The sequence below is a fragment of the Amblyomma mixtum genome, unplaced genomic scaffold (assembly GCF_055824585.1).
Source record: "Amblyomma mixtum isolate Tamu unplaced genomic scaffold, ASM5582458v1 scaffold_14, whole genome shotgun sequence".
Taxonomy (NCBI): Eukaryota; Metazoa; Arthropoda; class Arachnida; order Ixodida; family Ixodidae; genus Amblyomma; species Amblyomma mixtum.
The window spans coordinates 737,886-1,026,243 of record NW_028317673.1 but is presented as its reverse complement, the minus strand read 5'-3'; positions in this window follow the sequence as shown (position 1 = coordinate 1,026,243).

Here is a 288,358-nt window from a genome sequence, read left to right as displayed (position 1 = left end):
ACCAAGCATCACCTTCACCATACCAAACATCACCTTCACCATACCAAGCATCACCTTCACCATACCAAGCATCACCTTCACCATACCAAGCATCACCTTCACCATACCAAGCATCACCTTCACCATACCAAGCATCACCTTCACCATACCAAGCATCACCTTCACCATACCAAGCATCACCTTCACCATACCAAGCATCACCTTCACCATACCAAGCATCACCTTCACCATACCAAGCATCACCTTCACCATACCAAGCATCACCTTCACCATACCAAGCATCACCTTCACCATACCAAGCATCACCTTCACCATACCAAGACACCTTCACCATAGCAAGCATCACCTCCACCATAGCAAGCATCACCTCCACCATACCAAGCATCACATTCACAATACCGAGCATCACCTTCACCATACCGAGCATCACCTTCACCATACCGTGCATCACCTTCACCATACCAAGCATCACCTTCACCATACCAAGCATCACCTTCACCATACCAAGCATCACCTTCACCATACCAAGCAGCACCTTCACCATACCAAGCAACACCTTCACCATACCAAGCATCACCTTCACCATACCAAGCATCACCTTCACCATACCAAGCATCACCTTCACCATACCAAGCATCACCTTCACCATACCAAGTATCACCTCCACCATAGCAAGCATCACCTCCACCATAGCAAGCATCACCTTCACCATACCAAACATCACCTTCACCATACCAAGCATCACCTTCACCATACCAAGCATCACCTTCACCATACCAAGCATCACCTTCACCATACCAAGCATCACCTTCACCATACCAAGCATCACCTTCACCATACCAAGCATCACCTTCACCATACCAAGCATCACCTTCAACATACCAAGCAACACCTTCACCATACCAAGCATCACCTTCACCATACCAAGCATCACCTTCACCATACCAAGCATCACCTTCACCATACCAAGCATCACCTTCACCATACCAAGCATCACCTTCACCATAGCAAGCATCACCTCCACCATACCAAGCATCACCTCCACCATACCAAGCATCACCTTCACCATACCAAGCATCACCTTCACCATACCGTGCATCACCTTCACCATACCAAGCATCACCTTCACCATACCGTGCATCACCTTCACCATACCAAGCATCACCTTCACCATACCGTGCATCACCTTCACCATACCAAGTATCACCTTCACCATACCAAGTATCACCTTCACCATAGCAAGCATCACCTTCACCATAGCAAGCATCACCTTCACCATAGGAAGCATCACCTTCACCATAGCAAGCATCACCTTCACCATAGCAAGCATCACCTTCACCATAGCAAGCATCACCTTCACCATAGCAAGCATCACCTCCACCATAGCAAGCATCACCTCCACCATAGCAAGCATCACCTCCACCATAGCAAGCATCACCTCCACCATAGCAAGCATCACCTCCACCATAGCAAGCATCACCTCCACCATAGCAAGCATCACCTCCACCATAGCAAGCATCACCTCCACCATAGCAAGCATCACCTCCACCATAGCAAGCATCACCTCCACCATAGCAAGCATCACCTTCACCATAGCAAGCATCACCTTCACCATAGCAAGCATCACCTTCACCATAGCAAGCATCACCTTCACCATAGCAAGCATCACCTTCACCATAGCAAGCATCACCTTCACCATAGCAAGCATCACCTTCACCATAGCAAGCATCACCTCCACCATAGCAAGCATCACCTCCACCATAGCAAGCATCACCTCCACCATAGCAAGCATCACCTCCACCATAGCAAGCATCACCTCCACCATAGCAAGCATCACCTCCACCATAGCAAGCATCACCTCCACCATAGCAAGCATCACCTTCACCATAGCAAGCATCACCTTCACCATAGCAAGCATCACCTTCACCATAGCAAGCATCACCTTCACCATTGCAAGCATCACCTTCACCATAGCAAGCATCACCTTCACCATAGCAAGCATCACCTTCACCATAGCAAGCATCACCTTCACCATAGCAAGCATCACCTTCACCATAGCAAGCATCACCTTCACCATAGCAAGCATCACCTTCACCATAGCAAGCACCACCTTCACCATAGCAAGCATCACCTTCACCATAGCAAGCATCACCTCCACCATAGCAAGCATCACCTCCACCATAGCAAGCATCACCTCCACCATAGCAAGCATCACCTCCACCATAGCAAGCATCACCTCCGCCATAGCAAGCATCACCTTCACCATACCAAGCATCACCTTCACCATACCAAGCATCACCTTCACCATACCAAGCAACACCTTCACCATACCAAGCATCACCTTCACCATACCAAGCATCACCTTCACCATACCAAGCATCACCTTCACCATACCAAGCATCACCTTCACCATACCAAGCATCACCTTCACCATACCAAGACACCTTCACCATAGCAAGCATCACCTCCACCATAGCAAGCATCACCTCCACCATACCAAGCATCACATTCACAATACCAAGCATCACCTTCACCATACCGAGCATCACCTTCACCATACCGTGCATCACCTTCACCATACCAAGCATCACCTTCAGCATACCAAGCATCACCTTCACCATACCAAGCATCACCTTCACCATACCAAGCATCACCTTCACCATACCAAGCAGCACCTTCACCATACCAAGCAACACCTTCACCATACCAAGCATCACCTTCACCATACCAAGCATCACCTTCACCATACCAAGCATCACCTTCACCATACCAAGCATCACCTTCACCATACCAAGTATCACCTTCACCATACCAAGTATCACCTCCACCATAGCAAGCATCACCTCCACCATAGCAAGCATCACCTTCACCATACCAAACATCACCTTCACCATACCAAGCATCACCTTCACCATACCAAGCATCACCTTCACCATACCAAGCATCACCTTCACCATACCAAGCATCACCTTCACCATCCAAGCATCACCTTCACCATACCAAGCATCACCTTCACCATACCAAGCATCACCTTCACCATACCAAGCATCACCTTCACCATACCAAGCAACACCTTCACCATACCAAGCATCACCTTCACCATACCAAGCATCACCTTCACCATACCAAGCATCACCTTCACCATACCAAGCATCACCTTCACCATACCAAGCATCACCTTCACCATACCAAGCATCACCTTCACCATAGCAAGCATCACCTCCACCATAGCAAGCATCACCTCCACCATAGCAAGCATCACCTCCACCATAGCAAGCATCACCTCCACCATAGCATCACCTCCACCATAGCAAGCATCACCTCCACCATAGCAAGCATCACCTCCACCATAGCAAGCATCACCTTCACCATAGCAAGCATCACCTTCACCATAGCAAGCATCACCTTCACCATAGCAAGCATCACCTTCACCATAGCAAGCAATACCTTCTCCATAGCAAGCATCACATTCACCATAGCAAGCATCACCTTCACCATAGCAAGCATCACCTTCACCATAGCAAGCATCACCTCCACCATAGCAAGCATCACCTCCACCATAGCAAGCATCACCTCCACCATAGCAAGCATCACCTCCACCATAGCAAGCATCACCTCCACCATAGCAAGCATCGCCTTCACCATAGCAAGCATCACCTTCACCATAGCAAGCATCACCTTCACCATAGCATGCATCAGCTTCACCATTGCATGCATCACCTTCACCATAGCAAGCATCACCTTCACCATAGCAAGCATCACCTCCACCATAGCAAGCATCACCTCCACCATAGCAAGCATCACCTCCACCATAGCAAGCATCACCTCCACCATAGCAAGCATCACCTCCACCATAGCAAGCATCACCTCCACCATAGCAAGCATCACCTCCACCATAGCAAGCATCACCTCCACCATAGCAAGCATCACCTTCACCATAGCAAGCATCACCTTCACCATAGCAAGCATCACCTTCACCATAGCAAGCATCACCTTCACCATAGCAAGCATCACCTTCACCATAGCAAGCATCACCTTCACCATAGCAAGCATCACCTTCACCATAGCAAGCATCACCTCCACCATAGCAAGCATCACCTCCACCATAGCAAGCATCACCTCCACCATAGCAAGCATCACCTCCACCATAGCAAGCATCACCTCCACCATAGCAAGCATCACCTCCACCATAGCAAGCATCACCTCCACCATATCAAGCATCACCTCCACCATATCAAGCATCACCTCCACCATAGCAAGCATTACATTCACCATAGCAAGCATCACCTCCACCATAGCAAGCATCACCTCCACCATAGCAAGCATCACCTCCACCATAGCAAGCATCACCTCCACCATAGCAAGCATCACCTCCACCATAGCAAGCATCACCTCCACCATAGCAAGCATCACCTTCACCATAGCAAGCATCACCTTCACCATAGCAAGCATCACCTTCACCATAGCAAGCATCACCTTCACCATAGCAAGCATCACCTTCACCATAGCAAGCATCACCTTCACCATAGCAAGCATCACCTTCACCATAGCAAGCATCACCTCCACCATAGCAAGCATCACCTCCACCATAGCAAGCATCACCTCCACCATAGCAAGCATCACCTCCACCATAGCAAGCATCACCTCCACCATAGCAAGCATCACCTCCACCATAGCAAGCATCACCTCCACCATAGCAAGCATCACCTCCACCATAGCAAGCATCACCTCCACCATATCAAGCATCACCTCCACCATAGCAAGCATTACATTCACCATAGCAAGCATCACCTCCACCATAGCAAGCATCACCTCCACCATAGCAAGCATCACCTCCACCATAGCAAGCATCACCTCCACCATAGCAAGCATCACCTTCACCATAGCAAGCATCACCTCCACCATAGCAAGCATCACCTCCACCATAGCAAGCATCACCTCCACCATAGCAAGCATCACCTCCACCATAGCAAGCATCACCTCCACCATAGCAAGCATCACCTCCACCATAGCAAGCATCACCTCCACCATAGCAAGCATCACCTTCACCATAGCAAGCATCACCTTCACCATAGCAAGCATCACCTTCACCATAGAAAAAATCACCTACACCATAGCAAGCATCACCTCCACCATAGCAAGCATCACCTCCACCATAGCAAGCATCACCTCCACCATAGCAAGCATCACCTCCACCATAGCAAGCATCACCTCCACCATAGCAAGCATCACCTCCACCATAGCAAGCATCACCTTCACCATAGCAAGCATCACCTTCACCATAGCAAGCATCACCTTCACCATAGCAAGCATCACCTCCACCATAGCAAGCATCACCTCCACCATATCAAGCATCACCTCCACCATATCAAGCATCACCTCCACCATAGCAAGCATCACATTCACCATAGCAAGCATCACCTCCACCATAGCAAGCATCACCTCCACCATAGCAAGCATCACCACCACCATAGCATCACCTCCACCATAGCAAGCATCACCTCCACCATAGCAAGCATCACCTCCACCATAGCAAGCATCACCTCCACCATAGCAAGCATCACCTTCACCATAGCAAGCATCACCTTCACCATAGCAAGCATCACCTTCACCATAGCAAGCAATACCTTCTCCATAGCAAGCATCACATTCACCATAGCAAGCATCACCTTCACCATAGCAAGCATCACCTTCACCATAGCAAGCATCACCTCCACCATAGCAAGCATCACCTCCACCATAGCAAGCATCACCTCCACCATAGCAAGCATCACCTCCACCATAGCAAGCATCACCTCCACCATAGCAAGCATCGCCTGCACCATAGCAAGCATCACCTTCACCATAGCAAGCATCACCTTCACCATAGCATGCATCAGCTTCACCATAGCATGCATCACCTTCACCATAGCAAGCATCACCTCCACCATAGCAAGCATCACCTTCACCATAGCAAGCATCACCTCCACCATAGTAAGCATCACCTCCACCATAGCAAGCATCACCTCCACCATAGCAAGCATCACCTCCACCATAGCAAGCATCACCTCCACCATAGCAAGCATCACCTCCACCATAGCAAGCATCACCTCCACCATAGCAAGCATCACCTTCACCATAGCAAGCATCACCTTCACCATAGCAAGCATCACCTTCACCATAGCAAGCATCACCTTCACCATAGCAAGCATCACCTTCACCATAGCAAGCATCACCTTCACTATAGCAAGCATCACCTTCACCATAGCAAGCATCACCTTCACCATAGCAAGCATCACCTCCACCATAGCAAGCATCACCTCCACCATAGCAAGCATCACCTCCACCATAGCAAGCATCACCTCCACCATAGCAAGCATCACCTCCACCATAGCATCACCTCCACCATAGCAAGCATCACCTCCACCATAGCAAGCATCACCTCCACCATAGCAAGCATCACCTCCACCATAGCAAGCATCACCTTCACCATAGCAAGCATCACCTTCACCATAGCAAGCATCACCTTCACCATAGCAAGCATCACCTTCACCATAGCAAGCAATACCTTCTCCATAGCAAGCATCACATTCACCATAGCAAGCATCACCTTCACCATAGCAAGCATCACCTTCACCATAGCAAGCATCACCTCCACCATAGCAAGCATCACCTCCACCATAGCAAGCATCACCTCCACCATAGCAAGCATCACCTCCACCATAGCAAGCATCGCCTTCACCATAGCAAGCATCACCTTCACCATAGCAAGCATCACCTTCACCATAGCATGCATCAGCTTCACCATAGCATGCATCACCTTCACCATAGCAAGCATCACCTCCACCATAGCAAGCATCACCTTCACCATAGCAAGCATCACCTCCACCATAGCAAGCATCACCTCCACCATAGCAAGCATCACCTCCACCATAGCAAGCATCACCTCCACCATAGCAAGCATCACCTCCCCCATAGCAAGCATCACCTCCACCATAGCAAGCATCACCTCCACCATAGCAAGCATCACCTTCACCATAGCAAGCATCACCTTCACCATAGCAAGCATCACCTTCACCATACCAAGCATCACCTTCACCATACCAAGCATCACCTTCACCATACCAAGCATCACCTTCACCATACCAAGCATCACCTTCACCATACCAAGCATCACCTTCACCATACCAAGCATCACCTTCACCATACCAAGCATCACCTTCACCATACCAAGTATCACCTTCACCATACCAAGTATCACCTTCACCATACCAAGTATCACCTTCACCATACCAAGTATCACCTTCACCATACCAAGTATCACCTTCACCATACCAATTATCACCTTCACCATACCAAGTATCACCTTCACCACACCAAGTATCACCTTCACCATAGCAAGTATCACCTTCACCATAGCAAGTATCACCTTCACCATACCAAGTATCAACTTCACCATAGCAAGCATCACCTTCACCATACCAAGCATCACCTTCACCATACCAAGCATCACCTTCACCATTCCAAGTATCACCTTCACCATAGCAAGTATCACCTTCACCATAGCAAGTACCACCTTCACCATACCAAGTATCACCTTCACCATACCAAGTATCACCTTCACCATACCAAGTATCACCTTCACCATACCAAGTATCACCTTCACCATACCAAGTATCACCTTCACCATACCAAGTATCACCTTCACCATACCAAGTATCACCTTCACCATAGCAAGTATCACCTTCACCATACCAAGCATCACCTTCACCATACCAAGCATCACCTTCACCATACCAAGCATCACCTTCACCATACCAAGCATCACCTTCACCATACCAAGCATCACCTTCACCATACCAAGCATCACCTTCACCATACCAAGCAACACCTTCACCATACCAAGCATCACCTTCACCATACCAAGCATCACCTTCACCATACCAAGCATCACCTTCACCATACCAAGCATCACCTTCACCATACCAAGCATCACCTTCACCATACCAAGCATCACTTTCACCATACCAAGCATCACCTCCACCATACCAAGCATCACCTCCACCATACCAAGCATCACCTTCACCATACCAAGCATCACCTTCACCATACCGTGCATCACCTTCACCATACCAAGCATCACCTTCACCATACCAAGCATCACCTTCACCATACCAAGTATCACCTTCACCATACCAAGTATCACCTTCACCATAGCAAGCATCACCTTCACCATAGCAAGCATCACCTTCACCATAGCAAGCATCACCTTCACCATAGCAAGCATCACCTTCACCATAGGAAGCATCACCTTCACCATAGCAAGCATCACCTTCACCATAGCAAGCATCACCTTCACCATAGCAAGCATCACCTCCACCATAGCAAGCATCACCTCCACCATAGCAAGCATCACCTCCACCATAGCAAGCATCACCTCCACCATAGCAAGCATCACCTCCACCATAGCAAGCATCACCTCCACCATAGCAAGCATCACCTCCACCATAGCAAGCATCACCTCCACCATAGCAAGCATCACCTTCACCATACCAAGCATCACCTCCACAATACCAAGCATCACCTACACCATACCAAGCAGCACCTTCACCATACCAAGCATCACCTTCACCATACCAAGCATCACCTTCACCATACCAAGCATCACCTTCACCATACCAAGCATCACCTTCACCATACCAAGCATCACCTTCACCATACCAAGCATCACCTTCACCATACCAAGCAACACCTTCACCATACCAAGCAACACCTTCACCATACCAAGCATCACCTTCACCATACCAAGCATCACCTCCACCATAGCAAGCATCACCTCCACCATAGCAAGCATCACCTCCACCATAGCAAGCATCACCTCCACCATAGCAAGCATCACCTCCACCATAGCAAGCATCACCTCCACCATAGCAAGCATCACCTCCACCATAGCAAGCATCACCTCCACCATACCAAGAATCACCTTCACCATACCAAGCATCACCTTCACCATACCAAGCATCACCTTCACCATACCAAGCATCACCTTCACCATACCAAGCATCGCCTTCACCATACCAAGCATCGCCTTCACCATACCAAGCATCGCCTTCACCATACCAAGCATCACCTTCACCATACCAAGCATCACCTTCACCATACCAAGCATCACCTTCACCATACCAAGCATCACCTTCACCATACCAAGCATCACCTTCACCATAGCAAGCATCACCTCTACCATAGCAAGCATCACCTCCACCATACCAAGCATCACCTTCACCATACCAAGCATCACCTTCACCATACCGAGCAACACCTTCACCATACCATGCATCACCTTCACCATACCAAGCATCACCTTCACCATACCAAGCATCACCTTCACCATACCAAGCATCACCTTCACCATACCAAGCATCACCTTCACCATACCAAGCAGCACCTTCACCATACCAAGCAACACCTTCACCATACCAAGCAACACCTTCACCATACCAAGCATCACCTTCACCATAGCAAGCATCACCTCCACCATAGCAAGCATCACCTCCACCATAGCAAGCATCACCTCCACCATAGCAAGCATCACCTCCACCATAGCAAGCATCACCTCCACCATAGCAAGCATCACCTCCACCATAGCAAGCATCACCTTCACCATAGCAAGCATCACCTTCACCATAGCAAGCATCACCTTCACCATAGCAAGCATCACCTTCACCATAGCAAGCATCACCTCCACCATAGCAAGCATCACCTCCACCATAGCAAGCATCACCTCCACCATAGCAAGCATCACCTCCACCATAGCAAGCATCACCTCCACCATAGCAAGCATCACCTCCACCATAGCAAGCATCACCTCCACCATAGCAAGCATCACCTCCACCATAGCAAGCATCACCTCCACCATAGCAAGCATCACCTTCACCATAGCAAGCATCACCTTCACCATAGCAAGCATCACCTTCACCATAGCAAGCATCACCTTCACCATAGCAAGCATCACCTCCACCATAGCAAGCATCACCTTCACCATAGCAAGCATCACCTTCACCATAGCAAGCATCACCTTCACCATAGCAAGCATCACCTTCATCACAGCAAGCATCACCTCCACCATAGCAAGCATCAACTTCACCATACCAAGCATCACCTCCACCATAGCAAGAATCACCTTCACCATAGCAAGCATCACCTCCACCATAGCAAGCATCACCTTCACCATACCAAGCATCACCTTCACCATACCAAGCATCACCTTCACCATACCAAGCATCACCTTCACCATACCAAGCATCACCTTCACCTCAGCAAGCTTCACCTTCACCTCAGCAAGCACCACCTCCACCATAGCAAGCATCACCTTCACCATAGCAAGCATCACCTCCACCATAGCAAGCATCACCTCCACCATAGCAAGCATCACCTCCACCATAGCAAGCATCACCTCTACCATAGCAAGCATCACCTTCACCATACCAAGCATCACCTTCACCATACCGAGCAACACCTTCACCATACCGTGCATCACCTTCACCATACCGTGCATCACCTTCACCATACCAAGCATCACCTTCACCATACCAAGCATCACCTTCACCATACCAAGCAGCACCTTCACCATACCAAGCAACACCTTCACCATACCAAGCAACACCTTCACCATACCAAGCATCACCTTCACCATAGCAAGCATCACCTCCACCATAGCAAGCATCACCTCCACCATAGCAAGCATTACCTCCACCATAGCAAGCATCACCTCCACCATAGCAAGCATCACCTCCACCATAGCAAGCATCACCTCCACCATAGCAAGCATCACCTCCACCATAGCAAGCATCACCTTCACCATAGCAAGCATCACCTTCACCATAGCAAGCATCACCTTCACCATAGCAAGCATCACCTTCACCATAGCAAGCATCACCTCCACCATAGCAAGCATCACCTCCACCATAGCAAGCATCACCTCCACCATAGCAAGCATCACCTCCACCATAGCAAGCATCACCTCCACCATAGCAAGCATCACCTCCACCATAGCAAGCATCACCTCCACCATAGCAAGCATCACCTTCACCATAGCAAGCATCACCTTCACCATAGCAAGCATCACCTTCACCATAGCAAGCATCACCTTCACCATAGCAAGCATCAACTCCACCATAGCAAGCATCACCCTCACCATAGCAAGCATCACCTTCAACATAGCAAGGATCACCTTCACCATAGCAAGCATCACCTTCATCACAGCAAGCATCACCTCCACCATAGCAAGCATCAACTTCACCATACCAAGCATCACCTCCACCATAGCAAGCATCACCTTCACCATAGCAAGCATCACCTCCACCATAGCAAGCATCACCTTCACCATACCAAGCATCACCTTCACCATACCAAGCATCACCTTCACCATACCAAGCATCACCTTCACCATACCAAGCATCACCTTCACCATACCAAGCATCACCTTCACCATACCAAGCATCACCTTCACCATACCAAGCATCACCTTCACCATACCAAGCATCACCTTCACCATACCAAGTATCACCTTCACCATACCAAGTATCACCTTCACCATACCAAGTATCACCTTCACCATACCAATTATCACCTTCACCATACCAAGTATCACCTTCACCATACCAATTATCACCTTCACCATAGCAAGTATCACCTTCACCATACCAAGTATCACCTTCACCATAGCAAGTATCACCTTCACCATTCCAAGTATCACCTTCACCATTCCAAGTATCACCTTCACCATAGCAAGCATCACCTTCACCATAGCAAGCATCACCTTCACCATAGCACGCATCACCTTCACCATACCAAGCATCACCTTCACCATACCAAGCATCACCTTCACCATACCAAGTATCACCTTCACCATACCAAGTATCACCTTCACCATACCAAGCATCACCTTCACCATACCAAGCATCACCTTCACCATACCAAGCATCACCTTCACCATACCAAGCATCACCTTCACCATACCAAGCATCACCTTCACCATACCAAGCATCACCTTCACCATACCAAGCACCACCTTCACCATACCAAGCATCACCTTCACCATACCAAGCATCACCTTCACCATACCAAGCATCACCTTCACCATACCAAGCATCACCTTCACCATACCAAGCATCACCTCCACAATACCAAGCATCACCTACACCATACCAAGCAGCACCTTCACCATACCAAGCATCACCTTCACCATACCAAGCATCACCTTCACCATACCAAGCATCACCTTCACCATACCAAGCATCACCTTCACCATACCAAGCATCACCTTCACCATACCAAGCATCACCTTCACCATACCAAGCATCACCTTCACCATACCAAGCATCACCTTCACCATACCAAGCAACACCTTCACCATACCAAGCAACACCTTCACCATACCAAGCATCACCTTCACCATACCAAGCATCACCTCCACCATAGCAAGCACCACCTCCACCATAGCAAGCATCACCTCCACCATAGCAAGCATCACCTCCACCATAGCAAGCATCACCTCCACCCTAGCAAGCATCACCTCCACCATAGCAAGCATCACCTCCACCATAGCAAGCATCACCTCCACCATACCAAGAATCACCTTCACCATACCAAGCATCACCTTCACCATACCAAGCATCACCTTCACCATACCAAGCATCACCTTCACCATACCAAGCATCGCCTTCACCATACCAAGCATCGCCTTCACCATACCAAGCATCACCTTCACCATACCAAGCATCACCTTCACCATACCAAGCATCACCTTCACCATACCAAGCATCACCTTCACCATACCAAGCATCACCTTCACCATACCAAGCATCACCTTCACCATAGCAAGCATCACCTCTACCATAGCAAGCATCACCTCCACCATACCAAGCATCACCTTCACCATAGCAAGCATCACCTCCACCATACCAAGCATCACCTTCACCATACCAAGCATCACCTTCACCATACCGAGCAACACCTTCACCATACCGTGCATCACCTTCACCATACCAAGCATCACCTTCACCATACCAAGCATCACCTTCACCATACCAAGCATCACCTTCACCATACCAAGCATCACCTTCACCATACCAAGCAGCACCTTCACCATACCAAGCAACACCTTCACCATACCAAGCAACACCTTCACCATACCAAGCATCACCTTCACCATAGCAAGCATCACCTCCACCATAGCAAGCATCACCTCAACCATAGCAAGCATCACCTCCACCATAGCAAGCATCACCTCCACCATAGCAAGCATCACCTCCACCATAGCAAGCATCACCTCCACCATAGCAAGCATCACCTCCACCATAGCAAGCATCACCTTCACCATAGCAAGCATCACCTTCACCATAGCAAGCATCACCTTCACCATAGCAAGCATCACCTTCACCATAGCAAGCATCACCTCCACCATAGCAAGCATCACCTCCACCATAGCAAGCATCACCTCCACCATAGCAAGCATCACCTCCACCATAGCAAGCATCACCTCCACCATAGCAAGCATCACCTCCACCATAGCAAGCATCACCTCCACCATAGCAAGCATCACCTCCACCATAGCAAGCATCACCTTCACCATAGCAAGCATCACCTTCACCATAGCAAGCATCACCTTCACCATAGCAAGCATCACCTTCACCATAGCAAGCATCACCTCCACCATAGCAAGCATCACCTTCACCATAGCAAGCATCACCTTCACCATAGCAAGCATCACCTTCACCATAGCAAGCATCACCTTCATCACAGCAAGCATCACCTCCACCATAGCAAGCATCAACTTCACCATACCAAGCATCACCTCCACCATAGCAAGCATCACCTTCACCATAGCAAGCATCACCTCCACCACAGCAAGCATCACCTTCACCATACCAAGCATCACCTTCACCATACCAAACATCACCTTCACCATACCAAGCATCACCTTCACCATACCAAGCATCACCTTCACCATACCAAGCATCACCTTCACCATACCAAGCATCACCTTCACCTCAGCAAGCATCACCTTCACCTCAGCAAGCATCACCTTCACCATAGCAAGCATCACCTTCACCATAGCATGCATCAGCTTCACCATAGCAAGCATCACCTTCACCATAGCAAGCATCACCTTCACCATAGCAATCATCACCTTCACCATAGCAAGCATCACCTTCACCATAGCAAGCATCACCTTCACCATAGCAAGCATCACCTTCACCATAGCAAGCATCACCTTCACCATAGCAAGCACCACCTCCACCATAGCAAGCATCACCTTCACCATAGCAAGCATCACCTCCACCATAGCAAGCATCACCTCCACCATAGCAAGCATCACCTCCACCATAGCAAGCATCACCTCCACCATAGCAAGCATCACCTCCACCATAGCAAACATCACCTCCACCATAGCAAGCATCACCTTCACCATAGCAAGCATCACCTTCACCATAGCAAGCATCACCTTCACCATAGCAAGCATCACCTTCACCATAGCAAGCATCACTTCACCATAGCAAGCATCACCTTCACCATAGCAAGCATCACCTCCACCATACCAAGCATCACCTTCACCATAGCAAGCATCACCTTCACCATAGCAAGCATCACCTCCACCATAGCAAGCATCACCTTCACCATAGCAAGCATCACCTTCACCATGGCAAGCATCACCTTCACCATAGCAAGCATCACCTTCATCACAGCAAGCATCACCTCCACCATAGCAAGCATCAACTTCACCATACCAAGCATCACCTTCACCATAGCAAGCATCACCTCCACCATAGCAAGCATCACCTCCACCATAGCAAGCATCACCTCCACCATAGCAAGCATCACCTCCACCTTAGCAAGCATCACCTCCACCATAGCAAGCATCACCTCCACCATAGCAAGCATCACCTTCACCATAGCAAGCATCACCTTCACCATAGCAAGCATCACCTTCACCATAGCAAGCATCACCTTCACCATACCAAGCATCACCTTCACCATACCAAGCATCACCTTCACCATACCAAGCATCACCTTCACCATACCAAGCATCACCTTCACCATACCAAGCATCACCTTCACCATAGCAAGCATCACCTTCACCATACCAAGCATCACCTTCACCATACCAAGCATCACCTCCACAATACCAAGCATCACCTACACCATACCAAGCAGCACCTTCACCATACCAAGCATCACCTTCACCATACCAAGCATCACCTTCACCATACCAAGCATCACCTTCACCATACCAAGCATCACCTTCACCATACCAAGCATCACCTTCACCATACCAAGCATCACCTTCACCATACCAAGCATCACCTTCACCATACCAAGCATCACCTTCACCATACCAAGCAACACCTTCACCATACCAAGCAACACCTTCACCATACCAAGCATCACCTTCACCATACCAAGCATCACCTCCACCATAGCAAGCACCACCTCCACCATAGCAAGCATCACCTCCACCATAGCAAGCATCACCTCCACCATAGCAAGCATCACCTCCACCCTAGCAAGCATCACCTCCACCATAGCAAGCATCACCTCCACCATAGCAAGCATCACCTCCACCATACCAAGAATCACCTTCACCATACCAAGCATCACCTTCACCATACCAAGCATCACCTTCACCATACCAAGCATCACCTTCACCATACCAAGCATCGCCTTCACCATACCAAGCATCGCCTTCACCATACCAAGCATCGCCTTCACCATACCAAGCATCACCTTCACCATACCAAGCATCACCTTCACCATACCAAGCATCACCTTCACCATACCAAGCATCACCTTCACCATACCAAGCATCACCTTCACCATACCAAGCATCACCTTCACCATAGCAAGCATCACCTCTACCATAGCAAGCATCACCTCCACCATACCAAGCATCACCTTCACCATAGCAAGCATCACCTCCACCATACCAAGCATCACCTTCACCATACCAAGCATCACCTTCACCATACCGAGCAACACCTTCACCATACCGTGCATCACCTTCACCATACCAAGCATCACCTTCACCATACCAAGCATCACCTTCACCATACCAAGCATCACCTTCACCATACCAAGCATCACCTTCACCATACCAAGCAGCACCTTCACCATACCAAGCAACACCTTCACCATACCAAGCAACACCTTCACCATACCAAGCATCACCTTCACCATAGCAAGCATCACCTCCACCATAGCAAGCATCACCTCAACCATAGCAAGCATCACCTCCACCATAGCAAGCATCACCTCCACCATAGCAAGCATCACCTCCACCATAGCAAGCATCACCTCCACCATAGCAAGCATCACCTCCACCATAGCAAGCATCACCTTCACCATAGCAAGCATCACCTTCACCATAGCAAGCATCACCTTCACCATAGCAAGCATCACCTTCACCATAGCAAGCATCACCTCCACCATAGCAAGCATCACCTCCACCATAGCAAGCATCACCTCCACCATAGCAAGCATCACCTCCACCATAGCAAGCATCACCTCCACCATAGCAAGCATCACCTCCACCATAGCAAGCATCACCTCCACCATAGCAAGCATCACCTCCACCATAGCAAGCATCACCTTCACCATAGCAAGCATCACCTTCACCATAGCAAGCATCACCTTCACCATAGCAAGCATCACCTTCACCATAGCAAGCATCACCTCCACCATAGCAAGCATCACCTTCCCCATAGCAAGCATCACCTTCACCATAGCAAGCATCACCTTCACCATAGCAAGCATCACCTTCATCACAGCAAGCATCACCTCCACCATAGCAAGCATCAACTTCACCATACCAAGCATCACCTCCACCATAGCAAGCATCACCTTCACCATAGCAAGCATCACCTCCACCACAGCAAGCATCACCTTCACCATACCAAGCATCACCTTCACCATACCAAGCATCACCTTCACCATACCAAGCATCACCTTCACCATACCAAGCATCACCTTCACCATACCAAGCATCACCTTCACCATACCAAGCATCACCTTCACCTCAGCAAGCATCACCTTCACCTCAGCAAGCATCACCTTCACCATAGCAAGCATCACCTTCACCATAGCATGCATCAGCTTCACCATAGCAAGCATCAACTTCACCATAGCAAGCATCACCTTCACCATAGCAATCATCACCTTCACCATAGCAAGCATCACCTTCACCATAGCAAGCATCACCTTCACCATAGCAAGCATCACCTTCACCATAGCAAGCATCACCTTCACCATAGCAAGCACCACCTCCACCATAGCAAGCATCACCTTCACCATAGCAAGCATCACCTCCACCATAGCAAGCATCACCTCCACCATAGCAAGCATCACCTCCACCATAGCAAGCATCACCTCCACCATAGCAAGCATCACCTCCACCATAGCAAGCATCACCTCCACCATAGCAAACATCACCTCCACCATAGCAAGCATCACCTTCACCATAGCAAGCATCACCTTCACCATAGCAAGCATCACCTTCACCATAGCAAGCATCACCTTCACCATAGCAAGCATCACTTCACCATAGCAAGCATCACCTTCACCATAGCAAGCATCACCTCCACCATACCAAGCATCACCTTCACCATAGCAAGCATCACCTTCACCATAGCAAGCATCACCTCCACCATAGCAAGCATCACCTTCACCATAGCAAGCATCACCTTCACCATGGCAAGCATCACCTTCACCATAGCAAGCATCACCTTCATCACAGCAAGCATCACCTCCACCATAGCAAGCATCAACTTCACCATACCAAGCATCACCTTCACCATAGCAAGCATCACCTCCACCATAGCAAGCATCACCTCCACCATAGCAAGCATCACCTCCACCATAGCAAGCATCACCTCCACCTTAGCAAGCATCACCTCCACCATAGCAAGCATCACCTCCACCATAGCAAGCATCACCTTCACCATAGCAAGCATCACCTTCACCATAGCAAGCATCACCTTCACCATACCAAGCATCACCTTCACCATACCAAGCATCACCTTCACCATACCAAGCATCACCTTCACCATACCAAGCATCACCTTCACCATACCAAGCATCACCTTCACCATACCAAGCATCACCTTCACCATAGCAAGCATCACCTTCACCATACCAAGCATCACCTTCACCATACCAAACATCACCTTCACCATACCAAGCATCACCTTCACCATACCAAGCATCACCTTCACCATACCAAGCATCACCTTCACCATACCAAGCATCACCTTCACCTTACCAAGCATCACCTTCACCATACCAAGCATCACCTTCACCATACCAAGTATCACCTTCACCATACCAAGCATCACCTTCACCATACAAAGCATCACCTTCACCATACAAAGTATCACCGTCACCATACCAAGTATCACCTTCAGCATAGCAAGCATCACCTCCACCATAGCAAGCATCACCTCCACCATAGCAAGCATCACCTCCACCATAGCAAGCATCACCTTCACCATACCAAGCATCACCTTCACCATACCAAGCATCACCTTCACCATACCAAGTATCACCTTCACCATACCAAGTATCACCTTCACCATACCAAGCATCACCTTCACCATAGCAAGCATCACCTTCACCATAGCAAGCATCACCTTCACCATAGCAAGCATCACCTTCACCATAGCAAGCATCACCTTCACCATAGCATGCATCACCTTCACCATAGCATGCATCACCTTCACCATAGCAAGCATCACCTTCACCATAGCAAGCATCACCTTCACCATAGCAAGCATCACCTTCAACATAGCAAGCATCACCTTCACCATAGCAAGCATCATCTTCACCATAGCAAGCATCACCTTCACCATAGCAAGCATCACCTTACAAATAGCAAGCATCACCTTCACCATAGCAAGCATCACCTTCACCATAGCAAGCATCACCTTCACCATAGCAAGCATCACCTTCACCATAGCAAGCATCACCTTCATCACAGCAAGCATCACCTCCACCATAGCAAGCATCAACTTCACCATACCAAGCATCACCTTCACCATAGCAAGCATCACCTCCACCATAGCAAGCATCACCTTCACCATACCAAGCATCACCTTCACCATACCAAGCATCACCTTCACCATACCAAGCATCACCTTCACCATACCAAGCATCACCTTCACCATACCAAGCATCACCTTCACCATACCAAGCATCACCTTCACCATACCAAGCATCACCTTCACCATACCAAGTATCACCTTCACCATACCAAGTATCACCTTCACCATACCAAGTATCACCTTCACCATACCAAGTATCACCTTCACCATACCAAGTATCACCTTCACCATACCAATTATCACCTTCACCATACCAAGTATCACCTTCACCATACCAAGTATCACCTTCACCACACCAAGTATCACCTTCACCATACCAAGTATCACCTTCACCATAGCAAGTATCACCTTCACCATACCAAGTATCAACTTCACCATAGCAAGCATCACCTTCACCATACCAAGCATCACCTTCACCATACCAAGCATCACCTTCACCATTCCAAGTATCACCTTCACCATAGCAAGTATCACCTTCACCATAGCAAGTACCACCTTCACCATACCAAGTATCACCTTCACCATACCAAGTATCACCTTCACCATACCAAGTATCACCCTCACCATACGAAGTATCACCTTCACCATACCAAGTATCACCTTCACCATAGCAAGTATCACCCTCACCATACCAAGCATCACCTTCACCATACCAAGCATCACCTTCACCATACCAAGCATCACCTTCACCATACCAAGCATCACCTTCACCATACCAAGCATCACCTTCACCATACCAAGCATCACCTTCACCATACCAAGCAACACCTTCACCATACCAAGCATCACCTTCACCATACCAAGCATCACCTTCACCATACCAAGCAACACCTTCACCATACCAAGCATCACCTTCACCATACCAAGCATCACCTTCACCATACCAAGCATCACCTTCACCATACCAAGCATCACCTTCACCATACCAAGCATCACCTTCACCATACCAAGCATCACCTTCACCACACCAAGCATCACCTCCACCATACCAAGCATCACCTCCACCATACCAAGCATCACCTTCACCATACCAAGCATCACCTTCACCATACCGTGCATCACCTTCACCATACCAAGCATCACCTTCACCATACCAAGCATCACCTTCACCATACCAAGTATCACCTTCACCATACCAAGTATCACCTTCACCATAGCAAGCATCACCTTCACCAGAGCAAGCATCACCTTCACCATAGCAAGCATCACCTTCACCATAGCAAGCATCACCTTCACCATAGGAAGCATCACCTTCACCATAGCAAGCATCACCTTCACCATAGCAAGCATCACCTTCACCATAGCAAGCATCACCTCCACCATAGCAAGCATCACCTCCACCATAGCAAGCATCACCTCCACCATAGCAAGCATCACCTCCACCATAGCAAGCATCACCTCCACCATAGCAAGCATCACCTCCACCATAGCAAGCATCACCTCCACCATAGCAAGCATCACCTCCCCCATAGCAAGCATCACCTCCACCATAGCAAGCATCACCTTCACCATAGCAAGCATCACCTTCACCATAGCAAGCATCACCTTCACCATAGCAAGCATCACCTTCACCATAGCAAGCATCACCTTCACCATAGCAAGAATCACCTCCACCATAGCAAGCATCACCTCCACCATAGCAAGCATCACTTCACCATAGCAAGCATCACCTTCACCATAGCAAGCATCACCTCCACCATAGCAAGCATCACCTCCACCATAGCAAGCATCACCTTCACCATAGCAAGCATCACCTTCACCATAGCAAGCATCACCTCCGCCATAGCAAGCATCACCTTCACCATACCAAGCATCACCTTCACCATACCAAGCATCACCTTCACCATACCAAGCATCACCTTCACCATACCAAGCAGCACCTTCACCATACCAAGCAACACCTTCACCATACCAAGCATCACCTTCACCATACCAAGCATCACCTTCACCATACCAAGCATCACCTTCACCATACCAAGCATCACCTTCGCCATAGCAAGCATCACCTTCGCCATAGCAAGCATCACCTCCACCATAGCAAGCATCACCTCCACCATACCAAGCAGCACCTTCACCATACCAAGCATCACCTTCACCATACCAAACATCACCTTCACCATACCAAGCATCACCTTCACCATACCAAGCATCACCTTCACCATACCAAGCATCACCTTCACCATACCAAGCATCACCTTCACCATACCAAGCATCACCTTCACCATACCAAGCATCACCTTCACCATACCAAGCAACACCTTCACCATACCAAGCATCACCTTCACCATACCAAGCATCACCTTCACCATACCAAGCATCACCTTCACCATACCAAGCATCACCTTCACCATACCAAGCATCACCTTCACCATACCAAGCATCACCTTCACCATACCAAGACACCTTCACCATAGCAAGCATCACCTCCACCATAGCAAGCATCACCTCCACCATACCAAGCATCACATTCACAATACCGAGCATCACCTTCACCATACCGAGCATCACCTTCACCATACCGTGCATCACCTTCACCATACCAAGCATCACCTTCACCATACCAAGCATCACCTTCACCATACCAAGCATCACCTTCACCATACCAAGCATCACCTTCACCATACCAAGCAGCACCTTCACCATACCAAGCAACACCTTCACCATACCAAGCATCACCTTCACCATACCAAGCATCACCTTCACCATACCAAGCATCACCTTCACCATACCAAGCATCACCTTCACCATACCAAGTATCACCTTCACCATACCAAGTATCACCTCCACCATAGCAAGCATCACCTCCACCATAGCAAGCATCACCTTCACCATACCAAACATCACCTTCACCATACCAAGCATCACCTTCACCATACCAAGCATCACCTTCACCATACCAAGCATCACCTTCACCATACCAAGCATCACCTTCACCATACCAAGCATCACCTTCACCATACCAAGCATCACCTTCACCATACCAAGCATCACCTTCACCATACCAAGCATCACCTTCAACATACCAAGCAACACCTTCACCATACCAAGCATCACCTTCACCATACCAAGCATCACCTTCACCATACCAAGCATCACCTTCACCATACCAAGCATCACCTTCACCATACCAAGCATCACCTTCACCATACCAAGCATCACCTTCACCATACCAAGCATCACCTTCACCATACCAAGCATCACCTTCACCATAGCAAGCATCACCTCCACCATACCAAGCATCACCTCCACCATACCAAGCATCACCTTCACCATACCAAGCATCACCTTCACCATACCGTGCATCACCTTCACCATACCAAGCATCACCTTCACCATACCAAGCATCACCTTCACCATACCAAGTATCACCTTCACCATACCAAGTATCACCTTCACCATAGCAAGCATCACCTTCACCATAGCAAGCATCACCTTCACCATAGGAAGCATCACCTTCACCATAGCAAGCATCACCTTCACCATAGCAAGCATCACCTTCACCATAGCAAGCATCACCTCCACCATAGCAAGCATCACCTCCACCATAGCAAGCATCACCTCCACCATAGCAAGCATCACCTCCACCATAGCAAGCATCACCTCCACCATAGCAAGCATCACCTCCACCATAGCAAGCATCACCTCCACCATAGCAAGCATCACCTCCACCATAGCAAGCATCACCTCCACCATAGCAAGCATCACCTCCACTATAGCAAGCATCACCTTCACCATAGCAAGCATCACCTTCACCATAGCAAGCATCACCTTCACCATAGCAAGCATCACCTTCACCATAGCAAGCATCACCTTCACCATAGCAAGCATCACCTTCACCATAGCAAGCATCACCTTCACCATAGCAAGCATCACCTTCACCATAGGAAGCATCACCTTCACCATAGCAAGCATCACCTTCACCATAGCAAGCATCACCTCCACCATAGCAAGCATCACCTTCACCATAGCAAGCATCACCTTCACCATAGCAATAATCACCTCCGCCATAGCAAGCATCATCTTCACCATACCAAGCATCACCTTCACCATACCAAGCATCACCTTCACCATACCAAGCATCACCTTCACCATACCAAGCAGCACCTTCACCATACCAAGCAACACCTTCACCATACCAAGCATCACCTTCACCATACCAAGCATCACCTTCACCATACCAAGCATCACCTTCACCATACCAAGCATCACCTTCGCCATAGCAAGCATCACCTTCGCCATAGCAAGCATCACCTCCACCATAGCAAGCATCACCTCCACCATACCAAGCAGCACCTTCACCATACCAAGCATCACCTTCACCATACCAAACATCACCTTCACCATACCAAGCATCACCTTCACCATACCAAGCATCACCTTCACCATACCAAGCATCACCTTCACCATACCAAGCATCACCTTCACCATACCAAGCATCACCTTCACCATACCAAGCATCACCTTCACCATACCAAGCAACACCTTCACCATACCAAGCATCACCTTCACCATACCAAGCATCACCTTCACCATACCAAGCATCACCTTCACCATACCAAGCATCACCTTCACCATACCAAGCATCACCTTCACCATACCAAGACACCTTCACCATAGCAAGCATCACCTCCACCATAGCAAGCATCACCTCCACCATACCAAGCATCACATTCACAATACCGAGCATCACCTTCACCATACCGAGCATCACCTTCACCATACCGTGCATCACCTTCACCATACCAAGCATCACCTTCACCATACCAAGCATCACCTTCACCATACCAAGCATCACCTTCACCATACCAAGCATCACCTTCACCATACCAAGCATCACCTTCACCATACCAAGCATCACCTTCACCATACCAAGCATCACCTTCAACATACCAAGCAACACCTTCACCATACCAAGCATCACCTTCACCATACCAAGCATCACCTTCACCATACCAAGCATCACCTTCACCATACCAAGCATCACCTTCACCATACCAAGCATCACCTTCACCATACCAAGCATCACCTTCACCATACCAAGCATCACCTTCACCATAGCAAGCATCACCTCCACCATACCAAGCATCACCTCCACCATACCAAGCATCACCTTCACCATACCAAGCATCACCTTCACCATACCGTGCATCACCTTCACCATACCAAGCATCACCTTCACCATACCAAGCATCACCTTCACCATACCAAGTATCACCTTCACCATACCAAGTATCACCTTCACCATAGCAAGCATCACCTTCACCATAGGAAGCATCACCTTCACCATAGCAAGCATCACCTTCACCATAGCAAGCATCACCTTCACCATAGCAAGCATCACCTCCACCATAGCAAGCATCACCTCCACCATAGCAAGCATCACCTCCACCATAGCAAGCATCACCTCCACCATAGCAAGCATCACCTCCACCATAGCAAGCATCACCTCCACCATAGCAAGCATCACCTCCACCATAGCAAGCATCACCTCGACCATAGCAAGCATCACCTCCACCATAGCAAGCATCACCTCCACCATAGCAAGCATCACCTTCACCATAGCAAGCATCACCTTCACCATAGCAAGCATCACCTTCACCATAGCAAGCATCACCTTCACCATAGCAAGCATCACCTTCACCATAGCAAGCATCACCTTCACCATAGCAAGCATCACCTTCACCATAGCAAGCATCACCTTCACCATAGCAAGCATCACCTTCACCATAGGAAGCATCACCTTCACCATAGCAAGCATCACCTTCACCATAGCAAGCATCACCTTCACCATAGCAAGCATCACCTCCACCATAGCAAGCATCACCTCCACCATAGCAAGCATCACCTCCACCATAGCAAGCATCACCTCCACCATAGCAAGCATCACCTTCACCATAGCAAGCATCACCTCCACCATAGCAAGCATCACCTCCACCATAGCAAGCATCACCTCCACCATAGCAAGCATCACCTCCGCCATAGCAAGCATCACCTCCGCCATAGCAAGCATCACCTTCACCATACCAAGCATCACCTTCACCATACCAAGCATCACCTTCACCATACCAAGCATCACCTTCACCATACCAAGCAACACCTTCACCATACCAAGCATCACCTTCACCATACCAAGCATCACCTTCACCATACCAAGCATCACCTTCACCATACCAAGCATCACCTTCACCATACCAAGCATCACCTTCACCATACCAAGCATCACCTTCACCATACCAAGACACCTTCACCATAGCAAGCATCACCTCCACCATAGCAAGCATCACCTCCACCATACCAAGCATCACATTCACAATACCAAGCATCACCTTCACCATACCGAGCATCACCTTCACCATACCGTGCATCACCTTCACCATACCAAGCATCACCTTCACCATACCAAGCATCACCTTCACCATACCAAGCATCACCTTCACCATACCAAGCATCACCTTCACCATACCAAGCAGCACCTTCACCATACCAAGCAACACCTTCACCATACCAAGCATCACCTTCACCATACCAAGCATCACCTTCACCATACCAAGCATCACCTTCACCATACCAAGCATCACCTTCACCATACCAAGTATCACCTTCACCATACCAAGTATCACCTCCACCATAGCAAGCATCACCTCCACCATAGCAAGCATCACCTTCACCATACCAAACATCACCTTCACCATACCAAGCATCAACTTCACCATACCAAGCATCACCTTCACCATACCAAGCATCACCTTCACCATACCAAGCATCACCTTCACCATACCAAGCATCACCTTCACCATACCAAGCATCACCTTCACCATACCAAGCATCACCTTCACCATACCAAGCAACACCTTCACCATACCAAGCATCACCTTCATTATACCAAGCATCACCTTCACCATACCAAGCATCACCTTCACCATACCAAGCATCACCTTCACCATACCAAGCATCACCTTCACCATACCAAGCATCACCTTCACCATACCAAGCATCACCTTCACCATAGCAAGCATCACCTCCACCATAGCAAGCATCACCTCCACCATAGCAAGCATCACCTCCACCATAGCAAGCATCACCTCCACCATAGCATCACCTCCACCATAGCAAGCATCACCTCCACCATAGCAAGCATCACCTCCACCATAGCAAGCATCACCTCCACCATAGCAAGCATCACCTTCACCATAGCAAGCATCACCTTCACCATAGCAAGCATCACCTCCACCATAGCAAGCATCACCTCCACCATAGCAAGCATCACTTCACCATAGCAAGCATCACCTTCACCATAGCAAGCATCACCTTCACCATAGCAAGCATCACCTCCACCATAGCAAGCATCACCTCCACCATAGCAAGCATCACCTTCACCATAGCAAGCATCACCTTCACCATAGCAAGCATCACCTCCGCCATAGCAAGCATCACCTTCACCATACCAAGCATCACCTTCACCATACCAAGCATCACCTTCACCATACCAAGCATCACCTTCACCATACCAAGCAGCACCTTCACCATAGCAAGCATCACCTTCACCATAGCAAGCATCACCTTCACCATAGCAAGCATCACCTCCACCATAGCAAGCATCACCTCCACCATAGCAAGCATCACCTTCACCATAGCAAGCATCACCTTCACCATAGCAAGCATCACCTCCGCCATAGCAAGCATCACCTTCACCATACCAAGCATCACCTTCACCATACCAAGCATCACCTTCACCATACCAAGCATCACCTTCACCATACCAAGCAGCACCTTCACCATACCAAGCATCACCTTCACCATACCAAGCATCACCTTCACCATAGCAAGACACCTTCACCATAGCAAGCATCACCTTCACCATACCAAGCATCACCTTCACCATACCAAGCAGCACCTTCACCATACCAAGCATCACCTTCACCATACCAAGCATCACCTTCACCATACCAAGCATCACCTTCGCCATACCAAGCATCACCTTCGCCATAGCAAGCATCACCTTCGCCATAGCAAGCATCACCTTCACCATAGCAAGCATCACCTTCACCATAGCAAGCATCACCTCCGCCATAGCAAGCATCACCTTCACCATACCAAGCATCACCTTCACCATACCAAGCATCACCTTCACCATACCAAGCATCACCTTCACCATACCAAGCATCACCTTCACCATACCAAGCATCACCTTCACCATACCAAGCATCACCTTCACCATACCAAGACACCTTCACCATAGCAAGCATCACCTCCACCATACCAAGCATCACCTCCACCATACCAAGCATCACATTCACAATACCGAGCATCACCTTCACCATACCGAGCATCACCTTCACCATACCGTGCATCACCTTCACCATACCAAGCATCACCTTCACCATACCAAGCATCACCTTCACCATACCAAGCATCACCTTCACCATACCAAGCAGCACCTTCACCATACCAAGCAGCACCTTCACCATACCAAGCAACACCTTCACCATACCAAGCATCACCTTCACCATACCAAGCATCACCTTCACCATACCAAGCATCACCTTCACCATACCAAGTATCACCTTCACCATACCAAGTATCACCTCCACCATAGCAAGCATCACCTCCACCATAGCAAGCATCACCTTCACCATACCAAACATCACCTTCACCATACCAAGCATCACCTTCACCATACCAAGCATCACCTTCACCATACCAAGCATCACCTTCACCATACCAAGCATCACCTTCACCATACCAAGCATCACCTTCACCATACCAAGCATCACCTTCACCATACCAAGCATCACCTTCACCATACCAAGCATCACCTTCAACATACCAAGCAACACCTTCACCATACCAAGCATCACCTTCACCATACCAAGCATCACCTTCACCATACCAAGCATCACCTTCACCATACCAAGCATCACCTTCACCATACCAAGCATCACCTTCACCATACCAAGCATCACCTTCACCATACCAAGCATCACCTTCACCATACCAAGCATCACCTTCACCATAGCAAGCATCACCTCCACCATACCAAGCATCACCTCCACCATACCAAGCATCACCTTCACCATACCGTGCATCACCTTCACCATACCGTGCATCACCTTCACCATACCAAGCATCACCTTCACCATACCAAGCATCACCTTCACCATACCAAGTATCACCTTCACCATACCAAGTATCACCTTCACCATAGCAAGCATCACCTTCACCATAGCAAGCATCACCTTCACCATAGGAAGCATCACCTTCACCATAGCAAGCATCACCTTCACCATAGCAAGCATCACCTTCACCATAGCAAGCATCACCTCCACCATAGCAAGCATCACCTCCACCATAGCAAGCATCACCTCCACCATAGCAAGCATCACCTCCACCATAGCAAGCATCACCTCCACCATAGCAAGCATCACCTCCACCATAGCAAGCATCACCTCCACCATAGCAAGCATCACCTCCACCATAGCAAGCATCACCTCCACCATAGCAAGCATCACCTCCACTATAGCAAGCATCACCTTCACCATAGCAAGCATCACCTTCACCATAGCAAGCATCACCTTCACCATAGCAAGCATCACCTTCACCATAGCAAGCATCACCTTCACCATAGCAAGCATCACCTTCACCATAGCAAGCATCACCTTCACCATAGCAAGCATCACCTTCACCATAGGAAGCATCACCTTCACCATAGCAAGCATCACCTTCACCATAGCAAGCATCACCTCCACCATAGCAAGCATCACCTTCACCATAGCAAGCATCACCTTCACCATAGCAATAATCACCTCCGCCATAGCAAGCATCATCTTCACCATACCAAGCATCACCTTCACCATACCAAGCATCACCTTCACCATACCAAGCATCACCTTCACCATACCAAGCAGCACCTTCACCATACCAAGCAACACCTTCACCATACCAAGCATCACCTTCACCATACCAAGCATCACCTTCACCATACCAAGCATCACCTTCGCCATACCAAGCATCACCTTCGCCATAGCAAGCATCACCTTCGCCATAGCAAGCATCACCTCCACCATAGCAAGCATCACCTCCACCATACCAAGCAGCACCTTCACCATACCAAGCATCACCTTCACCATACCAAACATCACCTTCACCATACCAAGCATCACCTTCACCATACCAAGCATCACCTTCACCATACCAAGCATCACCTTCACCATACCAAGCATCACCTTCACCATACCAAGCATCACCTTCACCATACCAAGCATCACCTTCACCATACCAAGCAACACCTTCACCATACCAAGCATCACCTTCACCATACCAAGCATCACCTTCACCATACCAAGCATCACCTTCACCATACCAAGCATCACCTTCACCATACCAAGCATCACCTTCACCATACCAAGCATCACCTTCACCATACCAAGACACCTTCACCATAGCAAGCATCACCTCCACCATAGCAAGCATCACCTCCACCATACCGAGCATCACATTCACAATACCGAGCATCACCTTCACCATACCGAGCATCACCTTCACCATACCGTGCATCACCTTCACCATACCAAGCATCACCTTCACCATACCAAGCATCACCTTCACCATACCAAGCATCACCTTCACCATACCAAGCATCACCTTCACCATACCAAGCATCACCTTCACCATACCAAGCATCACCTTCACCATACCAAGCATCACCTTCAACATACCAAGCAACACCTTCACCATACCAAGCATCACCTTCACCATACCAAGCATCACCTTCACCATACCAAGCATCACCTTCACCATACCAAGCATCACCTTCACCATACCAAGCATCACCTTCACCATACCAAGCATCACCTTCACCATACCAAGCATCACCTTCACCATACCAAGCATCACCTCCACCATACCAAGCATCACCTCCACCATACCAAGCATCACCTTCACCATACCGTGCATCACCTTCACCATACCGTGCATCACCTTCACCATACCAAGCATCACCTTCACCATACCAAGCATCACCTTCACCATACCAAGTATCACCTTCACCATACCAAGTATCACCTTCACCATAGCAAGCATCACCTTCACCATAGGAAGCATCACCTTCACCATAGCAAGCATCACCTTCACCATAGCAAGCATCACCTTCACCATAGCAAGCATCACCTCCACCATAGCAAGCATCACCTCCACCATAGCAAGCATCACCTCCACCATAGCAAGCATCACCTCCACCATAGCAAGCATCACCTCCACCATAGCAAGCATCACCTCCACCATAGCAAGCATCACCTCGACCATAGCAAGCATCACCTCCACCATAGCAAGCATCACCTCCACCATAGCAAGCATCACCTTCACCATAGCAAGCATCACCTTCACCATAGCAAGCATCACCTTCACCATAGCAAGCATCACCTTCACCATAGCAAGCATCACCTTCACCATAGCAAGCATCACCTTCACCATAGCAAGCATCACCTTCACCATAGCAAGCATCACCTTCACCATAGCAAGCATCACCTTCACCATAGGAAGCATCACCTTCACCATAGCAAGCATCACCTTCACCATAGCAAGCATCACCTTCACCATAGCAAGCATCACCTCCACCATAGCAAGCATCACCTCCACCATAGCAAGCATCACCTCCACCATAGCAAGCATCACCTTCACCATAGCAAGCATCACCTCCACCATAGCAAGCATCACCTCCACCATAGCAAGCATCACCTCCACCATAGCAAGCATCACCTCCACCATAGCAAGCATCACCTCCGCCATAGCAAGCATCACCTTCACCATACCAAGCATCACCTTCACCATACCAAGCATCACCTTCACCATACCAAGCATCACCTTCACCATACCAAGCAACACCTTCACCATACCAAGCATCACCTTCACCATACCAAGCATCACCTTCACCATACCAAGCATCACCTTCACCATACCAAGCATCACCTTCACCATACCAAGCATCACCTTCACCATACCAAGCATCACCTTCACCATAGCAAGCATCACCTCCACCATAGCAAGCATCACCTCCACCATAGCAAGCATCACCTCCACCATACCAAGCATCACATTCACCATACCGAGCATCACCTTCACCATACCGAGCATCACCTTCACCATACCGTGCATCACCTTCACCATACCAAGCATCACCTTCACCATACCAAGCATCACCTTCACCATACCAAGCATCACCTTCACCATACCAAGCATCACCTTCACCATACCAAGCAGCACCTTCACCATACCAAGCAACACCTTCACCATACCAAGCATCACCTTCACCATACCAAGCATCACCTTCACCATACCAAGCATCACCTTCACCATACCAAGCATCACCTTCACCATACCAAGTATCACCTTCACCATACCAAGTATCACCTCCACCATAGCAAGCATCACCTCCACCATAGCAAGCATCACCTTCACCATACCAAACATCACCTTCACCATACCAAGCATCAACTTCACCATACCAAGCATCACCTTCACCATACCAAGCATCACCTTCACCATACCAAGCATCACCTTCACCATACCAAGCATCACCTTCACCATACCAAGCATCACCTTCACCATACCAAGCATCACCTTCACCATACCAAGCAACACCTTCACCATACCAAGCATCACCTTCATTATACCAAGCATCACCTTCACCATACCAAGCATCACCTTCACCATACCAAGCATCACCTTCACCATACCAAGCATCACCTTCACCATACCAAGCATCACCTTCACCATACCAAGCATCACCTTCACCATAGCAAGCATCACCTCCACCATAGCAAGCATCACCTCCACCATAGCAAGCATCACCTCCACCATAGCAAGCATCACCTCCACCATAGCATCACCTCCACCATAGCAAGCATCACCTCCACCATAGCAAGCATCACCTCCACCATAGCAAGCATCACCTCCACCATAGCAAGCATCACCTTCACCATAGCAAGCATCACCTTCACCATAGCAAGCATCACCTCCACCATAGCAAGCATCACCTCCACCATAGCAAGCATCACTTCACCATAGCAAGCATCACCTTCACCATAGCAAGCATCACCTTCACCATAGCAAGCATCACCTCCACCATAGCAAGCATCACCTCCACCATAGCAAGCATCACCTTCACCATAGCAAGCATCACCTTCACCATAGCAAGCATCACCTCCGCCATAGCAAGCATCACCTTCACCATACCAAGCATCACCTTCACCATACCAAGCATCACCTTCACCATACCAAGCATCACCTTCACCATACCAAGCAGCACCTTCACCATAGCAAGCATCACCTTCACCATAGCAAGCATCACCTTCACCATAGCAAGCATCACCTCCACCATAGCAAGCATCACCTCCACCATAGCAAGCATCACCTTCACCATAGCAAGCATCACCTTCACCATAGCAAGCATCACCTCCGCCATAGCAAGCATCACCTTCACCATACCAAGCATCACCTTCACCATACCAAGCATCACCTTCACCATACCAAGCATCACCTTCACCATACCAAGCATCACCTTCACCATACCAAGCATCACCTTCACCATACCAAGCATCACCTTCACCATACCAAGCATCACCTTCACCATACCAAGCATCACCTTCGCCATAGCAAGCATCACCTTCGCCATAGCAAGCATCACCTCCACCATAGCAAGCATCACCTCCACATACCAAGCAGCACCTTCACCATACCAAGCAGCACCTTCACCATACCAAGCATCACCTTCACCATACCAAACATCACCTTCACCATACCAAGCATCACCTTCACCATACCAAGCATCACCTTCACCATACCAAGCATCACCTTCACCATACCAAGCATCACCTTCACCATACCAAGCATCACCTTCACCATACCAAGCATCACCTTCACCATACCAAGCAACACCTTCACCATACCAAGCATCACCTTCACCATACCAAGCATCACCTTCACCATACCAAGCATCACCTTCACCATACCAAGCATCACCTTCACCATACCAAGCATCACCTTCACCATACCAAGACACCTTCACCATAGCAAGCATCACCTCCACCATAGCAAGCATCACCTCCACCATACCAAGCATCACATTCACAATACCGAGCATCACCTTCACCATACCGAGCATCACCTTCACCATACCGTGCATCACCTTCACCATACCAAGCATCACCTTCACCATACCAAGCATCACCTTCACCATACCAAGCATCACCTTCACCATACCAAGCAGCACCTTCACCATACCAAGCAACACCTTCACCATACCAAGCATCACCTTCACCATACCAAGCATCACCTTCACCATACCAAGCATCACCTTCACCATACCAAGCATCACCTTCACCATACCAAGTATCACCTTCACCATACCAAGTATCACCTCCACCATAGCAAGCATCACCTCCACCATAGCAAGCATCACCTTCACCATACCAAACATCACCTTCACCATACCAAGCATCACCTTCACCATACCAAGCATCACCTTCACCATACCAAGCATCACCTTCACCATACCAAGCATCACCTTCACCATACCAAGCATCACCTTCACCATACCAAGCATCACCTTCACCATACCAAGCATCACCTTCACCATACCAAGCATCACCTTCACCATACCAAGCATCACCTTCACCATACCAAGCATCACCTTCACCATACCAAGCAACACCTTCACCATACCAAGCATCACCTTCACCATACCAAGCATCACCTTCACCATACCAAGCATCACCTTCACCATACCAAGCATCACCTTCACCATACCAAGCATCACCTTCACCATACCAAGCATCACCTTCACCATACCAAGACACCTTCACCATAGCAAGCATCACCTCCACCATAGCAAGCATCACCTCCACCATACCAAGCATCACATTCACAATACCGAGCATCACCTTCACCATACCGAGCATCACCTTCACCATACCGTGCATCACCTTCACCATACCAAGCATCACCTTCACCATACCAAGCATCACCTTCACCATACCAAGCATCACCTTCACCATACCAAGCAGCACCTTCACCATACCAAGCAACACCTTCACCATACCAAGCATCACCTTCACCATACCAAGCATCACCTTCACCATACCAAGCATCACCTTCACCATACCAAGCATCACCTTCACCATACCAAGTATCACCTTCACCATACCAAGTATCACCTCCACCATAGCAAGCATCACCTCCACCATAGCAAGCATCACCTTCACCATACCAAACATCACCTTCACCATACCAAGCATCACCTTCACCATACCAAGCATCACCTTCACCATACCAAGCATCACCTTCACCATACCAAGCATCACCTTCACCATACCAAGCATCACCTTCACCATACCAAGCATCACCTTCACCATACCAAGCATCACCTTCAACATACCAAGCAACACCTTCACCATACCAAGCATCACCTTCACCATACCAAGCATCACCTTCACCATACCAAGCATCACCTTCACCATACCAAGCATCACCTTCACCATACCAAGCATCACCTTCACCATACCAAGCATCACCTTCACCATACCGAGCATCACCTTCACCATACCAAGCATCACCTTCACCATAGCAAGCATCACCTCCACCATACCAAGCATCACCTCCACCATACCAAGCATCACCTTCACCATACCAAGCATCACCTTCACCATACCGTGCATCACCTTCATCATACCAAGCATCACCTTCACCATACCAAGCATCACCTTCACCATACCAAGTATCACCTTCACCATACCAAGTATCACCTTCACCATAGCAAGCATCACCTTCACCATAGCAAGCATCACCTTCACCATAGGAAGCATCACCTTCACCATAGCAAGCATCACCTTCACCATAGCAAGCATCACCTTCACCATAGCAAGCATCACCTCCACCATAGCAAGCATCACCTCCACCATAGCAAGCATCACCTCCACCATAGCAAGCATCACCTCCACCATAGCAAGCATCACCTCCACCATAGCAAGCATCACCTCCACCATAGCAAGCATCACCTCCACCATAGCAAGCATCACCTCCACCATAGCAAGCATCACCTCCACCATAGCAAGCATCACCTCCACCATAGCAAGCATCACCTTCACCATAGCAAGCATCACCTTCACCATAGCAAGCATCACCTTCACCATAGCAAGCATCACCTTCACCATAGCAAGCATCACCTTCACCATAGCAAGCATCACCTTCACCATAGCAAGCATCACCTTCACCATAGCAAGCATCACCTTCACCATAGCAAGCATCACCTCCACCATAGCAAGCATCACCTCCACCATAGCAAGCATCACCTCCACCATAGCAAGCATCACCTCCACCATAGCAAGCATCACCTCCACCATAGCAAGCATCACCTCCACCATAGCAAGCATCACCTCCACCATAGCAAGCATCACCTTCACCATAGCAAGCATCACCTTCACCATAGCAAGCATCACCTTCACCATAGCAAGCATCACCTTCACCATTGCAAGCATCACCTTCACCATAGCAAGCATCACCTTCACCATAGCAAGCATCACCTTCACCATAGCAAGCATCACCTTCACCATAGCAAGCATCACCTTCACCATAGCAAGCATCACCTTCACCATAGCAAGCATCACCTTCACCATAGCAAGCATCACCTTCACCATAGCAATCATCACCTCCACCATAGCAAGCATCACCTCCACCATAGCAAGCATCACCTCCACCATAGCAAGCATCACCTCCACCATAGCAAGCATCACCTTCACCATACCAAGCATCACCTTCACCATACCAAGCGTCACCTTCACCATACCAAGCATCACCTTCACCATACCAAGCAACACCTTCACCATACCAAGCATCACCTTCACCATACCAAGCATCACCTTCACCATACCAAGCATCACCTTCACCATACCAAGCATCACCTTCACCATACCAAGCATCACCTTCACCATACCAAGCATCACCTTCACCATACCAAGCATCACCTTCACCATACCAAGACACCTTCACCATAGCAAGCATCACCTCCACCATAGCAAGCATCACCTCCACCATACCAAGCATCACATTCACAATACCGAGCATCACCTTCACCATACCGAGCATCACCTTCACCATACCGTGCATCACCTTCACCATACCAAGCATCACCTTCACCATACCAAGCATCACCTTCACCATACCAAGCATCACCTTCACCATACCAAGCAGCACCTTCACCATACCAAGCAGCACCTTCACCATACCAAGCAACACCTTCACCATACCAAGCATCACCTTCACCATACCAAGCATCACCTTCACCATACCAAGCATCACCTTCACCATACCAAGCATCACCTTCACCATACCAAGTATCACCTCCACCATACCAAGTATCACCTCCACCATAGCAAGCATCACCTTCACCATACCAAACATCACCTTCACCATACCAAGCATCACCTTCACCATACCAAGCATCACCTTCACCATACCAAGCATCACCTTCACCATACCAAGCATCACCTTCACCATACCAAGCATCACCTTCACCATACCAAGCATCACCTTCACCATACCAAGCATCACCTTCAACATACCAAGCAACACCTTCACCATACCAAGCATCACCTTCACCATACCAAGCATCACCTTCACCATACCAAGCATCACCTTCACCATACCAAGCATCACCTTCACCATACCAAGCATCACCTTCACCATACCAAGCATCACCTTCACCATACCAAGCATCACCTTCACCATACCGAGCATCACCTTCACCATAGCAAGCATCACCTCCACCATACCAAGCATCACCTCCACCATACCAAGCATCACCTTCACCATACCAAGCATCACCTTCACCATACCGTGCATCACCTTCACCATACCAAGCATCACCTTCACCATACCAAGCATCACCTTCACCATACCAAGTATCACCTTCACCATACCAAGTATCACCTTCACCATAGCAAGCATCACCTTCACCATAGCAAGCATCACCTTCACCATAGGAAGCATCACCTTCACCATAGCAAGCATCACCTTCACCATAGCAAGCATCACCTTCACCATAGCAAGCATCACCTCCACCATAGCAAGCATCACCTCCACCATAGCAAGCATCACCTCCACCATAGCAAGCATCACCTCCACCATAGCAAGCATCACCTCCACCATAGCAAGCATCACCTCCACCATAGCAAGCATCACCTCCACCATAGCAAGCATCACCTCCACCATAGCAAGCATCACCTCCACCATAGCAAGCATCACCTCCACCATAGCAAGCATCACCTCCACCATAGCAAGCATCACCTCCACCATAGCAAGCATCACCTTCACCATAGCAAGCATCACCTTCACCATAGCAAGCATCACCTTCACCATAGCAAGCATCACCTTCACCATAGCAAGCATCACCTTCACCATAGCAAGCATCACCTTCACCATAGCAAGCATCACCTTCACCATAGCAAGCATCACCTCCACCATAGCAAGCATCACCTCCACCATAGCAAGCATCACCTCCACCATAGCAAGCATCACCTCCACCATAGCAAGCATCACCTCCACCATAGCAAGCATCACCTCCACCATAGCAAGCATCACCTCCACCATAGCAAGCATCACCTTCACCATAGCAAGCATCACCTTCACCATAGCAAGCATCACCTTCACCATAGCAAGCATCACCTTCACCATTGCAAGCATCACCTTCACCATAGCAAGCATCACCTTCACCATAGCAAGCATCACCTTCACCATAGCAAGCATCACCTTCACCATAGCAAGCATCACCTTCACCATAGCAAGCATCACCTTCACCATAGCAAGCATCACCTTCACCATAGCAATCATCACCTCCACCATAGCAAGCATCACCTCCACCATAGCAAGCATCACCTCCACCATAGCAAGCATCACCTCCACCATAGCAAGCATCACCTCCACCATAGCAAGCATCACCTTCACCATACCAAGCGTCACCTTCACCATACCAAGCATCACCTTCACCATACCAAGCAACACCTTCACCATACCAAGCATCACCTTCACCATACCAAGCATCACCTTCACCATACCAAGCATCACCTTCACCATACCAAGCATCACCTTCACCATACCAAGCATCACCTTCACCATACCAAGCATCACCTTCACCATACCAAGACACCTTCACCATAGCAAGCATCACCTCCACCATAGCAAGCATCACCTCCACCATACCAAGCATCACATTCACAATACCGAGCATCACCTTCACCATACCGAGCATCACCTTCACCATACCGTGCATCACCTTCACCATACCAAGCATCACCTTCACCATACCAAGCATCACCTTCACCATACCAAGCATCACCTTCACCATACCAAGCAGCACCTTCACCATACCAAGCAACACCTTCACCATACCAAGTATCACCTTCACCATACCAAGTATCACCTCCACCATAGCAAGCATCACCTCCACCATAGCAAGCATCACCTTCACCATACCAAACATCACCTTCACCATACCAAGCATCACCTTCACCATACCAAGCATCACCTTCACCATACCAAGCATCACCTTCACCATACCAAGCATCACCTTCACCATACCAAGCATCACCTTCACCATACCAAGCATCACCTTCACCATACCAAGCATCACCTTCACCATACCAAGCAACACCTTCACCATACCAAGCATCACCTTCACCATACCAAGCATCACCTTCACCATACCAAGCATCACCTTCACCATACCAAGCATCACCTTCACCATACCAAGCATCACCTTCACCATACCAAGCATCACCTTCACCATACCAAGCATCACCTTCACCATACCAAGCATCACCTTCACCATACCAAGCATCACCTTCACCATACCAAGCATCACCTTCACCATAGCAAGCATCAACTCCACCATAGCAAGCATCACCTCCACCATAGCAAGCATCACCTCCACCATAGCAAGCATCACCTCCACCATAGCATCACCTCCACCATAGCAAGCATCACCTCCACCATAGCAAGCATCACCTCCACCATAGCAAGCATCACCTCCACCATAGCAAGCATCACCTTCACCATAGCAAGCATCACCTTCACCATAGCAAGCATCACCTTCACCATAGCAAGCATCACCTTCACCATAGCAAGCATCACATTCACCATAGCAAGCATCACATTCACCATAGCAAGCATCACCTTCACCATAGCAAGCATCACCTTCACCATAGCAAGCATCACCTCCACCATAGCAAGCATCACCTCCACCATAGCAAGCATCACCTCCACCATAGCAAGCATCACCTCCACCATAGCAAGCATCACCTCCACCATAGCAAGCATCGCCTTCACCATAGCAAGCATCACCTCCACCATAGCAAGCATCACCTCCACCATAGCAAGCATCACCTCCACCATAGCAAGCATCACCTCCACCATAGCAAGCATCACCTCCACCATAGCAAGCATCACCTCCACCATAGCAAGCATCACCTCCACCATAGCAAGCATCACCTTCACCATAGCAAGCATCACCTTCACCATAGCAAGCATCACCTTCACCATAGCAAGCATCACCTTCACCATAGCAAGCATCACCTTCACCATAGCAAGCATCACCTTCACCATAGCAAGCATCACCTTCACCATAGCAAGCATCACCTTCACCATAGCAAGCATCACCTTCACCATAGCAAGCATCACCTCCACCATAGCAAGCATCACCTCCACCATAGCAAGCATCACCTCCACCATAGCAAGCATCACCTTCACCATAGCAAGCATCACCTCCACCATAGCAAGCATCACCTCCACCATAGCAAGCATCACCTCCACCATAGCAAGCATCACCTTCACCATAGCAAGCATCACCTCCACCATAGCAAGCATCACCTCCACCATAGCAAGCATCACCTCCACCATAGCAAGCATCACCTTCACCATAGCAAGCATCACCTTCACCATAGCAAGCATCACCTTCACCATAGCAAGCATCACCTTCACCATAGCAAGCATCACCTTCACCATAGCAAACATCACCTACACCATAGCAAGCATCACCTCCACCATAGCAAGCATCACCTCCACCATAGCAAGCATCACCTCCACCATAGCAAGCATCACCTCCACCATAGCAAGCATCACCTCCACCATAGCAAGCATCACCTCCCCATAGCAAGCATCACCTCCACCATAGCAAGCATCACCTCCACCATAGCAAGCATCACCTTCACCATAGCAAGCATCACCTTCACCATAGCAAGCATCACCTTCACCATAGCAAGCATCACCTCCACCATAGCAAGCATCACCTCCACCATATCAAGCATCACCTCCACCATATCAAGCATCACCTCCACCATAGCAAGCATCACATTCACCATAGCAAGCATCACCTCCACCATAGCAAGCATCACCTCCACCATAGCAAGCATCACCTCCACCATAGCATCACCTCCACCATAGCAAGCATCACCTCCACCATAGCAAGCATCACCTCCACCATAGCAAGCATCACCTCCACCATAGCAAGCATCACCTTCACCATAGCAAGCATCACCTTCACCATAGCAAGCATCACCTTCACCATAGCAAGCATCACCTTCACCATAGCAAGCAATACCTTCTCCATAGCAAGCATCACATTCACCATAGCAAGCATCACCTTCACCATAGCAAGCATCACCTTCACCATAGCAAGCATCACCTCCACCATAGCAAGCATCACCTCCACCATAGCAAGCATCACCTCCACCATAGCAAGCATCACCTCCACCATAGCAAGCATCACCTCCACCATAGCAAGCATCGCCTCCACCATAGCAAGCATCGCCTTCACCATAGCAAGCATCACCTTCACCATAGCAAGCATCACCTTCACCATAGCATGCATCAGCTTCACCATAGCATGCATCACCTTCACCATAGCAAGCATCACCTCCACCATAGCAAGCATCACCTTCACCATAGCAAGCATCACCTCCACCATAGCAAGCATCACCTCCACCATAGCAAGCATCACCTCCACCATAGCAAGCATCACCTCCACCATAGCAAGCATCACCTCCACCATAGCAAGCATCACCTCCACCATAGCAAGCATCACCTCCACCATAGCAAGCATCACCTCCACCATAGCAAGCATCACCTTCACCATAGCAAGCATCACCTTCACCATAGCAAGCATCACCTTCACCATAGCAAGCATCACCTTCACCATAGCAAGCATCACCTTCACCATAGCAAGCATCACCTTCACCATAGCAAGCATCACCTCCACCATAGCAAGCATCACCTCCACCATAGCAAGCATCACCTCCACCATAGCAAGCATCACCTCCACCATAGCAAGCATCACCTCCACCATACCAAGTATCACCTCCACCATAGCAAGCATCACCTCCACCATAGCAAGCATCACCTTCACCATACCAAACATCACCTTCACCATACCAAGCATCAACTTCACCATACCAAGCATCACCTTCACCATACCAAGCATCACCTTCACCATACCAAGCATCACCTTCACCATACCAAGCATCACCTTCACCATACCAAGCATCACCTTCACCATACCAAGCATCACCTTCACCATACCAAGCAACACCTTCACCATACCAAGCATCACCTTCATTATACCAAGCATCACCTTCACCATACAAAGCATCACCTTCACCATACCAAGCATCACCTTCACCATACCAAGCATCACCTTCACCATACCAAGCATCACCTTCACCATACCAAGCATCACCTTCACCATACCAAGCATCACCTTCACCATAGCAAGCATCACCTCCACCATAGCAAGCATCACCTCCACCATAGCAAGCATCACCTCCACCATAGCAAGCATCACCTCCACCATAGCATCACCTCCACCATAGCAAGCATCACCTCCACCATAGCAAGCATCACCTCCACCATAGCAAGCATCACCTCCACCATAGCAAGCATCACCTTCACCATAGCAAGCATCACCTTCACCATAGCAAGCATCACCTCCACCATAGCAAGCATCACCTCCACCATAGCAAGCATCACTTCACCATAGCAAGCATCACCTTCACCATAGCAAGCATCACCTTCACCATAGCAAGCATCACCTCCACCATAGCAAGCATCACCTCCACCATAGCAAGCATCACCTTCACCATAGCAAGCATCACCTTCACCATAGCAAGCATCACCTCCGCCATAGCAAGCATCACCTTCACCATACCAAGCATCACCTTCACCATACCAAGCATCACCTTCACCATACCAAGCATCACCTTCACCATACCAAGCATCACCTTCACCATACCAAGCATCACCTTCGCCATAGCAAGCATCACCTTCGCCATAGCAAGCATCACCTCCACCATAGCAAGCATCACCTCCACATACCAAGCAGCACCTTCACCATACCAAGCAGCACCTTCACCATACCAAGCATCACCTTCACCATACCAAACATCACCTTCACCATACCAAGCATCACCTTCACCATACCAAGCATCACCTTCACCATACCAAGCATCACCTTCACCATACCAAGCATCACCTTCACCATACCAAGCATCACCTTCACCATACCAAGCATCACCTTCACCATACCAAGCAACACCTTCACCATACCAAGCATCACCTTCACCATACCAAGCATCACCTTCACCATACCAAGCATCACCTTCACCATACCAAGCATCACCTTCACCATACCAAGCATCACCTTCACCATACCAAGCATCACCTTCACCATACCAAGACACCTTCACCATAGCAAGCATCACCTCCACCATAGCAAGCATCACCTCCACCATACCAAGCATCACATTCACAATACCGAGCATCACCTTCACCATACCGAGCATCACCTTCACCATACCGTGAATCACCTTCACCATACCAAGCATCACCTTCACCATACCAAGCATCACCTTCACCATACCAAGCATCACCTTCACCATACCAAGCAGCACCTTCACCATACCAAGCAACACCTTCACCATACCAAGCATCACCTTCACCATACCAAGCATCACCTTCACCATACCAAGCATCACCTTCACCATACCAAGCATCACCTTCACCATACCAAGTATCACCTTCACCATACCAAGTATCACCTCCACCCTAGCAAGCATCACCTCCACCATAGCAAGCATCACCTTCACCATACCAAACATCACCTTCACCATACCAAGCATCACCTTCACCATACCAAGCATCACCTTCACCATACCAAGCATCACCTTCACCATACCAAGCATCACCTTCACCATACCAAGCATCACCTTCACCATATCAAGCATCACCTCCACCATATCAAGCATCACCTCCACCATAGCAAGCATCACATTCACCATAGCAAGCATCACCTCCACCATAGCAAGCATCACCTCCACCATAGCAAGCATCACCTCCACCATAGCATCACCTCCACCATAGCAAGCATCACCTCCACCATAGCAAGCATCACCTCCACCATAGCAAGCATCACCTCCACCATAGCAAGCATCACCTTCACCATAGCAAGCATCACCTTCACCATAGCAAGCATCACCTTCACCATAGCAAGCATCACCTTCACCATAGCAAGCAATACCTTCTCCATAGCAAGCATCACATTCACCATAGCAAGCATCACCTTCACCATAGCAAGCATCACCTTCACCATAGCAAGCATCACCTCCACCATAGCAAGCATCACCTCCACCATAGCAAGCATCACCTCCACCATAGCAAGCATCACCTCCACCATAGCAAGCATCACCTCCACCATAGCAAGCATCGCCTCCACCATAGCAAGCATCGCCTTCACCATAGCAAGCATCACCTTCACCATAGCAAGCATCACCTTCACCATAGCATGCATCAGCTTCACCATAGCATGCATCACCTTCACCATAGCAAGCATCACCTCCACCATAGCAAGCATCACCTTCACCATAGCAAGCATCACCTCCACCATAGCAAGCATCACCTCCACCATAGCAAGCATCACCTCCACCATAGCAAGCATCACCTCCACCATAGCAAGCATCACCTCCACCATAGCAAGCATCACCTCCACCATAGCAAGCATCACCTCCACCATAGCAAGCATCACCTTCACCATAGCAAGCATCACCTTCACCATAGCAAGCATCACCTTCACCATAGCAAGCATCACCTTCACCATAGCAAGCATCACCTTCACCATAGCAAGCATCACCTTCACCATAGCAAGCATCACCTCCACCATAGCAAGCATCACCTCCACCATAGCAAGCATCACCTCCACCATAGCAAGCATCACCTCCACCATAGCAAGCATCACCTCCACCATACCAAGTATCACCTCCACCATAGCAAGCATCACCTCCACCATAGCAAGCATCACCTTCACCATACCAAACATCACCTTCACCATACCAAGCATCAACTTCACCATACCAAGCATCACCTTCACCATACCAAGCATCACCTTCACCATACCAAGCATCACCTTCACCATACCAAGCATCACCTTCACCATACCAAGCATCACCTTCACCATACCAAGCATCACCTTCACCATACCAAGCAACACCTTCACCATACCAAGCATCACCTTCATTATACCAAGCATCACCTTCACCATACCAAGCATCACCTTCACCATACCAAGCATCACCTTCACCATACCAAGCATCACCTTCACCATACCAAGCATCACCTTCACCATACCAAGCATCACCTTCACCATACCAAGCATCACCTTCACCATAGCAAGCATCACCTCCACCATAGCAAGCATCACCTCCACCATAGCAAGCATCACCTCCACCATAGCAAGCATCACCTCCACCATAGCATCACCTCCACCATAGCAAGCATCACCTCCACCATAGCAAGCATCACCTCCACCATAGCAAGCATCACCTCCACCATAGCAAGCATCACCTTCACCATAGCAAGCATCACCTTCACCATAGCAAGCATCACCTCCACCATAGCAAGCATCACCTCCACCATAGCAAGCATCACTTCACCATAGCAAGCATCACCTTCACCATAGCAAGCATCACCTTCACCATAGCAAGCATCACCTCCACCATAGCAAGCATCACCTCCACCATAGCAAGCATCACCTTCACCATAGCAAGCATCACCTTCACCATAGCAAGCATCACCTCCGCCATAGCAAGCATCACCTTCACCATACCAAGCATCACCTTCACCATACCAAGCATCACCTTCACCATACCAAGCATCACCTTCACCATACCAAGCATCACCTTCACCATACCAAGCATCACCTTCACCATACCAAGCATCACCTTCGCCATAGCAAGCATCACCTTCGCCATAGCAAGCATCACCTCCACCATAGCAAGCATCACCTCCACATACCAAGCAGCACCTTCACCATACCAAGCAGCACCTTCACCATACCAAGCATCACCTTCACCATACCAAACATCACCTTCACCATACCAAGCATCACCTTCACCATACCAAGCATCACCTTCACCATACCAAGCATCACCTTCACCATACCAAGCATCACCTTCACCATACCAAGCATCACCTTCACCATACCAAGCATCACCTTCACCATACCAAGCAACACCTTCACCATACCAAGCATCACCTTCACCATACCAAGCATCACCTTCACCATACCAAGCATCACCTTCACCATACCAAGCATCACCTTCACCATACCAAGCATCACCTTCACCATACCAAGACACCTTCACCATAGCAAGCATCACCTCCACCATAGCAAGCATCACCTCCACCATACCAAGCATCACATTCACAATACCGAGCATCACCTTCACCATACCGAGCATCACCTTCACCATACCGTGAATCACCTTCACCATACCAAGCATCACCTTCACCATACCAAGCATCACCTTCACCATACCAAGCATCACCTTCACCATACCAAGCAGCACCTTCACCATACCAAGCAACACCTTCACCATACCAAGCATCACCTTCACCATACCAAGCATCACCTTCACCATACCAAGCATCACCTTCACCATACCAAGCATCACCTTCACCATACCAAGTATCACCTTCACCATACCAAGTATCACCTCCACCATAGCAAGCATCACCTCCACCATAGCAAGCATCACCTTCACCATACCAAACATCACCTTCACCATACCAAGCATCACCTTCTCCATACCAAGCATCACCTTCACCATACCAAGCATCACCTTCACCATACCAAGCATCACCTTCACCATACCAAGCATCACCTTCACCATACCAAGCATCACCTTCACCATACCAAGCATCACCTTCAACATACCAAGCAACACCTTCACCATACCAAGCATCACCTTCACCATACCAAGCATCACCTTCACCATACCAAGCATCACCTTCACCATACCAAGCATCACCTTCACCATACCAAGCATCACCTTCACCATACCAAGCATCACCTTCACCATACCGAGCATCACCTTCACCATACCAAGCATCACCTTCACCATAGCAAGCATCACCTCCACCATACCAAGCATCACCTCCACCATACCAAGCATCACCTTCACCATACCAAGCATCACCTTCACCATACCGTGCATCACCTTCACCATACCAAGCATCACCTTCACCATACCAAGCATCACCTTCACCATACCAAGTATCACCTTCACCATACCAAGTATCACCTTCACCATAGCAAGCATCACCTTCACCATAGCAAGCATCACCTTCACCATAGGAAGCATCACCTTCACCATAGCAAGCATCACCTTCACCATAGCAAGCATCACCTTCACCATAGCAAGCATCACCTCCACCATAGCAAGCATCACCTCCACCATAGCAAGCATCACCTCCACCATAGCAAGCATCACCTCCACCATAGCAAGCATCACCTCCACCATAGCAAGCATCACCTCCACCATAGCAAGCATCACCTCCACCATAGCAAGCATCACCTCCACCATAGCAAGCATCACCTCCACCATAGCAAGCATCACCTCCACCATAGCAAGCATCACCTCCACCATAGCAAGCATCACCTTCACCATAGCAAGCATCACCTTCACCATAGCAAGCATCACCTTCACCATAGCAAGCATCACCTTCACCATAGCAAGCATCACCTTCACCATAGCAAGCATCACCTTCACCATAGCAAGCATCACCTTCACCATAGCAAGCATCACCTTCACCATAGCAAGCATCACCTCCACCATAGCAAGCATCACCTCCACCATAGCAAGCATCACCTCCACCATAGCAAGCATCACCTCCACCATAGCAAGCATCACCTCCACCATAGCAAGCATCACCTCCACCATAGCAAGCATCACCTCCACCATAGCAAGCATCACCTTCACCATAGCAAGCATCACCTTCACCATAGCAAGCATCACCTTCACCATAGCAAGCATCACCTTCACCATTGCAAGCATCACCTTCACCATAGCAAGCATCACCTTCACCATAGCAAGCATCACCTTCACCATAGCAAGCATCACCTTCACCATAGCAAGCATCACCTTCACCATAGCAAGCATCACCTTCACCATAGCAAGCATCACCTTCACCATAGCAAGCATCACCTTCACCATAGCAATCATCACCTCCACCATAGCAAGCATCACCTCCACCATAGCAAGCATCACCTCCACCATAGCAAGCATCACCTCCACCATAGCAAGCATCACCTTCACCATACCAAGCATCACCTTCACCATACCAAGCGTCACCTTCACCATACCAAGCATCACCTTCACCATACCAAGCAACACCTTCACCATACCAAGCATCACCTTCACCATACCAAGCATCACCTTCACCATACCAAGCATCACCTTCACCATACCAAGCATCACCTTCACCATACCAAGCATCACCTTCACCATACCAAGCATCACCTTCACCATACCAAGCATCACCTTCACCATACCAAGACACCTTCACCATAGCAAGCATCACCTCCACCATAGCAAGCATCACCTCCACCATACCGAGCATCACATTCACAATACCGAGCATCACCTTCACCATACCGAGCATCACCTTCACCATACCGTGCATCACCTTCACCATACCAAGCATCACCTTCACCATACCAAGCATCACCTTCACCATACCAAGCATCACCTTCACCATACCAAGCAGCACCTTCACCATACCAAGCAACACCTTCACCATACCAAGTATCACCTTCACCATACCAAGTATCACCTCCACCATAGCAAGCATCACCTCCACCATAGCAAGCATCACCTTCACCATACCAAACATCACCTTCACCATACCAAGCATCACCTTCACCATACCAAGCATCACCTTCACCATACCAAGCATCACCTTCACCATACCAAGCATCACCTTCACCATACCAAGCATCACCTTCACCATACCAAGCATCACCTTCACCATACCAAGCATCACCTTCACCATACCAAGCAACACCTTCACCATACCAAGCATCACCTTCACCATACCAAGCATCACCTTCACCATACCAAGCATCACCTTCACCATACCAAGCATCACCTTCACCATACCAAGCATCACCTTCACCATACCAAGCATCACCTTCACCATACCAAGCATCACCTTCACCATACCAAGCATCACCTTCACCATACCAAGCATCACCTTCACCATACCAAGCATCACCTTCACCATAGCAAGCATCAACTCCACCATAGCAAGCATCACCTCCACCATAGCAAGCATCACCTCCACCATAGCAAGCATCACCTCCACCATAGCATCACCTCCACCATAGCAAGCATCACCTCCACCATAGCAAGCATCACCTCCACCATAGCAAGCATCACCTCCACCATAGCAAGCATCACCTTCACCATAGCAAGCATCACCTTCACCATAGCAAGCATCACCTTCACCATAGCAAGCATCACCTTCACCATAGCAAGCATCACATTCACCATAGCAAGCATCACATTCACCATAGCAAGCATCACCTTCACCATAGCAAGCATCACCTTCACCATAGCAAGCATCACCTCCACCATAGCAAGCATCACCTCCACCATAGCAAGCATCACCTCCACCATAGCAAGCATCACCTCCACCATAGCAAGCATCACCTCCACCATAGCAAGCATCGCCTTCACCATAGCAAGCATCACCTCCACCATAGCAAGCATCACCTCCACCATAGCAAGCATCACCTCCACCATAGCAAGCATCACCTCCACCATAGCAAGCATCACCTCCACCATAGCAAGCATCACCTCCACCATAGCAAGCATCACCTCCACCATAGCAAGCATCACCTTCACCATAGCAAGCATCACCTTCACCATAGCAAGCATCACCTTCACCATAGCAAGCATCACCTTCACCATAGCAAGCATCACCTTCACCATAGCAAGCATCACCTTCACCATAGCAAGCATCACCTTCACCATAGCAAGCATCACCTTCACCATAGCAAGCATCACCTCCACCATAGCAAGCATCACCTCCACCATAGCAAGCATCACCTCCACCATAGCAAGCATCACCTCCACCATATCAAGCATCACCTCCACCATATCAAGCATCACCTCCACCATAGCAAGCATCACATTCACCATAGCAAGCATCACCTCCACCATAGCAAGCATCACCTCCACCATAGCATCACCTTCACCATAGCAAGCATCACCTCCACCATAGCAAGCATCACCTCCACCATAGCAAGCATCACCTCCACCATAGCAAGCATCACCTCCACCATAGCAAGCATCACCTCCACCATAGCAAGCATCGCCTTCACCATAGCAAGCATCACCTCCACCATAGCAAGCATCACCTCCACCATAGCAAGCATCACCTCCACCATAGCAAGCATCACCTCCACCATAGCAAGCATCACCTCCACCATAGCAAGCATCACCTCCACCATAGCAAGCATCACCTCCACCATAGCAAGCATCACCTTCACCATAGCAAGCATCACCTTCACCATAGCAAGCATCACCTTCACCATAGCAAGCATCACCTTCACCATAGCAAGCATCACCTTCACCATAGCAAGCATCACCTTCACCATAGCAAGCATCACCTTCACCATAGCAAGCATCACCTTCACCATAGCAAGCATCACCTCCACCATAGCAAGCATCACCTCCACCATAGCAAGCATCACCTCCACCATAGCAAGCATCACCTCCACCATATCAAGCATCACCTCCACCATATCAAGCATCACCTCCACCATAGCAAGCATCACATTCACCATAGCAAGCATCACCTCCACCATAGCAAGCATCACCTCCACCATAGCATCACCTTCACCATAGCAAGCATCACCTCCACCATAGCAAGCATCACCTCCACCATAGCAAGCATCACCTCCACCATAGCAAGCATCACCTCCACCATAGCAAGCATCACCTCCACCATAGCAAGCATCACCTCCACCATAGCAAGCATCACCTCCACCATAGCATCACCTCCACCATAGCAAGCATCACCTCCACCATAGCAAGGATCACCTCCACCATAGCAAGCATCACCTCCACCATAGCAAGCATCACCTTCACCATAGCAAGCATCACCTTCACCATAGCAAGCATCACCTCCACCATAGCAAGCATCACCTCCACCATAGCAAGCATCACCTTCACCATAGCAAGCATCACCTTCACCATAGCAAGCATCACCTTCACCATAGCAAGCGTCACCTTCACCATAGCAAGCGTCACCTTCACCATAGCAAGCGTCACCTTCACCATAGCAAGCATCACCTTCACCATAGCAAGCATCACCTTCACCATAGCAAGCATCACCTTCACCATAGCAAGCATCACCTTCACCATAGCAAGCATCACCTTCACCATAGCAAGCATCACCTTCACCATAGCAAGCATCACCTTCACCATAGCAATCATCACCTCCACCATAGCAAGCATCACCTCCACCATAGCAAGCATCACCTCCACCATAGCAAGCATCACCTCCACCATAGCAAGCATCACCTTCACCATACCAAGCATCACCTTCACCATACCAAGCATCACCTTCACCATACCAAGCATCACCTTCACCATACCAAGCAACACCTTCACCATACCAAGCATCACCTTCACCATACCAAGCATCACCTTCACCATACCAAGCATCACCTTCACCATACCAAGCATCACCTTCACCATACCAAGACACCTTCACCATAGCAAGCATCACCTCCACCATAGCAAGCATCACCTCCACCATACCAAGCATCACATTCACAATACCGAGCATCACCTTCACCATACCGAGCATCACCTTCACCATACCGTGCATCACCTTCACCATACCAAGCATCACCTTCACCATACCAAGCATCACCTTCACCATACCAAGCATCACCTTCACCATACCAAGCAGCACCTTCACCATACCAAGCAACACCTTCACCATACCAAGTATCACCTTCACCATACCAAGTATCACCTCCACCATAGCAAGCATCACCTCCACCATAGCAAGCATCACCTTCACCATACCAAACATCACCTTCACCATACCAAGCATCACCTTCACCATACCAAGCATCACCTTCACCATACCAAGCATCACCTTCACCATACCAAGCATCACCTTCACCATACCAAGCATCACCTTCACCATACCAAGCATCACCTTCACCATACCAAGCATCACCTTCACCATACCAAGCAACACCTTCACCATAACAAGCATCACCTTCACCATACCAAGCATCACCTTCACCATACCAAGCATCACCTTCACCATACCAAGCATCACCTTCACCATACCAAGCATCACCTTCACCATACCAAGCATCACCTTCACCATACCAAGCATCACCTTCACCATAGCAAGCATCACCTCCACCATAGCAAGCATCACCTCCACCATAGCAAGCATCACCTCCACCATAGCAAGCATCACCTCCACCATAGCATCACCTCCACCATAGCAAGCATCACCTCCACCATAGCAAGCATCACCTCCACCATAGCAAGCATCACCTCCACCATAGCAAGCATCACCTTCACCATAGCAAGCATCACCTTCACCATAGCAAGCATCACCTTCACCATAGCAAGCATCACCTTCACCATAGCAAGCAATACCTTCTCCATAGCAAGCATCACATTCACCATAGCAAGCATCACCTTCACCATAGCAAGCATCACCTTCACCATAGCAAGCATCACCTCCACCATAGCAAGCATCACCTCCACCATAGCAAGCATCACCTCCACCATAGCAAGCATCACCTCCACCATAGCAAGCATCACCTCCACCATAGCAAGCATCACCTCCACCATAGCAAGCATCACCTCCACCATAGCAAGCATCACCTCCACCATAGCAAGCATCACCTTCACCATAGCAAGCATCACCTTCACCATAGCAAGCATCACCTTCACCATAGCAAGCATCACCTTCACCATAGCAAACATCACCTACACCATAGCAAGCATCACCTCCACCATAGCAAGCATCACCTCCACCATAGCAAGCATCACCTCCACCATAGCAAGCATCACCTCCACCATAGCAAGCATCACCTCCCCATAGCAAGCATCACCTCCACCATAGCAAGCATCACCTCCACCATAGCAAGCATCACCTTCACCATAGCAAGCATCACCTTCACCATAGCAAGCATCACCTTCACCATAGCAAGCATCACCTCCACCATAGCAAGCATCACCTCCACCATATCAAGCATCACCTCCACCATATCAAGCATCACCTCCACCATAGCAAGCATCACATTCACCATAGCAAGCATCACCTCCACCATAGCAAGCATCACCTCCACCATAGCAAGCATCACCTCCACCATAGCATCACCTCCACCATAGCAAGCATCACCTCCACCATTGCAAGCATCACCTCCACCATAGCAAGCATCACCTCCACCATAGCAAGCATCACCTTCACCATAGCAAGCATCACCTTCACCATAGCAAGCATCACCTTCACCATAGCAAGCATCACCTTCACCATAGCAAGCAATACCTTCTCCATAGCAAGCATCACATTCACCATAGCAAGCATCACCTTCACCATAGCAAGCATCACCTTCACCATAGCAAGCATCACCTCCACCATAGCAAGCATCACCTCCACCATAGCAAGCATCACCTCCACCATAGCAAGCATCACCTCCACCATAGCAAGCATCACCTCCACCATAGCAAGCATCGCCTCCACCATAGCAAGCATCGCCTTCACCATAGCAAGCATCACCTTCACCATAGCAAGCATCACCTTCACCATAGCATGCATCAGCTTCACCATAGCATGCATCACCTTCACCATAGCAAGCATCACCTCCACCATAGCAAGCATCACCTTCACCATAGCAAGCATCACCTCCACCATAGCAAGCATCACCTCCACCATAGCAAGCATCACCTCCACCATAGCAAGCATCACCTCCACCATAGCAAGCATCACCTCCACCATAGCAAGCATCACCTCCACCATAGCAAGCATCACCTCCACCATAGCAAGCATCACCTCCACCATAGCAAGCATCACCTTCACCATAGCAAGCATCACCTTCACCATAGCAAGCATCACCTTCACCATAGCAAGCATCACCTTCACCATAGCAAGCATCACCTTCACCATAGCAAGCATCACCTTCACCATAGCAAGCATCACCTCCACCATAGCAAGCATCACCTCCACCATAGCAAGCATCACCTCCACCATAGCAAGCATCACCTCCACCATAGCAAGCATCACCTCCACCATAGCAAGCATCACCTCCACCATAGCAAGCATCACCTCCACCATATCAAGCATCACCTCCACCATATCAAGCATCACCTCCACCATAGCAAGCATTACATTCACCATAGCAAGCATCACCTCCACCATAGCAAGCATCACCTCCACCATAGCAAGCATCACCTCCACCATAGCAAGCATCACCTTCACCATAGCAAGCATCACCTCCACCATAGCAAGCATCACCTCCACCATAGCAAGCATCACCTCCACCATAGCAAGCATCACCTCCACCATAGCAAGCATCACCTCCACCATAGCAAGCATCACCTCCACCATAGCAAGCATCACCTCCACCATAGCAAGCATCACCTCCACCATAGCAAGCATCACCTTCACCATAGCAAGCATCACCTTCACCATAGCAAGCATCACCTTCACCATACCAAGCATCACCTTCACCATACCAAGCATCACCTTCACCATACCAAGCATCACCTTCACCATACCAAGCATCACCTTCACCATACCAAGCATCACCTTCAACATACCAAGCAACACCTTCACCATACCAAGCATCACCTTCACCATACCAAGCATCACCTTCACCATACCAAGCATCACCTTCACCATACCAAGCATCACCTTCACCATACCAAGCATCACCTTCACCATACCAAGCATCACCTTCACCATACCAAGCATCACCTTCACCATAGCAAGCATCACCTCCACCATACCAAGCATCACCTCCACCATACCAAGCATCACCTTCACCATACCGTGCATCACCTTCACCATACCGTGCATCACCTTCACCATACCAAGCATCACCTTCACCATACCAAGCATCACCTTCACCATACCCAGTATCACCTTCACCATACCAAGTATCACCTTCACCATAGCAAGCATCACCTTCACCATAGCAAGCATCACCTTCACCATAGGAAGCATCACCTTCACCATAGCAAGCATCACCTTCACCATAGCAAGCATCACCTTCACCATAGCAAGCATCACCTCCACCATAGCAAGCATCACCTCCACCTTAGCAAGCATCACCTCCACCATAGCAAGCATCACCTCCACCATAGCAAGCATCACCTCCACCATAGCAAGCATCACCTCCACCATAGCAAGCATCACCTCCACCATAGCAAGCATCACCTCCACCATAGCAAGCATCACCTCCACCATAGCAAGCATCACCTCCACCATAGCAAGCATCACCTTCACCATAGCAAGCATCACCTTCACCATAGCAAGCATCACCTTCACCATAGCAAGCATCACCTTCACCATAGCAAGCATCACCTTCACCATAGCAAGCATCACCTTCACCATAGCAAGCATCACCTTCACCATAGCAAGCATCACCTTCACCATAGCAAGCATCACCTTCACCATAGCAAGCATCACCTTCACCATAGCAAGCATCACCTCCACCATAGCAAGCATCACCTCCACCATAGCAAGCATCACCTCCACCATAGCAAGCATCACCTCCACCATAGCAAGCATCACCTTCACCATAGCAAGCATCACCTCCACCATAGCAAGCATCACCTCCACCATAGCAAGCATCACCTCCACCATAGCAAGCATCACCTCCGCCATAGCAAGCATCACCTCCGCCATAGCAAGCATCACCTTCACCATACCAAGCATCACCTTCACCATACCAAGCATCACCTTCACCATACCAAGCATCACCTTCACCATACCAAGCATCACCTTCACCATACCAAGCATCACCTTCACCATACCAAGCATCACCTTCACCATACCAAGCATCACCTTCACCATACCAAGCATCACCTTCACCATACCAAGACACCTTCACCATAGCAAGCATCACCTCCACCATAGCAAGCATCACCTCCACCATACCAAGCATCACATTCACAATACCAAGCATCACCTTCACCATACCGAGCATCACCTTCACCATACCGTGCATCACCTTCACCATACCAAGCATCACCTTCACTATACCAAGCATCACCTTCACCATACCAAGCATCACCTTCACCATACCAAGCATCACCTTCACCATACCAAGCAGCACCTTCACCATACCAAGCAACACCTTCACCATACCAAGCATCACCTTCACCATACCAAGCATCACCTTCACCATACCAAGCATCACCTTCACCATACCAAGCATCACCTTCACCATACCAAGTATCACCTTCACCATACCAAGTATCACCTCCACCATAGCAAGCATCACCTCCACCATAGCAAGCATCACCTTCACCTTACCAAACATCACCTTCACCATACCAAGCATCAACTTCACCATACCAAGCATCACCTTCACCATACCAAGCATCACCTTCACCATACCAAGCATCACCTTCACCATACCAAGCATCACCTTCACCATACCAAGCATCACCTTCACCATACCAAGCATCACCTTCACCATACCAAGCATCACCTTCACCATACCAAGCAACACCTTCACCATACCAAGCATCACCTTCATTATACCAAGCATCACCTTCACCATACCAAGCATCACCTTCACCATACCAAGCATCACCTTCACCATACCAAGCATCACCTTCACCATACCAAGCATCACCTTCACCATACCAAGCATCACCTTCACCATAGCAAGCATCACCTCCACCATAGCAAGCATCACCTCCACCATAGCAAGCATCACCTCCACCATAGCAAGCATCACCTCCACCATAGCATCACCTCCACCATAGCAAGCATCACCTCCACCATAGCAAGCATCACCTCCACCATAGCAAGCATCACCTCCACCATAGCAAGCATCACCTTCACCATAGCAAGCATCACCTTCACCATAGCAAGCATCACCTCCACCATAGCAAGCATCACCTCCACCATAGCAAGCATCACTTCACCATAGCAAGCATCACCTTCACCATAGCAAGCATCACCTCCACCATAGCAAGCATCACCTCCACCATAGCAAGCATCACCTTCACCATAGCAAGCATCACCTTCACCATAGCAAGCATCACCTCCGCCATAGCAAGCATCACCTTCACCATACCAAGCATCACCTTCACCATACCAAGCATCACCTTCACCATACCAAGCATCACCTTCACCATACCAAGCAGCACCTTCACCATACCAAGCATCACCTTCACCATACCAAGCATCACCTTCACCATACCAAGCATCACCTTCACCATACCAAGCATCACCTTCACCATACCAAGCATCACCTTCGCCATAGCAAGCATCACCTTCGCCATAGCAAGCATCACCTCCACCATAGCAAGCATCACCTCCACATACCAAGCAGCACCTTCACCATACCAAGCAGCACCTTCACCATACCAAGCATCACCTTCACCATACCAAACATCACCTTCACCATACCAAGCATCACCTTCACCATACCAAGCATCACCTTCACCATACCAAGCATCACCTTCACCATACCAAGCATCACCTTCACCATACCAAGCATCACCTTCACCATACCAAGCATCACCTTCACCATACCAAGCAACACCTTCACCATACCAAGCATCACCTTCACCATACCAAGCATCACCTTCACCATACCAAGCATCACCTTCACCATACCAAGCATCACCTTCACCATACCAAGCATCACCTTCACCATACCAAGCATCACCTTCACCATACCAAGACACCTTCACCATAGCAAGCATCACCTCCACCATAGCAAGCATCACCTCCACCATACCAAGCATCACATTCACAATACCGAGCATCACCTTCACCATACCGAGCATCACCTTCACCATACCGTGCATCACCTTCACCATACCAAGCATCACCTTCACCATACCAAGCATCACCTTCACCATACCAAGCATCACCTTCACCATACCAAGCAGCACCTTCACCATACCAAGCAACACCTTCACCATACCAAGCATCACCTTCACCATACCAAGCATCACCTTCACCATACCAAGCATCACCTTCACCATACCAAGCATCACCTTCACCATACCAAGTATCACCTTCACCATACCAAGTATCACCTCCACCATAGCAAGCATCACCTCCACCATAGCAAGCATCACCTTCACCATACCAAACATCACCTTCACCATACCAAGCATCACCTTCACCATACCAAGCATCACCTTCACCATACCAAGCATCACCTTCACCATACCAAGCATCACCTTCACCATACCAAGCATCACCTTCACCATACCAAGCATCACCTTCACCATACCAAGCATCACCTTCAACATACCAAGCAACACCTTCACCATACCAAGCATCACCTTCACCATACCAAGCATCACCTTCACCATACCAAGCATCACCTTCACCATACCAAGCATCACCTTCACCATACCAAGCATCACCTTCACCATACCAAGCATCACCTTCACCATACCGAGCATCACCTTCACCATACCAAGCATCACCTTCACCATAGCAAGCATCACCTCCACCATACCAAGCATCACCTCCACCATACCAAGCATCACCTTCACCATACCAAGCATCACCTTCACCATACCGTGCATCACCTTCACCATACCAAGCATCACCTTCACCATACCAAGCATCACCTTCACCATACCAAGTATCACCTTCACCATACCAAGTATCACCTTCACCATAGCAAGCATCACCTTCACCATAGCAAGCATCACCTTCACCATAGGAAGCATCACCTTCACCATAGCAAGCATCACCTTCACCATAGCAAGCATCACCTTCACCATAGCAAGCATCACCTCCACCATAGCAAGCATCACCTCCACCATAGCAAGCATCACCTCCACCATAGCAAGCATCACCTCCACCATAGCAAGCATCACCTCCACCATAGCAAGCATCACCTCCACCATAGCAAGCATCACCTCCACCATAGCAAGCATCACCTCCACCATAGCAAGCATCACCTCCACCATAGCAAGCATCACCTCCACCATAGCAAGCATCACCTCCACCATAGCAAGCATCACCTTCACCATAGCAAGCATCACCTTCACCATAGCAAGCATCAACTTCACCATAGCAAGCATCACCTTCACCATAGCAAGCATCACCTTCACCATAGCAAGCATCACCTTCACCATAGCAAGCATCACCTTCACCATAGCAAGCATCACCTTCACCATAGCAAGCATCACCTTCACCATAGCAAGCATCACCTCCACCATAGCAAGCATCACCTCCACCATAGCAAGCATCACCTCCACCATAGCAAGCATCACCTCCACCATAGCAAGCATCACCTCCACCATAGCAAGCATCACCTTCACCATAGCAAGCATCACCTTCACCATAGCAAGCATCACCTTCACCATAGCAAGCATCACCTTCACCATTGCAAGCATCACCTTCACCATAGCAAGCATCACCTTCACCATAGCAAGCATCACCTTCACCATAGCAAGCATCACCTTCACCATAGCAAGCATCACCTTCACCATAGCAAGCATCACCTTCACCATAGCAAGCATCACCTTCACCATAGCAATCATCACCTCCACCATAGCAAGCATCACCTCCACCATAGCAAGCATCACCTCCACCATAGCAAGCATCACCTCCACCATAGCAAGCATCACCTTCACCATACCAAGCATCACCTTCACCATACCAAGCATCACCTTCACCATACCAAGCATCACCTTCACCATACCAAGCAACACCTTCACCATACCAAGCATCACCTTCACCATACCAAGCATCACCTTCACCATACCAAGCATCACCTTCACCATACCAAGCATCACCTTCACCATACCAAGCATCACCTTCACCATACCAAGCATCACCTTCACCATACCAAGACACCTTCACCATAGCAAGCATCACCTCCACCATAGCAAGCATCACCTCCACCATACCAAGCATCACATTCACAATACCGAGCATCACCTTCACCATACCGAGCATCACCTTCACCATACCGTGCATCACCTTCACCATACCAAGCATCACCTTCACCATACCAAGCATCACCTTCACCATACCAAGCATCACCTTCACCATACCAAGCAGCACCTTCACCATACCAAGCAACACCTTCACCATACCAAGTATCACCTTCACCATACCAAGTATCACCTCCACCATAGCAAGCATCACCTCCACCATAGCAAGCATCACCTTCACCATACCAAACATCACCTTCACCATACCAAGCATCACCTTCACCATACCAAGCATCACCTTCACCATACCAAGCATCACCTTCACCATACCAAGCATCACCTTCACCATACCAAGCATCACCTTCACCATACCAAGCATCACCTTCACCATACCAAGCATCACCTTCACCATACCAAGCAACACCTTCACCATACCAAGCATCACCTTCACCATACCAAGCATCACCTTCACCATACCAAGCATCACCTTCACCATACCAAGCATCACCTTCACCATACCAAGCATCACCTTCACCATACCAAGCATCACCTTCACCATACCAAGCATCACCTTCACCATACCAAGCATCACCTTCACCATAGCAAGCATCACCTCCACCATAGCAAGCATCACCTCCAACATAGCAAGCATCACCTCCACCATAGCAAGCATCACCTCCACCATAGCATCACCTCCACCATAGCAAGCATCACCTCCACCATAGCAAGCATCACCTCCACCATAGCAAGCATCACCTCCACCATAGCAAGCATCACCTTCACCATAGCAAGCATCACCTTCACCATAGCAAGCATCACCTTCACCATAGCAAGCATCACCTTCACCATAGCAAGCAATACCTTCTCCATAGCAAGCATCACATTCACCATAGCAAGCATCACCTTCACCATAGCAAGCATCACCTTCACCATAGCAAGCATCACCTCCACCATAGCAAGCATCACCTCCACCATAGCAAGCATCACCTCCACCATAGCAAGCATCACCTCCACCATAGCAAGCATCACCTCCACCATAGCAAGCATCGCCTTCACCATAGCAAGCATCACCTCCACCATAGCAAGCATCACCTCCACCATAGCAAGCATCACCTCCACCATAGCAAGCATCACCTCCACCATAGCAAGCATCACCTCCACCATAGCAAGCATCACCTCCACCATAGCAAGCATCACCTTCACCATAGCAAGCATCACCTTCACCATAGCAAGCATCACCTTCACCATAGCAAGCATCACCTTCACCATAGCAAGCATCACCTTCACCATAGCAAGCATCACCTTCACCATAGCAAGCATCACCTTCACCATAGCAAGCATCACCTTCACCATAGTAAGCATCACCTCCACCATAGCAAGCATCACCTCCACCATAGCAAGCATCACCTCCACCATAGCAAGCATCACCTCCACCATAGCAAGCATCACCTCCACCATAGCAAGCATCACCTCCACCATAGCAAGCATCACCTCCAGCATAGCAAGCATCACCTCCACCATATCAAGCATCACCTCCACCATATCAAGCATCACCTCCACCATAGCAAGCATCACCTCCACCATAGCAAGCATCACCTCCACCATAGCAAGCATCACCTCCACCATAGCAAGCATCACCTTCACCATAGCAAGCATCACCTCCACCATAGCAAGCATCACCTCCACCATAGCAAGCATCACCTCCACCATAGCAAGCATCACCTCCACCATAGCAAGCATCACCTCCACCATAGCAAGCATCACCTCCACCATAGCAAGCATCACCTCCACCATAGCAAGCATCACCTTCACCATAGCAAGCATCACCTTCACCATAGCAAGCATCACCTTCACCATAGCAAGCATCACCTTCACCATAGCAAGCATCACCTTCACCATAGCAAACATCACCTACACCATAGCAAGCATCACCTCCACCATAGCAAGCATCACCTCCACCATAGCAAGCATCACCTCCACCATAGCAAGCATCACCTCCACCATAGCAAGCATCACCTCCACCATAGCAAGCATCACCTCCCCCATAGCAAGCATCACCTCCACCATAGCAAGCATCACCTCCACCATAGCAAGCATCACCTTCACCATAGCAAGCATCACCTTCACCATAGCAAGCATCACCTTCACCATAGCAAGCATCACCTCCACCATAGCAAGCATCACCTCCACCATATCAAGCATCACCTCCACCATATCAAGCATCACCTCCACCATAGCAAGCATCACATTCACCATAGCAAGCATCACCTCCACCATAGCAAGCATCACCTCCACCATAGCAAGCATCACCTCCACCATAGCATCACCTCCACCATAGCAAGCATCACCTCCACCATAGCAAGCATCACCTCCACCATAGCAAGCATCACCTCCACCATAGCAAGCATCACCTTCACCATAGCAAGCATCACCTTCACCATAGCAAGCATCACCTTCACCATAGCAAGCATCACCTTCACCATAGCAAGCAATACCTTCTCCATAGCAAGCATCACATTCACCATAGCAAGCATCACCTTCACCATAGCAAGCATCACCTTCACCATAGCAAGCATCACCTCCACCATAGCAAGCATCACCTCCACCATAGCAAGCATCACCTCCACCATAGCAAGCATCACCTCCACCATAGCAAGCATCACCTCCACCATAGCAAGCATCACCTCCACCATAGCAAGCATCGCCTCCACCATAGCAAGCATCACCTCCACCATAGCAAGCATCACCTCCACCATAGCAAGCATCACCTCCACCATAGCAAGCATCACCTCCACCATAGCAAGCATCACCTCCACCATAGCAAGCATCACCTCCACCATAGCAAGCATCACCTCCACCATATCAAGCATCACCTCCACCATATCAAGCATCACCTCCACCATAGCAAGCATCACATTCACCATAGCAAGCATCACCTCCACCATACCAAGCATCACCTTCACCATACCAAGCATCACCTTCACCATACCAAGCATCACCTTCACCATAGCAAGCATCACCTTCACCATAGCAAGCATCACCTCCACCATAGCAAGCATCACCTCCACCATAGCAAGCATCACCTCCACCATAGCAAGCATCACCTTCACCATAGCAAGCATCACCTCCCCCATAGCAAGCATCACCTCCACCATAGCAAGCATCACCTCCACCATAGCAAGCATCACCTTCACCATAGCAAGCATCACCTTCACCATAGCAAGCATCACCTTCACCATAGCAAGCATCACCTCCACCATATCAAGCATCACCTCCACCATATCAAGCATCACCTCCACCATAGCAAGCATCACATTCACCATAGCAAGCATCACCTCCACCATAGCAAGCATCACCTCCACCATAGCAAGCATCACCTCCACCATAGCAAGCATCACCTCCACCATAGCATCACCTCCACCATAGCAAGCATCACCTCCACCATAGCAAGCATCACCTCCACCATAGCAAGCATCACCTCCACCATAGCAAGCATCACCTCCACCATAGCAAGCATCACCTCCGCCATAGCAAGCATCACCTCCACCATAGCAAGCATCACCTCCGCCATAGCAAGCATCACCTCCACCATAGCAAGCATCACCTTCACCATAGCAAGCATCACCTTCACCATAGCAAGCATCACCTTCACCATAGCAAGCATCACCTCCACCATAGCAAGCATCACCTCCACCATAGCAAGCATCACCTCCACCATAGCAAGCATCACCTCCACCATAGCAAGCATCACCTCCACCATAGCAAGCATCACCTCCACCATAGCAAGCATCACCTCCACCATAGCAAGCATCACCTCCACCATAGCAAGCATCACCTCCACCATAGCAAGCATCACCTCCACCATAGCAAGCATCACCTCCACCATAGCAAGCATCACCTCCACCATAGCAAGCATCACCTCCACCATAGCAAGGATCACCTTCACCATAGCAAGCATCACCTTCACCATAGCAAGCATCACCTTCACCATAGCTAGCATCACCTTCACCATAGCTAGCATCACCTTCACCATAGCTAGCATCACCTTCACCATACCAAGCATCACCTTCACCATAGCAAGCATCACCTCCACCATAGCAAGCATCACCTCCACCATAGCAAGCATCACCTCCACCATAGCAAGCATCACCTCCACCATAGCAAGCATCACCTCCACCATAGCAAGCATCACCTCCACCATAGCAAGCATCACCTTCACCATAGCAAGCATCACCTTCACCATAGCAAGCATCACCTTCACCATAGCAAGCATCACCTTCACCCTAGCAAGCATCACCTTCACCATAGCAAGCATCACCTCCACCATAGCAAGCATCACCTTCACCATAGGAAGCATCACCTTCACCATAGCAAGCATCACCTTCACCATAGCAAGCATCACCTTCACCATAGCAAGCATCACCTCCACCATAGCAAGCATCAACTTCACCATACCAAGCATCACCTTCACCATAGCAAGCATCACCTTCACCATAGCAAGCATCACCTCCACCATAGCAAGCATCACCTGCACCATAGCAAGCATCACCTTCACCATGGCAAGCATCACCTTCACCATGGCAAGCAACACCTCCACCATAGCAAGCATCACCTCCACCATAGCAAGCATCAACTTCACCATACCAAGCATCACCTTCACCATAGCAAGCATCACCTCCACCATAGCAAGCATCACCTCCACCATAGCAAGCATCACCTCCACCATAGCAAGCATCACCTCCACCATAGCAAGCATCACCTTCACCATAGCAAGCAATACCTTCTCCATAGCAAGCATCAACTTCACCATAGCAAGCATCACCTTCACCATAGCAAGCATCACCTTCACCATAGCAAGCATCACCTCCACCATAGCAAGCATCACCTCCACCATAGCAAGCATCACCTCCACCATAGCAAGCATCACCTTCACCATAGCAAGCATCACCTCCCCCATAGCAAGCATCACCTCCACCATAGCAAGCATCACCTCCACCATAGCAAGCATCACCTTCACCATAGCAAGCATCACCTTCACCATAGCAAGCATCACCTTCACCATAGCAAGCATCACCTCCACCATATCAAGCATCACCTCCACCATATCAAGCATCACCTCCACCATAGCAAGCATCACATTCACCATAGCAAGCATCACCTCCACCATAGCAAGCATCACCTCCACCATAGCAAGCATCACCTCCACCATAGCAAGCATCACCTCCACCATAGCATCACCTCCACCATAGCAAGCATCACCTCCACCATAGCAAGCATCACCTCCACCATAGCAAGCATCACCTCCACCATAGCAAGCATCACCTCCACCATAGCAAGCATCACCTCCGCCATAGCAAGCATCACCTCCACCATAGCAAGCATCACCTCCGCCATAGCAAGCATCACCTCCACCATAGCAAGCATCACCTTCACCATAGCAAGCATCACCTTCACCATAGCAAGCATCACCTTCACCATAGCAAGCATCACCTTCACCATAGCAAGCATCACCTTCACCATAGCAAGCATCACCTTCACCATAGCAAGCATCACCTCCACCATAGCAAGCATCACCTCCACCATAGCAAGCATCACCTCCACCATAGCAAGCATCACCTCCACCATAGCAAGCATCACCTCCACCATAGCAAGCATCACCTCCACCATAGCAAGCATCACCTCCACCATAGCAAGCATCACCTCCACCATAGCAAGCATCACCTCCACCATAGCAAGCATCACCTCCACCATAGCAAGCATCACCTCCACCATAGCAAGCATCACCTTCACCATAGCAAGCATCACCTCCACCATAGCAAGCATCACCTCCACCATAGCAAGCATCACCTCCACCATAGCAAGCATCACCTCCACCATAGCAAGCATCACCTCCACCATAGCAAGCATCACCTCCACCATAGCAAGCATCACCTCCAGCATAGCAAGCATCACCTCCACCATAGCAAACATCACCTCCACCATAGCAAGCATCACCTCCACCATAGCAAGCATCACCTCCACCATAGCAAGCATCACCTCCACCATAGCAAGCATCACCTCCACCATAGCAAGCATCACCTTCACCATAGCAAGCATCACCTCCACCATAGCAAGCATCACCTCCACCATAGCAAGCATCACCTCCACCATAGCAAGCATCACCTCCACCATAGCAAGCATCACCTCCACCATAGCAAGCATCACCTCCACCATAGCAAGCATCACCTTCACCATAGCAAGCATCACCTTCACCATAGCAAGCATCACCTTCACCATAGCAAGCATCACCTTCACCATAGCAAGCAATACCTTCTCCATAACAAGCATCACATTCACCATAGCAAGCATCACCTTCACCATAGCAAGCATCACCTTCACCATAGCAAGCATCACCTCCACCATAGCAAGCATCACCTCCACCATAGCAAGCATCACCTCCACCATAGCAAGCATCACATCCACCATAGCAAGCATCACCTCCACCATAGCAAGCATCGCCTCCACCATATCAAGCATCGCCTTCACCATAGCAAGCATCACCTTCACCATAGCAAGCATCACCTTCACCATAGCATGCATCAGCTTCACCATAGCAAGCATCACCTCCACCATAGCAAGCATCACCTCCACCATAGCAAGCATCACCTCCACCATAGCAAGCATCACCTCCACCATAGCAAGCATCACCTCCACCATAGCAAGCATCACCTCCACCATAGCAAGCATCACCTTCACCATAGCAAGCATCACCTTCACCATAGCAAGCATCACCTTCACCATAGCAAGCATCACCTTCACCATAGCAAGCATCACCTTCACCATAGCAAGCATCACCTTCACCATAGCAAGCATCACCTTCACCATAGCAAGCATCACCTTCACCATAGGAAGCATCACCTTCACCATAGCAAGCATCACCTTCACCATAGCAAGCATCACCTTCACCATAGCAAGCATCACCTCCACCATAGCAAGCATCACCTCCACCATAGCAAGCATCACCTCCACCATAGCAAGCATCACCTCCACCATAGCAAGCATCACCTTCACCATAGCAAGCATCACCTCCACCATAGCAAGCATCACCTCCACCATAGCAAGCATCACCTCCGCCATAGCAAGCATCACCTCCGCCATAGCAAGCATCACCTCCGCCATAGCAAGCATCACCTTCACCATACCAAGCATCACCTTCACCATACCAAGCATCACCTTCACCATACCAAGCATCACCTTCACCATACCAAGCATCACCTTCACCATACCAAGCATCACCTTCACCATACCAAGCATCACCTTCACCATACCAAGCATCACCTTCACCATACCAAGCATCACCTTCACCATACCAAGACACCTTCACCATAGCAAGCATCACCTCCACCATAGCAAGCATCACCTCCACCATACCAAGCATCACATTCACAATACCAAGCATCACCTTCACCATACCGAGCATCACCTTCACCATACCGTGCATCACCTTCACCATACCAAGCATCACCTTCACCATACCAAGCATCACCTTCACCATACCAAGCATCACCTTCACCATACCAAGCATCACCTTCACCATACCAAGCAGCACCTTCACCATACCAAGCAACACCTTCACCATACCAAGCATCACCTTCACCATACCAAGCATCACCTTCACCATACCAAGCATCACCTTCACCATACCAAGCATCACCTTCACCATACCAAGTATCACCTTCACCATACCAAGTATCACCTCCACCATAGCAAGCATCACCTCCACCATAGCAAGCATCACCTTCACCATACCAAACATCACCTTCACCATACCAAGCATCACCTTCACCATACCAAGCATCACCTTCACCATACCAAGCATCACCTTCACCATACCAAGCATCACCTTCACCATACCAAGCATCACCTTCACCATACCAAGCATCACCTTCACCATACCAAGCATCACCTTCACCATACCAAGCATCACCTTCACCATACCAAGCAACACCTTCACCATACCAAGCATCACCTTCACCATACCAAGCATCACCTTCACCATACCAAGCATCACCTTCACCATACCAAGCATCACCTTCACCATACCAAGCATCACCTTCACCATACCAAGCATCACCTTCACCATACCAAGCATCACCTTCACCATACCAAGCATCACCTTCACCATAGCAAGCATCACCTCCACCATAGCAAGCATCACCTCCACCATAGCAAGCATCACCTCCACCATAGCATCACCTCCACCATAGCAAGCATCACCTCCACCATAGCAAGCATCACCTCCACCATAGCAAGCATCACCTCCACCATAGCAAGCATCACCTTCACCATAGCAAGCATCACCTTCACCATAGCAAGCATCACCTCCACCATAGCAAGCATCACCTCCACCATAGCAAGCATCACTTCACCATAGCATCACCTTCACCATAGCAAGCATCACCTCCACCATAGCAAGCATCACCTCCACCATAGCAAGCATCACCTTCACCATAGCAAGCATCACCTTCACCATAGCAAGCATCACCTCCACCATAGCAAGCATCACCTTCACCATACCAAGCATCACCTTCACCATACCAAGCATCACCTTCACCATACCAAGCATCACCTTCACCATACCAAGCAGCACCTTCACCATACCAAGCAACACCTTCACCATACCAAGCATCACCTTCACCATACCAAGCATCACCTTCACCATACCAAGCATCACCTTCGCCATACCAAGCATCACCTTCGCCATAGCAAGCATCACCTTCGCCATAGCAAGCATCACCTCCACCATAGCAAGCATCACCTCCACCATACCAAGCAGCACCTTCACCATACCAAGCATCACCTTCACCATACCAAACATCACCTTCACCATACCAAGCATCACCTTCACCATACCAAGCATCACCTTCACCATACCAAGCATCACCTTCACCATACCAAGCATCACCTTCACCATACCAAGCATCACCTTCACCATACCAAGCATCACCTTCACCATACCAAGCAACACCTTCACCATACCAAGCATCACCTTCACCATACCAAGCATCACCTTCACCATACCAAGCATCACCTTCACCATACCAAGCATCACCTTCACCATACCAAGCATCACCTTCACCATACCAAGCATCACCTTCACCATACCAAGACACCTTCACCATAGCAAGCATCACCTCCACCATAGCAAGCATCACCTCCACCATACCGAGCATCACATTCACAATACCGAGCATCACCTTCACCATACCGTGCATCACCTTCACCATACCAAGCATCACCTTCACCATACCAAGCATCACCTTCACCATACCAAGCATCACCTTCACCATACCAAGCAGCACCTTCACCATACCAAGCAACACCTTCACCATACCAAGCATCACCTTCACCATACCAAGCATCACCTTCACCATACCAAGCATCACCTTCACCATACCAAGCATCACCTTCACCATACCAAGCATCACCTTCACCATACCAAGTATCACCTTCACCATACCAAGTATCACCTCCACCATAGCAAGCATCACCTCCACCATAGCAAGCATCACCTTCACCATACCAAACATCACCTTCACCATACCAAGCATCACCTTCACCATACCAAGCATCACCTTCACCATACCAAGCATCACCTTCACCATACCAAGCATCACCTTCACCATACCAAGCATCACCTTCACCATACCAAGCATCACCTTCAACATACCAAGCAACACCTTCACCATACCAAGCATCACCTTCACCATACCAAGCATCACCTTCACCATACCAAGCATCGCCTTCACCATAGCAAGCATCACCTTCACCATACCAAGCATCACCTTCACCATAGCATGCATCAGCTTCACCATAGCATGCATCACCTTCACCATAGCAAGCATCACCTCCACCATAGCAAGCATCACCTTCACCATAGCAAGCATCACCTCCACCATAGCAAGCATCACCTCCACCATAGCAAGCATCACCTCCACCATAGCAAGCATCACCTCCACCATAGCAAGCATCACCTCCACCATAGCAAGCATCACCTCCACCATAGCAAGCATCACCTCCACCATAGCAAGCATCACCTCCACCATAGCAAGCATCACCTTCACCATAGCAAGCATCACCTTCACCATAGCAAGCATCACCTTCACCATAGCAAGCATCACCTTCACCATAGCAAGCATCACCTTCACCATAGCAAGCATCACCTTCACCATAGCAAGCATCACCTTCACCATAGCAAGCATCACCTCCACCATAGCAAGCATCACCTCCACCATAGCAAGCATCACCTCCACCATAGCAAGCATCACCTCCACCATAGCAAGCATCACCTCCACCATAGCAAGCATCACCTCCACCATATCAAGCATCACCTCCACCATATCAAGCATCACCTCCACCATAGCAAGCATTACATTCACCATAGCAAGCATCACCTCCACCATAGCAAGCATCACCTCCACCATAGCAAGCATCACCTCCACCATAGCAAGCATCACCTTCACCATAGCAAGCATCACCTCCACCATAACAAGCATCACCTCCACCATAGCAAGCATCACCTCCACCATAGCAAGCATCACCTCCACCATAGCAAGCATCACCTCCACCATAGCAAGCATCACCTCCACCATAGCAAGCATCACCTCCACCATAGCAAGCATCACCTCCACCATAGCAAGCATCACCTTCACCATAGCAAGCATCACCTTCACCATAGCAAGCATCACCTTCACCATAGCAAGCATCACCTTCACCATAGCAAACATCACCTACACCATAGCAAGCATCACCTCCACCATAGCAAGCATCACCTCCACCATAGCAAGCATCACCTCCACCATAGCAAGCATCACCTTCACCATAGCAAGCATCACCTCCACCATAGCAAGCATCACCTCCACCATAGCAAGCATCACCTTCACCATAGCAAGCATCACCTCCACCATAGCAAGCATCACCTCCACCATAGCAAGCATCACCTCCACCATAGCAAGCATCACCTCCACCATAGCAAGCATCACCTCCACCATAGCAAGCATCACCTCCACCATAGCAAGCATCACCTCCACCATAGCAAGCATCACCTCCACCATAGCAAGCATCACCTCCACCATATCAAGCATCACCTCCACCATATCAAGCATCACCTCCACCATAGCAAGCATCACATTCACCATAGCAAGCATCACCTCCACCATAGCAAGCATCACCTCCACCATAGCATCACCTTCACCATAGCAAGCATCACCTCCACCATAGCAAGCATCACCTCCACCATAGCAAGCATCACCTCCACCATAGCAAGCATCACCTCCACCATAGCAAGCATCACCTCCACCATAGCAAGCATCACCTCCACCATAGCAAGCATCACCTCCACCATAGCATCACCTCCACCATAGCAAGCATCACCTCCACCATAGCAAGGATCACCTCCACCATAGCAAGCATCACCTCCACCATAGCAAGCATCACCTTCACCATAGCAAGCATCACCTTCACCATAGCAAGCATCACCTCCACCATAGCAAGCATCACCTCCACCATAGCAAGCATCACCTTCACCATAGCAAGCATCACCTTCACCATAGCAAGCATCACCTTCACCATAGCAAGCGTCACCTTCACCATAGCAAGCGTCACCTTCACCATAGCAAGCGTCACCTTCACCATAACATGCATCACCTTCACCATAGCAAGCATCACCTTCACCATAGCAAGCATCACCTTCACCATAGCAAGCATCACCTTCACCATAGCAAGCATCACCTTCACCATAGCAAGCATCACCTTCACCATAGCAAGCATCACCTTCACCATAGCAAGCATCACCTTCACCATAGCAAGCATCACCTTCACCATAGCAAGCAACACCTCCACCATAGCAAGCATCACCTCCACCATAGCAAGCATCACCTCCACCATAGCAAGCATCACCTCCACCATAGCATGCATCACCTCCACCATAGCAAGCATCACCTCCACCATAGCAAGCATCACCTTCACCATAGCAAGCATCACCTTCACCATAGCAAGCATCACCTTCACCATAGCAAGCATCACCTCCACCATAGCAAGCATCACCTCCACCATAGCAAGCATCACCTTCACCATAGCAAGCATCACCTCCACCATAGCAAGCATCACCTCCACCATAGCAAGCATCACCTCCACCATAGCAAGCATCACCTCCACCATAGCAAGCATCACCTCCACCATATCAAGCATCACCTCCACCATATCAAGCATCACCTCCACCATAGCAAGCATCACATTCACCATAGCAAGCATCACCTCCACCATAGCAAGCATCACCTCCACCATAGCAAGCATCACCTCCACCATAGCATCACCTTCACCATAGCAAGCGTTACCTCCACCATAGCAAGCGTCACCTCCACCATAGCAAGCATCACCTCCACCATAGCAAGCATCACCTCCACCATAGCAAGCATCACCTCCACCATAGCAAGCATCACCTCCGCCATAGCAAGGATCACCTCCGCCATAGCAAGCATCACCTCCGCCATAGCAAGCATCACCTCCACCATAGCAAGCATCACCTTCACCATAGCAAGCATCACCTTCACCATAGCAAGCATCACCTTCACCATAGCAAGCATCACCTTCACCATAGCAAGCATCACCTCCACCATAGCAAGCATCACCTCCACCATAGCAAGCATCACCTCCACCATAGCAAGCATCACCTCCACCATATCAAGCATCACCTCCACCATAGCAAGCATCACCTTCACCATAGCAAGCATCACCTTCACCATAGCAAGCATCACCTTCACCATAGCAAGCATCACCTTCACCATAGCAAGCATCACCTCCACCATAGCAAACATCACCTCCACCATAGCAAGCATCACCTCCACCATAGCAAGCATCACCTCCACCATAGCAAGCATCACCTCCACCATAGCAAGCATCACCTTCACCATAGCAAGCATCACCTCCACCATAGCAAGCATCACCTCCACCATAGCAAGCATCACCTCCACCATAGCAAGCATCACCTCCACCATAGCAAGCATCACCTCCACCATAGCAAGCATCACCTCCACCATAGCAAGCATCACCTTCACCATAGCAAGCATCACCTTCACCATAGCAAGCATCACCTTCACCATAGCAAGCATCACCTTCACCATAGCAAGCAATACCTTCTCCATAGCAAGCATCACATTCACCATAGCAAGCATCACCTTCACCATAGCAAGCATCACCTTCACCATAGCAAGCATCACCTTCACCATAGCAAGCATCACCTTCACCATAGCAAGCATCGCCTCCACCATAGCAAGCATCGCCTTCACCATAGCAAGCATCACCTTCACCATAGCAAGCATCACCTTCACCATAGCATGCATCAGCTTCACCATAGCATGCATCACCTTCACCATAGCAAGCATCACCTCCACCATACCAAGCATCACCTTCACCATAGCAAGCATCACCTCCACCATAGCAAGCATCACCTCCACCATAGCAAGCATCACCTCCACCATAGCAAGCATCACCTTCACGATAGCAAGCATCACCTTCACCATAGCAAGCATCACCTTCACCATAGCAAGCATCACTCCACCATAGCAAGCATCACCTCCACCATAGCAAGCATCACCTCCACCATAGCAAGCATCACCTCCACCATAGCAAGCATCACCTCCACCATAGCAAGCATCACCTCCACCATAGCAAGCATCACCTCCACCATAGCAAGCATCACCTCCACCATAGCAAGCATCACCTCTACCATAGCAAGCATCACCTCCACCATAGCAAGCATCACCTCCACCATAGTAAGCATCACCTCCACCATAGCAAGCATCACCTCCACCATAGCAAGCATCACCTCCACCATAGCAAGCATCACCTCCACCATAGCAAGCATCATCTTCACCATAGCAAGCATCACCTTCACCATAGCAAGCATCACCTTCACCATAGCAAGCATCACCTTCACCATAGCAAGCATCACCTTCACCATAGCAAGCATCACCTTCACCATAGCAAGCATCACCTTCACCATAGCAAGCATCACCTTCACCATAGCAAGCATCACCTTCACCATAGCAAGCATCACCTTCACCATAGCAAGCATCACCTTCACCATAGCAAGCATCACCTTCACCATAGCATCACCTCCACCATAGCAAGCATCACCTCTACCATAGCAAGCATCACCTTCACCATAGCAAGCATCACCTTCACCATAGCAAGCATCACCTTCACCATAGCAAGCAATACCTTCTCCATAGCAAGCAATACCTTCACCATGGCAAGCATCACCTTCACCATAGCAAGCATCACCTTCACCATAGCAAGCATCACCTTCACCATAGCATGCATCACCTCCACCATAGCAAGCATCACCTCCACCATAGCAAGCATCACCTCCACCATAGCAAGCATCACCTCCACCATAGCAAGCATCACCTCCACCATAGCAAGCATCACCTCCACCATAGCAAGCATCACCTCCACCATAGCAAGCATCACCTCCACCATAGCAAGCATCACCTCCACCATAGCAAGCATCACCTCCACCATAGCAAGCATCACCTTCACCATAGCAAGCATCACCTCCACCATAGCAAGCATCACCTCCACCATAGCAAGCATCACCTCCACCATAGCAAGCATCACCTCCACCATAGCAAGCATCACCTTCACCATAGCAAGCATCACCTTCACCATAGCTAGCATCACCTTCACCATACCAAGCATCACCTCCACCATAGCAAGCATCACCTTCACCATAGCAAGCATCACCTCCACCATAGCAAGCATCACCTCCACCATAGCAAGCATCACCTCCACCATAGCAAGCATCACCTCCACCATAGCAAGCATCACCTCCACCATAGCAAGCATCACCTCCACCATAGCAAGCATCACCTCCACCATAGCAAGCATCACCTTCACCATAGCAAGCATCACCTTCACCATAGCAAGCATCACCTTCACCATAGCAAGCATCACCTTCACCATAGCAAGCATCACCTTCACCATAGCAAGCATCACCTCCACCATATCAAGCATCACCTTCACCATAGGAAGCATCACCTTCACCATAGCAAGCATCACCTTCACCATAGCAAGCATCACCTTCATCACAGCAAGCATCACCTTCATCATAGCAAGCATCAACTTCACCATACCAAGCATCACCTTCACCATAGCAAGCATCACCTTCACCATAGCAAGCATCACCTCCACCATAGCAAGCATCACCTTCACCATGGCAAGCATCACCTTCACCATAGCAAGCATCACCTTCATCACAGCAAGCATCACCTCCACCATAGCAAGCATCACCTCCACCATAGCAAGCATCACCTCCACCATAGCAAGCATCACCTCCACCATAGCAAGCATCACCTCCACCATAGCAAGCATCACCTCCACCATAGCAAGCATCACCTCCACCATAGCAAGCATCACCTCCACCATAGCAAGCATCACCTTCACCATAGCAAGCATCACCTTCACCATAGCAAGCATCACCTTCACCATAGCAAGCATCACCTTCACCATAGCAAGCATCACCTTCACCATAGCAAGCATCACCTTCACCATACCAAGCATCACCTTCACCATACCAAGCATCACCTTCACCATACCAAGCATCACCTTCACCATACCAAGCATCACCTTCACCATAGCAAGCATCACCTTCACCATAGCAAGCATCACCTTCACCATAGCAAGCATCACCTTCACCATAGCAAGCATCACCTCCACCATAGCAAGCATCACCTCCACCATAGCAAGCATCAACTCCACCATAGCAAGCATCACCTCCACCATAGCAAGCATCACCTCCACCATAGCAAGCATCACCTCCACCATAGCAAGCATCACCTCCACCATAGCAAGCATCACCTCCACCATAGCAAGCATCACCTTCACCATAGCAAGCATCACCTTCACCATAGCAAGCATCACCTTCACGATAGCAAGCATCACCTTCACCATAGCAAGCATCACCTTCACCATAGCAAGCATCACCTTCACCATAGCAAGCATCACCTTCACCATAGCAAGCATCACCTTCACCATAGCAAGCATCACCTTCACCATAGCAAGCATCACCTTCACCATAGCATCACCTCCACCATAGCATCACCTCCACCATAGCAAGCATCACCTCCACCATAGCAAGCATCACCTTCACCATAGCAAGCATCACCTTCACCATAGCAAGCATCACCTTCACCATAGCAAGCAATACCTTCTCCATAGCAAGCATCACCTTCACCATAGCAAGCATCACCTTCACCATAGCAAGCATCACCTTCACCATAGCAAGCATCACCTCCACCATAGCAAGCATCACCTCCACCATAGCAAGCATCACCTCCACCATAGCAAGCATCACCTCCACCATAGCAAGCATCACCTCCACCATAGCAAGCATCACCTCCACCATAGCAAGCATCACCTCCACCATAGCAAGCATCACCTCCACCATAGCAAGCATCACCTCCACCATAGCAAGCATCACCTCCACCATAGCAAGCATCACCTCCACCATAGCAAGCATCACCTCCACCATAGCAAGGATCACCTTCACCATAGCAAGCATCACCTTCACCATAGCAAGCATCACCTTCACCATAGCTAGCATCACCTTCACCATAGCTAGCATCACCTTCACCATACCAAGCATCACCTTCACCATACCAAGCATCACCTTCACCATAGCAAGCATCACCTCCACCATAGCAAGCATCACCTCCACCATAGCAAGCATCAACTTAACCATACCAAGCATCACCTTCACCATAGCAAGCATCACCTTCACCATAGCAAGCATCACCTCCACCATAGCAAGCATCACCTGCACCATAGCAAGCATCACCTTCACCATGGCAAGCATCACCTTCACCATGGCAAGCATCACCTCCACCATAGCAAGCATCACCTCCACCATAGCAAGCATCAACTTCACCATACCAAGCATCACCTTCACCATAGCAAGCATCACCTCCACCATAGCAAGCATCACCTCCACCATAGCAAGCATCACCTCCACCATAGCAAGCATCACCTCCACCATAGCAAGCATCACCTTCACCATAGCAAGCAATACCTTCTCCATAGCAAGCATCAACTTCACCATAGCAAGCATCACCTTCACCATAGCAAGCATCACCTTCACCATAGCAAGCATCACCTCCACCATAGCAAGCATCACCTCCACCATAGCAAGCATCACCTCCACCATAGCAAGCATCACCTTCACCATAGCAAGCATCACCTCCCCCATAGCAAGCATCACCTCCACCATAGCAAGCATCACCTTCACCATAGCAAGCATCACCTTCACCATAGCAAGCATCACCTTCACCATAGCAAGCATCACCTCCACCATATCAAGCATCACCTCCACCATATCAAGCATCACCTCCACCATAGCAAGCATCACATTCACCATAGCAAGCATCACCTCCACCATAGCAAGCATCACCTCCACCATAGCAAGCATCACCTCCACCATAGCAAGCATCACCTCCACCATAGCATCACCTCCACCATAGCAAGCATCACCTCCACCATAGCAAGCATCACCTCCACCATAGCAAGCATCACCTCCACCATAGCAAGCATCACCTCCACCATAGCAAGCATCACCTCCGCCATAGCAAGCATCACCTCCACCATAGCAAGCATCACCTCCGCCATAGCAAGCATCACCTCCACCATAGCAAGCATCACCTTCACCATAGCAAGCATCACCTTCACCATAGCAAGCATCACCTTCACCATAGCAAGCATCACCTCCACCATAGCAAGCATCACCTCCACCATAGCAAGCATCACCTCCACCATAGCAAGCATCACCTCCACCATAGCAAGCATCACCTCCACCATAGCAAGCATCACCTCCACCATAGCAAGCATCACCTCCACCATAGCAAGCATCACCTCCACCATAGCAAGCATCACCTCCACCATAGCAAGCATCACCTCCACCATAGCAAGCATCACCTCCACCATAGCAAGCATCACCTCCACCATAGCAAGCATCACCTCCACCATAGCAAGGATCACCTTCACCATAGCAAGCATCACCTTCACCATAGCAAGCATCACCTTCACCATAGCTAGCATCACCTTCACCATAGCTAGCATCACCTTCACCATAGCTAGCATCACCTTCACCATACCAAGCATCACCTTCACCATAGCAAGCATCACCTCCACCATAGCAAGCATCACCTCCACCATAGCAAGCATCACCTCCACCATAGCAAGCATCACCTCCACCATAGCAAGCATCACCTCCACCATAGCAAGCATCACCTCCACCATAGCAAGCATCACCTTCACCATAGCAAGCATCACCTTCACCATAGCAAGCATCACCTTCACCATAGCAAGCATCACCTTCACCCTAGCAAGCATCACCTTCACCATAGCAAGCATCACCTCCACCATAGCAAGCATCACCTTCACCATAGGAAGCATCACCTTCACCATAGCAAGCATCACCTTCACCATAGCAAGCATCACCTTCACCATAGCAAGCATCACCTCCACCATAGCAAGCATCAACTTCACCATACCAAGCATCACCTTCACCATAGCAAGCATCACCTTCACCATAGCAAGCATCACCTCCACCATAGCAAGCATCACCTGCACCATAGCAAGCATCACCTTCACCATGGCAAGCATCACCTTCACCATGGCAAGCAACACCTCCACCATAGCAAGCATCACCTCCACCATAGCAAGCATCAACTTCACCATACCAAGCATCACCTTCACCATAGCAAGCATCACCTCCACCATAGCAAGCATCACCTCCACCATAGCAAGCATCACCTCCACCATAGCAAGCATCACCTCCACCATAGCAAGCATCACCTTCACCATAGCAAGCAATACCTTCTCCATAGCAAGCATCAACTTCACCATAGCAAGCATCACCTTCACCATAGCAAGCATCACCTTCACCATAGCAAGCATCACCTCCACCATAGCAAGCATCACCTCCACCATAGCAAGCATCACCTCCACCATAGCAAGCATCACCTTCACCATAGCAAGCATCACCTCCCCCATAGCAAGCATCACCTCCACCATAGCAAGCATCACCTCCACCATAGCAAGCATCACCTTCACCATAGCAAGCATCACCTTCACCATAGCAAGCATCACCTTCACCATAGCAAGCATCACCTTCACCATAGCAAGCATCACCTCCACCATATCAAGCATCACCTCCACCATATCAAGCATCACCTCCACCATAGCAAGCATCACATTCACCATAGCAAGCATCACCTCCACCATAGCAAGCATCACCTCCACCATAGCAAGCATCACCTCCACCATAGCAAGCATCACCTCCACCATAGCATCACCTCCACCATAGCAAGCATCACCTCCACCATAGCAAGCATCACCTCCACCATAGCAAGCATCACCTCCACCATAGCAAGCATCACCTCCACCATAGCAAGCATCACCTCCGCCATAGCAAGCATCACCTCCGCCATAGCAAGCATCACCTCCGCCATAGCAAGCATCACCTCCACCATAGCAAGCATCACCTTCACCATAGCAAGCATCACCTTCACCATAGCAAGCATCACCTTCACCATAGCAAGCATCACCTTCACCATAGCAAGCATCACCTTCACCATAGCAAGCATCACCTTCACCATAGCAAGCATCACCTCCACCATAGCAAGCATCACCTCCACCATAGCAAGCATCACCTCCACCATAGCAAGCATCACCTCCACCATAGCAAGCATCACCTCCACCATAGCAAGCATCACCTCCACCATAGCAAGCATCACCTCCACCATAGCAAGCATCACCTCCACCATAGCAAGCATCACCTCCACCATAGCAAGCATCACCTCCACCATAGCAAGCATCACCTTCACCATAGCAAGCATCACCTCCACCATAGCAAGCATCACCTCCACCATAGCAAGCATCACCTCCACCATAGCAAGCATCACCTCCACCATAGCAAGCATCACCTCCACCATAGCAAGCATCACCTCCACCATAGCAAGCATCACCTCCAGCATAGCAAGCATCACCTCCACCATAGCAAACATCACCTCCACCATAGCAAGCATCACCTCCACCATAGCAAGCATCACCTCCACCATAGCAAGCATCACCTCCACCATAGCAAGCATCACCTCCACCATAGCAAGCATCACCTTCACCATAGCAAGCATCACCTCCACCATAGCAAGCATCACCTCCACCATAGCAAGCATCACCTCCACCATAGCAAGCATCACCTCCACCATAGCAAGCATCACCTCCACCATAGCAAGCATCACCTCCACCATAGCAAGCATCACCTTCACCATAGCAAGCATCACCTTCACCATAGCAAGCATCACCTTCACCATAGCAAGCATCACCTTCACCATAGCAAGCAATACCTTCTCCATAACAAGCATCACATTCACCATAGCAAGCATCACCTTCACCATAGCAAGCATCACCTTCACCATAGCAAGCATCACCTCCACCATAGCAAGCATCACCTCCACCATAGCAAGCATCACCTCCACCATAGCAAGCATCACATCCACCATAGCAAGCATCACCTCCACCATAGCAAGCATCGCCTCCACCATATCAAGCATCGCCTTCACCATAGCAAGCATCACCTTCACCATAGCAAGCATCACCTTCACCATAGCATGCATCAGCTTCACCATAGCAAGCATCACCTCCACCATAGCAAGCATCACCTCCACCATAGCAAGCATCACCTCCACCATAGCAAGCATCACCTCCACCATAGCAAGCATCACCTCCACCATAGCAAGCATCACCTCCACCATAGCAAGCATCACCTTCACCATAGCAAGCATCACCTTCACCATAGCAAGCATCACCTTCACCATAGCAAGCATCACCTTCACCATAGCAAGCATCACCTTCACCATAGCAAGCATCACCTTCACCATAGCAAGCATCACCTTCACCATAGCAAGCATCACCTTCACCATAGGAAGCATCACCTTCACCATAGCAAGCATCACCTTCACCATAGCAAGCATCACCTTCACCATAGCAAGCATCACCTCCACCATAGCAAGCATCACCTCCACCATAGCAAGCATCACCTCCACCATAGCAAGCATCACCTCCACCATAGCAAGCATCACCTTCACCATAGCAAGCATCACCTCCACCATAGCAAGCATCACCTCCACCATAGCAAGCATCACCTCCGCCATAGCAAGCATCACCTCCGCCATAGCAAGCATCACCTCCGCCATAGCAAGCATCACCTTCACCATACCAAGCATCACCTTCACCATACCAAGCATCACCTTCACCATACCAAGCATCACCTTCACCATACCAAGCATCACCTTCACCATACCAAGCATCACCTTCACCATACCAAGCATCACCTTCACCATACCAAGCATCACCTTCACCATACCAAGCATCACCTTCACCATACCAAGACACCTTCACCATAGCAAGCATCACCTCCACCATAGCAAGCATCACCTCCACCATACCAAGCATCACATTCACAATACCAAGCATCACCTTCACCATACCGAGCATCACCTTCACCATACCGTGCATCACCTTCACCATACCAAGCATCACCTTCACCATACCAAGCATCACCTTCACCATACCAAGCATCACCTTCACCATACCAAGCATCACCTTCACCATACCAAGCAGCACCTTCACCATACCAAGCAACACCTTCACCATACCAAGCATCACCTTCACCATACCAAGCATCACCTTCACCATACCAAGCATCACCTTCACCATACCAAGCATCACCTTCACCATACCAAGTATCACCTTCACCATACCAAGTATCACCTCCACCATAGCAAGCATCACCTCCACCATAGCAAGCATCACCTTCACCATACCAAACATCACCTTCACCATACCAAGCATCACCTTCACCATACCAAGCATCACCTTCACCATACCAAGCATCACCTTCACCATACCAAGCATCACCTTCACCATACCAAGCATCACCTTCACCATACCAAGCATCACCTTCACCATACCAAGCATCACCTTCACCATACCAAGCATCACCTTCACCATACCAAGCAACACCTTCACCATACCAAGCATCACCTTCACCATACCAAGCATCACCTTCACCATACCAAGCATCACCTTCACCATACCAAGCATCACCTTCACCATACCAAGCATCACCTTCACCATACCAAGCATCACCTTCACCATACCAAGCATCACCTTCACCATACCAAGCATCACCTTCACCATAGCAAGCATCACCTCCACCATAGCAAGCATCACCTCCACCATAGCAAGCATCACCTCCACCATAGCATCACCTCCACCATAGCAAGCATCACCTCCACCATAGCAAGCATCACCTCCACCATAGCAAGCATCACCTCCACCATAGCAAGCATCACCTTCACCATAGCAAGCATCACCTTCACCATAGCAAGCATCACCTCCACCATAGCAAGCATCACCTCCACCATAGCAAGCATCACTTCACCATAGCATCACCTTCACCATAGCAAGCATCACCTCCACCATAGCAAGCATCACCTCCACCATAGCAAGCATCACCTTCACCATAGCAAGCATCACCTTCACCATAGCAAGCATCACCTCCACCATAGCAAGCATCACCTTCACCATACCAAGCATCACCTTCACCATACCAAGCATCACCTTCACCATACCAAGCATCACCTTCACCATACCAAGCAGCACCTTCACCATACCAAGCAACACCTTCACCATACCAAGCATCACCTTCACCATACCAAGCATCACCTTCACCATACCAAGCATCACCTTCGCCATACCAAGCATCACCTTCGCCATAGCAAGCATCACCTTCGCCATAGCAAGCATCACCTCCACCATAGCAAGCATCACCTCCACCATACCAAGCAGCACCTTCACCATACCAAGCATCACCTTCACCATACCAAACATCACCTTCACCATACCAAGCATCACCTTCACCATACCAAGCATCACCTTCACCATACCAAGCATCACCTTCACCATACCAAGCATCACCTTCACCATACCAAGCATCACCTTCACCATACCAAGCATCACCTTCACCATACCAAGCAACACCTTCACCATACCAAGCATCACCTTCACCATACCAAGCATCACCTTCACCATACCAAGCATCACCTTCACCATACCAAGCATCACCTTCACCATACCAAGCATCACCTTCACCATACCAAGCATCACCTTCACCATACCAAGACACCTTCACCATAGCAAGCATCACCTCCACCATAGCAAGCATCACCTCCACCATACCGAGCATCACATTCACAATACCGAGCATCACCTTCACCATACCGTGCATCACCTTCACCATACCAAGCATCACCTTCACCATACCAAGCATCACCTTCACCATACCAAGCATCACCTTCACCATACCAAGCAGCACCTTCACCATACCAAGCAACACCTTCACCATACCAAGCATCACCTTCACCATACCAAGCATCACCTTCACCATACCAAGCATCACCTTCACCATACCAAGCATCACCTTCACCATACCAAGCATCACCTTCACCATACCAAGTATCACCTTCACCATACCAAGTATCACCTCCACCATAGCAAGCATCACCTCCACCATAGCAAGCATCACCTTCACCATACCAAACATCACCTTCACCATACCAAGCATCACCTTCACCATACCAAGCATCACCTTCACCATACCAAGCATCACCTTCACCATACCAAGCATCACCTTCACCATACCAAGCATCACCTTCACCATACCAAGCATCACCTTCAACATACCAAGCAACACCTTCACCATACCAAGCATCACCTTCACCATACCAAGCATCACCTTCACCATACCAAGCATCACCTTCACCATACCAAGCATCACCTTCACCATACCAAGCATCACCTTCACCATACCAAGCATCACCTTCACCATACCAAGCATCACCTTCACCATACCAAGCATCACCTTCACCATAGCAAGCATCACCTCCACCATACCAAGCATCACCTTCACCATACCAAGCATCACCTTCACCATACCAAGCATCACCTTCACCATACCGTGCATCACCTTCACCATACCGTGCATCACCTTCACCATACCAAGCATCACCTTCACCATACCAAGCATCACCTTCACCATACCAAGTATCACCTTCACCATAGCAAGCATCACCTTCACCATAGCAAGCATCACCTTCACCATAGGAAGCATCACCTTCACCATAGCAAGCATCACCTTCACCATAGCAAGCATCACCTCCACCATAGCAAGCATCACCTCCACCATAGCAAGCATCACCTCCACCATAGCAAGCATCACCTCCACCATAGCAAGCATCACCTCCACCATAGCAAGCATCACCTCCACCATAGCAAGCATCACCTCCACCATAGCAAGCATCACCTCCACCATAGCAAGCATCACCTCCACCATAGCAAGCATCACCTCCACCATAGCAAGCATCACCTCCACCATAGCAAGCATCACCTTCACCATAGCAAGCATCACCTTCACCATAGCAAGCATCACCTTCACCATAGCAAGCATCACCTTCACCATAGCAAGCATCACCTTCACCATAGCAAGCATCACCTTCACCATAGCAAGCATCACCTTCACCATAGCAAGCATCACCTCCACCATAGCAAGCATCACCTCCACCATAGCAAGCATCACCTCCACCATAGCAAGCATCACCTCCACCATAGCAAGCATCACCTCCACCATAGCAAGCATCACCTCCACCATAGCAAGCATCACCTCCACCATAGCAAGCATCACCTTCACCATAGCAAGCATCACCTTCACCATAGCAAGCATCACCTTCACCATAGCAAGCATCACCTTCACCATTGCAAGCATCACCTTCACCATAGCAAGCATCACCTTCACCATAGCAAGCATCACCTTCACCATAGCAAGCATCACCTTCACCATAGCAAGCATCACCTTCACCATAGCAAGCATCACCTTCACCATAGCAAGCATCACCTTCACCATAGCAAGCATCACCTCCACCATAGCAAGCATCACCTCCACCATAGCAAGCATCACCTCCACCATAGCAAGCATCACCTCCACCATAGCAAGCATCACCTCCGCCATAGCAAGCATCACCTTCACCATACCAAGCATCACCTTCACCATACCAAGCATCACCTTCACCATACCAAGCATCACCTTCACCATACCAAGCAACACCTTCACCATACCAAGCATCACCTTCACCATACCAAGCATCACCTTCACCATACCAAGCATCACCTTCACCATACCAAGCATCACCTTCACCATACCAAGCATCACCTTCACCATACCAAGCATCACCTTCACCATACCAAGACACCTTCACCATAGCAAGCATCACCTTCACCATAGCAAGCATCACCTCCACCATAGCAAGCATCACCTCCACCATAGCAAGCATCACCTCCACCATAGCAAGCATCACCTCCACCATAGCAAGCATCACCTCCACCATAGCAAGCATCACCTCCACCATAGCAAGCATCACCTCCACCATAGCAAGCATCACCTCCACCATAGCAAGCATCACCTCCACCATAGCAAGCATCACCTCCACCATAGCAAGCATCACCTCCACCATAGCAAGCATCACCTTCACCATAGCAAGCATCACCTCCACCATAGCAAGCATCACCTCCACCATAGCAAGCATCACCTCCACCATAGCAAGCATCACCTCCACCATAGCAAGCATCACCTCCACCATAGCAAGCATCACCTCCACCATAGCAAGCATCACCTCCAGCATAGCAAGCATCACCTCCACCATAGCAAACATCACCTCCACCATAGCAAGCATCACCTCCACCATAGCAAGCATCACCTCCACCATAGCAAGCATCACCTCCACCATAGCAAGCATCACCTCCACCATAGCAAGCATCACCTTCACCATAGCAAGCATCACCTCCACCATAGCAAGCATCACCTCCACCATAGCAAGCATCACCTCCACCATAGCAAGCATCACCTCCACCATAGCAAGCATCACCTCCACCATAGCAAGCATCACCTCCACCATAGCAAGCATCACCTTCACCATAGCAAGCATCACCTTCACCATAGCAAGCATCACCTTCACCATAGCAAGCAATACCTTCTCCATAACAAGCATCACATTCACCATAGCAAGCATCACCTTCACCATAGCAAGCATCACCTTCACCATAGCAAGCATCACCTCCACCATAGCAAGCATCACCTCCACCATAGCAAGCATCACCTCCACCATAGCAAGCATCACATCCACCATAGCAAGCATCACCTCCACCATAGCAAGCATCGCCTCCACCATATCAAGCATCGCCTTCACCATAGCAAGCATCACCTTCACCATAGCAAGCATCACCTTCACCATAGCATGCATCAGCTTCACCATAGCAAGCATCACCTCCACCATAGCAAGCATCACCTCCACCATAGCAAGCATCACCTCCACCATAGCAAGCATCACCTCCACCATAGCAAGCATCACCTCCACCATAGCAAGCATCACCTCCACCATAGCAAGCATCACCTTCACCATAGCAAGCATCACCTTCACCATAGCAAGCATCACCTTCACCATAGCAAGCATCACCTTCACCATAGCAAGCATCACCTTCACCATAGCAAGCATCACCTTCACCATAGCAAGCATCACCTTCACCATAGCAAGCATCACCTTCACCATAGGAAGCATCACCTTCACCATAGCAAGCATCACCTTCACCATAGCAAGCATCACCTTCACCATAGCAAGCATCACCTCCACCATAGCAAGCATCACCTCCACCATAGCAAGCATCACCTCCACCATAGCAAGCATCACCTCCACCATAGCAAGCATCACCTTCACCATAGCAAGCATCACCTCCACCATAGCAAGCATCACCTCCACCATAGCAAGCATCACCTCCGCCATAGCAAGCATCACCTCCGCCATAGCAAGCATCACCTCCGCCATAGCAAGCATCACCTCCGCCATAGCAAGCATCACCTTCACCATACCAAGCATCACCTTCACCATACCAAGCATCACCTTCACCATACCAAGCATCACCTTCACCATACCAAGCATCACCTTCACCATACCAAGCATCACCTTCACCATACCAAGCATCACCTTCACCATACCAAGCATCACCTTCACCATACCAAGCATCACCTTCACCATACCAAGACACCTTCACCATAGCAAGCATCACCTCCACCATAGCAAGCATCACCTCCACCATACCAAGCATCACATTCACAATACCGAGCATCACCTTCACCATACCGAGCATCACCTTCACCATACCGTGCATCACCTTCACCATACCAAGCATCACCTTCACCATACCAAGCATCACCTTCACCATACCAAGCATCACCTTCACCATACCAAGCATCACCTTCACCATACCAAGCAGCACCTTCACCATACCAAGCAACACCTTCACCATACCAAGCATCACCTTCACCATACCAAGCATCACCTTCACCATACCAAGCATCACCTTCACCATACCAAGCATCACCTTCACCATACCAAGTATCACCTTCACCATACCAAGTATCACCTCCACCATAGCAAGCATCACCTCCACCATAGCAAGCATCACCTTCACCATACCAAGCATCACCTTCACCATACCAAGCATCACCTTCACCATACCAAGCATCACCTTCACCATACCAAGCATCACCTTCACCATACCAAGCATCACCTTCACCATACCAAGCATCACCTTCACCATACCAAGCATCACCTTCACCATACCAAGCATCACCTTCACCATACCAAGCAACACCTTCACCATACCAAGCATCACCTTCACCATACCAAGCATCACCTTCACCATACCAAGCATCACCTTCACCATACCAAGCATCACCTTCACCATACCAAGCATCACCTTCACCATACCAAGCATCACCTTCACCATACCAAGCATCACCTTCACCATACCAAGCATCACCTTCACCATAGCAAGCATCACCTCCACCATAGCAAGCATCACCTCCACCATAGCAAGCATCACCTCCACCATAGCATCACCTCCACCATAGCAAGCATCACCTCCACCATAGCAAGCATCACCTCCACCATAGCAAGCATCACCTCCACCATAGCAAGCATCACCTTCACCATAGCAAGCATCACCTTCACCATAGCAAGCATCACCTCCACCATAGCAAGCATCACCTCCACCATAGCAAGCATCACTTCACCATAGCATCACCTTCACCATAGCAAGCATCACCTCCACCATAGCAAGCATCACCTCCACCATAGCAAGCATCACCTTCACCATAGCAAGCATCACCTTCACCATAGCAAGCATCACCTCCACCATAGCAAGCATCACCTTCACCATACCAAGCATCACCTTCACCATACCAAGCATCACCTTCACCATACCAAGCATCACCTTCACCATACCAAGCAGCACCTTCACCATACCAAGCAACACCTTCACCATACCAAGCATCACCTTCACCATACCAAGCATCACCTTCACCATACCAAGCATCACCTTCGCCATACCAAGCATCACCTTCGCCATAGCAAGCATCACCTTCGCCATAGCAAGCATCACCTCCACCATAGCAAGCATCACCTCCACCATACCAAGCAGCACCTTCACCATACCAAGCATCACCTTCACCATACCAAACATCACCTTCACCATACCAAGCATCACCTTCACCATACCAAGCATCACCTTCACCATACCAAGCATCACCTTCACCAACCAAGCATCACCTTCACCATACCAAGCATCACCTTCACCATACCAAGCATCACCTTCACCATACCAAGCAACACCTTCACCATACCAAGCATCACCTTCACCATACCAAGCATCACCTTCACCATACCAAGCATCACCTTCACCATACCAAGCATCACCTTCACCATACCAAGCATCACCTTCACCATACCAAGCATCACCTTCACCATACCAAGACACCTTCACCATAGCAAGCATCACCTCCACCATAGCAAGCATCACCTCCACCATACCGAGCATCACATTCACAATACCGAGCATCACCTTCACCATACCGTGCATCACCTTCACCATACCAAGCATCACCTTCACCATACCAAGCATCACCTTCACCATACCAAGCATCACCTTCACCATACCAAGCAGCACCTTCACCATACCAAGCAACACCTTCACCATACCAAGCATCACCTTCACCATACCAAGCATCACCTTCACCATACCAAGCATCACCTTCACCATACCAAGCATCACCTTCACCATACCAAGCATCACCTTCACCATACCAAGTATCACCTTCACCATACCAAGTATCACCTCCACCATAGCAAGCATCACCTCCACCATAGCAAGCATCACCTTCACCATACCAAACATCACCTTCACCATACCAAGCATCACCTTCACCATACCAAGCATCACCTTCACCATACCAAGCATCACCTTCACCATACCAAGCATCACCTTCACCATACCAAGCATCACCTTCACCATACCAAGCATCACCTTCACCATACCAAGCATCACCTTCAACATACCAAGCAACACCTTCACCATACCAAGCATCACCTTCACCATACCAAGCATCACCTTCACCATACCAAGCATCACCTTCACCATACCAAGCATCACCTTCACCATACCAAGCATCACCTTCACCATACCAAGCATCACCTTCACCATACCAAGCATCACCTTCACCATACCAAGCATCACCTTCACCATAGCAAGCATCACCTCCACCATACCAAGCATCACCTTCACCATACCAAGCATCACCTTCACCATACCGTGCATCACCTTCACCATACCGTGCATCACCTTCACCATAGCAAGCATCACCTTCACCATAGCAAGCATCACCTTCACCATAGGAAGCATCACCTTCACCATAGCAAGCATCACCTTCACCATAGCAAGCATCACCTTCACCATAGCAAGCATCACCTCCACCATAGCAAGCATCACCTCCACCATAGCAAGCATCACCTCCACCATAGCAAGCATCACCTCCACCATAGCAAGCATCACCTCCACCATAGCAAGCATCACCTCCACCATAGCAAGCATCACCTCCACCATAGCAAGCATCACCTCCACCATAGCAAGCATCACCTCCACCATAGCAAGCATCACCTCCACCATAGCAAGCATCACCTTCACCATAGCAAGCATCACCTTCACCATAGCAAGCATCACCTTCACCATAGCAAGCATCACCTTCACCATAGCAAGCATCACCTTCACCATAGCAAGCATCACCTTCACCATAGCAAGCATCACCTTCACCATAGCAAGCATCACCTTCACCATAGCAAGCATCACCTCCACCATAGCAAGCATCACCTCCACCATAGCAAGCATCACCTCCACCATAGCAAGCATCACCTCCACCATAGCAAGCATCACCTCCACCATAGCAAGCATCACCTCCACCATAGCAAGCATCACCTCCACCATAGCAAGCATCACCTTCACCATAGCAAGCATCACCTTCACCATAGCAAGCATCACCTTCACCATAGCAAGCATCACCTTCACCATTGCAAGCATCACCTTCACCATAGCAAGCATCACCTTCACCATAGCAAGCATCACCTTCACCATAGCAAGCATCACCTTCACCATAGCAAGCATCACCTTCACCATAGCAAGCATCACCTTCACCATAGCAAGCATCACCTTCACCATAGCAAGCATCACCTCCACCATAGCAAGCATCACCTCCACCATAGCAAGCATCACCTCCACCATAGCAAGCATCACCTCCACCATAGCAAGCATCACCTCCGCCATAGCAAGCATCACCTTCACCATACCAAGCATCACCTTCACCATACCAAGCATCACCTTCACCATACCAAGCATCACCTTCACCATACCAAGCAACACCTTCACCATACCAAGCATCACCTTCACCATACCAAGCATCACCTTCACCATACCAAGCATCACCTTCACCATACCAAGCATCACCTTCACCATACCAAGCATCACCTTCACCATACCAAGCATCACCTTCACCATACCAAGACACCTTCACCATAGCAAGCATCACCTCCACCATAGCAAGCATCACCTCCACCATACCAACCATCACATTCACAATACCAAGCATCACCTTCACCATACCGAGCATCACCTTCACCATACCGTGCATCACCTTCACCTTACCAAGCATCACCTTCACCATACCAAGCATCACCTTCACCATACCAAGCATCACCTTCACCATACCAAGCATCACCTTCACCATACCAAGCAGCACCTTCACCATACCAAGCAACACCTTCACCATACCAAGCATCACCTTCACCATACCAAGCATCACCTTCACCATACCAAGCATCACCTTCACCATACCAAGCATCACCTTCACCATACCAAGTATCACCTTCACCATACCAAGTATCACCTCCACCATAGCAAGCATCACCTCCACCATAGCAAGCATCACCTTCACCATACCAAACATCACCTTCACCATACCAAGCATCACCTTCACCATACCAAGCATCACCTTCACCATACCAAGCATCACCTTCACCATACCAAGCATCACCTTCACCATACCAAGCATCACCTTCACCATACCAAGCATCACCTTCACCATACCAAGCATCACCTTCACCATACCAAGCATCACCTTCACCATACCAAGCATCACCTTCACCATACCAAGCAACACCTTCACCATACCAAGCATCACCTTCACCATACCAAGCATCACCTTCACCATACCAAGCATCACCTTCACCATACCAAGCATCACCTTCACCATACCAAGCATCACCTTCACCATACCAAGCATCACCTTCACCATACCAAGCATCACCTTCACCATACCAAGCATCACCTTCACCATAGCAAGCATCACCTCCACCATAGCAAGCATCACCTCCACCATAGCAAGCATCACCTCCACCATAGCATCACCTCCACCATAGCAAGCATCACCTCCACCATAGCAAGCATCACCTCCACCATAGCAAGCATCACCTCCACCATAGCAAGCATCACCTTCACCATAGCAAGCATCACCTTCACCATAGCAAGCATCACCTTCACCATAGCAAGCATCACCTTCACCATAGCAAGCAATACCTTCTCCATAGCAAGCATCACATTCACCATAGCAAGCATCACCTTCACCATAGCAAGCATCACCTTCACCATAGCAAGCATCACCTCTACCATAGCAAGCATCACCTCCACCATAGCAAGCATCACCTCCACCATAGCAAGCATCACCTCCACCATAGCAAGCATCACCTCCACCATAGCAAGCATCGCCTTCACCATAGCAAGCATCACCTTCACCATAGCAAGCATCACCTTCACCATAGCATGCATCAGCTTCACCATACCAAGCATCACCTTCACCATACCAAGCATCACCTTCACCATACCAAGCATCACCTTCACCATACCAAGCATCACCTTCACCATACCAAGCATCACCTTCACCATACCAAGCATCACCTTCACCATACCAAGCATCACCTTCACCATACCAAGCATCACCTTCACCATACCAAGCAACACCTTCACCATACCAAGCATCACCTTCACCATACCAAGCATCACCTTCACCATACCAAGCATCACCTTCACCATACCAAGCATCACCTTCACCATACCAAGCATCACCTTCACCATACCAAGCATCACCTTCACCATACCAAGCATCACCTTCACCATAGCAAGCATCACCTCCACCATAGCAAGCATCACCTCCACCATAGCAAGCATCACCTCCACCATAGCAAGCATCACCTCCACCATAGCATCACCTCCACCATAGCAAGCATCACCTCCACCATAGCAAGCATCACCTCCACCATAGCAAGCATCACCTCCACCATAGCAAGCATCACCTTCACCATAGCAAGCATCACCTTCACCATAGCAAGCATCACCTCCACCATAGCAAGCATCACCTCCACCATAGCAAGCATCACTTCACCATAGCATCACCTTCACCATAGCAAGCATCACCTCCACCATAGCAAGCATCACCTCCACCATAGCAAGCATCACCTTCACCATAGCAAGCATCACCTTCACCATAGCAAGCATCACCTCCACCATAGCAAGCATCACCTTCACCATACCAAGCATCACCTTCACCATACCAAGCATCACCTTCACCATACCAAGCATCACCTTCACCATACCAAGCAGCACCTTCACCATACCAAGCAACACCTTCACCATACCAAGCATCACCTTCACCATACCAAGCATCACCTTCACCATACCAAGCATCACCTTCGCCATACCAAGCATCACCTTCGCCATAGCAAGCATCACCTTCGCCATAGCAAGCATCACCTCCACCATAGCAAGCATCACCTCCACCATACCAAGCAGCACCTTCACCATACCAAGCATCACCTTCACCATACCAAACATCACCTTCACCATACCAAGAATCACCTTCACCATACCAAGCATCACCTTCACCATACCAAGCATCACCTTCACCATACCAAGCATCACCTTCACCATACCAAGCATCACCTTCACCATACCAAGCATCACCTTCACCATACCAAGCAACACCTTCACCATACCAAGCATCACCTTCACCATACCAAGCATCACCTTCACCATACCAAGCATCACCTTCACCATACCAAGCATCACCTTCAGCATACCAAGCATCACCTTCACCATACCAAGCATCACCTTCACCATACCAAGACACCTTCACCATAGCAAGCATCACCTCCACCATAGCAAGCATCACCTCCACCATACCGAGCATCACATTCACAATACCGAGCATCACCTTCACCATACCGTGCATCACCTTCACCATACCAAGCATCACCTTCACCATACCAAGCATCACCTTCACCATACCAAGCATCACCTTCACCATACCAAGCATCACCTTCACCATACCAAGCATCACCTTCACCATACCAAGCATCACCTTCACCATACCAAGCATCACCTTCACCATACCAAGCATCACCTTCACCATACCAAGACACCTTCACCATAGCAAGCATCACCTCCACCATAGCAAGCATCACCTCCACCATACCAACCATCACATTCACAATACCAAGCATCACCTTCACCATACCGAGCATCACCTTCACCATACCGTGCATCACCTTCACCATACCAAGCATCACCTTCACCATACCAAGCATCACCTTCACCATACCAAGCATCACCTTCACCATACCAAGCATCACCTTCACCATACCAAGCAGCACCTTCACCATACCAAGCAACACCTTCACCATACCAAGCATCACCTTCACCATACCAAGCATCACCTTCACCATATCAAGCATCACCTTCACCATACCAAGCATCACCTTCACCATACCAAGTATCACCTTCACCATACCAAGTATCACCTCCACCATAGCAAGCATCACCTCCACCATAGCAAGCATCACCTCCACCATAGCAAGCATCACCTCCACCATAGCAAGCATCACCTCCACCATAGCAAGCATCACCTCCACCATAGCAAACATCACCTCCACCATAGCAAGCATCACCTCCACCATAGCAAGCATCACCTCCACCATAGCAAGCATCACCTCCACCATAGCAAGCATCACCTCCACCATAGCAAGCATCACCTTCACCATAGCAAGCATCACCTCCACCATAGCAAGCATCACCTCCACCATAGCAAGCATCACCTCCACCATAGCAAGCATCACCTCCACCATAGCAAGCATCACCTCCAGCATAGCAAGCATCACCTCCACCATAGCAAACATCACCTCCACCATAGCAAGCATCACCTCCACCATAGCAAGCATCACCTCCACCATAGCAAGCATCACCTCCACCATAGCAAGCATCACCTCCACCATAGCAAGCATCACCTTCACCATAGCAAGCATCACCTCCACCATAGCAAGCATCACCTCCACCATAGCAAGCATCACCTCCACCATAGCAAGCATCACCTCCACCATAGCAAGCATCACCTCCACCATAGCAAGCATCACCTCCACCATAGCAAGCATCACCTTCACCATAGCAAGCATCACCTTCACCATAGCAAGCATCACCTTCACCATAGCAAGCATCACCTTCACCATAGCAAGCAATACCTTCTCCATAACAAGCATCACATTCACCATAGCAAGCATCACCTTCACCATAGCAAGCATCACCTTCACCATAGCAAGCATCACCTCCACCATAGCAAGCATCACCTCCACCATAGCAAGCATCACCTCCACCATAGCAAGCATCACATCCACCATAGCAAGCATCACCTCCACCATAGCAAGCATCACCTCCACCATATCAAGCATCGCCTTCACCATAGCAAGCATCACCTTCACCATAGCAAGCATCACCTTCACCATAGCATGCATCAGCTTCACCATAGCATGCATCACCTTCACCATAGCAAGCATCACCTTCACCATAGCAAGCATCACCTCCACCATAGCAAGCATCACCTCCACCATAGCAAGCATCACCTCCACCATAGCAAGCATCACCTTCACCATAGCAAGCATCACCTTCACCATAGCAAGCATCACCTTCACCATAGCAAGCATCACCTTCACCATAGCAAGCATCACCTTCACCATAGCAAGCATCACCTTCACCATAGCAAGCATCACCTTCACCATAGCAAGCATCACCTTCACCATAGGAAGCATCACCTTCACCATAGCAAGCATCACCTTCACCATAGCAAGCATCACCTTCACCATAGCAAGCATCACCTCCACCATAGCAAGCATCACCTCCACCATAGCAAGCATCACCTCCACCATAGCAAGCATCACCTCCACCATAGCAAGCATCACCTTCACCATAGCAAGCATCACCTCCACCATAGCAAGCATCACCTCCACCATAGCAAGCATCACCTCCACCATAGCAAGCATCACCTCCGCCATAGCAAGCATCACCTCCGCCATAGCAAGCATCACCTTCACCATACCAAGCATCACCTTCACCATACCAAGCAACACCTTCACCATACCAAGCATCACCTTCACCATACCAAGCATCACCTTCACCATACCAAGCATCACCTTCACCATACCAAGCATCACCTTCACCATACCAAGCATCACCTTCACCATACCAAGCATCACCTTCACCATACCAAGACACCTTCACCATAGCAAGCATCACCTCCACCATAGCAAGCATCACCTCCACCATACCAAGCATCACATTCACAATACCAAGCATCACCTTCACCATACCGAGCATCACCTTCACCATACCGTGCATCACCTTCACCATACCAAGCATCACCTTCACCATACCAAGCATCACCTTCACCATACCAAGCATCACCTTCACCATACCAAGCATCACCTTCACCATACCAAGCAGCACCTTCACCATACCAAGCAACACCTTCACCATACCAAGCATCACCTTCACCATACCAAGCATCACCTTCACCATACCAAGCATCACCTTCACCATACCAAGCATCACCTTCACCATACCAAGTATCACCTTCACCATACCAAGTATCACCTCCACCATAGCAAGCATCACCTCCACCATAGCAAGCATCACCTTCACCATACCAAACATCACCTTCACCATACCAAGCATCACCTTCACCATACCAAGCATCACCTTCACCATACCAAGCATCACCTTCACCATACCAAGCATCACCTTCACCATACCAAGCATCACCTTCACCATACCAAGCATCACCTTCACCATACCAAGCATCACCTTCACCATACCAAGCAACACCTTCACCATACCAAGCATCACCTTCACCATACCAAGCATCACCTTCACCATACCAAGCATCACCTTCACCATACCAAGCATCACCTTCACCATACCAAGCATCACCTTCACCATACCAAGCATCACCTTCACCATACCAAGCATCACCTTCACCATACCAAGCATCACCTTCACCATAGCAAGCATCACCTCCACCATAGCAAGCATCACCTCCACCATAGCAAGCATCACCTCCACCATAGCAAGCATCACCTCCACCATAGCATCACCTCCACCATAGCAAGCATCACCTCCACCATAGCAAGCATCACCTCCACCATAGCAAGCATCACCTCCACCATAGCAAGCATCACCTTCACCATAGCAAGCATCACCTTCACCATAGCAAGCATCACCTCCACCATAGCAAGCATCACCTCCACCATAGCAAGCATCACTTCACCATAGCATCACCATCACCATAGCAAGCATCACCTCCACCATAGCAAGCATCACCTCCACCATAGCAAGCATCACCTTCACCATAGCAAGCATCACCTTCACCATAGCAAGCATCACCTCCACCATAGCAAGCATCACCTTCACCATACCAAGCATCACCTTCACCATACCAAGCATCACCTTCACCATACCAAGCAGCACCTTCACCATACCAAGCAACACCTTCACCATACCAAGCATCACCTTCACCATACCAAGCATCACCTTCACCATACCAAGCATCACCTTCGCCATACCAAGCATCACCTTCGCCATAGCAAGCATCACCTTCGCCATAGCAAGCATCACCTCCACCATAGCAAGCATCACCTCCACCATACCAAGCAGCACCTTCACCATACCAAGCATCACCTTCACCATACCAAACATCACCTTCACCATACCAAGCATCACCTTCACCATACCAAGCATCACCTTCACCATACCAAGCATCACCTTCACCATACCAAGCATCACCTTCACCATACCAAGCATCACCTTCACCATACCAAGCATCACCTTCACCATACCAAGCAACACCTTCACCATACCAAGCATCACCTTCACCATACCAAGCATCACCTTCACCATACCAAGCATCACCTTCACCATACCAAGCATCACCTTCAGCATACCAAGCATCACCTTCACCATACCAAGCATCACCTTCACCATACCAAGACACCTTCACCATAGCAAGCATCACCTCCACCATAGCAAGCATCACCTCCACCATACCGAGCATCACATTCACAATACCGAGCATCACCTTCACCATACCGTGCATCACCTTCACCATACCAAGCATCACCTTCACCATACCAAGCATCACCTTCACCATACCAAGCATCACCTTCACCATACCAAGCATCACCTTCACCATACCAAGCAGCACCTTCACCATACCAAGCAACACCTTCACCATACCAAGCATCACCTTCACCATACCAAGCATCACCTTCACCATACCAAGCATCACCTTCACCATACCAAGCATCACCTTCACCATACCAAGTATCACCTTCACCATACCAAGTATCACCTCCACCATAGCAAGCATCACCTCCACCATAGCAAGCATCACCTTCACCATACCAAACATCACCTTCACCATACCAAGCATCACCTTCACCATACCAAGCATCACCTTCACCATACCAAGCATCACCTTCACCATACCAAGCATCACCTTCACCATACCAAGCATCACCTTCACCATACCAAGCATCACCTTCACCATACCAAGCATCACCTTCAACATACCAAGCAACACCTTCACCATACCAAGCATCACCTTCACCATACCAAGCATCACCTTCACCATACCAAGCATCACCTTCACCATACCAAGCATCACCTTCACCATACCAAGCATCACCTTCACCATACCAAGCATCACCTTCACCATACCAAGCATCACCTTCACCATACCAAGCATCACCTTCACCATAGCAAGCATCACCTCCACCATACCAAGCATCACCTCCACCATACCAAGCATCACCTTCACCATACCAAGCATCACCTTCACCATACCGTGCATCACCTTCACCATACCAAGCATCACCTTCACCATACCAAGCATCACCTTCACCATACCAAGTATCACCTTCACCATACCAAGTATCACCTTCACCATAGCAAGCATCACCTTCACCATAGCAAGCATCACCTTCACCATAGGAAGCATCACCTTCACCATAGCAAGCATCACCTTCACCATAGCAAGCATCACCTTCACCATAGCAAGCATCACCTCCACCATAGCAAGCATCACCTCCACCATAGCAAGCATCACCTCCACCATAGCAAGCATCACCTCCACCATAGCAAGCATCACCTCCACCATAGCAAGCATCACCTCCACCATAGCAAGCATCACCTCCACCATAGCAAGCATCACCTCCACCATAGCAAGCATCACCTCCACCATAGCAAGCATCACCTCCACCATAGCAAGCATCACCTTCACCATAGCAAGCATCACCTTCACCATAGCAAGCATCACCTTCACCATAGCAAGCATCACCTTCACCATAGCAAGCATCACCTTCACCATAGCAAGCATCACCTTCACCATAGCAAGCATCACCTTCACCATAGCAAGCATCACCTTCACCATAGCAAGCATCACCTCCACCATAGCAAGCATCACCTCCACCATAGCAAGCATCACCTCCACCATAGCAAGCATCACCTCCACCATAGCAAGCATCACCTCCACCATAGCAAGCATCACCTCCACCATAGCAAGCATCACCTCCACCATAGCAAGCATCACCTTCACCATAGCAAGCATCACCTTCACCATAGCAAGCATCACCTTCACCATAGCAAGCATCACCTTCACCATTGCAAGCATCACCTTCACCATAGCAAGCATCACCTTCACCATAGCAAGCATCACCTTCACCATAGCAAGCATCACCTTCACCATAGCAAGCATCACCTTCACCATAGCAAGCATCACCTTCACCATAGCAAGCATCACCTTCACCATAGCAAGCATCACCTTCACCATAGCAAGCATCACCTCCACCATAGCAAGCATCACCTCCACCATAGCAAGCATCACCTCCACCATAGCAAGCATCACCTCCACCATAGCAAGCATCACCTCCGCCATAGCAAGCATCACCTTCACCATACCAAGCATCACCTTCACCATACCAAGCATCACCTTCACCATACCAAGCATCACCTTCACCATACCAAGCAACACCTTCACCATACCAAGCATCACCTTCACCATACCAAGCATCACCTTCACCATACCAAGCATCACCTTCACCATACCAAGCATCACCTTCACCATACCAAGCATCACCTTCACCATACCAAGCATCACCTTCACCATACCAAGACACCTTCACCATAGCAAGCATCACCTCCACCATAGCAAGCATCACCTCCACCATACCAACCATCACATTCACAATACCAAGCATCACCTTCACCATACCGAGCATCACCTTCACCATACCGTGCATCACCTTCACCATACCAAGCATCACCTTCACCATACCAAGCATCACCTTCACCATACCAAGCATCACCTTCACCATACCAAGCATCACCTTCACCATACCAAGCAGCACCTTCACCATACCAAGCAACACCTTCACCATACCAAGCATCACCTTCACCATACCAAGCATCACCTTCACCATACCAAGCATCACCTTCACCATACCAAGCATCACCTTCACCATACCAAGTATCACCTTCACCATACCAAGTATCACCTCCACCATAGCAAGCATCACCTCCACCATAGCAAGCATCACCTTCACCATACCAAGCATCACCTTCACCATACCAAGCATCACCTTCACCATACCAAGCATCACCTTCACCATACCAAGCATCACCTTCACCATACCAAGCATCACCTTCACCATACCAAGCATCACCTTCACCATACCAAGCATCACCTTCACCATACCAAGCATCACCTTCACCATACCAAGCAACACCTTCACCATACCAAGCATCACCTTCACAATACCAAGCATCACCTTCACCATACCAAGCATCACCTTCACCATACCAAGCATCACCTTCACCATACCAAGCATCACCTTCACCATACCAAGCATCACCTTCACCATACCAAGCATCACCTTCACCATACCAAGCATCACCTTCACCATAGCAAGCATCACCTCCACCATAGCAAGCATCACCTCCACCATAGCAAGCATCACCTCCACCATAGCAAGCATCACCTCCACCATAGCATCACCTCCACCATAGCAAGCATCACCTCCACCATAGCAAGCATCACCTCCACCATACCAAGCATCACCTCCACCATAGCAAGCATCACCTTCACCATAGCAAGCATCACCTTCACCATAGCAAGCATCACCTTCACCATAGCAAGCATCACCTTCACCATAGCAAGCATCACATTCACCATAGCAAGCATCACCTTCACCATAGCAAGCATCACCTTCACCATAGCAAGCATCACCTCTACCATAGCAAGCATCACCTCCACCATAGCAAGCATCACCTCCACCATAGCAAGCATCACCTCCACCATAGCAAGCATCACCTCCACCATAGCAAGCATCGCCTTCACCATAGCAAGCATCACCTTCACCATAGCAAGCATCACCTTCACCATAGCATGCATCAGCTTCAACATAGCATGCATCACCTTCACCATAGCAAGCATCACCTCCACCATAGCAAGCATCACCTTCACCATAGCAAGCATCACCTCCACCATAGCAAGCATCACCTCCACCATAGCAAGCATCACCTTCACCATAGCAAGCATCACCTTCACCATAGCAAGCATCACCTTCACCATAGCAAGCATCACCTTCACCATAGCAAACATCACCTACACCATAGCAAGCATCACCTCCACCATAGCAAGCATCACCTCCACCATAGCAAGCATCACCTCCACCATAGCAAGCATCACCTCCACCATAGCAAGCATCACCTCCACCATAGCAAGCATCACCTCCCCCATAGCAAGCATCACCTCCACCATAGCAAGCATCACCTCCACCATAGCAAGCATCACCTTCACCATAGCAAGCATCACCTTCACCATAGCAAGCATCACCTCCACCATAGCAAGAATCACCTCCACCATATCAAGCATCACCTCCACCATATCAAGCATCACCTCCACCATAGCAAGCATCACATTCACCATAGCAAGCATCACCTCCACCATAGCAAGCATCACCTCCACCATAGCAAGCATCACCTCCACCATAGCATCACCTCCACCATAGCAAGCATCACCTCCACCATAGCAAGCATCACCTCCACCATAGCAAGCATCACCTCCACCATAGCAAGCATCACCTTCACCATAGCAAGCATCACCTTCACCATAGCAAGCATCACCTTCACCATAGCAAGCAATACCTTCTCCATAGCAAGCATCACATTCACCATAGCAAGCATCACCTCCACCATAGCAAGCATCACCTTCACCATAGCAAGCATCACCTCCACCATAGCAAGCATCACCTCCACCATAGCAAGCATCACCTCCACCATAGCAAGCATCACCTCCACCATAGCAAGCATCACCTCCACCATAGCAAGCATCACCTCCACCATAGCAAGCATCGCCTTCACCATAGCAAGCATCACCTTCACCATAGCAAGCATCACCTTCACCATAGCATGCATCAGCTTCACCATAGCATGCATCACCTTCACCATAGCAAGCATCACCTCCACCATAGCAAGCATCACCTTCACCATAGCAAGCATCACCTCCACCATAGCAAGCATCACCTCCACCATAGCAAGCATCACCTCCACCATAGCAAGCATCACCTCCACCATAGCAAGCATCACCTCCACCATAGCAAGCATCACCTCCACCATAGCAAGCATCACCTCCACCATAGCAAGCATCACCTTCACCATAGCAAGCATCACCTTCACCATAGCAAGCATCACCTTCACCATAGCAAGCATCACCTTCACCATAGCAAGCATCACCTTCACCATAGCAAGCATCACCTTCACCATAGCAAGCATCACCTTCACCATAGCAAGCATCACCTTCACCATAGCAAGCATCACCTCCACCATAGCAAGCATCACCTCCACCATAGCAAGCATCACCTCCACCATAGCAAGCATCACCTCCACCATAGCAAGCATCACCTCCACCATAGCATCACCTCCACCATAGCAAGCATCACCTCCACCATAGCAAGCATCACCTCCACCATAGCAAGCATCACCTCCACCATAGCAAGCATCACCTTCACCATAGCAAGCATCACCTTCACCATAGCAAGCATCACCTTCACCATAGCAAGCATCACCTTCACCATAGCGAGCAATACCTTCTCCATAGCAAGCATCACATTCACCATAGCAAGCATCACCTTCACCATAGCAAGCATCACCTTCACCATAGCAAGCATCACCTCTACCATAGCAAGCATCACCTCCACCATAGCAAGCATCACCTCCACCATAGCAAGCATCACCTCCACCATAGCAAGCATCGCCTTCACCATAGCAAGCATCACCTTCACCATAGCAAGCATCACCTTCACCATAGCATGCATCAGCTTCACCATAGCATGCATCACCTTCACCATAGCAAGCATCACCTCCACCATAGCAAGCATCACCTTCACCATAGCAAGCATCACCTCCACCATAGCAAGCATCACCTCCACCATAGCAAGCATCACCTCCACCATAGCAAGCATCACCTCCACCATAGCAAGCATCACCTCCCCCATAGCAAGCATCACCTCCACCATAGCAAGCATCACCTCCACCATAGCAAGCATCACCTTCACCATAGCAAGCATCACCTTCACCATAGCAAGCATCACCTTCACCATAGCAAGCATCACCTCCACCATAGCAAGCATCACCTCCACCATATCAAGCATCACCTCCACCATATCAAGCATCACCTCCACCATAGCAAGCATCACATTCACCATAGCAAGCATCCCCTCCACCATAGCAAGCATCACCTCCACCATAGCAAGCATCACCTCCACCATAGCATCACCTCCACCATAGCAAGCATCACCTCCACCATAGCAAGCATCACCTCCACCATAGCAAGCATCACCTCCACCATAGCAAGCATCACCTTCACCATAGCAAGCATCACCTTCACCATAGCAAGCATCACCTTCACCATAGCAAGCATCACCTTCACCATAGCAAGCAATACCTTCTCCATAGCAAGCATCACATTCACCATAGCAAGCATCACCTTCACCATAGCAAGCATCACCTTCACCATAGCAAGCATCACCTCCACCATAGCAAGCATCACCTCCACCATAGCAAGCATCACCTCCACCATAGCAAGCATCACCTCCACCATAGCAAGCATCACCTCCACCATAGCAAGCATCGCCTTCACCATAGCAAGCATCACCTTCTCCATAGCAAGCATCACCTTCACCATAGCATGCATCAGCTTCACCATAGCATGCATCACCTTCACCATAGCAAGCATCACCTCCACCATAGCAAGCATCACCTCCACCATAGCAAGCATCACCTCCACCATAGCAAGCATCACCTCCACCATAGCAAGCATCACCTCCACCATAGCAAGCATCACCTCCACCATAGCAAGCATCACCTCCACCATAGCAAGCATCACCTCCACCATAGCAAGCATCACCTCCACCATAGCAAGCATCACCTCCACCATAGCAAGCATCACCTTCACCATAGCAAGCATCACCTTCACCATAGCAAGCATCACCTTCACCATAGCAAGCATCACCTTCACCATAGCAAGCATCACCTTCACCATAGCAAGCATCACCTCCACCATAGCAAGCATCACCTCCACCATAGCAAGCATCACCTCCACCATAGCAAGCATCACCTCCACCATAGCAAGCATCACCTCCACCATAGCAAGCATCACCTCCACCATATCAAGCATCACCTCCACCATATCAAGCATCACCTCCACCATAGCAAGCATTACATTCACCATAGCAAGCATCACCTCCACCATAGCAAGCATCACCTCCACCATAGCAAGCATCACCTCCACCATAGCAAGCATCACCTCCACCATAGCAAGCATCACCTCCACCATAGCAAGCATCACCTCCACCATAGCAAGCATCACCTCCACCATAGCAAGCATCACCTCCACCATAGCAAGCATCACCTTCACCATAGCAAGCATCACCTTCACCATAGCAAGCATCACCTTCACCATAGCAAGCATCACCTTCACCATAGCAAGCATCACCTTCACCATAGCAAGCATCACCTTCACCATAGCAAGCATCACCTTCACCATAGCAAGCATCACCTTCACCATAGCAAGCATCACCTCCACCATAGCAAGCATCACCTCCACCATAGCAAGCATCACCTCCACCATAGCAAGCATCACCTCCTCCATAGCAAGCATCACCTCCACCATAGCAAGCATCACCTCCACCATAGCAAGCATCACCTCCACCATAGCAAGCATCACCTCCACCATATCAAGCATCACCTCCACCATATCAAGCATCACCTCCACCATAGCAAGCATTACATTCACCATAGCAAGCATCACCTCCACCATAGCAAGCATCACCTCCACCATAGCAAGCATCACCTCCACCATAGCAAGCATCACCTTCACCATAGCAAGCATCACCTCCACCATAGCAAGCATCACCTCCACCATAGCAAGCATCACCTCCACCATAGCAAGCATCACCTCCACCATAGCAAGCATCACCTCCACCATAGCAAGCATCACCTCCACCATAGCAAGCATCACCTCCACCATAGCAAGCATCACCTTCACCATAGCAAGCATCACCTTCACCATAGCAAGCATCACCTTCACCATAGCAAGCATCACCTTCACCATAGCAAGCATCACCTTCACCATAGCAAACATCACCTACACCATAGCAAGCATCACCTCCACCATAGCAAGCATCACCTCCACCATAGCAAGCATCACCTCCACCATAGCAAGCATCACCTCCACCATAGCAAGCATCACCTCCACCATAGCAAGCATCACCTCCCCCATAGCAAGCATCACCTCCACCATAGCAAGCATCACCTCCACCATAGCAAGCATCACCTTCACCATAGCAAGCATCACCTTCACCATAGCAAGCATCACCTTCACCATAGCAAGCATCACCTCCACCATAGCAAGCATCACCTCCACCATATCAAGCATCACCTCCACCATATCAAGCATCACCTCCACCATAGCAAGCATCACATTCACCATAGCAAGCATCACCTCCACGATAGCAAGCATCACCTCCACCATAGCATCACCTCCACCATAGCAAGCATCACCTCCACCATAGCAAGCATCACCTCCACCATAGCAAGCATCACCTCCACCATAGCAAGCATCACCTTCACCATAGCAAGCATCACCTTCACCATAGCAAGCATCACCTTCACCATAGCAAGCATCACCTTCACCATAGCAAGCAATACCTTCTCCATAGCAAGCATCACATTCACCATAGCAAGCATCACCTTCACCATAGCAAGCATCACCTCCACCATAGCAAGCATCACCTCCACCATAGCAAGCATCACCTCCACCATAGCAAGCATCACCTCCACCATAGCAAGCATCACCTCCACCATAGCAAGCATCACCTCCACCATAGCAAGCATCGCCTTCACCATAGCAAGCATCACCTTCACCATAGCAAGCATCACCTTCACCATAGCATGCATCAGCTTCACCATAGCATGCATCACCTTCACCATAGCAAGCATCACCTCCACCATAGCAAGCATCACCTTCACCATAGCAAGCATCACCTCCACCATAGCAAGCATCACCTCCACCATAGCAAGCATCACCTCCACCATAGCAAGCATCACCTCCACCATAGCAACAATCACCTCCACCATAGCAAGCATCACCTCCACCATAGCAAGCATCACCTACACCATAGCAAGCATCACCTCCACCATAGCAAGCATCACCTTCACCATAGCAAGCATCACCTTCACCATAGCAAGCATCACCTTCACCATAGCAAGCATCACCTTCACCATAGCAAGCATCACCTTCACCATAGCAAGCATCACCTTCACCATAGCAAGCATCACCTTCACCATACCAAGCATCACCTCCACCATAGCAAGCATCACCTCCACCATAGCAAGCATCACCTCCACCATAGCAAGCATCACCTCCACCATAGCAAGCATCACCTCCACCATATCAAGCATCACCTCCACCATATCAAGCATCACCTCCACCATAGCAAGCATTACATTCACCATAGCAAGCATCACCTCCACCATAGCAAGCATCACCTCCACCATAGCAAGCATCACCTCCACCATAGCAAGCATCACCTTCACCATAGCAAGCATCACCTCCACCATAGCAAGCATCACCTCCACCATAGCAAGCATCACCTCCACCATAGCAAGCATCACCTCCACCATAGCAAGCATCACCTCCACCATAGCAAGCATCACCTCCACCATAGCAAGCATCACCTCCACCATAGCAAGCATCACCTCCACCATAGCAAGCATCACCTTCACCATAGCAAGCATCACCTTCACCATAGCAAGCATCACCTTCACCATAGCAAGCATCACCTTCACCATAGCAAGCATCACCTTCACCATAGCAAACATCACCTACACCATAGCAAGCATCACCTCCACCATAGCAAGCATCACCTCCACCATAGCAAGCATCACCTCCACCATAGCAAGCATCACCTCCACCATAGCAAGCATCACCTCCACCATAGCAAGCATCACCTCCACCATAGCAAGCATCACCTCCACCATAGCAAGCATCGCCTTCACCATAGCAAGCATCACCTTCTCCATAGCAAGCATCACCTTCACCATAGCATGCATCAGCTTCACCATAGCATGCATCACCTTCACCATAGCAAGCATCACCTCCACCATAGCAAGCATCACCTTCACCATAGCAAGCATCACCTCCACCATAGCAAGCATCACCTCCACCATAGCAAGCATCACCTCCACCATAGCAAGCATCACCTCCACCATAGCAAGCATCACCTCCACCATAGCAAGCATCACCTCCACCATAGCAAGCATCACCTCCACCATAGCAAGCATCACCTCCACCATAGCAAGCATCACCTCCACCATAGCAAGCATCACCTTCACCATAGCAAGCATCACCTTCACCATAGCAAGCATCACCTTCACCATAGCAAGCATCACCTTCACCATAGCAAGCATCACCTTCACCATAGCAAGCATCACCTTCACCATAGCAAGCATCACCTTCACCATAGCAAGCATCACCTCCACCATAGCAAGCATCACCTCCACCATAGCAAGCATCACCTCCACCATAGCAAGCATCACCTCCACCATAGCAAGCATCACCTCCACCATAGCAAGCATCACCTCCACCATATCAAGCATCACCTCCACCATATCAAGCATCACCTCCACCATAGCAAGCATTACATTCACCATAGCAAGCATCACCTCCACCATAGCAAGCATCACCTCCACCATAGCAAGCATCACCTCCACCATAGCAAGCATCACCTCCACCATAGCAAGCATCACCTCCACCATAGCAAGCATCACCTCCACCATAGCAAGCATCACCTCCACCATAGCAAGCATCACCTCCACCATAGCAAGCATCACCTTCACCATAGCAAGCATCACCTTCACCATAGCAAGCATCACCTTCACCATAGCAAGCATCACCTTCACCATAGCAAGCATCACCTTCACCATAGCAAGCATCACCTTCACCATAGCAAGCATCACCTTCACCATAGCAAGCATCACCTTCACCATAGCAAGCATCACCTTCACCATAGCAAGCATCACCTCCACCATAGCAAGCATCACCTCCACCATAGCAAGCATCACCTCCTCCATAGCAAGCATCACCTCCACCATAGCAAGCATCACCTCCACCATAGCAAGCATCACCTCCACCATAGCAAGCATCACCTCCACCATATCAAGCATCACCTCCACCATATCAAGCATCACCTCCACCATAGCAAGCATTACATTCACCATAGCAAGCATCACCTCCACCATAGCAAGCATCACCTCCACCATAGCAAGCATCACCTCCACCATAGCAAGCATCACCTTCACCATAGCAAGCATCACCTCCACCATAGCAAGCATCACCTCCACCATAGCAAGCATCACCTCCACCATAGCAAGCATCACCTCCACCATAGCAAGCATCACCTCCACCATAGCAAGCATCACCTCCACCATAGCAAGCATCACCTCCACCATAGCAAGCATCACCTCCACCATAGCAAGCATCACCTTCACCATAGCAAGCATCACCTTCACCATAGCAAGCATCACCTTCACCATAGCAAGCATCACCTTCACCATAGCAAACATCACCTACACCATAGCAAGCATCACCTCCACCATAGCAAGCATCACCTCCACCATAGCAAGCATCACCTCCACCATAGCAAGCATCACCTCCACCATAGCAAGCATCACATCCACCATAGCAAGCATCACCTCCCCCATAGCAAGCATCACCTCCACCATAGCAAGCATCACCTCCACCATAGCAAGCATCACCTTCACCATAGCAAGCATCACCTTCACCATAGCAAGCATCACCTTCACCATAGCAAGCATCACCTCCACCATAGCAAGCATCACCTCCACCATATCAAGCATCACCTCCACCATATCAAGCATCACCTCCACCATAGCAAGCATCACATTCACCATAGCAAGCATCACCTCCACGATAGCAAGCATCACCTCCACCATAGCATCACCTCCACCATAGCAAGCATCACCTCCACCATAGCAAGCATCACCTCCACCATAGCAAGCATCACCTCCACCATAGCAAGCATCACCTTCACCATAGCAAGCATCACCTTCACCATAGCAAGCATCACCTTCACCATAGCAAGCATCACCTTCACCATAGCAAGCAATACCTTCTCCATAGCAAGCATCACATTCACCATAGCAAGCATCACCTTCACCATAGCAAGCATCACCTTCACCATAGCAAGCATCACCTCCACCATAGCAAGCATCACCTCCACCATAGCAAGCATCACCTCCACCATAGCAAGCATCACCTCCACCATAGACAGCATCACCTCCACCATAGCAAGCATCACCTCCACCATAGCAAGCATCGCCTTCACCATAGCAAGCATCACCTTCACCATAGCAAGCATCACCTTCACCATAGCATGCATCAGCTTCACCATAGCATGCATCACCTTCACCATAGCAAGCATCACCTCCACCATAGCAAGCATCACCTTCACCATAGCAAGCATCACCTCCACCATAGCAAGCATCACCTCCACCATAGCAAGCATCACCTCCACCATAGCAAGCATCACCTCCACCATAGCAAGCATCACCTCCACCATAGCAAGCATCACCTCCACCATAGCAAGCATCACCTCCACCATAGCAAGCATCACCTCCACCATAGCAAGCATCACCTTCACCATAGCAAGCATCACCTTCACCATAGCAAGCATCACCTTCACCATAGCAAGCATCACCTTCACCATAGCAAGCATCACCTTCACCATAGCAAGCATCACCTTCACCATAGCAAGCATCACCTTCACCATAGCAAGCATCACCTTCACCATAGCAAGCATCACCTCCACCATAGCAAGCATCACCTCCACCATAGCAAGCATCACCTCCACCATAGCAAGCATCACCTCCACCATAGCAAGCATCACCTCCACCATAGCAAGCATCACCTCCACCATAGCAAGCATCACCTCCACCATATCAAGCATCACCTCCACCATATCAAGCATCACCTCCACCATAGCAAGCATTACATTCACCATAGCAAGCATCACCTCCACCATAGCAAGCATCACCTCCACCATAGCAAGCATCACCTCCACCATAGCAAGCATCACCTTCACCATAGCAAGCATCACCTCCACCATAGCAAGCATCACCTCCACCATAGCAAGCATCACCTCCACCATAGCAAGCATCACCTCCACCATAGCAAGCATCACCTCCACCATAGCAAGCATCACCTCCACCATAGCAAGCATCACCTCCACCATAGCAAGCATCACCTCCACCATAGCAAGCATCACCTTCACCATAGCAAGCATCACCTTCACCATAGCAAGCATCACCTTCACCATAGCAAGCATCACCTTCACCATAGCAAGCATCACCTTCACCATAGCAAACATCACCTACACCATAGCAAGCATCACCTCCACCATAGCAAGCATCACCTCCACCATAGCAAGCATCACCTCCACCATAGCAAGCATCACCTTCACCATAGCAAGCATCACCTCCACCATAGCAAGCATCACCTCCACCATAGCAAGCATCACCTTCACCATAGCAAGCATCACCTCCACCATAGCAAGCATCACCTCCACCATAGCAAGCATCACCTCCACCATAGCAAGCATCACCTCCACCATAGCAAGCATCACCTCCACCATAGCAAGCATCACCTCCACCATAGCAAGCATCACCTCCACCATAGCAAGCATCACCTCCACCATAGCAAGCATCACCTCCACCATATCAAGCATCACCTCCACCATATCAAGCATCACCTCCACCATAGCAAGCATCACATTCACCATAGCAAGCATCACCTCCACCATAGCAAGCATCACCTCCACCATAGCATCACCTTCACCATAGCAAGCATCACCTCCACCATAGCAAGCATCACCTCCACCATAGCAAGCATCACCTCCACCATAGCAAGCATCACCTCCACCATAGCAAGCATCACCTCCACCATAGCAAGCATCACCTCCACCATAGCAAGCATCACCTCCGCCATAGCAAGCATCACCTCCACCATAGCAAGCATCACCTTCACCATAGCAAGCATCACCTTCACCATAGCAAGCATCACCTTCACCATAGCAAGCATCACCTTCACCATAGCAAGCATCACCTCCACCATAGCAAGCATCACCTCCACCATAGCAAGCATCACCTCCACCATAGCAAGCATCACCTCCACCATAGCAAGCATCACCTCCACCATAGCAAGCATCACCTCCACCATAGCAAACATCACCTCCACCATAGCAAGCATCACCTCCACCATAGCAAGCATCACCTCCACCATAGCAAGCATCACCTCCACCATAGCAAGCATCACCTCCACCATAGCAAGCATCACCTTCACCATAGCAAGCATCACCTCCACCATAGCAAGCATCACCTCCACCATAGCAAGCATCACCTCCACCATAGCAAGCATCACCTCCACCATAGCAAGCATCACGTCCACCATAGCAAGCATCACCTCCACCATAGCAAGCATCACCTTCACCATAGCAAGCATCACCTTCACCATAGCAAGCATCACCTTCACCATAGCAAGCATCACCTTCACCATAGCAAGCAATACCTTCTCCATAGCAAGCATCACATTCACCATAGCAAGCATCACCTTCACCATAGCAAGCATCACCTCCACCATAGCAAGCATCACCTCCACCATAGCAAGCATCACCTCCACCATAGCAAGCATCACCTCCACCATAGCAAGCATCACCTTCACCATAGCAAGCATCACCTTCACCATAGCAAGCATCACCTTCACCATAGCAAGCATCACCTTCACCATAGCAAGCATCACCTTCACCATAGCAAGCATCACCTTCACCATAGCAAGCATCACCTCCACCATAGCAAGCATCACCTCCACCATAGCAAGCATCACCTCCACCATAGCAAGCATCACCTCCACCATAGCAAGCATCACCTTCACCATAGCAAGCATCACCTTCACCATAGCAAGCATCACCTTCACCATAGCAAGCATCACCTTCACCATAGCAAGCAATACCTTCTCCATAGCAAGCATCACATTCACCATAGCAAGCATCACCTTCACCATAGCAAGCATCACCTTCACCATAGCAAGCATCACCTTCACCATAGCATGCATCACCTCCACCATAGCAAGCATCACCTCCACCATAGCAAGCATCACCTCCACCATAGCAAGCATCACCTCCACCATAGCAAGCATCACCTCCACCATAGCAAGCATCACCTCCACCATAGCAAGCATCGCCTTCACCATAGCAAGCATCACCTTCACCATAGCAAGCATCGCCTTCACCATAGCATGCATCACCTTCACCATAGCATGCATCACCTTCACCATAGCATGCATCACCTTCACCATAGCAAGCATCACCTTCACCATAGCAAGCATCACCTTCACCATAGCAAGCGTCACCTTCACCATAGCAAGCGTCACCTTCACCATAGCAAGCGTCACCTTCACCATAACATGCATCACCTTCACCATAGCAAGCATCACCTCCACCATAGCAAGCATCACCTCCACCATAGCAAGCATCACCTCCACCATAGCAAGCATCACCTCCACCATAGCAAGCATCACCTCCACCATAGCAAGCATCACCTCCACCATAGCAAGCATCACCTCCGCCATAGCAAGCATCACCTCCACCATAGCAAGCATCACCTTCACCATAGCAAGCATCACCTTCACCATAGCAAGCATCACCTTCACCATAGCAAGCATCACCTCCACCATAGCAAGCATCACCTCCACCATAGCAAGCATCACCTCCACCATAGCAAGCATCACCTCCACCATAGCAAGCATCACCTCCACCATAGCAAGCATCACCTCCACCATAGCAAGCATCACCTCCACCATAGCAAGCATCACCTCCACCATAGCAAGCATCACCTCCACCATAGCAAACATCACCTCCACCATAGCAAACATCACCTCCACCATAGCAAGCATCACCTCCACCATAGCAAGCATCACCTCCACCATAGCAAGCATCACCTCCACCATAGCAAGCATCACCTCCACCATAGCAAGCATCACCTCCACCATAGCAAGCATCACCTCCACCATAGCAAGCATCACCTCCACCATAGCAAGCATCACCTCCACCATAGCAAGCATCACGTCCACCATAGCAAGCATCACCTCCACCATAGCAAGCATCACCTCCACCATAGCAAGCATCACCTTCACCATAGCAAGCATCACCTTCACCATAGCAAGCATCACCTTCACCATAGCAAGCAATACCTTCTCCATAGCAAGCATCACCTCCACCATAGCAAGCATCACCTTCACCATAGCAAGCATCACCTTCACCATAGCAAGCATCACCTCCACCATAGCAAGCATCACCTCCACCATAGCAAGCATCACCTCCACCATAGCAAGCATCACCTCCACCATAGCAAGCATCACCTTCACCATAGCAAGCATCACCTTCACCATAGCAAGCATCACCTTCACCATAGCAAGCATCACCTTCACCATAGCAAGCATCACCTTCACCATAGCAAGCATCACCTTCACCATAGCAAGCATCACCTCCACCATAGCAAGCATCACCTCCACCATAGCAAGCATCACCTCCACCATAGCAAGCATCACCTCCACCATAGCAAGCATCACCTTCACCATAGCAAGCATCACCTTCACCATAGCAAGCATCACCTTCACCATAGCAAGCATCACCTTCACCATAGCAAGCAATACCTTCTCCATAGCAAGCATCACATTCACCATAGCAAGCATCACCTTCACCATAGCAAGCATCACCTTCACCATAGCAAGCATCACCTTCACCATAGCAAGCATCACCTCCACCATAGCAAGCATCACCTCCACCATAGCAAGCATCACCTCCACCATAGCAAGCATCACCTCCACCATAGCAAGCATCACCTTCACCATAGCAAGCATCACCTTCACCATAGCAAGCATCGCCTTCACCATAGCAAGCATCACCTTCACCATAGCAAGCATCGCCTTCACCATAGCAAGCATCACCTTCACCATAGCAAGCATCACCTTCACCATAGCAAGCAACACCTCCACCATAGCAAGCATCACCTCCACCATAGCAAGCATCACCTCCACCATAGCAAGCGTCACCTCCACCATAGCAAGCGTCACCTCCACCATAGCAAGCGTCACCTCCACCATAGCAAGCATCACCTCCACCATAGCAAGCATCACCTCCACCATAGCAAGCATCACCTCCACCATAGCAAGCATCACCTTCACCATAGCAAGCATCACCTTCACCATAGCAAGCATCACCTTCACCATAGCAAGCATCACCTCCACCATAGCAAGCATCACCTCCACCATAGCAAGCATCACCTTCACCATAGCAAGCATCACCTCCACCATAGCAAGCATCACCTCCACCATAGCAAGCATCACCTCCACCATAGCAAGCATCACCTCCACCATAGCAAGCATCACCTCCACCATAGCATGCATCACCTCCACCATAGCAAGCATCACCTCCACCATAGCAAGCATCACCTTCACCATAGCAAGCATCACCTTCACCATAGCAAGCATCACCTTCACCATAGCAAGCATCACCTCCACCATAGCAAGCATCACCTCCACCATAGCAAGCATCACCTTCACCATAGCAAGCATCACCTCCACCATAGCAAGCATCACCTCCACCATAGCAAGCATCACCTCCACCATAGCAAGCATCACCTCCACCATAGCAAGCATCACCTCCACCATATCAAGCATCACCTCCACCATATCAAGCATCACCTCCACCATAGCAAGCATCACATTCACCATAGCAAGCGTCACCTCCACCATAGCAAGCGTCACCTTCACCATAGCAAGCATCACCTTCACCATAGCAAGCATCACCTTCACCATAGCAAGCATCACCTTCACCATAGCAAGCAATACCTTCTCCATAGCAAGCATCACATTCACCATAGCAAGCATCACCTTCACCATAGCAAGCATCACCTTCACCATAGCAAGCATCACCTTCACCATAGCAAGCGTCACCTCCACCATAGCAAGCGTCACCTCCACCATAGCAAGCATCACCTTCACCATAGCAAGCATCACCTTCACCATAGCAAGCATCACATTCACCATAGCAAGCATCACCTTCACCATAGCAAGCATCGCCTTCACCATAGCAAGCATCACCTCCACCATAGCAAGCATCACCTCCACCATAGCAAGGATCACCTCCACCATAGCAAGCATCACCTCCACCATAGCAAGCATCACCTCCACCATAGCAAGCATCACCTCCACCATAGCAAACATCACCTCCACCATAGCAAGCGTCACCTCCACCATAGCAAGCATCACCTCCACCATAGCAAGCGTCACCTCCACCATAGCAAGCATCACCTCCACCATAGCAAGCATCACCTTCACCATAGCAAGCATCACCTCCACCATAGCAAGCATCACCTCCACCATAGCAAGCATCACCTCCACCATAGCAAGCATCACCTCCACCATAGCAAGCATCACGTCCACCATAGCAAGCATCACCTCCACCATAGCAAGCATCACCTCCACCATAGCAAGCATCACCTTCACCATAGCAAGCATCACCTCCACCATAGCAAGCATCACCTCCACCATAGCAAGCATCACCTCCACCATAGCAAGCATCACCTCCACCATAGCAAGCATCACCTCCACCATAGCAAGCATCACCTCCACCATAGCAAGCATCACCTCCACCATAGCAAGCATCACCTCCACCATATCAAGCATCACCTCCACCATATCAAGCATCACCTCCACCATAGCAAGCATCACATTCACCATAGCAAGCATCACCTCCACCATAGCAAGCATCACCTCCACCATAGCATCACCTTCACCATAGCAAGCATCACCTCCACCATAGCAAGCATCACCTCCACCATAGCAAGCATCACCTCCACCATAGCAAGCATCACCTCCACCATAGCAAGCATCACCTCCACCATAGCAAGCATCACCTCCGCCATAGCAAGCATCACCTCCACCATAGCAAGCATCACCTTCACCATAGCAAGCATCACCTTCACCATAGCAAGCATCACCTTCACCATAGCAAGCATCACCTTCACCATAGCAAGCATCACCTCCACCATAGCAAGCATCACCTCCACCATAGCAAGCATCACCTCCACCATAGCAAGCATCACCTCCACCATAGCAAGCATCACCTCCACCATAGCAAGCATCACCTCCACCATAGCAAGCATCACCTCCACCATAGCAAACATCACCTCCACCATAGCAAGCATCACCTCCACCATAGCAAGCATCACCTCCACCATAGCAAGCATCACCTCCACCATAGCAAGCATCACCTCCACCATAGCAAGCATCACCTTCACCATAGCAAGCATCACCTCCACCATAGCAAGCATCACCTCCACCATAGCAAGCATCACCTCCACCATAGCAAGCATCACCTCCACCATAGCAAGCATCACGTCCACCATAGCAAGCATCACCTCCACCATAGCAAGCATCACCTTCACCATAGCAAGCATCACCTTCACCATAGCAAGCATCACCTTCACCATAGCAAGCATCACCTTCACCATAGCAAGCAATACCTTCTCCATAGCAAGCATCACATTCACCATAGCAAGCATCACCTTCACCATAGCAAGCATCACCTTCACCATAGCAAGCATCACCTCCACCATAGCAAGCATCACCTCCACCATAGCAAGCATCACCTCCACCATAGCAAGCATCACCTTCACCATAGCAAGCATCACCTTCACCATTGCAAGCATCACCTTCACCATAGCAAGCATCACCTTCACCATAGCAAGCATCACCTTCACCATAGCAAGCATCACCTTCACCATAGCAAGCATCACCTCCACCATAGCAAGCATCACCTCCACCATAGCAAGCATCACCTCCACCATAGCAAGCATCACCTCCACCATAGCAAGCATCACCTTCACCATAGCAAGCATCACCTTCACCATAGCAAGCATCACCTTCACCATAGCAAGCATCACCTTCACCATAGCAAGCAATACCTTCTCCATAGCAAGCATCACATTCACCATAGCAAGCATCAGCTTCACCATAGCTAGCATCACCTTCACCATAGCAAGCATCACCTTCACCATAGCAAGCATCACCTCCACCATAGCAAGCATCACCTCCACCATAGCAAGCATCACCTCCACCATAGCAAGCATCACCTCCACCATAGCAAGCATCACCTCCACCATAGCAAGCATCACCTCCACCATAGCAAGCATCGCCTTCACCATAGCAAGCATCACCTTCACCATAGCAAGCAACGCCTTCACCATAGCATGCATCACCTTCACCATAGCATGCATCACCTTCACCATAGCAAGCATCACCTTCACCATAGCAAGCATCACCTTCACCATAGCAAGCGTCACCTTCACCATAGCAAGCGTCACCTTCACCATAGCAAGCGTCACCTTCACCATAACATGCATCACCTTCACCATAGCAAGCATCACCTTCACCATAGCAAGCATCACCTTCACCATAGCAAGCATCACCTTCACCATAGCAAGCATCACCTTCACCATAGCAAGCATCACCTTCACCATAGCAAGCATCACCTTCACCATAGCAAGCATCACCTTCACCAGAGCAAGCAACACCTCCACCATAGCAAGCATCACCTCCACCATAGCAAGCATCACCTCCACCATAGCAAGCATCACCTCCACCATAGCAAGCATCACCTCCACCATAGCAAGCATCACCTCCACCATAGCAAGCATCACCTCCACCATATCAAGCATCACCTCCACCATATCAAGCATCACCTCCACCATAGCAAGCATCACATTCACCATAGCAAGCATCACCTCCACCATAGCAAGCATCACCTCCACCATAGCAAGCATCACCTCCACCATAGCATCACCTTCACCATAGCAAGCGTCACCTCCACCCTAGCAAGCGTCACCTCCACCATAGCAAGCATCACCTCCACCATAGCAAGCATCACCTCCACCATAGCAAGCATCACCTCCACCATAGCAAGCATCACCTCCACCATAGCAAGCATCACCTCCGCCATAGCAAGCATCACCTCCGCCATAGCAAGCATCACCTCCACCATAGCAAGCATCACCTTCACCATAGCAAGCATCACCTTCACCATAGCAAGCATCACCTTCACCATAGCAAGCATCACCTTCACCATAGCAAGCATCACCTCCACCATAGCAAGCATCACCTCCACCATAGCAAGCATCACCTCCACCATAGCAAGCATCACCTCCACCATATCAAGCATCACCTCCACCATATCAAGCATCACCTCCACCATAGCAAGCATCACATTCACCATAGCAAGCATCACCTCCACCATAGCAAGCATCACCTCCACCATAGCATCACCTTCACCATAGCAAGCATCACCTCCACCATAGCAAGCATCACCTCCACCATAGCAAGCATCACCTCCACCATAGCAAGCATCACCTCCACCATAGCAAGCATCACCTCCACCATAGCAAGCATCACCTCCACCATAGCAAGCATCACCTCCACCATAGCAAGCATCACCTCCACCATAGCAAGCATCACCTCCACCATAGCAAGCATCACCTCCACCATAGCAAGCATCACCTTCACCATAGCAAGCATCACCTTCACCATAGCAAGCATCACCTTCACCATAGCAAGCATCACCTTCACCATAGCAAGCATCACCTCCACCATAGCAAGCATCACCTCCACCATAGCAAGCATCACCTCCACCATAGCAAGCATCACCTCCACCATAGCAAGCATCACCTCCACCATAGCAAGCATCACCTCCACCATAGCAAACATCACCTCCACCATAGCAAGCATCACCTCCACCATAGCAAGCATCACCTCCACCATAGCAAGCATCACCTCCACCATAGCAAGCATCACCTCCACCATAGCAAGCATCACCTTCACCATAGCAAGCATCACCTCCACCATAGCAAGCATCACCTCCACCATAGCAAGCATCACCTCCACCATAGCAAGCATCACCTCCACCATAGCAAGCATCACCTCCACCATAGCAAGCATCACCTCCACCATAGCAAGCATCACCTTCACCATAGCAAGCATCACCTTCACCATAGCAAGCATCACCTTCACCATAGCAAGCATCACCTTCACCATAGCAAGCAATACCTTCTCCATAGCAAGCATCACATTCACCATAGCAAGCATCACCTTCACCATAGCAAGCATCACCTTCACCATAGCAAGCATCACCTTCACCATAGCAAGCATCACCTTCACCATAGCAAGCATCACCTCCACCATAGCAAGCATCGCCTTCACCATAGCAAGCATCACCTTCACCATAGCATGCATCAGCTTCACCATAGCATGCATCACCTTCACCTTAGCAAGCATCACCTCCACCATAGCAAGCATCACCTTCACCATAGCAAGCATCACCTCCACCATAGCAAGCATCACCTCCACCATAGCAATTATCACCTCCACCATAGCAAGCATCACCTCCACCATAGCAAGCATCACCTTCACCATAGCAAGCATCACCTTCACCATAGCAAGCATCACCTCCACCATAGCAAGCATCACTCCACCATAGCAAGCATCACCTCCACCATAGCAAGCATCACCTCCACCATAGCAAGCATCACCTCCACCATAGCAAGCATCACCTCCACCATAGCAAGCATCACCTCCACCATAGCAAGCATCACCTCCACCATAGCAAGCATCACCTCCACCATAGCAAGCATCACCTCTACCATAGCAAGCATCACCTCCACCATAGCAAGCATCACCTCCACCATAGTAAGCATCACCTCCACCATAGCAAGCATCACCTCAATCATCACATCAATGAGTAATTACTCCCTTATTACATCACCTCCACCATAGCAAGCATCACCTCCACCATAGCAAGCATCACCTCCACCATAGCAAGCATCATCTTCACCATAGCAAGCATCACCTTCACCATAGCAAGCATCACCTTCACCATAGCAAGCATCACCTTCACCATAGCAAGCATCACCTTCACCATAGCAAGCATCACCTTCACCATAGCAAGCATCACCTTCACCATAGCAAGCATCACCTTCACCATAGCAAGCATCACCTTCACCATAGCATCACCTCCACCATAGCAAGCATCACCTCCACCATAGCAAGCATCACCTTCACCATAGCAAGCATCACCTTCACCATAGCAAGCATCACCTTCACCATAGCAAGCATCACCTTAACCATAGCAAGCAATACCTTCTCCATAGCAAGCATCACCTTCACCATAGCAAGCATCACCTTCACCATAGCAAGCATCACCTTCACCATAGCAAGCATCACCTTCACCATAGCATGCATCACCTCCACCATAGCAAGCATCACCTCCACCATAGCAAGCATCACCTCCACCATAGCAAGCATCACCTCCACCATAGCAAGCATCACCTCCACCATAGCAAGCATCACCTCCACCATAGCAAGCATCACCTCCACCATAGCAAGCATCACCTCCACCATAGCAAGCATCACCTCCACCATAGCAAGCATCACCTCCACCATAGCAAGCATCACCTTCACCATAGCAAGCATCACCTCCACCATAGCAAGCATCACCTCCACCATAGCAAGCATCACCTCCACCATAGCAAGCATCACCTCCACCATAGCAAGCATCACCTTCACCATAGCAAGCATCACCTTCACCATAGCAAGCATCACCTTCACCATAGCTAGCATCACCTTCACCATACCAAGCATCACCTCCACCATAGCAAGCATCACCTTCACCATAGCAAGCATCACCTCCACCTTAGCAAGCATCACCTCCACCATAGCAAGCATCACCTCCACCATAGCAAGCATCACCTCCACCATAGCAAGCATCACCTCCACCATAGCAAGCATCACCTCCACCATAGCAAGCATCACCTCCACCATAGCAAGCATCACCTTCACCATAGCAAGCATCACCTTCACCATAGCAAGCATCACCTTCACCATAGCAAGCATCACCTTCACCATAGCAAGCATCACCTTCACCATAGCAAGCATCACCTCCACCATATCAAGCATCACCTTCACCATAGGAAGCATCACCTTCACCATAGCAAGCATCACCTTCACCATAGCAAGCATCACCTTCATCACAGCAAGCATCACCTCCACCATAGCAAGCATCAACTTCACCATACCAAGCATCACCTTCACCATAGCAAGCATCACCTTCACCATAGCAAGCATCACCTCCACCATAGCAAGCATCACCTTCACCATAGCAAGCATCACCTTCACCATGGCAAGCATCACCTTCACCATAGCAAGCATCACCTTCATCACAGCAAGCATCACCTCCACCATAGCAAGCATCACCTCCACCATAGCAAGCATCACCTCCACCATAGCAAGCATCACCTCCACCATAGCAAGCATCACCTCCACCATAGCAAGCATCACCTCCACCATAGCAAGCATCACCTCCACCATAGCAAGCATCACCTTCACCATAGCAAGCATCACCTTCACCATAGCAAGCATCACCTTCACCATAGCAAGCATCACCTTCACCATAGCAAGCATCACCTTCACCATAGCAAGCATCACCTTCACCATACCAAGCATCACCTTCACCATACCAAGCATCACCTTCACCATACCAAGCATCACCTTCACCATACCAAGCATCACCTTCACCATACCAAGCATCACCTTCACCATAGCAAGCATCACCTTCACCATAGCAAGCATCACCTTCACCATAGCAAGCATCACCTTCACCATAGCAAGCATCACCTTCACCATAGCAAGCATCACCTCCACCATAGCAAGCATCACCTCCACCATAGCAAGCATCAACTCCACCATAGCAAGCATCACCTCCACCATAGCAAGCATCACCTCCACCATAGCAAGCATCACCTCCACCATAGCAAGCATCACCTCCACCATAGCAAGCATCACCTCCACCATAGCAAGCATCACCTTCACCATAGCAAGCATCACCTTCACCATAGCAAGCATCACCTTCACCATAGCAAGCATCACCTTCACCATAGCAAGCATCACCTTCACCATAGCAAGCATCACCTTCACCATAGCAAGCATCACCTTCACCATAGCAAGCATCACCTTCACCATAGCAAGCATCACCTTCACCATAGCATCACCTCCACCATAGCAAGCATCACCTCCACCATAGCAAGCATCACCTTCACCATAGCAAGCATCACCTTCACCATAGCAAGCATCACCTTCACCATAGCAAGCAATACCTTCTCCATAGCAAGCATCACCTTCACCATAGCAAGCATCACCTTCACCATAGCAAGCATCACCTTCACCATAGCAAGCATCACCTTCACCATAGCAAGCATCACCTCCACCATAGCAAGCATCACCTCCACCATAGCAAGCATCACCTCCACCATAGCAAGCATCACCTCCACCATAGCAAGCATCACCTCCACCATAGCAAGCATCACCTCCACCATAGCAAGCATCACCTCCACCATAGCAAGCATCACCTCCACCATAGCAAGCATCACCTCCACCATAGCAAGCATCACCTCCACCATAGCAAGCATCACCTTCACCATAGCAAGCATCACCTCCACCATAGCAAGCATCACCTCCACCATAGCAAGCATCACCTCCACCATAGCAAGCATCACCTCCACCATAGCAAGCATCACCTCCACCATAGCAAGCATCACCTCCACCATAGCAAGCATCACCTTCACCATAGCAAGCATCACCTCCACCATAGCAAGCATCACCTCCACCATAGCAAGCATCACCTCCACCATAGCAAGCATCACCTCCACCATAGCAAGGATCACCTTCACCATAGCAAGCATCACCTTCACCATAGCAAGCATCACCTTCACCATAGCTGGCATCACCTTCACCATACCAAGCATCACCTCCACCATAGCAAGCATCACCTTCACCATAGCAAGCATCACCTCCACCATAGCAAGCATCACCTCCACCATAGCAAGCATCACCTCCACCATAGCAATCATCACCTCCACCATAGCAAGCATCACCTCCACCATAGCAAGCATCACCTCCACCATAGCAAGCATCACCTCCACCATAGCAAGCATCACCTCCACCATAGCAAGCATCACCTCCACCATAGCAAGCATCACATCCACCATAGCAAGCATCACCTCCACCATAGCAAGCATCACCTCCACCATAGCAAGCATCACCTCCACCATAGCAAGCATCACCTTCACCATAGCAAGCATCACCTTCACCATAGCAAGCATCACCTTCACCATAGCAAGCATCACCTTCACCATAGCAAGCATCACCTTCACCATAGCAAGCATCACCTCCACCATATCAAGCATCACCTTCACCATAGGAAGCATCACCTTCACCATAGCAAGCATCACCTTCACCATAGCAAGCATCACCTTCATCACAGCAAGCATCACCTCCACCATAGCAAGCATCAACTTCACCATACCAAGCATCACCTTCACCATAGCAAGCATCACCTTCACCATAGCAAGCATCACCTCCACCATAGCAAGCATCACCTTCACCATAGCAAGCATCACCTTCACCATGGCAAGCATCACCTTCACCATAGCAAGCATCACCTTCATCACAGCAAGCATCACCTCCACCATAGCAAGCATCACCTCCACGATAGCAAGCATCACCTCCACCATAGCAAGCATCACCTCCACCATAGCAAGCATCACCTCCACCATAGCAAGCATCACCTCCACCATAGCAAGCATCACCTCCACCATAGCAAGCATCACCTTCACCATAGCAAGCATCACCTTCACCATAGCAAGCATCACCTTCACCATAGCAAGCATCACCTTCACCATAGCAAGCATCACCTTCACCATAGCAAGCATCACCTTCACCATACCAAGCATCACCTTCACCATACCAAGCATCACCTTCACCATACCAAGCATCACCTTCACCATACCAAGCATCACCTTCACCATACCAAGCATCACCTTCACCATAGCAAGCATCACCTTCACCATAGCAAGCATCACCTTCACCATAGCAAGCATCACCTTCACCATAGCAAGCATCACCTTCACCATAGCAAGCATCACCTCCACCATAGCAAGCATCACCTCCACCATAGCAAGCATCAACTCCACCATAGCAAGCATCACCTCCACCATAGCAAGCATCACCTCCACCATAGCAAGCATCACCTCCACCATAGCAAGCATCACCTCCACCATAGCAAGCATCACCTCCACCATAGCAAGCATCACCTTCACCATAGCAAGCATCACCTTCACCATAGCAAGCATCACCTTCACCATAGCAAGCATCACCTTCACCATAGCAAGCATCACCTTCACCATAGCAAGCATCACCTTCACCATAGCAAGCATCACCTTCACCATAGCAAGCATCACCTTCACCATAGCATCACCTCCACCATAGCAAGCATCACCTTCACCATAGCAAGCATCACCTTCACCATAGCAAGCATCACCTTCACCATAGCAAGCAATACCTTCTCCATAGCAAGCAATACCTTCTCCATAGCAAGCATCACCTTCACCATAGCAAGCATCACCTTCACCATAGCAAGCATCACCTTCACCATAGCAAGCATCACCTTCACCATAGCAAGCATCACCTCCACCATAGCAAGCATCACCTCCACCATAGCAAGCATCACCTCCACCATAGCAAGCATCACCTCCACCATAGCAAGCATCACCTCCACCATAGCAAGCATCACCTCCACCATAGCAAGCATCACCTCCACCATAGCAAGCATCACCTCCACCATAGCAAGCATCACCTCCACCATAGCAAGCATCACCTCCACCATAGCAAGCATCACCTCCACCATAGCAAGCATCACCTTCACCATAGCAAGCATCACCTCCACCATAGCAAGCATCACCTCCACCATAGCAAGCATCACCTCCACCATAGCAAGCATCACCTCCACCATAGCAAGGATCACCTTCACCATAGCAAGCATCACCTTCACCATAGCAAGCATCACCTTCACCATAGCTAGCATCACCTTCACCATACCAAGCATCACCTCCACCATAGCAAGCATCACCTTCACCATAGCAAGCATCACCTCCACCATAGCAAGCATCACCTCCACCATAGCAAGCATCACCTCCACCATAGCAAGCATCACCTCCACCATAGCAAGCATCACCTCCACCATAGCAAGCATCACCTTCACCATAGCAAGCATCACCTTCACCATAGCAAGCATCACCTTCACCATAGCAAGCATCACCTTCACCCTAGCAAGCATCACCTTCACCATAGCAAGCATCACCTCCACCATAGCAAGCATCACCTTCACCATAGGAAGCATCACCTTCACCATAGCAAGCATCACCTTCACCATAGCAAGCATCACCTTCATCACAGCAAGCATCACCTCCACCATAGCAAGCATCAACTTCACCATACCAAGCATCACCTTCACCATAGCAAGCATCACCTTCACCATAGCAAGCATCACCTCCACCATAGCAAGCATCACCTTCACCATAGCAAGCATCACCTTCACCATGGCAAGCATCACCTTCACCATAGCAAGCATCACCTTCATCACAGCAAGCATCACCTCCACCATAGCAAGCATCAACTTCACCATACCAAGCATCACCTTCACCATAGCAAGCATCACCTCCACCATAGCAAGCATCACCTCCACCATAGCAAGCATCACCTCCACCATAGCAAGCATCACCTTCACCATAGCAAGCAATACCTTCTCCATAGCAAGCATCAACTTCACCATAACAAGCATCACCTTCACCATAGCAAGCATCACCTTCACCATAGCAAGCATCACCTTCACCATAGCAAGCATCACCTCCACCATAGCAAGCATCACCTCCACCATAGCAAGCATCACCTCCACCATAGCAAGCATCACCTTCACCATAGCAAGCATCACCTCCCCCATAGCAAGCATCACCTCCACCATAGCAAGCATCACCTCCACCATAGCAAGCATCACCTTCACCATAGCAAGCATCACCTTCACCATAGCAAGCATCACCTTCACCATAGCAAGCATCACCTTCACCATAGCAAGCATCACCTTCACCATACCAAGCATCACCTTCACCATACCAAGCATCACCTTCACCATACCAAGCATCACCTTCACCATAGCAAGCATCACCTCCACCATATCAAGCATCACCTTCACCATAGGAAGCATCACCTTCACCATAGCAAGCATCACCTTCACCATAGCAAGCATCACCTTCATCACAGCAAGCATCACCTCCACCATAGCAAGCATCAACTTCACCATACCAAGCATCACCTTCACCATAGCAAGCATCACCTTCACCATAGCAAGCATCACCTCCACCATAGCAAGCATCACCTTCACCATAGCAAGCATCACCTTCACCATGGCAAGCATCACCTTCACCATAGCAAGCATCACCTTCATCACAGCAAGCATCACCTCCACCATAGCAAGCATCACCTCCACCATAGCAAGCATCACCTCCACCATAGCAAGCATCACCTCCACCATAGCAAGCATCACCTCCACCATAGCAAGCATCACCTCCACCATAGCAAGCATCACCTCCACCATAGCAAGCATCACCTTCACCATAGCAAGCATCACCTTCACCATAGCAAGCATCACCTTCACCATAGCAAGCATCACCTTCACCATAGCAAGCATCACCTTCACCATAGCAAGCATCACCTTCACCATACCAAGCATCACCTTCACCATACCAAGCATCACCTTCACCATACCAAGCATCACCTTCACCATACCAAGCATCACCTTCACCATACCAAGCATCACCTTCACCATAGCAAGCATCACCTTCACCATAGCAAGCATCACCTTCACCATAGCAAGCATCACCTTCACCATAGCAAGCATCACCTTCACCATAGCAAGCATCACCTCCACCATAGCAAGCATCACCTCCACCATAGCAAGCATCAACTCCACCATAGCAAGCATCACCTCCACCATAGCAAGCATCACCTCCACCATAGCAAGCATCACCTCCACCATAGCAAGCATCACCTCCACCATAGCAAGCATCACCTCCACCATAGCAAGCATCACCTTCACCATAGCAAGCATCACCTTCACCATAGCAAGCATCACCTTCACGATAGCAAGCATCACCTTCACCATAGCAAGCATCACCTTCACCATAGCAAGCATCACCTTCACCATAGCAAGCATCACCTTCACCATAGCAAGCATCACCTTCACCATAGCAAGCATCACCTTCACCATAGCAAGCATCACCTCCACCATAGCATCACCTCCACCATAGCAAGCATCACCTTCACCATAGCAAGCATCACCTTCACCATAGCAAGCAATACCTTCTCCATAGCAAGCAATACCTTCTCCATAGCAAGCATCACCTTCACCATAGCAAGCATCACCTTCACCATAGCAAGCATCACCTTCACCATAGCAAGCATCACCTTCACCATAGCAAGCATCACCTCCACCATAGCAAGCATCACCTCCACCATAGCAAGCATCACCTCCACCATAGCAAGCATCACCTCCACCATAGCAAGCATCACCTCCACCATAGCAAGCATCACCTCCACCATAGCAAGCATCACCTCCACCATAGCAAGCATCACCTCCACCATAGCAAGCATCACCTCCACCATAGCAAGCATCACCTCCACCATAGCAAGCATCACCTTCACCATAGCAAGCATCACCTCCACCATAGCAAGCATCACCTCCACCATAGCAAGCATCACCTCCACCATAGCAAGCATCACCTCCACCATAGCAAGGATCACCTTCACCATAGCAAGCATCACCTTCACCATAGCAAGCATCACCTTCACCATAGCTAGCATCACCTTCACCATACCAAGCATCACCTCCACCATAGCAAGCATCACCTTCACCATAGCAAGCATCACCTCCACCATAGCAAGCATCACCTCCACCATAGCAAGCATCACCTCCACCATAGCAAGCATCACCTCCACCATAGCAAGCATCACCTCCACCATAGCAAGCATCACCTTCACCATAGCAAGCATCACCTTCACCATAGCAAGCATCACCTTCACCCTAGCAAGCATCACCTTCACCATAGCAAGCATCACCTCCACCATAGCAAGCATCACCTTCACCATAGGAAGCATCACCTTCACCATAGCAAGCATCACCTTCACCATAGCAAGCATCACCTTCATCACAGCAAGCATCACCTCCACCATAGCAAGCATCAACTTCACCATACCAAGCATCACCTTCACCATAGCAAGCATCACCTTCACCATAGCAAGCATCACCTCCACCATAGCAAGCATCACCTTCACCATAGCAAGCATCACCTTCACCATGGCAAGCATCACCTTCACCATAGCAAGCATCACCTTCATCACAGCAAGCATCACCTCCACCATAGCAAGCATCAACTTCACCATACCAAGCATCACCTTCACCATAGCAAGCATCACCTCCACCATAGCAAGCATCACCTCCACCATAGCAAGCATCACCTCCACCATAGCAAGCATCACCTCCACCATAGCAAGCATCACCTTCACCATAGCAAGCAATACCTTCTCCATAGCAAGCATCAACTTCACCATAGCAAGCATCACCTTCACCATAGCAAGCATCACCTTCACCATAGCAAGCATCACCTTCACCATAGCAAGCATCACCTCCACCATAGCAAGCATCACCTCCACCATAGCAAGCATCACCTCCACCATAGCAAGCATCACCTTCACCATAGCAAGCATCACCTCCCCCATAGCAAGCATCACCTCCACCATAGCAAGCATCACCTCCACCATAGCAAGCATCACCTTCACCATAGCAAGCATCACCTCCACCATATCAAGCATCACCTCCACCATATCAAGCATCACCTCCACCATAGCAAGCATCACATTCACCATAGCAAGCATCACCTCCACCATAGCAAGCATCACCTCCACCATAGCAAGCATCACCTCCACCATAGCATCACCTTCACCATAGCAAGCATCACCTCCACCATAGCAAGCATCACCTCCACCATAGCAAGCATCACCTCCACCATAGCAAGCATCACCTCCACCATAGCAAGCATCACCTCCACCATAGCAAGCATCACCTCCGCCATAGCAAGCATCACCTCCACCATAGCAAGCATCACCTCCGCCATAGCAAGCATCACCTCCACCATAGCAAGCATCACCTTCACCATAGCAAGCATCACCTTCACCATAGCAAGCATCACCTTCACCATAGCAAGCATCACCTTCACCATAGCAAGCATCACCTTCACCATAGCAAGCATCACCTTCACCATAGCAAGCATCACCTCCACCATAGCAAGCATCACCTCCACCATAGCAAGCATCACCTCCACCATAGCAAGCATCACCTCCACCATAGCAAGCATCACCTCCACCATAGCAAGCATCACCTCCACCATAGCAAGCATCACCTCCACCATAGCAAACATCACCTCCACCATAGCAAGCATCACCTCCACCATAGCAAGCATCACCTCCACCATAGCAAGCATCACCTCCACCATAGCAAGCATCACCTCCACCATAGCAAGCATCACCTTCACCATAGCAAGCATCACCTCCACCATAGCAAGCATCACCTCCACCATAGCAAGCATCACCTCCACCATAGCAAGCATCACCTCCACCATAGCAAGCATCACCTCCACCATAGCAAGCATCACCTCCACCATAGCAAGCATCACCTCCACCATAGCAAGCATCACCTCCAGCATAGCAAGCATCACCTCCACCATAGCAAACATCACCTCCACCATAGCAAGCATCACCTCCACCATAGCAAGCATCACCTCCACCATAGCAAGCATCACCTCCACCATAGCAAGCATCACCTCCACCATAGCAAGCATCACCTTCACCATAGCAAGCATCACCTCCACCATAGCAAGCATCACCTCCACCATAGCAAGCATCACCTCCACCATAGCAAGCATCACCTCCACCATAGCAAGCATCACCTCCACCATAGCAAGCATCACCTTCACCATAGCAAGCATCACCTTCACCATAGCAAGCATCACCTTCACCATAGCAAGCATCACCTTCACCATAGCAAGCAATACCTTCTCCATAACAAGCATCACCTTCACCATAGCAAGCATCACCTCCACCATAGCAAGCATCACCTCCACCATAGCAAGCATCACCTCCACCATAGCAAGCATCACCTCCACCATAGCAAGCATCACCTCCACCATAGCAAGCATCACCTCCACCATAGCAAGCATCACCTCCTCCATAGCAAGCATCACCTTCACCATAGCAAGCATCACCTTCACCATAGCAAGCATCACCTTCACCATAGCAAGCACCACCTCCACCATAGCAAGCATCACCTCCACCATAGCAAGCATCACCTCCACCATAGCAAGCATCACCTTCACCATAGCAAGCATCACCTTCACCATAGCAAGCATCACCTTCACCATAGCAAGCATCACCTCCACCATAGCAAGCATCACCTCCACCATAGCAAGCATCACCTTCACCATAGCAAGCATCACCTTCGCCATAGCAAGCATCACCTCCACCATAGCAAGCATCACCTCCACCATACCAAGCAGCACCTTCACCATACCAAGCATCACCTTCACCATACCAAACATCACCTTCACCATACCAAGCATCACCTTCACCATACCAAGCATCACCTTCACCATACCAAGCATCACCTTCACCATACCAAGCATCACCTTCACCATACCAAGCATCACCTTCACCATACCAAGCATCACCTTCACCATACCAAGCATCACCTTCACCATACCAAGCATCACCTTCACCATACCAAGCATCACCTTCACCATACCAAGCAACACCTTCACCATACCAAGCATCACCTTCACCATACCAAGCATCACCTTCACCATACCAAGCATCACCTTCACCATACCAAGCATCACCTTCACCATACCAAGCATCACCTTCACCATACCAAGCATCACCTTCACCATACCAAGCATCACCTCCACCATACCAAGCATCACCTCCACCATACCAAGCATCACCTTCACCATACCAAGCATCACCTTCACCATACCGTGCATCACCTTCACCATACCAAGCATCGCCTTCACCATACCAAGCATCACCTTCACCATACCAAGTATCACCTTCACCATACCAAGTATCACCTTCACCATAGCAAGCATCACCTTCACCATAGCAAGCATCACCTTCACCATAGCAAGCATCACCTTCACCATAGCAAGCATCACCTTCACCATAGGAAGCATCACCTTCACCATAGCAAGCATCACCTTCACCATAGCAAGCATCACCTTCACCATAGCAAGCATCACCTCCACCATAGCAAGCATCACCTCCACCATAGCAAGCATCACCTCCACCATAGCAAGCATCACCTCCACCATAGCAAGCATCACCTCCACCATAGCAAGCATCACCTCCACCATAGCAAGCATCACCTCCCCCATAGCAAGCATCACCTCCCCCATAGCAAGCATCACCTCCACCATAGCAAGCATCACCTTCACCATAGCAAGCATCACCTTCACCATAGCAAGCATCACCTTCACCATAGCAAGCATCACCTTCACCATAGCAAGAATCACCTCCACCATAGCAAGCATCACCTCCACCATAGCAAGCATCACTTCACCATAGCAAGCATCACCTTCACCATAGCAAGCATCACCTCCACCATAGCAAGCATCACCTCCACCATAGCAAGCATCACCTTCACCATAGCAAGCATCACCTTCACCATAGCAAGCATCACCTCCGCCATAGCAAGCATCACCTTCACCATACCAAGCATCACCTTCACCATACCAAGCATCACCTTCACCATACCAAGCATCACCTTCACCATACCAAGCAGCACCTTCACCATACCAAGCAACACCTTCACCATACCAAGCATCACCTTCACCATACCAAGCATCACCTTCACCATACCAAGCATCACCTTCACCATACCAAGCATCACCTTCGCCATAGCAAGCATCACCTTCGCCATAGCAAGCATCACCTCCACCATAGCAAGCATCACCTCCACCATACCAAGCAGCACCTTCACCATACCAAGCATCACCTTCACCATACCAAACATCACCTTCACCATACCAAGCATCACCTTCACCATACCAAGCATCACCTTCACCATACCAAGCATCACCTTCACCATACCAAGCATCACCTTCACCATACCAAGCAACACCTTCACCATACCAAGCATCACCTTCACCATACCAAGCATCACCTTCACCATACCAAGCATCACCTTCACCATACCAAGCATCACCTTCACCATACCAAGCATCACCTTCACCATACCAAGCATCACCTTCACCATACCAAGACACCTTCACCATAGCAAGCATCACCTCCACCATAGCAAGCATCACCTCCACCATACCAAGCATCACATTCACAATACCAAGCATCACCTTCACCATACCGAGCATCACCTTCACCATACCGTGCATCACCTTCACCATACCAAGCATCACCTTCACCATACCAAGCATCACCTTCACCATACCAAGCATCACCTTCACCATACCAAGCATCACCTTCACCATACCAAGCAGCACCTTCACCATACCAAGCAACACCTTCACCATACCAAGCATCACCTTCACCATACCAAGCATCACCTTCACCATACCAAGCATCACCTTCACCATACCAAGCATCACCTTCACCATACCAAGTATCACCTTCACCATACCAAGTATCACCTCCACCATAGCAAGCATCACCTTCACCATACCAAGCATCACCTTCACCATACCAAGCATCACCTTCACCATACCAAGCATCACCTTCACCATACCAAGCATCACCTTCACCATACCAAGCGTCACCTTCACCATACCAAGCATCACCTTCACCATACCAAGCATCACCTTCACCATACCAAGCATCACCTTCACCATACCAAGCAACACCTTCACCATACCAAGCATCACCTTCACCATACCAAGCATCACCTTCACCATACCAAGCATCACCTTCACCATACGAAGCATCACCTTCACCATACCAAGCATCACCTTCACCATACCAAGCATCACCTTCACCATACCAAGCATCACCTTCACCATAGCAAGCATCACCTCCGCCATACCAAGCATCACCTCTACCATACCAAGCATCACCTTCACCATACCAAGCATCACCTTCACCATACCGTGCATCACCTTCACCATACCAAGCATCACCTTCACCATACCAAGCATCACCTTCACCATACCAAGTATCACCTTCACCATACCAAGTATCACCTTCACCATAGCAAGCATCACCTTCACCATAGCAAGCATCACCTTCACCATAGGAAGCATCACCTTCACCATAGCAAGCATCACCTTCACCATAGCAAGCATCACCTTCACCATAGCAAGCATCACCTCCACCATAGCAAGCATCACCTCCACCATAGCAAGCATCACCTCCACCATAGCAAGCATCACCTCCACCATAGCAAGCATCACCTCCACCATAGCAAGCATCACCTCCACCATAGCAAGCATCACCTCCACCATAGCAAGCATCACCTCCACCATAGCAAGCATCACCTCCACCATAGCAAGCATCACCTCCACCATAGCAAGCATCACCTCCACCATAGCAAGCATCACCTTCACCATAGCAAGCATCACCTTCACCATAGCAAGCATCACCTCCACCATAGCAAGCATCACCTCCACCATAGCAAGCATCACCTCCACCATAGCATGCATCACCTCCACCATAGCAAGCATCACCTCCACCATAGCAAGCATCACCTTCACCATAGCAAGCATCACCTCCACCATAGCAAGCATCACCTCCACCATAGCAAGCATCACCTCCACCATAGCAAGCATCACCTCCACCATAGCAAGCATCACCTCCACCATAGCAAGCATCACCTCCACCATAGCAAGCATCACCTCCACCATAGCAAGCATCACCTCCACCATAGCAAGCATCACCTCCACCATAGCAAGCATCACCTCCACCATAGCAAGCATCACCTTCACCATTGCAAGCATCACCTTCACCATAGCAAGCATCACCTTCACCATAGCAAGCATCACCTTCACCATAGCAAGCATTACCTTCACCATAGCAAGCATCACATTCACCATAGCAAGCATCACCTTCACCATAGCAAGCATCACCTTCACCATAGCAAGCATCACCTTCACCATAGCAAGCATCACCTCCACCATAGCAAGCATCACCTCCACCATAGCAAGCATCACCTCCACCATAGCAAGCATCACCTCCACCATAGCAAGCATCGCCTTCACCATAGCAAGCATCACCTTCACCATAGCAAGCATCGCCTTCACCATAGCATGCATCACCTTCACCATAGCAAGCATCACCTTCACCATAGCAAGCATCACCTTCACCATAGCAAGCATCACCTTCACCATAGCAAGCATCACCTTCACCATAGCAAGCGTCACCTTCACCATAGCAAGCGTCACCTTCACCATAACATGCGTCACCTTCACCATAGCAAGCGTCACCTTCACCATAGCAAGCATCACCTTCACCATAGCAAGCATCACCTTCACCATAGCAAGCATCACCTTCACCATAGCAAGCATCACCTTCACCATAGCAAGCATCACCTTCACCATAGCAAGCATCACCTTCACCATAGCAAGCATCACCTCCACCATAGCAAGCATCACCTCCACCATAGCAAGCATCACCTCCACCATAGCAAGCATCACCTCCACCATAGCAAGCATCACCTTCACCATAGCAAGCATCACCTTCACCATAGCAAGCATCACCTTCACCATAGCAAGCATCACCTTCACCATAGCAAGCAATACCTTCTCCATAGCAAGCATCACATTCACCATAGCAAGCATCACCTTCACCATAGCAAGCATCACCTTCACCATAGCAAGCATCACCTCCACCATAGCAAGCATCACCTCCACCATAGCAAGCATCACCTCCACCATAGCAAGCATCACCCCCACCATAGCAAGCATCACCTCCACCATAGCAAGCATCACCTCCACCATAGCAAGCATCGCCTTCACCATAGCAAGCATCACCTTCACCATAGCAAGCATCGCCTTCACCATAGCATGCATCACCTTCACCATAGCAAGCATCACCTCCACCATAGCAAGCATCACCTTCACCATAGCAAGCATCACCTTCACCATAGGAAGCATCACCTTCACCATAGCATGCATCACCTTCACCATAGCAAGCATCACCTTCACCATAGCAAGCATCACCTCCACCATAGCAAGCATCACCTCCACCATAGCAAGCATCACCTCCACCATAGCAAGCATCACCTCCACCATTGCAAGCATCACCTCCACCATAGCAAGCATCACCTCCACCATAGCAAGCATCACCTCCACCATAGCAAGCATCACCTCCCCCATAGCAAGCATCACCTCCACCATAGCAAGCATCACCTCCACCATAGCAAGCATCACCTTCACCATAGCAAGCATCACCTTCACCATAGCAAGCATCACCTTCACCATAGCAAGCATCACCTTCACCATAGCAAGAATCACCTCCACCATAGCAAGCATCACCTCCACCATAGCAAGCATCACCTCCACCATAGCAAGCATCACCTCCACCATAGCAAGCACCACCTCCACCATAGCAAGCATCACCTCCACCATAGCAAGCATCACCTCCACCATAGCAAGCATCACCTTCACCATAGCAAGCATCACCTTCACCATAGCAAGCATCACTTCACCATAGCAAGCATCACCTTCACCATAGCAAGCATCACTTCACCATAGCAAGCATCACCTTCACCATAGCAAGCATCACCTTCACCATAGCAAGCATCACCTTCGCCATAGCAAGCATCACCTTTGCCATAGCAAGCATCACCTTCGCCATAGCAAGCATCACCTTCGCCATAGCAAGCATCACCTCCACCATAGCAAGCATCACCTCCACCATACCAAGCAGCACCTTCACCATACCAAGCATCACCTTCGCCATAGCAAGCATCACCTTCGCCATAGCAAGCATCACCTCCACCATAGCAAGCATCACCTCCACCATACCAAGCAGCACCTTCACCATACCAAGCATCACCTTCACCATACCAAACATCACCTTCACCATACCAAGCATCACCTTCACCATACCAAGCATCACCTTCACCATACCAAGCATCACCTTCACCATACCAAGCATCACCTTCACCATACCAAGCATCACCTTCACCATACCAAGTATCACCTTCACCATACCAAGTATCACCTTCACCATAGCAAGTATCACCTTCACCATAGCAAGCATCACCTTCACCATAGCAAGCATCACCTTCACCATAGCAAGCATCACCTTCACCATAGCAAGCATCACCTTCACCATAGGAAGCATCACCTTCACCATAGCAAGCATCACCTTCACCATAGCAAGCATCACCTTCACCATAGCAAGCATCACCTCCACCATAGCAAGCATCACCTCCACCATAGCAAGCATCACCTCCACCATAGCAAGCATCACCTCCACCATAGCAAGCATCACCTTCACCATAGCAAGCATCACCTTCACCATAGCAAGCATCACCTTCACCATAGCAAGCATCACCTTCACCATAGCAAGCATCACCTTCACCATAGCAAGAATCACCTCCACCATAGCAAGCATCACCTCCACCATAGCAAGCATCACCTCCACCATAGCAAGCATCACCTCCACCATAGCAAGCACCACCTCCACCATAGCAAGCATAACCTCCACCATAGCAAGCATCACCTCCACCATAGCAAGCATCACCTTCACCATAGCAAGCATCACCTTCACCATAGCAAGCATCACCTTCACCATAGCAAGCATCACTTCACCATAGCAAGCATCACCTTCACCATAGCAAGCATCACCTTCGCCATAGCAAGCATCACCTTCGCCATAGCAAGCATCACCTTCGCCATAGCAAGCATCACCTTCGCCATAGCAAGCATCACCTCCACCATAGCAAGCATCACCTCCACCATACCAAGCAGCACCTTCACCATACCAAGCATCACCTTCACCATACCAAACATCACCTCCACCATAGCAAGCATCACCTCCACCATAGTAAGCATCACCTCCACCATAGCAAGCATCACCTTCACCATAGAAAGCATCACCTTCACCATAGCAAGCATCACCTTCACCATAGCAAGCATCACCTTCACCATAGCAAGCATCACCGTCACCATAGCAAGCATCACCTTCACCATAGCAAGCATCACCTTCACCATAGCAAGCATCACCTTCACCATAGCAAGCATCACCTTCACCATAGCAAGCATCACCTTCACCATACCAAGCATCACATTCACCATACCAAGCATCACCTTCACCATACCAAGTATCACCTTCATCATACCAAGTATCACCTTCACCATACCAAGCATCACCTTCACCATACCAAGCATCACGTTCACCATACCAAGCATCACCTTCACCATACCAAGTATCACCTTCACCATACCAAGCATCACCTTCACCATATCAAGCATCACCTTCACCATACCAAGCATCACCTTCACCATACCAAGCATCACCTTCACCATACCAAGCATCACCTTCACCATACCAAGCATCACCTTCACCATACCAAGCATCACCTTCACCATACCAAGCATCACCTCCACCATACCAAGCAGCACCTTCACCATACCAAGCATCACCTTCACCATACCAAACATCACCTTCACCATACCAAGCATCACCTTCACCATACCAAGCATCACCTTCACCATACCAAGCATCACCTTCACCATACCAAGCATCACCTTCACCATACCAAGCATCACCTTCACCATACCAAGCATCACCTTCACCATACCAAGCAACACCTTCACCATACCAAGCATCACCTTCACCATACCAAGCATCACCTTCACCATACCAAGCATCACCTTCACCATACCAAGCATCACCTTCACCATACCAAGCATCACCTTCACCATACCAAGCATCACCTTCACCATACCAAGCATCACCTCCACCATAGCAAGCATCACCTCCACCATACCAAGCATCACCTTCACCATACCAAGCATCACCTTCCCCATACCGAGCATCACCTTCACCATACCGTGCATCACCTTCACCATACCAAGCATCACCTTCACCATACCAAGCATCACCTTCACCATACCAAGCATCACCTTCACCATACCAAGCATCACCTTCACCATACCAAGCAGCACCTTCACCATACCAAGCAACACCTTCACCATACCAAGCATCACCTTCACCATACCAAGCATCACCTTCACCATACCAAGCATCACCTTCACCATACCAAGCATCACCTTCACCATACCAAGCATCACCTTCACCATACCAAGTATCACCTTCACCATACCAAGTATCACCTTCACCATAGCAAGTATCACCTTCACCATAGCAAGCATCACCTTCACCATAGCAAGCATCACCTTCACCATAGCAAGCATCACCTTCACCATAGCAAGCATCACCTTCACCATAGGAAGCATCACCTTCACCATAGCAAGCATCACCTTCACCATAGCAAGCATCACCTCCACCATAGCAAGCATCACCTCCACCATAGCAAGCATCACCTCCACCATAGCAAGCATCACCTCCACCATAGCAAGCATCACCTCCACCATAGCAAGCATCACCTCCACCATAGCAAGCATCACCTCCCCCATAGCAAGCATCACCTCCACCATAGCAAGCATCACCTCCACCATAGCAAGCATCACCTTCACCATAGCAAGCATCACCTTCACCATAGCAAGCATCACCTTCACCATAGCAAGCATCACCTTCACCATAGCAAGCATCACCTTCACCATAGCAAGAATCACCTCCACCATAGCAAGCATCACCTCCACCATAGCAAGCATCACCTCCACCATAGCAAGCATCACCTCCACCATAGCAAGCATCACCTCCACCATAGCAAGCACCACCTCCACCATAGCAAGCATCACCTCCACCATAGCAAGCATCACCTCCACCATAGCAAGCATCACCTTCACCATAGCAAGCATCACCTTCACCATAGCAAGCATCACCTTCACCATAGCAAGCATCACTTCACCATAGCAAGCATCACCTTCACCATAGCAAGCATCACCTTCACCATAGCAAGCATCACCTTCACCATAGCAAGCATCACCTTCGCCATAGCAAGCATCACCTTCGCCATAGCAAGCATCACCTCCACCATAGCAAGCATCACCTCCACCATACCAAGCAGCACCTTCACCATACCAAGCATCACCTTCACCATACCAAACATCACCTTCACCATACCAAGCATCACCTTCACCATACCAAGCATCACCTTCACCATACCAAGCATCACCTTCACCATACCAAGCATCACCTTCACCATACCAAGCATCACCTTCACCATACCAAGCATCACCTTCACCATACCAAGCATCACCTTCACCATACCAAGCATCACCTTCACCATACCAAGCATCACCTTCACCATACCAAGCATCACCTTCACCATACCAAGCAACACCTTCACCATACCAAGCATCACCTTCACCATACCAAGCATCACCTTCACCATACCAAGGATCACCTTCACCATACCAAGCATCACCTTCACCATACCAATCATCACCTTCACCATACCAAGCATCACCTTCACCATACCAAGCATCACCTTCACCATAGCAAGCATCACCTCCACCTTAGCAAGCATCACCTCCACCATACCGAGCATCACCTTCACCATACCAAGCATCACCTTCACCATACCGAGCATCACCTTCACCATACCGTGCATCACCTTCACCATACCAAGCATCACCTTCACCATACCAAGCATCACCTTCACCATACCAAGCATCACCTTCACCATACCAAGCATCACCTTCACCATACCAAGCAGCACCTTCACCATACCAAGCAACACCTTCACCATACCAAGCATCACCTTCACCATACCAAGCATCACCTTCACCATACCAAGCATCACCTTCACCATACCAAGTATCACCTTCACCATACCAAGTATCACCTTCACCATAGCAAGTATCACCTTCACCATAGCAAGCATCACCTTCACCATAGCAAGCATCACCTTCACCATAGCAAGCATCACCTTCACCATAGCAAGCATCACCTTCACCATAGGAAGCATCACCTTCACCATAGCAAGCATCACCTTCACCATAGCAAGCATCACCTTCACCATAGCAAGCATCACCTCCACCATAGCAAGCATCACCTCCACCATAGCAAGCATCACCTCCACCATAGCAAGCATCACCTCCACCATAGCAAGCATCACCTCCACCATAGCAAGCATCACCTCCACCATTGCAAGCATCACCTCCGCCATAGCAAGCATCACCTCCACCATAGCAAGCATCACCTCCAAAATAGCAAGCATCACCTCCCCCATAGCAAGCATCACCTCCACCATAGCAAGCATCACCTCCACCATAGCAAGCATCACCTTCACCATAGCAAGCATCACCTTCACCATAGCAAGCATCACCTTCACCATAGCAAGCATCACCTTCACCATAGCAAGCATCACCTTCACCATAGCAAGAATCACCTCCACCATAGCAAGCATCACCTCCACCATAGCAAGCATCACCTCCACCATAGCAAGCATCACCTCCACCATAGCAAGCATCACCTCCACCATAGCAAGCACCACCTCCACCATAGCAAGCATCACCTCCACCATAGCAAGCATCACCTCCACCATAGCAAGCATCACCTTCACCATAGCAAGCATCACCTTCACCATAGCAAGCATCACTTCACCATAGCAAGCATCACCTTCACCATAGCAAGCATCACCTTCACCATAGCAAGCATCACCTTCGCCATAGCAAGCATCACCTTCGCCATAGCAAGTATCACCTCCACCATAGCAAGGATCACCTTCACCATACCAAGCATCACCTTCACCATACCAATCATCACCTTCACCATACCAAGCATCACCTTCACCATACCAAGCATCACCTTCACCATAGCAAGCATCACCTCCACCATAGCAAGCATCACCTCCACCATACCGAGCATCACCTTCACCATACCAAGCATCACCTTCACCATACCGAGCATCACCTTCACCATACCGTGCATCACCTTCACCATACCAAGCATCACCTTCACCATACCAAGCATCACCTTCACCATACCAAGCATCACATTCACCATACCAAGCAGCACCTTCACCATACCAAGCAACACCTTCACCATACCAAGCATCACCTTCACCATACCAAGCATCACCTTCACCATACCAAGCATCACCTTCACCATACCAAGTATCACCTTCACCATACCAAGTATCACCTTCACCATAGCAAGTATCACCTTCACCATAGCAAGCATCACCTTCACCATAGCAAGCATCACCTTCACCATAGCAAGCATCACCTCCACCATAGCAAGCATCACCTCCACCATAGCAAGCATCACCTCCACCATAGCAAGCATCACCTCCACCATAGCAAGCATCACCTCCACCATAGCAAGCATCACCTCCACCATTGCAAGCATCACCTCCACCATAGCAAGCATCACCTCCACCATAGCAAGCATCACCTCCAAAATAGCAAGCATCACCTCCCCCATAGCAAGCATCACCTCCACCATAGCAAGCATCACCTCCACCATAGCAAGCATCACCTTCACCATAGCAAGCATCACCTTCACCATAGCAAGCATCACCTTCACCATAGCAAGCATCACCTTCACCATAGCAAGCATCACCTTCACCATAGCAAGAATCACCTCCACCATAGCAAGCATCACCTCCACCATAGCAAGCATCACCTCCACCATAGCAAGCATCACCTCCACCATAGCAAGCATCACCTCCACCATAGCAAGCACCACCTCCACCATAGCAAGCATCACCTCCACCATAGCAAGCATCACCTCCACCATAGCAAGCATCACCTTCACCATAGCAAGCATCACCTTCACCATAGCAAGCATCACTTCACCATAGCAAGCATCACCTTCACCATAGCAAGCATCACCTTCACCATAGCAAGCATCACCTTCGCCATAGCAAGCATCACCTTCGCCATAGCAAGCATCACCTCCACCATAGCAAGCATCACCTCCACCATACCAAGCAGCACCTTCACCATACCAAGCATCACCTTCACCATACCAAACATCACCTTCACCATACCAAGCATCACCTTCACCATACCAAGCATCACCTTCACCATACCAAGCATCACCTTCACCATACCAAGCATCACCTTCACCATACCAAGTATCACCTTCACCATACCAAGTATCACCTTCACCATAGCAAGTATCACCTTCACCATAGCAAGCATCACCTTCACCATAGCAAGCATCACCTTCACCATAGCAAGCATCACCTTCACCATAGCAAGCATCACCTTTGCCATAGCAAGCATCACCTTCGCCATAGCAAGCATCACCTTCGCCATAGCAAGCATCACCTCCACCATAGCAAGCATCACCTCCACCATACCAAGCAGCACCTTCACCATACCAAGCATCACCTTCGCCATAGCAAGCATCACCTTCGCCATAGCAAGCATCACCTCCACCACAGCAAGCATCACCTCCACCATACCAAGCAGCACCTTCACCATACCAAGCATCACCTTCACCATACCAAACATCACCTTCACCATACCAAGCATCACCTTCACCATACCAAGCATCACCTTCACCATACCAAGTATCACCTTCACCATACCAAGTATCACCTTCACCATAGCAAGTATCACCTTCACCATACCAAGCATCACCTTCACCATAGCAAGCATCACCTCCACCATAGCAAGCATCACCTCCACCATACCGAGCATCACCTTCACCATACCAAGCATCACCTTCACCATACCGAGCATCACCTTCACCATACCGTGCATCACCTTCACCATACCAAGCATCACCTTCACCATACCAAGCATCACCTTCACCATACCAAGCAGCACCTTCACCATACCAAGCAACACCTTCACCATACCAAGCATCACCTTCACCATACCAAGCATCACCTTCACCATACCAAGCATCACCTTCACCATACCAAGTATCACCTTCACCATACCAAGTATCACCTTCACCATAGCAAGTATCACCTCCACCATACCAACCAGCACCTTCACCATACCAAGCATCACCTTCACCATACCAAACATCACCTTCACCATACCAAGCATCACCTTCACCATACCAAGCATCACCTTCACCATACCAAGCATCACCTTCACCATACCAAGCATCACCTTCACCATACCAAGTATCACCTTCACCATACCAAGTATCACCTTCACCATAGCAAGTATCACCTTCACCATAGCAAGCATCACCTTCACCATAGCAAGCATCACCTTCACCATAGCAAGCATCACCTTCACCATAGCAAGCATCACCTTTGCCATAGCAAGCATCACCTTCGCCATAGCAAGCATCACCTTCGCCATAGCAAGCATCACCTCCACCATAGCAAGCATCACCTCCACCATACCAAGCAGCACCTTCACCATACCAAGCATCACCTTCGCCATAGCAAGCATCACCTTCGCCATAGCAAGCATCACCTCCACCACAGCAAGCATCACCTCCACCATACCAAGCAGCACCTTCACCATACCAAGCATCACCTTCACCATACCAAACATCACCTTCACCATACCAAGCATCACCTTCACCATACCAAGCATCACCTTCACCATACCAAGTATCACCTTCACCATACCAAGTATCACCTTCACCATAGCAAGTATCACCTTCACCATAGCAAGCATCACCTTCACCATAGCAAGCATCACCTTCACCATAGCAAGCATCACCTTCACCATAGCAAGCATCACCTTCACCATAGCAAGCATCACCTTCACCATAGCAAGCATCACCTTCACCATAGCAAGCATCACCTCCACCATAGCAAGCATCACCTCCACCATAGCAAGCACCACCTCCACCATAGCAAGCATCACCTCCACCATAGCAAGCATCACCTCCACCATAGCAAGCATCACCTTCACCATAGCAAGCATCACCTTCACCATAGCAAGCATCACTTCACCATAGCAAGCATCACCTTCACCATAGCAAGCATCACCTTCACCATAGCAAGCATCACCTTCGCCATAGCAAGCATCACCTTCGCCATAGCAAGCATCTCCTTCGCCATAGCAAGCATCACCTCCACCATAGCAAGCATCACCTCCACCATACCAAGCAGCACCTTCACCATACCAAGCATCACCTTCACCATACCAAACATCACCTTCACCATACCAAGCATCACCTTCACCATACCAAGCATCACCTTCACCATACCAAGCATCACCTTCACCATACCAAGCATCACCTTCACCATACCAAGTATCACCTTCACCATACCAAGTATCACCTTCACCATAGCAAGTATCACCTTCACCATAGCAAGCATCACCTTCACCATAGCAAGCATCACCTTCACCATAGCAAGCATCACCTTCACCATAGCAAGCATCACCTTTGCCATAGCAAGCATCACCTTCGCCATAGCAAGCATCACCTTCGCCATAGCAAGCATCACCTCCACCATAGCAAGCATCACCTCCACCATACCAAGCAGCACCTTCACCATACCAAGCATCACCTTCGCCATAGCAAGCATCACCTTCGCCATAGCAAGCATCACCTCCACCATAGCAAGCATCACCTCCACCATACCAAGCAGCACCTTCACCATACCAAGCATCACCTTCACCATACCAAACATCACCTTCACCATACCAAGCATCACCTTCACCATACCAAGCATCACCTTCACCATACCAAGCATCACCTTCACCATACCAAGCATCACCTTCACCATACCAAGTATCACCTTCACCATACCAAGTATCACCTTCACCACAGCAAGTATCACCTTCACCATAGCAAGCATCACCTTCACCATAGCAAGCATCACCTTCACCATAGCAAGCATCACCTTCACCATAGCAAGCATCACCTTCACCATAGGAAGCATCACCTTCACCATACCAAGCATCACCTTCACCATACCAAGCATCACCTTCACCATACCAAGCATCACCTTCACCATACCAAGCATCACCTTCACCATACCAAGCATCACCTCCACCATACCAAGCAGCACCTTCACCATACCAAGCATCACCTTCACCATACCAAACATCACCTTCACCATACCAAGCATCACCTTCACCATACCAAGCATCACCTTCACCATACCAAGCATCACCTTCACCATACCAAGCATCACCTTCACCATACCAAGCATCACCTTCACCATACCAAGCATCACCTTCACCATACCAAGCATCACCTTCACCATACCAAGCATCACCTCCACCATAGCAAGCATCACCTCCACCATACCAAGCATCACCTTCACCATACCAAGCATCACCTTCCCCATACCGAGCATCACCTTCACCATACCGTGCATCACCTTCACCATACCAAGCATCACCTTCACCATACCAAGCATCACCTTCACCATACCAAGCATCACCTTCACCATACCAAGCATCACCTTCACCATACCAAGCAGCACCTTCACCATACCAAGCAACACCTTCACCATACCAAGCATCACCTTCACCATACCAAGCATCACCTTCACCATACCAAGCATCACCTTCACCATACCAAGCATCACCTTCACCATACCAAGCATCACCTTCACCATACCAAGTATCACCTTCACCATACCAAGTATCACCTTCACCATAGCAAGTATCACCTTCACCATAGCAAGCATCACCTTCACCATAGCAAGCATCACCTTCACCATAGCAAGCATCACCTTCACCATAGCAAGCATCACCTTCACCATAGGAAGCATCACCTTCACCATAGCAAGCATCACCTTCACCATAGCAAGCATCACCTCCACCATAGCAAGCATCACCTCCACCATAGCAAGCATCACCTCCACCATAGCAAGCATCACCTCCACCATAGCAAGCATCACCTCCACCATAGCAAGCATCACCTCCACCATAGCAAGCATCACCTCCACCATAGCAAGCATCACCTCCCCCATAGCAAGCATCACCTCCACCATAGCAAGCATCACCTCCACCATAGCAAGCATCACCTTCACCATAGCAAGCATCACCTTCACCATAGCAAGCATCACCTTCACCATAGCAAGCATCACCTTCACCATAGCAAGCATCACCTTCACCATAGCAAGAATCACCTCCACCATAGCAAGCATCACCTCCACCATAGCAAGCATCACCTCCACCATAGCAAGCATCACCTCCACCATAGCAAGCATCACCTCCACCATAGCAAGCACCACCTCCACCATAGCAAGCATCACCTCCACCATAGCAAGCATCACCTCCACCATAGCAAGCATCACCTTCACCATAGCAAGCATCACCTTCACCATAGCAAGCATCACCTTCACCATAGCAAGCATCACTTCACCATAGCAAGCATCACCTTCACCATAGCAAGCATCACCTTCACCATAGCAAGCATCACCTTCACCATAGCAAGCATCACCTTCGCCATAGCAAGCATCACCTTCGCCATAGCAAGCATCACCTCCACCATAGCAAGCATCACCTCCACCATACCAAGCAGCACCTTCACCATACCAAGCATCACCTTCACCATACCAAACATCACCTTCACCATACCAAGCATCACCTTCACCATACCAAGCATCACCTTCACCATACCAAGCATCACCTTCACCATACCAAGCATCACCTTCACCATACCAAGCATCACCTTCACCATACCAAGCATCACCTTCACCATACCAAGCATCACCTTCACCATACCAAGCATCACCTTCACCATACCAAGCATCACCTTCACCATACCAAGCATCACCTTCACCATACCAAGCAACACCTTCACCATACCAAGCATCACCTTCACCATACCAAGCATCACCTTCACCATACCAAGGATCACCTTCACCATACCAAGCATCACCTTCACCATACCAATCATCACCTTCACCATACCAAGCATCACCTTCACCATACCAAGCATCACCTTCACCATAGCAAGCATCACCTCCACCATAGCAAGCATCACCTCCACCATACCGAGCATCACCTTCACCATACCAAGCATCACCTTCACCATACCGAGCATCACCTTCACCATACCGTGCATCACCTTCACCATACCAAGCATCACCTTCACCATACCAAGCATCACCTTCACCATACCAAGCATCACCTTCACCATACCAAGCAGCACCTTCACCATACCAAGCAACACCTTCACCATACCAAGCATCACCTTCACCATACCAAGCATCACCTTCACCATACCAAGCATCACCTTCACCATACCAAGTATCACCTTCACCATACCAAGTATCACCTTCACCATAGCAAGTATCACCTTCACCATAGCAAGCATCACCTTCACCATAGCAAGCATCACCTTCACCATAGCAAGCATCACCTTCACCATAGGAAGCATCACCTTCACCATAGCAAGCATCACCTTCACCATAGCAAGCATCACCTTCACCATAGCAAGCATCACCTCCACCATAGCAAGCATCACCTCCACCATAGCAAGCATCACCTCCACCATAGCAAGCATCACCTCCACCATAGCAAGCATCACCTCCACCATAGCAAGCATCACCTCCACCATTGCAAGCATCACCTCCACCATAGCAAGCATCACCTCCACCATAGCAAGCATCACCTCCAAAATAGCAAGCATCACCTCCCCCATAGCAAGCATCACCTCCACCATAGCAAGCATCACCTCCACCATAGCAAGCATCACCTTCACCATAGCAAGCATCACCTTCACCATAGCAAGCATCACCTTCACCATAGCAAGCATCACCTTCACCATAGCAAGCATCACCTTCACCATAGCAAGAATCACCTCCACCATAGCAAGCATCACCTCCACCATAGCAAGCATCACCTCCACCATAGCAAGCATCACCTCCACCATAGCAAGCATCACCTCCACCATAGCAAGCACCACCTCCACCATAGCAAGCATCACCTCCACCATAGCAAGCATCACCTCCACCATAGCAAGCATCACCTTCACCATAGCAAGCATCACCTTCACCATAGCAAGCATCACTTCACCATAGCAAGCATCACCTTCACCATAGCAAGCATCACCTTCACCATAGCAAGCATCACCTTCGCCATAGCAAGCATCACCTTCGCCATAGCAAGCATCACCTCCACCATAGCAAGGATCACCTTCACCATACCAAGCATCACCTTCACCATACCAATCATCACCTTCACCATACCAAGCATCACCTTCACCATACCAAGCATCACCTTCACCATAGCAAGCATCACCTCCACCATAGCAAGCATCACCTCCACCATACCGAGCATCACCTTCACCATACCAAGCATCACCTTCACCATACCGAGCATCACCTTCACCATACCGTGCATCACCTTCACCATACCAAGCATCACCTTCACCATACCAAGCATCACCTTCACCATACCAAGCATCACCTTCACCATACCAAGCAGCACCTTCACCATACCAAGCAACACCTTCACCATACCAAGCATCACCTTCACCATACCAAGCATCACCTTCACCATACCAAGCATCACCTTCACCATACCAAGTATCACCTTCACCATACCAAGTATCACCTTCACCATAGCAAGTATCACCTTCACCATAGCAAGCATCACCTTCACCATAGCAAGCATCACCTTCACCATAGCAAGCATCACCTCCACCATAGCAAGCATCACCTCCACCATAGCAAGCATCACCTCCACCATAGCAAGCATCACCTCCACCATAGCAAGCATCACCTCCACCATAGCAAGCATCACCTCCACCATTGCAAGCATCACCTCCACCATAGCAAGCATCACCTCCACCATAGCAAGCATCACCTCCAAAATAGCAAGCATCACCTCCCCCATAGCAAGCATCACCTCCACCATAGCAAGCATCACCTCCACCATAGCAAGCATCACCTTCACCATAGCAAGCATCACCTTCACCATAGCAAGCATCACCTTCACCATAGCAAGCATCACCTTCACCATAGCAAGCATCACCTTCACCATAGCAAGAATCACCTCCACCATAGCAAGCATCACCTCCACCATAGCAAGCATCACCTCCACCATAGCAAGCATCACCTCCACCATAGCAAGCATCACCTCCACCATAGCAAGCACCACCTCCACCATAGCAAGCATCACCTCCACCATAGCAAGCATCACCTCCACCATAGCAAGCATCACCTTCACCATAGCAAGCATCACCTTCACCATAGCAAGCATCACTTCACCATAGCAAGCATCACCTTCACCATAGCAAGCATCACCTTCACCATAGCAAGCATCACCTTCGCCATAGCAAGCATCACCTTCGCCATAGCAAGCATCACCTCCACCATAGCAAGCATCACCTCCACCATACCAAGCAGCACCTTCACCATACCAAGCATCACCTTCACCATACCAAACATCACCTTCACCATACCAAGCATCACCTTCACCATACCAAGCATCACCTTCACCATACCAAGCATCACCTTCACCATACCAAGCATCACCTTCACCATACCAAGTATCACCTTCACCATACCAAGTATCACCTTCACCATAGCAAGTATCACCTTCACCATAGCAAGCATCACCTTCACCATAGCAAGCATCACCTTCACCATAGCAAGCATCACCTTCACCATAGCAAGCATCACCTTTGCCATAGCAAGCATCACCTTCGCCATAGCAAGCATCACCTTCGCCATAGCAAGCATCACCTCCACCATAGCAAGCATCACCTCCACCATACCAAGCAGCACCTTCACCATACCAAGCATCACCTTCGCCATAGCAAGCATCACCTTCGCCATAGCAAGCATCACCTCCACCACAGCAAGCATCACCTCCACCATGCCAAGCAGCACCTTCACCATACCAAGCATCACCTTCACCATACCAAACATCACCTTCACCATACCAAGCATCACCTTCACCATACCAAGCATCACCTTCACCATACCAAGTATCACCTTCACCATACCAAGTATCACCTTCACCATAGCAAGTATCACCTTCACCATACCAAGCATCACCTTCACCATAGCAAGCATCACCTCCACCATAGCAAGCATCACCTCCACCATACCGAGCATCACCTTCACCATACCAAGCATCACCTTCACCATACCGAGCATCACCTTCACCATACCGTGCATCACCTTCACCATACCAAGCATCACCTTCACCATACCAAGCATCACCTTCACCATACCAAGCATCACCTTCACCATACCAAGCAGCACCTTCACCATACCAAGCAACACCTTCACCATACCAAGCATCACCTTCACCATACCAAGCATCACCTTCACCATACCAAGCATCACCTTCACCATACCAAGTATCACCTTCACCATACCAAGTATCACCTTCACCATAGCAAGTATCACCTTCACCATAGCAAGCATCACCTTCACCATAGCAAGCATCACCTTCACCATAGCAAGCATCACCTCCACCATAGCAAGCATCACCTCCACCATAGCAAGCATCACCTCCACCATAGCAAGCATCACCTCCACCATAGCAAGCATCACCTCCACCATAGCAAGCATCACCTCCACCATTGCAAGCATCACCTCCACCATAGCAAGCATCACCTCCACCATAGCAAGCATCACCTCCAAAATAGCAAGCATCACCTCCCCCATAGCAAGCATCACCTCCACCATAGCAAGCATCACCTCCACCATAGCAAGCATCACCTTCACCATAGCAAGCATCACCTTCACCATAGCAAGCATCACCTTCACCATAGCAAGCATCACCTTCACCATAGCAAGCATCACCTTCACCATAGCAAGAATCACCTCCACCATAGCAAGCATCACCTCCACCATAGCAAGCATCACCTCCACCATAGCAAGCATCACCTCCACCATAGCAAGCATCACCTCCACCATAGCAAGCACCACCTCCACCATAGCAAGCATCACCTCCACCATAGCAAGCATCACCTCCACCATAGCAAGCATCACCTTCACCATAGCAAGCATCACCTTCACCATAGCAAGCATCACTTCACCATAGCAAGCATCACCTTCACCATAGCAAGCATCACCTTCGCCATAGCAAGCATCACCTTCGCCATAGCAAGCATCACCTCCACCATAGCAAGCATCACCTCCACCATACCAACCAGCACCTTCACCATACCAAGCATCACCTTCACCATACCAAACATCACCTTCACCATACCAAGCATCACCTTCACCATACCAAGCATCACCTTCACCATACCAAGCATCACCTTCACCATAGCAAGCATCACCTTCACCATAGCAAGCATCACCTTCACCATAGCAAGCATCACCTTTGCCATAGCAAGCATCACCTTCGCCATAGCAAGCATCACCTTCGCCATAGCAAGCATCACCTCCACCATAGCAAGCATCACCTCCACCATACCAAGCAGCACCTTCACCATACCAAGCATCACCTTCGCCATAGCAAGCATCACCTCCACCATAGCAAGCATCACCTCCACCATACCAAGCAGCACCTTCACCATACCAAGCATCACCTTCGCCATAGCAAGCATCACCTTCGCCATAGCAAGCATCACCTCCACCACAGCAAGCATCACCTCCACCATACCAAGCAGCACCTTCACCATACCAAGCATCACCTTCACCATACCAAACATCACCTTCACCATACCAAGCATCACCTTCACCATACCAAGCATCACCTTCACCATACCAAGTATCACCTTCACCATACCAAGTATCACCTTCACCATAGCAAGTATCACCTTCACCATAGCAAGCATCACCTTCACCATAGCAAGCATCACCTTCACCATAGCAAGCATCACCTTCACCATAGCAAGCATCACCTTCACCATAGCAAGCATCACCTTCACCATAGCAAGCATCACCTTCACCATAGCAAGCATCACCTCCACCATAGCAAGCATCACCTCCACCATAGCAAGCACCACCTCCACCATAGCAAGCATCACCTCCACCATAGCAAGCATCACCTCCACCATAGCAAGCATCACCTTCACCATAGCAAGCATCACCTTCACCATAGCAAGCATCACTTCACCATAGCAAGCATCACCTTCACCATAGCAAGCATCACCTTCACCATAGCAAGCATCACCTTCGCCATAGCAAGCATCACCTTCGCCATAGCAAGCATCTCCTTCGCCATAGCAAGCATCACCTCCACCATAGCAAGCATCACCTCCACCATACCAAGCAGCACCTTCACCATACCAAGCATCACCTTCACCATACCAAACATCACCTTCACCATACCAAGCATCACCTTCACCATACCAAGCATCACCTTCACCATACCAAGCATCACCTTCACCATACCAAGCATCACCTTCACCATACCAAGTATCACCTTCACCATACCAAGTATCACCTTCACCATAGCAAGTATCACCTTCACCATAGCAAGCATCACCTTCACCATAGCAAGCATCACCTTCACCATAGCAAGCATCACCTTCACCATAGCAAGCATCACCTTTGCCATAGCAAGCATCACCTTCGCCATAGCAAGCATCACCTTCGCCATAGCAAGCATCACCTCCACCATAGCAAGCATCACCTCCACCATACCAAGCAGCACCTTCACCATACCAAGCATCACCTTCGCCATAGCAAGCATCACCTTCGCCATAGCAAGCATCACCTCCACCATAGCAAGCATCACCTCCACCATACCAAGCAGCACCTTCACCATACCAAGCATCACCTTCACCATACCAAACATCACCTTCACCATACCAAGCATCACCTTCACCATACCAAGCATCACCTTCACCATACCAAGCATCACCTTCACCATACCAAGCATCACCTTCACCATACCAAGTATCACCTTCACCATACCAAGTATCACCTTCACCACAGCAAGTATCACCTTCACCATAGCAAGCATCACCTTCACCATAGCAAGCATCACCTTCACCATAGCAAGCATCACCTTCACCATAGCAAGCATCACCTTCACCATAGCAAGCATCACCTTCACCATAGCAAGCATCACCTTCACCATAGCAAGCATCACCTCCACCATAGCAAGCATCACCTCCACCATAGCAAGCATCACCTCCACCATAGCAAGCATCACCTCCACCATAGCAAGCATCACCTCCACCATAGCAAGCATCACCTTCACCATAGCAAGCATCACCTTCACCATAGCAAGCATCACCTTCACCATAGCAAGCATCACCTTCACCATAGCAAGAATCACCTCCACCATAGCAAGCATCACCTCCACCATAGCAAGCATCACCTCCACCATAGCAAGCATCACCTCCACCATAGCAAGCATCACCTCCACCATAGCAAGCACCACCTCCACCATAGCAAGCATAACCTCCACCATAGCAAGCATCACCTCCACCATAGCAAGCATCACCTTCACCATAGCAAGCATCACCTTCACCATAGCAAGCATCACTTCACCATAGCAAGCATCACTTCACCATAGCAAGCATCACCTTCACCATAGCAAGCATCACCTTCACCATAGCAAGCATCACCTTCGCCATAGCAAGCATCACCTTCGCCATAGCAAGCATCACCTCCACCATAGCAAGCATCACCTCCACCATACCAAGCAGCACCTTCACCATACCAAGCATCACCTTCACCATACCAAACATCACCTTCACCATACCAAGCATCACCTTCACCATACCAAGCATCACCTTCACCATACCAAGCATCACCTTCACCATACCAAGCATCACCTTCACCATACCAAGTATCACCTTCACCATACCAAGTATCACCTTCACCATAGCAAGTATCACCTTCACCATAGCAAGCATCACCTTCACCATAGCAAGCATCACCTTCACCATAGCAAGCATCACCTTCGCCATAGCAAGCATCACCTTCACCATACCAAGCATCACCTTCACCATACCAAACATCACCTTCACCATACCAAGCATCACCTTCACCATACCAAGCATCACCTTCACCATACCAAGCATCACCTTCACCATACCAAGCATCACCTTCACCATACCAAGCATCACCTTCACCATACCAAGCATCACCTTCACCATACCAAGCAACACCTTCACCATACCAAGCATCACCTTCACCATACCAAGCATCACCTTCACCATACCAAGCATCACCTTCACCATACCAAGCATCACCTTCACCATACCAAGACACCTTCACCATAGCAAGCATCACCTCCACCATAGCAAGCATCACCTCCACCATACCAAGCATCACCTCCACCATACCAAGCATCACCTTCACCATACCGAGCATCACCTTCACCATACCGTGCATCACCGTCACCATACCAAGCATCACCTTCACCATACCAAGCATCACCTTCACCATACCAAGCATCACCTTCACCATTCCAAGCATCACCTTCACCATACCAAGCAGCACCTTCACCATACCAAGCAACACCTTCACCATACCAAGCATCACCTTCACCATACCAAGCATCACGTTCACCATACCAAGCATCACCTTCACCATACCAAGCATCACCTTCACCATACCAAGCATCACCTTCACCATACCAAGTATCACCTTCACCATACCAAGTATCACCTTCACCCTAGCAAGTATCACCTTCACCATAGCAATCATCACCTTCACCATAGCAAGCATCACCTTCACCATAGCAAGCATCACCTTCACCATAGCAAGCATCACCTTCACCATAGGAAGCATCACCTTCACCATAGCAAGCATCACCTTCACCATAGCAAGCATCACCTCCACCATAGCAAGCATCACCTCCACCATAGCAAGCATCACCTCCACCATAGCAAGCATCACCTCCACCATAGCAAGCATCACCTTCACCATAGCAAGCATCACCTTCACCATAGCAAGCATCACCTTCACCATAGCAAGCATCACCTTCACCATAGCAAGCATCACCTTCACCATAGCAAGAATCACCTCCACCATAGCAAGCATCACCTCCACCATAGCAAGCATCACCTCCACCATAGCAAGCATCACCTCCACCATAGCAAGCACCACCTCCACCATAGCAAGCATCACCTCCACCATAGCAAGCATCACCTCCACCATAGCAAGCATCACCTTCACCATAGCAAGCATCACCTTCACCATAGCAAGCATCACCTTCACCATAGCAAGCATCACTTCACCATAGCAAGCATCACCTTCACCATAGCAAGCATGACCTTCACCATAGCAAGCATCACCTTCGCCATAGCAAGCATCACCTTCGCCATAGCAAGCATCACCTTCGCCATAGCAAGCATCACCTCCACCATAGCAAGCATCACCTCCACCATAGCAAGCATCACCTCCACCATAGCAAGCATCACCTCCACCATAGCAAGCATCACCTCCACCATAGCAAGCATCACCTCCACCATAGCAAGCATCACCTCCCCCATAGCAAGCATCACCTCCACCATAGCAAGCATCACCTCCACCATAGCAAGCATCACCTTCACCATAGCAAGCATCACCTTCACCATAGCAAGCATCACCTTCACCATAGCAAGAATCACCTCCACCATAGCAAGCATCACCTCCACCATAGCAAGCATCACCTCCACCATAGCAAGCATCACCTCCACCATAGCAAGCATCACCTCCACCATAGCAAGCACCACCTCCACCATAGCAAGCATCACCTCCACCATAGCAAGCATCACCTCCACCATAGCAAGCATCACCTCCACCATAGCAAGCATCACCTTCACCATAGCAAGCATCACCTTCACCATAGCAAGCATCACTTCACCATAGCAAGCATCACCTTCACCATAGCAAGCATCACCTTCACCATAGCAAGCATCACCTTCGCCATAGCAAGAATCACCTTCGCCAGAGCAAGCACCACCTCCACCATAGCAAGCATCACCTCCACCATACCAAGCAGCACCTTCACCATACCAAGCATCACCTTCACCATACCAAACATCACCTTCACCATACCAAGCATCACCTTCACCATACCAAGCATCACCTTCACCATACCAAGCATCACCTTCACCATACCAAGCATCACCTTCACCATACCAAGCATCACCTTCACCATACCAAGCATCACCTTCACCATACCAAGCATCACCTTCACCATACCAAGCAACACCTTCACCATACCAAGCATCACCTTCACCATACCAAGCATCACCTTCACCATACCAAGCATCACCTTCACCATACCAAGCATCACCTTCACCATACCAAGCATCACCTTCACCATACCAAGACACCTTCACCATAGCAAGCATCACCTCCACCATAGCAAGCATCACCTCCACCATACCAAGCATCACCTCCACCATACCAAGCATCACCTTCACCATACCGAGCATCACCTTCACCATACCGTGCATCACCTTCACCATACCAAGCATCACCTTCACCATACCAAGCATCACCTTCACCATACCAAGCATCACCTTCACCATACCAAGCATCACCTTCACCATACCAAGCATCACCTTCACCATACCAAGCAGCACCTTCACCATACCAAGCAACACCTTCACCATACCAAGCATCACCTTCACCATACCAAGCATCACCTTCACCATACCAAGCATCACCTTCACCATACCAAGCATCACCTTCACCATACCAAGCATCACCTTCACCATACCAAGTATCACCTTCACCATACCAAGTATCACCTTCACCATAGCAAGCATCACCTTCACCATAGCAAGCATCACCTTCACCATAGGAAGCATCACCTTCACCATAGCAAGCATCACCTTCACCATAGCAAGCATCACCTCCACCATAGCAAGCATCACCTCCACCATAGCAAGCATCACCTCCACCATAGCAAGCATCACCTCCACCATAGCAAGCATCACCTCCACCATAGCAAGCATCACCTCCACCATAGCAAGCATCACCTCCACCATAGCAAGCATCACCTCCACCATAGCAAGCATCACCTCCACCATAGCAAGCATCACCTCCACCATAGCAAGCATCACCTCCCCCATAGCAAGCATCACCTCCACCATAGCAAGCATCACCTCCACCATAGCAAGCATCACCTTCACCATAGCAAGCATCACCTTCACCATAGCAAGCATCACCTTCACCATAGCAAGCATCACCTTCACCATAGCAAGAATCACCTCCACCATAGCAAGCATCACCTCCACCATAGCAAGCATCACCTCCACCATAGCAAGCATCACCTCCACCGTAGCAAGCATCACCTCCACCGTAGCAAGCACCACCTCCACCGTAGCAAGCATCACCTCCACCATAGCAAGCATCACCTCCACCATAGCAAGCATCACCTTCACCATAGCAAGCATCACCTTCACCATAGCAAGCATCACCTTCACCATAGCAAGCATCACTTCACCATAGCAAGCATCACCTTCACCATAGCAAGCATCACCTTCACCATAGCAAGCATCACCTTCGCCATAGCAAGCATCACCTTCGCCATAGCAAGCATCACCTTCGCCATAGCAAGCATCACCTCCACCATAGCAAGCATCACCTCCACCATAGCAAGCATCACCTCCACCATAGCAAGCATCACCTCCACCATAGCAAGCATCACCTTCACCATAGCAAGCATCACTTCACCATAGCAAGCATCACCTTCACCATAGCAAGCATCACCTTCACCATAGCAAGCATCACCTTCACCATAGCAAGCATCACCTTCACCATAGCAAGCATCACCTTCACCATAGCAAGCATCACCTCCACCATAGCAAGCATCACCTCCACCATAGCAAGCATCACCTCCACCATAGCAAGCATCACCTCCACCATAGCAAGCATCACCTTCACCATAGAAAGCATCACCTTCACCATAGCAAGCATCACCTTCACCATAGCAAGCATCACCTTCACCATAGCAAGCATCACCTTCACCATAGCAAGCATCACCTTCACCATACCAAGCATCACCTTCACCATAGCAAGCATCACCTTCACCATACCAAGCATCACCTTCACCATACCAAGCATCACCTTCACCATACCAAGCATCACCTTCACCATACCAAGCATCACCTTCACCATACCAAGCATCACCTTCACCATACCAAGCATCACCTTCACCATACCAATCATCACCTTCACCATACCAAGTATCACCTTCACCATACCAAGTATCACCTTCACCATACCAAGCATCACCTTCACCATACAAAGCATCACCTTCACCATACAAAGCATCACCTTCACCATACCAAGTATCACCTTCACCATAGCAAGCATCACCTCCACCATAGCAAGCATCACCTCCACCATAGCAAGCATCACCTCCACCATAGCAAGCATCACCTTCACCATACCAAGCATCACCTTCACCATACCAAGCATCACCTTCACCATACCAAGTATCACCTTCACCATACCAAGTATCACCTTCACCATACCAAGCATCACCTTCACCATAGCAAGCATCACCTTCACCATAGCAAGCATCACCTTCACCATAGCAAGCATCACCTTCACCATAGCAAGCATCACCTCCACCATAGCAAGCATCAACTCCACCATAGCAAGCATCACCTCCACCATAGCAAGCATCACCTCCACCATAGCAAGCATCACCTCCACCATAGCAAGCATCACCTTCACCATAGCAAGCATCACCTTCACCATAGCAAGCATCACCTTTACCATACCAAGCATCACCTTCACCATACCAAGTATCACCTTCACCATAGCAAGGATCACCTTCACCATAGCAAGCATCACCTTCACCATAGCAAGCATCACCTTCACCATAGCAAGCATCACCTTCACCATAGGAAGCATCACCTTCACCATAGCAAGCATCACCTTCACCATAGCAAGCATCACCTTCACCATAGCAAGCATCACCTCCACCATAGCAAGCATCACCTCCACCATAGCAAGCATCACCTCCACCATAGCAAGCATCACCTCCACCATAGCAAGCATCACCTCCACCATAGCAAGCATCACCTCCACCATAGCAAGCATCACCTCCACCATAGCAAGCATCACCTCCACCATAGCAAGCATCACCTCCACCATAGCAAGCATCACCTCCCCCATAGCAAGCATCACCTCCACCATAGCAAGCATCACCTCCACCATAGCAAGCATCACCTTCACCATAGCAAGCATCACCTTCACCATAGCAAGCATCACCTTCACCATAGCAAGCATCACCTTCACCATAGCAAGCATCACCTTCACCATAGCAAGAATCACCTCCACCATAGCAAGCATCACCTCCACCATAGCAAGCATCACCTCCACCATAGCAAGCATCACCTCCACCATAGCAAGCATCACCTCCACCATAGCAAGCATCACCTTCACCATAGCAAGCATCACCTTCACCATAGCAAGCATCACCTTCACCATAGCAAGCATCACTTCACCATAGCAAGCATCACCTTCACCATAGCAAGCATCACCTTCACCATAGCAAGCATCACCTTCGCCATAGCAAGCATCACCTTCGCCATAGCAAGCATCACCTTCGCCATAGCAAGCATCACCTCCACCATAGCAAGCATCACCTCCACCATACCAAGCAGCACCTTCACCATACCAAGCATCACCTTCACCATACCAAACATCACCTTCACCATACCAAGCATCACCTTCACCATACCAAGCATCACCTTCACCATACCAAGCATCACCTTCACCATACCAAGCATCACCTTCACCATACCAAGTATCACCTTCACCATACCAAGTATCACCTTCACCATAGCAAGTATCACCTTCACCATAGCAAGCATCACCTTCACAATAGCAAGCATCACCTTCACCATAGCAAGCATCACCTTCACCATAGCAAGCATCACCTTTGCCATAGCAAGCATCACCTTCGCCATAGCAAGCATCACCTTCGCCATAGCAAGCATCACCTCCACCATAGCAAGCATCACCTCCACCATACCAAGCAGCACCTTCACCATACCAAGCATCACCTTCGCCATAGCAAGCATCACCTTCGCCATAGCAAGCATCACCTCCACCACAGCAAGCATCACCTCCACCATACCAAGCAGCACCTTCACCATACCAAGCATCACCTTCACCATACCAAACATCACCTTCACCATACCAAGCATCACCTTCACCATACCAAGCATCACCTTCACCATACCAAGCATCACCTTCACCATACCAAGCATCACCTTCACCATACCAAGTATCACCTTCACCATACCAAGTATCACCTTCACCATAGCAAGCATCACCTTCACCATAGCAAGCATCACCTTCACCATAGCAAGCATCACCTTCACCATAGCAAGCATCACCTTCACCATAGCAAGCATCACCTTCACCATAGCAAGCATCACCTTCACCATAGCAAGCATCACCTCCACCATAGCAAGCATCACCTCCACCATAGCAAGCACCACCTCCACCATAGCAAGCATCACCTCCACCATAGCAAGCATCACCTCCACCATAGCAAGCATCACCTTCACCATAGCAAGCATCACCTTCACCATAGCAAGCATCACTTCACCATAGCAAGCATCACCTTCACCATAGCAAGCATCACCTTCACCATAGCAAGCATCACCTTCGCCATAGCAAGCATCACCTTCGCCATAGCAAGCATCACCTTCGCCATAGCAAGCATCACCTCCACCATAGCAAGCATCACCTCCACCATACCAAGCAGCACCTTCACCATACCAAGCATCACCTTCACCATACCAAACATCACCTTCACCATACCAAGCATCACCTTCACCATACCAAGCATCACCTTCACCATACCAAGCATCACCTTCACCATACCAAGCATCACCTTCACCATACCAAGTATCACCTTCACCATACCAAGTATCACCTTCACCATAGCAAGCATCACCTTCACCATAGCAAGCATCACCTTCACCATAGCAAGCATCACCTTCACCATAGCAAGCATCACCTTTGCCATAGCAAGCATCACCTTCGCCATAGCAAGCATCACCTTCGCCATAGCAAGCATCACCTCCACCATAGCAAGCATCACCTCCACCATACCAAGCAGCACCTTCACCATACCAAGCATCACCTTCGCCATAGCAAGCATCACCTTCGCCATAGCAAGCATCACCTCCACCATAGCAAGCATCACCTCCACCATACCAAGCAGCACCTTCACCATACCAAGCATCACCTTCACCATACCAAACATCACCTTCACCATACCAAGCATCACCTTCACCATACCAAGCATCACCTTCACCATACCAAACATCACCTTCACCATACCAAGCATCACCTTCACCATACCAAGTATCACCTTCACTATAGCAAGCATCACCTTCACCATAGCAAGAATCACCTCCACCATAGCAAGCATCACCTCCACCATAGCAAGCATCACCTCCACCATAGCAAGCATCACCTCCACCATAGCAAGCATCACCTCCACCATAGCAAGCACCACCTCCACCATAGCAAGCATAACCTCCACCATAGCAAGCATCACCTCCACCATAGCAAGCATCACCTTCACCATAGCAAGCATCACCTTCACCATAGCAAGCATCACCTTCACCATAGCAAGCATCACTTCACCATAGCAAGCATCACCTTCACCATAGCAAGCATCACCTTCACCATAGCAAGCATCACCTTCGCCATAGCAAGCATCACCTTCGCCATAGCAAGCATCACCTTCGCCATAGCAAGCATCACCTCCACCATAGCAAGCATCACCTCCACCATACCAAGCAGCACCTTCACCATACCAAGCATCACCTTCACCATACCAAACATCACCTTCACCATACCAAGCATCACCTTCACCATACCAAGCATCACCTTCACCATACCAAGCATCACCTTCACCATACCAAGCATCACCTTCACCATACCAAGTATCACCTTCACCATACCAAGTATCACCTTCACCATAGCAAGTATCACCTTCACCATAGCAAGCATCACCTTCACCATAGCAAGCATCACCTTCACCATAGCAAGCATCACCTTCACCATAGCAAGCATCACCTTCGCCATAGCAAGCATCACCTTCGCCATAGCAAGCATCACCTTCGCCATAGCAAGCATCACCTCCACCATAGCAAGCATCACCTCCACCATACCAAGCAGCACCTTCACCATACCAAGCATCACCTTCGCCATAGCAAGCATCACCTTCGCCATTGCAAGCATCACCTCCACCATAGCAAGCATCACCTCCACCATACCAAGCAGCACTTTCACCATACCAAGCATCACCTTCACCATACCAAACATCACCTTCACCATACCAAGCATCACCTTCACCATACCAAGCATCACCTTCACCATACCAAGCATCACCTTCACCATACCAAGCATCACCTTCACCATACCAAGCATCACCTTCACCATACCAAGTATCACCTTCACCATACCAAGTATCACCTTCACCATAGCAAGTATCACCTTCACCATAGCAAGCATCACCTTCACCATAGCAAGCATCACCTTCACCATAGCAAGCATCACCTTCACCATAGCAAGCATCACCTTCACCATAGGAAGCATCACCTTCACCATAGCAAGCATCACCTTCACCATAGCAAGCATCACCTCCACCATATCAAGCATCACCTCCACCATATCAAGCATCACCTCCACCATAGCAAGCATCACCTCCACCATAGCAAGCATCACCTCCACCATAGCAAGCATCACCTCCACCATAGCAAGCATCACCTCCACCATAGCAAGCATCACCTCCACCATAGCAAGCATCACCTCCACCATAGCAAGCATCACCTCCCCCATAGCAAGCATCACCTCCACCATAGCAAGCATCACCTCCACCATACCAAGCAGCACCTCCACCATACCAAGCATCACCTTCACCATACCAAACATCACCTTCACCATACCAAGCATCACCTTCACCATACCAAGCATCACCTTCACCATACCAAGCATCACCTTCACCATACCAAGCATCACCTTCACCATACCAAGCATCACCTTCACCATACCAAGCATCACCTTCACCATACCAAGCATCACCTTCACCATACCAAGCAACACCTTCACCATACCAAGCATCACCTTCACCATACCAAGCATCACCTTCACCATACCAAGCATCACCTTCACCATAGCAAGCATCACCTCCACCATAGCAAGCATCACCTCCACCATACCGAGCATCACCTTCACCATACCGAGCATCACCTTCACCATACCGAGCATCACCTTCACCATACCGTGCATCACCTTCACCATACCAAGTATCACCTTCACCATACCAAGTATCACCTTCACCATAGCAAGTATCACCTTCACCATAGCAAGCATCACCTTCACCATAGCAAGCATCACCTTTACCATAGCAAGCATCACCTTCACCATAGCAAGCATCACCTTCACCATAGGAAGCATCACCTTCACCATAGCAAGCATCACCTTCACCATAGCAAGCATCACCTTCACCATAGCAAGCATCACCTCCACCATAGCAAGCATCACCTCCACCATAGCAAGCATCACCTCCACCATAGCAAGCATCACCTCCACCATAGCAAGCATCACCTCCACCATAGCAAGCATCACCTCCACCATAGCAAGCATCACCTCCACCATAGCAAGCATCACCTCCCCCATTGCAAGCATCACCTCCACCATAGCAAGCATCACCTCCACCATAGCAAGCATCACCTTCACCATAGCAAGCATCACCTTCACCATAGCAAGCATCACCTTCACCATAGCAAGCATCACCTTCACCATAGCCAGAATCACCTCCACCATAGCAAGCATCACCTCCACCATAGCAAGCATCACCTCCACCATAGCAAGCATCACCTCCACCATAGCAAGCATCACCTCCACCATAGCAAGCACCACCTCCACCATAGCAAGCATCACCTCCACCATAGCAAGCATCACCTCCACCATAGCAAGCATCACCTCCACCATAGCAAGCATCACCTTCACCATAGCAAGCATCACCTTCACCATAGCAAGCATCACTTCACCATAGCAAGCATCACCTTCACCATAGCAAGCATCACCTTCACCATAGCAAGCATCACCTTCGCCATAGCAAGCATCACCTTCGCCATAGCAAGCATCACCTCCACCATAGCAAGCATCACCTCCACCATACCAAGCAGCACCTTCACCATACCAAGCATCACCTTCACCATACCAAACATCACCTTCACCATACCAAGCATCACCTTCACCATACCAAGCATCACCTTCACCATACCAAGCATCACCTTCACCATACCAAGCATCACCTTCACCATACCAAGCATCACCTTCACCATACCAAGCATCACCTTCACCATACCAAGCATCACCTTCACCATACCAAGCAACACCTTCACCATACCAAGCATCACCTTCACCATACCAAGCATCACCTTCACCATACCAAGCATCACCTTCACCATACCAAGCATCACCTTCACCATACCAAGCATCACCTTCACCATACCAAGCATCACCTTCACCATACCAAGACACCTTCACCATAGCAAGCATCACCTCCACCATAGCAAGCATCACCTCCACCATACCAAGCATCACCTCCACCATACCAAGCATCACCTTCACCATACCGAGCATCACCTTCACCATACCGTGCATCACCTTCACCATACCAAGCATCACCTTCACCATACCAAGCATCACCTTCACCATACCAAGCATCACCTTCACCATACCAAGCATCACCTTCACCATACCAAGCAGCACCTTCACCATACCAAGCAACACCTTCACCATACCAAGCATCACCTTCACCATACCAAGCATCACCTTCACCATACCAAGCATCACCTCCACCATACCAAGCATCACCTTCACCATACCAAGTATCACCTTCACCATACCAAGTATCACCTTCACCATAGCAAGTATCACCTTCACCATAGCAATCATCACCTTCACCATAGCAAGCATCACCTTCACCATAGCAAGCATCACCTTCACCATAGCAAGCATCACCTTCACCATAGGAAGCATCACCTTCACCATAGCAAGCATCACCTTCACCATAGCAAGCATCACCTTCACCATAGCAAGCATCACTTCACCATAGCAAGCATCACCTTCACCATAGCAAGCATCACCTTCACCATAGCAAGCATCACCTTCGCCATAGCAAGCATCACCTTCGCCATAGCAAGCATCACCTTCGCCATAGCAAGCATCACCTCCACCATAGCAAGCATCACCTCCACCATACCAAGCAGCACCTTCACCATACCAAGCATCACCTTCACCATACCAAACATCACCTTCACCATACCAAGCATCACCTTCACCATACCAAGCATCACCTTCACCATACCAAGCATCACCTTCACCATACCAAGCATCACCTTCACCATACCAAGTATCACCTTCACCATACCAAGTATCACCTTCACCATAGCAAGTATCACCTTCACCATAGCAAGCATCACCTTCACAATAGCAAGCATCACCTTCACCATAGCAAGCATCACCTTCACCATAGCAAGCATCACCTTTGCCATAGCAAGCATCACCTTCGCCATAGCAAGCATCACCTTCGCCATAGCAAGCATCACCTCCACCATAGCAAGCATCACCTCCACCATACCAAGCAGCACCTTCACCATACCAAGCATCACCTTCGCCATAGCAAGCATCACCTTCGCCATAGCAAGCATCACCTCCACCACAGCAAGCATCACCTCCACCATACCAAGCAGCACCTTCACCATACCAAGCATCACCTTCACCATACCAAACATCACCTTCACCATACCAAGCATCACCTTCACCATACCAAGCATCACCTTCACCATACCAAGCATCACCTTCACCATACCAAGCATCACCTTCACCATACCAAGTATCACCTTCACCATACCAAGTATCACCTTCACCATAGCAAGCATCACCTCCACCATAGCAAGCACCACCTCCACCATAGCAAGCATAACCTCCACCATAGCAAGCATCACCTCCACCATAGCAAGCATCACCTTCACCATAGCAAGCATCACCTTCACCATAGCAAGCATCACCTTCACCATAGCAAGCATCACTTCACCATAGCAAGCATCACCTTCACCATAGCAAGCATCACCTTCACCATAGCAAGCATCACCTTCGCCATAGCAAGCATCACCTTCGCCATAGCAAGCATCACCTTCGCCATAGCAAGCATCACCTCCACCATAGCAAGCATCACCTCCACCATACCAAGCAGCACCTTCACCATACCAAGCATCACCTTCACCATACCAAACATCACCTTCACCATACCAAGCATCACCTTCACCATACCAAGCATCACCTTCACCATACCAAGCATCACCTTCACCATACCAAGCATCACCTTCACCATACCAAGTATCACCTTCACCATACCAAGTATCACCTTCACCATAGCAAGTATCACCTTCACCATAGCAAGCATCACCTTCACCATAGCAAGCATCACCTTCACCATAGCAAGCATCACCTTCACCATAGCAAGCATCACCTTCGCCATAGCAAGCATCACCTTCGCCATAGCAAGCATCACCTTCGCCATAGCAAGCATCACCTCCACCATAGCAAGCATCACCTCCACCATACCAAGCAGCACCTTCACCATACCAAGCATCACCTTCGCCATAGCAAGCATCACCTTCGCCATTGCAAGCATCACCTCCACCATAGCAAGCATCACCTCCACCATACCAAGCAGCACTTTCACCATACCAAGCATCACCTTCACCATACCAAACATCACCTTCACCATACCAAGCATCACCTTCACCATACCAAGCATCACCTTCACCATACCAAGCATCACCTTCACCATACCAAGCATCACCTTCACCATACCAAGCATCACCTTCACCATACCAAGTATCACCTTCACCATACCAAGTATCACCTTCACCATAGCAAGTATCACCTTCACCATAGCAAGCATCACCTTCACCATAGCAAGCATCACCTTCACCATAGCAAGCATCACCTTCACCATAGCAAGCATCACCTTCACCATAGGAAGCATCACCTTCACCATAGCAAGCATCACCTTCACCATAGCAAGCATCACCTCCACCATATCAAGCATCACCTCCACCATATCAAGCATCACCTCCACCATAGCAAGCATCACCTCCACCATAGCAAGCATCACCTCCACCATAGCAAGCATCACCTCCACCATAGCAAGCATCACCTCCACCATAGCAAGCATCACCTCCACCATAGCAAGCATCACCTCCACCATAGCAAGCATCACCTCCCCCATAGCAAGCATCACCTCCACCATAGCAAGCATCACCTCCACCATACCAAGCAGCACCTCCACCATACCAAGCATCACCTTCACCATACCAAACATCACCTTCACCATACCAAGCATCACCTTCACCATACCAAGCATCACCTTCACCATACCAAGCATCACCTTCACCATACCAAGCATCACCTTCACCATACCAAGCATCACCTTCACCATACCAAGCATCACCTTCACCATACCAAGCATCACCTTCACCATACCAAGCAACACCTTCACCATACCAAGCATCACCTTCACCATACCAAGCATCACCTTCACCATACCAAGCATCACCTTCACCATAGCAAGCATCACCTCCACCATAGCAAGCATCACCTCCACCATACCAAGCATCACCTTCACCATACCGAGCATCACCTTCACCATACCGAGCATCACCTTCACCATACCGTGCATCACCTTCACCATACCAAGTATCACCTTCACCATACCAAGTATCACCTTCACCATAGCAAGTATCACCTTCACCATAGCAAGCATCACCTTCACCATAGCAAGCATCACCTTTACCATAGCAAGCATCACCTTCACCATAGCAAGCATCACCTTCACCATAGGAAGCATCACCTTCACCATAGCAAGCATCACCTTCACCATAGCAAGCATCACCTTCACCATAGCAAGCATCACCTCCACCATAGCAAGCATCACCTCCACCATAGCAAGCATCACCTCCACCATAGCAAGCATCACCTCCACCATAGCAAGCATCACCTCCACCATAGCAAGCATCACCTCCACCATAGCAAGCATCACCTCCACCATAGCAAGCATCACCTCCCCCATTGCAAGCATCACCTCCACCATAGCAAGCATCACCTCCACCATAGCAAGCATCACCTTCACCATAGCAAGCATCACCTTCACCATAGCAAGCATCACCTTCACCATAGCAAGCATCACCTTCACCATAGCAAGCATCACCTTCACCATAGCCAGAATCACCTCCACCATAGCAAGCATCACCTCCACCATAGCAAGCATCACCTCCACCATAGCAAGCATCACCTCCACCATAGCAAGCATCACCTCCACCATAGCAAGCACCACCTCCACCATAGCAAGCATCACCTCCACCATAGCAAGCATCACCTCCACCATAGCAAGCATCACCTCCACCATAGCAAGCATCACCTTCACCATAGCAAGCATCACCTTCACCATAGCAAGCATCACTTCACCATAGCAAGCATCACCTTCACCATAGCAAGCATCACCTTCACCATAGCAAGCATCACCTTCGCCATAGCAAGCATCACCTTCGCCATAGCAAGCATCACCTCCACCATAGCAAGCATCACCTCCACCATACCAAGCAGCACCTTCACCATACCAAGCATCACCTTCACCATACCAAACATCACCTTCACCATACCAAGCATCACCTTCACCATACCAAGCATCACCTTCACCATACCAAGCATCACCTTCACCATACCAAGCATCACCTTCACCATACCAAGCATCACCTTCACCATACCAAGCATCACCTTCACCATACCAAGCATCACCTTCACCATACCAAGCAACACCTTCACCATACCAAGCATCACCTTCACCATACCAAGCATCACCTTCACCATACCAAGCATCACCTTCACCATACCAAGCATCACCTTCACCATACCAAGCATCACCTTCACCATACCAAGCATCACCTTCACCATACCAAGACACCTTCACCATAGCAAGCATCACCTCCACCATAGCAAGCATCACCTCCACCATACCAAGCATCACCTCCACCATACCAAGCATCACCTTCACCATACCGAGCATCACCTTCACCATACCGTGCATCACCTTCACCATACCAAGCATCACCTTCACCATACCAAGCATCACCTTCACCATACCAAGCATCACCTTCACCATACCAAGCATCACCTTCACCATACCAAGCAGCACCTTCACCATACCAAGCAACACCTTCACCATACCAAGCATCACCTTCACCATACCAAGCATCACCTTCACCATACCAAGCATCACCTCCACCATACCAAGCATCACCTTCACCATACCAAGTATCACCTTCACCATACCAAGTATCACCTTCACCATAGCAAGTATCACCTTCACCATAGCAATCATCACCTTCACCATAGCAAGCATCACCTTCACCATAGCAAGCATCACCTTCACCATAGCAAGCATCACCTTCACCATAGGAAGCATCACCTTCACCATAGCAAGCATCACCTTCACCATAGCAAGCATCACCTTCACCATAGCAAGCATCACTTCACCATAGCAAGCATCACCTTCACCATAGCAAGCATCACCTTCACCATAGCAAGCATCACCTTCGCCATAGCAAGCATCACCTTCGCCATAGCAAGCATCACCTTCGCCATAGCAAGCATCACCTCCACCATAGCAAGCATCACCTCCACCATACCAAGCAGCACCTTCACCATACCAAGCATCACCTTCACCATACCAAACATCACCTTCACCATACCAAGCATCACCTTCACCATACCAAGCATCACCTTCACCATACCAAGCATCACCTTCACCATACCAAGCATCACCTTCACCATACCAAGTATCACCTTCACCATACCAAGTATCACCTTCACCATAGCAAGTATCACCTTCACCATAGCAAGCATCACCTTCACAATAGCAAGCATCACCTTCACCATAGCAAGCATCACCTTCACCATAGCAAGCATCACCTTTGCCATAGCAAGCATCACCTTCGCCATAGCAAGCATCACCTTCGCCATAGCAAGCATCACCTCCACCATAGCAAGCATCACCTCCACCATACCAAGCAGCACCTTCACCATACCAAGCATCACCTTCGCCATAGCAAGCATCACCTTCGCCATAGCAAGCATCACCTCCACCACAGCAAGCATCACCTCCACCATACCAAGCAGCACCTTCACCATACCAAGCATCACCTTCACCATACCAAACATCACCTTCACCATACCAAGCATCACCTTCACCATACCAAGCATCACCTTCACCATACCAAGCATCACCTTCACCATACCAAGCATCACCTTCACCATACCAAGTATCACCTTCACCATACCAAGTATCACCTTCACCATAGCAAGCATCACCTTCACCATAGCAAGCATCACCTTCACCATAGCAAGCATCACCTTCACCATAGCAAGCATCACCTTCACCATAGCAAGCATCACCTTCACCATAGCAAGCATCACCTTCACCATAGCAAGCATCACCTCCACCATAGCAAGCATCACCTCCACCATAGCAAGCACCACCTCCACCATAGCAAGCATCACCTCCACCATAGCAAGCATCACCTCCACCATAGCAAGCATCACCTTCACCATAGCAAGCATCACCTTCACCATAGCAAGCATCACTTCACCATAGCAAGCATCACCTTCACCATAGCAAGCATCACCTTCACCATAGCAAGCATCACCTTCGCCATAGCAAGCATCACCTTCGCCATAGCAAGCATCACCTTCGCCATAGCAAGCATCACCTCCACCATAGCAAGCATCACCTCCACCATACCAAGCAGCACCTTCACCATACCAAGCATCACCTTCACCATACCAAACATCACCTTCACCATACCAAGCATCACCTTCACCATACCAAGCATCACCTTCACCATACCAAGCATCACCTTCACCATACCAAGCATCACCTTCACCATACCAAGTATCACCTTCACCATACCAAGTATCACCTTCACCATAGCAAGCATCACCTTCACCATAGCAAGCATCACCTTCACCATAGCAAGCATCACCTTCACCATAGCAAGCATCACCTTTGCCATAGCAAGCATCACCTTCGCCATAGCAAGCATCACCTTCGCCATAGCAAGCATCACCTCCACCATAGCAAGCATCACCTCCACCATACCAAGCAGCACCTTCACCATACCAAGCATCACCTTCGCCATAGCAAGCATCACCTTCGCCATAGCAAGCATCACCTCCACCATAGCAAGCATCACCTCCACCATACCAAGCAGCACCTTCACCATACCAAGCATCACCTTCACCATACCAAACATCACCTTCACCATACCAAGCATCACCTTCACCATACCAAGCATCACCTTCACCATACCAAACATCACCTTCACCATACCAAGCATCACCTTCACCATACCAAGTATCACCTTCACTATACCAAGTATCACCTTCACCACAGCAAGTATCACCTTCACCATAGCAAGCATCACCTTCACCATAGCAAGCATCACCTTCACCATAGCAAGCATCACCTTCACCATAGCAAGCATCACCTTCACCATAGGAAGCATCACCTTCACCATAGCAAGCATCACCTTCACCATAGCAAGCATCACCTTCACCATAGCAAGCATCACCTCCACCATAGCAAGCATCACCTCCACCATAGCAAGCATCACCTCCCCCATAGCAAGCATCACCTCCACCATAGCAAGCATCAGCTCCACCATAGCAAGCATCACCTTCACCATAGCAAGCATCACCTTCACCATAGCAAGCATCACCTTCACCATAGCAAGCATCACCTTCACCATAGCAAGAATCACCTCCACCATAGCAAGCATCACCTCCACCATAGCAAGCATCACCTCCACCATAGCAAGCATCACCTCCACCATAGCAAGCATCACCTCCACCATAGCAAGCACCACCTCCACCATAGCAAGCATAACCTCCACCATAGCAAGCATCACCTCCACCATAGCAAGCATCACCTTCACCATAGCAAGCATCACCTTCACCATAGCAAGCATCACCTTCACCATAGCAAGCATCACTTCACCATAGCAAGCATCACCTTCACCATAGCAAGCATCACCTTCACCATAGCAAGCATCACCTTCGCCATAGCAAGCATCACCTTCGCCATAGCAAGCATCACCTTCGCCATAGCAAGCATCACCTCCACCATAGCAAGCATCACCTCCACCATACCAAGCAGCACCTTCACCATACCAAGCATCACCTTCACCATACCAAACATCACCTTCACCATACCAAGCATCACCTTCACCATACCAAGCATCACCTTCACCATACCAAGCATCACCTTCACCATACCAAGCATCACCTTCACCATACCAAGTATCACCTTCACCATACCAAGTATCACCTTCACCATAGCAAGTATCACCTTCACCATAGCAAGCATCACCTTCACCATAGCAAGCATCACCTTCACCATAGCAAGCATCACCTTCACCATAGCAAGCATCACCTTCGCCATAGCAAGCATCACCTTCGCCATAGCAAGCATCACCTTCGCCATAGCAAGCATCACCTCCACCATAGCAAGCATCACCTCCACCATACCAAGCAGCACCTTCACCATACCAAGCATCACCTTCGCCATAGCAAGCATCACCTTCGCCATTGCAAGCATCACCTCCACCATAGCAAGCATCACCTCCACCATACCAAGCAGCACTTTCACCATACCAAGCATCACCTTCACCATACCAAACATCACCTTCACCATACCAAGCATCACCTTCACCATACCAAGCATCACCTTCACCATACCAAGCATCACCTTCACCATACCAAGCATCACCTTCACCATACCAAGCATCACCTTCACCATACCAAGTATCACCTTCACCATACCAAGTATCACCTTCACCATAGCAAGTATCACCTTCACCATAGCAAGCATCACCTTCACCATAGCAAGCATCACCTTCACCATAGCAAGCATCACCTTCACCATAGCAAGCATCACCTTCACCATAGGAAGCATCACCTTCACCATAGCAAGCATCACCTTCACCATAGCAAGCATCACCTCCACCATATCAAGCATCACCTCCACCATATCAAGCATCACCTCCACCATAGCAAGCATCACCTCCACCATAGCAAGCATCACCTCCACCATAGCAAGCATCACCTCCACCATAGCAAGCATCACCTCCACCATAGCAAGCATCACCTCCACCATAGCAAGCATCACCTCCACCATAGCAAGCATCACCTCCCCCATAGCAAGCATCACCTCCACCATAGCAAGCATCACCTCCACCATACCAAGCAGCACCTCCACCATACCAAGCATCACCTTCACCATACCAAACATCACCTTCACCATACCAAGCATCACCTTCACCATACCAAGCATCACCTTCACCATACCAAGCATCACCTTCACCATACCAAGCATCACCTTCACCATACCAAGCATCACCTTCACCATACCAAGCATCACCTTCACCATACCAAGCATCACCTTCACCATACCAAGCAACACCTTCACCATACCAAGCATCACCTTCACCATACCAAGCATCACCTTCACCATACCAAGCATCACCTTCACCATACCAAGCATCACCTTCACCATACCAAGCATCACCTTCACCATAGCAAGCATCACCTCCACCATAGCAAGCATCACCTTCACCATACCAAGCATCACCTTCACCATACCAAGCATCACCTTCACCATACCAAGCATCACCTTCACCATACCAAGCATCACCTTCACCATACCAAGCATCACCTTCACCATACCAAGCATCACCTTCACCATAGCAAGCATCACCTCCACCATAGCAAGCATCACCTCCACCATACCAAGCATCACCTTCACCATACCGAGCATCACCTTCACCATACCGAGCATCACCTTCACCATACCGTGCATCACCTTCACCATACCAAGTATCACCTTCACCATACCAAGTATCACCTTCACCATAGCAAGTATCACCTTCACCATAGCAAGCATCACCTTCACCATAGCAAGCATCACCTTTACCATAGCAAGCATCACCTTCACCATAGCAAGCATCACCTTCACCATAGGAAGCATCACCTTCACCATAGCAAGCATCACCTTCACCATAGCAAGCATCACCTTCACCATAGCAAGCATCACCTCCACCATAGCAAGCATCACCTCCACCATAGCAAGCATCACCTCCACCATAGCAAGCATCACCTCCACCATAGCAAGCATCACCTCCACCATAGCAAGCATCACCTCCACCATAGCAAGCATCACCTCCACCATAGCAAGCATCACCTCCCCCATTGCAAGCATCACCTTCACCATAGCCAGAATCACCTCCACCATAGCAAGCATCACCTCCACCATAGCAAGCATCACCTCCACCATAGCAAGCATCACCTCCACCATAGCAAGCATCACCTCCACCATAGCAAGCACCACCTCCACCATAGCAAGCATCACCTCCACCATAGCAAGCATCACCTCCACCATAGCAAGCATCACCTCCACCATAGCAAGCATCACCTTCACCATAGCAAGCATCACCTTCACCATAGCAAGCATCACTTCACCATAGCAAGCATCACCTTCACCATAGCAAGCATCACCTTCACCATAGCAAGCATCACCTTCGCCATAGCAAGCATCACCTTCGCCATAGCAAGCATCACCTCCACCATAGCAAGCATCACCTCCACCATACCAAGCAGCACCTTCACCATACCAAGCATCACCTTCACCATACCAAACATCACCTTCACCATACCAAGCATCACCTTCACCATACCAAGCATCACCTTCACCATACCAAGCATCACCTTCACCATACCAAGCATCACCTTCACCATACCAAGCATCACCTTCACCATACCAAGCATCACCTTCACCATACCAAGCATCACCTTCACCATACCAAGCAACACCTTCACCATACCAAGCATCACCTTCACCATACCAAGCATCACCTTCACCATACCAAGCATCACCTTCACCATACCAAGCATCACCTTCACCATACCAAGCATCACCTTCACCATACCAAGCATCACCTTCACCATACCAAGACACCTTCACCATAGCAAGCATCACCTCCACCATAGCAAGCATCACCTCCACCATACCAAGCATCACCTCCACCATACCAAGCATCACCTTCACCATACCGAGCATCACCTTCACCATACCGTGCATCACCTTCACCATACCAAGCATCACCTTCACCATACCAAGCATCACCTTCACCATACCAAGCATCACCTTCACCATACCAAGCATCACCTTCACCATACCAAGCAGCACCTTCACCATACCAAGCAACACCTTCACCATACCAAGCATCACCTTCACCATACCAAGCATCACCTTCACCATACCAAGCATCACCTCCACCATACCAAGCATCACCTTCACCATACCAAGTATCACCTTCACCATACCAAGTATCACCTTCACCATAGCAAGTATCACCTTCACCATAGCAATCATCACCTTCACCATAGCAAGCATCACCTTCACCATAGCAAGCATCACCTTCACCATAGCAAGCATCACCTTCACCATAGGAAGCATCACCTTCACCATAGCAAGCATCACCTCCACCATAGCAAGCATCACCTCCACCATAGCAAGCATCACCTCCACCATAGCAAGCATCACCTCCACCATAGCAAGCATCACCTCCACCATAGCAAGCATCACCTCCACCATAGCAAGCATCACCTCCACCATAGCAAGCATCACCTCCCCCATAGCAAGCATCACCTCCACCATAGCAAGCATCACCTCCACCATAGCAAGCATCACCTTCACCATAGCAAGCATCACCTTCACCATAGCAAGCATCACCTTCACCATAGCAAGCATCACCTTCACCATAGCAAGCATCACCTTCACCATAGCAAGAATCACCTCCACCATAGCAAGCATCACCTCCACCATAGCAAGCATCACCTCCACCATAGCAAGCATCACCTCCACCATAGCAAGCATCACCTCCACCATAGCAAGCACCACCTCCACCATAGCAAGCATCACCTCCACCATAGCAAGCATCACCTCCACCATAGCAAGCATCACCTTCGCCATAGCAAGCATCACCTTCGCCATAGCAAGCATCACCTTCACCATAGCAAGCATCACTTCACCATAGCAAGCATCACCTTCACCATAGCAAGCATCACCTTCACCATAGCAAGCATCACCTTCGCCATAGCAAGCATCACCTTCGCCATAGCAAGCATCACCTTCGCCATAGCAAGCATCACCTCCACCATAGCAAGCATCACCTCCACCATAGCAAGCATCACCTCCACCATAGCAAGCATCACCTTCACCATAGCAAGCATCACCTTCACCATAGCAAGCATCACTTCACCATAGCAAGCATCACCTTCACCATAGCAAGCATCACCTTCACCATAGCAAGCATCACCTTCACCATAGCAAGCATCACCTTCACCATAGCAAGCATCACCTTCACCATACCAAGCATCACCTTCACCATACCAAGCATCACCTTCACCATACCAAGCATCACCTTCACCATACCAAGCATCACCTTCACCATACCAAGCATCACCTTCACCATACCAAGCATCACCTTCACCATACCAAGCATCACCTTCACCATACCAATCATCACCTTCACCATACCAAGTATCACCTTCACCATACCAAGTATCACCTTCACCATACCAAGCATCACCTTCACCATACAAAGCATCACCTTCACCATACAAAGCATCACCTTCACCATACCAAGTATCACCTTCACCATAGCAAGCATCACCTCCACCATAGCAAGCATCACCTCCACCATAGCAAGCATCACCTCCACCATAGCAAGCATCACCTTCACCATACCAAGCATCACCTTCACCATACCAAGCATCACCTTCACCATACCAAGTATCACCTTCACCATACCAATTATCACCTTCACCATACCAAGCATCACCTTCACCATAGCAAGCATCACCTTCACCATAGCAAGCATCACCTTCACCATAGCAAGCATCACCTTCACCATAGCAAGCATCACCTCCACCATAGCAAGCATCAACTCCACCATAGCAAGCATCACCTCCACCATAGCAAGCATCACCTCCACCATAGCAAGCATCACCTCCACCATAGCAAGCATCACCTTCACCATAGCAAGCATCACCTTCACCATAGCAAGCATCACCTTCACCATACCAAGCATCACCTTCACCATACCAAGCATCACCTTCACCATACCAAGTATCACCTTCACCATAGCAAGGATCACCTTCACCATAGCAAGCATCACCTCCACCATAGCAAGCATCACCTTCACCATAGCAAGCATCACCTTCACCATAGCAAGCATCACCTTCACCATAGCAAGCATCACTTCACCATAGCAAGCATCACCTTCACCATAGCAAGCATCACCTTCACCATAGCAAGCATCACCTTCGCCATAGCAAGCATCACCTTCGCCATAGCAAGCATCACCTTCGCCATAGCAAGCATCACCTCCACCATAGCAAGCATCACCTCCACCATAGCAAGCATCACCTCCACCATAGCAAGCATCACCTTCACCATAGCAAGCATCACCTTCACCATAGCAAGCATCACTTCACCATAGCAAGCATCACCTTCACCATAGCAAGCATCACCTTCACCATAGCAAGCATCACCTTCACCATAGCAAGCATCACCTTCACCATAGCAAGCATCACCTTCACCATACCAAGCATCACCTTCACCATACCAAGCATCACCTTCACCATACCAAGCATCACCTTCACCATACCAAGCATCACCTTCACCATACCAAGCATCACCTTCACCATACCAATAATCACCTTCACCATACCAAGTATCACCTTCACCATACCAAGTATCACCTTCACCATACCAAGCATCACCTTCACCATACAAAGCATCACCTTCACCATACAAAGCATCACCTTCACCATACCAAGTATCACCTTCACCATAGCAAGCATCACCTCCACCATAGCAAGCATCACCTCCACCATAGCAAGCATCACCTCCACCATAGCAAGCATCACCTTCACCATACCAAGCATCACCTTCACCATACCAAGCATCACCTTCACCATACCAAGTATCACCTTCACCATACCAATTATCACCTTCACCATACCAAGCATCACCTTCACCATAGCAAGCATCACCTTCACCATAGCAAGCATCACCTTCACCATAGCAAGCATCACCTTCACCATAGCAAGCATCACCTCCACCATAGCAAGCATCAACTCCACCATAGCAAGCATCACCTCCACCATAGCAAGCATCACCTCCACCATAGCAAGCATCACCTCCACCATAGCAAGCATCACCTTCACCATAGCAAGCATCACCTTCACCATAGCAAGCATCACCTTCACCATACCAAGCATCACCTTCACCATACCAAGCATCACCTTCACCATACCAAGTATCACCTTCACCATAGCAAGGATCACCTTCACCATAGCAAGCATCACCTTCACCATAGCAAGCATCACCTTCACCATAGCAAGCATCACCTTCACCATACCAAGCATCACCTTCACCATACCAAGCATCACCTTCACCATACCAAGCAGCACCTTCACCATACCAAGCAACACCTTCACCATACCAAGCATCACCTTCACCATACCAAGCATCACCTTCACCATACCAAGCATCACCTTCACCATACCAAGCATCACCTTCACCATACCAAGCATCACCTTCACCATACCAAGTATCACCTTCACCATACCAAGTATCACCTTCACCATAGCAAGTATCACCTTCACCATAGCAATCATCACCTTCACCATAGCAAGCATCACCTTCACCATAGCAAGCATCACCTTCACCATAGCAAGCATCACCTTCACCATAGGAAGCATCACCTTCACCATAGCAAGCATCACCTCCACCATAGCAAGCATCACCTCCACCATAGCAAGCATCACCTCCACCATAGCAAGCATCACCTCCACCATAGCAAGCATCACCTCCACCATAGCAAGCATCACCTCCACCATAGCAAGCATCACCTCCACCATAGCAAGCATCACCTCCACCATAGCAAGCATCACCTCCCCCATAGCAAGCATCACCTCCACCATAGCAAGCATCACCTCCACCATAGCAAGCATCACCTTCACCATAGCAAGCATCACCTTCACCATAGCAAGCATCACCTTCACCATAGCAAGCATCACCTTCACCATAGCAAGCATCACCTTCACCATAGCAAGAATCACCTCCACCATAGCAAGCATCACCTCCACCATAGCAAGCATCACCTCCACCATAGCAAGCATCACCTCCACCATAGCAAGCATCACCTCCACCATAGCAAGCACCACCTCCACCATAGCAAGCATCACCTCCACCATAGCAAGCATCACCTCCACCATAGCAAGCATCACCTTCACCATAGCAAGCATCACCTTCACCATAGCAAGCATCACCTTCACCATAGCAAGCATCACTTCACCATAGCAAGCATCACCTTCACCATAGCAAGCATCACCTTCACCATAGCAAGCATCACCTTCACCATAGCAAGCATCACCTTCGCCATAGCAAGCATCACCTTCGCCATAGCAAGCATCACCTCCACCATAGCAAGCATCACCTTCACCATAGCAAGCATCACCTTCACCATAGCAAGCATCACTTCACCATAGCAAGCATCACCTTCACCATAGCAAGCATCACCTTCACCATAGCAAGCATCACCTTCACCATAGCAAGCATCACCTTCACCATACCAAGCATCACCTTCACCATACCAAGCATCACCTTCACCATACCAAGCATCACCTTCACCATACCAAGCATCACCTTCACCATACCAAGCATCACCTTCACCATACCAAGCATCACCTTCACCATACCAAGCATCACCTTCACCATACCAAGCATCACCTTCACCATACCAATCATCACCTTCACCATACCAAGTATCACCTTCACCATACCAAGTATCACCTTCACCATACCAAGCATCACCTTCACCATACAAAGCATCACCTTCACCATACAAAGCATCACCTTCACCATACCAAGTATCACCTTCACCATAGCAAGCATCACCTCCACCATAGCAAGCATCACCTCCACCATAGCAAGCATCACCTCCACCATAGCAAGCATCACCTTCACCATACCAAGCATCACCTTCACCATACCAAGCATCACCTTCACCATACCAAGTATCACCTTCACCATACCAATTATCACCTTCACCATACCAAGCATCACCTTCACCATAGCAAGCATCACCTTCACCATAGCAAGCATCACCTTCACCATAGCAAGCATCACCTTCACCATAGCAAGCATCACCTCCACCATAGCAAGCATCAACTCCACCATAGCAAGCATCACCTCCACCATAGCAAGCATCACCTCCACCATAGCAGGCATCACCTCCACCATAGCAAGCATCACCTTCACCATAGCAAGCATCACCTTCACCATAGCAAGCATCACCTTCACCATACCAAGCATCACCTTCACCATACCAAGCATCACCTTCACCATACCAAGTATCACCTTCACCATAGCAAGGATCACCTTCACCATAGCAAGCATCACCTCCACCATAGCAAGCATCACCTTCACCATAGCAAGCATCACCTTCACCATAGCAAGCATCACCTTCACCATAGCAAGCATCACTTCACCATAGCAAGCATCACCTTCACCATAGCAAGCATCACCTTCACCATAGCAAGCATCACCTTCGCCATAGCAAGCATCACCTTCGCCATAGCCAGCATCACCTTCGCCATAGCAAGCATCACCTCCACCATAGCAAGCATCACCTCCACCATAGCAAGCATCACCTCCACCATAGCAAGCATCACCTTCACCATAGCAAGCATCACCTTCACCATAGCAAGCATCACTTCACCATAGCAAGCATCACCTTCACCATAGCAAGCATCACCTTCACCATAGCAAGCATCACCTTCACCATAGCAAGCATCACCTTCACCATACCAAGCATCACCTTCACCATACCAAGCATCACCTTCACCATACCAAGCATCACCTTCACCATACCAAGCATCACCTTCACCATACCAAGCATCACCTTCACCATACCAAGTATCACCTTCACCATACCAAGTATCACCTTCACCATACCAAGCATCACCTTCACCATACAAAGCATCACCTTCACCATACAAAGCATCACCTTCACCATACCAAGTATCACCTTCACCATAGCAAGCATCACCTTCACCATAGCAAGCATCACCTTCACCATACCAAGCATCACCTTCACCATACCAAGCATCACCTTCACCATACCAAGTATCACCTTCACCATAGCAAGGATCACCTTCACCATAGCAAGCATCACCTCCACCATAGCAAGCATCACCTTCACCATAGCAAGCATCACCTTCACCATAGCAAGCATCACCTTCACCATAGCAAGCATCACTTCACCATAGCAAGCATCACCTTCACCATAGCAAGCATCACCTTCACCATAGCAAGCATCACCTTCGCCATAGCAAGCATCACCTTCGCCATAGCCAGCATCACCTTCGCCATAGCAAGCATCACCTCCACCATAGCAAGCATCACCTCCACCATAGCAAGCATCACCTCCACCATAGCAAGCATCACCTTCACCATAGCAAGCATCACCTTCACCATAGCAAGCATCACTTCACCATAGCAAGCATCACCTTCACCATAGCAAGCATCACCTTCACCATAGCAAGCATCACCTTCACCATAGCAAGCATCACCTTCACCATACCAAGCATCACCTTCACCATACCAAGCATCACCTTCACCATACCAAGCATCACCTTCACCATACCAAGCATCACCTTCACCATACCAAGCATCACCTTCACCATACCAAGCATCACCTTCACCATACCAAGTATCACCTTCACCATACCAAGTATCACCTTCACCATACCAAGCATCACCTTCACCATACAAAGCATCACCTTCACCATACAAAGCATCACCTTCACCATACAAAGCATCACCTTCACCATAGCAAGCATCACCTCCACCATAGCAAGCATCACCTCCACCATAGCAAGCATCACCTCCACCATAGCAAGCATCACCTTCACCATACCAAGCATCACCTTCACCATACCAAGCATCACCTTCACCATACCAAGTATCACCTTCACCATACCAATTATCACCTTCACCATACCAAGCATCACCTTCACCATAGCAAGCATCACCTTCACCATAGCAAGCATCACCTTCACCATAGCAAGCATCACCTTCACCATAGCAAGCATCACCTCCACCATAGCAAGCATCAACTCCACCATAGCAAGCATCACCTCCACCATAGCAAGCATCACCTCCACCATAGCAAGCATCACCTCCACCATAGCAAGCATCACCTTCACCATAGCAAGCATCACCTTCACCATACCAAGCATCACCTTCACCATACCAAGCATCACCTTCACCATACCAAGTATCACCTTCACCATAGCAAGGATCACCTTCACCATAGCAAGCATCACCTTCACCATAGCAAGCATCACCTTCACCATAGCAAGCATCACCTTCACCATAGCAAGCATCACCTTCACCATAGGAAGCATCACCTTCACCATAGCAAGCATCACCTTCACCATAGCAAGCATCACCTTCACCATAGCAAGCATCACCTCCACCATAGCAAGCATCACCTCCACCATAGCAAGCATCACCTCCACCATAGCAAGCATCACCTCCACCATAGCAAGCATCACCTCCACCATAGCAAGCATCACCTCCACCATAGCAAGCATCACCTCCACCATAGCAAGCATCACCTCCACCATAGCAAGCATCACCTCCCCCATAGCAAGCATCACCTCCACCATAGCAAGCATCACCTCCACCATAGCAAGCATCACCTTCACCATAGCAAGCATCACCTTCACCATAGCAAGCATCACCTTCACCATAGCAAGCATCACCTTCACCATAGCAAGCATCACCTTCACCATAGCAAGAATCACCTCCACCATAGCAAGCATCACCTCCACCATAGCAAGCATCACCTCCACCATAGCAAGCATCACCTCCACCATAGCAAGCATCACCTCCACCATAGCAAGCACCACCTCCACCATAGCAAGCATCACCTCCACCATAGCAAGCATCACCTCCACCATAGCAAGCATCACCTTCACCATAGCAAGCATCACCTTCACCATAGCAAGCATCACCTTCACCATAGCAAGCATCACTTCACCATAGCAAGCATCACCTTTACCATAGCAAGCATCACCTTCACCATAGCAAGCATCACCTTCGCCATAGCAAGCATCACCTTCGCCATAGCAAGCATCACCTTCGCCATAGCAAGCATCACCTCCACCATAGCAAGCATCACCTCCACCATACCAAGCAGCACCTTCACCATACCAAGCATCACCTTCACCATACCAAACATCACCTTCACCATACCAAGCATCGCCTTCACCATACCAAGCATCACCTTCACCATACCAAGCATCACCTTCACCATACCAAGCATCACCTTCACCATACCAAGCATCACCTTCACCATACCAAGCATCACCTTCACCATACCAAGCATCACCTTCACCATACCAAGCATCACCTTCACCATACCAAGCATCACCTTCACCATACCAAGCATCACCTTCACCATACCAAGCATCACCTTCACCATAGCAAGCATCACCTCCACCATAGCAAGCATCACCTTCACCATACCAAGCATCACCTTCACCATACCAAGCATCACCTTCACCATACCAAGCATCACCTTCACCATACCAAGCATCACCTTCACCATACCAAGCATCACCTTCACCATACCAAGCATCACCTTCACCATACCAAGCATCACCTTCACCATTGCAAGCATCACCTCCACCATAGCAAGCATCACCTCCACCATACCAAGCATCACCTTCACCATACCAAGCATCACCTTCACCATACCGAGCATCACCTTCACCATACCGTGCATCACCTTCACCATACCAAGTATCACCTTCACCATACCAAGTATCACCTTCACCATAGCAAGTATCACCTTCACCATAGCAAGCATCACCTTCACCATAGCAAGCATCACCTTCACCATAGCAAGCATCACCTTCACCATAGCAAGCATCACCTTCACCATAGGAAGCATCACCTTGACCATAGCAGGCATCACCTTCACCATAGCAAGCATCACCTTCACCATAGCAAGCATCACCTCCACCATAGCAAGCATCACCTCCACCATAGCAAGCATCACCTCCACCATAGCAAGCATCACCTCCACCATAGCAAGCATCACCTCCACCATACCAAGCATCACCTCCACCATAGCAAGCATCACCTCCACCATAGCAAGCATCACCTCCACCATAGCAAGCATCACCTCCACCATAGCAAGCATCACCTCCACCATAGCAAGCATCACCTCCACCATAGCAAGCATCACCTTCACCATAGCAAGCATCACCTTCACCATAGCAAGCATCACCTTCACCATAGCAAGCATCACCTTCACCATAGCAAGAATCACCTCCACCATAGCAAGCATCACCTCCACCATAGCAAGCATCACCTCCACCATAGCAAGCATCACCTCCACCATAGCAAGCACCACCTCCACCGTAGCAAGCATCACCTCCACCATAGCAAGCATCACCTCCACCATAGCAAGCATCACCTTCACCATAGCAAGCATCACCTTCACCATAGCAAGCATCACCTTCACCATAGCAAGCATCACTTCACCATAGCAAGCATCACCTTCACCATAGCAAGCATCACCTTCACCATAGCAAGCATCACCTTCGCCATAGCAAGCATCACCTTCGCCATAGCAAGCATCACCTCCACCATAGCAAGCATCACCTCCACCATACCAAGCAGCACCTTCACCATACCAAGCATCACCTTCACCATACCAAACATCACCTTCACCATACCAAGCATCACCTTCACCATACCAAGCATCACCTTCACCATACCAAGCATCACCTTCACCATACCAAGCATCACCTTCACCATACCAAGCATCACCTTCACCATATCAAGCATCACCTTCACCATACCAAGCATCACCTTCACCATACCAAGCATCACCTTCACCATACCAAGCAACACCTTCACCATACCAAGCATCACCTTCACCATACCAAGCATCACCTTCACCATACCAAGCATGACCTCCACCATACCAAGCATCACCTTCACCATACCAAGCATCACCTTCACCATACCAAGCATCACCTTCACCATACCAAGACACCTTCACCATAGCAAGCATCACCTCCACCATAGCAAGCATCACCTCCACCATACCAAGCATCACCTTCACCATACCAAGCATCACCTTCACCATACCGAGCATCACCTTCACCATACCGTGCATCACCTTCACCATACCAAGCATCACCTTCACCATACCAAGCATCACCTTCACCATACCAAGCATCACCTTCACCATACCAAGCATGACCTTCACCATACCAAGCAGCACCTTCACCATACCAAGCAACACCTTCACCATACCAAGCATCACCTTCACCATACCAAGCATCACCTTCACCATACCAAGCATCACCTTCACCATACCAAGCATCACCTTCACCATACCAAGCATCACCTTCACCATACCAAGTATCACCTTCACCATACCAAGTATCACCTTCACCATACCAAGTATCACCTTCACCATAGCAAGCATCACCTCCACCATAGCAAGCATCACCTTCACCATAGCAAGCATCACCTTCACCATAGGAAGCATCACCTTCACCATAGCAAGCATCACCTTCACCATAGCAAGCATCACCTTCACCATAGCAAGCATCACCTCCACCATAGCAAGCATCACCTCCACCATAGCAAGCATCACCTCCACCATAGCAAGCATCACCTCCACCATAGCAAGCAACACCTCCACCATAGCAAGCATCACCTCCACCATAGCAAGCATCACCTCCACCATAGCAAGCATCACCTCCACCATAGCAAGCATCACCTCCCCCATAGCAAGCATCACCTCCACCATAGCAAGCATCACCTCCACCATAGCAAGCATCACCTTCACCATAGCAAGCATCACCTTCACCATAGCAAGCATCACCTTCACCATAGCAAGCATCACCTTCACCATAGCAAGCATCACCTTCACCATAGCAAGAATCACCTCCACCATAGCAAGCATCACCTCCACCATAGCAAGCATCACCTCCACCATAGCAAGCATCACCTCCACCATAGCAAGCACCACCTCCACCATAGCAAGCATCACCTCCACCAGAGCAAGCATCACCTCCACCATAGCAAGCATCACCTTCACCATAGCAAGCATCACCTTCACCATAGCAAGCATCACTTCACCATAGCAAGCATCACCTTCACCATAGCAAGCATCACCTTCGCCATAGCAAGCATCACCTTCGCCATAGCAAGCATCACCTTCGCCATAGCAAGCATCACCTTCGCCATAGCAAGCATCACCTCCACCATAGCAAGCATCACCTCCACCATAGCAAGCATCACCTCCACCATAGCAAGCATCACCTTCACCATAGCAAGCATCACCTTCACCATAGCAAGCATCACTTCACCATAGCAAGCATCACCTTCACCATAGCAAGCATCACCTCCACCATAGCAAGCATCACCTCCACCATAGCAAGCATCACCTCCACCATAGCAAGCATCACCTCCACCATAGCAAGCATCACCTTCACCATAGAAAGCATCACCTTCACCATAGCAAGCATCACCTTCACCATAGCAAGCATCACCTTCACCATAGCAAGCATCACCTTCACCATAGCAAGCATCACCTTCACCATAGCAAGCATCACCTTCACCATACCAAGCATCACCTTCACCATACCAAGCATCACCTTCACCATACCAAGCATCACCTTCACCATACCAAGCATCACCTTCACCATACCAAGCATCACCTTCACCATACCAAGCATCACCTTCACCATACCAAGCATCACCTTCACCATACCAAGCATCACCTTCACCATACCAAGTATCACCTTCACCATACCAAGTATCACCTTCACCATACCAAGCATCACCTTCACCATACAAAGCATCACCTTCACCATACAAAGCATCACCTTCACCATACCAAGTATCACCTCCACCATAGCAAGCATCACCTCCACCATAGCAAGCATCACCTCCACCATAGCAAGCATCACCTTCACCATACCAAGCATCACCTTCACCATACCAAGCATCACCTTCACCATACCAAGTATCACCTTCACCATAGCAAGCATCACCTTCACCATAGCAAGCATCACCTTCACCATAGCAAGCATCACCTTCACCATAGCAAGCATCACCTCCACCATAGCAAGCATCACCTTCACCATAGCAAGCATCACCTCCACCATAGCAAGCATCAACTCCACCATAGCAAGCATCACCTCCACCATAGCAAGCATCACCTCCACCATAGCAAGCATCACCTTCACCATAGCAAGCATCACCTTCACCATAGCAAGCATCACCTTCACCATAGCAAGCATCACCTTCACCATAGCAAGCATCACCTTCACCATAGCAAGCATCACCTTCACCATAGCAAGCATCACCTTCACCATAGCAAGCATCACCTCCACCATAGCAAGCATCACCTCCACCGTAGCAAGCATCACCTCCACCATAGCAAGCATCACCTCCACCATAGCAAGCATCACCTCCACCATAGCAAGCATCACCTTCACCATAGCAAGCATCACCTTCACCATAGCAAGCATCACCTTCACCATAGCAAGCATCACCTTCACCATAGCAAGCATCACTTCACCATAGCAAACATCACCTTCACCATAGCAAGCATCACCTTCACCATAGCAAGCATCACCTCCACCATAGCAAGCATCACCTTCACCATAGCAAGCATCACCTCCACCATAGCAAGCATCACCTCCACCATAACAAGCATCACCTCCACCATAGCATCACCTTCACCATAGCAAGCATCACCTTCACCATAGCAAGCATCACCTTCACCATAGCAAGCATCACCTTCACCATAGCAAGCATCACCTTCACCAAGCAAGCATCACCTCCACCATAGCAAGCATCACCTCCACCATAGCAAGCATCACCTCCACCATAGCAAGCATCACCTCCACCATAGCAAGCATCACCTCCACCATAGCAAGCATCACCTCCACCATAGCAAGCATCACTTCACCATAGCAAGCATCACCTTCACCATAGCAAGCATCACCTTCACCATAGCAAGCATCACCTTCACCATAGCAAGCATCACCTTCACCATAGCAAGCATCACCTCCACCATAGCAAGCATCACCTTCACCATAGCAAGCATCACCTTCACCATAGCAAGCATCACCTTCACCATAGCAAGCATCTTCTTCACCATAGCAAGCATCACCTTCACCATAGCAAGCATCACCTTCACCATAGCAAGCATACCTTCACCATAGCAAGCATCACCTTCACCATAGCAAGCATCACCTTCACCATAGCAAGCATCACCTTCACCATAGCAAGCATCACCTTCACCATAGCAAGCAACACCTTCACAATAGCAAGCATCACCTTCACCATAGCAAGCATCACCTTCACCATAGCAAGCATCACCTTCACCATAGCAAGCATCACCTCCACCATAGCAAGCATCACCTTCACCATAGCAAGCATCACCTTCACCATACCAAGCATCACCTTCACCATACCAAGCATCACCTTCACCATACCAAGCACCACCTTACAAATAGCAAGCATCACCTTCACCATAGCAAGCATCACCTTACAAATAGCAAGCATCACCTTCACCATAGCAAGCATCACCTTCACCATAGCAAGCATCACCTTCACCATAGCAAGCATCACCTCCAGCACAGCAAGCATCGCCTCCACCATAGCAAGCATCACCTTCACCATAGCAAGCATCACCTTCACCATACCAAGCAATACCTTCACCATACCAAGCATCACCTTCACCATACCAAGCATCACCTTCACCATACCAACCATCACCTTCACCATACCAAGCATCACCTTCACCATAGCAAGCATCACCTTACAAATAGCAAGCATCACCTTCACCATAGCAAGCATCACCTTCACCATAGCAAGCATCACCTTCGCCATAGCAAGCATCACCTTCGCCATAGCAAGCATCACCTCCACCATAGCAAGCATCACCTCCACCATACCAAGCAGCACCTTCACCATACCAAGCATCACCTTCACCATACCAAACATCACCTTCACCATACCAAGCATCGCCTTCACCATACCAAGCATCACCTTCACCATACCAAGCATCACCTTCACCATACCAAGCATCACCTTCACCATACCAAGCATCACCTTCACCATACCAAGCATCACCTTCACCATACCAAGCATCACCTTCACCATACCAAGCATCACCTTCACCATACCAAGCATCACCTTCACCATACCAAGCATCACCTTCACCATACCAAGCATCACCTTCACCATAGCAAGCATCACCTCCACCATAGCAAGCATCACCTTCACCATACCAAGCATCACCTTCACCATACCAAGCATCACCTTCACCATACCAAGCATCACCTTCACCATACCAAGCATCACCTTCACCATACCAAGCATCACCTTCACCATACCAAGCATCACCTTCACCATACCAAGCATCACCTTCACCATTGCAAGCATCACCTCCACCATAGCAAGCATCACCTCCACCATACCAAGCATCACCTTCACCATACCAAGCATCACCTTCACCATACCGAGCATCACCTTCACCATACCGTGCATCACCTTCACCATACCAAGTATCACCTTCACCATACCAAGTATCACCTTCACCATAGCAAGTATCACCTTCACCATAGCAAGCATCACCTTCACCATAGCAAGCATCACCTTCACCATAGCAAGCATCACCTTCACCATAGCAAGCATCACCTTCACCATAGGAAGCATCACCTTGACCATAGCAGGCATCACCTTCACCATAGCAAGCATCACCTTCACCATAGCAAGCATCACCTCCACCATAGCAAGCATCACCTCCACCATAGCAAGCATCACCTCCACCATAGCAAGCATCACCTCCACCATAGCAAGCATCACCTCCACCATACCAAGCATCACCTCCACCATAGCAAGCATCACCTCCACCATAGCAAGCATCACCTCCACCATAGCAAGCATCACCTCCACCATAGCAAGCATCACCTCCACCATAGCAAGCATCACCTCCACCATAGCAAGCATCACCTTCACCATAGCAAGCATCACCTTCACCATAGCAAGCATCACCTTCACCATAGCAAGCATCACCTTCACCATAGCAAGAATCACCTCCACCATAGCAAGCATCACCTCCACCATAGCAAGCATCACCTCCACCATAGCAAGCATCACCTCCACCATAGCAAGCACCACCTCCACCGTAGCAAGCATCACCTCCACCATAGCAAGCATCACCTCCACCATAGCAAGCATCACCTTCACCATAGCAAGCATCACCTTCACCATAGCAAGCATCACCTTCACCATAGCAAGCATCACTTCACCATAGCAAGCATCACCTTCACCATAGCAAGCATCACCTTCACCATAGCAAGCATCACCTTCGCCATAGCAAGCATCACCTTCGCCATAGCAAGCATCACCTCCACCATAGCAAGCATCACCTCCACCATACCAAGCAGCACCTTCACCATACCAAGCATCACCTTCACCATACCAAACATCACCTTCACCATACCAAGCATCACCTTCACCATACCAAGCATCACCTTCACCATACCAAGCATCACCTTCACCATACCAAGCATCACCTTCACCATACCAAGCATCACCTTCACCATATCAAGCATCACCTTCACCATACCAAGCATCACCTTCACCATACCAAGCATCACCTTCACCATACCAAGCAACACCTTCACCATACCAAGCATCACCTTCACCATACCAAGCATCACCTTCACCATACCAAGCATGACCTCCACCATACCAAGCATCACCTTCACCATACCAAGCATCACCTTCACCATACCAAGCATCACCTTCACCATACCAAGACACCTTCACCATAGCAAGCATCACCTCCACCATAGCAAGCATCACCTCCACCATACCAAGCATCACCTTCACCATACCAAGCATCACCTTCACCATACCGAGCATCACCTTCACCATACCGTGCATCACCTTCACCATACCAAGCATCACCTTCACCATACCAAGCATCACCTTCACCATACCAAGCATCACCTTCACCATACCAAGCATGACCTTCACCATACCAAGCAGCACCTTCACCATACCAAGCAACACCTTCACCATACCAAGCATCACCTTCACCATACCAAGCATCACCTTCACCATACCAAGCATCACCTTCACCATACCAAGCATCACCTTCACCATACCAAGCATCACCTTCACCATACCAAGTATCACCTTCACCATACCAAGTATCACCTTCACCATACCAAGTATCACCTTCACCATAGCAAGCATCACCTTCACCATAGCAAGCATCACCTTCACCATAGCAAGCATCACCTTCACCATAGGAAGCATCACCTTCACCATAGCAAGCATCACCTTCACCATAGCAAGCATCACCTTCACCATAGCAAGCATCACCTCCACCATAGCAAGCATCACCTCCACCATAGCAAGCATCACCTCCACCATAGCAAGCATCACCTCCACCATAGCAAGCAACACCTCCACCATAGCAAGCATCACCTCCACCATAGCAAGCATCACCTCCACCATAGCAAGCATCACCTCCACCATAGCAAGCATCACCTCCCCCATAGCAAGCATCACCTCCACCATAGCAAGCATCACCTCCACCATAGCAAGCATCACCTTCACCATAGCAAGCATCACCTTCACCATAGCAAGCATCACCTTCACCATAGCAAGCATCACCTTCACCATAGCAAGCATCACCTTCACCATAGCAAGAATCACCTCCACCATAGCAAGCATCACCTCCACCATAGCAAGCATCACCTCCACCATAGCAAGCATCACCTCCACCATAGCAAGCACCACCTCCACCATAGCAAGCATCACCTCCACCAGAGCAAGCATCACCTCCACCATAGCAAGCATCACCTTCACCATAGCAAGCATCACCTTCACCATAGCAAGCATCACTTCACCATAGCAAGCATCACCTTCACCATAGCAAGCATCACCTTCGCCATAGCAAGCATCACCTTCGCCATAGCAAGCATCACCTTCGCCATAGCAAGCATCACCTTCGCCATAGCAAGCATCACCTCCACCATAGCAAGCATCACCTCCACCATAGCAAGCATCACCTCCACCATAGCAAGCATCACCTTCACCATAGCAAGCATCACCTTCACCATAGCAAGCATCACTTCACCATAGCAAGCATCACCTTCACCATAGCAAGCATCACCTCCACCATAGCAAGCATCACCTCCACCATAGCAAGCATCACCTCCACCATAGCAAGCATCACCTCCACCATAGCAAGCATCACCTTCACCATAGAAAGCATCACCTTCACCATAGCAAGCATCACCTTCACCATAGCAAGCATCACCTTCACCATAGCAAGCATCACCTTCACCATAGCAAGCATCACCTTCACCATAGCAAGCATCACCTTCACCATACCAAGCATCACCTTCACCATACCAAGCATCACCTTCACCATACCAAGCATCACCTTCACCATACCAAGCATCACCTTCACCATACCAAGCATCACCTTCACCATACCAAGCATCACCTTCACCATACCAAGCATCACCTTCACCATACCAAGCATCACCTTCACCATACCAAGTATCACCTTCACCATACCAAGTATCACCTTCACCATACCAAGCATCACCTTCACCATACAAAGCATCACCTTCACCATACAAAGCATCACCTTCACCATACCAAGTATCACCTCCACCATAGCAAGCATCACCTCCACCATAGCAAGCATCACCTCCACCATAGCAAGCATCACCTTCACCATACCAAGCATCACCTTCACCATACCAAGCATCACCTTCACCATACCAAGTATCACCTTCACCATACCAAGTATCACCTTCACCATACCAAGCATCACCTTCACCATAGCAAGCATCACCTTCACCATAGCAAGCATCACCTTCACCATAGCAAGCATCACCTTCACCATAGCAAGCATCACCTCCACCATAGCAAGCATCAACTCCACCATAGCAAGCATCACCTCCACCATAGCAAGCATCACCTCCACCATAGCAAGCATCACCTTCACCATAGCAAGCATCACCTTCACCATAGCAAGCATCACCTTCACCATAGCAAGCATCACCTTCACCATAGCAAGCATCACCTTCACCATAGCAAGCATCACCTTCACCATAGCAAGCATCACCTTCACCATAGCAAGCATCACCTCCACCATAGCAAGCATCACCTCCACCGTAGCAAGCATCACCTCCACCATAGCAAGCATCACCTCCACCATAGCAAGCATCACCTCCACCATAGCAAGCATCACCTTCACCATAGCAAGCATCACCTTCACCATAGCAAGCATCACCTTCACCATAGCAAGCATCACCTTCACCATAGCAAGCATCACTTCACCATAGCAAACATCACCTTCACCATAGCAAGCATCACCTTCACCATAGCAAGCATCACCTCCACCATAGCAAGCATCACCTTCACCATAGCAAGCATCACCTCCACCATAGCAAGCATCACCTCCACCATAACAAGCATCACCTCCACCATAGCATCACCTTCACCATAGCAAGCATCACCTTCACCATAGCAAGCATCACCTTCACCATAGCAAGCATCACCTTCACCATAGCAAGCATCACCTTCACCAAGCAAGCATCACCTCCACCATAGCAAGCATCACCTCCACCATAGCAAGCATCACCTCCACCATAGCAAGCATCACCTCCACCATAGCAAGCATCACCTCCACCATAGCAAGCATCACCTCCACCATAGCAAGCATCACTTCACCATAGCAAGCATCACCTTCACCATAGCAAGCATCACCTTCACCATAGCAAGCATCACCTTCACCATAGCAAGCATCACCTTCACCATAGCAAGCATCACCTCCACCATAGCAAGCATCACCTTCACCATAGCAAGCATCACCTTCACCATAGCAAGCATCACCTTCACCATAGCAAGCATCTTCTTCACCATAGCAAGCATCACCTTCACCATAGCAAGCATCACCTTCACCATAGCAAGCATACCTTCACCATAGCAAGCATCACCTTCACCATAGCAAGCATCACCTTCACCATAGCAAGCATCACCTTCACCATAGCAAGCATCACCTTCACCATAGCAAGCAACACCTTCACAATAGCAAGCATCACCTTCACCATAGCAAGCATCACCTTCACCATAGCAAGCATCACCTCCACCATAGCAAGCATCACCTTCACCATAGCAAGCATCACCTTCACCATACCAAGCATCACCTTCACCATACCAAGCATCACCTTCACCATACCAAGCACCACCTTACAAATAGCAAGCATCACCTTCACCATAGCAAGCATCACCTTACAAATAGCAAGCATCACCTTCACCATAGCAAGCATCACCTTCACCATAGCAAGCATCACCTTCACCATAGCAAGCATCACCTCCAGCACAGCAAGCATCGCCTCCACCATAGCAAGCATCACCTTCACCATAGCAAGCATCACCTTCACCATACCAAGCAATACCTTCACCATACCAAGCATCACCTTCACCATACCAAGCATCACCTTCACCATACCAACCATCACCTTCACCATACCAAGCATCACCTTCACCATAGCAAGCATCACCTTACAAATAGCAAGCATCACCTTCACCATAGCAAGCATCACCTTCACCATAGCAAGCATCACCTTCACCATAGCAAGCATCACCTCCACCATAGCAAGCATCACCTTCACCATAGCAAGCATCACCTTCACCATACCAAGCATCACCTTCACCATACCAAGCATCACCTTCACCATACCAAGCATCACCTTACAAATAGCAAGCATCACCTTCACCATAGCAAGCATCACCTTACAAATAGCAAGCATCACCTTCACCATAGCAAGCATCACCTTCACCATAGCAAGCATCACCTCCACCATAGCAAGCATCACCTCCACCATACCAAGCATCACCTTCACCATACCAAGCATCACCTTCACCATACCGAGCATCACCTTCACCATACCGTGCATCACCTTCACCATACCAAGCATCACCTTCACCATACCAAGCATCACCTTCACCATACCAAGCATCACCTTCACCATACCAAGCATCACCTTCACCATACCAAGCAACACCTTCACCATACCAAGTATCACCTTCACCATAGCAAGTATCACCTTCACCATAGCAAGCATCACCTTCACCATAGCAAGCATCACCTTCACCATAGCAAGCATCACCTTCACCATAGGAAGCATCACCTTCACCAGAGCAAGCATCACCTTCACCATAGCAAGCATCACCTTCACCATAGCAAGCATCACCTCCACCATAGCAAGCATCACCTCCACCATAGCAAGCATCACCTCCACCATAGCAAGCATCACCTCCACCATAGCAAGCATCACCTCCACCATAGCAAGCATCACCTCCACCATAGCAAGCATCACCTCCACCATAGCAAGCATCACCTCCCCCATACCAAGCATCACCTTCACCATACCAAGCATCACCTTCACCATACCAAGCATCACCTTCACCATAGCAAGCATCACCTCCACCATAGCAAGCATCACCTCCACCATACCAAGCATCACCTTCACCATACCAAGCATCACCTTCACCATAGCAAGCATCACTTTCACCATAGCAAGCATCACCTTCACCATAGCAAGCATCTTCTTCACCATAGCAAGCATCACCTTCACCATAGCAGCATCACCTTCACCATAGCAAGCATACCTTCACCATAGCAAGCATCACCTTCACCATAGCAAGCATCACCTTCACCATAGCAAGCATCACCTTCACCATAGCAAGCATCACCTTCACCATAGCAAGCAACACCTTCACAATAGCAAGCATCACCTTCACCATAGCAAGCATCACCTTCACCATAGCAAGCATCACCTTCACCATAGCAAGCATCACCTCCACCATAGCAAGCATCACCTTCACCATAGCAAGCATCACCTTCACCATACCAAGCATCACCTTCACCATACCAAGCATCACCTTCACCATACCAAGCATCACCTTACAAATAGCAAGCATCACCTTCACCATAGCAAGCATCACCTTACAAATAGCAAGCATCACCTTCACCATAGCAAGCATCACCTTCACCATAGCAAGCATCACCTTCACCATAGCAAGCATCACCTCCAGCACAGCAAGCATCACCTCCACCATAGCAAGCATCACCTTCACCATAGCAAGCATCACCTTCACCATACCAAGCATCACCTTCACCATACCAAGCATCACCTTCACCATACCAAGCATCACCTTCACCATACCAAGCATCACCTTCACCATACCAAGCATCACCTTCACCATAGCAAGCATAACCTTACAAATAGCAAGCATCACCTTCACCATAGCAAGCATCACCTTCACCATAGCAAGCATCACCTTCACCATAGCAAGCATCACCTCCACCATAGCAAGCATCACCTTCACCATAGCAAGCATCACCTTCACCATACCAAGCATCACCTTCACCATACCAAGCATCACCTTACAAATAGCAAGCATCACCTTCACCATTGCAAGCATCACCTTACAAATAGCAAGCATCACCTTCACCATAGCAAGCATCACCTTCACCATAGCAAGCATCACCTTCACCATAGCAAGCATCACCTCCAGCACAGCAAGCATCACCTCCACCATAGCAAGCATCACCTTCACCATAGCAAGCATCACCTTCACCATAGCAAGCATCACCTTCACCATAGCAAGCATCACCTTCACCATAGCAAGCATCACCTTCACCATAGCAAGCATCACCTTCACCATACCAAGCATCACCTCCACCATACCAAGCATCACCGTCACCATACCAAGCATCACCTTCACCATAGCAAGCATCACCTTACAAATAGCAAGCATCACCTTCACCATAGCAAGCATCACCTTCACCATAGCAAGCATCACCTTCACCATAGCAAGCATCACCTTCACCATAGCAAGCATCACCTTCACCATAGCAAGCATCACCTTCACCATACCAAGCATCACCTTCACCATACCAAGCATCACCTTCACCTCAGCAAGCATCACCTTCACCATAGCAAGCATCACCTTCACCATAGCATGCATCAGCTTCACCATAGCATGCATCAGCTTCACCATAGCAAGTATCACCTTGACCATACCAAGTATCACTTCACCATACCAAGTATCACCTTCACCATACCAAGCATGACCTTCACCATACCAAGCATCACCTTCACCATTCCAAGCATCACCTTCACCATACCAAGCATCACCTTCACCATACCAAGCATCACCTTCACCATACCAAGCATCACCTTCACCATACCAAGCATCACCTTCACCATACCAAGCAACACCTTCACCATACCAAGCATCACCTTCACCATACCAAGCATCACCTTCACCATACCAAGCATCACCTTCACCATACCAAGCATCACCTTCACAATAGCAAGCATCACCTCCACCATAGCAAGCATCACCTCCACCATACCAAGCATCACCTTCACCATACCAAGCATCACCTTCACCATACCGAGCATCACCTTCACCATACCGTGCATCACCTTCACCATACCAAGCATCACCTTCACCATACCAAGCATCACCTTCACCATACCAAGCATCACCTTCACCATACCAAGCATCACCTTCACCATACCAAGCAGCACCTTCACCATACCAAGCAACACCTTCACCATACCAAGCATCACCTTCACCATACCAAGCATCACCTTCACCATACCAAGCATCACCTTCACCATACCAAGCATCACCTTCACCATACCAAGCATCACCTTCACCATACCAAGTATCACCTTCACCATACCAAGTATCACCTTCACCATAGCAAGTATCACCTTCACCATAGCAAGCATCACCTTCACCATAGCAAGCATCACCTTCACCATACCAAGCATCACCTTCACCATACCAAGCATCACCTTCACCATACCAAGCAGCACCTTCACCATACCAAGCAACACCTTCACCATACCAAGCATCACCTTCACCATACCAAGCATCACCTTCACCATAGCAAGCATCACCTTCACCATAGCAAGCATCACCTTCACCATACCAAGCATCACCTTCACCATACCAAGCATCACCGTCACCATACCAAGCATCACCTTCACCATAGCAAGCATCACCTTACAAATAGCAAGCATCACCTTACAAATAGCAAGCATCACCTTCACCATAGCAAGCATCACCTTCACCATAGCAAGCATCACCTTCACCATAGCAAGCATCACCTTCACCATACCAAGCATCACCTTCACCTCAGCAAGCATCACCTTCACCATAGCAAGCATCACCTTCACCATAGCATGCATCAGCTTCACCATAGCATGCATCAGCTTCACCATAGCAAGTATCACCTTGACCATACCAAGTATCACCTTCACCATACCAAGTATCACCTTCACCATACCAAGTATCACCTTCACCATACCAAGCATCACCTTCACCATACCAAGCATCACCTTCACCATACCAAGCATCACCTTCACCATACCAAGCATCACCTTCACCATACCAAGCATCACCTTCACCATACCAAGAACACCTTCACCATACCAAGCATCACCTTCACCATACCAAGCATCACCTTCACCATACCAAGCATCACCTTCACCATACCAAGCAACACCTTCACCATACCAAGCATCACCTTCACCATACCAAGCATCACCTTCACCATACCAAGCATCACCTTCACCATACCAAGCATCACCTTCACCATACCAAGCATCACCTTCACCATACCAAGCATCACCTTCACCATACCAAGCATCACCTTCACCATAGCAAGCATCACCTCCACCATAGCAAGCATCACCTCCACCATACCAAGCATCACCTTCACCATACCAAGCATCACCTTCACCATACCGAGCATCACCTTCACCATACCGTGCATCACCTTCACCATACCAAGCATCACCTTCACCATACCAAGCATCACCTTCACCATACCAAGCATCACCTTCACCATACCAAGCATCACCTTCACCATACCAAGCAACACCTTCACCATACCAAGTATCACCTTCACCATAGCAAGTATCACCTTCACCATAGCAAGCATCACCTTCACCATAGCAAGCATCACCTTCACCATAGCAAGCATCACCTTCACCATAGGAAGCATCACCTTCACCAGAGCAAGCATCACCTTCACCATAGCAAGCATCACCTTCACCATAGCAAGCATCACCTCCACCATAGCAAGCATCACCTCCACCATAGCAAGCATCACCTCCACCATAGCAAGCATCACCTCCACCATAGCAAGCATCACCTCCACCATAGCAAGCATCACCTCCACCATAGCAAGCATCACCTCCACCATAGCAAGCATCACCTCCCCCATAGCAAGCATCACCTCCACCATAGCAAGCATCACCTCCACCATAGCAAGCATCACCTTCACCATAGCAAGCATCACCTTCACCATAGCAAGCATCACCTTCACCATAGCAAGCATCACCTTCACCATAGCAAGCATCACCTCCACCATAGCAAGCATCACCTCCACCATAGCAAGCATCACCTCCACCATAGCAAGCACCACCTCCACCATAGCAAGCATCACCTCCACCATAGCAAGCATCACCTCCACCATAGCAAGCATCACCTTCACCATAGCAAGCATCACCTTCACCATAGCAAGCATCACCTTCACCATAGCAAGCATCACCTTCACCATAGCAAGCATCACCTTCACCATAGCAAGCATCACCTTCACCATAGCAAGCATCACCTTCGCCATAGCAAGCATCACCTTCACCATAGCAAGCATCACCTAAACCATAGCAAGCATCACCTCCACCATAGCAAGCATCACCTCCACCATAGCAAGCATCACCTTCACCATAGCAAGCATCACCTTCACCATAGCAAGCATCACCTTCACCATAGCAAGCATCACTTCACCATAGCAAGCATCACCTTCACCATAGCAAGCATCACCTTCACCATAGCAAGCATCACCTTCATCATAGCAAGCCTCACCTTCACCATAGCAAGCATCACCTCCACCATAGCAAGCATCACCTCCACCATAGCAAGCATCACCTCCACCATAGCAAGCATCACCTCCACCATAGCAAGCATCACCTTCACCATAGAAAGCATCACCTTCACCATAGCAAGCATCACCTTCACCATAGCAAGCATCACCTTCACCATAGCAAGCTTCACCTTCACCATAGCAAGCATCACCTTCACCATACCAAGCATCACCTTCACCATACCAAGCATCACCTTCACCATACCAAGCATCACCTTCACCATACCAAGCATCACCTTCACCATACCAAGCATCACCTTCACCATACCAAGCATCACCTTCACCATACCAAGCATCACCTTCACCATACCAAGCATCACCTTCACCATACCAAGCATCACCTTCACCATACCAAGTATCACCTTCACCATACCAAGCATCACCTTCACCATACAAAGCATCACCTTCACCATACAAAGTATCACCTTCACCATAGCAAGCATCACCTCCACCATAGCAAGCATCACCTCCACCATAGCATCACCTCCACCATAGCATCACCTCCACCATAGCAAGCATCACCTTCACCATACCAAGCATCACCTTCACCATAGCAAGCATCACCTCCACCATAGCAAGCATCACCTCCACCATAGCAAGCATCACCTCCACCATAGCAAGCATCACCTCCACCATAGCAAGCATCACCTCCACCATAGCAAGCATCGCCTTCACCATAGCAAGCATCACCTTCACCATAGCAAGCATCACTTCACCATAGCAAGCATCACCTTCACCATAGCAAGCATCACCTTCACCATAGCAAGCATCACCTTCACCATAGCAAGCATCACCTTCACCATAGCAAGCATCACCTCCACCATAGCAAGCATCACCTCCACCATAGCAAGCATCACCTCCACCATAGCAAGCATCACCTCCACCATAGCAAGCATCACCTTCACCATAGCAAGCATCACCTTCACCATAGCAAGCATCACCTTCACCATAGCAAGCATCACTTCACCATAGCAAGCATCACCTTCACCATAGCAAGCATCACCTCCACCATAGCAAGCATCACCTCCACCATAGCAAGCATCACCTCCACCATAGCAAGCATCACCTTCACCATAGCAAGCATCACCTTCACCATAGCAAGCATCACCTTCACCATAGCAAGCATCACTTCACCATAGCAAGCATCACCTTCACCATAGCAAGCATCACCTTCACCATAGCAAGCATCACCTTCACCATAGCAAGCATCACCTCCACCATAGCAAGCATCAACTCCACCATAGCAAGCATCACCTCCACCATAGCAAGCATCACCTTCACCATAGCAAGCATCACCTTCACCATAGCAAGCATCACCTTCACCATAGCAAGCATCACCTCCACCATAGCAAGCATCAACTCCACCATAGCAAGCATCACCTCCACCATAGCAAGCATCACCTCCACCATAGCAAGCATCACCTCCACCATAGCAAGCATCACCTCCACCATAGCAAGCATCACCTCCACCATAGCAAGCATCACCTTCACCATAGCAAGCATCACTTCACCATAGCAAGCATCACTTCACCATAGCAAGCATCACCTTCACCATAGCAAGCATCACCTTCACCATAGCAAGCATCACCTTCACCATAGCAAGCATCACCTTCACCATAGCAAGCATCACCTTCACCATAGCAAGCATCACCTCCACCATAGCAAGCATCACCTCCACCATAGCAAGCATCACCTCCACCATAGCAAGCATCACCTCCACCATAGCAAGCATCACCTTCACCATAGCAAGCATCACCTTCACCATAGCAAGCATCACCTTCACCATAGCAAGCATCACTTCACCATAGCAAGCATCACCTTCACCATAGCAAGCATCACTTCCACCATAGCAAGCATCACCTCCACCATAGCAAGCATCACCTTCACCATAGCAAGCATCACCTTCACCATAGCAAGCATCACCTTCACCATAGCAAGCATCACTTCACCATAGCAAGCATCACTTCACCATAGCAAGCATCACCTTCACCATAGCAAGCATCACCTTCACCATAGCAAGCATCACCTTCACCATAGCAAGCATCACCTCCACCATAGCAAGCATCAACTCCACCATAGCAAGCATCACCTCCACCATAGCAAGCATCACCTCCACCATAGCAAGCATCACCTCCACCATAGCAAGCATCACCTCCACCATAGCAAGCATCACCTCCACCATAGCAAGCATCACCTTCACCATAGCAAGCATCACCTTCACCATAGCAAGCATCACCTTCACCATAGCAAGCATCACTTCACCATAGCAAGCATCACCTTCACCATAGCAAGCATCACCTTCACCATAGCAAGCATCACCTTCACCATAGCAAGCATCACCTTCACCATAGCAAGCATCACCTTCACCATAGCAAGCATCACCTCCACCATAGCAAGCATCACCTCCACCATAGCAAGCATCACCTCCACCATAGCAAGCATCACCTCCACCATAGCAAGCATCACCTTCACCATAGCATGCATCACCTTCACCATAGCATGCATCACCTTCACCATAGCAAGCATCACCTTCACCATAGCAAGCATCACCTTCACCATAGCAAGCATCACCTTCACCATAGCAAGCATCACCTTCACCATAGCAAGCATCACCTTCACCATAGCAAGCATCACCTTCACCATAGCAAGCATCACCTCCACCATAGCAAGCATCACCTCCACCATAGCAAGCATCACCTCCACCATAGCAAGCATAACCTCCACCATAGCAAGCATCACCTTCACCATAGCAAGCATCACCTTCACCATAGCAAGCATCACCTTCACCATAGCAAGCATCACTTCACCATAGCAAGCATCACCTTCACCATAGCAAGCATCACCTCCACCATAGCAAGCATCACCTCCACCATAGCAAGCATCACCTCCACCATAGCAAGCATCACCTTCACCATAGCAAGCATCACCTTCACCATAGCAAGCATCACCTTCACCATAGCAAGCATCACTTCACCATAGCAAGCATCACCTTCACCATAGCAAGCATCACCTTCACCATAGCAAGCATCACCTTCACCATAGCAAGCATCACCTCCACCATAGCAAGCATCAACTCCACCATAGCAAGCATCACCTCCACCATAGCAAGCATCACCTCCACCATAGCAAGCATCACCTCCACCATAGCAAGCATCACCTCCACCATAGCAAGCATCACCTCCACCATAGCAAGCATCACCTTCACCATAGCAAGCATCACCTTCACCATAGCAAGCATCACCTTCACCATAGCAAGCATCACTTCACCATAGCAAGCATCACCTTCACCATAGCAAGCATCACCTTCACCATAGCAAGCATCACCTTCACCATAGCAAGCATCACCTTCACCATAGCAAGCATCACCTTCACCATAGCAAGCATCACCTTCACCATAGCAAGCATCACCTCCACCATAGCAAGCATCACCTCCACCATAGCAAGCATCACCTCCACCATAGCAAGCATCACCTTCACCATAGCAAGCATCACCTTCACCATAGCATGCATCACCTTCACCATAGCAAGCATCACTTCACCATAGCAAGCATCACCTTCACCATAGCAAGCATCACCTTCACCATAGCAAGCATCACCTTCACCATAGCAAGCATCACCTTCACCATAGCAAGCATCACCTTCACCATAGCAAGCATCACCTTCACCATAGCATGCATCACCTTCACCATAGCAAGTATCACCTTCACCATACCAAGCATCACCTTCACCATACCAAGCATCACCTTCACCATACGAAGCATCACCTTCACCATACCAAGCATCACCTTCACCATACCAAGCATCACCTTCACCATACCAAGCATCACCTTCACCATACCAAGTATCACCTTCACCGTACCAAGTATCACCTTCACCGTACCAAGCATCACCTTCACCATACCAAGTATCACCTTCACCATACCAAGTATCACCTTCACCATACCAAGTATCACCTTCACCATACCAAGTACCACCTTCACCATAGCAAGCATCACCTTCACCATACCAAGCATCACCTTCACCATACCAAGCATCACCTTCACCATAGCAAGCATCACCTGCACCATAGCAAGCATCACCTTCACCATAGCAAGCATCACCTTCACCATAGCAAGCATCACCTTCACCATAGCTGCATCACCTTCACCATAGCATGCATCACCTTCACCATAGCAAGCATCACCTTCACCATAGCAAGCATCACCTTCACCATAGCAAGCATCACCTTCACCATAGCAAGCATCACCTTCACCATAGCAAGCATCACCTTCACCATAGCAAGCATCACCTTCACCATAGCAAGCATCACCTTCACCATAGCAAGCATCACCTTCACCATACCAAGCATCACCTTCACCATACCAAGCATCACCTTCACCATACCAAGCATCACCTTCACCATACCAAGCATCACCTTCACCATAGCAAGCATCACCTTCACCATACCAAGCATCACCTTCACCATACCAAGCATCACCTTCACCATACCAAGCATCACCTTCACCATACCAAGCATCACCTTCACCATACCAAGTATCACCTTCACCATACCAAGTATCACCTTCACCATACCAAGCATCACCTTCACCATACAAAGCATCACCTTCACCATACAAAGTATCACCTTCACCATACCAAGTATCACCTTCACCATAGCAAGCATCACCTCCACCATAGCAAGCATCACCTCCACCATAGCAAGCATCACCTCCACCATAGCAAGCATCACCTTCACCATACCAAGCATCACCTCCACCATAGCAAGCATCACCTCCACCATAGCAAGCACCACCTCCACCATAGCAAGCATCACCTCCACCATAGCAAGCATCACCTCCACCATAGCAAGCATCACCTTCACCATAGCAAGCATCACCTTCACCATAGCAAGCATCACCTTCACCATAGCAAGCATCACTTCACCATAGCAAGCATCACCTTCACCATAGCAAGCATCACCTTCACCATAGCAAGCATCACCTTCGCCATAGCAAGCATCACCTTCACCATAGCAAGCATCACCTCCACCATAGCAAGCATCACCTAAACCATAGCAAGCATCACCTCCACCATAGCAAGCATCACCTTCACCATAGCAAGCATCACCTTCACCATAGCAAGCATCACCTTCACCATAGCAAGCATCACTTCACCATAGCAAGCATCACCTTCACCATAGCAAGCATCACCTTCACCATAGCAAGCATCACCTTCATCATAGCAAGCCTCACCTTCACCATAGCAAGCATCACCTCCACCATAGCAAGCATCACCTCCACCATAGCAAGCATCACCTCCACCATAGCAAGCATCACCTCCACCATAGCAAGCATCACCTTCACCATAGAAAGCATCACCTTCACCATAGCAAGCATCACCTTCACCATAGCAAGCATCACCTTCACCATAGCAAGCTTCACCTTCACCATAGCAAGCATCACCTTCACCATACCAAGCATCACCTTCACCATACCAAGCATCACCTTCACCATACCAAGCATCACCTTCACCATACCAAGCATCACCTTCACCATACCAAGCATCACCTTCACCATACCAAGCATCACCTTCACCATACCAAGCATCACCTTCACCATACCAAGCATCACCTTCACCATACCAAGTATCACCTTCACCATACCAAGTATCACCTTCACCATACCAAGCATCACCTTCACCATACAAAGCATCACCTTCACCATACAAAGTATCACCTTCACCATACCAAGTATCACCTTCACCATAGCAAGCATCACCTCCACCATAGCAAGCATCACCTCCACCATAGCATCACCTCCACCATAGCAAGCATCACCTTCACCATACCAAGCATCACCTTCACCATAGCAAGCATCACCTCCACCATAGCAAGCATCACCTCCACCATAGCAAGCATCACCTCCACCATAGCAAGCATCACCTCCACCATAGCAAGCATCACCTCCACCATAGCAAGCATCACCTTCACCATAGCAAGCATCACCTTCACCATAGCAAGCATCACTTCACCATAGCAAGCATCACCTTCACCATAGCAAGCATCACCTTCACCATAGCAAGCATCACCTTCACCATAGCAAGCATCACCTCCACCATAGCAAGCATCACCTCCACCATAGCAAGCATCACCTCCACCATAGCAAGCATCACCTCCACCATAGCAAGCATCACCTTCACCATAGCAAGCATCACCTTCACCATAGCAAGCATCACCTTCACCATAGCAAGCATCACTTCACCATAGCAAGCATCACCTTCACCATAGCAAGCATCACCTCCACCATAGCAAGCATCACCTCCACCATAGCAAGCATCACCTCCACCATAGCAAGCATCACCTTCACCATAGCAAGCATCACCTTCACCATAGCAAGCATCACCTTCACCATAGCAAGCATCACTTCACCATAGCAAGCATCACCTTCACCATAGCAAGCATCACCTTCACCATAGCAAGCATCACCTTCACCATAGCAAGCATCACCTCCACCATAGCAAGCATCAACTCCACCATAGCAAGCATCACCTCCACCATAGCAAGCATCACCTTCACCATAGTAAGCATCACCTTCACCATAGCAAGCATCACCTTCACCATAGCAAGCATCACCTCCACCATAGCAAGCATCACTTCACCATAGCAAGCATCACCTTCACCATAGCAAGCATCACCTTCACCATAGCAAGCATCACCTTCACCATAGCAAGCATCACCTCCACCATAGCAAGCATCAACTCCACCATAGCAAGCATCACCTCCACCATAGCAAGCATCACCTCCACCATAGCAAGCATCACCTCCACCATAGCAAGCATCACCTCCACCATAGCAAGCATCACCTCCACCATAGCAAGCATCACCTTCACCATAGCAAGCATCACCTTCACCATAGCAAGCATCACCTTCACCATAGCAAGCATCACTTCACCATAGCAAGCATCACCTTCACCATAGCAAGCATCACCTTCACCATAGCAAGCATCACCTTCCCCATAGCAAGCATCACCTTCACCATAGCAAGCATCACCTTCAGCATAGCAAGCATCACCTTCACCATAGCAAGCATCACCTCCACCATAGCAAGCATCACCTCCACCATAGCAAGCATCACCTCCACCATAGCAAGCATCACCTTCACCATAGCAAGCATCACCTTCACCATAGCATGCATCACCTTCACCATAGCAAGCATCACTTCACCATAGCAAGCATCACCTTCACCATAGCAAGCATCACCTTCACCATAGCAAGCATCACCTTCACCATAGCAAGCATCACCTTCACCATAGCAAGCATCACCTTCACCATAGCAAGCATCACCTTCACCATAGCATGCATCACCTTCACCATAGCAAGTATCACCTTCACCATACCAAGCATCACCTTCACCATACCAAGCATCACCTTCACCATACGAAGCATCACCTTCACCATACCAAGCATCACCTTCACCATACCAAGCATCACCTTCACCATACCAAGCATCACCTTCACCATACCAAGTATCACCTTCACCATACCAAGTATCACCTTCACCGTACCAAGCATCACCTTCACCATACCAAGTATCACCTTCACCATACCAAGTATCACCTTCACCATACCAAGTATCACCTTCACCATACCAAGTATCACCTTCACCATACCAAGTACCACCTTCACCATAGCAAGCATCACCTTCACCATACCAAGCATCACCTTCACCATACCAAGCATCACCTTCACCATAGCAAGCATCACCTGCACCATAGCAAGCATCACCTTCACCATAGCAAGCATCACCTTCACCATAGCAAGCATCACCTTCACCATAGCTGCATCACCTTCACCATAGCATGCATCACCTTCACCATAGCAAGCATCACCTTCACCATAGCAAGCATCACCTTCACCATAGCAAGCATCACCTTCACCATAGCAAGCATCACCTTCACCATAGCAAGCATCACCTTCACCATAGCAAGCATCACCTTCACCATAGCAAGCATCACCTTCACCATACCAAGCATCACCTTCACCATACCAAGCATCACCTTCACCATACCAAGCATCACCTTCACCATACCAAGCATCACCTTCACCATAGCAAGCATCACCTTCACCATACCAAGCATCACCTTCACCATACCAAGCATCACCTTCACCATACCAAGCATCACCTTCACCATACCAAGCATCACCTTCACCATACCAAGTATCACCTTCACCATACCAAGTATCACCTTCACCATACCAAGCATCACCTTCACCATACAAAGCATCACCTTCACCATACAAAGTATCACCTTCACCATACCAAGTATCACCTTCACCATACAAAGCATCACCTTCACCATACAAAGTATCACCTTCACCATACCAAGTATCACCTTCACCATAGCAAGCATCACCTCCACCATAGCAAGCATCACCTCCACCATAGCAAGCATCACCTCCACCATAGCAAGCATCACCTTCACCATACCAAGCATCACCTTCACCATACCAAGTATCACCTTCACCATACCAAGTATCACCTTCACCATACCAAGCATCACCTTCACCATAGCAAGCATCACCTTCACCATAGCAAGCATCACCTTCACCATAGCAAGCATCACCTTCACCATAGCAAGCATCAACTCCACCATAGCAAGCATCACCTCCACCATAGCAAGCATCACCTCCACCATAGCAAGCATCACCTCCACCATAGCAAGCATCACCTCCACCATAGCAAGCATCACCTCCACCATAGCAAGCATCACCTTCACCATAGCAAGCATCACCTTCACCATAGCAAGCATCACCTTCACCATAGCAAGCATCACTTCACCATAGCAAGCATCACCTTCACCATAGCAAGCATCACCTTCACCATAGCAAGCATCACCTTCACCATAGCAAGCATCACCTTCACCATAGCAAGCATCACCTTCACCATAGCAAGCATCACCTCCACCATAGCAAGCATCACCTCCACCATAGCAAGCATCACCTCCACCATAGCAAGCATCACCTCCACCATAGCAAGCATCACCTTCACCATAGCAAGCATCACCTTCACCATAGCAAGCATCACCTTCACCATAGCAAGCATCGCTTCACCATAGCAAGCATCACCTTCACCATAGCAAGCATCACCTCCACCATAGCAAGCATCACCTCCACCATAGCAAGCATCACCTCCACCATAGCAAGCATCACCTTCACCATAGCAAGCATCACCTTCACCATAGCAAGCATCACCTTCACCATAGCAAGCATCACCTTCACCATAGCAAGCATCACCTTCACCATAGCAAGCATCACCTCCACCATAGCAAGCATCAACTCCACCATAGCAAGCATCACCTCCACCATAGCAAGCATCACCTCCACCATAGCAAGCATCACCTCCACCATAGCAAGCATCACCTCCACCATAGCAAGCATCACCTCCACCATAGCAAGCATCACCTTCACCATAGCAAGCATCACCTTCACCATAGCAAGCATCACCTTCACCATAGCAAGCATCACTTCACCATAGCAAGCATCACCTTCACCATAGCAAGCATCACCTTCACCATAGCAAGCATCACCTTCACCATAGCAAGCATCACCTCCACCATAGCAAGCATCACCTCCACCATAGCAAGCATCACCTCCACCATAGCAAGCATCACCTTCACCATAGCAAGCATCACCTTCACCATAGCATGCATCACCTTCACCATAGCAAGCATCACCTTCACCATAGCAAGCATCACCTTCACCATAGCAAGCATCACCTTCACCATAGCAAGCATCACCTTCACCATAGCAAGCATCACCTTCACCATAGCAAGCATCACCTTCACCATAGCATGCATCACCTTCACCATAGCAAGTATCACCTTCACCATACCAAGCATCACCTTCACCATACCAAGCATCACCTTCACCATACGAAGCATCACCTTCACCATACCAAGCATCACCTTCACCATACCAAGCATCACCTTCACCATACCAAGCATCACCTTCACCATACCAAGTATCACCTTCACCATACCAAGTATCACCTTCACCGTACCAAGCATCACCTTCACCATACCAAGTATCACCTTCACCATACCAAGTATCACCTTCACCATACCAAGTATCACCTTCACCATACCAAGTATCACCTTCACCATACCAAGTACCACCTTCACCATAGCAAGCATCACCTTCACCATACCAAGCATCACCTTCACCATAGCAAGCATCACCTTCACCATAGCAAGCATCACCTGCACCATAGCAAGCATCACCTTCACCATAGCAAGCATCACCTTCACCATAGCTGCATCACCTTCACCATAGCATGCATCACCTTCACCATAGCAAGCATCACCTTCACCATAGCAAGCATCACCTTCACCATAGCAAGCATCACCTTCACCATAGCAAGCATCACCTTCACCATTGCAAGCATCACCTTCACCATAGCAAGTATCACCTTCACCATAGCAAGTATCACCTTCACCATAGCAAGTATCACCTTCACCATACCAAGTATCACCTTCACCATACCAAGTATCACCTTCACCATAGCAAGCATCACCTTCACCATAGCAAGCATCACCTTCACCATACCAAGCATCACCTTCACCATACCAAGCATCACCTTCACCATAGCAAGCATCACCTTCACAATAGCAAGCATCACCTTCACCATAGCAAGCATCGCCTTCACCATAGCAAGCATCACCTTCACCATAGCAAGCATCACCTTCACCATAGCATGCATCACCTTCACCATAGCATGCATCACCTTCACCATAGCAAGCATCACCTTCACCATAGCAAGCATCACCTTCACCATAGCAAGCGTCACCTTCACCATAGCAAGCGTCACCTTCACCATAGCAAGCGTCACCTTCACCATAGCAAGCATCACCTTCACCATAGCAAGCATCACCTTCACCATAGCAAGCATCACCTTCACCATAGCAAGCATGACCTTCACCATAGCAAGCATCACCTTCACCATAGCAAGCATCACCTTCACCATAGCAAGCATCACCTTCACCATAGCAAGCATCACCTCCACCATAGCAAGCATCACCTCCACCATAGCAAGCATCACCTCCACCATAGCAAGCATCACCTCCACCATAGAAAGCATCACCTCCACCATAGCAAGCATCACCTCCACCATAGCAAGCATCACCACCACCATAGCAAGCATCACCTCCACCATAGCAAGCATCACCTTCAACATAGCAAGCATCACCTTCACCATAGCAAGCATCACCTTCACCATATCAAGCATCACCTTCACCATAGCAAGCATCACCTTCACCATAGCAAGCATCACCTTCACCATAGCAAGCATCACCTTCACCATAGCAAGCATCACCTTCACCATAGCAAGCATCACCTTCACCATAGCAAGCATCACCTTCACCATAGCAAGCATCACCTCCGCCATAGCAAGCATCACCTTCACCATAGCAAGCATCACCTTCACCATAGCAAGCATCACCTTCACCATAGCAAGCATCACCTCCACCATAGCAAGCATCACCTCCACCATAGCAAGCATCACCTTCACCATAGCAAGCATCACCTTCACCATAGCAAGCATCACCTCCACCATAGCAAGCATCACCTCCACCATAGCAAGCATCACCTCCACCATATCAAGCATCACCTCCACCATATCAAGCATCACCTCCACCATATCAAGCATCACCTCCACCATAGCAAGCATCACCTCCACCATAGCATGCATCACATTCACCATAGCAAGCATCACCTCCACCATAGCAAGCATCACCTCCACCATAGCAAGCATCACCTCCACCATAGCAAGCATCACCTCCACCATAGCAAGCATCACCTCCACCATAGCAAGCATCACCTCCACCATAGCAAGCATCACCTCCACCATAGCAAGCATCACCTCCACCATAGCAAGCATCACCTCCACCATAGCAAGCATCACCTCCACCATAGCAAGCATCACCTTCACCATAGCAAGCATCACCTTCACCATAACAAGCATCACCTGCACCATAACAAGCATCACCTTCACCATAGCAAGCATCACCTTCACCATAGCAAGCATCACCTTCACCATAGCAAGCATCACCTCCACCATAGCAAGCATCACCTCCACCATAGCAAGCATCACCTCCACCATAGCAAGCATCACCTCCACCATAGCAAACATCACCTCCACCATAGCAAGCATCACCTCCACCATAGCAAGCATCACCTCCACCATAGCAAGCATCACCTTCACCATAGCAAGCATCACCTTCACCATAACAAGCATCACCTTCACCATAGCAAGCATCACCTTCACCATAGCAAGCATCACCTTCACCATAGCAAGCATCACATTCACCATACCAAGCATCACCTTCACCATACCAAGCATCACCTTCACCATACCAAGCATCACCTTCACCATACCAAGCATCACCTGCACCATACCAAGCATCACCTGCACCATAGCAAGCATCACCTTCACCATAGCAAGCATCACCTTCACCATAGCAAGCATCACCTCCATCATAGCAAGCATCACCTCCACCATAGCAAGCATCACCTCCACCATAGCAAGCATCACCTCCACCATAGCAAGCATCACCTCCACCATAGCAAGCATCACCTCCACCATAGCAAACATCACCTCCACCATAGCAAGCATCACCTCCACCATAGCAAGCATCACCTTCACCATAGCAAGCATCACCTTCACCATAGCAAGCATCACCTTCACCATAGCAAGCATCACCTTCACCATACCAAGCATCACCTTCACCATACCAAGCATCACCTTCACCATACCAAGCATCACCTTCACCATACCAAGCATCACCTTCACCATAGCAATCATCACCTTCACGATAGCAAGCATCACCTTCACCATAGCAAGCATCACCTTCACCATAGCAAGCATCACCTTAACCATAGCAAGCATCACCTCCACCATAGCAAGCATCACCTCCACCATAGCAAGCATCACCTCCACCATAGCAAGCATCACCTCCACCATAGCAAGCATCACCTCCACCATAGCAAGCATCACCTCCACCATAGCAAGCATCACCTCCACCATAGCAAGCATCACCTCCACCATAGCAAGCATCACCTCCACCATAGCAAGCATCACCTTCACCATAGCAAGCATCACCTTCACCATAGCAAGCATCACCTTCACCATAGCAAGCATCACCTCCACCATAGCAAGCATCACCTCCACCATAGCAAGCATCACCTTCACCATAGCAAGCATCACCTTCACCATAGCAAGCATCACCTCCACCATAGCAAGCATCACCTCCACCATAGCAAGCATCACTCCACCATAGCAAGCATCACCTCCACCATAGCAAGCATCACCTCCACCATAGCAAGCATCACCTCCACCATAGCAAGCATCACCTCCACCATAGCAAGCATCACCTCCACCATAGCAAGCATCACCTCCACCATAGCAAGCATCACCTCCACCATAGCAAGCATCACCTCCACCATAGCAAGCATCACCTCCACCATAGCAAGCATCACCTCCACCATAGCAAGCATCACATCCACCATAGCAAGCATCACCTCCACCATAGCAAGCATCACCTCCACCATAGCAAGCATCACCTCCACCATAGCAAGCATCACCTCCACCATAGCAAGCATCACCTTCACCATAGCAAGCATCACCTTCACCATAGCAAGCATCACCTTCACCATAACAAGCATCACCTGCACCATAGCAAGCATCACCTTCACCATAGCAAGCATCACCTTCACCATAGCAAGCATCACCTTCACCATAGCAAGCATCACCTCCACCATAGCAAGCATCAACTCCACCATAGCAAGCATCACCTCCACCATAGCAAGCATAACCTCCACCATAGCAAGCATCACCTCCACCATAGCAAGCATCACCTCCACCATAGCAGACATCACCTCCACCATAGCAAGCATCACCTCCACCATAGCAAGCATCACCTCCACCATAGCAAGCATCACCTTCACCATAGCAAGCATCACCTTCACCATAGCAAGCATCACCTTCACCATAGCAAGCATCACCTTCACCATAGCAAGCATCACCTTCACCATAGCAAGCATCACCTTCACCATACCAAGCATCACCTTCACCATACCAAGCATCACCTTCACCATACCAAGCATCACCTTCACCATACCAAGCATCACCTTCACCATACCAAGCATCACCTTCACCATAGCAAGCATCACCTTCACCATAGCAAGCATCACCTTCACCATAGCAAGCATCATCTTCACCATAGCAAGCATCACCTCCACCATAGCAAGCATCACCTCCACCATAGCAAGCATCACCTCCACCATAGCAAGCATCACCTCCACCATAGCAAGCATCACCTCCACCATAGCAAGCATCACCTCCACCATAGCAAGCATCACCACCACCATAGCAAGCATCACCTCCACCATAGCAAGCATCACCTTCAACATAGCAAGCATCACCTTCACCATAGCAAGCATCACCTTCACCATATCAAGCATCACCTTCACCATAGCAAGCATCACCTTCACCATAGCAAGCATCACCTTCACCATAGCAAGCATCACCTTCACCATAGCAAGCATCACCTTCACCATATCAAGCATCACCTTCACCATAGCAAGCATCACCTTCACCATAGCAAGCATCACCTTCACCATAGCAAGCATCACCTTCACCATAGCAAGCATCACCTTCACCATAGTAAGCATCACCTTCACCATAGCAAGCATCACCTTCACCATAGCAAGCATCACCTCCACCATAGCAAGCATCACCTTCACCATAGCAAGCATCACCTTCACCATAGCAAGCATCACCTTCACCATAGCAAGCATCACCTCCACCATAGCAAGCATCACCTCCACCATAGCAAGCATAACCTCCACCATAGCAAGCATCACCTCCACCATAGCAAGCATCACCTCCACCATAGCAGACATCACCTCCACCATAGCAAGCATCACCTCCACCATAGCAAGCATCACCTCCACCATAGCAAGCATCACCTTCACCATAGCAAGCATCACCTTCACCATAGCAAGCATCACCTTCACCATAGCAAGCATCACCTTCACCATAGCAAGCATCACCTTCACCATAGCAAGCATCACCTTCACCATACCAGGCATCACCTTCACCATACCAAGCATCACCTTCACCATACCAAGCATCACCTTCACCATACCAAGCATCACCTTCACCATACCAAGCATCACCTTCACCATAGCAAGCATCACCTTCACCATAGCAAGCATCACCTTCACCATAGCAAGCATCATCTTCACCATAGCAAGCATCACCTCCACCATAGCAAGCATCACCTCCACCATAGCAAGCATCACCTCCACCATAGCAAGCATCACCTCCACCATAGCAAGCATCACCTCCACCATAGCAAGCATCACCTCCACCATAGCAAGCATCACCACCACCATAGCAAGCATCACCTCCACCATAGCAAGCATCACCTTCAACATAGCAAGCATCACCTTCACCATAGCAAGCATCACCTTCACCATATCAAGCATCACCTTCACCATAGCAAGCATCACCTTCACCATAGCAAGCATCACCTTCACCATAGCAAGCATCACCTTCACCATAGCAAGCATCACCTTCACCATAGTAAGCATCACCTTCACCATAGCAAGCATCACCTTCACCATAGCAAGCATCACCTCCACCATAGCAAGCATCACCTTCACCATAGCAAGCATCACCTTCACCATAGCAAGCATCACCTTCACCATAGCAAGCATCACCTCCACCATAGCAAGCATCACCTCCACCATAGCAAGCATCACCTTCACCATAGCAAGCATCACCTCCACCATAGCAAGCATCACCTCCACCATAGCAAGCATCAACTCCACCATAGCAAGCATCACCTCCACCATAGCAAGCATCACCTCCACCATATCAAGCATCACCTCCACCATAGCAAGCATCACATTCACCATAGCAAGCATCACCTCCACCATAGCAAGCATCACCTCCACCATAGCAAGCATCACCTCCACCATAGCAAGCATCACCTTCACCATAGCAAGCATCACCTCCACCATAGCAAGCATCACCTCCACCATAGCAAGCATCACCTCCACCATAGCAAGCATCACCTCCACCATAGCAAGCATCACCTCCACCATAGCAAGCATCACCTCCACCATAGCAAGCATCACCTCCACCATAGCAAGCATCACCTTCACCATAGCAAGCATCACCTTCACCATAGCAAGCATCACCTTCACCATAACAAGCATCACCTGCACCATAGCAAGCATCACCTTCACCATAGCAAGCATCACCTTCACCATAGCAAGCATCACCTTCACCATAGCAAGCATCACCTTCACCATAGCAAGCATCACCTTCACCATAGCAAGCATCACCTTCACCATACCAAGCATCACCTTCACCATACCAAGCATCACCTTCACCATACCAAGCATCACCTTCACCATACCAAGCATCACCTGCACCATAGCAAGCATCACCTTCACCATAGCAAGCATCACCTTCACCATAGCAAGCATCACCTTCACCATAGCAAGCATCACCTCCACCATAGCAAGCATCACCTCCACCATAGCAAGCATCACCTCCACCATAGCAAGCATCACCTCCACCACAGCAAGCATCACCTCCACCATAGCAAGCATCACCTCCACCATAGCAAACATCACCTCCACCATAGCAAGCATCACCTCCACCATAGCAAGCATCACCTTCACCATAGCAAGCATCACCTTCACCATAGCAAGCATCACCTTCACCATACCAAGCATCACCTCCACCATAGCAAGCATCACCTCCACCATAGCAAGCATCACCTCCACCATAGCAAGCATCACCTTCACCATAGCAAGCATCACCTCCACCATAGCAAGCATCACCTCCACCATAGCAAGCATCACCTCCACCATAGCAAGCATCACCTCCACCATAGCAAGCATCACCTCCACCATAGCAAGCATCACCTTCACCATAGCAAGCATCACCTTCACCATAGCAAGCATCACCTTCACCATAGCAAGCATCACCTTCACCATAGCAAGCAATACCTTCTCCATAGCAAGCATCACATTCACCATAGCAAGCATCACCTTCACCATAGCAAGCATCACCTTCACCATAGCAAGCATCACCTCCACCATAGCAAGCATCACCTCCACCATAGCAAGCATCACCTCCACCATAGCAAGCATCACCTCCACCATAGCAAGCATCACCTCCACCATAGCAAGCATCGCCTTCACCATAGCAAGCATCACCTTCACCATAGCAAGCATCGCCTTCACCATAGCATGCATCAGCTTCACCATAGCATGCATCACCTTCACCATAGCAAGCATCACCTCCACCATAGCAAGCATCACCTTCACCATAGCAAGCATCACCTCCACCATAGCAAGCATCACCTCCACCATAGCAAGCATCACCTCCACCATAGCAAGCATCACCTCCACCATAGCAAGCATCACCTCCACCATAGCAAGCATCACCTCCACCATAGCAAGCATCACCTCCACCATAGCAAGCATCACCTCCACCATAGCAAGCATCACCTTCACCATAGCAAGCATCACCTTCACCATAGCAAGCATCACCTTCACCATAGCAAGCATCACCTTCACCATAGCAAGCACCACCTCCACCATAGCAAGCATCACCTCCACCATAGCAAGCATCACCTCCACCATAGCAAGCATCACCTTCACCATAGCAAGCATCACCTTCACCATAGCAAGCATCACCTTCACCATAGCAAGCATCACCTCCACCATAGCAAGCATCACCTCCACCATAGCAAGCATCACCTTCACCATAGCAAGCATCACCTTCGCCATAGCAAGCATCACCTCCACCATAGCAAGCATCACCTCCACCATACCAAGCAGCACCTTCACCATACCAAGCATCACCTTCACCATACCAAACATCACCTTCACCATACCAAGCATCACCTTCACCATACCAAGCATCACCTTCACCATACCAAGCATCACCTTCACCATAGCAATCATCACCTTCACGATAGCAAGCATCACCTTCACCATAGCAAGCATCACCTTCACCATACCAAGCATCACCTTCACCATACCAAGCATCACCTTCACCATACCAAGCACCACCTTCACCATACCAAGCATCACCTTCACCATACCAAGCATCACCTTCACCATACCAAGCATCACCTTCACCATACCAAGCATCACCTTCACCATACCAAGCATCACCTTCACCATACCAAGCATCACCTTCACCATACCAAGCATCACCTTCACCATACCAAGCATCACCTTCACCATACCAAGCATCACCTTCACCATACCAAGCATCACCTTCACCATACCAAGCATCACCTTCACCATAGCAAGCATCACCTTCACCATAGCAAGCATCACGTTCACCATAGCAAGCAATACCTTCTCCATAGCAAGCATCACATTCACCATAGCAAGCATCACCTTCACCATAGCAAGCATCACCTTCACCATAGCAAGCATCACCTTCACCATAGCAAGCATCACCTTCACCATACCAAGCATCACCTTCACCATACCAAGCATCACCTTCACCATACCAAGCATCACCTTCACCATACCAAGCATCACCTTCACCATACCAAGCATCACCTTCACCATAGCAAGCATCACCTTCACCATAGCAAGCATCACCTTCACCATAGCAAGCATCATCTTCACCATAGCAAGCATCACCTCCACCATAGCAAGCATCACCTCCACCATAGCAAGCATCACCTCCACCATAGCAAGCATCACCTCCACCATAGCAAGCATCACCTCCACCATAGCAAGCATCACCTCCACCATAGCAAGCATCACCACCACCATAGCAAGCATCACCTCCACCATAGCAAGCATCACCTTCAACATAGCAAGCATCACCTTCACCATAGCAAGCATCACCTTCACCATATCAAGCATCACCTTCACCATAGCAAGCATCACCTTCACCATAGCAAGCATCACCTTCACCATAGCAAGCATCACCTTCACCATAGCAAGCATCACCTTCACCATATCAAGCATCACCTTCACCATAGCAAGCATCACCTTCACCATAGCAAGCATCACCTTCACCATAGCAAGCATCACCTTCACCATAGCAAGCATCACCTTCACCATAGTAAGCATCACCTTCACCATAGCAAGCATCACCTTCACCATAGCAAGCATCACCTCCACCATAGCAAGCATCACCTTCACCATAGCAAGCATCACCTTCACCATAGCAAGCATCACCTTCACCATAGCAAGCATCACCTCCACCATAGCAAGCATCACCTCCACCATAGCAAGCATAACCTCCACCATAGCAAGCATCACCTCCACCATAGCAGACATCACCTCCACCATAGCAAGCATCACCTCCACCATAGCAAGCATCACCTCCACCATAGCAAGCATCACCTTCACCATAGCAATCATCACCTTCACCATAGCAAGCATCACCTTCACCATAGCAAGCATCACCTTCACCATAGCAAGCATCACCTTCACCATAGCAAGCATCACCTTCACCATACCAAGCATCACCTTCACCATACCAAGCATCACCTTCACCATACCAAGCATCACCTTCACCATACCAAGCATCACCTTCACCATACCAAGCATCACCTTCACCATAGCAAGCATCACCTTCACCATAGCAAGCATCACCTTCACCATAGCAAGCATCACCTTCACCATAGCAAGCATCACCTCCACCATAGCAAGCATCACCTCCACCATAGCAAGCATCACCTCCACCATAGCAAGCATCACCTCCACCATAGCAAGCATCACCTCCACCATAGCAAGCATCACCTCCACCATAGCAAGCATCACCACCACCATAGCAAGCATCACCTCCACCATAGCAAGCATCACCTTCAACATAGCAAGCATCACCTTCACCATAGCAAGCATCACCTTCACCATAGCAAGCATCACCTTCACCATAGCAAGCATCACCTTCACCATAGCAAGCATCACCTTCACCATAGCAAGCATCACCTTCACCATAGCAAGCATCACCTTCACCATAGTAAGCATCACCTTCACCATAGTAAGCATCACCTTCACCATAGCAAGCATCACCTCCACCATAGCAAGCATCACCTTCACCATAGCAAGCATCACCTTCACCATAGCAAGCATCACCTTCACCATAGCAAGCATCACCTCCACCATAGCAAGCATCACCTCCACCATAGCAAGCATCACCTCCACCATAGCAAGCATCACCTCCACCATAGCAAGCATCACCTCCACCATAGCAAGCATCACCTCCACCATAGCAAGCATCACCTCCACCATAGCAAGCATCACCTCCACCATATCAAGCATCACCTCCACCATAGCAAGCATCACATTCACCATAGCAAGCATCACCTCCACCATAGCAAGCATCACCTCCACCATAGCAAGCATCACCTCCACCATAGCAAGCATCACCTTCACCATAGCAAGCATCACCTCCACCATAGCAAGCATCACCTCCACCATAGCAAGCATCACCTCCACCATAGCAAGCATCACCTCCACCATAGCAAGCATCACCTCCACCATAGCAAGCATCACCTCCACCATAGCAAGCATCACCTCCACCATAGCAAGCATCACCTTCACCATAGCAAGCATCACCTTCACCATAGCAAGCATCACCTTCACCATAACAAGCATCACCTGCACCATAGCAAGCATCACCTTCACCATAGCAAGCATCACCTTCACCATAGCAAGCATCACCTTCACCATAGCAAGCATCACCTTCACCATAGCAAGCATCACCTTCACCATACCAAGCATCACCTTCACCATACCAAGCATCACCTTCACCATACCAAGCATCACCTTCACCATACCAAGCATCACCTTCACCATACCAAGCATCACCTGCACCATAGCAAGCATCACCTTCACCATAGCAAGCATCACCTTCACCATAGCAAGCATCACCTTCACCATAGCAAGCATCACCTCCACCATAGCAAGCATCACCTCCACCATAGCAAGCATCACCTCCACCATAGCAAGCATCACCTCCACCATAGCAAGCATCACCTCCACCATAGCAAGCATCACCTCCACCATAGCAAACATCACCTCCACCATAGCAAGCATCACCTCCACCATAGCAAGCATCACCTTCACCATAGCAAGCATCACCTTCACCATAGCAAGCATCACCTTCACCATACCAAGCATCACCTCCACCATAGCAAGCATCACCTCCACCATAGCAAGCATCACCTCCACCATAGCAAGCATCACCTTCACCATAGCAAGCATCACCTCCACCATAGCAAGCATCACCTCCACCATAGCAAGCATCACCTCCACCATAGCAAGCATCACCTCCACCATAGCAAGCATCACCTTCACCATAGCAAGCATCACCTTCACCATAGCAAGCAATACCTTCTCCATAGCAAGCATCACATTCACCATAGCAAGCATCACCTTCACCATAGCAAGCATCACCTTCACCATAGCAAGCATCACCTCCACCATAGCAAGCATCACCTCCACCATAGCAAGCATCACCTCCACCATAGCAAGCATCACCTCCACCATAGCAAGCATCACCTCCACCATAGCAAGCATCGCCTTCACCATAGCAAGCATCACCTTCACCATAGCAAGCATCGCCTTCACCATAGCATGCATCACCTTCACCATAGCAAGCATCACCTCCACCATAGCAAGCATCACCTTCACCATAGCAAGCATCACCTCCACCATAGCAAGCATCACCTCCACCATAGCAAGCATCACCTCCACCATAGCAAGCATCACCTCCACCATAGCAAGCATCACCTCCACCATAGCAAGCATCACCTCCACCATAGCAAGCATCACCTCCACCATAGCAAGCATCACCTCCACCATAGCAAGCATCACCTTCACCATAGCAAGCATCACCTTCACCATAGCAAGCATCACCTTCACCATAGCAAGCATCACCTTCACCATAGCAAGCACCACCTCCACCATAGCAAGCATCACCTCCACCATAGCAAGCATCACCTCCACCATAGCAAGCATCACCTTCACCATAGCAAGCATCACCTTCACCATAGCAAGCATCACCTCCACCATAGCAAGCATCACCTCCACCATAGCAAGCATCACCTTCACCATAGCAAGCATCACCTTCGCCATAGCAAGCATCACCTCCACCATAGCAAGCATCACCTCCACCATACCAAGCAGCACCTTCACCATACCAAGCATCACCTTCACCATACCAAACATCACCTTCACCATACCAAGCATCACCTTCACCATACCAAGCATCACCTTCACCATACCAAGCATCACCTTCACCATACCAAGCATCACCTTCACCATACCAAGCATCACCTTCACCATACCAAGCATCACCTTCACCATACCAAGCATCACCTTCACCATACCAAGCATCACCTTCACCATACCAAGCATCACCTTCACCATACCAAGCATCACCTTCACCATACCAAGCATCACCTTCACCATACCAAGCAACACCTTCACCATACCAAGCATCACCTTCACCATACCAAGCATCACCTTCACCATACCAAGCATCACCTTCACCATACCAAGCATCACCTTCACCATAGCAAGCATCACCTCCACCATAGCAAGCATCACCTTCACCATAGCAAGCATCACCTTCACCATAGCAAGCATCACCTCCACCATAGCAAGCATCACCTCCACCATAGCAAGCATCACCTCCACCATAGCAAGCATCACCTCCACCATAGCAAGCATCACCTCCACCATAGCAAGCATCACCTCCACCATAGCAAGCATCACCTCCACCATATCAAGCATCACCTCCACCATATCAAGCATCACCTCCACCATAGCAAGCATCACCTTCACCATAGCAAGCATCACCTCCACCATAGCAAGCATCACCTCCACCATAGCAAGCATCACCTCCACCATAGCAAGCATCACCTCCACCATAGCAAGCATCACCTCCACAATAGCAAGCATCACCTCCACCATATCAAGCATCACCTCCACCATATCAAGCATCACCTCCACCATAGCAAGCATCACATTCACCATAGCAAGCATCACCTCCACCATAGCAAGCATCACCTCCACCATAGCAAGCATCACCTCCACCATAGCATCACCTTCACCATAGCAAGCATCACCTCCACCATAGCATCACCTCCACCATAGCAAGCATCACCTCCACCATAGCAAGCATCACCTCCACCATAGCAAGCATCACCTCCACCATAGCAAGCATCACCTCCACCATAGCAAGCATCACCTCCACCATAGCAAGCATCACCTCCACCATAGCAAGCATCACCTCCACCATAGCAAGCATCACCTCCACCATAGCAAGCATCACCTCCACCATAGCAAGCATCACCTCCACCATAGCAAGCATCACCTCCACCATAGCAAGCATCACCTCCACCATAGCAAGCATCACCTTCACCATAGCAAGCATCACCTTCACCATAGCAAGCATCACCTTCACCATAGCAAGCATCACCTTCACCATAGCAAGCATCACCTTCACCATAGCAAGCATCACCTCCACCATAGCAAGCATCACCTCCACCATAGCAAGCATCACCTTCACCATAGCAAGCATCACCTCCACCATAGCAAGCATCACCTCCACCATAGCAAGCATCACCTTCACCATAGCAAGCATCACCTCCACCATAGCAAGCATCACCTCCACCATAGCAAGCATCACCTCCACCATAGCAAGCATCACCTCCACCATAGCAAGCATCACCTCCACAATAGCAAGCATCACCTCCACCATATCAAGCATCACCTCCACCATATCAAGCATCACCTCCACCATAGCAAGCATCACATTCACCATAGCAAGCATCACCTCCACCATAGCAAGCATCACCTCCACCATAGCAAGCATCACCTCCACCATAGCATCACCTTCACCATAGCAAGCATCACCTCCACCATAGCATCACCTCCACCATAGCAAGCATCACCTCCACCATAGCAAGCATCACCTCCACCATAGCAAGCATCACCTCCACCATAGCAAGCATCACCTCCACCATAGCAAGCATCACCTCCACCATAGCAAGCATCACCTCCACTATAGCAAGCATCACCTTCACCTTAGCAAGCATCACCTTCACCATAGCAAGCATCACCTTCACCATAGCAAGCATCACCTTCACCATAGCAAGCATCACCTTCACCATAGCAAGAAACACCTCCACCATAGCAAGCATCACCTCCACCATAGCAAGCATCACCTCCACCATAGCAAGCATCACCTCCACCATAGCAAGCATCACCTCCACCATAGCAAGCATCACCTCCACCATAGCAAGCATCACCTCCACCATAGCAAACATCACCTCCACCATAGCAAGCATCACCTCCACCATAGCAAGCATCACCTCCACCATAGCAAGCATCACCTCCACCATAGCAAGCATCACCTCCACCATAGCAAGCATCACCTTCACCATAGCAAGCATCACCTCCACCATAGCAAGCATCACCTCCACCATAGCAAGCATCACCTCCACCATAGCAAGCATCACCTCCACCATAGCAAGCATCACCTCCACCATAGCAAGCATCACCTCCACCATAGCAAGCATCACCTCCACCATAGCAAGCATCACCTCCACCATAGCAAGCATCACCTCCACCATAGCAAACATCACCTCCACCATAGCAAGCATCACCTCCACCATAGCAAGCATCACCTCCACCATAGCAAGCATCACCTCCACCATAGCAAGCATCACCTCCACCATAGCAAGCATCACCTTCACCATAGCAAGCATCACCTCCACCATAGCAAGCATCACCTCCACCATAGCAAGCATCACCTCCACCATAGCAAGCATCACCAACACCATAGCAAGCATCACCTCCACCATAGCAAGCATCACGTTCACCATAGCAAGCATCACCTTCACCATAGCAAGCATCACCTTCACCATAGCAAGCATCACCTTCACCATAGCAAGCAATACCTTCTCCATAGCAAGCATCACATTCACCATAGCAAGCATCACCTTCACCATAGCAAGCATCACCTTCACCATAGCAAGCATCACCTCCACCATAGCAAGCATCACCTCCACCATAGCAAGCATCACCTCCACCATAGCAAGCATCACCTCCACCATAGCAAGCATCACCTCCACCATAGCAAGCATCACCTCCACCATAGCAAGCATCGCCTTCACCATAGCAAGCATCACCTTCACCATAGCAAGCATCACCTTCACCATAGCATGCATCAGCTTCACCATAGCATGCATCACCTTCACCATAGCAAGCATCACCTCCACCATAGCAAGCATCACCTTCACCATAGCAAGCATCACCTCCACCATAGCAAGCATCACCTCCACCATAGCAAGCATCACCTCCACCATAGCAAGCATCACCTCCACCATAGCAAGCATCACCTCCACCATAGCAAGCATCACCTCCACCATAGCAAGCATCACCTCCACCATAGCAAGCATCACCTCCACCATAGCAAGCATCACCTTCACCATAGCAAGCATCACCTTCACCATAGCAAGCATCACCTTCACCATAGCAAGCATCACCTTCACCATAGCAAGCACCACCTCCACCATAGCAAGCATCACCTCCACCATAGCAAGCATCACCTCCACCATAGCAAGCATCACCTTCACCATAGCAAGCATCACCTTCACCATAGCAAGCATCACCTTCACCATAGCAAGCATCACCTCCACCATAGCAAGCATCACCTCCACCATAGCAAGCATCACCTTCACCATAGCAAGCATCACCTTCGCCATAGCAAGCATCACCTCCACCATAGCAAGCATCACCTCCACCATACCAAGCAGCACCTTCACCATACCAAGCATCACCTTCACCATACCAAGCATCACCTTCACCATACCAAGCATCACCTTCACCATACCAAGCATCACCTGCACCATACCAAGCATCACCTTCACCATACCAAGCATCACCTTCACCATACCAAGCATCACCTTCACCATACCAAGCATCACCTTCACCATACCAAGCATCACCTTCACCATACCAAGCAACACCTTCACCATACCAAGCATCACCTTCACCATACCAAGCATCACCTTCACCATACCAAGCATCACCTTCACCATACCAAGCATCACCTTCACCATACCAAGCATCACCTTCACCATACCAAGCATCACCTTCACCATACCAAGCATCACCTTCACCATAGCAAGCATCACCTCCACCATACCAAGCATCACCTCCACCATACCAAGCATCACCTTCACCATACCAAGCATCACCTTCACCATACCGTGCATCACCTTCACCATACCAAGCATCACCTTCACCATACCAAGCATCACCTTCACCATACCAAGTATCACCTTCACCATACCAAGTATCACCTTCACCATAGCAAGCATCACCTTCACCATAGCAAGCATCACCTTCACCATAGCAAGCATCACCTTCACCATAGCAAGCATCACCTTCACCATAGGAAGCATCACCTTCACCATAGCAAGCATCACCTTCACCATAGCAAGCATCACCTTCACCATAGCAAGCATCACCTCCACCATAGCAAGCATCACCTCCACCATAGCAAGCATCACCTCCACCATAGCAAGCATCACCTCCACCATAGCAAGCATCACCTCCACCATAGCAAGCATCACCTCCACCATAGCAAGCATCACCTCCACCATAGCAAGCATCACCTCCACCATAGCAAGCATCACCTCCCCCATAGCAAGCATCACCTCCACCATAGCAAGCATCACCTTCACCATAGCAAGCATCACCTTCACCATAGCAAGCATCACCTTCACCATAGCAAGCATCACCTTCACCATAGCAAGCATCACCTTCACCATAGCAAGAATCACCTCCACCATAGCAAGCATCACCTCCACAATAGCAAGCATCACTTCACCATAGCAAGCATCACCTTCACCATAGCAAGCATCACCTCCACCATAGCAAGCATCACCTCCACCATAGCAAGCATCACCTTCACCATAGCAAGCATCACCTTCACCATAGCAAGCATCACCTCCGCCATAGCAAGCATCACCTTCACCATACCAAGCATCACCTTCACCATACCAAGCATCACCTTCACCATACCAAGCATCACCTTCACCATACCAAGCAGCACCTTCACCATACCAAGCAACACCTTCACCATACCAAGCATCACCTTCACCATACCAAGAATCACCTTCACCATACCAAGCATCACCTTCACCATACCAAGCATCACCTTCGCCATAGCAAGCATCACCTTCGCCATAGCAAGCATCACCTCCACCATAGCAAGCATCACCTCCACCATACCAAGCAGCACCTTCACCATACCAAGCATCACCTTCACCATACCAAACATCACCTTCACCATACCAAGCATCACCTTCACCATACCAAGCATCACCTTCACCATACCAAGCATCACCTTCACCATACCAAGCATCACCTTCACCATACCAAGCATCACCTTCACCATACCAAGCATCACCTTCACCATACCAAGCAACACCTTCACCATACCAAGCATCACCTTCACCATACCAAGCATCACCTTCACCATACCAAGCATCACCTTCACCATACCAAGCATCACCTTCACCATACCAAGACACCTTCACCATAGCAAGCATCACCTCCACCATAGCAAGCATCACCTCCACCATACCAAGCATCACATTCACAATACCAAGCATCACCTTCACCATACCGAGCATCACCTTCACCATACCGTGCATCACCTTCACCATACCAAGCATCACCTTCACCATACCAAGCATCACCTTCACCATACCAAGCATCACCTTCACCATACCAAGCAGCACCTTCACCATACCAAGCAACACCTTCACCATACCAAGCATCACCTTCACCATACCAAGCATCACCTTCACCATACCAAGCATCACCTTCACCATACCAAGCATCACCTTCACCATACCAAGCATCACCTTCACCATACCAAGCATCACCTTCACCATACCAAGTATCACCGCCACCATAGCAAGCATCACCTCCACCATAGCAAGCATCACCTCCACCATAGCAAGCATCACCTCCACCATAGCAAGCATCACCTCCACCATAGCAAGCATCACCTCCACCATAGCAAGCATCACCTCCCCCATAGCAAGCATCACCTCCACCATAGCAAGCATCACCTCCACCATAGCAAGCATCACCTTCACCATAGCAAGCATCACCTTCACCATAGCAAGCATCACCTTCACCATAGCAAGCATCACCTTCACCATAGCAAGCATCACCTTCACCATAGCAAGAATCACCTCCACCATAGCAAGCATCACCTCCACCATAGCAAGCATCACCTCCACCATAGCAAGCATCACCTCCACCATAGCAAGCATCACCTCCACCATAGCAAGCACCACCTCCACCATAGCAAGCATCACCTCCACCATAGCAAGCATCACCTCCACCATAGCATCACCTTCACCATAGCAAGCATCACCTCCACCATAGCAAGCATCACCTCCACCATAGCAAGCATCACCTCCACCATAGCAAGCATCACCTCCACCATAGCAAGCATCACCTCCACCATAGCAAGCATCACCTCCACCATAGCAAGCATCACCTCCACCATAGCAAGCATCACCTCCGCCATAGCAAGCATCACCTCCACCATAGCAAGCATCACCTTCACCATAGCAAGCATCACCTTCACCATAGCAAGCATCACCTTCACCATACCAAGCATCACCTTCACCATAGCAAGCATCACCTCCACCATAGCAAGCATCACCTCCACCATAGCAAGCATCACCTCCACCATAGCAAGCATCACCTCCACCATAGCAAGCATCACCTCCACCATAGCAAGCATCACCTCCACCATAGCAAACATCACCTCCACCATAGCAAGCATCACCTCCACCATAGCAAACATCACCTCCACCATAGCAAGCATCACCTCCACCATAGCAAGCATCACCTCCACCATAGCAAGCATCACCTCCACCATAGCAAGCATCACCTCCACCATAGCAAGCATCACCTCCACCATAGCAAGCATCACCTCCACCATAGCAAGCATCACCTCCACCATAGCAAGCATCACCTCCACCATAGCAAGCATCACCTCCACCATAGCAAGCATCACCTCCACCATAGCAAGCATCACCTCCACCATAGCAAGCATCACCTTCACCATAGCAAGCATCACCTTCACCATAGCAAGCATCACCTTCACCATAGCAAGCATCACATTCACCATAGCAAGCAATACCTTCTCCATAGCAAGCATCACATTCACCATAGCAAGCATCACCTCCACCATAGCAAGCATCACCTTCACCATAGCAAGCATCACCTCCACCATAGCAAGCATCACCTCCACCATAGCAAGCATCACCTCCACCATAGCAAGCATCACCTCCACCATAGCAAGCATCGCCTTCACCATAGCAAGCATCACCTCCACCATAGCAAGCATCGCCTTCACCATAGCAAGCATCACCTTCACCATAGCAAGCATCACCTTCACCATAGCATGCATCAGCTTCACCATAGCATGCATCACCTTCACCATAGCAAGCATCACCTCCACCATAGCAAGCATCACCTCCACCATAGCAAGCATCACCTCCACCATAGCAAGCATCACCTCCACCATAGCAAGCATCACCTCCACCATAGCAAGCATCACCTCCACCATAGCAAGCATCACCTCCACCATAGCAAGCATCACCTCCACCATAGCAAGCATCACCTCCACCATAGCAAGCATCACCTTCACCATAGCAAGCATCACCTTCACCATAGCAAGCATCACCTTCACCATAGCAAGCATCACCTTCACCATAGCAAGCATCACCTTCACCATAGCAAGCATCACCTTCACCATAGCAAGCATCACCTTCACCATAGCAAGCATCACCTTCACCATAGCAAGCATCACCTCCACCATAGCAAGCATCACCTCCACCATAGCAAGCATCACCTCCACCATAGCAAGCATCACCTCCACCATAGCAAGCATCACCTCCACCATAGCAAGCATCACCTCCACCATAGCAAGCATCACCTCCACCATAGCAAGCATCACCTCCACCATATCAAGCATCACCTCCACCATATCAAGCATCACCTCCACCATAGCAAGCATTACATTCACCATAGCAAGCATCACCTCCACCATAGCAAGCATCACCTCCACCATAGCAAGCATCACCTCCACCATAGCAAGCATCACCTCCACCATAGCAAGCATCACCTCCACCATAGCAAGCATCACCTCCACCATAGCAAGCATCACCTCCACCATAGCAAGCATCACCTCCACCATAGCAAGCATCACCTCCACCATAGCAAGCATCACCTTCACCATAGCAAGCATCACCTTCACCATAGCAAGCATCACCTTCACCATAGCAAGCATCACCTTCACCATAGCAAGCATCACCTTCACCATAGCAAGCATCACCTTCACCATAGCAAGCATCACCTCCACCATAGCAAGCATCACCTCCACCATAGCAAGCATCACCTTCACCATAGCAAGCATCACCTCCACCATAGCAAGCATCACCTCCACCATAGCAAGCATCACCTTCACCATAGCAAGCATCACCTCCACCATAGCAAGCATCACCTCCACCATAGCAAGCATCACCTCCACCATAGCAAGCATCACCTCCACCATAGCAAGCATCACCTCCACAATAGCAAGCATCACCTCCACCATATCAAGCATCACCTCCACCATATCAAGCATCACCTCCACCATAGCAAGCATCACATTCACCATAGCAAGCATCACCTCCACCATAGCAAGCATCACCTCCACCATAGCAAGCATCACCTCCACCATAGCAAGCATCACCTTCACCTTAGCGAGCATCACCTTCACCATAGCAAGCATCACCTTCACCATAGCAAGCATCACCTCCACCATAGCATCACCTCCACCATAGCAAGCATCACCTCCACCATAGCAAGCATCACCTCCACCATAGCAAGCATCACCTCCACCATAGCAAACATCACCTCCACCATAGCAAGCATCACCTCCACCATAGCAAGCATCACCTCCACCATAGCAAGCATCACCTCCACCATAGCAAGCATCACCTCCACCATAGCAAGCATCACCTTCACCATAGCAAGCATCACCTCCACCATAGCAAGCATCACCTCCACCATAGCAAGCATCACCTCCACCATAGCAAGCATCACCTCCACCATAGCAAGCATCACCTCCACCATAGCAAGCATCACCTCCACCATAGCAAGCATCACCTCCACCATAGCAAGCATCACCTCCACCATAGCAAGCATCACCTCCACCATAGCAAGCATCACCTCCACCATAGCAAGCATCACCTCCACCATAGCAAGCATCACCTCCACCATAGCAAGCATCACCTCCACCATAGCAAGCATCACCTCCACCATAGCAAGCATCACCTCCACCATAGCAAGCATCACCTTCACCATAGCAAGCATCACCTCCACCATAGCAAGCATCACCTCCACCATAGCAAGCATCACCTCCACCATAGCAAGCATCACCTCCACCATAGCAAGCATCACCTCCACCATAGCAAGCATCACCTTCACCATAGCAAGCATCACCTTCACCATAGCAAGCATCACCTTCACCATAGCAAGCAATACCTTCTCCATAGCAAGCATCACATTCACCATAGCAAGCATCACCTTCACCATAGCAAGCATCACCTTCACCATAGCAAGCATCACCTCCACCATAGCAAGCATCACCTCCACCATAGCAAGCATCACCTCCACCATAGCAAGCATCACCTCCACCATAGCAAGCATCACCTCCACCATAGCAAGCATCACCTCCACCATAGCAAGCATCGCCTTCACCATAGCAAGCATCACCTTCACCATAGCAAGCATCACCTTCACCATAGCATGCATCAGCTTCACCATAGCATGCATCACCTTCACCATAGCAAGCATCACCTCCACCATAGCAAGCATCACCTTCACCATAGCAAGCATCACCTCCACCATAGCAAGCATCACCTCCACCATAGCAAGCATCACCTCCACCATAGCAAGCATCACCTCCACCATAGCAAGCATCACCTCCACCATAGCAAGCATCACCTCCACCATAGCAAGCATCACCTCCACCATAGCAAGCATCACCTCCACCATAGCAAGCATCACCTTCACCATAGCAAGCATCACCTTCACCATAGCAAGCATCACCTTCACCATAGCAAGCATCACCTTCACCATAGCAAGCACCACCTCCACCATAGCAAGCATCACCTCCACCATAGCAAGCATCACCTCCACCATAGCAAGCATCACCTTCACCATAGCAAGCATCACCTTCACCATAGCAAGCATCACCTTCACCATAGCAAGCATCACCTCCACCATAGCAAGCATCACCTCCACCATAGCAAGCATCACCTTCACCATAGCAAGCATCACCTTCGCCATAGCAAGCATCACCTCCACCATAGCAAGCATCACCTCCACCATACCAAGCAGCACCTTCACCATACCAAGCATCACCTTCACCATACCAAGCATCACCTTCACCATACCAAGCATCACCTTCACCATACCAAGCATCACCTGCACCATACCAAGCATCACCTTCACCATACCAAGCATCACCTTCACCATACCAAGCATCACCTTCACCATACCAAGCATCACCTTCACCATACCAAGCATCACCTTCACCATACCAAGCAACACCTTCACCATACCAAGCATCACCTTCACCATACCAAGCATCACCTTCACCATACCAAGCATCACCTTCACCATACCAAGCATCACCTTCACCATACCAAGCATCACCTTCACCATACCAAGCATCACCTTCACCATACCAAGCATCACCTTCACCATAGCAAGCATCACCTCCACCATACCAAGCATCACCTCCACCATACCAAGCATCACCTTCACCATACCAAGCATCACCTTCACCATACCGTGCATCACCTTCACCATACCAAGCATCACCTTCACCATACCAAGCATCACCTTCACCATACCAAGTATCACCTTCACCATACCAAGTATCACCTTCACCATAGCAAGCATCACCTTCACCATAGCAAGCATCACCTTCACCATAGCAAGCATCACCTTCACCATAGCAAGCATCACCTTCACCATAGGAAGCATCACCTTCACCATAGCAAGCATCACCTTCACCATAGCAAGCATCACCTTCACCATAGCAAGCATCACCTCCACCATAGCAAGCATCACCTCCACCATAGCAAGCATCACCTCCACCATAGCAAGCATCACCTCCACCATAGCAAGCATCACCTCCACCATAGCAAGCATCACCTCCACCATAGCAAGCATCACCTCCACCATAGCAAGCATCACCTCCACCATAGCAAGCATCACCTCCCCCATAGCAAGCATCACCTCCACCATAGCAAGCATCACCTTCACCATAGCAAGCATCACCTTCACCATAGCAAGCATCACCTTCACCATAGCAAGCATCACCTTCACCATAGCAAGCATCACCTTCACCATAGCAAGAATCACCTCCACCATAGCAAGCATCACCTCCACAATAGCAAGCATCACTTCACCATAGCAAGCATCACCTTCACCATAGCAAGCATCACCTCCACCATAGCAAGCATCACCTCCACCATAGCAAGCATCACCTTCACCATAGCAAGCATCACCTTCACCATAGCAAGCATCACCTCCGCCATAGCAAGCATCACCTTCACCATACCAAGCATCACCTTCACCATACCAAGCATCACCTTCACCATACCAAGCATCACCTTCACCATACCAAGCAGCACCTTCACCATACCAAGCAACACCTTCACCATACCAAGCATCACCTTCACCATACCAAGAATCACCTTCACCATACCAAGCATCACCTTCACCATACCAAGCATCACCTTCGCCATAGCAAGCATCACCTTCGCCATAGCAAGCATCACCTCCACCATAGCAAGCATCACCTCCACCATACCAAGCAGCACCTTCACCATACCAAGCATCACCTTCACCATACGAAACATCACCTTCACCATACCAAGCATCACCTTCACCATACCAAGCATCACCTTCACCATACCAAGCATCACCTTCACCATACCAAGCATCACCTTCACCATACCAAGCATCACCTTCACCATACCAAGCATCACCTTCACCATACCAAGCAACACCTTCACCATACCAAGCATCACCTTCACCATACCAAGCATCACCTTCACCATACCAAGCATCACCTTCACCATACCAAGCATCACCTTCACCATACCAAGACACCTTCACCATAGCAAGCATCACCTCCACCATAGCAAGCATCACCTCCACCATACCAAGCATCACATTCACAATACCAAGCATCACCTTCACCATACCGAGCATCACCTTCACCATACCGTGCATCACCTTCACCATACCAAGCATCACCTTCACCATACCAAGCATCACCTTCACCATACCAAGCATCACCTTCACCATACCAAGCAGCACCTTCACCATACCAAGCAACACCTTCACCATACCAAGCATCACCTTCACCATACCAAGCATCACCTTCACCATACCAAGCATCACCTTCACCATACCAAGCATCACCTTCACCATACCAAGCATCACCTTCACCATACCAAGCATCACCTTCACCATACCAAGTATCACCTCCACCATAGCAAGCATCACCTCCACCATAGCAAGCATCACCTCCACCATAGCAAGCATCACCTCCACCATAGCAAGCATCACCTCCACCATAGCAAGCATCACCTCCACCATAGCAAGCATCACCTCCACCATAGCAAGCATCACCTCCCCCATAGCAAGCATCACCTCCACCATAGCAAGCATCACCTCCACCATAGCAAGCATCACCTTCACCATAGCAAGCATCACCTTCACCATAGCAAGCATCACCTTCACCATAGCAAGCATCACCTTCACCATAGCAAGCATCACCTTCACCATAGCAAGAATCACCTCCACCATAGCAAGCATCACCTCCACCATAGCAAGCATCACCTCCACCATAGCAAGCATCACCTCCACCATAGCAAGCATCACCTCCACCATAGCAAGCACCACCTCCACCATAGCAAGCATCACCTCCACCATAGCAAGCATCACCTTCACCATAGCAAGCATCACCTTCACCATAGCAAGCATCACCTTCACCATAGCAAGCATCACTTCACCATAGCAAGCATCACCTCCACCATAGCAAGCATCACCTTCGCCATAGCAAGCATCACCTTCGCCATAGCAAGCATCACCTTCGCCATAGCAAGCATCACCTTCGCCATAGCAAGCATCACCTCCACCATAGCAAGCATCACCTCCACCATAGCAAGCATCACCTCCACCATAGCAAGCATCACCTTCACCATAGCAAGCATCACCTTCACCATAGCAAGCATCACTTCACCATAGCAAGCATCACCTTCACCATAGCAAGCATCACTTCACCATAGCAAGCATCACCTTCACCATAGCAAGCATCACCTTCACCATAGCAAGCATCACCTCCACCATAGCAAGCATCACCTCCACCATAGCAAGCATCACCTCCACCATAGCAAGCATCACCTTCACCATAGAAAGCATCACCTTCACCATAGCAAGCATCACCTTCACCATAGCAAGCATCACCTTCACCATAGCAAGCATCACCGTCACCATAGCAAGCATCACCTTCACCATAGCAAGCATCACCTTCACCATAGCAAGCATCACCTTCACCATACCAAGCATCACCTTCACCATACCAAGCATCACCTTCACCATACCAAGCATCACCTTCACCATACCAAGCATCACCTTCACCATACCAAGCATCACCTTCACCATACCAAGCATCACCTTCACCATACCAAGCATCACCTTCACCATACCAAGCATCACCTTCACCATACCAAGCATCACCTCCACCATACCAAGCAGCACCTTCACCATACCAAGCATCACCTTCACCATAGCAAGCATCACCTTCACCATAGCAAGCATCACCTTCACCATACCAAGCATCACCTTACAAATAGCAAGCATCACCTTCACCATAGCAAGCATCACCTTCACCATAGCAAGCATCACCTTCACCATACCAAGCATCACCTTCACCATACCAAGCATCACCTTCACCATACCAAGCATCACCTTACAAATAGCAAGCATCACCTTCACCATAGCAAGCATCACCTTACAAATAGCAAGCATCACCTTCACCATAGCAAGCATCACCTTCACCATAGCAAGCATCACCTTCACCATAGCAAGCATCACCTCCAGCACAGCAAGCATCACCTCCACCATAGCAAGCATCACCTTCACCATAGCAAGCATCACCTTCACCATACCAAGCATCACCTTCACCATACCAAGCATCACCTTCACCATACCAAGCATCACCTTCACCATACCAAGCATCACCTTCACCATACCAAGCATCACCTTCACCATAGCAAGCATCACCTTACAAATAGCAAGCATCACCTTCACCATAGCAAGCATCACCTTCACCATAGCAAGCATCACCTCCACCATAGCAAGCATCACCTTCACCATAGCAAGCATCACCTTCACCATACCAAGCATCACCTTCACCATACCAAGCATCACCTTCACCATACCAAGCATCACCTTACAAATAGCAAGCATCACCTTCACCATAGCAAGCATCACCTTACAAATAGCAAGCATCACCTTCACCATAGCAAGCATCACCTTCACCATAGCAAGCATCACCTTCACCATAGCAAGCATCACCTCCAGCACAGCAAGCATCACCTCCACCATAGCAAGCATCACCTTCACCATAGCAAGCATCACCTTCACCATAGCAAGCATCACCTTCACCATAGCAAGCATCACCTTCACCATAGCAAGCATCACCTTCACCATAGCAAGCATCACCTTCACCATACCAAGCATCACCTTCACCATACCAAGCATCACCGTCACCATACCAAGCATCACCTTCACCATAGCAAGCATCACCTTACAAATAGCAAGCATCACCTTCACCATAGCAAGCATCACCTTCACCATAGCAAGCATCACCTTCACCATAGCAATCATCACCTTCACCATAGCAAGCATCACCTTCACCATAGCAAGCATCACATTCACCATACCAAGCATCACCTTCACTATACCAAGCATCACCTTCACCTCAGCAAGCATCACCTTCACCATAGCAAGCATCACCTTCACCATAGCATGCATCAGCTTCACCATAGCATGCATCAGCTTCACCATAGCAAGTATCACCTTGACCATACCAAGTATCACTTCACCATACCAAGTATCACCTTCACCATACCAAGCATCACCTTCACCATACCAAGCATGACCTTCACCATACCAAGCATCACCTTCACCATACCAAGCATCACCTTCACCATACCAAGCATCACCTTCACCATACCAAGCATCACCTTCACCATACCAAGCATCACCTTCACCATACCAAGCATCACCTTCACCATACCAAGCATCACCTTCACCATACCAAGCATCACCTTCACCATACCAAGCATCACCTTCACCATAGCAAGCATCACCTCCACCATAGCAAGCATCACCTACACCATACCAAGCATCACCTTCACCATACCAAGCATCACCTTCACCATACCGAGCATCACCTTCACCATACCGTGCATCACCTTCACCATACCAAGCATCACCTTCACCATACCAAGCATCACCTTCACCATACCAAGCATCACCTTCACCATGCCAAGCATCACCTTCACCATACCAAGCAGCACCTTCACCATACCAAGCAACACCTTCACCATACCAAGCATCACCTTCACCATACCAAGCATCACCTTCACCATACCAAGCATCACCTTCACCATACCAAGCATCACCTTCACCATACCAAGTATCACCTTCACCATACCAAGTATCACCTTCACCATACCAAGTATCACCTTCACCATAGCAAGTATCACCTTCACCATAGCAAGCATCACCTTCACCATAGCAAGCATCACCTTCACCATACCAAGCATCACCTTCACCATACCAAGCATCACCTTCACCATACCAAGCAGCACCTTCACCATACCAAGCAACACCTTCACCATACCAAGAATCACCTTCACCATACCAAGCATCACCTTCACCATAGCAAGCATCACCTTCACCATAGCAAGCATCACCTTCACCATAGCAAGCATCACCTTCACCATAGCAAGCATCACCTTCACCATACCAAGCATCACCTTCACCATACCAAGCATCACCGTCACCATACCAAGCATCACCTTCACCATAGCAAGCATCACATAACAAATAGCAAGCATCACCTTCACCATAGCAAGCATCACCTTCACCATAGCAAGCATCACCTTCACCATAGCAAGCATCACCTTCACCATAGCAAGCATCACCTTCACCATAGCAAGCATCACCTTCACCATAGCAAGCATCACCTTCACCATACCAAGCATCACCTTCACCTCAGCAAGCATCACCTTCACCTCAGCAAGCATCACCTTCACCATAGCAAGCATCACCTTCACCATAGCATGCATCAGCTTCACCATAGCATGCATCAGCTTCACCATAGCAAGTATCACCTTGACCATACCAAGTATCACCTTCACCATACCAAGTATCACCTTCACCATACCAAGCATCACCTTCACCATACCAAGCATCACCTTCACCATACCAAGCATCACCTTCACCATACCAAGCATCACCTTCACCATACCAAGAACACCTTCACCATACCAAGCATCACCTTCACCATACCAAGCATCACCTTCACCATACCAAGCATCACCTTCACCATACCAAGCATCACCTTCACCATACCAAGCAACACCTTCACCATACCAAGCATCACCTTCACCATACCAAGCATCACCTTCACCATACCAAGCATCACCTTCACCATAGCAAGCATCACCTTCACCATAGAAAGCATCACCTTCACCAGAGCAAGCATCACCTTCACCATAGCAAGCATCACCTTCACCATAGCAAGCATCACCTTCACCATAGCAAGCATCACCTCCACCATAGCAAGCATCACCTCCACCATAGCAAGCATCACCTCCACCATAGCAAGCATCACCTCCACCATAGCAAGCATCACCTCCACCATAGCAAGCATCACCTCCACCATAGCAAGCATCACCTCCACCATAGCAAGCATCACCTCCCCCATAGCAAGCATCACCTCCACCATAGCAAGCATCACCTCCACCATAGCAAGCATCACCTTCACCATAGCAAGCATCACCTTCACCATAGCAAGCATCACCTTCACCATAGCAAGCATCACCTTCACCATAGCAAGCATCACCTCCACCATAGCAAGCATCACCTCCACCATAGCAAGCATCACCTCCACCATAGCAAGCACCACCTCCACCATAGCAAGCATCACCTCCACCATAGCAAGCATCACCTACCATAGCAAGCATCACCTTCACCATAGCAAGCATCACCTTCACCATAGCAAGCATCACCTTCACCATAGCAAGCATCACCTTCACCATAGCAAGCATCACCTTCACCATAGCAAGCATCACCTTCGCCATAGCAAGCATCACCTTCGCCATAGCAAGCATCACCTTCACCATAGCAAGCATCACCTCCACCATAGCAAGCATCACCTCCACCATAGCAAGCATCACCTCCACCATAGCAAGCATCACCTTCACCATAGCAAGCATCACCTTCACCATAGCAAGCATCACCTTCACCATAGCAAGCATCACTTCACCATAGCAAGCATCACCTTCACCATAGCAAGCATCACCTTCACCATAGCAAGCATCACCTTCACCATAGCAAGCATCACCTTCACCATAGCAAGCATCACCTCCACCATAGCAAGCATCACCTCCACCATAGCAAGCATCACCTCCACCATAGCAAGCATCACCTCCACCATAGCAAGCATCACCTTCACCATAGAAAGCATCACCTTCACCATAGCAAGCATCACCTTCACCATAGCAAGCATCACCTTCACCATAGCAAGCATCACCTTCACCATAGGAAGCATCACCTTCACCATACCAAGCATCACCTTCACCATACCAAGCATCACCTTCACCATACCAAGCACCACCTTCACCATACCAAGCATCACCTTCACCATACCAAGCATCACCTTCACCATACCAAGCATCACCTTCACCATACCAAGCATCACCTTCACCATACCAAGCATCACCTTCACCATACCAAGCATCACCTTCACCATACCAAGTATCACCTTCACCATACCAAGTATCACCTTCACCATACCAAGCATCACCTTCACCATACAAAGCATCACCTTCACCATACAAAGTATCACCTTCACCATACCAAGTATCACCTTCACCATAGCAAGCATCACCTCCACCATAGCAAGCATCACCTCCACCATAGCAAGCATCACCTCCACCATAGCAAGCATCACCTCCACCATAGCAAGCATCACCTTCACCATACCAAGCATCACCTTCACCATACCAAGTATCACCTTCACCATACCAAGTATCACCTTCACCATACCAAGCATCACCTTCACCATAGCAAGCATCACCTTCACCATAGCAAGCATCACCTTCACCATAGCAAGCATCACCTTCACCATAGCAAGCATCACCTCCACCATAGCAAGCATCAACTCCACCATAGCAAGCATCACCTCCACCATAGCAAGCATCACCTCCACCATAGCAAGCATCACCGCCACCATAGCAAGCATCACCTCCACCATAGCAAGCATCACCTTCACCATAGCAAGCATCACCTTCACCATAGCAAGCATCACTTCACCATAGCAAGCATCACCTTCACCATAGCAAGCATCACCTTCACCATAGCAAGCATCACCTTCACCATAGCAAGCATCACCTTCACCATAGCAAGCATCACCTCCACCATAGCAAGCATCACCTCCACCATAGCAAGCATCACCTCCACCATAGCAAGCATCACCTCCACCATAGCAAGCATCACCTTCACCATAGCAAGCATCACCTTCACCATAGCAAGCATCACCTTCACCATAGCAAGCATCACTTCACCATAGCAAGCATCACCTTCACCATAGCAAGCATCACCTCCACCATAGCAAGCATCACCTCCACCATAGCAAGCATCACCTCCACCATAGCAAGCATCACCTTCACCATAGCAAGCATCACCTTCACCATAGCAAGCATCACTTCACCATAGCAAGCATCACCTTCACCATAGCAAGCATCACCTTCACCATAGCAAGCATCACCTTCACCATAGCAAGCATCACCTCCACCATAGCAAGCATCAACTCCACCATAGCAAGCATCACCTCCACCATAGCAAGCATCACCTCCACCATAGCAAGCATCACCTCCACCATAGCAAGCATCACCTCCACCATAGCAAGCATCACCTCCACCATAGCAAGCATCACCTTCACCATAGCAAGCATCACCTTCACCATAGCAAGCATCACTTCACCATAGCAAGCATCACTTCACCATAGCAAGCATCACCTTCACCATAGCAAGCATCACCTTCACCATAACAAGCATCACCTTCACCATAGCAAGCATCACCTTCACCATAGCAAGCATCACCTTCACCATAGCAAGCATCACCTTCACCATAGCAAGCATCACCTCCACCATAGCAGCATCACCTCCACTATAGCAAGCATCACCTCCACCATAGCAAGCATCACCTTCACCATAGCAAGCATCACCTTCACCATAGCATGCATCACCTTCACCATAGCAAGCATCACCTTCACCATAGCAAGCATCACCTTCACCATAGCAAGCATCACCTTCACCATAGCAAGCATCACCTTCACCATAGCAAGCATCACCTTCACCATAGCAAGCATCACCTTCACCATAGCAAGCATCACCTTCACCATAGCATGCATCACCTTCACCATAGCAAGTATCACCTTCACCATACCAAGCATCACCTTCACCATACCAAGCATCACCTTCACCATACGAAGCATCACCTTCACCATACCAAGCATCACCTTCACCATACCAAGCATCACCTTCACCATACAAAGCATCACCTTCACCATACCAAGTATCACCTTCACCGTACCAAGTATCACCTTCACCGTACCAAGCATCACCTTCACCATACCAAGTATCACCTTCACCATACCAAGTATCACCTTCACCATACCAAGTACCACCTTCACCATAGCAAGCATCACCTTCACCATACCAAGCATCACCTTCACCATACCAAGCATCACCTTCACCATAGCAAGCATCACCTGCACCATAGCAAGCATCACCTTCACCATAGCAAGCATCACCTTCACCATAGCAAGCATCACCTTCACCATAGCTGCATCACCTTCACCATAGCATGCATCACCTTCACCATAGCAAGCATCACCTTCACCATAGCAAGCATCACCTTCACCATAGCAAGCATCACCTTCACCATAGCAAGCATCACCTTCACCATAGCAAGCATCACCTTCACCATAGCAAGCATCACCTTCACCATAGCAAGCATCACCTTCACCATACCAAGCATCACCTTCACCATACCAAGCATCACCTTCACCATACCAAGCATCACCTTCACCATACCAAGCATCATCTTCACCATACCAAGCATCACCTTCACCATACCAAGCATCACCTTCACCATACCAAGCATCACCTTCACCATACCAAGCATCACCTTCACCATACCAAGTATCACCTTCACCATACCAAGTATCACCTTCACCATACCAAGCATCACCTTCACCATACAAAGCATCACCTTCACCATACAAAGTATGACCTTCACCATACCAAGTATCGCCTTCACCATAGCAAGCATCATCTCCACCATAGCAAGCATCACCTTCACCATAGCAAGCATCACCTTCACCATAGCAAGCATCACCTCCACCATAGCAAGCATCACCTCCACCATAGCAAGCATCACCTTCACCATAGCAAGCATCACCTTCGCCATAGCAAGCATCACCTCCACCATAGCAAGCATCACCTCCACCATACCAAGCAGCACCTTCACCATACCAAGCATCACCTTCACCATACCAAACATCACCTTCACCATACCAAGCATCACCTTCACCATACCAAGCATCACCTTCACCATACCAAGCATCACCTTCACCATACCAAGCATCACCTTCACCATACCAAGCATCACCTTCACCATACCAAGCATCACCTTCACCATACCAAGCATCACCTTCACCATAGCAAGCATCACCTTCACCATAGCAAGCATCACCTTCACCATAGCAAGCATCACCTTCACCATAGCAAGCATCACCTTCACCATAGTAAGCATCACCTTCACCATAGCAAGCATCACCTTCACCATAGCAAGCATCACCTCCACCATAGCAAGCATCACCTTCACCATAGCAAGCATCACCTTCAACATAGCAAGCATCACCTTCACCATAGCAAGCATCACCTCCACCATAGCAAGCATCACCTCCACCATAGCAAGCATCACCTTCACCATAGCAAGCATCACCTTCACCATAGCAAGCATCACCTCCACCATAGCAAGCATCACCTCCACCATAGCAAGCATCACCTCCACCATAGCAAGCATCACCTCCACCATAGCAAGCATCACCTCCACCATAGCAAGCATCACCTCCACCATAGCAAGCATCACATTCACCATAGCAAGCATCACCTCCACCATAGCAAGCATCACCTCCACCATAGCAAGCATCACCTTCACCATAGCAAGCATCACCTTCACCATAGCAAGCATCACCTCCACCATAGCAAGCATCACCTCCACCATAGCAAGCATCACCTCCACCATAGCAAGCATCACCTCCACCATAGCAAGCATCACCTCCACCATAGCAAGCATCACCTCCACCATAGCAAGCATCACCTTCACCATAGCAAGCATCACCTTCACCATAGCAAGCATCACCTTCACCATAACAAGCATCACCTGCACCATAGCAAGCATCACCTTCACCATAGCAAGCATCACCTTCACCATAGCAAGCATCACCTTCACCATAGCAAGCATCACCTTCACCATAGCAAGCATCACCTTCACCATAGCAAGCATCACCTTCACCATACCAAGCATCACCTTCACCATACCAAGCATCACCTTCACCATACCAAGCATCACCTTCACCATACCAAGCATCACCTGCACCATAGCAAGCATCACCTTCACCATAGCAAGCATCACCTTCACCATAGCAAGCATCACCTCCACCATAGCAAGCATCACCTCCACCATAGCAAGCATCACCTCCACCATAGCAAGCATCACCTCCACCATAGCAAGCATCACCTCCACCATAGCAAGCATCACCTTCACCATAGCAAGCATCACCTCCACCATAGCAAGCATCACCTCCACCATAGCAAGCATCACCTCCACCATAGCAAGCATCACCTCCACCATAGCAAGCATCACCTTCACCATAGCAAGCATCACCTTCACCATAGCAAGCATCACCTTCACCATAGCAAGCATCACTTCACCATAGCAAGCATCACCTCCACCATAGCAAGCATCACCTCCACCATAGCAAGCATCACCTCCACCATAGCAAGCATCACCTTCACCATAGCAAGCATCACCTTCACCATAGCAAGCATCACCTTCACCATAGCAAGCATCACTTCACCATAGCAAGCATCACCTTCACCATAGCAAGCATCACCTTCACCATAGCAAGCATCACCTTCACCATAGCAAGCATCACCTTCACCATAGCAAGCATCAACTCCACCATAGCAAGCATCACCTCCACCATAGCAAGCATCACCTCCACCATAGCAAGCATCACCTCCACCATAGCAAGCATCACCTCCACCATAGCAAGCATCACCTTCACCATAGCAAGCATCACCTTCACCATAGCAAGCATCACCTTCACCATAGCAAGCATCACTTCACCATAGCAAGCATCACTTCACCATAGCAAGCATCACCTTCACCATAGCAAGCATCACCTTCACCATAACAAGCATCACCTTCACCATAGCAAGCATCACCTTCACCATAGCAAGCATCACCTTCACCATAGCAAGCATCACCTTCACCATAGCAAGCATCACCTTCACCATAGCAAGCATCACCTTCACCATAGCAAGCATCACCTTCACCATAGCAAGTATCACCTTCACCATACCAAGCATCACCTTCACCATACCAAGCATCACCTTCACCATACGAAGCATCACCTTCACCATACCAAGCATCACCTTCACCATACCAAGCATCACCTTCACCATACCAAGCATCACCTTCACCATAGCAAGCATCACCTTCACCATAGCAAGCATCACCTTCACCATACCAAGCATCATCTTCACCATAGCAAGCATCACCTTCACCATAGCAAGCATGACCTTCACCATAGCAAGCATCACCTTCACCATAGCAAGCATCACCTTCACCATAGCAAGCATCACCTTCACCATAGCAAGCATCACCTCCACCATAGCAAGCATCACCTCCACCATAGCAAGCATCACCTCCACCATAGCAAGCATCACCTCCACCATAGCAAGCATCACCTCCACCATAGCAAGCATCACCTCCACCATAGCAAGCATCACCTCCACCATAGCAAGCATCACCTTCACCATAGCAAGCATCACCTTCACCATAGCAAGCATCACCTTCACCATAACAAGCATCACCTGCACCATAGCAAGCATCACCTTCACCATAGCAAGCATCACCTTCACCATAGCAAGCATCACCTTCACCATAGCAAGCATCACCTTCACCATAGCAAGCATCACCTTCACCATAGCAAGCATCACCTTCACCATACCAAGCATCACCTTCACCATACCAAGCATCACCTTCACCATACCAAGCATCACCTTCACCATACCAAGCATCACCTGCACCATAGCAAGCATCACCTTCACCATAGCAAGCATCACCTTCACCATAGCAAGCATCACCTTCACCATAGCAAGCATCACCTCCACCATAGCAAGCATCACCTCCACCATAGCAAGCATCACCTCCACCATAGCAAGCATCACCTCCACCATAGCAAGCATCGCCTCCACCATAGCAAACATCACCTCCACCATAGCAAGCATCACCTCCACCATAGCAAGCATCACCTTCACCATAGCAAGCATCACCTTCACCATAGCAAGCATCACCTTCACCATACCAAGCATCACCTCCACCATAGCAAGCATCACCTCCACCATAGCAAGCATCACCTCCACCATAGCAAGCATCACCTTCACCATAGCAAGCATCACCTCCACCATAGCAAGCATCACCTCCACCATAGCAAGCATCACCTCCACCATAGCAAGCATCACCTCCACCATAGCAAGCATCACCTCCACCATAGCAAGCATCACCTTCACCATAGCAAGCATCACCTTCACCATAGCAAGCATCACCTTCACCATAGCAAGCATCACCTTCACCATAGCAAGCAATACCTTCTCCATAGCAAGCATCACATTCACCATAGCAAGCATCACCTTCACCATAGCAAGCATCACCTTCACCATAGCAAGCATCACCTCCACCATAGCAAGCATCACCTCCACCATAGCAAGCATCACCTCCACCATAGCAAGCATCACCTCCACCATAGCAAGCATCACCTCCACCATAGCAAGCATCGCCTTCACCATAGCAAGCATCACCTTCACCATAGCAAGCATCGCCTTCACCATAGCATGCATCAGCTTCACCATAGCATGCATCACCTTCACCATAGCAAGCATCACCTCCACCATAGCAAGCATCACCTTCACCATAGCAAGCATCACCTCCACCATAGCAAGCATCACCTCCACCATAGCAAGCATCACCTCCACCATAGCAAGCATCACCTCCACCATAGCAAGCATCACCTCCACCATAGCAAGCATCACCTCCACCATAGCAAGCATCACCTCCACCATAGCAAGCATCACCTCCACCATAGCAAGCATCACCTTCACCATAGCAAGCATCACCTTCACCATAGCAAGCATCACCTTCACCATAGCAAGCATCACCTTCACCATAGCAAGCACCACCTCCACCATAGCAAGCATCACCTCCACCATAGCAAGCATCACCTCCACCATAGCAAGCATCACCTTCACCATAGCAAGCATCACCTTCACCATAGCAAGCATCACCTTCACCATAGCAAGCATCACCTCCACCATAGCAAGCATCACCTCCACCATAGCAAGCATCACCTTCACCATAGCAAGCATCACCTTCGCCATAGCAAGCATCACCTCCACCATAGCAAGCATCACCTCCACCATACCAAGCAGCACCTTCACCATACCAAGCATCACCTTCACCATACCAAACATCACCTTCACCATACCAAGCATCACCTTCACCATACCAAGCATCACCTTCACCATACCAAGCATCACCTTCACCATACCAAGCATCACCTTCACCATACCAAGCATCACCTTCACCATACCAAGCATCACCTTCACCATACCAAGCATCACCTTCACCATACCAAGCATCACCTTCACCATACCAAGCATCACCTTCACCATACCAAGCATCACCTTCACCATACCAAGCATCACCTTCACCATACCAAGCAACACCTTCACCATACCAAGCATCACCTTCACCATACCAAGCATCACCTTCACCATACCAAGCATCACCTTCACCATACCAAGCATCACCTTCACCATAGCAAGCATCACCTCCACCATAGCAAGCATCACCTTCACCATAGCAAGCATCACCTTCACCATAGCAAGCATCACCTCCACCATAGCAAGCATCACCTCCACCATAGCAAGCATCACCTCCACCATAGCAAGCATCACCTCCACCATAGCAAGCATCACCTCCACCATAGCAAGCATCACCTCCACCATAGCAAGCATCACCTCCACCATATCAAGCATCACCTCCACCATATCAAGCATCACCTCCACCATAGCAAGCATTACATTCACCATAGCAAGCATCACCTCCACCATAGCAAGCATCACCTCCACCATAGCAAGCATCACCTCCACCATAGCAAGCATCACCTCCACCATAGCAAGCATCACCTCCACCATAGCAAGCATCACCTCCACCATAGCAAGCATCACCTCCACCATAGCAAGCATCACCTCCACCATAGCAAGCATCACCTCCACCATAGCAAGCATCACCTTCACCATAGCAAGCATCACCTTCACCATAGCAAGCATCACCTTCACCATAGCAAGCATCACCTTCACCATAGCAAGCATCACCTTCACCATAGCAAGCATCACCTTCACCATAGCAAGCATCACCTCCACCATAGCAAGCATCACCTCCACCATAGCAAGCATCACCTTCACCATAGCAAGCATCACCTCCACCATAGCAAGCATCACCTCCACCATAGCAAGCATCACCTTCACCATAGCAAGCATCACCTCCACCATAGCAAGCATCACCTCCACCATAGCAAGCATCACCTCCACCATAGCAAGCATCACCTCCACCATAGCAAGCATCACCTCCACAATAGCAAGCATCACCTCCACCATATCAAGCATCACCTCCACCATATCAAGCATCACCTCCACCATAGCAAGCATCACATTCACCATAGCAAGCATCACCTCCACCATAGCAAGCATCACCTCCACCATAGCAAGCATCACCTCCACCATAGCATCACCTTCACCATAGCAAGCATCACCTCCACCATAGCATCACCTCCACCATAGCAAGCATCACCTCCACCATAGCAAGCATCACCTCCACCATAGCAAGCATCACCTCCACCATAGCAAGCATCACCTCCACCATAGCAAGCATCACCTCCACCATAGCAAGCATCACCTCCACCATAGCAAGCATCACCTTCACCTTAGCAAGCATCACCTTCACCATAGCAAGCATCACCTTCACCATAGCAAGCATCACCTTCACCATAGCAAGCATCACCTTCACCATAGCAAGAAACACCTCCACCATAGCAAGCATCACCTCCACCATAGCAAGCATCACCTCCACCATAGCAAGCATCACCTCCACCATAGCAAGCATCACCTCCACCATAGCAAGCATCACCTCCACCATAGCAAGCATCACCTCCACCATAGCAAACATCACCTCCACCATAGCAAGCATCACCTCCACCATAGCAAGCATCACCTCCACCATAGCAAGCATCACCTCCACCATAGCAAGCATCACCTCCACCATAGCAAGCATCACCTTCACCATAGCAAGCATCACCTCCACCATAGCAAGCATCACCTCCACCATAGCAAGCATCACCTCCACCATAGCAAGCATCACCTCCACCATAGCAAGCATCACCTCCACCATAGCAAGCATCACCTCCACCATAGCAAGCATCACCTCCACCATAGCAAGCATCACCTCCACCATAGCAAGCATCACCTCCACCATAGCAAACATCACCTCCACCATAGCAAGCATCACCTCCACCATAGCAAGCATCACCTCCACCATAGCAAGCATCACCTCCACCATAGCAAGCATCACCTCCACCATAGCAAGCATCACCTTCACCATAGCAAGCATCACCTCCACCATAGCAAGCATCACCTCCACCATAGCAAGCATCACCTCCACCATAGCAAGCATCACCTCCACCATAGCAAGCATCACCTCCACCATAGCAAGCATCACGTTCACCATAGCAAGCATCACCTTCACCATAGCAAGCATCACCTTCACCATAGCAAGCATCACCTTCACCATAGCAAGCAATACCTTCTCCATAGCAAGCATCACATTCACCATAGCAAGCATCACCTTCACCATAGCAAGCATCACCTTCACCATAGCAAGCATCACCTCCACCATAGCAAGCATCACCTCCACCATAGCAAGCATCACCTCCACCATAGCAAGCATCACCTCCACCATAGCAAGCATCACCTCCACCATAGCAAGCATCACCTCCACCATAGCAAGCATCGCCTTCACCATAGCAAGCATCACCTTCACCATAGCAAGCATCACCTTCACCATAGCATGCATCAGCTTCACCATAGCATGCATCACCTTCACCATAGCAAGCATCACCTCCACCATAGCAAGCATCACCTTCACCATAGCAAGCATCACCTCCACCATAGCAAGCATCACCTCCACCATAGCAAGCATCACCTCCACCATAGCAAGCATCACCTCCACCATAGCAAGCATCACCTCCACCATAGCAAGCATCACCTCCACCATAGCAAGCATCACCTCCACCATAGCAAGCATCACCTCCACCATAGCAAGCATCACCTTCACCATAGCAAGCATCACCTTCACCATAGCAAGCATCACCTTCACCATAGCAAGCATCACCTTCACCATAGCAAGCACCACCTCCACCATAGCAAGCATCACCTCCACCATAGCAAGCATCACCTCCACCATAGCAAGCATCACCTTCACCATAGCAAGCATCACCTTCACCATAGCAAGCATCACCTTCACCATAGCAAGCATCACCTCCACCATAGCAAGCATCACCTCCACCATAGCAAGCATCACCTTCACCATAGCAAGCATCACCTTCGCCATAGCAAGCATCACCTCCACCATAGCAAGCATCACCTCCACCATACCAAGCAGCACCTTCACCATACCAAGCATCACCTTCACCATACCAAGCATCACCTTCACCATACCAAGCATCACCTTCACCATACCAAGCATCACCTGCACCATACCAAGCATCACCTTCACCATACCAAGCATCACCTTCACCATACCAAGCATCACCTTCACCATACCAAGCATCACCTTCACCATACCAAGCATCACCTTCACCATACCAAGCAACACCTTCACCATACCAAGCATCACCTTCACCATACCAAGCATCACCTTCACCATACCAAGCATCACCTTCACCATACCAAGCATCACCTTCACCATACCAAGCATCACCTTCACCATACCAAGCATCACCTTCACCATACCAAGCATCACCTTCACCATAGCAAGCATCACCTCCACCATACCAAGCATCACCTCCACCATACCAAGCATCACCTTCACCATACCAAGCATCACCTTCACCATACCGTGCATCACCTTCACCATACCAAGCATCACCTTCACCATACCAAGCATCACCTTCACCATACCAAGTATCACCTTCACCATACCAAGTATCACCTTCACCATAGCAAGCATCACCTTCACCATAGCAAGCATCACCTTCACCATAGCAAGCATCACCTTCACCATAGCAAGCATCACCTTCACCATAGGAAGCATCACCTTCACCATAGCAAGCATCACCTTCACCATAGCAAGCATCACCTTCACCATAGCAAGCATCACCTCCACCATAGCAAGCATCACCTCCACCATAGCAAGCATCACCTCCACCATAGCAAGCATCACCTCCACCATAGCAAGCATCACCTCCACCATAGCAAGCATCACCTCCACCATAGCAAGCATCACCTCCACCATAGCAAGCATCACCTCCACCATAGCAAGCATCACCTCCCCCATAGCAAGCATCACCTCCACCATAGCAAGCATCACCTTCACCATAGCAAGCATCACCTTCACCATAGCAAGCATCACCTTCACCATAGCAAGCATCACCTTCACCATAGCAAGCATCACCTTCACCATAGCAAGAATCACCTCCACCATAGCAAGCATCACCTCCACAATAGCAAGCATCACTTCACCATAGCAAGCATCACCTTCACCATAGCAAGCATCACCTCCACCATAGCAAGCATCACCTCCACCATAGCAAGCATCACCTTCACCATAGCAAGCATCACCTTCACCATAGCAAGCATCACCTCCGCCATAGCAAGCATCACCTTCACCATACCAAGCATCACCTTCACCATACCAAGCATCACCTTCACCATACCAAGCATCACCTTCACCATACCAAGCAGCACCTTCACCATACCAAGCAACACCTTCACCATACCAAGCATCACCTTCACCATACCAAGAATCACCTTCACCATACCAAGCATCACCTTCACCATACCAAGCATCACCTTCGCCATAGCAAGCATCACCTTCGCCATAGCAAGCATCACCTCCACCATAGCAAGCATCACCTCCACCATACCAAGCAGCACCTTCACCATACCAAGCATCACCTTCACCATACCAAACATCACCTTCACCATACCAAGCATCACCTTCACCATACCAAGCATCATCTTCACCATACCAAGCATCACCTTCACCATACCAAGCATCACCTTCACCATACCAAGCATCACCTTCACCATACCAAGCAACACCTTCACCATACCAAGCATCACCTTCACCATACCAAGCATCACCTTCACCATACCAAGCATCACCTTCACCATACCAAGCATCACCTTCACCATACCAAGCATCACCTTCACCATACCAAGACACCTTCACCATAGCAAGCATCACCTCCACCATAGCAAGCATCACCTCCACCATACCAAGCATCACATTCACAATACCAAGCATCACCTTCACCATACCGAGCATCACCTTCACCATACCGTGCATCACCTTCACCATACCAAGCATCACCTTCACCATACCAAGCATCACCTTCACCATACCAAGCATCACCTTCACCATACCAAGCAGCACCTTCACCATACCAAGCAACACCTTCACCATACCAAGCATCACCTTCACCATACCAAGCATCACCTTCACCATACCAAGCATCACCTTCACCATACCAAGCATCACCTTCACCATACCAAGCATCACCTTCACCATACCAAGTATCACCGCCACCATAGCAAGCATCACCTCCACCATAGCAAGCATCACCTCCACCATAGCAAGCATCACCTCCACCATAGCAAGCATCACCTCCACCATAGCAAGCATCACCTCCACCATAGCAAGCATCACCTCCCCCATAGCAAGCATCACCTCCACCATAGCAAGCATCACCTCCACCATAGCAAGCATCACCTTCACCATAGCAAGCATCACCTTCACCATAGCAAGCATCACCTTCACCATAGCAAGCATCACCTTCACCATAGCAAGCATCACCTTCACCATAGCAAGAATCACCTCCACCATAGCAAGCATCACCTCCACCATAGCAAGCATCACCTCCACCATAGCAAGCATCACCTCCACCATAGCAAGCATCACCTCCACCATAGCAAGCACCACCTCCACCATAGCAAGCATCACCTCCACCATAGCAAGCATCACCTCCACCATAGCATCACCTTCACCATAGCAAGCATCACCTCCACCATAGCAAGCATCACCTCCACCATAGCAAGCATCACCTCCACCATAGCAAGCATCACCTCCACCATAGCAAGCATCACCTCCACCATAGCAAGCATCACCTCCACCATAGCAAGCATCACCTCCACCATAGCAAGCATCACCTCCGCCATAGCAAGCATCACCTCCACCATAGCAAGCATCACCTTCACCATAGCAAGCATCACCTTCACCATAGCAAGCATCACCTTCACCATACCAAGCATCACCTTCACCATAGCAAGCATCACCTCCACCATAGCAAGCATCACCTCCACCATAGCAAGCATCACCTCCACCATAGCAAGCATCACCTCCACCATAGCAAGCATCACCTCCACCATAGCAAGCATCACCTCCACCATAGCAAACATCACCTCCACCATAGCAAGCATCACCTCCACCATAGCAAACATCACCTCCACCATAGCAAGCATCACCTCCACCATAGCAAGCATCACCTCCACCATAGCAAGCATCACCTCCACCATAGCAAGCATCACCTCCACCATAGCAAGCATCACCTCCACCATAGCAAGCATCACCTCCACCATAGCAAGCATCACCTCCACCATAGCAAGCATCACCTCCACCATAGCAAGCATCACCTCCACCATAGCAAGCATCACCTCCACCATAGCAAGCATCACCTCCACCATAGCAAGCATCACCTTCACCATAGCAAGCATCACCTTCACCATAGCAAGCATCACCTTCACCATAGCAAGCATCACCTTCACCATAGCAAGCATCACATTCACCATAGCAAGCAATACCTTCTCCATAGCAAGCATCACATTCACCATAGCAAGCATCACCTCCACCATAGCAAGCATCACCTTCACCATAGCAAGCATCACCTCCACCATAGCAAGCATCACCTCCACCATAGCAAGCATCACCTCCACCATAGCAAGCATCACCTCCACCATAGCAAGCATCGCCTTCACCATAGCAAGCATCACCTCCACCATAGCAAGCATCGCCTTCACCATAGCAAGCATCACCTTCACCATAGCAAGCATCACCTTCACCATAGCATGCATCAGCTTCACCATAGCATGCATCACCTTCACCATAGCAAGCATCACCTCCACCATAGCAAGCATCACCTCCACCATAGCAAGCATCACCTCCACCATAGCAAGCATCACCTCCACCATAGCAAGCATCACCTCCACCATAGCAAGCATCACCTCCACCATAGCAAGCATCACCTCCACCATAGCAAGCATCACCTCCACCATAGCAAGCATCACCTCCACCATAGCAAGCATCACCTCCACCATAGCAAGCATCACCTTCACCATAGCAAGCATCACCTTCACCATAGCAAGCATCACCTTCACCATAGCAAGCATCACCTTCACCATAGCAAGCATCACCTTCACCATAGCAAGCATCACCTTCACCATAGCAAGCATCACCTTCACCATAGCAAGCATCACCTCCACCATAGCAAGCATCACCTCCACCATAGCAAGCATCACCTCCACCATAGCAAGCATCACCTCCACCATAGCAAGCATCACCTCCACCATAGCAAGCATCACCTCCACCATAGCAAGCATCACCTCCACCATAGCAAGCATCACCTCCACCATATCAAGCATCACCTCCACCATATCAAGCATCACCTCCACCATAGCAAGCATTACATTCACCATAGCAAGCATCACCTCCACCATAGCAAGCATCACCTCCACCATAGCAAGCATCACCTCCACCATAGCAAGCATCACCTCCACCATAGCAAGCATCACCTCCACCATAGCAAGCATCACCTCCACCATAGCAAGCATCACCTCCACCATAGCAAGCATCACCTCCACCATAGCAAGCATCACCTCCACCATAGCAAGCATCACCTTCACCATAGCAAGCATCACCTTCACCATAGCAAGCATCACCTTCACCATAGCAAGCATCACCTTCACCATAGCAAGCATCACCTTCACCATAGCAAGCATCACCTTCACCATAGCAAGCATCACCTCCACCATAGCAAGCATCACCTCCACCATAGCAAGCATCACCTTCACCATAGCAAGCATCACCTCCACCATAGCAAGCATCACCTCCACCATAGCAAGCATCACCTTCACCATAGCAAGCATCACCTCCACCATAGCAAGCATCACCTCCACCATAGCAAGCATCACCTCCACCATAGCAAGCATCACCTCCACCATAGCAAGCATCACCTCCACAATAGCAAGCATCACCTCCACCATATCAAGCATCACCTCCACCATATCAAGCATCACCTCCACCATAGCAAGCATCACATTCACCATAGCAAGCATCACCTCCACCATAGCAAGCATCACCTCCACCATAGCAAGCATCACCTCCACCATAGCAAGCATCACCTTCACCTTAGCAAGCATCACCTTCACCATAGCAAGCATCACCTTCACCATAGCAAGCATCACCTCCACCATAGCATCACCTCCACCATAGCAAGCATCACCTCCACCATAGCAAGCATCACCTCCACCATAGCAAGCATCACCTCCACCATAGCAAGCATCACCTCCACCATAGCAAGCATCACCTCCACCATAGCAAGCATCACCTCCACCATAGCAAGCATCACCTTCACCTTAGCAAGCATCACCTTCACCATAGCAAGCATCACCTTCACCATAGCAAGCATCACCTTCACCATAGCAAGCATCACCTTCACCATAGCAAGAAACACCTCCACCATAGCAAGCATCACCTCCACCATAGCAAGCATCACCTCCACCATAGCAAGCATCACCTCCACCATAGCAAGCATCACCTTCACCATAGCAAGCATCACCTCCACCATAGCAAGCATCACCTCCACCATAGCAAGCATCACCTTCACCATAGCAAGCATCACCTCCACCATAGCAAGCATCACCTCCACCATAGCAAGCATCACCTCCACCATAGCAAGCATCACCTCCACCATAGCAAGCATCACCTCCACAATAGCAAGCATCACCTCCACCATATCAAGCATCACCTCCACCATATCAAGCATCACCTCCACCATAGCAAGCATCACATTCACCATAGCAAGCATCACCTCCACCATAGCAAGCATCACCTCCACCATAGCAAGCATCACCTCCACCATAGCAAGCATCACCTTCACCTTAGCAAGCATCACCTTCACCATAGCAAGCATCACCTTCACCATAGCAAGCATCACCTCCACCATAGCATCACCTCCACCATAGCAAGCATCACCTCCACCATAGCAAGCATCACCTCCACCATAGCAAGCATCACCTCCACCATAGCAAGCATCACCTCCACCATAGCAAGCATCACCTTCACCATAGCAAGCATCACCTTCACCATAGCAAGCATCACCTCCACCATAGCAAGCATCACCTCCACCATAGCAAGCATCACCTCCACCATAGCAAGCACCACCTCCACCATAGCAAGCATCACCTCCACCATAGCAAGCATCACCTACCATAGCAAGCATCACCTTCACCATAGCAAGCATCACCTTCACCATAGCAAGCATCACCTTCACCATAGCAAGCATCACCTTCACCATAGCAAGCATCACCTTCACCATAGCAAGCATCACCTTCGCCATAGCAAGCATCACCTTCGCCATAGCAAGCATCACCTTCACCATAGCAAGCATCACCTCCACCATAGCAAGCATCACCTCCACCATAGCAAGCATCACCTCCACCATAGCAAGCATCACCTTCACCATAGCAAGCATCACCTTCACCATAGCAAGCATCACCTTCACCATAGCAAGCATCACTTCACCATAGCAAGCATCACCTTCACCATAGCAAGCATCACCTTCACCATAGCAAGCATCACCTTCACCATAGCAAGCATCACCTTCACCATAGCAAGCATCACCTCCACCATAGCAAGCATCACCTCCACCATAGCAAGCATCACCTCCACCATAGCAAGCATCACCTCCACCATAGCAAGCATCACCTTCACCATAGAAAGCATCACCTTCACCATAGCAAGCATCACCTTCACCATAGCAAGCATCACCTTCACCATAGCAAGCATCACCTTCACCATAGCAAGCATCACCTTCACCATACCAAGCATCACCTTCACCATACCAAGCATCACCTTCACCATACCAAGCACCACCTTCACCATACCAAGCATCACCTTCACCATACCAAGCATCACCTTCACCATACCAAGCATCACCTTCACCATACCAAGCATCACCTTCACCATACCAAGCATCACCTTCACCATACCAAGCATCACCTTCACCATACGAAGTATCACCTTCACCATACCAAGTATCACCTTCACCATACCAAGCATCACCTTCACCATACAAAGCATCACCTTCACCATACAAAGTATCACCTTCACCATACCAAGTATCACCTTCACCATAGCAAGCATCACCTCCACCATAGCAAGCATCACCTCCACCATAGCAAGCATCACCTCCACCATAGCAAGCATCACCTCCACCATAGCAAGCATCACCTTCACCATACCAAGCATCACCTTCACCATACCAAGTATCACCTTCACCACACCAAGTATCACCTTCACCATACCAAGCATCACCTTCACCATAGCAAGCATCACCTTCACCATAGCAAGCATCACCTTCACCATAGCAAGCATCACCTTCACCATAGCAAGCATCACCTCCACCATAGCAAGCATCAACTCCACCATAGCAAGCATCACCTCCACCATAGCAAGCATCACCTCCACCATAGCAAGCATCACCTCCACCATAGCAAGCATCACCTCCACCATAGCAAGCATCACCTTCACCATAGCAAGCATCACCTTCACCATAGCAAGCATCACTTCACCATAGCAAGCATCACCTTCACCATAGCAAGCATCACCTTCACCATAGCAAGCATCACCTTCACCATAGCAAGCATCACCTTCACCATAGCAAGCATCACCTCCACCATAGCAAGCATCACCTCCACCATAGCAAGCATCACCTCCACCATAGCAAGCATCACCTCCACCATAGCAAGCATCACCTTCACCATAGCAAGCATCACCTTCACCATAGCAAGCATCACCTTCACCATAGCAAGCATCACTTCACCATAGCAAGCATCACCTTCACCATAGCAAGCATCACCTCCACCATAGCAAGCATCAACTCCACCATAGCAAGCATCACCTCCACCATAGCAAGCATCACCTCCACCATAGCAAGCATCACCTCCACCATAGCAAGCATCACCTCCACCATAGCAAGCATCACCTCCACCATAGCAAGCATCACCTTCACCATAGCAAGCATCACCTTCACCATAGCAAGCATCACCTTCACCATAGCAAGCATCACTTCACCATAGCAAGCATCACCTTCACCATAGCAAGCATCACCTTCACCATAACAAGCATCACCTTCACCATAGCAAGCATCACCTTCACCATAGCAAGCATCACCTTCACCATAGCAAGCATCACCTTCACCATAGCAAGCATCACCTCCACCATAGCAGCATCACCTCCACTATAGCAAGCATCACCTCCACCATAGCAAGCATCACCTTCACCATAGCAAGCATCACCTTCACCATAGCATGCATCACCTTCACCATAGCAAGCATCACCTTCACCATAGCAAGCATCACCTTCACCATAGCAAGCATCACCTTCACCATAGCAAGCATCACCTTCACCATAGCAAGCATCACCTTCACCATAGCAAGCATCACCTTCACCATAGCAAGCATCACCTTCACCATAGCATGCATCACCTTCACCATAGCAAGTATCACCTTCACCATACCAAGCATCACCTTCACCATACCAAGCATCACCTTCACCATACGAAGCATCACCTTCACCATACCAAGCATCACCTTCACCATACCAAGCATCACCTTCACCATACAAAGCATCACCTTCACCATACCAAGTATCACCTTCACCATACCAAGTATCACCTTCACCGTACCAAGCATCACCTTCACCATACCAAGTATCACCTTCACCATACCAAGTATCACCTTCACCATACCAAGTATCACCTTCACCATACCAAGTACCACCTTCACCATAGCAAGCATCACCTTCACCATACCAAGCATCACCTTCACCATACCAAGCATCACCTTCACCATAGCAAGCATCACCTGCACCATAGCAAGCATCACCTTCACCATAGCAAGCATCACCTTCACCATAGCAAGCATCACCTTCACCATAGCTGCATCACCTTCACCATAGCATGCATCACCTTCACCATAGCAAGCATCACCTTCACCATAGCAAGCATCACCTTCACCATAGCAAGCATCACCTTCACCATAGCAAGCATCACCTTCACCATAGCAAGCATCACCTTCACCATAGCAAGCATCACCTTCACCATAGCAAGCATCACCTTCACCATACCAAGCATCACCTTCACCATACCAAGCATCACCTTCACCATACCAAGCATCACCTTCACCATACCAAGCATCACCTTCACCATACCAAGCATCACCTTCACCATACCAAGCATCACCTTCACCATACCAAGCATCACCTTCACCATACCAAGCATCACCTTCACCATACCAAGTATCACCTTCACCATACCAAGTATCACCTTCACCATACCAAGCATCACCTTCACCATACAAAGCATCACCTTCACCATACAAAGTATGACCTTCACCATACCAAGTATCGCCTTCACCATAGCAAGCATCACCTCCACCATAGCAAGCATCACCTTCACCATAGCAAGCATCACCTTCACCATAGCAAGCATCACCTCCACCATAGCAAGCATCACCTCCACCATAGCAAGCATCACCTTCACCATAGCAAGCATCACCTTCGCCATAGCAAGCATCACCTCCACCATAGCAAGCATCACCTCCACCATACCAAGCAGCACCTTCACCATACCAAGCATCACCTTCACCATACCAAACATCACCTTCACCATACCAAGCATCACCTTCACCATACCAAGCATCACCTTCACCATACCAAGCATCACCTTCACCATACCAAGCATCACCTTCACCATACCAAGCATCACCTTCACCATACCAAGCATCACCTTCACCATACCAAGCATCACCTTCACCATACCAAGCATCACCTTCACCATAGCAAGCATCACCTTCACCATAGCAAGCATCACCTTCACCATAGCAAGCATCACCTTCACCATAGCAAGCATCACCTTCACCATAGTAAGCATCACCTTCACCATAGCAAGCATCACCTTCACCATAGCAAGCATCACCTCCACCATAGCAAGCATCACCTTCACCATAGCAAGCATCACCTTCACCATAGCAAGCATCACCTTCACCATAGCAAGCATCACCTCCACCATAGCAAGCATCACCTCCACCATAGCAAGCATCACCTTCACCATAGCAAGCATCACCTTCACCATAGCAAGCATCACCTCCACCATAGCAAGCATCACCTCCACCATAGCAAGCATCACCTCCACCATAGCAAGCATCACCTCCACCATAGCAAGCATCACCTCCACCATAGCAAGCATCACCTCCACCATAGCAAGCATCACATTCACCATAGCAAGCATCACCTCCACCATAGCAAGCATCACCTCCACCATAGCAAGCATCACCTTCACCATAGCAAGCATCACCTTCACCATAGCAAGCATCACCTCCACCATAGCAAGCATCACCTCCACCATAGCAAGCATCACCTCCACCATAGCAAGCATCACCTCCACCATAGCAAGCATCACCTCCACCATAGCAAGCATCACCTCCACCATAGCAAGCATCACCTTCACCATAGCAAGCATCACCTTCACCATAGCAAGCATCACCTTCACCATAACAAGCATCACCTGCACCATAGCAAGCATCACCTTCACCATAGCAAGCATCACCTTCACCATAGCAAGCATCACCTTCACCATAGCAAGCATCACCTTCACCATAGCAAGCATCACCTTCACCATAGCAAGCATCACCTTCACCATACCAAGCATCACCTTCACCATACCAAGCATCACCTTCACCATACCAAGCATCACCTTCACCATACCAAGCATCACCTGCACCATAGCAAGCATCACCTTCACCATAGCAAGCATCACCTTCACCATAGCAAGCATCACCTCCACCATAGCAAGCATCACCTCCACCATAGCAAGCATCACCTCCACCATAGCAAGCATCACCTCCACCATAGCAAGCATCACCTCCACCATATCAAGCATCACCTTCACCATAGCAAGCATCACCTCCACCATAGCAAGCATCACCTCCACCATAGCAAGCATCACCTCCACCATAGCAAGCATCACCTCCACCATAGCAAGCATCACCTTCACCATAGCAAGCATCACCTTCACCATAGCAAGCATCACCTTCACCATAGCAAGCATCACTTCACCATAGCAAGCATCACCTCCACCATAGCAAGCATCACCTCCACCATAGCAAGCATCACCTCCACCATAGCAAGCATCACCTTCACCATAGCAAGCATCACCTTCACCATAGCAAGCATCACCTTCACCATAGCAAGCATCACTTCACCATAGCAAGCATCACCTTCACCATAGCAAGCATCACCTTCACCATAGCAAGCATCACCTTCACCATAGCAAGCATCACCTTCACCATAGCAAGCATCAACTCCACCATAGCAAGCATCACCTCCACCATAGCAAGCATCACCTCCACCATAGCAAGCATCACCTCCACCATAGCAAGCATCACCTCCACCATAGCAAGCATCACCTTCACCATAGCAAGCATCACCTTCACCATAGCAAGCATCACCTTCACCATAGCAAGCATCACTTCACCATAGCAAGCATCACTTCACCATAGCAAGCATCACCTTCACCATAGCAAGCATCACCTTCACCATAACAAGCATCACCTTCACCATAGCAAGCATCACCTTCACCATAGCAAGCATCACCTTCACCATAGCAAGCATCACCTTCACCATAGCAAGCATCACCTTCACCATAGCAAGCATCACCTTCACCATAGCAAGCATCACCTTCACCATAGCAAGTATCACCTTCACCATACCAAGCATCACCTTCACCATACCAAGCATCACCTTCACCATACGAAGCATCACCTTCACCATACCAAGCATCACCTTCACCATACCAAGCATCACCTTCACCATACCAAGCATCACCTTCACCATAGCAAGCATCACCTTCACCATAGCAAGCATCACCTTCACCATAGCAAGCATCATCTTCACCATAGCAAGCATCACCTTCACCATAGCAAGCATGACCTTCACCATAGCAAGCATCACCTTCACCATAGCAAGCATCACCTTCACCATAGCAAGCATCACCTTCACCATAGCAAGCATCACCTCCACCATAGCAAGCATCACCTCCACCATAGCAAGCATCACCTCCACCATAGCAAGCATCACCTCCACCATAGCAAGCATCACCTCCACCATAGCAAGCATCACCTCCACCATAGCAAGCATCACCTCCACCATAGCAAGCATCACCTTCACCATAGCAAGCATCACCTTCACCATAGCAAGCATCACCTTCACCATAACAAGCATCACCTGCACCATAGCAAGCATCACCTTCACCATAGCAAGCATCACCTTCACCATAGCAAGCATCACCTTCACCATAGCAAGCATCACCTTCACCATAGCAAGCATCACCTTCACCATAGCAAGCATCACCTTCACCATACCAAGCATCACCTTCACCATACCAAGCATCACCTTCACCATACCAAGCATCACCTTCACCATACCAAGCATCACCTGCACCATAGCAAGCATCACCTTCACCATAGCAAGCATCACCTTCACCATAGCAAGCATCACCTTCACCATAGCAAGCATCACCTCCACCATAGCAAGCATCACCTCCACCATAGCAAGCATCACCTCCACCATAGCAAGCATCACCTCCACCATAGCAAGCATCACCTCCACCATAGCAAGCATCGCCTCCACCATAGCAAACATCACCTCCACCATAGCAAGCATCACCTCCACCATAGCAAGCATCACCTTCACCATAGCAAGCATCACCTTCACCATAGCAAGCATCACCTTCACCATACCAAGCATCACCTCCACCATAGCAAGCATCACCTCCACCATAGCAAGCATCACCTCCACCATAGCAAGCATCACCTTCACCATAGCAAGCATCACCTCCACCATAGCAAGCATCACCTCCACCATAGCAAGCATCACCTCCACCATAGCAAGCATCACCTCCACCATAGCAAGCATCACCTCCACCATAGCAAGCATCACCTTCACCATAGCAAGCATCACCTTCACCATAGCAAGCATCACCTTCACCATAGCAAGCATCACCTTCACCATAGCAAGCAATACCTTCTCCATAGCAAGCATCACATTCACCATAGCAAGCATCACCTTCACCATAGCAAGCATCACCTTCACCATAGCAAGCATCACCTCCACCATAGCAAGCATCACCTCCACCATAGCAAGCATCACCTCCACCATAGCAAGCATCACCTCCACCATAGCAAGCATCACCTCCACCATAGCAAGCATCGCCTTCACCATAGCAAGCATCACCTTCACCATAGCAAGCATCGCCTTCACCATAGCATGCATCAGCTTCACCATAGCATGCATCACCTTCACCATAGCAAGCATCACCTCCACCATAGCAAGCATCACCTTCACCATAGCAAGCATCACCTCCACCATAGCAAGCATCACCTCCACCATAGCAAGCATCACCTCCACCATAGCAAGCATCACCTCCACCATAGCAAGCATCACCTCCACCATAGCAAGCATCACCTCCACCATAGCAAGCATCACCTCCACCATAGCAAGCATCACCTCCACCATAGCAAGCATCACCTTCACCATAGCAAGCATCACCTTCACCATAGCAAGCATCACCTTCACCATAGCAAGCATCACCTTCACCATAGCAAGCACCACCTCCACCATAGCAAGCATCACCTCCACCATAGCAAGCATCACCTCCACCATAGCAAGCATCACCTTCACCATAGCAAGCATCACCTTCACCATAGCAAGCATCACCTTCACCATAGCAAGCATCACCTCCACCATAGCAAGCATCACCTCCACCATAGCAAGCATCACCTTCACCATAGCAAGCATCACCTTCGCCATAGCAAGCATCACCTCCACCATAGCAAGCATCACCTCCACCATACCAAGCAGCACCTTCACCATACCAAGCATCACCTTCACCATACCAAACATCACTTTCACCATACCAAGCATCACCTTCACCATACCAAGCATCACCTTCACCATACCAAGCATCACCTTCACCATACCAAGCATCACCTTCACCATACCAAGCATCACCTTCACCATACCAAGCATCACCTTCACCATACCAAGCATCACCTTCACCATACCAAGCATCACCTTCACCATACCAAGCATCACCTTCACCATACCAAGCATCACCTTCACCATACCAAGCATCACCTTCACCATACCAAGCAACACCTTCACCATACCAAGCATCACCTTCACCATACCAAGCATCACCTTCACCATACCAAGCATCACCTTCACCATACCAAGCATCACCTTCACCATAGCAAGCATCACCTCCACCATAGCAAGCATCACCTTCACCATAGCAAGCATCACCTTCACCATAGCAAGCATCACCTCCACCATAGCAAGCATCACCTCCACCATAGCAAGCATCACCTCCACCATAGCAAGCATCACCTCCACCATAGCAAGCATCACCTCCACCATAGCAAGCATCACCTCCACCATAGCAAGCATCACCTCCACCATATCAAGCATCACCTCCACCGTATCAAGCATCACCTCCACCATAGCAAGCATTACATTCACCATAGCAAGCATCACCTCCACCATAGCAAGCATCACCTCCACCATAGCAAGCATCACCTCCACCATAGCAAGCATCACCTCCACCATAGCAAGCATCACCTCCACCATAGCAAGCATCACCTCCACCATAGCAAGCATCACCTCCACCATAGCAAGCATCACCTCCACCATAGCAAGCATCACCTCCACCATAGCAAGCATCACCTTCACCATAGCAAGCATCACCTTCACCATAGCAAGCATCACCTTCACCATAGCAAGCATCACCTTCACCATAGCAAGCATCACCTCCACCATAGCAAGCATCACCTCCACCATAGCAAGCATCACCTTCACCATAGCAAGCATCACCTCCACCATAGCAAGCATCACCTCCACCATAGCAAGCATCACCTTCACCATAGCAAGCATCACCTCCACCATAGCAAGCATCACCTCCACCATAGCAAGCATCACCTCCACCATAGCAAGCATCACCTCCACCATAGCAAGCATCACCTCCACAATAGCAAGCATCACCTCCACCATATCAAGCATCACCTCCACCATATCAAGCATCACCTCCACCATAGCAAGCATCACATTCACCATAGCAAGCATCACCTCCACCATAGCAAGCATCACCTCCACCATAGCAAGCATCACCTCCACCATAGCATCACCTTCACCATAGCAAGCATCACCTCCACCATAGCATCACCTCCACCATAGCAAGCATCACCTCCACCATAGCAAGCATCACCTCCACCATAGCAAGCATCACCTCCACCATAGCAAGCATCACCTCCACCATAGCAAGCATCACCTCCACCATAGCAAGCATCACCTTCACCTTAGCAAGCATCACCTTCACCATAGCAAGCATCACCTTCACCATAGCAAGCATCACCTTCACCATAGCAAGCATCACCTTCACCATAGCAAGAAACACCTCCACCATAGCAAGCATCACCTCCACCATAGCAAGCATCACCTCCACCATAGCAAGCATCACCTCCACCATAGCAAGCATCACCTCCACCATAGCAAGCATCACCTCCACCATAGCAAGCATCACCTCCACCATAGCAAACATCACCTCCACCATAGCAAGCATCACCTCCACCATAGCAAGCATCACCTCCACCATAGCAAGCATCACCTCCACCATAGCAAGCATCACCTCCACCATAGCAAGCATCACCTTCACCATAGCAAGCATCACCTCCACCATAGCAAGCATCACCTCCACCATAGCAAGCATCACCTCCACCATAGCAAGCATCACCTCCACCATAGCAAGCATCACCTCCACCATAGCAAGCATCACCTCCACCATAGCAAGCATCACCTCCACCATAGCAAGCATCACCTCCACCATAGCAAGCATCACCTCCACCATAGCAAACATCACCTCCACCATAGCAAGCATCACCTCCACCATAGCAAGCATCACCTCCACCATAGCAAGCATCACCTCCACCATAGCAAGCATCACCTCCACCATAGCAAGCATCACCTTCACCATAGCAAGCATCACCTCCACCATAGCAAGCATCACCTCCACCATAGCAAGCATCACCTCCACCATAGCAAGCATCACCTCCACCATAGCAAGCATCACCTCCACCATAGCAAGCATCACGTTCACCATAGCAAGCATCACCTTCACCATAGCAAGCATCACCTTCACCATAGCAAGCATCACCTTCACCATAGCAAGCAATACCTTCTCCATAGCAAGCATCACATTCACCATAGCAAGCATCACCTTCACCATAGCAAGCATCACCTTCACCATAGCAAGCATCACCTCCACCATAGCAAGCATCACCTCCACCATAGCAAGCATCACCTCCACCATAGCAAGCATCACCTCCACCATAGCAAGCATCACCTCCACCATAGCAAGCATCGCCTTCACCATAGCAAGCATCACCTTCACCATAGCAAGCATCACCTTCACCATAGCATGCATCAGCTTCACCATAGCATGCATCACCTTCACCATAGCAAGCATCACCTCCACCATAGCAAGCATCACCTTCACCATAGCAAGCATCACCTCCACCATAGCAAGCATCACCTCCACCATAGCAAGCATCACCTCCACCATAGCAAGCATCACCTCCACCATAGCAAGCATCACCTCCACCATAGCAAGCATCACCTCCACCATAGCAAGCATCACCTCCACCATAGCAAGCATCACCTCCACCATAGCAAGCATCACCTTCACCATAGCAAGCATCACCTTCACCATAGCAAGCATCACCTTCACCATAGCAAGCATCACCTTCACCATAGCAAGCACCACCTCCACCATAGCAAGCATCACCTCCACCATAGCAAGCATCACCTCCACCATAGCAAGCATCACCTTCACCATAGCAAGCATCACCTTCACCATAGCAAGCATCACCTTCACCATAGCAAGCATCACCTCCACCATAGCAAGCATCACCTCCACCATAGCAAGCATCACCTTCACCATAGCAAGCATCACCTTCGCCATAGCAAGCATCACCTCCACCATAGCAAGCATCACCTCCACCATACCAAGCAGCACCTTCACCATACCAAGCATCACCTTCACCATACCAAGCATCACCTTCACCATACCAAGCATCACCTTCACCATACCAAGCATCACCTGCACCATACCAAGCATCACCTTCACCATACCAAGCATCACCTTCACCATACCAAGCATCACCTTCACCATACCAAGCATCACCTTCACCATACCAAGCATCACCTTCACCATACCAAGCAACACCTTCACCATACCAAGCATCACCTTCACCATACCAAGCATCACCTTCACCATACCAAGCATCACCTTCACCATACCAAGCATCACCTTCACCATACCAAGCATCACCTTCACCATACCAAGCATCACCTTCACCATACCAAGCATCACCTTCACCATAGCAAGCATCACCTCCACCATACCAAGCATCACCTCCACCATACCAAGCATCACCTTCACCATACCAAGCATCACCTTCACCATACCGTGCATCACCTTCACCATACCAAGCATCACCTTCACCATACCAAGCATCACCTTCACCATACCAAGTATCACCTTCACCATACCAAGTATCACCTTCACCATAGCAAGCATCACCTTCACCATAGCAAGCATCACCTTCACCATAGCAAGCATCACCTTCACCATAGCAAGCATCACCTTCACCATAGGAAGCATCACCTTCACCATAGCAAGCATCACCTTCACCATAGCAAGCATCACCTTCACCATAGCAAGCATCACCTCCACCATAGCAAGCATCACCTCCACCATAGCAAGCATCACCTCCACCATAGCAAGCATCACCTCCACCATAGCAAGCATCACCTCCACCATAGCAAGCATCACCTCCACCATAGCAAGCATCACCTCCACCATAGCAAGCATCACCTCCACCATAGCAAGCATCACCTCCCCCATAGCAAGCATCACCTCCACCATAGCAAGCATCACCTTCACCATAGCAAGCATCACCTTCACCATAGCAAGCATCACCTTCACCATAGCAAGCATCACCTTCACCATAGCAAGCATCACCTTCACCATAGCAAGAATCACCTCCACCATAGCAAGCATCACCTCCACAATAGCAAGCATCACTTCACCATAGCAAGCATCACCTTCACCATAGCAAGCATCACCTCCACCATAGCAAGCATCACCTCCACCATAGCAAGCATCACCTTCACCATAGCAAGCATCACCTTCACCATAGCAAGCATCACCTCCGCCATAGCAAGCATCACCTTCACCATACCAAGCATCACCTTCACCATACCAAGCATCACCTTCACCATACCAAGCATCACCTTCACCATACCAAGCAGCACCTTCACCATACCAAGCAACACCTTCACCATACCAAGCATCACCTTCACCATACCAAGAATCACCTTCACCATACCAAGCATCACCTTCACCATACCAAGCATCACCTTCGCCATAGCAAGCATCACCTTCGCCATAGCAAGCATCACCTCCACCATAGCAAGCATCACCTCCACCATACCAAGCAGCACCTTCACCATACCAAGCATCACCTTCACCATACCAAACATCACCTTCACCATACCAAGCATCACCTTCACCATACCAAGCATCACCTTCACCATACCAAGCATCACCTTCACCATACCAAGCATCACCTTCACCATACCAAGCATCACCTTCACCATACCAAGCATCACCTTCACCATACCAAGCAACACCTTCACCATACCAAGCATCACCTTCACCATACCAAGCATCACCTTCACCATACCAAGCATCACCTTCACCATACCAAGCATCACCTTCACCATACCAAGCATCACCTTCACCATACCAAGACACCTTCACCATAGCAAGCATCACCTCCACCATAGCAAGCATCACCTCCACCATACCAAGCATCACATTCACAATACCAAGCATCACCTTCACCATACCGAGCATCACCTTCACCATACCGTGCATCACCTTCACCATACCAAGCATCACCTTCACCATACCAAGCATCACCTTCACCATACCAAGCATCACCTTCACCATACCAAGCAGCACCTTCACCATACCAAGCAACACCTTCACCATACCAAGCATCACCTTCACCATACCAAGCATCACCTTCACCATACCAAGCATCACCTTCACCATACCAAGCATCACCTTCACCATACCAAGCATCACCTTCACCATACCAAGTATCACCGCCACCATAGCAAGCATCACCTCCACCATAGCAAGCATCACCTCCACCATAGCAAGCATCACCTCCACCATAGCAAGCATCACCTCCACCATAGCAAGCATCACCTCCCCCATAGCAAGCATCACCTCCACCATAGCAAGCATCACCTCCACCATAGCAAGCATCACCTTCACCATAGCAAGCATCACCTTCACCATAGCAAGCATCACCTTCACCATAGCAAGCATCACCTTCACCATAGCAAGCATCACCTTCACCATAGCAAGAATCACCTCCACCATAGCAAGCATCACCTCCACCATAGCAAGCATCACCTCCACCATAGCAAGCATCACCTCCACCATAGCAAGCATCACCTCCACCATAGCAAGCACCACCTCCACCATAGCAAGCATCACCTCCACCATAGCAAGCATCACCTCCACCATAGCATCACCTTCACCATAGCAAGCATCACCTCCACCATAGCAAGCATCACCTCCACCATAGCAAGCATCACCTCCACCATAGCAAGCATCACCTCCACCATAGCAAGCATCACCTCCACCATAGCAAGCATCACCTCCACCATAGCAAGCATCACCTCCACCATAGCAAGCATCACCTCCGCCATAGCAAGCATCACCTCCACCATAGCAAGCATCACCTTCACCATAGCAAGCATCACCTTCACCATAGCAAGCATCACCTTCACCATACCAAGCATCACCTTCACCATAGCAAGCATCACCTCCACCATAGCAAGCATCACCTCCACCATAGCAAGCATCACCTCCACCATAGCAAGCATCACCTCCACCATAGCAAGCATCACCTCCACCATAGCAAGCATCACCTCCACCATAGCAAACATCACCTCCACCATAGCAAGCATCACCTCCACCATAGCAAACATCACCTCCACCATAGCAAGCATCACCTCCACCATAGCAAGCATCACCTCCACCATAGCAAGCATCACCTCCACCATAGCAAGCATCACCTCCACCATAGCAAGCATCACCTCCACCATAGCAAGCATCACCTCCACCATAGCAAGCATCACCTCCACCATAGCAAGCATCACCTCCACCATAGCAAGCATCACCTCCACCATAGCAAGCATCACCTCCACCATAGCAAGCATCACCTCCACCATAGCAAGCATCACCTTCACCATAGCAAGCATCACCTTCACCATAGCAAGCATCACCTTCACCATAGCAAGCATCACCTTCACCATAGCAAGCATCACATTCACCATAGCAAGCAATACCTTCTCCATAGCAAGCATCACATTCACCATAGCAAGCATCACCTCCACCATAGCAAGCATCACCTTCACCATAGCAAGCATCACCTCCACCATAGCAAGCATCACCTCCACCATAGCAAGCATCACCTCCACCATAGCAAGCATCACCTCCACCATAGCAAGCATCGCCTTCACCATAGCAAGCATCACCTCCACCATAGCAAGCATCGCCTTCACCATAGCAAGCATCACCTTCACCATAGCAAGCATCACCTTCACCATAGCATGCATCAGCTTCACCATAGCATGCATCACCTTCACCATAGCAAGCATCACCTCCACCATAGCAAGCATCACCTCCACCATAGCAAGCATCACCTCGGCCATAGCAAGCATCACCTCCACCATAGCAAGCATCACCTCCACCATAGCAAGCATCACCTCCACCATAGCAAGCATCACCTCCACCATAGCAAGCATCACCTCCACCATAGCAAGCATCACCTCCACCATAGCAAGCATCACCTCCACCATAGCAAGCATCACCTTCACCATAGCAAGCATCACCTTCACCATAGCAAGCATCAACTTCACCATAGCAAGCATCACCTTCACCATAGCAAGCATCACCTTCACCATAGCAAGCATCACCTTCACCATAGCAAGCATCACCTTCACCATAGCAAGCATCACCTTCACCATAGCAAGCATCACCTCCACCATAGCAAGCATCACCTCCACCATAGCAAGCATCACCTCCACCATAGCAAGCATCACCTCCACCATAGCAAGCATCACCTCCACCATAGCAAGCATCACCTCCACCATAGCAAGCATCACCTCCACCATAGCAAGCATCACCTCCACCATATCAAGCATCACCTCCACCATATCAAGCATCACCTCCACCATAGCAAGCATTACATTCACCATAGCAAGCATCACCTCCACCATAGCAAGCATCACCTCCACCATAGCAAGCATCACCTCCACCATAGCAAGCATCACCTCCACCATAGCAAGCATCACCTCCACCATAGCAAGCATCACCTCCACCATAGCAAGCATCACCTCCACCATAGCAAGCATCACCTCCACCATAGCAAGCATCACCTCCACCATAGCAAGCATCACCTTCACCATAGCAAGCATCACCTTCACCATAGCAAGCATCACCTTCACCATAGCAAGCATCACCTTCACCATAGCAAGCATCACCTTCACCATAGCAAGCATCACCTTCACCATAGCAAGCATCACCTCCACCATAGCAAGCATCACCTCCACCATAGCAAGCATCACCTTCACCATAGCAAGCATCACCTCCACCATAGCAAGCATCACCTCCACCATAGCAAGCATCACCTTCACCATAGCAAGCATCACCTCCACCATAGCAAGCATCACCTCCACCATAGCAAGCATCACCTCCACCATAGCAAGCATCACCTCCACCATAGCAAGCATCACCTCCACAATAGCAAGCATCACCTCCACCATATCAAGCATCACCTCCACCATATCAAGCATCACCTCCACCATAGCAAGCATCACATTCACCATAGCAAGCATCACCTCCACCATAGCAAGCATCACCTCCACCATAGCAAGCATCACCTCCACCATAGCAAGCATCACCTTCACCTTAGCAAGCATCACCTTCACCATAGCAAGCATCACCTTCACCATAGCAAGCATCACCTCCACCATAGCATCACCCCCACCATAGCAAGCATCACCTCCACCATAGCAAGCATCACCTCCACCATAGCAAGCATCACCTCCACCATAGCAAGCATCACCTCCACCATAGCAAGCATCACCTCCACCATAGCAAGCATCACCTCCACCATAGCAAGCATCACCTTCACCTTAGCAAGCATCACCTTCACCATAGCAAGCATCACCTTCACCATAGCAAGCATCACCTTCACCATAGCAAGCATCACCTTCACCATAGCAAGAAACACCTCCACCATAGCAAGCATCACCTCCACCATAGCAAGCATCACCTCCACCATAGCAAGCATCACCTCCACCATAGCAAGCATCACCTCCACCATAGCAAGCATCACCTCCACCATAGCAAGCATCACCTCCACCATAGCAAACATCACCTCCACCATAGCAAGCATCACCTCCACCATAGCAAGCATCACCTCCACCATAGCAAGCATCACCTCCACCATAGCAAGCATCACCTCCACCATAGCAAGCATCACCTTCACCATAGCAAGCATCACCTCCACCATAGCAAGCATCACCTCCACCATAGCAAGCATCACCTCCACCATAGCAAGCATCACCTCCACCATAGCAAGCATCACCTCCACCATAGCAAGCATCACCTCCACCATAGCAAGCATCACCTCCACCATAGCAAGCATCACCTCCACCATAGCAAGCATCACCTCCACCATAGCAAGCATCACCTCCACCATAGCAAACATCACCTCCACCATAGCAAGCATCACCTCCACCATAGCAAGCATCACCTCCACCATAGCAAGCATCACCTCCACCATAGCAAGCATCACCTCCACCATAGCAAGCATCACCTTCACCATAGCAAGCATCACCTCCACCATAGCAAGCATCACCTCCACCATAGCAAGCATCACCTCCACCATAGCAAGCATCACCTCCACCATAGCAAGCATCACCTCCACCATAGCAAGCATCACCTTCACCATAGCAAGCATCACCTTCACCATAGCAAGCATCACCTTCACCATAGCAAGCATCACCTTCACCATAGCAAGCAATACCTTCTCCATAGCAAGCATCACATTCACCATAGCAAGCATCACCTTCACCATAGCAAGCATCACCTTCACCATAGCAAGCATCACCTCCACCATAGCAAGCATCACCTCCACCATAGCAAGCATCACCTCCACCATAGCAAGCATCACCTCCACCATAGCAAGCATCACCTCCACCATAGCAAGCATCACCTCCACCATAGCAAGCATCGCCTTCACCATAGCAAGCATCACCTTCACCATAGCAAGCATCACCTTCACCATAGCATGCATCAGCTTCACCATAGCATGCATCACCTTCACCATAGCAAGCATCACCTCCACCATAGCAAGCATCACCTTCACCATAGCAAGCATCACCTCCACCATAGCAAGCATCACCTCCACCATAGCAAGCATCACCTCCACCATAGCAAGCATCACCTCCACCATAGCAAGCATCACCTCCACCATAGCAAGCATCACCTCCACCATAGCAAGCATCACCTCCACCATAGCAAGCATCACCTCCACCATAGCAAGCATCACCTTCACCATAGCAAGCATCACCTTCACCATAGCAAGCATCACCTTCACCATAGCAAGCATCACCTTCACCATAGCAAGCACCACCTCCACCATAGCAAGCATCACCTCCACCATAGCAAGCATCACCTCCACCATAGCAAGCATCACCTTCACCATAGCAAGCATCACCTTCACCATAGCAAGCATCACCTTCACCATAGCAAGCATCACCTTCACCATAGCAAGCATCACCTTCACCATAGCAAGCATCACCTTCACCATAGCAAGAATCACCTCCACCATAGCAAGCATCACCTCCACAATAGCAAGCATCACTTCACCATAGCAAGCATCACCTTCACCATAGCAAGCATCACCTCCACCATAGCAAGCATCACCTCCACCATAGCAAGCATCACCTTCACCATAGCAAGCATCACCTTCACCATAGCAAGCATCACCTCCGCCATAGCAAGCATCACCTTCACCATACCAAGCATCACCTTCACCATACCAAGCATCACCTTCACCATACCAAGCATCACCTTCACCATACCAAGCAGCACCTTCACCATACCAAGCAACACCTTCACCATACCAAGCATCACCTTCACCATACCAAGAATCACCTTCACCATACCAAGCATCACCTTCACCATACCAAGCATCACCTTCGCCATAGCAAGCATCACCTTCGCCATAGCAAGCATCACCTCCACCATAGCAAGCATCACCTCCACCATACCAAGCAGCACCTTCACCATACCAAGCATCACCTTCACCATACCAAACATCACCTTCACCATACCAAGCATCACCTTCACCATACCAAGCATCACCTTCACCATACCAAGCATCACCTTCACCATACCAAGCATCACCTTCACCATACCAAGCATCACCTTCACCATACCAAGCATCACCTTCACCATACCAAGCAACACCTTCACCATACCAAGCATCACCTTCACCATACCAAGCATCACCTTCACCATACCAAGCATCACCTTCACCATACCAAGCATCACCTTCACCATACCAAGACACCTTCACCATAGCAAGCATCACCTCCACCATAGCAAGCATCACCTCCACCATAGCAAGCATCACCTCCACCATAGCAAGCATCACCTTCACCTTAGCAAGCATCACCTTCACCATAGCAAGCATCACCTTCACCATAGCAAGCATCACCTCCACCATAGCATCACCTCCACCATAGCAAGCATCACCTCCACCATAGCAAGCATCACCTCCACCATAGCAAGCATCACCTCCACCATAGCAAGCATCACCTCCACCATAGCAAGCATCACCTCCACCATAGCAAGCATCACCTCCACCATAGCAAGCATCACCTTCACCTTAGCAAGCATCACCTTCACCATAGCAAGCATCACCTTCACCATAGCAAGCATCACCTTCACCATAGCAAGCATCACCTTCACCATAGCAAGAAACACCTCCACCATAGCAAGCATCACCTCCACCATAGCAAGCATCACCTCCACCATAGCAAGCATCACCTCCACCATAGCAAGCATCACCTCCACCATAGCAAGCATCACCTCCACCATAGCAAGCATCACCTCCACCATAGCAAACATCACCTCCACCATAGCAAGCATCACCTCCACCATAGCAAGCATCACCTCCACCATAGCAAGCATCACCTCCACCATAGCAAGCATCACCTCCACCATAGCAAGCATCACCTTCACCATAGCAAGCATCACCTCCACCATAGCAAGCATCACCTCCACCATAGCAAGCATCACCTCCACCATAGCAAGCATCACCTCCACCATAGCAAGCATCACCTCCACCATAGCAAGCATCACCTCCACCATAGCAAGCATCACCTCCACCATAGCAAGCATCACCTCCACCATAGCAAGCATCACCTCCACCATAGCAAACATCACCTCCACCATAGCAAGCATCACCTCCACCATAGCAAGCATCACCTCCACCATAGCAAGCATCACCTCCACCATAGCAAGCATCACCTCCACCATAGCAAGCATCACCTTCACCATAGCAAGCATCACCTCCACCATAGCAAGCATCACCTCCACCATAGCAAGCATCACCTCCACCATAGCAAGCATCACCTCCACCATAGCAAGCATCACCTTCACCATAGCAAGCATCACCTTCACCATAGCAAGCATCACCTTCACCATAGCAAGCATCACCTTCACCATAGCAAGCAATACCTTCACCATAGCAAGCATCACATTCACCATAGCAAGCATCACCTTCACCATAGCAAGCATCACCTCCACCATAGCAAGCATCACCTCCACCATAGCAAGCATCACCTCCACCATAGCAAGCATCACCTCCACCATAGCAAGCATCACCTCCACCATAGCAAGCATCACCTCCACCATAGCAAGCATCGCCTTCACCATAGCAAGCATCACCTTCACCATAGCAAGCATCACCTTCACCATAGCATGCATCAGCTTCACCATAGCATGCATCACCTTCACCATAGCAAGCATCACCTCCACCATAGCAAGCATCACCTTCACCATAGCAAGCATCACCTCCACCATAGCAAGCATCACCTCCACCATAGCAAGCATCACCTCCACCATAGCAAGCATCACCTCCACCATAGCAAGCATCACCTCCACCATAGCAAGCATCACCTCCACCATAGCAAGCATCACCTCCACCATAGCAAGCATCACCTCCACCATAGCAAGCATCACCTTCACCATAGCAAGCATCACCTTCACCATAGCAAGCATCACCTTCACCATAGCAAGCATCACCTTCACCATAGCAAGCACCACCTCCACCATAGCAAGCACCACCTCCACCATAGCAAGCATCACCTCCACCATAGCAAGCATCACCTTCACCATAGCAAGCATCACCTTCACCATAGCAAGCATCACCTTCACCATAGCAAGCATCACCTCCACCATAGCAAGCATCACCTCCACCATAGCAAGCATCACCTTCACCATAGCAAGCATCACCTTCGCCATAGCAAGCATCACCTCCACCATAGCAAGCATCACCTCCACCATACCAAGCAGCACCTTCACCATACCAAGCATCACCTTCACCATACCAAGCATCACCTTCACCATACCAAGCATCACCTTCACCATACCAAGCATCACCTGCACCATACCAAGCATCACCTTCACCATACCAAGCATCACCTTCACCATACCAAGCATCACCTTCACCATACCAAGCATCACCTTCACCATACCAAGCATCACCTTCACCATACCAAGCAACACCTTCACCATACCAAGCATCACCTTCACCATACCAAGCATCACCTTCACCATACCAAGCATCACCTTCACCATACCAAGCATCACCTTCACCATACCAAGCATCACCTTCACCATACCAAGCATCACCTTCACCATACCAAGCATCACCTTCACCATACCAAGCATCACCTCCACCATACCAAGCATCACCTCCACCATACCAAGCATCACCTTCACCATACCAAGCATCACCTTCACCATACCGTGCATCACCTTCACCATACCAAGCATCACCTTCACCATACCAAGCATCACCTTCACCATACCAAGCATCACCTTCACCATACCAAGTATCACCTTCACCATAGCAAGCATCACCTTCACCATAGCAAGCATCACCTTCACCATAGCAAGCATCACCTTCACCATAGCAAGCATCACCTTCACCATAGGAAGCATCACCTTCACCATAGCAAGCATCACCTTCACCATAGCAAGCATCACCTTCACCATAGCAAGCATCACCTCCACCATAGCAAGCATCACCTCCACCATAGCAAGCATCACCTCCACCATAGCAAGCATCACCTCCACCATAGCAAGCATCACCTCCACCATAGCAAGCATCACCTCCACCATAGCAAGCATCACCTCCACCATAGCAAGCATCACCTCCCCCATAGCAAGCATCACCTCCACCATAGCAAGCATCACCTCCACCATAGCAAGCATCACCTTCACCATAGCAAGCATCACCTTCACCATAGCAAGCATCACCTTCACCATAGCAAGCATCACCTTCACCATAGCAAGAATCACCTCCACCATAGCAAGCATCACCTCCACAATAGCAAGCATCACTTCACCATAGCAAGCATCACCTTCACCATAGCAAGCATCACCTCCACCATAGCAAGCATCACCTCCACCATAGCAAGCATCACCTTCACCATAGCAAGCATCACCTTCACCATAGCAAGCATCACCTCCGCCATAGCAAGCATCACCTTCACCATACCAAGCATCACCTTCACCATACCAAGCATCACCTTCACCATACCAAGCATCACCTTCACCATACCAAGCAGCACCTTCACCATACCAAGCATCACCTTCACCATACCAAGAATCACCTTCACCATACCAAGCATCACCTTCACCATACCAAGCATCACCTTCGCCATAGCAAGCATCACCTTCGCCATAGCAAGCATCACCTCCACCATAGCAAGCATCACCTCCACCATACCAAGCAGCACCTTCACCATACCAAGCATCACCTTCACCATACCAAACATCACCTTCACCATACCAAGCATCACCTTCACCATACCAAGCATCACCTTCACCATACCAAGCATCACCTTCACCATACCAAGCATCACCTTCACCATACCAAGCATCACCTTCACCATACCAAGCATCACCTTCACCATACCAAGCAACACCTTCACCATACCAAGCATCACCTTCACCATACCAAGCATCACCTTCACCATACCAAGCATCACCTTCACCATACCAAGCATCACCTTCACCATACCAAGACACCTTCACCATAGCAAGCATCACCTCCACCATAGCAAGCATCACCTCCACCATACCAAGCATCACATTCACAATACCAAGCATCACCTTCACCATACCGAGCATCACCTTCACCATACCGTGCATCACCTTCACCATACCAAGCATCACCTTCACCATACCAAGCATCACCTTCACCATACCAAGCATCACCTTCACCATACCAAGCAGCACCTTCACCATACCAAGCAACACCTTCACCATACCAAGCATCACCTTCACCATACCAAGCATCACCTTCACCATACCAAGCATCACCTTCACCATACCAAGCATCACCTTCACCATACCAAGCATCACCTTCACCATACCAAGCATCACCTTCACCATACCAAGTATCACCTCCACCATAGCAAGCATCACCTCCACCATAGCAAGCATCACCTCCACCATAGCAAGCATCACCTCCACCATAGCAAGCATCACCTCCACCATAGCAAGCATCACCTCCACCATAGCAAGCATCACCTCCCCCATAGCAAGCATCACCTCCACCATAGCAAGCATCACCTCCACCATAGCAAGCATCACCTTCACCATAGCAAGCATCACCTTCACCATAGCAAGCATCACCTTCACCATAGCAAGCATCACCTTCACCATAGCAAGCATCACCTTCACCATAGCAAGAATCACCTCCACCATAGCAAGCATCACCTCCACCATAGCAAGCATCACCTCCACCATAGCAAGCATCACCTCCACCATAGCAAGCATCACCTCCACCATAGCAAGCACCACCTCCACCATAGCAAGCATCACCTCCACCATAGCAAGCATCACCTTCACCATAGCAAGCATCACCTTCACCATAGCAAGCATCACCTTCACCATAGCAAGCATCACTTCACCATAGCAAGCATCACCTTCACCATAGCAAGCATCACCTTCACCATAGCAAGAATCACCTTCGCCATAGCAAGCATCACCTTCGCCATAGCAAGCATCACCTTCGCCATAGCAAGCATCACCTCCACCATAGCAAGCATCACCTCCACCATAGCAAGCATCACCTTCACCATAGCAAGCATCACCTTCACCATAGCAAGCATCACTTCACCATAGCAAGCATCACCTTCACCATAGCAAGCATCACTTCACCATAGCAAGCATCACCTTCACCATAGCAAGCATCACCTTCACCATAGCAAGCATCACCTCCACCATAGCAAGCATCACCTCCACCATAGCAAGCATCACCTCCACCATAGCAAGCATCACCTCCACCATAGCAAGCATCACCTTCACCATAGAAAGCATCACCTTCACCATAGCAAGCATCACCTTCACCATAGCAAGCATCACCTTCACCATAGCAAGCATCACCGTCACCATAGCAAGCATCACCTTCACCATAGCAAGCATCACCTTCACCATAGCAAGCATCACCTTCACCATACCAAGCATCACCTTCACCATACCAAGCATCACCTTCACCATACCAAGCATCACCTTCACCATACCAAGCATCACCTTCACCATACCAAGCATCACCTTCACCATACCAAGCATCACCTTCACCATACCAAGCATCACCTTCACCATACCAAGCATCACCTTCACCATACCAAGCATCACCTCCACCATACCAAGCAGCACCTTCACCATACCAAGCATCACCTTCACCATAGCAAGCATCACCTTCACCATAGCAAGCATCACCTTCACCATACCAAGCATCACCTTACAAATAGCAAGCATCACCTTCACCATAGCAAGCATCACCTTCACCATAGCAAGCATCACCTTCACCATACCAAGCATCACCTTCACCATACCAAGCATCACCTTCACCATACCAAGCATCACCTTACAAATAGCAAGCATCACCTTCACCATAGCAAGCATCACCTTACAAATAGCAAGCATCACCTTCACCATAGCAAGCATCACCTTCACCATAGCAAGCATCACCTTCACCATAGCAAGCATCACCTCCAGCACAGCAAGCATCACCTCCACCATAGCAAGCATCACCTTCACCATAGCAAGCATCACCTTCACCATACCAAGCATCACCTTCACCATACCAAGCATCACCTTCACCATACCAAGCATCACCTTCACCATACCAAGCATCACCTTCACCATACCAAGCATCACCTTCACCATAGCAAGCATCACCTTACAAATAGCAAGCATCACCTTCACCATAGCAAGCATCACCTCCACCATAGCAAGCATCACCTTCACCATAGCAAGCATCACCTTCACCATACCAAGCATCACCTTCACCATACCAAGCATCACCTTCACCATACCAAGCATCACCTTACAAATAGCAAGCATCACCTTCACCATAGCAAGCATCACCTTACAAATAGCAAGCATCACCTTCACCATAGCAAGCATCACCTTCACCATAGCAAGCATCACCTTCACCATAGCAAGCATCACCTCCAGCACAGCAAGCATCACCTCCACCATAGCAAGCATCACCTTCACCATAGCAAGCATCACCTTCACCATAGCAAGCATCACCTTCACCATAGCAAGCATCACCTTCACCATAGCAAGCATCACCTTCACCATAGCAAGCATCACCTTCACCATACCAAGCATCACCTTCACCATACCAAGCATCACCGTCACCATACCAAGCATCACCTTCACCATAGCAAGCATCACCTTACAAATAGCAAGCATCACCTTCACCATAGCAAGCATCACCTTCACCATAGCAAGCATCACCTTCACCATAGCAATCATCACCTTCACCATAGCAAGCATCACCTTCACCATAGCAAGCATCACATTCACCATACCAAGCATCACCTTCACCATACCAAGCATCACGTTCACCTCAGCAAGCATCACCTTCACCATAGCAAGCATCACCTTCACCATAGCATGCATCAGCTTCACCATAGCATGCATCAGCTTCACCATAGCAAGTATCACCTTGACCATACCAAGTATCACTTCACCATACCAAGTATCACCTTCACCATACCAAGCATCACCTTCACCATACCAAGCATGACCTTCACCATACCAAGCATCACCTTCACCATACCAAGCATCACCTTCACCATACCAAGCATCACCTTCACCATACCAAGCATCACCTTCACCATACCAAGCATCACCTTCACCATACCAAGCATCACCTTCACCATACCAAGCATCACCTTCACCATACCAAGCATCACCTTCACCATACCAAGCATCACCTTCACCATACCAAGCATCACCTTCACCATAGCAAGCATCACCTCCACCATAGCAAGCATCACCTACACCATACCAAGCATCACCTTCACCATACCAAGCATCACCTTCACCATACCGAGCATCACCTTCACCATACCGTGCATCACCTTCACCATACCAAGCATCACCTTCACCATACCAAGCATCACCTTCACCATACCAAGCATCACCTTCACCATACCAAGCATCACCTTCACCATACCAAGCAGCACCTTCACCATACCAAGCAACACCTTCACCATACCAAGCATCACCTTCACCATACCAAGCATCACCTTCACCATACCAAGCATCACCTTCACCATACCAAGCATCACCTTCACCATACCAAGTATCACCTTCACCATACCAAGTATCACCTTCACCATACCAAGTATCACCTTCACCATAGCAAGTATCACCTTCACCATAGCAAGCATCACCTTCACCATAGCAAGCATCACCTTCACCATACCAAGCATCACCTTCACCATACCAAGCATCACCTTCACCATACCAAGCAGCACCTTCACCATACCAAGCAACACCTTCACCATACCAAGAATCACCTTCACCATACCAAGCATCACCTTCACCATAGCAAGCATCACCTTCACCATAGCAAGCATCACCTTCACCATAGCAAGCATCACCTTCACCATAGCAAGCATCACCTTCACCATACCAAGCATCACCTTCACCATACCAAGCATCACCGTCACCATACCAAGCATCACATAACAAATAGCAAGCATCACCTTCACCATAGCAAGCATCACCTTCACCATAGCAAGCATCACCTTCACCATAGCAAGCATCACCTTCACCATAGCAAGCATCACCTTCACCATAGCAAGCATCACCTTCACCATAGCAAGCATCACCTTCACCATACCAAGCATCACCTTCACCTCAGCAAGCATCACCTTCACCTCAGCAAGCATCACCTTCACCATAGCAAGCATCACCTTCACCATAGCATGCATCAGCTTCACCATAGCATGCATCAGCTTCACCATAGCAAGTATCACCTTGACCATACCAAGTATCACCTTCACCATACCAAGTATCACCTTCACCATACCAAGCATCACCTTCACCATACCAAGCATCACCTTCACCATACCAAGCATCACCTTCACCATACCAAGCATCACCTTCACCATACCAAGAACACCTTCACCATACCAAGCATCACCTTCACCATACCAAGCATCACCTTCACCATACCAAGCATCACCTTCACCATACCAAGCATCACCTTCACCATACCAAGCAACACCTTCACCATACCAAGCATCACCTTCACCATACCAAGCATCACCTTCACCATACCAAGCATCACCTTCACCATAGCAAGCATCACCTTCACCATAGAAAGCATCACCTTCACCAGAGCAAGCATCACCTTCACCATAGCAAGCATCACCTTCACCATAGCAAGCATCACCTTCACCATAGCAAGCATCACCTCCACCATAGCAAGCATCACCTCCACCATAGCAAGCATCACCTCCACCATAGCAAGCATCACCTCCACCATAGCAAGCATCACCTCCACCATAGCAAGCATCACCTCCACCATAGCAAGCATCACCTCCACCATAGCAAGCATCACCTCCCCCATAGCAAGCATCACCTCCACCATAGCAAGCATCACCTCCACCATAGCAAGCATCACCTTCACCATAGCAAGCATCACCTTCACCATAGCAAGCATCACCTTCACCATAGCAAGCATCACCTTCGCCATAGCAAGCATCACCTCCACCATAGCAAGCATCACCTCCACCATAGCAAGCATCACCTCCACCATAGCAAGCACCACCTCCACCATAGCAAGCATCACCTCCACCATAGCAAGCATCACCTACCATAGCAAGCATCACCTTCACCATAGCAAGCATCACCTTCACCATAGCAAGCATCACCTTCACCATAGCAAGCATCACCTTCACCATAGCAAGCATCACCTTCACCATAGCAAGCATCACCTTCGCCATAGCAAGCATCACCTTCGCCATAGCAAGCATCACCTTCACCATAGCAAGCATCACCTCCACCATAGCAAGCATCACCTCCACCATAGCAAGCATCACCTCCACCATAGCAAGCATCACCTTCACCATAGCAAGCATCACCTTCACCATAGCAAGCATCACCTTCACCATAGCAAGCATCACTTCACCATAGCAAGCATCACCTTCACCATAGCAAGCATCACCTTCACCATAGCAAGCATCACCTTCACCATAGCAAGCATCACCTTCACCATAGCAAGCATCACCTCCACCATAGCAAGCATCACCTCCACCATAGCAAGCATCACCTCCACCATAGCAAGCATCACCTCCACCATAGCAAGCATCACCTTCACCATAGAAAGCATCACCTTCACCATAGCAAGCATCACCTTCACCATAGCAAGCATCACCTTCACCATAGCAAGCATCACCTTCACCATAGCAAGCATCACCTTCACCATACCAAGCATCACCTTCACCATACCAAGCATCACCTTCACCATACCAAGCACCACCTTCACCATACCAAGCATCACCTTCACCATACCAAGCATCACCTTCACCATACCAAGCATCACCTTCACCATACCAAGCATCACCTTCACCATACCAAGCATCACCTTCACCATACCAAGCATCACCTTCACCATACCAAGTATCACCTTCACCATACCAAGTATCACCTTCACCATACCAAGCATCACCTTCACCATACAAAGCATCACCTTCACCATACAAAGTATCACCTTCACCATACCAAGTATCACCTTCACCATAGCAAGCATCACCTCCACCATAGCAAGCATCACCTCCACCATAGCAAGCATCACCTCCACCATAGCAAGCATCACCTCCACCATAGCAAGCATCACCTTCACCATACCAAGCATCACCTTCACCATACCAAGTATCACCTTCACCATACCAAGTATCACCTTCACCATACCAAGCATCACCTTCACCATAGCAAGCATCACCTTCACCATAGCAAGCATCACCTTCACCATAGCAAGCATCACCTTCACCATAGCAAGCATCACCTCCACCATAGCAAGCATCAACTCCACCATAGCAAGCATCACCTCCACCATAGCAAGCATCACCTCCACCATAGCAAGCATCACCTCCACCATAGCAAGCATCACCTCCACCATAGCAAGCATCACCTTCACCATAGCAAGCATCACCTTCACCATAGCAAGCATCACTTCACCATAGCAAGCATCACCTTCACCATAGCAAGCATCACCTTCACCATAGCAAGCATCACCTTCACCATAGCAAGCATCACCTTCACCATAGCAAGCATCACCTCCACCATAGCAAGCATCACCTCCACCATAGCAAGCATCACCTCCACCATAGCAAGCATCACCTCCACCATAGCAAGCATCACCTTCACCATAGCAAGCATCACCTTCACCATAGCAAGCATCACCTTCACCATAGCAAGCATCACTTCACCATAGCAAGCATCACCTTCACCATAGCAAGCATCACCTCCACAATAGCAAGCATCACCTCCACCATAGCAAGCATCACCTCCACCATAGCAAGCATCACCTTCACCATAGCAAGCATCACCTTCACCATAGCAAGCATCACCTTCACCATAGCAAGCATCACCTTCACCATACCAAGCATCACCTTCACCATACCAAGCATCACCTTCACCATACCAAGCATCACCTTACAAATAGCAAGCATCACCTTCACCATAGCAAGCATCACCTTACAAATAGCAAGCATCACCTTCACCATAGCAAGCATCACCTTCACCATAGCAAGCATCACCTTCACCATAGCAAGCATCACCTCCAGCACAGCAAGCATCACCTCCACCATAGCAAGCATCACCTTCACCATAGCAAGCATCACCTTCACCATAGCAAGCATCACCTTCACCATAGCAAGCATCACCTTCACCATAGCAAGCATCACCTTCACCATAGCAAGCATCACCTTCACCATACCAAGCATCACCTTCACCATACCAAGCATCACCGTCACCATACCAAGCATCACCTTCACCATAGCAAGCATCACCTTACAAATAGCAAGCATCACCTTCACCATAGCAAGCATCACCTTCACCATAGCAAGCATCACCTTCACCATAGCAATCATCACCTTCACCATAGCAAGCATCACCTTCACCATAGCAAGCATCACATTCACCATACCAAGCATCACCTTCACCATACCAAGCATCACCTTCACCTCAGCAAGCATCACCTTCACCATAGCAAGCATCACCTTCACCATAGCATGCATCAGCTTCACCATAGCATGCATCAGCTTCACCATAGCAAGTATCACCTTGACCATACCAAGTATCACTTCACCATACCAAGTATCACCTTCACCATACCAGGCATCACCTACACCATACCAAGCATGACCTTCACCATACCAAGCATCACCTTCACCATACCAAGCATCACCTTCACCATACCAAGCATCACCTTCACCATACCAAGCATCACCTTCACCATACCAAGCATCACCTTCACCATACCAAGCATCACCTTCACCATACCAAGCATCACCTTCACCATACCAAGCATCACCTTCACCATACCAAGCATCACCTTCACCATACCAAGCATCACCTTCACCATAGCAAGCATCACCTCCACCATAGCAAGCATCACCTACACCATACCAAGCATCACCTTCACCATACCAAGCATCACCTTCACCATACCGAGCATCACCTTCACCATACCGTGCATCACCTTCACCATACCAAGCATCACCTTCACCATACCAAGCATCACCTTCACCATACCAAGCATCACCTTCACCATACCAAGCATCACCTTCACCATACCAAGCAGCACCTTCACCATACCAAGCAACACCTTCACCATACCAAGCATCACCTTCACCATACCAAGCATCACCTTCACCATACCAAGCATCACCTTCACCATACCAAGCATCACCTTCACCATACCAAGTATCACCTTCACCATACCAAGTATCACCTTCACCATACCAAGTATCACCTTCACCATAGCAAGTATCACCTTCACCATAGCAAGCATCACCTTCACCATAGCAAGCATCACCTTCACCATACCAAGCATCACCTTCACCATACCAAGCATCACCTTCACCATACCAAGCAGCACCTTCACCATACCAAGCAACACCTTCACCATACCAAGAATCACCTTCACCATACCAAGCATCACCTTCACCATAGCAAGCATCACCTTCACCATACCAAGCATCACCTTCACCATAGCAAGCATCACCTTCACCATAGCAAGCATCACCTTCACCATACCAAGCATCACCTTCACCATACCAAGCATCACCGTCACCATACCAAGCATCACATAACAAATAGCAAGCATCACCTTCACCATAGCAAGCATCACCTTCACCATAGCAAGCATCACCTTCACCATAGCAAGCATCACCTTCACCATAGCAAGCATCACCTTCACCATAGCAAGCATCACCT